This window comes from Cupressus sempervirens, chromosome 11 (assembly GCF_028749045.1).
Source record: "Cupressus sempervirens isolate cs-2001-9-10 chromosome 11, ASM2874904v1, whole genome shotgun sequence".
Taxonomy (NCBI): domain Eukaryota; kingdom Viridiplantae; phylum Streptophyta; class Pinopsida; order Cupressales; family Cupressaceae; genus Cupressus; species Cupressus sempervirens.
Genome location: NC_143128.1, coordinates 257,141,349 through 257,394,963, shown reverse-complemented (window position 1 = coordinate 257,394,963; position 253,615 = coordinate 257,141,349). Strand labels below are relative to the sequence as shown.

The following is a 253,615-nucleotide window of genomic DNA, read 5'->3' as shown; positions in this document are numbered from 1 at the left end:
GGTGCACCCTATTTAAAAAATATAGGTATGGTGCAAAACCAATTGAAGGTCATATATGATCCATGAAATATGAGTGATGACCTTTAAAAGAGATTAAGTTTTGATCACCTCATACATAAAGACCATGATTTTTTTAATTTTATTTTTAAAGGACGAAGGGGTTGGTATGGAAATGCCAAAGCATTGATTAGAATCCCAATATTTGAAATATGTATAAGCACATTTAGAGGCAAAATGGGAATATGTATTCCTATTCCCTATTCCAATTGACGAACAAAATGGAAAATAGAAAACGTAATCCAAATTTTATATTCCTATTCTAGCAACCAAATGGGCCCTTAGATTTTAAGGACATAATTGTAGAGGTTTTTTAAAAATGGATGTCAAGATGGAAAGCATGCTACACCCAAAAAAGTGGTCATAAATTGATGAGATTTGGCCTTAAATTGTTGTAATATTACACGCATGACCTTGAAGTTGATCAAGAGCAAATTATGTAGGGGCTAGAAGGTTGTAGCTATGGTATTTATAGAGGCAAGATAGTTAGATCGAACCACTTCAAATTTTGGGATTGTGAATAGGCTCATTCTCATGACAAAGGGCTTTGGTGTCTAGTGTAGATGTGCTAGAGAATACCCATAAGAGCATCTAGCATAGTTTTTTCTAGAAGGGATAAGAAGAACAATAGGGAATAATCAAGGTATTGGATCCCAACTTCTAGTCGGCTAAACATGTCAAAGATGAGGACATTTATGCAAGACTATTTTTCCACAAATGGTGGAAGTACTTGGTTACACACTTTGGGGCATACATGTTACCTACATGATTGTTTACTTTGAGACTCCTGCTTTTGCACATACTTTATAATGGATGCATTATTATTTTAACTTCACTCATGCAATAAGAAAACACATACACATGCATAAATATGTATGTTTGTGTGTATTATATATATAATATACACATACATATGTACACATTTACATGCATATATTTATACACACATATACATACATATACATGCATATATATATATATATATATATATATATGTGTGTGTGTGTGTGTGTGTGTGTGTGTGTATGTGTATACATATTAACTATCTATATTTGTATATATATACCACTCCTACATCTCTATCTCCCTCTCTATCTTTATCTTTGAATTATATCTCCTTACCCCTCTTACTCTCACCCTTCCTCTTCCATCTCTCCCTCTTTCTGTCTATATCTCTTAATTTTACTATTACAAAAGAAACATGAAAATTTATCATCTTCTTGATTCAAATATTTTGTTTTAGCCATGTTTAGGTTCTTATTAGATGCATAATTGATTTGAACATATTGCTTATAAGATAAGACTTTTATTACACAAAACATTATCATATACTAAATGATACACCAATTTACCTCTTATACATTTCATAAATATAAGTAAAAATAATAATAATTATGTCGAAGGCGTTCCCTAGATGAACTACTCGAGTTCAATTGTCAGATCAATGATGTGTGTTTCTCCATAGACATGGACGACCATCAAAATCATATTGGTAATTCAGTTTTGTTGAATACAAGAAATACATAGTAGAATGGTACTATGTTTATGTGCTCCTTATCATGTTGATTCCTCGAGAACATAAATGTCTTTGTGAAAAGGTAATTTCCCTTTCAAACCCTATGCAACAATGTCACACTCTCTTTCCTCATCATTGTCAACTACCTTCTCTTTGTTGTTTCCTGTTGGAAATGATTGAAAAGCCATGAAGAGTAATGGAACCGGTAAAGAATGTTTTCAATCATTGTTTTGTCATTGATGTCAAACTTGCTACTTGCAGGAATGACAATTGCTTTAGTGGTCCAAATACTATAAGTTTGTTGATTGACAAGGAGGTGGCAATCAATAAGATGTAACTAGAGTACCTAGAGAAAGGTTGAAGTTATGATGTTGTAATGAAGTATAAGGAATAGCTAAGCCATTGATGAAATAGTGTATTGATGACATACTCTAAGACACAGAGGATGGATACACCAAGACATGTCAAATTTCAAGACAAGTTAGTTAGTGCCGAACAGACTCTCAGCTTAAAACCAAGCAAAGTACAACTTAGTGTGTGCCGAGTGGTCTTCAGGTGCCGAGTGAAGATACAAGTGCCGAGCAAGATACAAGTGTCGAGTGATATTGAAGTGCCGAGTAAATTTCAAGAGCCGAGTTTCACTAAATTTCTTCAGGTGCTGATCATCAGTAAATCAATAATGCCGAGTTGCTACATTATTTTGAAAATCGAAGATTCACAAGATCTGAGCCGGCATGGTAGTTATCTAGAATTCTGTGAATTAGATAGAAGATAAGAATGATGAGTTGGTGGCACAGAACACTATGTAAACCATTTTTGACAAATACAATTGGATTCTAGATGAAGTTTCTAGATAAGAGCAAAATATGGGATAGATATATTGTATCTTACCTAATCCGTTAAAGTTGAAGAGGGTGAATCGAGCGGGAAAGGTATTTCAGATTTCTATTTAAGGAGTCATAAGGTCACGAAGCAAAGTAGTGGTGGTCAAGCATGAAAGCATGAAGTGCTGAAGAAGGTGCTAAGGAGAAAGAGAGCACAGATACTCAGTTTCGCTAGATGACCACAGATATGATTGCATTGGTATGATGAGCAAGAAGACTCAAGGAGACGAAGCTTGAGATGACAAGCCGTCAGAGCTGAAGTGATTAAAGCCAAGCAAAGGATTGAACCAAAGTATGATCTGTAATCTACAAAATATGTTGTAAGTTGTATCAGATCAAAAGCCATTGTTGTTACTCTCTAGCAATTGTAACAGTTAAGATAAATCTTATGGACTTAGGTTAGTTTAATAGCCATGTTGTAAATCCTTTAACAGGGTGACATTCCAAGTGAATGTTCCAAAGTCCTTTAACCAGGCCCATTCCTAACAGTATGGTGAAATCCTCTAACAAGGTCACATTTAACAATGTGTTGTAGCCTTTAACAGGGCAGACCATCAGAAGTGGTTGAAATCAATTGCGCAGTTATTTTGTGGGTATCATCCCCACTCCAATTTTACCTTCTTATTCCTGGAGGGTTTCTGGGTTATCAAATTCTCAGTGTTATGGTGTGATTCATGTTTACTTTCCATAGTTGTTTCAATATTAAAATTGCATGTATGATAATTTCAATTATGTTATATTAAGGATTTAGAGAAAAAGTGGCATTGGACCTTGAATAACTGATTCACCCCCCCTCTTAGTTATTCTAAAAGAATTATAACAGTTTCCAACCTGTATAGCATTTCGCTCTTCTCTCCCCATCCATTATTGTTATGCTTTTCCCATTTTTTGCGCAAATTTAGAAGCTCTCTTGAAAAGAATTTAGCTTTATCACCATAAAGGAGGCAATTTGTTGCACAATTCCCAATTTGACTACTTTCTCTTTGGTATGTTATGATTTTTCATCAAAAAATTGTTGGAAATATGATCAAATAGATATTTTGAGAGTTTTTATTTATGGAAACATATATTCAACATTTGGTTTATGCATTTAGAAATAAAAATTGTCTAAGTGTCAGACAATTTGCTACAACATAGAGAGCATATGTGATGTCTACGAATGACTCATTAAGAGTTAGCTCATGCGCATTTGAAGAAAGTTCTATGATAGTGCCATGATGACATATACCAATGCGCAGAAGTGTATGGACAATACAACACAAGATATTATTGAAATACTAGTACAAGTATTAAACAATGCAAAACAGAGAATTGGATTTTATGGCTTTAGGAATTATTTTGGTGAAAAAATAATTACTAAGTCATGATGATCCAAATATGTGGATATTATTCCATAAGTTATTTTATATTATTCCAAGCATGTGAAAGCATGAAGATTGACTAAGCAGTGAATTATAAATGTGAGGTATAAGTAAAGATCTTATCTTGCAAAGATAAGTGTGTGACATATGTATGATCTATGCGATATTTGTGATTCATGTGAAGTTGGTGAGATTATATGTGAACTACATCTTATGTATGATCAGAGAAAATGCAAAATACAATAGATAGAAAGTATTGTATGTATATCTATTCTTGTGAAGAACTGAATTGTATAATTGCATGTTAGGGCAATGGGATCTTCTTGCATACTTTGTATTTGATCTATTAACTCCTAATAGGGTTCAGGAAACTCCTAATAGGATTGAGGCTTCTAACAAGGACTCAAGACGCTACATGTACTTCATAGACTCATAACAAGTTCGATATCCTTAACCAAATCCTTTTGTTTAGTGAATCATCTTGTGGGTATCATCCCCACCGGGGTTTTCCATTGGGTAGGTTTTCCCTAGTTAAAAAATAATGGTGATATGAGTTCTCTATGTGTATGGTTACATTTACTATTCAGAATTGTTGGTTTACTTTCATATGCAAGTTATAAAGTAATTAATAATATTCAGTTGTGGGCAAAAGTTTGTAGAATACTAATTCACCCCACTCTCAGTATTATCTATTTCTAACACTTGGTGTATAAGAATAGTTACTCTGAAGACATTCAACAGCTTGAGTAAGATCTCTATAGATATGGAACAATTGAAGAAAAACCTTGAAGAAGCTCTTGAGTAGATTGACCTTCTTACTAAAGAAAGAGATAACCCAAAAGATAGATATGAAGATGCAAAAGTTTTCATTGGTAAACTAAAAGACAAGATTGATGATCTAAAATCTGGCAAGGAATCAATTGCACAGACTAGCGAGAATGATGAAGTAGGAAATCTCTAGAAAGAAAATGAGATTTTGAAACATGAACTAAAAAATTTTGAACTTAAGTTTAGTCTTAAGAAAAATGGTGGCAAAAATGAATCTAAATTGAAAATTGAGAATGCAAACCTTAGATCATACTTAAGTCAAGTTACATCTAAATTAGATATTATGAATATTGAGCATACAAAATTAGAAAGGTACAATATCATTGTGAAAGGATAATTGGCACAAGTTAAGCAATAGTTAGAGAAACTTTATTCCAATAGTGAGAAGATAGATGAACAAATATTTCACCAAGTACCTTCTTATGACAAGATGAACTTGGATGTCTTATTAGAGAGAAATCAACTAAGAAATTTGAAATCAAAAGAGAACCAGATCCAGTTATTGAATCCCCTAAGGAGTCTGATATGAGTAAGGTAGAATCAAGCACATCTATTGAAGTATCTGAGGAAGTTGAATTAATTGATTTTTCAGTGAAACATGATGAACCTAAGAAAATAGGGCAAGTTGATAAACCTAACCAAGATGAACCACCCAAAGATGTAAGATGTGAGTTTAGAGGTAGATGCTTCATATGTAATGAAGTTGGACATATGAAAAGAGATTGTACAAGTAATTCTTTTAAACCTATTACTAATTTTTATTATTATAATCGTCATGTTTATGGACATAACGTAGTAGAATGTAAGAAACCTAAGTTTGATGGTAATAATGCAAATAAAAGAATGTTTAAGAACACTAACCCTGCAGGAAATGAAAGAGGGAGATCACAAAGCAGATCCAATGATGGAGAGAAATCTAATGGAGAAAAGAACTAATTTATGTGTTACAAGTGTAACAATCCTCGACATATTGCAAGGAATTGCAAAGCACCTAAAAGTCAGAATAGAACAAATCAAAGAAGAAATTCATTTGTATGTCAATTATGTAATAACTTCGAACACACAATGAGATATTGTAGAATGGACAAAAGGAACTTCAATAGGAATCCCAACTACATAAGGAACAATAATAGAAATGATAGAAGAAATGATAATGGTAGTGATAATAGTCAGAAGCAAGCAGTCAAAGAACATATTGACGAATTCAAAGAAGCATTCGTGACAACTAAGGATCCAAAAAGCTTTTATATAGTTTTGGAGGAACAATACTTTGATGTACCTAATGAGAAATTGAAGTCACAGATTGTTTGTGACTCATCCTACTTGAATTAAGCAATTTCAAAAGAGGTAGTGCATCAGTTGGTCAGAACTGATGTTAGAGAGTGAGTTGGAAGTTGTGCAGTTAACAAGAGGTAGTTGACATAGAGAGGAAGCTTTGGTCAAATGCGCAAGTCTATAAATGATCATAGTAAGCAAAAATTCAGAAAACAAGTTTACTAGTGAACAAAGACAGTATTTGAATTTGTCGTAGATATGCATTTAATGCGTAGTGTGATTTAAAATGATTTAAGGATTATAAACAAGATGGTGTGTACCATTTTTTCATGTGAAGTGTCTTGAGCGAATTGAAGAGTGATTTTGACAACAAAGTAAAGTGCAAAAAGAAGTTCTTGAATCGTGAAGTTGCAAAAGCCCTAAAATGCAATTTTAAGGTATTTTACAGAGCTAAAACTAATTTTTTTAGTGAATACAATTGAATTACAATGGCTAGTCATTTATGATGCGAGTGAAACACCACAGTATGTATTCAAGAAACATCCATTTATTTCACTTTTGGATGACCCATTGGGCGCATTTTCACAAATTTTGAATAATGTGCTTCATGTAGAAGATGTCAGAAGCTATATTCATTGTAAGATTGAGAGCATTGGTGATGAAGATATATATAAGAACTTGGGGACTATGTGTAACAATTACCTATCCTTGAAGTCTGAATATGCGCACCAAGATGGATTAAATATAGTAAAGTGTATGTTTTATATAGAGTTTGACAACCACGAATAGACTTGAATCATTCTGATTATAGTACATGATGATATGTTCTGGTTAGGTGATGTGCAAATAGAAATTTATAATGACCTAATTCACAAAGTCACAGGTTTCAGCAATGAGGGATGCAATTATGTAAATGAGAAGAATATAAGAAATATGGTTGAGACAAACCTGAATACAAGATTTGATGGAAGGAACATGAGGGTAGACTCCATTCAAGACAAAGGAGTAAAATTGACGAGTAAGATATTAGGGTACAAGTTTAACCATGCCTTTAGGGTTAACTCTGTACTAGCTAGATTTTTACATGTAGCTTATATGATGGCAATTCAAGGAAGAAAAGTTAATCTATGTGAGGTTATTAGACTACAATTGTTGGATAACATCACAAAGTTGAAGAAGACCAACAATGTGGCCTTCAGACTTGAGTCCCTACTAACTCATTTGTTTTTCTATGATACAAAGAAGTTCCCAGTAGCAACAAATTTAGATAGAAATGAGTGCGCAATGAAATTGATGACTCAATGCTATGGATCTAAGTTAGAGAATGTTAGAGATAATGAAATCAGTGGAATGATGAAGATTTTCTAGTCTAAAATGAAACAAAGGTACATAATTCTTCCATCCATGGTAGAGAAATATAAGGATGAGATATGCTTCATGGTGGAGATAGACAACATATGTATGGAAGCTGTGGTACCAAGGGTTAAGTTCATTGAACCCATGGGATATGAGATGAGTATTGAGCTCATAGAAGGCTATGCATAGATCATACTCCAATTATAAAAGGACACAGAATGCCCCAAATGGGGAACCTTTGAGGAGAAAATGAGAAGAGTTCATTCTGAACTTCATAGTAAGGAAAGCAAGAAGTAAGTGGAAAAGGCTATTGATTCCATCCTTAAGGAATTAGGAACAACTCGAGAATAATTCAATGAGGTAAAAGGGGTAACACTTGAGATGAAAGCTAGTGGGCAATCTGAAGTGATAGAAACAACTCCTATTGTTGTTGCAGAACCTTCAAAAGGTGTGACAATAGCACAACCATGTGTGCATGCCCCTATTGCACCATATATAGTAGTTGTGCAAGTACAACCTGTGAGAACAAGAAGTGATCAGCCAAGGAAGCAATAAGAGGTGGAAGGACCTACAATGTAGAGGAAATTTGAGAGATTGGTAAAGGTGAAGAAAGAACCTGCACCGTCATCCAAGAAAAGGGTCAAGTAGACCACAAGTGGACTAGGAAAGAGAAGGAAAATGATGCAAATAAGTGATTTTGAGGAATCAGAAGAAGAAGTTGAAAATAGACTAGTTGAACAAGATGCACAAGAAGACAAAACATTAGCTGGAAAGAGAGCATGTAAGCCTAAGGTAGAGAACCTTAACATGCAAATAATAAATGATGATAATTTTGTTCAATTAAATAAGTATTATAGCTTGTAACATGGATAGAAGGCAACTGGAAAATGTCATTATAAGGAACACGATTGTGAGATATAAGAAGTTTGATAATATTCATAATAACATACCTGAAGACCTATATAATAGGCTTATAAACAGAAAGAAGAGAGTATTGTAAGGAGATCTAAATTTGAGGATAATGATAATAAATAAACTATGTGAGGTTGACTCCAAGGAGGAATCAGACAGAATTTTGAAGGGTATTAATCCCTTGCTGAGGAATAAAAGAAGAGTAATTCTTCTGATGGGAGGCAATTATGAGGAAGTCAGGAAGAAGATGGAGGAGGTAATTGTCAAATTCATGACTACAATGCCAAAGGTAAGTGCGCAGTCCAAACCTGAGAGCCCAGTGTATGTAGAAGCAAAAGAGCAACAAAAGGCACCTTGACCATCATACATTGTTATGGGTATTGAATCCGTGCAAGTGGACAGTACACACATAATAACAAATGCAAAGGAGAAACCTTTTGTGGGTTATGAAGCAAATATTGTTGGCAATATCAGAAATATTACAGCTTACACCAGCTCATATGAAGATGAAGAAGAAGAGAAGAAGAAACAAGTTGAGAAAGAGATGAAATAAGAAGAGAAGAAGAAGAAAACAATGAGGAAAGTAGAGATAAAGAGGTTAGAGGAAGAAAAGGAAAAGAAAGAGGAGAAGAAGAAGAAAAAGAAAGAAGAAGAGGATAAGAGAAAGAAGGAAGAAGAAGAAAAGAGAAAGAAGGAAGAGGAAGAAAAGATGGAGAAATAAGACAAGGAAAGGAAGAAGCAACATGAAGAAGTTGAAAAATTGGAAGAAGAGAAAAGTTGATGAAGAGAAGAAGATCGCATAACTGAAAGTAGTTACACTTATTCCTACAATAACTCCAATCATAGCAGCAACAAAAAAAAACAATATCAATGCCATTAGATGATGATGATGATAAAAAAGGATTAATGAGCTTATTGAGCAAATTGTTTGAGAAGAACAAATTTGTAAAGTCTTTTGAAGAAACTCTTACTGAAGTCTTGGATAGAATGCAAAAGACAATCAAGAAAATTGTAGCTAATCTAGACTTACATGTAAAAGCCAAAGAATTGGTGAATATCTTTGATGAAGATTTCACAACCTTAGTAGAAGTAGCTTCAACACAAGCATAGATAAAACATAATGCAGTACTATTTGATACAGTGTTCATCAATGTGAGAAATGACTTGAAGGTGTTTGATGAAAGCATCAAAGAACTGAGGAAATACATTGATGGAGGGAAGAAATTGTATGGATAGTGCATACTATCATACAAGTACCTAATTGACTTTGAGAGTCAAGGGTAAGTTTAGTGATCTTGAAACGCTCACTGTGCAATTATAGCTCCCAAAGACCAACATTGAAGATTGTGAAACAAAAGTAGAGAAGATCCATGGTGTGATCAAAGGCTTGGAATTTGACAAGGAGAAGGCATAAAAGAGATTCTCTAGTCTTAGAGAAATTTTGTCACCAAATATAAGCACTTTGCAGAGGCAGCTAGAGGAATGTCTTGCAACAAAGACTTCTTATGAAAAATTTGCATATACTGACTTGAGCACAGTTGAAGTGGCATCCTATGCACTATGCACACTAATCAATATTTCTGATTCAATAAAGGAAAACTAGAAGAAAGAAGTGAACAACCTAAAACTTGTTTATGATGATTATTTTTCTAGAATGACAAGTTGATCAGTAGTAGGCTACACAGTTTTAGATACAATTTTTGACATGTTTGCCATTGATGTCAAAGGGGGGAGTAATATGTAAATGAAAAATTGTATGTATATTCTAAGGAAATTATGTATTATATATGTAAAGGGGAGTACACTTATGTACTTATGTATCAATGTAAAGGAGCGATAAGAAATGTAATGATCCATCAAAACATGAATAAAATTGTTATGTTTTGAAGTCAATTTTGTGTACTTACTTTTATTTGTTTTTTGTTATGTATCACATCATTTTGGGACTTAGAAAATTTTCCCAAATTTTGTCATCAATGCCAAAGGGGATATTGTTGGCAATATGGTCATATAGATATTTTGAGAGTTGTCATTTATGGCAACATATATTCAACATTTCATTTATGCATTTAGAAATAGAAAATTGTCTAAGTGTTAGATAGTTTACAACAACAGAGAGAGCATATGTGATGTGTATAGATAACTCATTGAGAGTTAGCTTATGCATAGTTGAAGAAAGTTCTATGATGGTGTCATCATGACGTATACCAGTGTGCATATGTGTATAGACAATACAACGTGATATATTATTGAAATACCAGTATAGGTATTAAATAGTGCAGAACAAAGTGTAGTAGAAAATTGGATTGTATGGCTTTAGGAATTTTTTTTTGACAAAATAATTACTAAGTCATGATGAGCCAATTATGTGGATATTATTCCATAAGTAATTTTATATTATGCCAAGCATGTGAAAGCATGAAGGCCGAGTAAGTAGTGAATTATGCATGTGCGAGGTATAAGTAAAGATATTATCTTGCGAAGATAAGTGTGTAACATATGTATGATCTATGTGATATTTGTGATTGATGTGAAGTCGATGAGATGATATGAAAACTACATCTAATGTATGATCGGAGTAAGTGTGAAATACAACAGACAGAAAGCATTGTATGTATATCTATTCTTGTGAAGAACTAAATTGTATAATTACATGTTAGGGTAGTGGGCTCTTCTTGCATACTTTGTATTTGATCTATCAACTCCTAACTGGGTTGAGGCTTCTAACAAGACCTAGTCCTCTAAAAAGGACTCGAGACACTATATGTACTTCATAGACTCCTAACAAGGTCAATATCCTTAACATGATCCTTTTTTTTAATGAATCATCTTGTGGGTATCATCCCCAATTGGGTTTTTCCCTTGGCCATGGTTTCCCTAGTTAACAAATAATGGTGTTATGAGTTCTCTATGTGTATGGTTATATTTATTGTTCAACATTGTTGGTTTACTTTCAAATGCAAGTTATAAAGTAACTAAAAAATTCATTAACACTTATGAATTTGTTAGGGAAATATATTTCTAATAACTAACATAATCACAAATTCATTACTTATTAGGGAAATATTACATACTTTTGTAAACTTTTAATCAAATCAACAAACTAGGTCAGATTTAGACCCACAGTCACCAAAACGGCCATAACTTCTGCAAAACTTAATGAAATTTGACCAAACCAAAACCAAAATAAAGCTAACTCAAATACCTTTCTGAAAATATAAGTTATAAGTATGTATATTTTTATATGAAGTTACACTACTAGAAACAACAATCAGGTTTGTGGAAAATAACACAAAAAATTAACACAAAACTTGCAAAACAAAACTCCTTTCATTTCTATTATTCTCAAAAAGATTTTCAACCTTTCCCATCTATAAATCATGAACATTACATGAAATTTTAATGCCTTTTCAATTCCTATAACTATTGGATACCTCCTATGACTCTTGACCTTCCCCTCTACATCAACTTTATATATTGTCAAATTTATGTGCCAATATTTTATTGCATATTTGAAAACTTTTGCATTTTCCCATAAATGACCTCCAAGACTCCTAAAACTATAAAAATATGGTCAATAAAACATAAACATATTATTCCTATCATACTCTATGACATTTACTTTCTTTTATCAAACTTGACCATATGAACTTAAATGGACAACATTGACAACATTTTACAAATTGATTCTAAGGCTTACCTTAGCCTTATATGTTGACTCAAATGTATTGAAAAACATTAACTTGATATTTTAGAACAAAAATCAACGAGATATGTATTCTTTATATCTATTTTTCTAGGTGCTCCCGCACCATACTCCCAACTTTCAAATCTTTCCAAGTCCCTTGGAAAGGGGTAAAAAATAAAGCTTATCTTCATCTTCACTTTTGGTCTCTCAATCCTCTTTCTTAAGAATATGATTTTGTCATGAAAATATTTATGCCCTTTACAATCTGATTTCTCTATCACCTACATTGAAAATAACATAATGAAAAGTTCATGGATAAAATCAATGGGATTAGTATCAAAGTCAATCATAAATCTTGCATCTTTTCTCTCAAGTCTTCTTGGGTACTCTTCACATTTGTCTTCACTTTCAACATACATTCGATCACTATCTACTCTTTATTCATCCACAACCTTGATTTCTTCTTTTTTGATAGAAATCTCACCATGAGATTCATCAGTAATTGTACCATCCTTTTGGTCTTCAACCACAACCATATTATAAACACTAGTATTTTCTTGTGTAGGTTCCACAATGAGTAAAGAAGTTTGTTCATCTTCTTTCACAATTTGGTCAATAGGTTCATGATTTATCTCTTCCTCTTGAGCTACAATCTTCTCTCCCAGGGCTTGAGTTTTCTCTTCCATATTCTTTAACTTTACTCTCAAGTTTATTAATTCTTCCTTTATCTCCTTCGTCTCTTCTTCTTTTCTCTTCCTTCTTTCTTCATTTTTCCTCTTCTTTTCTTCTTCTTTTTTTCTTTTTTATTTTCATCATCTTTCTTCTCCTTTTGTGAATCCTTACCTTGTATATACTTCCTAAAAAATCCTAACCCTCCAAGCAAGATTATATTTTCTTGCCTCAACTAGGTTTTCCTCTCTTTTCCACTACCTAGTTTGTTCTCTCTTCAACTTGCAAAACACAAACACCAATCCCACACAATTTCCTTTGCCCAGACCTTTTGGGCTCTAATACCAATTTGATGCAAGGATAAAAGGACTCTAAAATCACATGATTACAACTTCATTACTTATCAGGGAAATATTACACACTTTTGCAAACTTTTAATCGAATCAACAAACTAGGATAGATTCAGACCTACAATCACCAAAATGGCCATAACTTCTGCAAAATTTAGTGAAATTCAACCAAACCAAAACCAAAATAAAGATAAATCAAGTACCTCTATGAAAATATAAGTTTTAGGTTTGTATCTTTTCATATGAAGTTACACCACTAGAAACAACAGTCAGGTTTATGGAAAATTACACAGAAAATTAACACAAAACTTGCAAAACAAAACACCTTTCATTTCTATTCTTCTAAAAAAGATTTCCAACCTTTCCCATTTGTAAATCATGACCATTACATGACATTTTAATGTCTTTTCAATTCCTCTAACTATTGGATGCCTCTTATGACCCTTGACCTTCCCTTTTACATCAACTTTACATATTGTCAAATTTTTGTGACAATATTCTATTACATATTTGAAAATTTTTGCATTTTCCCATAAATGACCTCCAAGACTCCTAAAACTATAAAAATATGGTCAATAAAACATAAGCACATTATTCCTATCATATTCTATGACATTTACTTACTTTTATCAAACTTGACTACATGAACTTAAATGGACAACATTGACAACATTTTAGAAATTGATTCCAAGGCTTAACTTAGCCTTACATGTTGACTCAAATATATTGACAAACATTAACTTGATATTTTAGAACAAAAATGAATGAGATATGTAGTCTTTATATCCATTTTTCTAGGTGCTCCTGCACCAGTACCACAAGAATATTGACTCGGTATGAAGACTAATAAATTCAAAGTTTCATTACAAAATTCTTAAGAATTTAAATCTAACTTTGTTGTTGATTCAATTTGATCATGACATCGGGTCTAAAAAAAACCTGACATTTAATTAGAGGTGTTATACAATAAATTCAAACTAAAAGTCCCTATTTTTCTTAGAAATTAAGTTGAGTAACTCCTTCATTTTGAAAAATTTGCCAAATAAAATATTAATTGTATTCTAAGTATTTTGCTAATAATATGTAATTTTATTTAAATTCAGGAAGCAATCATATATATAACTTAAAAAATTTGCCACGTGTTTGTGTATGTTAATTATTATTAGTCTAATAATTAATTATGCCAAATAAAAAATAAAGTTGTTAAATATTCAGTTTAAGTTACTTTAAAGCAATTCTACTATACCTTAACTAAGCAAAAAAAATAATCAAAAATACTAATATTGTAACATAACTAACACACAATTACTTTTGAATGTTTGATTTGGTTGAAAATTAAAATCTTAACTTTAAGCAGTTAAGTTACATAATAAAATATCTAAAAAATCATCAACATCTTATATAATTTGGTATCTCTATTGAGCCTACAAAGTTAGCCTAGATAGCCACTATTGATTCCTTTCCTCTATACAAAATGCAAATTATTTGAGCCCTAACACTCCTATGGTCCCAACCCTTCACATTATTTTACTAAAGAGATGAAAAAATGAATATCTAGAGTGTTGGAGAAAGATGCAGAAAGAGATAGAGATTTAGAGGTCTAGGAAGAGGGAGATAGATAGATTGATTGAGAGAGACACATGACAAGAAATTTAGAGGGACATAAGAGGATTGAGATAAACGAAATATCGGGTAAGTGAAAAGATGGATAGAAAAATATATAGAGAGATAGAGGTTGAGATAGGGAGACAAAAATATGTATATGAAAGGGTGGGGTAGAGGGTGAGAAGGAAAGATAAAGTGAAAGAGAGATAGAGTTATAAGGATATATAGAGAGAAGGGGAGAAGATAAAGAGATGGAGTTGCTTCCAAAAAGAAGAAGATGGGTTGGGGGGGGGAGAGAGAGAGAGAGAGAGAGAGAGAGAGAGAGAGAGAGAGAGAGAGAGAGAGAGAGAGAGAGAGAGAGAGAGAGAGAGCATAGAAGTGGCATAAAAATATAAAGAGGGATTAAGGAAATAGATATGTAGACATATATAGGTATAGAGATGGAGAAATATCCCAATAGCTAAAGAGGGAAAGATGGAGTAAAATATATACAAGGAGATATTAAGAGATACAAAGTTGGGGAGTTGTTGAAATGATAATGGTTAAATATGGAGTGAAAAGGAGAGTTAGAAAGATTAGGGGTAATAATAGATGGTGGGCACCATAAGGAGACTTGAAGTGATATACTACTAGAGTGATAAGGGGAGTATGGAGCAATAAGAATCTATAAGATTGAGAGAGGGGATTGATGGGTAGAAGATGGATGGTGGATGAGAGGGATGGAGTAATAAGGATTACATGGACTGATAAGGAGACATAGATAAGAAGATGGAGAGATGAGAAGATAGGAGTAAGATGAAGTCTTTGGAGATATAAGGATTCGAACATAGTATGAGACAACTGCATGAGTCACATCTATTGTAAGTTTTATATGCTTCATAGATGTTTCCTTATATCAAGTGGAAGACCTGATTTTACAATCTAACAATTCATAACATTGTAGAAGAATGCGTTACTATCAGAACATTTTGCATAGTGGATTTTACCCTACACTAGCATAGCCTCACATAGTCTTCAATTGTGATATTATCCTTATGCATATCTTATTTAATATAAAAATTAATTTCCCCCCAAATAGATTGTTGTTTAGATACAACCGAATTTTTTAGGTTGTGTTCAGTCTTTTCCTATTGTGAAAATTTAAGATATCATTTTGAAAAAAATAATTTAAATGTTGCTATTCTAATAGGGAATTGTCAAGGCTAAAATGATAGACCATATATTTTAACATTATTATTATCTTTTTAAAAATTAAGAAATGTTTTAGCATAAATATTGAACTCCACAAAGTCCTAAAGTGTGAGACATATAATTCACGTGAATCAGTTGTCAATTAACAAAAATAAATAAGTGATATCACTGACCATAAAACCTATAACGTTTAAAACATATATATATATATATATATATATATATATATATATATATATATATATATAGCGTGAGAGAGAGAACATATGTAGAGAGAGGGGTGAGAAGAGGTAAGGAGATAGAGATAAATGAGGAGAAATAAAATGATACATATTTAGGCAAAGGGGGTGAGGAGAGGGAAGGAGATACATGCAAGGGAGGGAGATAGAAATGATACATATTTAAGGAGAAAGAGCGAGGAGAGGCACAAAAATAGAGATAAGGGAGGAAGATAGCGGCAAAGATAGATATGAAAATAATACTTTTAGAATCTAATTAATATAAATTATAGAATCTAAATTCTTGATGTCAATTTAATTAATAGTATAAGAAATAGAGACATATAGAGTGATGTGATGGGTGAAAAATATGTAGAGAAATAGAGATAGATTGATAGGGAGATGACATATAGAGAAGATTATATAGAAACACATAACGGAAGAAATACTTATTTCACCTTCATATCTATGCGGCATACCCATTGTACACTAAGCTGAGATTGCTAGTAATAATTTCTTTTCCCTTAATTTCATTTGTCATTTGTATTGTACACAAGCCATCAATTATTAAAAGGTCAAAAAAACTGAAACCTACTATTCAACCCCATAATGAATCTTTATACAATGAAAATAGCTATCGCCTAGAACGTGCCCATTGCAAATTGAGTCCGGTGCGGTGTCTGCGTGCGATTGCAGGAAATACAACACTAAATCCGACGGACATATCTCGTCTTGTCTTTTATAGTCAGCCCTTCTCATAATGCTAGATTTTTACCGTTAATAGCAGAATTTCTAATAAAACAAAAAGTAAAAATTTGTTCATATCTCGTACAATTTTAAAACCCAATTGAATCTCGAAAACCCCACAGTCTGGATCCTCTTTTTGTCAAAATCGTCCAGGATTTGAGCCGAATTCGGCTATGGCGAGCAGTGGGAGCTCTAATCTGACTCCCGTGGTAAGTTTGCAGAATGTCGAGGATTTTTGAGCTGAATTCCGTGCATAGCGGGATTTAAATCGGTGAGATTTGACGCATTGCAGGAGGATCGAGGAAATGAGACGGATAACAGCTTGGAGAAGATAAAGAAGCAGCTTACTTCGGCTTCTGGAAGGACTTTGCTGCAAGGGCCTCTGCTGAAGCGATCGGAAACTGTAAGGATTTTTTTAGTTTAAAATACTAAACTGTAAATTTCTGGAATGAGATGTAATGTATTCAAATTACATTTACTCCTTATGAGCACGAAAGATCTGTCAAGGGATATTTACTGCGTCAAAGTATGTGGAAATTCAATTTGGAAAGAAAATCTTTTGTTGAAGCTTGTTTCTTTAATTCCAGTTTGAACTAAACTATTTAAGTTCTATATTGTTTAAGATTTCAAGGACTAGATTGTACTTGCCAATATCTTCCTAATTGTATTTTTGGGGAAGGTGAAGGTGACTATGATGACTGCTTTAATGTTGGTTAAGTGAGATTTGTCGGTAGGACCTATCAAGGTTTATTTATTTGTTTGTCCAGTCTTAGACTGGATTTTCTCTGAAGTTATCTTCCATTGTTGGTTTTAAGTGTTTGTGCACTAGGTTACGATTGCAAATAATTTTTCAATTGTGTCTATGATGACGATGAAGATAATAAGATTTCGTTCACTAGCTTCTGATTGCAATATTTCTGTGTCTGTGTCTATCACGATGATGAGGAGAATGACAATGCTGAATCTTAACGTCCTTTAGGTATTGGTTTGTTGAGCCTAAAAAAGTTAATCTATTTGGATTGTTTATATAACGGTAGATAATGGGCAATCCATTTTAACCACTGCGAGGTTATACTTTCAGCTTAGAAAGTTAGATTGCATGCCTGATAGTGTCAAATGATAAACAATTCACGTCAGACTGTGTAAATTGGTCCATTTTAACTATGCAAGTGCATATTTTTGGCTTAGGTGCCATGCTTGACCCTGGCTATGAGGCATGTCTCATTCAGAATTGGATGCAATCTGTTTCTCAATTTTATGCTGATTATGTTTTTCAACAAGTTGAATCCAACTCTTTATTCATCCCAGTCGATATATATTGTATAATATATCAACCTGCACACATTATTTAATGTTGTTCTGTGTGAAGAAGATGGTTTAATGAGTTTGTTGAACCTTACTCTTTTCTAAAACCAAACAGTAACTGAAGTTCATCCCAGTTGATAGCGTATGGTATATAACTTTGCAACTTATATGTATCATATAATTTCTTTTTCCATTTATAAATTGGTTTTAATGGGGGCTGAGCCTATGGCCATCTGTTGGAATTTTTGTTGCAGAAATCATCTGTTAATAATGAAACTGATTTTTTTTTCTTTAAATTTTTTTAATTGCAATTTTAAATAGTTGTTATGGTGTAGATTACTGCTTTTGTTTTGGGACAGCCTTTAACATATTGGATGCTAGGACTTCTAAATTTCTACTTGTCTATGATTATTTGGATGATCCAGGGGAATCACTTTGAAAAACAAAATAACTCTAAAATCTAATCCTTAATATATATTGATGAGAATTTGTAAAATTAAAAAAGATCAAATTGTATGTCATTGCAACTACTGGACTGCTTTGCATTCAACTTCAGGTATGCTATGGGATTTTGTTAGTTTAGTGGTATGAAATTTGAATTACCAGTTTTATTTCTCCAAGGTTTTCATAATTATTCTTTTTGTCATTGGTACTCATACCCCCCCTTGAGAGTCTCATCAAGTGTTTGCCATTGACTCAAGATAATGAATCTGTTCCAATCGTAGGAGCAACATGAAGGACAAACGACAAATTTGTTAGGAGTCAGATCTACTGTAGCTAGTTTGCAGATTATGTTGAACATGTACAGGAAATGTACACACAAAAAAGCAAAAGCACTGTTACACATCCAGTAGAGACAAATAATAGTAAATGGTAGAGTTTTAAATTTTAATTGGTGTCTCTCTCAAAGGGAATGGAAATCAAAATATATTACAATGTGTTACATGCGATGAATGGTTACAAAAAGTTAAAGTCACTTTTACTCCCTCAACCATTTTTTGACATGGAAAGTGGAGTATCATATGGCAGTATTGATTTGGTCTATAATCTTGCAGTATGGATAGAGAGCAATCGCTTTTAACTCCCTCAACAATCATTTGACACAAAAGGTGAAGCATAATATTTTTATGTAGATGTGGTCTATAATCTTGTCGATCTCTTATCTTGTAGTATAGATAGAGAGCGATCACTTTAACTCCAACAATTGCGTGACATGGAAAGTGAAGTATCATAATGTCATGTAGATTGGGTCTGCAATGTTCCCAAGTATCTTATATTACAATGTGGTACAAGTCATGGCTGGTTACAAAAACTCATGTGCGAGCCGATCACTTTAATTCCCTCTACCGTTATATGACATGGAAGGTGAAGTATCGCATGGTTACGTCAATGTGGTCTATAATGTTGCTAACCTCCACTCTTGCTATATAGATAAAGCTCAATGTGGCGATGTTTGTTTTGTTGTAATACACATTGTGGCAATGGAATGTTGTATGTGCAAATCTAATTGCAAATATCCCTTGGGGAAATGCTAGCACATCCCTAAGATGCTTGTGTTGCTTGGATCATCCACTTATTTTTGGGAAGAAATAGTCCCATTGCATGGAGGGTAACTTTGACTTGTGATAAGTGCTGTGCTTGTTTTGCATGTTGCTTCTTCTTCACAAGTTGGAACTATTAATAAGTACCATGATAGGTTCTGGTAGAAGTTGGGTTGATGAGTTCATCGTTTTGCACTAGGGCACAAGTGTGTAGAATCCAAGTTTGATGGATATTACAAAAAGCTTGAGCAAAATTAATGTGTAGGGATCAAGAAGCTCAACGTTGAAATTTGGTTGCATTCCCAAAAGTGGAGGAAGATCTAAACAAAATTGTTCTCACAACTTTTATAAAGAATATTGTAAGGATTGTACCCTCTATGATTTGATCTTGTGGTCAAGACCTTGGTAATATTACTTTTCGAAGTGTAACCAATTTTTTTGACATATTTGAAAAGTGTGGCATTGGAGGTGAATTTGACTTATTGACTGTGTTGGAGGAATTACTTTGTTCTATCCAATCCTTTGGCCTTCATTGCATTTTCTAAAATTGTACGTCTACAAAATGCAATGTCAAGGGTTGTTGTTGGTTGGAATTCATAACATGTTCGGAATGAACTATGCCATGATGAATTATGAATAGCTTTATTTTAGGCATGTTATATTGTAAAAATAAGATCGTTTTATTTTTTCTGTAACTTGTAATAGCACTTACGGATTTTATGTGTGTTTCAAGTTACCTTCTCAAAGCATATGCATATGATTTTAAGAGGCATGTCTTCGTAGAGACATGTCTCTTTAATTCTCATTAGTTATCAACAACATTTGCTAATTGTCATGATAGAGAGTAAGATATTTACTTTTATACACACACACATACACGTTAAGTATATATCTCAAATATATACAAAGTATTATATATACAAATATCTGCAGTGCATTTTATCTGACTGAAACTACACTAACATTAACCCTCCCTCTTAGTTAGGGAGTATAAACATATAGGCAAATATAACACCATTGGCAATATTTAGGAATGACACATTAAGGAAATCTTTGATTAGAAGATTTCCATTATATGATATCATATGCGTATTAGCCTATCAGAATATTGACACATGATATTCAACAAATACTATTTTGATATCATATTAGGTAACATGAGATTCGGCCTATCAGATTATTAACACATGATATTCACCAATGATCTGAGTAATGGCCTATCAGAGCATCAATAATTGATATCCACTAAGTACTTAATACGGTAATGGCCTATCAAAATATCAAGGCAAGATATTCACTGAATACCTATCATATATCTTTACAAACAACTTATAGACCGTCAATTTAATGTCATCTAACACTTAGTTGTTGATTTACAAGATAAAGCCTTTCATGATCTATTTCAACAGTTACATAAACTTATATCATGATTTAAGTTGTTGTAAGGTCATCACCTTCCATTAACTTCTGCAAATACAAGTGATTATCATTTGGAAGTCGTTACTTCCTCATGATGTACATAGGGGGGCAGGGCCATGATATCAAAAGTTTACATGAAGTTACGGCAGATACGATCATGTGGTGTTGTCATGTCATCACCATTAAACATATCAGAGAATGATGCATGAGCATCCTAGGGAAGTCAACAATCCTATATGTAGGGACTTTGAGCTTGGATTTGTAGAGTTATGCTTTGTGTTGTTGGGAATGTGTTCGAGACATATTAGGGAACCTTGTCCTAAGTGCGCATGAAGTTTGGAGTAATCGTCTTGGAGTTAGAGTTGTTTTGGTGGTTGCTGGTAACATGTTCTTGATTAGTTGACAAACCTTGGAGATTGTATTCACGAGCTTTGATTTGTGGGAGTTGGCTTATGCGCTCTTGGATTTGGATATTTGGATGGCACATGGACCTATGCCTAAGGGCATGTACTTCTATGTTGTTATATGAGTTAGTTATGCATTGTAAGGTTGGGGCTTATCCTAACTATTTAGTTATTTCATGTATTTAATGTTTGTTGCTAGGCCGACTTGTGGCTTGAGGGTTTATTGAATGTAACTTGCTAGGTTGACTTGTGGCTTGGTTTAGTATAAGTAAAGGGTCTTGTGGAGTCTTGTGTCATCATTTAGCATGGAATTCCGCATGGAGTAGCTAAGAGGAGCGAAGTTTTAACAGAGTTAGTAGCTAAGTGTGGGCTTGGAAACAAGAAGGTTGCTTGGTGGCTTGCAAGCACAAGTTAAGATTCTTCTTGGGGTTCTCTGCTAGATTGTGGATTTGGGCTAGCTAGGAGTTGGATCTTGTGAGGTCTTGCAGAACTGTTATTGTAATTGCTTATGTCTTTGGCCGTAACCCGGAAGGCCTTACACCCGGGCATGTTTAATGTAAATCTTATGATTCTATTATGACAATTGGTGTTTTTTGCATCTAAATCTCTGTGTTATTGTTTATATTTCATTGTATGGTTATCTGTTGGGGGCTAGGACATCTCCGTTGGGGATTCTCTTGCCTTGCACTGCATCAGAGAATAAGGTTTTCACCTCAAACTTATCTCTCATAGACAAGAATGTATTAGAAGGGATTGCACTTGAAAATCCTTCTTCATGAAGAAACACTAGCTTTTTGACCTTCTTGTCAAGGTTACTAATAAAGTCTCAAAACTCCTTCTGACTCTGATATCAACTTTTCTGACCTCTTTGTATAAGGTTGTCTTTGATGAAGTGTCAGATTCACCCTGAATATGTATCATCCTTCTAACTTCCTTGCCGCAAGTTGTGTCATGCTTCCCTAGTTCAATAGGTATCCTAGTATTATAAGGCCTCCCAGTCTACATACATGAAATTTTATTCCACAAATCATAATCCTTTAACTACTATAGTTTTTGATCACTAGAGAATCCAACTCGACATGGTCTACTCCCTCTAAATCAATACAACCAAGATCATCAAAAGTTTGACTGAAGCATATCATCTATTTGCTCCCTCTCTTTGACCAAGATTGCATGCAATGAACTGTCAGACTCCCTCTTAATATAGAAGGTTACTTCATAGTCTCAATCATCAAAAATATTCGCTTTAAGAGCTTTTCTTTATCTAGCATGAACATTAGATAACTAAAGAATCCTAAATCAAAACTTCTTTGGAGCTACTGTCATAAGATTGAGTCCTCAACAATATTTGGTAGCATGCCCAATGCACCAATCCTCTTTTCTTGCAAAAAACATCTCTAGAGACAAAGGAAAAGATCAAGGCAAATAACTCCTACAGTATATACAGAAATACAATTAAGAGAGAATACAATGAGTACATAAATGCAATGCTTCAAAGCTAAAGAATACTTATCTGTGCATTCTTGATACAAGTTGCTTTAATGAAGGTCCATATCCATCAAATCAGAAAATGTCTTCTTAGAATGTTTGAGAGACATCTCCTCTTTTGTATCATCTTTTCACTAAGGATGGTTCAAATTGTAACTCTTATAGTGTTTCTTCTCTGACATCTCCCTCTAAAGATGGGTCAAGTGGGAATAGAACACTGTTTATTATTGCCCCCCCGGTTTCCCCCAACAATGTAAAATTTTCACTTTTATATCGTCGAACAATTTTGCATCACATCAAATATGGAAGACCTCTTTTTCTATCTCAAGATGCTCATTAACATCCTTCCTAATGGATCGCATGTGAGAATGTCAGTTCCTGCTCTGTAACCAATTCTGGGTTGAATGCATTCCTAGCAACCTTTGGCTCTTTGTCCAAGAATCCAAGTACTCTTTTTTCAAAGTACCACTTGGTATTTCTACTCTTTGTTGAATGTGTTTGCTTTGCTTCAAATTCTTGAGGATATATCTCACTGTTATACATGTTTAGGATGAAGACCCTGTCATCATGAGCAAAGTCCATTTGATGCCCAATTTTGAGTATCTCGTGCCAAGAAGTTACCTGTTGACACTGAAGATTTTGTTCATGAAACTCAACCTCCAATAATTGTTAGTTGATAGTTGCTTCCAGAAGTAACAAAGGAAATTTATCTTCAATGAACAGCTACAAGTAGTGGTCTTGCAGCTTGCTTTACTTGCAACACTTCCTCGATCTTCCAGCTCGCTTTACTTGCAACACTTCCTAGAAGAGCAGTAGCTAAAGGTAGAATAATGGATACATAGTCTTGTTAAGTATCCTTGGATCCGCTCTCCTCTAAACTGGAGAACCTTGAAGCTTGACAGCCTTAGATTCACTGTCTGCCCAGATTAGAGAATAGATACTGAAAAACTACACAGTAATAAACAGTTCCAAATTCACAAACAAAACTTTTATGCCTCAATCTTCGAGTCTTCCAATCTCTGGATATCACACCAGCACAGAACTCTTCAATAGACTCAATAAGTCACATTCTGCATACCACAGAGCACATAACTCCTCAATAGACTCAATAAATCACATCTGCTCACACAACATAAATTTCTCTAGCCTGTTATTGTACAGATGGTCCTGATGAGTAAGAAGCTTTCATAGTACATGGTAAACATAGTTCTACAAGATCCCATCTAAGTTATCACACACAGCAAGTGTTACGATCTTCAAAGTTAATAGGAAATTCTGAGACCAAATCTTCACAAACGGCAATTATATAATTCATCTGCAACCTTTGCACAGCCAGTAAATACACACGGCATATAACTCCCGATGACAAAGTTCTGAAATATTAATTAACTTCGATGATATATGATGGACAAATGTAAATTCTTCTCAAGCTGATAGAGATGCCTCTTTCTCCAATCTTCTACCCAGAACTATATTTAGAGAACATTGCCGGCAATATAGAAGTCCTTGCTGGAAGAATTAAAAGCTACAGTCATTACGAATTGGTTTGCGCAATGTTGTATGGCAATATTAATTGAAACCTTGGATTTGTAAAAAATAGTTCTTTCATGTTTGTAATATATACACAAAAAACATTTCAGGTTCGTTCGGCCTATTATTATTGCTGTTATAAAAGATCTCTGGCTAAATATCCTTCAACTACGATTATTTGGTATAAAGCATTCCCACAATAATGTTCAATATGCATTTAGTCTGTAATAATATAATATCGATCTGCAGGAATAATATTGGTGGTTCCCACAAATTTAAAATATTCATTTACTTACACCTAACATTCAAACCTTCGGCAATATATATGCTTGTTCAATATTGGAAATATTTCCCTTAATCTTAACAAACAAATGACGCCCAATATTCTCCAAGTTTGCTAAGCTGCTTGATAATTTGTCAATACATTGGAAACCCTTCAATTATTCATGGCAACCAAAAAAAAATGATAAACCTCCAATAAATTAAGGATTTAGCTCAACTTCTATAAACTTCACATGACAGATATGAAGCTTGTCACAAAATTTATTTTCAATCCCTCTACAATACTCAAGTCTCAAATGATAGTTGTGAAACTTCGAGTGCTGAAGAAAAAACCTGGCTTTGATACCATGTTAAAATAGGATCTTCTTATCTTTTCTGTAACTTGTAATAGTGTAAGAATTTGCCTTAGGGCAAGATGACACCGAGATCAAGAAGCTCAAAAACAAAGCACAATATGGACCAAATGATGTACGATCATAATAACAATATGAGAATGAATTGATGTACAAGTACACTAGAAGTGCCTGTATATAAAGGCCTCTAGAATGACTAGGAGTTAGCAAAGTGATAAACCTCACAACTAAGCACGTGTCCACCAAGAGTGGATTATCCTCCATTGAGCATAGAAGTTTGTGCGATGATGAGAGGATAAGCTTACATAAGTGTGTCACATAAAAATATGTTGTAGACACCATGTGCTTAATTAGAGTGCAAACAATTGTGTTGTCTACATGACAGCTCAGCTGAATATGCAAACTTTTGTGTTGTAGACACCATGTGCTAAAATGAGTTGCTAACTCTTGTGTTGTCAACAAGACAACTCATATGAGTATGCATACTCCTAGGTGTTTACAAGACAACTAATAAAATAATGCATTTAACTTAAGTAAACTTAAGTAAAGTGTAATAATAATTAATTATTTACACTAACAAATAGCACTTAAGGATTTTATCTGTTTCAAGTTACCTTCTCAAAATATATGTATATGATTTTAAGAGGCATGTCTCTGTAGAGACATGTCTGTTCAACTCTCATTAGTTATCAATATCATTCTCTTATTGTCATGATAAAGAGTAAGATATTGACTTTTGCGCGCGTGCACACACACACACACACATTAAGCATATATCTCATATATATACAAAGTATTAAATATACAGATATCTTTAGTGCATTTTATCGGACTGAAACTGCACTAACATTAACATATACTAACTTGGCATCCCAAGTGCAAGGATGAGTACCATCGTAGATTCAAATCAATTTGAAAGTTGTGCAATCGATTACTATAATTTGAGGGTAGAATGTTGTCGATCTGTCTAGTTATATGTCTAATGTTCCTCACAAAGCCTACTGAAAGCGGCTTACAAATTCAAGAACATGATAAGATGAAATACAAAATGGAACTTCAAAGTGCACCTAAAGATTTTTGAAAAAGAGTTTGGCCATTTTAGTCATGTTAATTGTCTTCTTACATGTAAATGTGATTTCCATCATTGAGAAATGATTATTATTTACTAACAATTGACATAGAATTGTGTTGATGTTTTATCATTGATAGGATTGAGAAATCCATGCTGAAAGTTTCCTTATGTTTAGATGATTTTGAAAGATTTGTTTTCAAACCCAAATTGTGATTTGTTGGCATGGTTATGCTGCAAGGTATTATTCTCCATGGTGATCATTTTTGAACTATTCTATTCAAAGAACCCATGAATTTTTCTGTTTGGGTGTCAAGTTGAATGGACTACAACAAGATAAAGAATTGGGTTGAGTTTTGATTCTTCTCTTAGTCAATAAGAACTTGAATTTTCTCGCATAACTCTTCATTCTGCAAATTCATTTGTTATGTAGAGGATTGTTTAGGAGTGGTGATTCTAGGAACAGATTAAAGTGATGCTTGATGGAACAATGCGTAGGACTGTCTTTGGGCTTTTCAAGATAAGATAAGATAATAATATTAATGTCCACAAAAAACCAACAAGATTTATGGGATTGAGCATACAATCAAAAGAGCCGGCCAAAACAGAAGCACCAAACGGTGACTGAGAAGGAACAAAAGCCAGAAACAAAACAAGAAAGAAGACAAGGTAAGGACTAAGGGTCCTTCTTTGTCACAAAGAAATCATTAATAGAGGGGTAAACCCGTGGACGATCCATAGTCTTAGACTGTAGTGTGGAACCACTGTAGGACTATCGCTGCCTGGAGAGATTGGTGCAGTGTGTAACTGATCTGGAATGAGAAGTATTGGAAGGCCTTTTCAAATCCTATGGAGGAGACAAGGGAGAGAAAAAGGTAGTAATGAGGTGGTTTGAAGTACGCCCTTGAGGTATAAATGACTACAAGGTAATCTCTCGAAGATGGGTGGCCTCCTGAAGATAAAGTGCAAGACACCACTGATCAATATAGCTGAAGAACATCGAAAGAGAAGATCAGTCTCTGAAAAGGTAGTAAAATCTCCCTCTAATCTCATGGTAAAGAGGACATCGAAAAATGAAGTGGATTTGAGTCTTAACCTTTGCCAAAGTACACAACTGACATATCCAATCAGCCCAATCCATATGGTGATTGGTTCGAGCCCTAAGGTGGTGAGAACCAACCCTGAATGAACCTAAAGAAAATCGTAAGGCGTGATTCCAGTGCCGATAGAGATAAGTAGGGTGAGCAATAATACCATCCTGAATCACAAGAAAATGCTCAGCATAGAAGGCCATCCTAGGTCGTAGACCTCCTGGGGGATTACTCCAGGTAGTGGTAATGTACTATTTGTAAATATCCTGTTTAACATGCCCAATCAACTCCTAACGTGAGGGGAGAAGATGAGCAGGAGCATCAAGTGAAAATTGGTAAGGAGGAAGACGATCTATCTCAATACCAATCAAACCCAACAAAGAGGTGGCGTGGGCGTACCAACAACGAGACCTAGTAGAGGTGTTAGATCTCATAATCTCAACAAAAGAACAATATGCTAGATGAGAGTATCTGTGCCAGTCAACACTCGACTCCATAAAATCATGAAGCCGATGAAGAAACCAAATCAAGTAAAAAATGGCGGCAAGTTGGAGAGGATGAGCTGCAAACTCAGCTAAGACAATGTTGTGATGGGTGAGTTTGTGACATCTTATGATACACCATAACATCAACGTCTGAACCCTCTCTATAGAAGCCCAATCATAAGCAATAAGAGAAGGCCCCCAAGCCATCGAGTCATAGAGAACTGTCAAACAAACCAAGGAGTCCAAAAGGGACCACTTGGACAGATTATCTTGGAAATGGTGCTTGAAGCATTGTCTTTCTAGCAAAGTCAGGGAACCCATGCCCTTACTAACTCTGGACTGAATAGCTGGTCTCAAGCTAAAGCATGACCCCGAGAACATCACACCAAGATACATATAAGAGGAAGTAATGTCAACCTTCTGACCCTGAAAGAAGAAATGAAGATGAGAGGTCTTTAAACAGTTAAAGACCATAACTCAAGTCTTAGACAAATTGACCACAAGCTGTCGCCGATCACAAAAAGAAGCCAGACCATCAAGGAGTCTCTGCAAGCTATCAGGAGAAGAGGCCAAGAGAACCACATCATTAGAAAAAAGGAGAATGGAGATCAAAACTTGATGCAAATAGCACCCATTGCCCGATTGAGAGGAGTTCACAAGGAAATCCTCCAACTCATCAATATACAACCCAAACAGTGTAGGAGAAAAAGGACAGCCCTGCTTCACCCCAATGGTGCTCTGAATTAGAATAGAAAAGCCCTTCGGAGTCCTGAGCCTACTAGTTACCCTCTCATAAAGCCTCATAATAGTAGTCTACAACATATCTGAGATCCCAATCTCATGAAGTCTCTGAAATAAGGCCAACCTAGGAACAAAATCGAAAGCCTTACGGAAGTCCATAAAACAACAATAGACCTTTTGAGAGCGGTGCCTAGCCTCCTCAATGATAGCCTGCAGCGTGAATACATGATCCATAGTTTGATAGTTTGCTCGAAAATCAGCTTGCCCTTTAGCTCTACAGCCTCTTCTATCAAGCTCACTAGATAACATGGTGTTCAGAGCATTGGCATAAAGTTCGGCAAAAGTATGTCCGATCATAATAGTTCTATAGTTACCCGGATTGGAAGCAAGCCCAGACTTGTGAATAGGGTAAACCATATGTCTAGACTAGGACTTAGGAAACCTAGTGCAAACCACTCTATTAAAGAGTGTAGGAAGGTAAGATCCAAGAATCGAAGCACCAAGTTTGAAAAGTTCTGCCTGGAAACCCTCTTCATCTATTGCTCTGCTGCATCTCAAATATCTGATGGCCTCAATAATATTGGAGTAGGTGAACAAATGGCAGTATGGAGGTGGAGTGGAGTGAAGAGGTGGCTGCCCAGGAGTCATAAAGCATAATGATATGGGAGGTCAGAGAGTGGTAGTCGAGATTGGAGGATGGGGGGGAGCATCGAGCGAAAAGGGTACGCCAAAAGATTTGGGGATTTTGAATAAGCGTAGAGCAAAGGAATCTTCACTGAAAAGAGGCAAAAAAACATTTCTTGTGGCGAAGAAAACAGAGGTACAAAAGGCAGGTGGGTGAAGGCAGGAGACTGAGTCTCAAGGGCGATGCAAACAAAGCGATGGAAAGATTTGCAATTAGGATCAAACCATTTATTCATAGGACAAGTATTTCGACGCTTAGCTCTGAGAGAGGGAGGGGAACGGTGAGGAATAGAAAGGAGAGTAGAATCCAAATGGTAGAGGCAAGTTAATCAAACATGTCAGATGCAGCAAGTGATTCACTAAAACTAGCAGGTGTCAGAAGTCTCCTAAGGTGGTAAGTAAAAAGCTCACAATTGCTCTTGGGGTAATGAAATCGAGTAGGAAAGGAGACGATATCAGCCGAGCACTGAGAAGATTGGAAGGAGTGCGACGGGTGGGGTGAAACGCAAAAGAAAATGCTAAGAGCCTGATCAACCAAGGGGAGACGCGAAATGGTGAAACTGCGAATGGAAGAAATGAAGGAATGAGAGGAAATGACAGTCAACAACACTTGCACCACCCTCGCACCACCATATTGCGGCTAGCAGGTAAAGAGGTCCGACCTAGGAAGGATAAACTGTTCAGAGTCAACAACCCAGAAGACTCACAAAGTTGGAGGTGACGGCCATAACTTGAGAGCAGTCCAAGAACATCCTCCGAGGTGCGCCAAAGTCCCATAGTATTCAGGTCTAACTCAGATGTGCAGTTCGAATCAGAACCACGATCATGCAATGGATTCTGAAGATCCCTATTTAGAGCGTTGAAGTCTCCAAGAATAATAATATCACCCAAAGCCTCAAACAGTAAAATGCTCTCCTAAAGGTCACAAAAAGGATCTCCATTTTCCGGGTCATGAATGGCATAAGGAGAGGAGGTTGGTGGAAAATAACAAATAGCAATAAAAATATCTATCTGTCTGTATTTCCGCCAACCAATCCAGATCGACATAAATCTGGCAAAGGTGTCAGGGTGAACAACTGAAGTGAAGCTGAAAATATCATCATGAACCAAGCAAGCAGCACCCCCAGACCCACGGACCCCACCAGAATTCCGGACCTCATCTCTGCAAACTAACAACCACTGAGAACCAGAATAACTTGGAAGAGGGCGCATGGGTCTCTCATGAGTCTCAGTAACGGCCAAAATATCTGAGGACCCCACTGCATCTTGAAAAAGTCCGGGTAATGACCATAAAGAGCCATTACCATTCCAACAGTTCACAAGAAGAGAAGGAGGCTTCCTCTTGTCATCGGAATCATCATGTCAGTTTGGAGATTGTTCTCTCTACTCAACCAGTAGGAGGAGAATCACAAACCATTGCTCTAAGATTCCTAATAACAGTCCATTTCCTAGCATGCCTAGCATTTGTCACAATTCCCTGAGCATGTTTGAGTTCTGTAACCTGTGCCTTAGTGAGATCTTCGTCCAGATAAATTCTAGAGGGGAGGGCATGAAGCCTATCTGAAAAAAAGAATCTGATGAAAAGGGTGTCCCCTATACAAAACCAACATCTATCCAAGGTAATATCTGAGATACCAAGTTGATCAGAGAGAAAGGAATGTCCAACAACAGCAAGGTCGGAAGTGGGTGTAAGACCATGAACATGCAAGTTGAGCTCACGTGCATGCCGCACCTGCTCGTCATCAATCTTATCTCGGACAATCTTGTTTATAGTCAGCTCAGGGGTAGTAGTATCTGTATTGGTGCAAAGAGAAGCCCATGATTTCACCTTCTATTCAATTTCCGCAATCAGAGAAGAGTGTATTGTTGCCATTTCAGTCTGTTGTTCTTTGATTTTGTCTAGCCCGTCCAACTGTTCAATGACAACCTCTATGTTGGATTTTAACCCTGCTGTTTCAGAGATGAAAGTATCTGAAAAATGTTGAATATTCAAGGTGATCGATTCCGTGGACTGTTTGAGGTTTGCAATTTCTAGTGTCAATTCAGAAACCCATTCTTTCAGCAAGATGTTATCATTTTCCAGCTTCAAAACATGATCACATAAATGCTGGTATGTGATGGTTTGATTTTGAGAGGAGTTATCACCTGTAGTCATTGTAACCGCTAGTATAAACCAGGGTTTGGAGCCGTAAGAAAATCCTAAGCTAGATGAACAAAGAGACAACAGATAAAATAGCAAAAATACGAGCCAAGAAGAATATCAGATCAAACTAGTGAACCTGAAAAATGAAGCAAATTCGATGAGGTAGTGGACCCGAGATTTTCAAAGACATCTCAAAAAATTGTTACAAGAGATTTTCAAGTTGAGCCACAAACTCAACGAATTGTGTAGTAGAAGTTTGTATTGCAATTTTCTGCGTTGACTTTGGATGGACTATGAGAAGGACATTTTTTTATAATTAAAACAAGGTTCTTGAATTATTTCACACTTGATGATGAAATGGTAGTCTTTAGAGGGAACTTTGAAATTTGTTGATCATGACAACATTGTGGTTTTGCTTTATAAGATGCGTCCTGATCTTACAAGTATAGCTTGTCAAACAATTTTAATGTGGTAAAATGGTGTAAGTGAAATTGAGATGGGTGAAATACAATGCCTCAATGTATACTAGTAAATTTCCTTGACCTTGTTACCCTATCGAAAGCAACTGAGCAGCATGTGTGCTTATGTTTCTAGTTCTAGATGTTTTACAATGTCTTGTGCAATGACATTCTTTTAACTCTAGTTGGATGAGTCATTGAGTGTTTGCTTCATGACTCACCATGCAGTAAGTTTCCTTGACCTTGTTACCCTATTGAAAGCAATTGAGCAGCATGTGTGCTTATGTTTCTAGTTCTAGATGCTTTACAATGTCTTGTGCAATAACATTCTTTTAATTCTAGTTGGATGAGTCATTGAGTGTTTGCTTCATGACTCAACATGCAGTGCAGAAAAGGTGGTTGTTTATTCTTTAACATTGATATTCAAGCACTATGGAACATTGAGATTTCTTCTTTGCTCAAAGCAAACAAAGTCTTTAATGCATGATATTCTTGGTTATCATGGGCGCCAAAATTTTGACTAGGGCACTATTCCTTTCCTATTTTGTTTTTACTTTTGGGCAAGATCTTATGATTAAATAGTTGCTTGAGCTTTTGGTTGGATAGCTGCTTGAGATAGAGTTGGAGGTTGCTTGTTGCAAGGTCTGACATGGCATGGCATGGTGTGAATTGTGCCAAAAATGTTGATGTTGCTTATCAAATTTTTGTGATTCACTTAAAATTGGGTGCAATATGCAATGCTAGTAGACATGGCATTGATCTTCTAGGATGAAGGCATTGAGGCAAGTCATTGTTGAGAGTGGCATAGAAGCAATAGATGTTAGTGCAATTTGGTATGTAATGTAGCTGCATACAATACCTAAACCGTGTTGCCTTGGTTTTTGTTGTTCCCTTATAAAAGTTCATTGGCATACTTTTTAAGGTGGAATTTTCTAAGAAGGTTCTCCAAACTTTGTATGGCATGGCATGGTGTGAATTGTGCCAAAAATGTTGATGTTGCTTATCAAATTTATGTGATTCACTTAAATTGGGTGCAATATGCAATGCTAGTAGACATGGCATTGATCTTCTAGGATGAAGGCATTAAGGCAAGTCATTGTTGAGAGTGGCATAGAAGCAATAGATGTTAGTGCAATTTGGTATGTAATGTTGCTGCATACAATACCTTAACCGTGTTGCCTTGGTTTTTGTTGTTCACTTAATAAAAGTTCATTGGCTTACTTTTTAAGGTGGAATTTTCTAAGAAGGTTCTCCAAACTTTGTTAGCCCTCAACCAAGTTTGAAACTTATTTGAAGCCCGACAAACTCTTCCACACTTAGAAATTCTTCTTTCTTCGCCTTTATTCTGACATTTTCTTAGTTTCATAACCATTGTTGCAAGCTGACAAGGTTTTCACAACCCCTTCGGCCTTTGAGAGGGTTATTGAAACTACCTGCTCTGATGAAATTTTCGCGTTTGAAAATTTACGAGTATTTGCTTTTTGTGTCAGTTTGTGTGTTAGTTTCAAGAATCATGTTGGGAGCTAACAAGGTTCTTACAACCTTGTGGGTCATAGACAAGGTTTGTAAAACATTTGAACTTCTGATGAGGTGCCTTTTTTTCAAAATTAAAAAGTGCCTTTTGTTTTCATTGTCGGTCTTTACAAACGATTTCAAAATATCTTTACAAATGATTTCAAAATCATTGTTGGAGCTCAAGTTAGAGCTCAAAACTTCAAAATGTGCTCAATAATTAGAAAGGAAACTCAAGGAGATTTGCAAGATTCGGCACTGAAACAGGGAATAGGTTTTGAAGACACTGTCAGGATCTGACAAGGTTTCGGAAACCATGTTGGCCCCCCTCACGAAACTCATTACATTGAAAATGCTTTATCCTTTTACAAAGAATATTCCGAGAATTTTGCAGGAGTGAACTTCAGTAATGAAATGGAGGTTAAATACTCATTTCAGAGCTCAAAAAGGTTTTCAAAACCTATGAAAAGACTGACCAGCTATATCCGATCATTATTTTTTAAATGTATGTCGTGAAGTATCAAAGGCAAGTTCACCTAGTGCAATTAATGTTTGCAATTAGTGCTTACTGACACACTGAAGAAGTAGTTAGAGAGCACATAAAAGATCAAAAGCATTTGAAAGTAATTCATTTTAGCAAGCACTCACAAAGGAATTCACAGAGAGCAAAAGGACAAAATTGTGGGCATTCACAGAGGAGAATTTGAAGTATAAGAACTGCAATTAAGGTAAGATACAGTAAGTTCTTGATTCTTGCAGCTAACTGTACTGCAGTAAACTAGTTTGAGAGGGGTTATAAGTCATTTTTGTAGGAGAAAAACGAATTCTATACCTTGTCCTTGATTAAATTCTGGCCACCATAAAGCACAAATACCCGGGCTACAAGCATTTATCTGGTTTAACTTGCAGTCTGCCTAAAATTGGAGACATGAGATTGGTGCATGAAAATTTGGATGATTTTTGATAAACGGTTAACAAAGAAAGTGATCCCAATAACATAGAGATTCAAGAATGATAGAGAGCAGACTTTTGCAAGTAGCTGGTTTCCCTGTAGCTGTACAGTGGACATATTTGTTACTTGAGTGCATAAACCATTATGACCTAGAGACCAAGGAAATAAGAACAGATAACTACAATTTGTTGATATAAATAGGAACACTATCATTTCATGTTTTCAAACACAAATTTTAACTTCCCTCCATCTTATTAACGTTTCCAGGGAAATAAGAGCCTGTATAAGAATGGTTTGCCACTTCAAAAAAAAGGGAAAGTCACAGTTGCCCAAAAGGTTGCATAAGCTCCATTTTGTAGAAGAGATCTTTGACATTATTACGATAATAGATAGTTTCTATTATCTCTTTTTAGTATCTAATGGTTATCTAATGTAATAATTCTGTATATATTAGCAAGTTTCTAATATTTAGTTTCCTGTTTCTATGATAGAATGTTTCTATTCTTTATGATTGTTTCCTAAGGAAACATTGATCAGTCTCTTGTATAAATTGATCTCTTGATCACTGTTAATATCAAACAAATATGTACCAATCACTTCGTAATATGGTATCAGAGCCAATACTCTAATTTTTTTAGAAAATAATTTTAATTTCTTGGTCGAAATTATCTGCCTTTTATTTTTGAAACTATTTTCATGCATATCAGCTTCCAAAACCTCTGGTTTGACTAGGGTTTTCTACCAAAAAATCACGCCATTTTATTTGCAACTCACGCAATTTTTTCTGCAACTAAATCCTCTAAGAATCGAGGGTTATTTTCTGTTGTTCACGTGAAGGTTTGTTGGGCGCCATTTCTCTGTAATTCACGCCCAAATATTTCTGCCACTTGTGTCCGAATTTCTCTGAAAAACACGTTTGTTTTGTGGCCTATTTTTACGATTTTTTATTATAAAAAAGGTGGTTTTTTTTGCAGTGTTTGGATGCGTCTAAGGTTTTTTCAAACCTCTAGTCTTGATTCATGTCGAGAATCTGCAATTTTCTCTGCAAATCTGCCATTCTTCTAAGCTTTTTTTCACCTGACTGCGGTTTAGCTCAAAATCCTAATTTTTTAGTATCAGATCCAAAATATTTTTACGTACTCTTCATGGGTTTTTCGAGAGCTTATATGGGTTGTCAAATTTTTTTGGGTGCCTTATTTTTCAAGCAAGTGGTTCCAGTATCCAATAACATATTCCTTCTGGGTTTTTCGAGCTCTCTTCTAGGTACCTCTTCATTTTTTTGGGTCTTCCATTTTTCCTTCAAAATAGGTGCCTTCACACATTTTTACGTTGTTTCATTGAAAAACGTGCTATGGCATCTTTGATTAATATTCTGCTTGAGGGCAATTCAAAATTCAATAGTCGGAATTATGGCACATGGAAGCAGCGGATAGTAACAAACTTTGAATATCGGAATACCAATGAGATTGTTCTGGGTGTTATAAAACATTCAATTGTAGCTAGTACTGATCAGGCTACATGGGATCTAAATAATTAGGAGGCGATGGTGCTTCTCAAATTATCTGTAGTTGATGATTAGCTCCCTCATATTCCATCCGGCAAGACAACTACTGAGATATGGGAGTATCTCAAGACACTTCATAGGATTTTGGACAAAAGAAGAGCCTTCTTTCTCAAGAACACTATGTTTTCTATTGTCATGGATGAGCGGAAATCACTCTAGGATCACCTGAATAGGATTCGAGAAATCCGTGATCAATTACTTGCCATTTGACAGCTTTGTGCTTTGGATAGATTAACTATTAAGGGAGGGTATTATGATAATAGATAGTTTCTATTATCTCTGTTTAGTATCTAATGGTTATCTATTGCAATCTCTTGTATATGTTAGAGAGCTTCTAATATTTAGTTTCCTGTTCCTAGAATAGAATGTTTCTATTCTTTACGATTGTTTCCTAAGGAAACATTGTTTACTCTCTTGTATAAATTGATCTCTTGATCGCTGTTAATATCAAGCAAATATTTACCAATTACTTCGTAATAGGCATGATAATTCTCTTGCATAAATTAAAAGGCAATGGGAATGCTCACGACTTCAAAGATTGGATTTATTTATTCATCCAAATCATCACTGGAGAACAATACTTGGTCTGGGCACAAATCATTAGTGAACAATTGCATTCAAAGATAGTCAATTTTCTGTTAAACAAATTATTCTGTCTTCCTATTTGGTTCTATGCACTAGCTTGCATTTATTAGTGGCCAGGTTTACACCTTGTGAAGGCATATGATGACACAATTCAAGTCTATGGTTATTACTCTCAACTGCAACTGAAGAATAGCTGTAAGAGGTTCAGAAGAGTGAGTGATGCATTTACAATAAAATTGGTGAGGGAAATGCAAGGCTCTTGAGGTTATCTAATTGATTAATACCTATGATAGCCACTTCATCCAATTTCAGAGGTTTACCTACATTAGAGTTTGATGGTCTCCCATACAAGCTGCCAAAGTATGCTGAGGATAAATTTGTCCTTGTTGAGATATGCAGGCCAGTCGCACAAGTGAATAAAATATGCTAGGAGAGGGAGAAGTTAGGCATCCAATTTCCTATTGTTCTGGATTATTGCTCTTGTAAATCGCATTATGATGCTCTTAGCATTTAGAGGGATTTGATTATATATTGAATGCGATTTTTGGAAATGAGTTTCCCTTTTGATATCAAGAATATTGTGAAAAATAATTAGCAATTGGGCTGTAGCTTCCATCACATGTCATAGCTGGAGGATTATTGGGTAGATTGTGTTCATGACTATGAGATGAGAAGAGGAAGCTAGATGCAGATGACTTTAAAGCAACTTGTGCCTTTCAAGCTTAATTGGGATGTCTCAGGTTTAGAGGATGATGAATTTTATTTGGTAGATCCCATTTTCATCAATCATATACAGATGTAACCATTAATGGGAATAGATTTGAGTGTCAAGAAAACAAAAGATATTGGGATTAAATTTGTAGTGGTGTTAGAAAGAACCCAAGAATGGTTGGTAAAAAAGAAAATAAAGCAGTCACATGTAAAGGCACTGGGATCATTAGACATGTAATGTCCCCACCATAGGCAATTCAAATATCAATGGAGGTTGGCCTATGATACAGGTTCTCATAGGTTAGCGGAGTGGATAGAGAACCCACCCAAGGGTTTGTGGAGCCACGCAGGGGCTTTGTGAGCCATGTTGAACAGTTTGGGATAGTCCCCTAGACTTTAGTAGGGATCACTACTTTTTAGGTATTACTGGGAGTTGACTGGAATGTATCAGAGGACCTCTGAGGCCAGTCTGGGCACTTTGGGTGCACTTCCTATTTTTTAGGGAGGACCCCTAAATTTTTGGAGTAGACTCAATGAGCTTGTAGTGGTCAGAGGTTATCTGTGGATTGGTGCCAGTAGTCAGAATTCAGTTTGGAGTCCAGATGGTGGATTTATAAATAAACTGGAAAATACTGAAGTTTTTACTTTGTAATGGCGACTTAGGAACAATAATAAAGTAATAATAAAAATGTCACCTGAAGTCAATCAAATTTCCACAATCCATATTGATGTTATTTTTTCCTTTTGGGATTGATTGTGTGACAATTTATTTAGCATCAACGTTTCAGATCATACTACATGATCCATCTTCAGAATGCAGGAGAGCAAAGGAATTGAAAATGCAGATAGCAGACAGATAATTGACTAAATGAGGAGGGAGGGAGAGAGAAGGTAGACAGGGAGACCAAGGTAGACAACACAACCAAAAATGAAAAAACAAAAATAAATGACGTAAACAAGCTCAAAATCTAACTAAAAACAACCCATAAGTTACAAGTTAATAATAAGTTGTAACGTAAACGGTGGTTTTTGTATATTTTATAATGAAATAATCTTCATGGCTGATTACTAGAGGGAATTTGTTAGTTTTAATAAAATTTGTAAAAAATTAATAATAATTGCCCTAGAAAGTTCAAACTTTCTTGGAGAGAAAGGGCAAATGAAATAAAAGAAATTTTGGGGAACCCTTTTGTCATTATCTAGGTCATTGTTTTCTAATATCAGCAATTGTAGTTTGAGCTTGTGAGGGTTTGAACAAAAATCAGGCTTCCGGGAATGAAATCCCTTGGAAGTATTCAGAGCTGGATGTAGCCCCAGCTCTTCAGGCAACAAGATACGGTACATATCAGTATTGGTTTCATGTTGGCATCAGTAAATGGGTGAGTTAATTCAGATCAGATTGGAAAAGATTATCATTTATCAGAATTGCAGATCGATGCTTTGGGAGGCAATATTCACCAATTCCTAGACTTCCAGCCCTAGCCGTACTGTCCAGACTTCATCTAGAATCTCCCAGGTTGGACATTGAGCAGGGAACAACAAATCTGATTGATAGAGTTTCCCTACTTTGGACAGCATGAGAAGCTCCAGACATCAAGGTGTATATCAGAAGGTACCGCGAAGAATAAGAATTAACTTCCAGCCGTACAGGCATATGCTGGAAACTACATCTCTTCACTCAATGGCAGCCCCAAGCAGCAGCAATTGTCATATAAATTGGAGTTTGTAGATCGGCATCAGCACTTGGACGGTTTGCAAAGGAGAAATGAGGAAATCAGATCACTATTAATTCACCTTGTGCAATCCTAGAGTTCCCAGATACATACAACAGCTTGGTACTGTCAATGTAGTAGTGTTTTGGAAATTAAAGTTAAATCAAATTTCATTCATTTGTTTGGTGCATTGTTTATGATGTTTCTCCTTTCAGTATTTCATTGTACTTTTTACTTTTTAGCATTGCAATCTTATTAGCAAAGAAACAGAAAAATTCAAAAGAACACAAAAACTCCTAAAATAATCGGAAAAAAAAATCAAATACAAAAAAAATCAGAATTAGTCAACATCTCAGAAAATTGCTATGGAAGACCAGGGGTGGCCATTACAAGACACCACAAACAGGGTAATGGAGGCCAAATTCAAACTACCCCAACATCAGGCACATCATTCCCAACTGCTCAATATATGGCTTCATCTGCTGAAGGGCGTGATGGTGAATAGCCTGTACAAAAGGATTGTTAGAGAAGGCTTGTGGAGATGCTCTTCCAAAAGACAAAGATAAAGAGAAAGAGTAAGAAAAGGAGGTGACAATTGAAGAAACTGTAGATGACTCCTTTTCTGATTCTCAAGTAGGTGGGTCTTCTCCTCACGCTTCTTCTAATCCTTCCAAAGGTCACTACATAGAGATGGTCCCAACTCCTTCCTCTTCTCTTGAGCATGAAATGGTCAGAACAACTTCTCTTAGGAGACCTTTGCATTTTGTGTCTCCTGGTTTTAAACTATTGACAAATATAGTGGCAACCCCTTACTTTTCCTCACGGCTTGAAGAGACCCTTTCAAAAAGGAAGGAAAGTAGTTCAAGTGAACTCACTAGATAGGAATGTTGTAGGACAACTGTTGCAGAATACGCCTAAGGCCAAAGCATAAAAAGCTAGAGTCAGGCTAATGGAGGACAACAACATTGGAAGCTTTTATGTTGAGGTGGTCTGTTCTTCTGCATAAAAAGTTCCAAAGCCAGGTTACTCCTAGGAACTTCAACATAACCAAGAACAACTTGGGGTCATCTAGTAGAGATGGGGATGTACACAACATCCAGCTGACAGCTTCAAAGCTCATGGAGAGAGAAGGTAAGGATAAACAAAACAAAGATGAGTTGAAGCAACTGGTAAAAGTCCTGACTGATTGCTTGAAGTCCCTAGTTGACCCAACTCTCCAACCAATAAGTCAGGCCAGCACTTCATCTGGACCAAAGTCAGCAGTTGGAAAAGTGCAAAAAGTAAAACACAGATCATATGGTACCAAGGATCGGGTGCAAGACATCATAGTCAAAAGAACCACATTTATCCAAAGTCTTAAAGAAGGTTTACAATGACATTAACCCCTGGAAAAGCCTATTGATGTAGTAATTGCGAACACTAAGCATGAGGAGTATTCATGACAACAGTTAAGCAGAGTTGCCGGAAACTCCGCTTTCCTTCCTTGGGCGCTTGTATCCCTGTATCCAATTTGGAAACATATCCGATACTGCCTGGATACATGTCAAATATTGTACCCATGTCTGCCTAAAAAAGCTTGACTTTCCATCCATGCCAAATATTACGGGATTTGATTTTTTAAAAGATTTGACATTAATCTTCCCAAATTTGATTTCAAAAAAACATTATTAAAGCAATTTATAAAAAAAATGGTTTAAACAAAACCTGCACCAAATGAGAAAGACAAATAAAAGGTTTTTCTATTTCAGCAACCCATTTTTTGGGTTATCTTCTAATACAACTCTACTATGTTTACATATTGTGAAGTGTTAAATTAACTTACAAATATTTATCTGTCAATATTGCTTTTGAAGTAATGAAAATCTCCCATAAAAAACTATGTTAAATATATATGTATGTTTTATTTATTAATGTTGTGTCCAGCCGTATCCATATTGGTGGTCTAAAAAAATGGCCATCTCCGTACCCAATACCGTATCTGTATTTGTATCCATGCAACTTTACAGTTACGTAATGAGTTGAAAGAGATCCTTGACTTGGGAATGGACAAAGCAGCAGCAGAAATTCTTCCAAGCACTGATGGACACCAGATTTACATGTGGAGAGAGTACAGAATGGAGAACCAGATTCTTGAAGCAAAACATCATAATGCAAAATAAATTGTTGAAGGAATGTAATCTAGTCAAAACAGATATTTAAAAAGAGCTTTCAACCATAGGTCCTCCCAAACAAGACAGAGAATGCTGGAGATGAAACGGTCGAGTCATTGTAGGTTTCCTTTGAAAAGTTGATTTCTGATTTATTGAATTTACAAGCATTTTGCATAGAAAATTTCAAGAAGATAGCAATGATTGACTATTTTGACATAATGTGAGTATCAAAATGCAACCTTTATCACCAAATTGGATGACATCAAAAGAACTAAGACTCTTTGGGAATTGAGCACTAAAAATGTAATTTTATAGCACTCTTAGCTACCAACAGTGACCCAAGTGCTAAAGGATTACAAGGCCAAGTGTGCATCCCAATCAACACAAGAAGATGCTGACAATGTGGACCACTCAAACCTGCCACCTCAGCATTGATTGTATTTGATTGATGAAATATATTTGAGGAATTTAATGTTTATCATGTTAAGCTATTAAATGTTGTAAAAGATGCTTAAATATTCAGTTTTACGGTTACACCTGCAAGTTTTATATAACCAATAGATTTGTAAAGGGTTGATCATTATTATTTTCATTCACCACTAAGAGATAGACTCAATTTAAAAGACTTTCCAAATATGAAGGAAATATGTATATTTTTGTGCTCGCAGATTTGGTCTTTGGTTTTTGAAGTTATTTTGGTTTGTGTGCAATAATCAATTTCTGTGTGGCTGTGGTGGCTATATCTAAATGTTTGATTTCTTCTTAATGTGGCAAGCTATTCATTTTTCAGTTGACGTTTCAGCCTCTGTTCTGAAATGTCATTTGAGGTATTCATATTTATAAGACTCTTGATTGTTATTCACTATTGATTTCAATAAGTATTGAGTGCCTTTACTGCTTTCTTGTTAAAAGTAAATCACATTTAAAATTATTCAAAAAATGATAATTTTTTTCACGAGGGATCTGGACTTCCAAAATGATGAGGGAACTTGATATCTAGTATAACTTACCCAACTGTTGGTAGAGGTTCTCTTTCTAAACGCTATTCATTAAAATAAGTATTGAGTGCCTTTCCTGCATGCTTATTAAAAGTAAATCACGGTTCTAATTATTCAAAAAATCAGATTTTTTTTCGAGGATCTGCATTTCCAAGGTGAAGAGGGAACTTGATATCTAGTATAACTTACGAAACTGCTGGTAAAGGTTCTCTTTCTAAACAAGTGTAAATAGAGTTAAAATTCCCAAATATCTCATAAAGTCAAATTTGTTAACTAACATATTCCTAAGGCACGGGTGTGGTTTGGTGTAGAATAGACTGCACGTAATAAATCATCAATTTACTGCTTTCTTGTAGTTTACATTGTTTAGGACATCCAATTTTTCATGTTGTTTTTGTAATGGTTACCTCTGATTTCTTTTAGTGTGGCTTTGCCACAGTAAACAACTTGCCAAGACAAACCAAAGATACTTGCACATTAAGTCTGATCTGATTCCATTATTCATGCAAGCACAATACATATTCTTGGTAGCAACATTACCATAAATCGAAATTGAAAATAACGTCACTAAATTGTTGGCAGGAGGAGGAGAGTCACCCCACCGGTATAGATGAGCTATCACCTTCTCCGATGGATAGCACTGCCGCGAAGATGTCAGAGGCAATTGTGATAGCGATGGGCACATAGGAGAATCCTGCATCAATAGACATTGGGGAGGATGTGGAGGCATACTTGGCGGATATGGTGACTCGGGGTCTCCAAGTGGTGATTTCCGTGTAGGCATGCACACTAGAGACAGTTGTGCAGGAGCTAGAGCATGTTCTATCCTTTATGCGAGTCAGTTTCTCAACAACCTTTGCACAGGGGTGGCCTAATACAGAGACTCTGGAGATGTGACAGGAGTGGGTTGCTAGAGAGCCGAGTGGAGAACCTTACCCAAGAGATAGTGAAGGTGTATCGAGACGCCTTCTACGAAGGAGTCAGGTAGATTAGGTAGTAGCAGAGAGGGCTCAGGAGGAGACATCTACCTGATTAATGGCAATAGAAGCAAGTTTGGCTACATAGCAATCAGCTTGGGAGTCAGAACAGGCAACATTCATTGTCCAATTGGAGGCAGTTAAACAAGAAAAGGAATCAGAGAGGACAACGTTCTTATCTCATCTTGAAGAAGCAAAGCAAGCAAATAGTCAGCTATAGAAGGAGTTAGACGCAAAATAGATAGAGCTCGGGAATATAATAGAGATGATGAAGATAGCTTTAGAGATTTAGATGCAGGCTGAGGTGGATATGAAGACATGGACCCAACAGGTGCACGAGTTACGAGTATAATTGCACCCTGCTGCCTAGTCATGTTGTGATGTACTTAGTGGTTTGCATTTTGTTGTCTAGAGACGACTCCTTTTTTTTGAGGGGTGGGGGACGATGTTATAGGCAAAAGTATAACAAAGCCAATGGGATTAGTTAATACTAGCACGCACCCGGGTCAAAACCTCGGCGCACCTGGTGCGCGTAAGCACTCGAGTACCCCCGTCAGGAGTTTTTCCGCCGCCGCACCCTCGCGGCACCGGTCAAGCACTTAGGGGGACGCGGTGCTTGGGTGCTTCCAAGGTGCTCGGGTGCTCGCAGGGTGCTTCCCGGGTGCTTCCTGGGTGCTTGCGGGGTGCTTCCTGGTTGCTTTCAAGGTGCTTGCGGGGTGCTTCCTGGTTGCTTTCAAGGTGCTTGCGGGGTGCTTCCTGGGTACTCACTTTGATATGGCTATGATACATTATTATTATTTCACTGTTTCATGCTATTCGACTCATTGTCATCATGAGCATATTTATGATATATGATATTCATAGAATCATATTTGGACAATGAATTTTGAATCTTGCTTCTTGAACTAAGTTTATTTGTTAAGTGGTCATTAGTAATGGTTATGAAGTTTCAAGTTTCAAGTTTGAACTTATGGTTTGTGAATCACATTTCAATTTTCTCTATTCATTGTATTCAACTATATTTGGTATCTTAATGTTATATAATATATTGACGTATCATTTCATAATTAGCATTTTCAGTCATATATATTATATATATACTATGTAACCCCCTCCCCCCACTCCCCCTCCTCCCCCGCCCCCCCTGCCCCCCCTCCGCTCCCCCATCGCCGCACTCCCGCTGTTCCCCCGCCGTCCCCAAATTGAGGCTATTTTTTTCCCGCACCCGAAACTTGTCCCGATGTCCCCCCGCACTGCCGCACCCCCGCGCTGGGGTAACATTGGTTAATACCCGAAAGGTTGTGTGACGATTGAGTTTCCCCTTTGGAATATATATGTATATCATCCCATTGAACTGTGGATCATCATTATGGTTGTAATTGTTACGGTATGTTCTGCTTATATGAATACAATACTATCTTATCTTGTGTAATATTCTAGTCTCTGAATGCAATAAATCTCTGTTTACCCTGTGCGGTAAGCATGAATATCAATTCAGTTAAATTTCAGTCACTGATCTATGCAACATCTCAAATAGGTAGCTAATGAAGTCATTATGAGTTTGTCACAAAACACAAATTTATAACTGTTATGATCAGCTTTATAAGATTTGCCTTTTGTGATTGCAATCAGACCTCTAGGAGGCTGCAATGGCACCAAGGACACCTTCATTTAGGCAAATAGACTTTGCAAAATGCTCAGAAATATAGGTAAATAAAATAACCCCTTATTTCGATTGGATAATTCTAAGGAAATATCTATATGAGACTGCTGTAACTGATTTGCTGCTATCTTGCACTAGTATGGGTAGCTGGTTTTCCAAAATCCTCTTTTTCCAACTCCAGTCTGCCTTAACAACCCACACTATCACCTTAATCATCCTAATCACCTCAGGAAAATGAATTTCCAATCCTCAAAATAGCACCATAAATCTTTGTCCCAGATTTCAATGCAATCCACAACTGTACAACTTGCCTGGGATGGGCAATTTCTTCTAAAAAATTCCAAGTCTCATCAAACCTTGTAAATAACCTATGGAACTTGGTCGCTGAGTTGAGGAAGAAGCAATGGAAAAGTACCTTGAAGCAGATAATTAATGCCCCAAGTGAATCAAGTGAATCAAAATGAGGGTTCTATTGGAATCATTGTTGCTGTTACACGAAAGCTCAAGCTGTTAATGAACGTCACAACAGCCAGAGACAAGGATCCATGGGAGGCGGTTAAGCACATGTCACAAATTCATTGGTCTATGTTGAACAATACCTTCACCTAGAGGGGATGGAGGCACCAACCTACCAACAATCCCACCCTCAGCATGACCCGAGGGATTTGAACCTGTAACCCAACGCTCTAATACCACTTGTTGGAATCACCATTGTCGTTATGCCAAAAACTCAAGCTGTCAATGAACGTCACAACAGCCAGAGACAAGGATCCACGAGAGGCAGTTAAGCACATGTCACAAATCCATCGGTCTATGCTGAACAGTACCTTCACCTAGAGGGGATGGAGGCATCAACCTCCCAACAGGTTCAACTATGGGTGGAAGGGTATGGACAACTCTAGAAATTCACCAAAACTTGCAAATGAACGAAAATCACAAAATCTCACCAATCATATCAAAATTTTGAATTCAAAATCAGAATACAATATAAATCTTCATCTTTGCAATACACCCAAATTACCAAACTCTATGAAATCCAACGTATTTTCTGAATGAAAATACTAAATCCGGCTAGGGTGGGTCTGTCACCACCGAAATCAGCAGATTGAGGATGGTTTTTCATCTTCAACAATTTGTAGAAGAAATTCCTCCCCTCATTCCAACAAAAACTTTGTATGAGAGAATGAGAGCCCAAACACCAATTTTTAGAGTTTGGAGGGAAATTAGGACATTCAAATTTTAAATGTTTTTTCCCCCTTGAAAAGCCCTCATAACACCTTTTTAAAACAACTTTAGTCCCCACGATCAAAGCATCCAACTTGGGGACATCTACTCAACAACCTTTTTAACACTCAAGTTAATATTAAAGTTCCATTTAATTTGTAAGTGTAAATTTAAAAAAATAATTCCAATCACCTTGTGGGAACTTGCCAAGACATCAGAAATGGTATAATTGAACATGCTATAATTGAACATGCTATAATCAACTGAAGCTAAAAGATGATAACTGATGCTGAGACAAGCACATACTATAAATAAAGGGGTTCTCTAAGAATCAAAGAGGACAAACCTTGAAAAACATAGAAAGATCGGCGCCATGCAAGAATGTACTATAAATAGCAGTGTTCTCCAAGGACCAAAGAAAATAAACCCATAAAAACTTAGAAAAATAGGTGCCGAAAAGCACTTCCTATAAATAGAAATTGTTGTTGAATTCTATGGAAATTGAGAATTAAGCTCACCGAGAACTTTGGAACACTTCTAGCACTTGAGAACCTGAGGAAAACTAATTGGCCAACGTTTACAAAACAAGATGGCATAAAAATGGGGACATCACATTTTGTAGAATATTTACCTTAATGTCAATTTGAATATTCTTCTTATAAGTTGAAAGCTTGTGTTTTAAGCTTAGCAGTGCTGTTATACTTTTGAGTTCAATTTATTTATTATGTAAAAATAACTATGCTATTCTAAGTTTGTTATGGTGGTCATTACCTCTTCTACAGTCATTTTAGTAATATTTGTTATAGCGCTTGTAACTTGCTGCCAAGCGACATTATATTACAAAACTATTTTAGTCATATACATGCTCTGTGATTGATCATTGATGAATCATGATCCATGTCCTAGGAAATATGCCAGACAACAACTTAAAACAGGAAATTTTGTGTGTTATACATATAGAAGCAATCTTAATAATAAAGTAGAGATGATTTATATTGATAAGAGAAAGACATAGAAAATATGTTAGAATTTGGTTAAATTGTTTTTGTTGATCTATATGTACAGTACATGACACTCTTGAGGTACACGTATGGTTATCTTTCATTAGCTACATCAATGCTATGACTATTGGATGATGCACATGTATGTTCATAATGTTACGTGTTTGTGATGGCTGAATAACTTTTATAAGAGTTGAAATGGTTGAGCTTCTGCATGACTCTTTACCATTTTTTAGTTGATAGTGAGTGACGTCAAAATGTAATAGTTGAGTCTTGCCCAAAAAGTTTTGCTTTGCACTCAATGGGGATGCATCCTTTCAACCTTGCAAGGGAGCCCCTCTAATCATAGAGAGGAATCTTCTCTTTTGACGAGGAGGGCCAGTCTGTATGTGTTATGAATGGACCTTAGTGGTTTGGTTTATGTGTTTAGGAACCTGACAAGGCCAGTGGTTTATTTGTTGAACTATATATAAAGTACACGGCACTCTTAAGGTACATGTATGGTTATCTTTCATTAGCTACATCAATGCTATGGCTATTGGATGATACACATGTATGTGCATAATATTACATGTTTGTGACTACTTAGTAACTATTATACAAGTTGAAATGGCTGAGTTTCTGCATGATTTTTTTACCATTTTTTAGGTGATATCAAGTGGTGTCAAAATGTAATAGTTGAATATTGCTCACAGAGTTTTGCTTTGCACTTAATGGGGGTACTTCCTCTCAACCTTGCTAGGGAGCCCCTCTTGTCATAGAGAGGAATCTTCTCTTTTGAGGAGGAGGGCCAGTCTGTATGTGTTATGAATGGACCTTAGTGGTTTGGTTATATATGTGCATAGGAACCTGACAAGGCCAGTGATGAAGACTGTAAAGTTTTGTGCAATCTGGGATGGTGTCATGTGCTGCACAAATTCAAATAGGGTTTTGTTTGTGTACAATCCTTGGTACCATGTGCTAGTTTAGAGAACCACTCAAGCTGAGTGCCATTTGAGATGTTGTCAAAGGTGGTGCTGGGCTGTTCAAATGTTGACCTCAGGGGCTCAGTGTCGTGTACTATTTGATGCCATGGAAGATGGCCTGGTTCTATGAGGAATTGACACCTAGCTGTGTGGCACTTCTAGCAAGTGCAAAGGGAGTGTGGCATGGTGCAGCTTGGCTCAGATCAACTAAGATGTAGACTACAGGTCTTATGCTGTTCTTTGTTTTCTTGCTAGAATTGTACAATTGTTGTTCGTTTATCCTTATACTGTGTTTTAGTTGCCAATCTAACGAGAGGCAGTGCATTTTACATTTACACCTATAATTAGTGTCACTTACAAGTATCTGGAATGTTAAGTCGTTAATTTCTCCATTAAGCTATATTGCATCACTTTGCTTTGTTTTGGTGGAGGACAAATAATACCTTTTTCCAAATGAAGTTAAAACTCATCCCCCTGCATCATGGTTTTTTGAACTGTTTACTGTGGTATTGATAGGGTATTAGATGTTTTGATTCTAGAGACATAAGTAGTCAATAATTATTAATGATTGTACATGTAGATGTTTTGATTCTAGAGACATAACTACTCTACAATACTGGCCCTTTTATCTTGTACCTGCCAAACCTTTGATAAAGCGGATGCTTTAGTAGTGAGTGTTTCTTATTCTTGGCAATGAAGTTTGCAATTGATCAGTATTATGTAGAAATCTTGGGCATCACCCTCCAGTGGCAGAGTTAATATTTGTGTTCTTTGTCTTGTTTTTAACTGTCCCTTTGCTGTTATGACTGCACAATCAGAGTAAAGATGATATTGCTGTTTACTTCAACTTATTGAAACAAAGTTACTTGACACTGATCTTTGTCTATTATTCTTACTGGTCTTTCCCACTCTTGAGATTGGACATTAGAGATCTGCCCCTCAGTATCCATAAATAAATAAGTCTGCCATGGATAGTGTTCTGCAGTTTCCAGGAAAACCTATTTTTTTGCTTTAATAAATGACACAACCCTTTATTGTATTAAACCCTAGTTATTGCTTGAACTTTTACCAGTTTAAACATATTATTTCATTTAAAATTAAAGGTGCAGTACAGAAAAGGACAACATGTTAACTTAGATATAAAACATTGATTTTAACTTTTCCCTAATCTTTAAAAGTAAATGTTAAATCAGCTTCGGAAATGGAATGAACGCTGGATGACATTGGATCCAACCACTGGGAAAATGGAGTACAGGTATGTGTTTGTTTCCCAATTTTGAATGCCATTCTAAGGATGTCATCCTGGGTTTTCCATTTCTGGTAGAAAGTCTTTTTTATACGTTAGGTTTATAAGTTGACTTTTACCATAAATTGAATGCTATCAACATTAGCATTTGAAGCTCTTTTTTGAAATGTTGTATATATTCACCTCACAGGACATGTTTTATTTTATCTTAGCAGAGCTCGAAGAAATGACTTGACACCCAAGGGGATAATCATATTTGATGTGAACAGCACTATTACTGTATCTCCAATCAATTTCCAGTGCGTTGCATCCTTTATCTCATTCTCAGTAGTGATCAATAATAGCAGTTTTCCCTATATATTTGCTTGTCTTTATTGTTTTGTCTTTCTTGGGACTGAGGTGTTGTACATGACTTTTGAGATTTGATCTTTTCCAATTGTGCATGGTGCAGTGGTCTCCAGAAATATGATGGTTGCTGCTTTTGTATCCATTGTTAAGCATTTATTAACAGTGAAACATTTCTTTACTCACTGGAATTATTATCATTCCATCTATTTAGGATTCTAAGGATTTTTACTTAACCATCTTTCAGATATTGGCACTCCTCAGAAAAAGGAATACTTCCTTTGTGCTGAAACCCCTGGGGCTACCAAGGCTTGGGTATCAACATTACGGTGAGTGTTGGATGACTTTGAGTTGGAGTTAGGCACCCCTACAAAATGTTATTGAAAATTTGAATTTGTTTAGCAATAAAACATTGACAAGTTTTGAAACAGTATATGGATGTCTATTTGCATAAAGAAGCTTACTATTTCACATGAGATACTTTTGATTAAGTTGGCACTAAGAACCCATTACCATTTCCATATGCTGACTAAGAGCAGAAATCAGTTTAGTAAAAAATAATCACCAATAAACTTGACTGATATTGGCAAGCATTTTTTTGTTAGATAACAGGACATTTTACCACATAACAAATACTGTATACATTTACATCGTAAAAACCTGTAATATATTTGCTCACAGCACTAAGGTCTCTTCTATATGATCTAAGAATTTCCTCAAATCTATGACATTTACTCAGTATGTGATTCAGGGATATTGTCTTGGTACCATTGGGTTCTGAATGGAAGAAATATCATTTAGTTTTGATGTTTTATGGGAGTTGTTTCCTTTTACAAATTTTATACATAGCCGCTTATTTTTTTGTTCTTGTCATACTAACTCTTCTATGTTTGGGCTTTTTTAACTTGATGCATCATATTGCAAGGTAATTCCATAAATTAAACCTTAGATACAGATACTTGCCTGGAATGACTGGATACCGAAGCAGATGCATGTGGAAGCTTGGAGGTGGATGGGTGCCCTGTGGGTGCCACCAGGATGCCACTCACAGGCACCCAGATGTGGGCAGATGTCTGTTTCAGGCATCCGGATGAATCCGGGTGCCTGTGAGTAGCATCCAGGTGGCACCCCAGGGCATCCGGGAGCTTCCGTCGGCATCCATGCAGAAAAAGTAAATTTCGAAACTGACATTAGATTGTGGTCAGCATTAGAAGAAATATGTGTTTCTGTTGTGTCATTTGTTTTGTCCTAGCCTTCTGACGAAATAAATGAGAGGTGACAAATGCTGAGTCATTTGCTTTAGTTGTTTGATCAAAATCACAACTAACAGAAAGTGCAAACCTGGCTATCCATTAGCAGTCATCTTTACAATTGCCTAGTCCCTCTACCTTACCAATGATATGAATAGATTTGGACTTTTTGTTTCTGAAGAGCTTCTTTTCAGGGATCTCCAACTACATGCCGAGCTTTATATTTTAATAATTTTTCGCTGCTACTGACTTTCCTTAAGGTATTTTTGATTTTGGAGTCTAGAACTTACGTGAATTTCAATGTGAATATTTGTGCTTATGAAGTTTTAATGTGAAAAGTTTGAACTATTTAATTGACATATGAGATATCTTGAATCTTGATCGATGGTCAAGTATCATATGATACTATCAAATGATGTATGTTTGTATATTTCTTAGTTTCTAAGTTCTGGTATTTATAAGTTTCTTAAATTCTTTGTATATATATATATATATATATATACACGTTTCCAAATGCATCCGTAACATTTTTTTTCCCGCATCCCATATCTGCTTCCTGCATCTGCTTCTGGATCCGCATCTGAATCGGTAACTAAGATTTAAACTGTTGAAGTAAAGTAATGGAACAAGACGGCGAGTATCCATTGTGAGTAGCACAGCTGGAAAAAATAAACACCTCAGATTGGGCAGACTGAAAATATGGACTGGGACTTGGAAAAGTCTTGGAAAAGGACTCGACAAAAAGAAAAGTAACCATAGTTTTAGAAAAGATCAAAAATAAATTAATGCATTTAGAGAACATAGGAGCCATGATTGAAACATTACACATATCTTATGAATCCCAAACTTCCAATATTTGAAATTTAATTATAGTTTCGAACTTCAAAATGTATAAAAGTAGCATAAGTTTATAAATGTTTACCAAATTAGGTGTAATGATATGTCCAAATGTGAGAAACAGAAAACGAAAGACTACATCTCTCTCTTCCCTCTCCTAATATAACTCTTAACTTTCAGGCCTTGAACTAGAAGGTGTTGAGGCATCTGAACGAGGAGTTAATTCTTCTTCTTCAGTATAATTCCTCATCTTTGTAATTCTCCGTCTCATCTAAATCGTCCAATGCTGCTGCTTCTGCTGTTCCTCTCTCTAATTCTGCAAGATCTTCTTTAGGAAGGAGGACATCATCACCATTATCCTGTTCACTGATGGTCCAATCACCATATGAATCAATTTCATCCAAGCCGAGTCATGTGAAACACTCACCACCTTTCTATTGGGAAGGCGAAGGCTGTACCAAACAAAGACAAGATCATTGAGTCTCTTTTGGGTCAACCTATTTCTCTTCTTTGTGTGAATGTTCTCAAATAAACTTTAATTCCATCACACCTAGAAGCATTGCTTGGCTGGGACAAACTAGAAATGGCTATCATTTGAAGATTAGGCATGCCAACATAATTCAGCCACCATAAAGATACAAAAAAACATTTAGAAATATTATAAATTTAGAATTTAGTAAAAAATTTAAGTTTATAAAATGTTTTACTTGGTGGCTGTTTTTCTCTCCTATCAATTGCTGCTTGTGAAGAGAAGAGTCTCCCCTCTGCACCCTTGTAGATCTTGAACAATTAACACTTCCAAATTCATAAATAAGAATTGTCAAAGACTTAAACCCAACAATGAAGATTTCCAAAATTTTGAGTCGTAAATAAGATATATAGCAAATGTCAAATCTCACCTCCAACTTGTAGTCGGAATAAAATAACTATTATGTTTAGTACTTGTTAAAGCTAGTTGGGTTGGGTATTTAGGTGGTGAGGAAATGCATCAGTTGGTTTCCAACTAATCGACCCTTCTATAAATATTTGGAACATTGGTAATGTACTGATGTTGGTTTTTGGTATTAATAAAGAAACTATTTCCTCGCCTATTGGTATTGTGGTATGAATGGTATATGTTAGGTTTTACTTCTTGTGTATCGATTGAACTATTTTATGTGATTAACATATTTCTGTATCTGTGGAACTTGGGTGATATTTCCACTCTACACAACTCATTAAGAGCCTTGTCTCTCATGTCACGCTCAAGAGCCATCTTATCAATGCATGTAATAACACTTTTCATGACTATCTCATCTGCCCTAATTGAATCAGAGAAGTAGAATCCTGGGTTCAAGAAGTAGGCCAAGGCATTTATGAGTTGGTGGAGCCGGATTGTCCACCTACGATCAATGACGTGCCAAAGGATTTAATATTTTTTTGAATTTCCATCATAGTAATGTGAAATGGCCTCTTTGGCCCTATTCATGGCTTCATAAATGACACCCACTGACATTCCCTCTCCATCCACCTTATGAAGAACCCTTACCAAAGGCTTTGTCACCTAGAAAAATGAAAACAAATATTAAATTATTACAAAATTAACCCCTAAAAAAACAGCAATAGATTATCTTGTGTAAAGTTTATATTAGTTTTTCTTACTTACTTTGATCAACTTGTCTCCACTTTTGCTAAACCCATCATCAAAAATAACACTACTATTTTCTCTTCCTCACATTTTTTTGAGTATGCAGATTGCAGGCAAGTATCATATACAAACATTTGCTTAAGATGAGGAATGACACCAACAATGCTTTGCAATGTGAGGAAATGGCTAGCAAATTGTGTCACTCTTTGTGCACAAGGTCCTTGCCATTTGTGTGTTTTCTCATCAAAGAGAGGACCCAAGTATGGTTGCAAATGAATTTAGTGACACATTTAGCATCTTCAACCACCCTTTGCACCCAGTTAATCTTTCCAATGTCCTCTTAACAACAGGTCCAAGTAGTGTGCAACATGAGGACTCCATGCAATTGTAGGATCCCTCTCCATAAGCATTCTAACTTCGAGTACATATGCAATTGCAGTGTCTGAGATAATTTGAGCAACATTCTCAACTCCAACTTCCTGGATTACCCTATCTAACAAATTACAGAAAGTCCTAACATTTTCTAATTCATTTGAGGTATCTCTAGACTTGACGAATACCATTGCACCATTAAAAGCCACGAAGTTGAGGAGAGCCCTGTTTCTTCCATCAGTCCATCCATCACACAACATGCTGCATCCTTTTCTCTTCCAATTTTTTTTTCTGATCATCAACCACAATCGGTGTATTTTTCACTGCATTATCGAGCAGTGGCCCAATAAAGTCTTTAGTTGTTAGGGCTTTAAACCCCTTGCTTGCGACTGTAAATGCAGTATCCAGACCTCTCCAATATGGGTTGTTTGCCGCATTGAAGGGCAAATTGTTGTAGTTCCAAAAATTTCCTGCTGCTATCATTGCATCTCATTTTTTTCCGTATTCCATCTGTACCTCTAAGTGAAGGTGTTGCTCCTGGAACATTGCATTGAACAAAAAAAATTGGGTCTGATGAAAGAGAATTCTGACTCTCAATAACTTCAACCTCAGTGTCAACAATAGGTGAATTTAGTTGATACTGAAAGAAGGTTGCACTTGTGCGAGTGCGACCAAGGGAAGCTGAACTAGATGCATTTGGATTCATTGTAGCTATCATGTCTTCTTTTGTTTTTTCCCCTTTCTTCTCTGTGCAATTTGTATTCTACAAGAAGGGGCCTTATTTGTCTAATAATTATTGGAGTTTTTCTGGGTCAACCTTTCACATTTTGTCCGGGTATTCTGGCAAGGTGGTATTTTAATCTATTCATTTAAGGTGTCATCCATTTTCCACATTCTGTGCAAGTCACCACTCCCTTTATTCCATACTTCAATGCTTATCTTTTTTTCTTTCTGATTTTGGGGTTGTCTTGCCCTTTCTAGTTGAAGTTGACATAGCTGTTATAACTTGAAAAAAATAAAAATATCGAAAGGGTTTTATGGAAAAACAACCATAAATTGATAATTAATCATTTGATAAAAATAGTATTAGAAAACAAGATAAAAATGCAAGGAAATAAGTTAAAAAGGGAAATAGAAATTTTCTTGCTAGCATTTCCCCCTTTTTCAAGACTTTCTTGATTTATCATAGATGCAAATGAAAAAAGAAAAGAAGGAAAATCCTTTACCTGGTTCTCTTTCTCTGCTTTGATGTTGTTTCTCAAGTCCTGCAAAACCTAAAACCCTGTTATCAGCAAGAGAAAACAACAAATGAATGAAAAAGTAAAAGAGATGACTTCAAAACATGTTTGGGCATCTTTTCTAGGTGCCAACAGTCCTTCCTCCAGTCTTGCAAATCTTGATGGTTGACTTAGGTGAGTTCCCTCAAAAAACTTTGGAGTCCAGCAAGAGTGACATGCCTAGATTCAACTCTCAAGTCTATGGCGAGTCGACTCATCTTGCCATTGAATTCGCAAGTTCAACGAAGTCCGAGGCGAGTTGGTAGATTTTTCAGGCTACGGCCAGTGATAAAATCAAGCAGTGTGTTTGTGGTTGAATGAATATATATAGATGAATTGTATCATTCTGTATAACGCAATTTATGATACGAGCTTTCAGAAAAAAAACTCATTTTTCAGCATCTGCATGATTCAACATGACTTGTGATTGGGACTGAATGAGCAAATCAAAAGTAAAAATGGAACTCTACTCAAAATGAAAAACTAAGGAAGCTACAAAATGCTGAGTTCATATAATAGGGAAAAATACAAATTTTTAAAATTTTATGCCAAAGATAGGGAAAAATGCCCAACTTTTTCATTTGTTGTGGCCTATTTTTTATTAACTAGTGAGTGATTCTGGATTTTGATTGTGTAAGATTTTTTAGCATCAACACTTTAGATCATACTTCATGATCCATCATTAGGATGATAAAGAGTAAGGATGATCCATCATGATTTTTTCCTTGCTCTGTGTCGATGATAAAGAGCAAGGGTAATCCATTATCATTTTTTCCCTGCTCTCTATTGGATCACAAAGTGTGATCTGAAATGTTGAGGCTAAAAAATCTTTCACAATTGAATCTCAAAGCACTCATTGATTAACTTGTGGACTGTAAAAATTTATTCAATCTATTTTTTATTGTCATTGTCTACCTTTTAATATTAGAGTAGGGGTTTGGGTGTAGTGGCCACCAATGGAATTGAGGGAAAGTGCTTTTGGTATGTTCGTTGTCATGATATAGGTTGGGATTGAGGGGTGGAACCCTTGCGACTAGTCCAAATTAATGTCTTTGAGGTCTTATGGATCTTATTGGCTCATACCAATTTTAATAATATTATTGCTTCTAACCAAATTCCAAGCCCTTAAAAACTTCATATGATAAGGCCTTAGAGAAATGATTAGGCACTAAATAATTACAAATAAAATGGATATAAGCAAAAGAATGAGTGCCCTTTGCTAGGAAAATGGCATCTCAACCTTGCGATAATAAAAGGTTATTGTTGATAAATGAGCGACGAGGTTTGGAGGTTTGCCCCTGACTATATGATTTATTATTGTGAATCTTGACTTTTTATCATTAGGTTATTGGTCAATGGTAGAGATTTTGTGCACCATTTATTGATGGTTTCAGCCATAGTTGAAAAACTCGGACTTGACAATAACTCTGCCAACCCAATGTTCTTGAAAAACTCGAACTTGCCTAAAACTCGGTGAAGAAACGACAATACAATAACACTTCGATCGAACACTTGAAAATGTATAATTTCTTAAAATATTCTTAAGGAAGACACATACACCAAATTTGTAGAGCATATAATTTGAGATTTTCATCATATATTAATGAAAGTTTCGAGTTAAATGCATAGTAATTAGAGCTCAACAAATTAACATAGAATCATATACCAAGAAACAAGTGCAACATTTGAATAAAATTGAGCTCAATACATATCGAAGTCAAACTCCATGAAACAACAACTTCTGAATAGATATTAAGTTCAAGTTTTAATATCAATGGAAACTAGTAATCCTAAATTGCATCTACAACTAAAGCTCAAAAGAGATTATTGCTGCTGGGTGGGTGGTGCTGAAGTAGTTGCAACATCCTCAACAAGTGCCAGAATAGGTGCCTCAATCGAAGCCTCTAATGGATGACCGAGCTCATGTTCCTTCTCACATGCAACCACTTTTGCATCCCAATCATTTTACTCCATCTTGAACTTAGTTAGGTGATCATCAACCATGAAAGGAGCCACATCCATGTCCATATCATCACCATCAAGGGCAATAACCCAATTTGTTGAACATGGATCAATGCCATCCAAGTGAAGTGCTTCATGTGAAGCTTGCCCTTGCACCTCCTTTTTGTACAATTGAAGGTTGTACCACATATAGACCAAGTCAGTCAAGTGATTTTGAGTTAACCTATTGCGCTTCTTTGTGTGTATGGCCTAAAAAATGTTGCTGTTTCGCTCACAACCAAAAGCACTAGAGGGCTACGATAATATTCAATGACATGAATTTGAAGATTAGGTGTTGTGGCACAATAATCTTCTCACCACACATCTGCAAGGATAAAGAATGCCATTTATAAATAGTTAAAGATTCCAATAAACTTAATGAGCGAAATAAATGATATATTAAAACTAAACACATGTTCTTTTTTACTTGTTACATGATGTCTCTCCTACATTTGCAATCAGGTTAAGAAAACAATGACCCATTAGCCTTCTTATAGCTCTGTCACTCATCAAGTATGAGGTCTCAAAGGTGGTCATCATCAATTGATCTTTGAAGACGTGTCTAGGCCAACTTCAACCTTTGCATTTTCTTTGAAAGTGTTGGAGAACTAAAATTAGGGGTCCAAGTAGTAAATAGCAACATGAATATGTTGGTGTAGTTGTTGGTACCACCCCTGATCAATTATGTGTCATATAGGTTCATGCTTGGTCTTGTTGGATCCATACATGTGTCCAATGGCCTCTTTGGCCCTATCCATGGCCTCTTATAGATACCCCATGGGTTTTGTATCCTCATCCACCATTTGTGGAACCCTCACCAACGATTCTAACACCTAGACATAATTTTTTAATTAAAAAATAACAAATTGCAATATTTGGAAATTAAATAATAAATAATCAATTAAGGTTTGAAAAATCAATGATCTCCTCTATCATCTCGGTGAATCTGATTTAAAAAAAACCTTTTTTGCTTTAGGCTTTTTGCCATAAGGACTCTAACCATTGCTCATTCATAGAGATCCACTTTAGGCTGGGCAATGTGACTAATATGCTTTGCAAGGTGAGAAAATTAGTAACAGAACTTGTGACTCTTGATCGCATGAGATCCTCATCATCAATGTGCTCTCTCATAAGACTCAAGACACGTGTGGGTGTAGATGTACCTTGTGCTATTCCTTTTATCTTCAACCACCTTTTCCACCCAACTCAGTTTCCCTAGAACCTCAAGGAGCAAGACAAGACAATAGGGATCATAAGGGCTCCAATATAATGTGGGATGCCTAGCCATCACAAGTTTACCGACTAGAAATGCTAACTTTCCCCCTTAACCAACTAGAAAGTTGATGAGCATCCTATTCTTGCCATCTATCCACTCGTCGTTATAATTGTGGCAGTGTTTTTGTTCCCAAATTCTTCTTTGCTCTTCCACAAGTGGATGAGTTTTCTGGACCTCATTTTGCAACAAAGTCCAACTCACCTCATAATGACTCGGGGACTTGAACCCCTTACCAAACACGATCATTATACTTATCAATTGGTTCCAATATGGAGTATAAAAAGTATTGAAGGGAATATTGTTGTAACCAAAATCTTGCAATTGCCAACTTTGTTTATTGGTGTATCTTTTTGTTCCATATAATGCCTGCAATTTAGATTGAGCACCAAGAGTGCTACTTGGAACCCAAAAGTCTGATAAATGCTCACCCACGTTTCTTGATCCTTGTATTTATGACTGAATAGAAGGAGAAGTCCCTGTACTTGTTTTCGACCCTATAGAACTAAAATCACCCATTGGGGCCGCCATGGCTTCTGCTGTCCTCTTTGTTTCTGCTTCTTTTGCACATATTCTTCAAGGTTTTCTAAAGACTCCCTCGTAGCCTCTTTGGGACAACTGTCATAATGTCTAATATCATGGCATTCAATCTTTGCAAGGTGATATTTGAGTTGACTTATGTCTTATGACACATGTTTAGTGCTATGCTCCACATAGTTTCGAGGATGGGCACATTTTAGGGGACGGGGGTGTTTTTTTGGTTAAGGTATGGTTTAGGGCCAATTTTTAGGAGACGTCATGGGACAACTAATTAAAAAATACAAGAAGTTTATATATATATATATATATATATATATATATATATATATATATAGAAAGAGAGAGAGAGAGAGAGAGAGAGAGAGAGAGAGAGAGAGAGATGTCAAATATGTCTATCATAACATTGATAAACAATTCACCATAGACATATTAGAAGCTTAATAAGTAGCAAATTAACAAAATTCATTTACATTCATTATAAGAATATGACATACATATAGCAAAAATGCCCAAAGTCTCCATGTTTCATGCATGAAATGACATAAAATATTGAAATGTAAAAAATAGACATGCTATTATAAGTCTGTAACTAAAACACTAAAGAGTAAAGAATAACAAGTAAGTCCAACTCTATAACTAGCTGCCCATAGTAATATTTAAATGTAAGTGCTATAATCTAAATCAAAAGGTTCAAATTTGAATTCAAGTGAAGTTTAGGAAGAGTCAAAATTCAGAAAAAAAAAAAATCGAATTAAATTCGCCTTAGATAATTTTAATTATGTTTAAATAAATGTAATATATCCCATAAATTATCAAAATAGTTAAAATTGCTAAATAGATTTGAAAACTTTTTAAGCACAATGACACATTTAAAAAGGATAAAACATAAGAAACATGTGAAATCACAATTGCAAAGATGTGTTTTTGTCGCAAAGGTACAATCAAAAGTCAAGACTTCATCAAAGGGCCCTTGGTCTATAGGCGAAGTTGAAAGGTTCACAAAGAGCCCACCAGGGATGAAGTCTTGCTGAGTGCAAGGCCCCTGACATCTTAAGGGATGAGGCCGGGCTCATGCTTCGGCCGAATTTGGCGGCGGGATGCCTCTTAGTCCTTGGCCCGAAGTTGAAAAGGGCACCAGGGATGAAGTCTTGTTAGGTGCAAGGTCCACGACATCATAAGGGATGAGGCCGAGTTCGTGCTTTGGCCGAATTTGGCGGCGCAGATGCCTCTCAGTCCTTGGCTCCAAGCCGAAACGGGCACATGTGGGCTCGTATCAGGTTCCTAAAATATTTCTATGGTGGCCTTCGTTGGTTGGTAGCCTCGTAGGCTTTGTGCCTCTACTTGGTTGCCTCGCAGGTCTTAACTTTCCATTTAAAAAAAAAAGAAAAAAACTTCGGAACTTCAAAAAAGCTCTAAGTCATCAAGAGCACTTGGCTCAAATGGTGTAGCATCATTGTCAGTATCACTACCTAAATCCTCATAAAAAAAGTCAGGCTCATCTACGTTTGGTACTGCCATGTCTTCTAAAATTTGTTTTCGTGAAGTAGATGACTCATTTGCTGATTTGTTCATGAGCATTTTAAAATTGTTGTGAACATGGACAAGATCTCCCAACTTTCCAAACAACTACTTGTTCCTCTTTTTGGAATGGATGTGGTCAAAGCAACTCCAACTTCTCTCACAAGTTGATGAACTTGCTCCTTGACTCAATATTCGAATGGCAAAGCGCTGAAGTTCAGGAGTTTTTGCCGCATAGCTCATCCACCATCTATAACTAGGTACCTAATCTCATGCCATGTCATATTTGGCTGCTCCTATTCCAAACATCCCTTCTGCTTTCTTGTATTTTCAACATTGTTCTCTAATTAGAGATGCAATTGTTGGATTTGGTTCAAATCTACTAATGGCTTCATAAGACCTTGCCATAATTTCAGCTTGTCTATCAATGTGAAATAGTTTAGGCTCCAAATAGCAAGTTGCTACATGTAAAGGATTGTGCATCGTTTTCCATGTTGAATCAACAGTCTCCCATATCTACATGTACTTTGCTTCTACATTATTTAGTGCTTTCTGAATAGCTTCGTTGCAATGGTCAATGCTTTAATAAAGCATTGCAAGGCTATCACCATCAATCGTATAGAGCACATCAACAATTGGTCTACATATATGTAAGACCTTTGCCCTACTTTCCCAAAAGCTATTATCTAAAACAAATTTCTCTATGATCTCCCCTTTAGCACTTTTAGAGTGTTGAAATTTCCCACTCATTAGAACAAATTATAGCTCTCAAAGCTGTTTTCTTTGCAACCACTCTTTTTAAAGTGATATAAAATAAAACAAATCTTGTATCACAAGGCCTCAACAACTCTCTAGATGCATGTTTCCAGTAAAGGCTCAATGTGAGACAATGATTTGGTATGAATTTGCAACTACTCTTCCTCTATGAATTGGTTAATGTATCTAGGGGAATTTAGCCAAGTTGTGAAGCAGCAAATCCAAACAATGAGCTGCACATGGACACCAATAAATTTGTGCGTACTTCTCTACAATTAGCTTCCCAACTCCCACACAATTTGTTGCACTATCTATAACCACTTGAACCACATTGGCCAGCCCTATGTCAAGAATAGCTTCCTCTAATATCTGAAATATATATTCGGAAGTTTTTTTGTGTTTTATAGTGTCAATAACCTTCAAGAAAACAACACCTTCAAGACAAGCCACTAATACATTGATCAATGACCTTTGACATATATCCAACCATCCGTCACTTAATATAGTGCAACATGTTGCCTTCTAAAAGACTTTGACCTCAACCAATTTCTCAGTCCCTCTATCTTTTGACCTCTCCAAGAGAGTTGTTCAAAAAGCCTCAGAAGAGGGAGGTATGTACCCTTGCCAAACTTTGCAACCTTTTGAATTGCAGTACAAAAAAGATGATTTCTAGTGACATTGAATGGAATAGAACTTCTATAGAATAAATCAGCTAGTAAATCATCCACTTGTTGTTTCTCACTTGGTTTCCAAAAGTTGCTAAATGTTTCACTCTCTTTTGACGCCTTTATAGCCTAAGGTAGATATGAAGTGGAAGATATAGTAGATGTGAATCTAGAGACATCATCTTCAATTCTTTGTTTCTATTGTGTGTTCTTCATCTTTTCAGCAATAGAAGATGAATGCTCTTTTTGTAAAATAACTCTGATCTCTTGAGTCACACCTGGACATGGAAAACACCTCCACCTTTACCAACCGTAATACCAAGCAAGTGATCTATGACCCTTGTTAAACTACTAGTAAGAACTTTTGGACACAAGTTGCAATGAATTTTAATACCATTACGAGTCACATTTCCATGCCTCCAAAGTTGATTTGCTGGGAGCCATATTACAATCTGCACAATTGAACAAAATGATAATTAATATTTAAATCATTAACTAATTCTTTTTGGTAACAAATTGAAAAATATTAATTTTTGAACTTCGAAACAAAATAAGTTTAGAACTTTATTTAAATATTTAACTATGTTAATTTAAATTTTAAAATAAAACAGTCATATATTTTAATATTATTAAAATTAACTTAAACATGTTAAATATTAATAGATAGCATTTTTATAATCATATTATTTAAATTATATATTTATAGAATATAATATTATTTTTATTTATTAACTTTTAATAAGTATTCATAAAAATAATAGAATAATATTAGATAATTATAACACAGATTTCAGTTCTTAACAATTAAATATAATCAAAATTACAATTTAAACTAGTACTTTTAAAACTATATTTTTAACATATTTATTTAATTTTTTTTTAATAGAGTTTAATTTTAAACATTTAATAAAATAGTTTTTGAAAAAATCTAAACAACTATTACTCTAAATTTTTAAAATGTAAATAACCATATCATAAAAAAATAATATATCAATATTTAAAAAAAAAAAATATTTCATTTATGATTTAAAACAAATGTTTCATTTTAAATTTTAAAGAATTATATAATTAAAAAAACAATATATCAATATTAAATGTTTTAAGTACACGTAATAAGTTTAATAAAACCAAATCTTCATTTACAATTAATAAATTTAATATACTAAGATAATAACATTTGACATTATTAAAAAATGAAGAAAAAGAGTCAAATTTAAAACTTGAAACAAACCCAAATTGCGGTGGATGCACAGGCTACAACAGCTAGTTGCAGACGGCAGGGCAGGAGCTGGATTGAACGGCAGGGATTCTGATTTGCTACAGGCTTGCCGCGTCAGAAATCTATGGCACAAACGTTGAAAAACATTCAGTAATCTCCCGAATGCCACGATTATTCTATGTGTCTAAGGGCCCAAAGATTCTATTATATAGAGAAAAATTGAACCGAAAACCCTAAAAACGAATGCCAAAGTCAAATATAGTAATTTCTAAATATTGTCGATACTATTAAACATTTCTGATTTCTGCAGGCGAATAACAATGGATATTTTAGGAAAAAATAATATTCGGAAATATCCGAATCTCATGCATTATATGAGCCAAACACTATGACTTAGGCTATAACTAAACTACTAAACGATAAACATAGAAGTTCACAATAATCTGAAACTGTCCATGATCAGCAGATGGTATGTCTAAGAGTCTAAATCAAGTAAATTTGATGCCATAATCTCCTCTTTCAACTATTGTTTACTCCTTGACCAGCTGCTCCTCTTGCTGCTCTTCTCCTTTACGAACGTGATAGTGATATCCTGTTTCTTTCTTTTTATTATTTTATGCTAATATTAGGTTTTAATATTGTTAAATATGGATTGGGCGTCCTTGAGGGCCAGCCAACCTTTTTTTCAAATTTAAAAATGCCTTTTTTAAACGTTGGGAGTCCGAAAATGGCTTTTCTAGGGGACGACCATGTCCCTGGGACAGGTAGGGTACTTCAAACCGCCCCCTAGCCATTTTAGGGACTTCTAGACATACCCCCATACCCTGCTGCTCTTGAAGTGGTGTTATTAAAACATCTCCTTTTTTAGTAAAATGAAATGAATTTGGGAGACGGGAAATTCTTGCCCTCGTGTCCCTGTTCCATCCCCGGGATAGGTGCAGGGGAAATTTGGCAGGGGACACAGCGCTATGGAGCATACGTTTAGTGCAATGGTTTCAAGTCACATCTCCTCAATTTTCTCCTGGTTTCCCATTCTTCCATAAGTTGTTTCTCTTTTTGTCACTATCCATTTTCTGCAATTATTGGCACTGCAAGTCCAAGGATAAAGAACAAGATATTAGGTGAGTTTGAGATCAAAGATAAACCAAGTCTATAAGTATGAAGTTATGAACTATGAAGTAACTCAGATCAAAATTTATTGGACTTTTAAAAAGGTTAGCCACTAAATAATTGTCCGAGTCTGAGATCAAATACTAGCTAAGTCAATGAAGTAACTGAGATCCCAAAATTTATCAAGCTTCTAAAGAGCATAGTCACCAAAATTCAAATAGTTGTCTTAGTCTTAGATTAAATATTAGTTAAGTCTATGGAGTAACAAAGATAAAAAATTACCAAACTTTTAAAGAGGGCAATCACCAAATAATCGTCTAAGTCTAAGATCTCATATTAGCTAAAAGTCATTGAGATCAAAATTTATCAAACTTTTAAAGAGGGCAGTCACCAAAATTCAAATATTTGTTTGAGTCTGAGATCAAATATTAGTTAAGCTTATGAAGTAACAAATATCAAAATTTATCAGACTTATAAGGGGGGAAGTCACCAAAAAGTTGTTGTCTGTGATCAAATTTAAACTGAGGTCAAACTTTATCAGAATTTTACAGAGGGCAGTCACCTAATAGTTGAACTAAGTCTCAGATCAAATATCAGCTAACTCTATGATGTAACTGGAATCAAATAAAAAATTTATTAGGCAACAATAAAATAATTCAAGCAATTTTTTTTTAAAGTTTAAAAGTTTAAACAATATTTATAATCTATTAATAAAATATAAAATAAGTAATATAAAAAAAATCTTATTTACAACTATAATGCTCATTGCTAATTATTTTAAAAGTGTTTAGGAATTACAAATTTAATTTTTTATTAATGAGAGTTTGAAATATGAAATAAAAAATATATCATATTTATTATTTATTGTTTATCTTATTCGTTATAAATATGAAAAATGTGATAATAGTTAAATAGACAAACTGTGAAGATTTGCAAAAAAATTAAAAGAATAAACACCTGGCATTTTGAAGCTTTTGTTGGTCGAACTAGTGCTGAAAGAATTCTGGAAAATGAGAGATATATCTGTTGCAAACCCTAAGTCACAGATGATTTTGATGAAAACTGAAAATCCTAAATTGCAGAACCTAAATCAGGTGCAAACTGCAATAAAAAATGACTTGGTGCTCACCGTCCAATTCTCATCATTGCAGCTCATGAAAGAAGGAAAAATCCTAAGTTGCATTTCGAATGAAAAATAACTGTTTGTTTTTAATGTTTTCCACTAGTCACATTTTGATTGAGTTTTTTTGGCAGAAAACCACATGATTTTCTGATCTTTTGGAGTTAAAATTGCCGCACTGATAGCTATTGAGCTGCCTTCAGATCTCCTTTGATGATGAGAAGCTTGCTTTGCAAGTATATTGTAATCTGTTATTGATTTCTGAATAATATAGTGAGAGGCTTTCAGAGTGTGGGGTATTTCTCTTGAAGGATTTTTCCTCACGTAAATCACTGTGTTGTGAGATGCATGTATTTTAATGCTTCTTTTATTACAAGGTAATTGGTAAATACTTGCTTCTCATTAACAGAGACCAACAACTGTGTACTCTTCTCCACCACCAAAAATAATAGAATCTGAATAAGGCTGGTAGTCAGTAAACCAGTCTCTGCGGTGAGTGAAATGTCGAGAGGCACCTGAATCAATGTACCAGGCAGATGACTTCACATGATTTGCAGGTCTTTTAGCCATGAAGGCGTAAAAGGCAAATTCCGCCTGCTCAGTGTGCTCTGCACTGTTCGCTTTGGGTTGCGAACCTGATTGCTTAGACTGGGCAGCTAAGCGTTTCCGACATTCAACCTTCATATGACCAAACTTGTGACAGTAGTTGCATTGAATGTTCTTCTTTTTGGTACCATTGGATGCTGGAGCAGAAGACTTCTGCTGAGATGGTTGCTGAAATTTTCTCTTATCCTTCTGAAAGGATTTCGCAGCAAAGGCTTGCTCAGTGGAGGTGGAACTAGAGCTGCTACTGAACTGTTGTTTCCACCGATCTTGCTGAAGCAGCAGGGTGTAGAGATCAGTGAACTTTAGATCAACACCAGTAGATGTGATGTTGAGAGTCTCGATAAAATGCTCATAGGATTTTGGTAAACTCCGAAGAGTGATTACCACAATATCCTCTTCCTCCATCTTGCGACCGATGGCAAGTAACTAATCACGGATTTCCTGAATCCGATTCAGGTGTGCTTGGAGTGAGGTGCGCTCATCCATGACAATAAAAAACAGAGTGTTTTTCAGAAAGAAGGCTCTGCTCTTGTCGGAAGTCTCATGAAGACCTTTTAGATGTGTCCAGATTTCGGTAGCTGTCTTGCCGGATGGAATTTGAGAAAGCTGGTCATCAGCTACGGATAGTTTGAGAAGCATTACTGCCTCTCGATTATTCAGATCCCATGTATCTTGATCGGGACCCGGAGAAGTCGGACGCTGCCTAACACCTAGAACAAGTTGATCGGTGTTTCGATATTCGAAGATTGCGATGATGCGCTGCTTCCATGTTCCATAATTGCGACCATTGAATTTGTAATTATGCTCGAGCAGAATATTTGTCAGAGATGCCATGGCATGTTTTTCAATGAAAATTGTGAAAATCTGTGAAGGCACGTTCTTCGAGGCAAAAATACGGAAGACCTAGAAGAATTAGAGAATGACCCAGAAGAGAGCTCGAAAAACTTAGAATGAATTTGCTGTCGTTTTCTAGATCCGCTGGCTCAAAAATCGAGGCACAAAAATCGAGGCACCTAGAAAAAACAGACGACAACCTAGTTGAGCTCTCGAAAAACCCAGCAAGAATCTGCAAACAAAATATTTTTTCGACCCCAAAAATTAGGGTTTCGAGCAAAACCCTAGTCGGCGGATTTGCAAGAAAAAATGGCAGATTTGGATAAATGAACACCCGAAAAAGGAAGATATACTGGCAAAGAGGGTCGTGAATGCTTCAGCAGTGATCTTCGGCGTTCGAAATAGTCGTTTTCTTCAGGCGTTTTGCGGGTCCAGAAAATCGCGTTGTTTTCTGCATACATTTGTTCAGATTTGCGCTGCCATGTGACGCGATTGCATGAGGAGACAAGGTCGCCAATGGAGGAAGGATGCTTGCAGGCCGCAAATCTCAAAAAAAAACCAGGAAAAGAAATCCGCGATTTCAAAAAAACCGCCCAAAAAATATCCGCAGGTCTGCCAGAAAAAATCCGCAAGTTTCAAAAATCTCAGACAAAAAACTATTTTGAAAATCTCAGGGTTTTTAGATTAGGAAGCAAGGTTCACATAATAATTTCGAAAATTGGCTCTAATAATTTCAGAAAAGAAATTATAATTTTCGAAAAAATTAAGAAAGATGCTCTGATACCATATTACGAGGTAATTGGTAAATACTTGCTTCTCATTAATAGAGACCAAGAGGTCAATTTATACAAAAGAATAAAGCGGAAAGAATAGAAATATTCTATTCTAACAAATAAAACTAAAAAAATGAAAGCTAACTAAAGCTAACTAAATATTTACAATAGATAACCATTAACTAATAATAGACGTCTTATCTATTATTGTAATATCTTTTTGTAAAGTTCCTGTAATTGTTTTAAAGATTTGAGAAAGTTTATGCACTACTTTCTTTTCGAGTTTAGTATGTTAATGTAGGAAGTTGCTACACTATTGAACTTCCTTACAAGTGGTATTAGAGCGTGATTAACATTGATTTTGGATGTGTATTGTTGGATTTTTTTAGAACTAATCCAGATTTGATTAGGAGCTCGTGTAAAAATAATTCGTGATCTTGTTATAGGAATTTTTGATTGACAAGTTTGTTAATCTATAGCCTAGAAATCAATGGTGATAAATAGCAATAAGGAGGAGCCAAAACTGAACCACTAACCACCAGAAATATCCTAGGAAAACCCTTCAAGAATGAAGGTAAAAATCCAGCCACACAACAAAAATATATCTTTATTGATAATGAAATGTTCGAGTGTACAATATCCTTTGCTTGATGCGGATATATAACAACAGGAGGGACTCTTCACATTATAACCGAAGTTTTCTTGAGATTCCCATAACTCTTATAACTAATTATAACTCTTCGAATATTCATGCCTCAATGCATGTGAATGACACATTTCATTTATATTTAATATTACAAATTAAACTTAAGTGTCCTTTTTAGCTGAAGATGACAATAACTGTAATAACATCAGATTTCAAGAGGTAAAGATATTTATTGCAGTTAGAGACTTTAACACTCCCTCTTAGGAAGAGAGAGATCTTTAGCTGAATAGTCACATAAAGATGCAACCAAAAAAATGTCAAAACATAATTCATGGAGTTACTCAACATGAACACCTATAAAAATGAATCATATTCATGGAATCACTCAACATGACAACTTGTAACAATGACTCATATTCATGGAATCACTCTACATGAAACCCTGTAACAATTACTCATATTCATGGAATCACTCAACATGAAAACCTTAACAATTACTCATATTCATGGAATTACTCAACATGAAAAAATTTGCAAGACTCACAGCTAAGCCTTGTTCACAGACTCTCTTGATGTGAACTGTCATGAAATCTCTCAACATGACATCCAACTCCCATCATGGAATCTCTCAACGTGATGACATCGTGGACTCTCTCAACATGATGTTCATTGTCGCATAGTGAAAGAGTTATCATAGCGGATCTTACAATCTCATTTATTCACACAAGAATAGAAATAGGCATAACATGACTTAGTTCCATTTAAGTCTCAAATTTTACAAATACCACAAGCATCACAAGCATATACGATAATGAAGAGGATTCCATAAGTATTGCCTCTTAATTAAGAATTATTTTGATCACAGCAATAGGAAGAGAATATAACATCTTCTCAGGTTGAACAACTCCCTCTAAAAAAACCCAAGCTCCCTCTGAATCTCATATGCAAATTAAATTCAATTCAGTAAGCAACATCCTCATGCAATCTGCATTCTACACAATCACCTCATTGTTTCCTGCAGTCAAATAACTCATAAAACCAAACTAGCGATAAATCTGAATGTCCTTTCAGACATGTACTGGACTCATTCAATCCTATCCTTTTTACCATCATAAAAATGCAGTTGCTTGTCCTTTTCTTTACAATTATCTCCAGAAGATATAATCTAATGAATCTCATATGGTATGAAAGTTTTTCTTATGATACTCCACAATCTCAATTGAATAATAGCATATATACGTTCTAAAGTTAAAATAATGATCAATACCCAATATATATAAATGCAAATACCAGTTTTTGATTAAAACTAGAATACTTATCTTTATGATGGTGCCAAATCATAATCCATTAAACAACCTTTGTAGTCGTATCTCCTACCATCATAACTACTTTCCAAAATAACTGACGCCACTATCTTTGATCTCTAAAACATGAAAACCAGCCCACTTGATTTTATCTTGATTTATTTATCTCCATATCACAATTTTATTCACCAAGAAGAGGCTGATGGCAATTTCCAAGGCATTGAAGTCAACAGATAAAACTAACATAGCATGCAAGTATGAGATGACACAGAACATGAACCATAAAAAAAATTGATTTCATAATAAGAGCTAGATATACCACCGAAACGATTTTTGTTTCGAGACTGGAGATAAAGAAACTTTTTTTGCCTGCCGATTTTCTTTTCATGAGGACAAGGTAAGACCATCTATTGACACCAAAATAATAATCCTGTGTGTTATAATAACCCCGCTCCTTCCTTCAAAAATAAAAAAAGAATAAAAGTAAAAATGACACTCCTTAATCCCTCTGTCATATTCTTTACAATGAGTGTATACACAAATATGATCACTAGAGTCTATCGACAGTTATAGAAAAAAAATAATGACGACCAACCACTATTTTATTTCATCATGTGGGTCAAGGAGTTTCTTTCGAGCTACCTTAAATAGGGCATGGTTATGTGGTGAATTGAAGTATGAAACATTCATCCCACTTATAATTGATTGCTCTGCAAACATACCCGACTAAACATGGAACGATGGTTTCAAAGAAAATGCAAGCATTTGAAAATGCTTACTTGGAGTGCATCCAACATTCAAACTTATGCGATTGAATTGCATATACATCGCAGTCACTGCTATCTTTTCATTCATGATGGTGATAAAGAACAATACTCTTAATACCCCTGATCAAGTATGCAATTGCTTTAACCAACATCAACATATGATTAGAAGAATAATCTGTAGAAGGTGCATCCACGAGACTATTTCATCTTGACTTAAAAACCCATGTAGGCATTGCCAAGCAAGTGCTGGTTCCTCGATACTCATGCAAAAGCATGTTACAATGAATATGTTAGTGAAGAAATGCATAACAAATAATAAGCATATCAAATATAATAAAAGAGTATCAATTAAATCGATCAAAGGATGAAGCTACATCTTACAAAAACTCATCTATGAAATGTCTCCGCATAATATCAGAGTTACCTGTCTTGATCATAGCCTGTTCAATTCATAATGAGGGAAAACTGTTCATCAAAGCCATCAAGATTCAAAACAACTCAATACACATTTCTTCATGACGATTCCTCTTGAGAGCTCGATTCAAAAAAATGTTGTGATCTTCAATCGTGCAAGGCAATGTTTATTTTGCTTTTCCTTGACGATCATCTTTGGATGAAGAAGCTCCTTAAAAAAAAAAAAAAACTCAAGGAGCTTTCTAACAATGTAATCTGATAATTAGTGAAGCTTTTTCACTTTACTCATAAAATCATTGATGCGCAGTCTTCATTGCTAGGTATAACCATGATGATTCGGTTTGATACTAGCAGAAAGATTTACTTCCACAGTCTGAAACTAATAAGAAATAAGATAGATAACTTTATTGCTATTATTTAAAACTTAGCTTTGATACCATGTTAAATCTATAGCCCAAAAATCAATGGTAAGAAGGAGCCAAGGCCCAAAAATGAACCACTAAACACCATAAATATCCTTGGAAAACCCTTCGAGAATGAAGGGAAAAACCCAGCCACACAACAAAAATATATCTTATTGATAATGAAATGTTCAAGTGTACAATATCCTTTGTTGATGTGAATATTCATGCTTCAACGCATGTGAGTGACACATGTCATTTATATTTAATATTGCAAATTAAACATAAGTGTTCTTTTCAGCTGAAGATGACAATAATGGTAATAATGTCAGATTTCGAGAGATAAAGATATCTATCACAACTACAGACTTTAACAAAGTTTGTTACCTGTAAAATAGAGGTGGATAAATGTTTTGGAAATAAATTTGAAATGGGGAAGTTAAAGATGGAATATTTGTTAATAGATCAAGATTTATGAGATGCTCTTGATGAGAATGTCATGACACCTATGGAGCCGAATGAGGCTACTAAATATGTTGTTATGGACTGTAAAGCTAAGGGTCTCATTAGATTGTGCCTTGCTGACATTGTTTTACTCAATTTCCATGAAGAGTTCTTTGCGAAGAAACTTAGTGAGATGTATCAAGCCAAATCTTTAGTAAATAATATTTTTTAAGGAAGAAACTATATTCCTTGAGAATGGAGGGTGGACAAATTACAAACTACTTTGAAGCATTCAATATGTCAGTGGCTCAATTGTTAGTTGGTGTCGATATGGATGAGAAATGTTAGTTCTTTCTTCATTCTTTGCTTGATTTGTGAGATTCTCTTGTTATGGCCATCGGTAGTACTTCTGTTATATTGAGTACTTAAGATGTGGCAAATTCTTTGCTTTTTGAAGATATGAAGAGAAAGGTATCAATCAAGGCCAAGGAAGCCCTAGTTGTTTGTGGAAGACCAAAGGAAAAAGACAAAAAAGGACCCAAATCCAAGGGGATATCCAATTTTCTTGCAAAGTCCAAAGTTATTTGTTAGAATTGTTGTAACTGTAGACACATTCATTAGGACTGCAATGAAGATAAAGAAAAGATTGATTTTTTCTCTACATCTGAGTAGGAAGATGGTGATGCATTAATTCCTAATTTGACCGCTCATGCATGATTAATAGACTCAAGTGCATCTTTTCATATGACCTCTAAGAAAGATTAGTTTTGTAAGATGAAGAATTTGATAGAGGTAAAGTGTACTTGAGTGGTAGTTCTCCTTTAAATATTGCAGGTCATGGTAAAGTTAGAATTAGGTTTTTCGATGGTAGAGTAAGAAAGATTAATGGTGTGTTGCATCTCCCTACTCTAAGAAAAAAATTGTTGTCAATGAGAAAATTAATAGACTTTGGTATGTAGATACTCTTTCTAATGCGGGATATAAAATGGTGAGAGGTGCTATGGTGATTGCTAGAGGTGTCAGGATTGGCACATTGTAAAAGTTGGATGCATACATTGCTCAATATAATGATACTTTAGTAAAGACCAATTATGCGGATACTTCATTGGAAAAGGTGAGGGTTTCATCTTCAACAAATGGTCTTGCATTTTTGGCACCTAAGGGTGCTTTTTCTTTAGAATCAAAGTTACCCATAGCAAAAGATATTTTATGGTAACGGTCTTGGCTACATTGAGGAGAAGGGTCTGAGAACCTTGAAAAAGAAACCCTTGTTGAATGATTGAATGATTGTGATGTTTATTTTTATTTCTGTGAGCATTATGAAAAAGAAAACGACATTTAATTTTTCTCGACTTCTCATAAATCTTGTGAAGTGCTGGATTTTATTTAATCTGATGTGTTTGGTCCTATAGATGATCCTTCCACTGAAAAATCCACATATTATGTGTCATTTATTGATGATTATAACAAGAGGACATGGGTATATGTTATAAAGGGTAAGTATGATGTTCTTCGTTGATTTAAAGAATTAAAAACAATGATTAAATTGCAGACAGGAAGGAAAATCAAATGTCTGAGGATTGATAAAGACAACTCCATATTCTTTGAAGTAGAATGAAGTTGTATAAGGGATGAACAAGACGCTGATAGAGAAGGCTAGGTCTTTAGTGGTGCTGGCCTAGAATAAAGGTTTTGGGCCAACCTTGTTGCCATTGCTTGCTACCTCATTAGTAGGCATTTGTTGATAAAATGCCTATGTAGGCATGGCTGGGTCATAAGCCTTCATTGAGACATCTTAGAGTTTTTGGCTGCAAGGCTTATGCATATGTGCCAAAGGAGAATTGAAGAAAGTTGGAGAACAAGGGTATTAAATGTATCTTCATTGGATACGTAAGTTACCGGTTTAGGTGCAGATGCAGATACATGTGTAAAAATTGGGTGCATAGATGCCCCTTTTTTTTGGGGGGGGGGGGGGGGGTGGGGTTGGATGCGTTTATATATATTATGCAAAGAAGTACAAGAAATATAGGTGATAGTTCTTTGCAGCTCGTATGGGCTCTGAGAAGATTGATGCATTACCTTCCTTGGAGTGTGTTACCTATGTTGTTGGCACTCCTTTGGGGTTGCTTGTGTGTCTTGCTTTGATGTTCTCTAGGTCTTGCTTGTTTTTGCTATTCTATTTATTTTGTTTGAGACTGTGCTTCCTTTGTTTTGTTGCCTCTTTGTGTGTGTTTGTTTCATTATGACTCCAACCTGGTTCACTCGTGCGAAGTTTAGTTCATGGATGAAAATAATAGCGGAGGAAATAATATGAAGGATGGTGTTGATATTATTACAAAAAAGGTGGGAAGTGGGGTTATTAAACCTCAGATCCTTTAACTTTGGTGCAGAATAAACCCTTGTACAAAGTTGTGGCTCTAGAGTATTTGGCTCCTGTGTGTCTGCTCTCTGCATGTTTTAATGGAGAATTTTCCAAGACCTGGTGTGTGGGCAGGAGTAGATGTCGGAAGCCCTGCAATCAATGGAGGTGGACTCAGAGATGGAAGCCATGTTAAGTCTGGTGACCCCGTGTTAGTTTGTGGTGATTGATCAGGAAAATACTGTACATACTTCATAAATTCTTTGGGGCCCTATTTTATCGAGATTTTGGGCCGACATGTAATCATTAATTATAACCCTAAAGTGATAAAAATACTTGCATAAAAGGGCTTAGGGTTGGGGATTGTTTCATAAGGTGATGCGAAAATTGTTTCTTGCGGTGGTATTGAGCTGTAAGGGATTACGGATTGTAATCAGGTTGTAATCATTGGATCGTAAAATATTGGACTTGCCATTTGGTGGACGTAGCCTAGGGTTTGGGTGAACCACATTAAATCTTGGTGTCTTGTGTTTTTTTTTTGTGTGATCTATTATTTTTTGATATTGGTTATATTTGTATGTAATTGTTATTTTTGTCCGTGGTTTAATCCTAACAAGTGGTATCAGAGCAAGGTTATTTTTTCAGTTATCTTTTGCAGGAAAGTCTCATGGTTGAGTGGGAGCAATGCCAGACGAGGGTAAGTTGAGGGTTGACAGGTTTAATGGACAAAACTTTCAGTTATGGAAAATGCAAATGGAGGACTATCTTTATCAGAAGGATTTATGGTAGCCGTTGGAAGGCAAAACCAAGAATCAGGGATCTATATCAAATGACGAAAGAGATCTTCTGGACAGAAAGACACTTGAAAGCATTCGATTATGCCTGACACCATCAGTGGCATTTAATATTACAAAAGTGAAGACAACAGAAGAGTTGATGAAAATCCTAGCGATATTGTATGAAAAACCCTCCGCTTCAAACATGGTATTTCTCATGAAGTGTTTATTTAATATGAAAATGATAGAGGGTAAATCTGTTGCAGATCATTTAAATGAGTTTAATACTATTACTAGTCAGTTATCTTCTGTGGGTATCAATTTTGATGAAGAAATGAAGGCTCTCTTGATTTTATGTTCTTTGCTTGAAAGCTGGAATGGCTTGGTAATGGCCGAGTAATTGTATTTTTGGATCTAGTACCCTAAAATATGATGATGTGATTAGTGTTGTTTTGAGTAAGGAAACTCGTAGGAAAACCTCAGGTGGATCTACATCAGGAAGGGCTTTGAACACACAAAGCATAGGTGGAAGGATTGAGAGAGGAAGTAATTCTGGAAATCGTGGGACATCAAGAGGAAAGTCAAAGGGGAGGAGGTCTCAATCGAGAGGACCAAACGATTGCTTGTACTATGGGAAACCAGGGCATAAAAAGAAAGATTGTTGGAATTGAAAGAAAAATGAAGGAGATAAACTAGATGGAGACAAGGAGGCAAATGTGGTAAGTAACAAATCCAAAGAGGATGCTTTGCTTCTATGTTTAGAAAGTGTTGATGATTCATGGGTTTTAGATTCTGGTGCTTCATTTCATGCTACACCTCATAGAGGTTATTTCATTGATTATGTCCAAGGGGATTTTGGGCTTGTTTATTTGGGGGATAATGAACCCTGTCAGATTGTTGGAAAGGGAAAAGTTAAGATTAAGTTGTAGAATGAGAATCATTGGCTACTACATGAGGTAAGACATGTTCCAAGGCTGAGTAGGAATTTAATTTCAATAGGGCAACTCGGTGATGAAGGTTGTGTAGTTGCTTTTAATGATAAAAATTGGAAGGTTACAAAAGGTTCCCTTGTAATAGCAAAAGGTGTGAAAGTAGACACCTTATATCTTTGTACAGGTCATATTGTTCCTTCTACTTTAATTGTTTAAGAGAAAAATGAGTGTTCAGGAACAGTTGCTGTAGTTGAGCAAGGAGAACAAATAACTGCTTTAAATTCTGATACAACACTGTGGTACAATAGACTTGGGCACATGAGTGAGAAAGGTATGAAAGTACTTCATTCAAAGAATGTTTTACCAAGTCTGAAATGTGGTTATATGGATTTTTGTGAAAGTTGTGTGTATGGAAAACAAAAGAGAGTGAGTTTTGTAAAGACTGGGAAGGAAAACAAAAAGGAGAAATTAGAGCTTGTGCATATCAATGTATGGGGACCGGCTCAGGTGTCTTCCCTTGGGGGCTCTCATTATTATGTTACATTTATTGGTGATGCAACTAGAAAGGTATGGATTTATTTTCTTAGACAAAAATCTGATGTATTTCAAACTTTGAAGAAATAGAAATGCTTGGTTGAAAATGAGACTGGTAAGAAATTAAAATGTCTCAGATCTGATAATGGTGGTGAGTATTGCAGTCATGAATTTGAAGATCATTGCTCCACTAATGGTATTCTTAGACAAAAAACTGTTCCAAGGACTCCACAGGAAAATGGAGTGGCTGAACGCATGAACAGGACTATAATGGAGCATGCAAGGAGTATGAGGTTGTATGCTGGGTTGCCCTTACACATGTGGGCGAAGGCTGTCAATACTGTTGTATATTTGATTAATAGAGGTCCCTCTACTCTTTTGGACTATGGTATTCCAGAGGAAGCATGGACTGGTAAGAAGGTGAATTATTCTTTTCTCAAGACCTTCGGTTGTGAAGCTTTTGCTCATATAGATTTTGAAAATAGAACCAAGTTGGAAGCTAAGTCAAAGAAATGTGTATATGTTGGATATGGCATTAATGAATTTAGTTATAGGCTTTGGGATTTTGAAAATCATAAATTTGTAAGAAGCAGGGATGTCATATTCAATGAGAAAGTGTTGTACATTGTACAAAGATCTGTTGCAACAACATGAGAAGAAAGAAGATGATTATGTAGTGTTGGATGATGCTCCAAAAGATGATGTTCTAGCCATTTCTCATGATGTGCAACAACTGCAACAACAAATACCACACACACTAGTGAATGTTAAACAATCAACAAAGCAAATTAGACTTCCACAAAGATTTTCTCCCTCTTTGTATTCTATTTTACTTACTGATGCTGGTGAACCTGAATGTTATGATGAAGTTGTGCAGGTGGATACTAAGATTCAGTGGGAGTTTGCAATGAAAGATGAAATAGACTCGTTGCTGAAGAATAAGACATGGGATTTGTGCAAGTTGCCTGCAGGTAAAAGAGCTTTACAGAATAAGTGGGTTTATAGGTTAAAAGAAGAGGATGGAGGTAAGAAAAGATTTAAAGCCAGGTTAGTTGTGAAAGGATTTGTATAGAAAAAGGGCATTGATTTTGATGAGATATTTTTTCCTGTTGTTAAGATGACTTCTATCTGTACTGTTTTATGTCTTGTGGCTACTGAAGATTTGCATTTAGAGCAGCTTGATGTTAAAACAACCTTCCTTCATGGTGATTTGGATGAAGAGATATATGGTTTAGCCACAGGGTTTTGAGGTCAAAGGTAAGGAGAACTTAGTATGCAAATTGAAGAAAAGTTTATACGGCTTGAAGCAAACACCTCGGCAATGGTATCTAAAATTTGAGAGTTTTATGCATGAGCATGGATACAATAGGTGTCATTTAAATCATTGTGTTTATTTTAAGAGGTTGGATGATGACAGCTACATTATTTTATGTTTATATGTTGATGATATGCTTGTAGCTGGGTCTAACATGGATCATATTAAGGGGATGAAACGCCAGTTAGCACATGCATTTGCTATGAAGGATTTGGGGGCAGCAAAACAAATCCTTGGTATGAAGATTTGTAGAGATAGGAAGAACAGAAAATTGACGCTATCTTAGGTTGATTATGTTGAGAAGGTGTTGCAACGTTTCTCTATGGAGAATGCCAAAGCTGTTAGCACACTTTTACCTGGTCATTTGAAGTTGACTAAGGAGATGTGTCCGAAGACACAAGAAGAGGAGGATAAGATGTCCAAGGTACCCTATGCTTCAGCTGTAGGAAGTTTGATGTATGCTATGGTATGTACTAGGCTAGATATTGCACATGCAGTGGGAGTTTTTAGCAGGTATATGAGTCATCCAAGAATTGAGCATTGGAATGCAGTTAAATGGATTCTCAGATATCTGAGAGGAACATCCAATAAGTGTTTACGCTTTGGGGGCTCTACTATTGATTTATAGGGCTATGTTGACTTAGATTTGGCAGGGGATATTGATACCAGGCGGAGTACTACAGGTTATGTCTTTACTGTTGGTGGGGCAGCCGTGAATTGGGTTTCTAGGTTACAAAAGGTTAATGCTTTATCCACTACAGAGGTAGAGTATGTAGCTACTACAGAGGCAACCAAGGAGATGATATGGCTTCAGTTCTTCTTGGAAGAATTGGGACACCCTCAGAAGGATAAATTTGTTTACAGATAGTCAAAGTGACATTTGTCTTGCAAAGAATTCAGCTCTGCATTCAAAGACCAAACACATACAGTTGCGGTACCATTTCATTCGGTCAGTTTTGGAGGATGGACAATTAAAGTTGGACAAGATACATAGAAATGACAATCCAACAGATATGTTTACAAAGGTAGTAACAAGGGAGAAGCTGAACTCCTCTTTAGCTTTGGTTAGTCTTCTAGACTGAACGTGAATAAAAGAACAGCAGAGTCCAGGGTGGTTTGATCCAGTGAGAGCCTCATGGAGTGGAGGCATAGCTACGGGATCAGTCTCTAAGTGGGAGATTGTTGTTTAGTGTGGAGCCTGATTAGTCCCCAAGTGGGAGATTGTTAGTTTGTGGTGACTGATCAGGAAAGTACTGGACATACTTCATAAATTCTTTGGGGCTTGGGGCATCGGCTTGAAATTGTTTTTGGGCCCTATTTTATCGGGATTTTAGGCCGACATGTAATTATTAATTATAACCCTAAAGCGGTAAAAATACTTGTTTAAAAGGGCTTAGGGTTAGGGATTGTTTCATAAGTTGATGCGAAAATTGGTTCTTGCGGCGGTATTGAGTTGTAAGGGATTACGGATTGTAATTAGGTTGTAATCACTGGAGTGTAAAATATTGGACTTGCTATTTGGTGGACGTAGCCCAAGGTTTGGGTGAACCACGTTAAATCTTGGTGTCTTGTGTTTTTTTTTATGTGATCTATTATTTTTTAATATTGGTTATATTTGCATGTAATTGTTATTTCTGTCCGTGGTTTAATCCTAACACCATGGAGGAGGCAATGAAGGTAAGTCTTCTCCACATGCTTTGAGAACCCTCTCTCTTTTGTCCAACAAAGATATGGTTAAGGCAATAAAGTTTGAGCAATCGCATTTAAGAAATTTAACAATTTTCTTTGTGTATAGATTATTGAATTTGTCATATTGGCCAATCCTCTTTTTGAGGAAGACCTTGAAGTGTTTCCTGCTAATAATAGTAAACCCAACCCTAATGCCCCTCCCTCTATCCTAGTTGCGGGCCATTCAATTGCTAGGAATGCAACCAAGTTTGATATGACTAAAATTTTTGATACCCCCACTAGACTAAATGCGCAACAACTTGTCAATTGCTCCTTTTGCTGAAAAGGCTAAACAAGTAATTAACTCTAAGAAGCCACTAGATGAGAGAAAAAACCCCTCAACGAGACTTTGTATTCCTTGATGGAAGTCTCTATGGATAATTGTAGTGTAACACGGGGATTCGCATCCACCTCCCAAACCTCAAAGTAACCGTCCTTGAGACATCCCCACATTGATTATTTGAGTACCCAAGTACCCCCTCCTATGCCATTCCACAACCATGCCGCCGTTGGGATGGGTACTTGAATTTCTATTTGAATTTTGATTTTTGAATGTTACTATTGGGTATGTAATATGTTGCCATTTTGAATGTTGAATGGTTCTAGTTCATGCTGCAATTTTGCTATGTTCAAGTATTTTAATTTGGTATGTTCTACTGAAACATCATTTCATAACTAGCATTTCAAGTTCTATATGTATTCTATACAACATCCCTCCCTACCCTGTCCTACCCTTATTGACATCCCTCGGCCACCCCCTCGCCATTATTGAAAATGAGGTCTATTTTCCCCAGTCCCAACGTCTTGCCATCCCGATGTACCCCAATATTGGTGTTACACTAGATAATTCTAAAAAATTGACATAAGTGTTCAACAAGCATGTGAAGAAGAAAAGGAGAGCTATGGAGAGGCAATCCTTATCTAATAGCAATGACAATTAGCAAAAAAATAGTGATATTTCCAATTGTTTCAATAGGTTGTATAGTAACAACCCCCTTCCCCAAAGCAATCTTAATGCCCCATATCCATAGTTGGAATGTCAGGGAATCAAAAGTGACCTATAGGAATTATGTGGTAAGAAGACAAGTGTAACAATATAAATCATAGAGACATCATTTGCCTTTAGGAGTCATCTTTCCTATCCCTAAGTTTCTGTACATTTTAACATTCAAAATAAACTAACTACACATTCACATGCATGGGATTAACAGTTATAAGGAATTAATTGATTCACATGAAAGGCCTCAACTAACAAGTTGTGTTTTACTCCATGTATTTAATTATACTGAAAGATTTAAATTGCATGAGAGAGAGATCATTAATTAACTAACATATTATAAAGATCACTTCATGTTATTGAGAGGTACTAATGTAACTACAATCATAATTGAATAAATAACTAGTTAAATCTTGAAATGTAATATGAAGGAAAACACAAGTACTTGCTAAATCGTATGAAGCTAAGAATGCAGACCCGATCTATCTTGTGCAAGTCAATTATATAGCTGGTTAAGTTGTGGAACCTTCCTATCAGCCATCCATTTGACTGAAAGTTATATTGACCTCTAGTGATCATAACAATATCATTGCCACTAAACCTATCCCGACCAGGGATTTTACATGGACACTATGTGCCCGATCACCCACCACTCGACTTGACAAACAAGACTATGCCTAATTGCCCACCATGAGCTGACTCGGTCTACAATTTCAGTTTTAGTTTTGTTTTTAATGCTTAATTTATTACTGATCTTGCCTCTTGATTTGTAGGAATGTTCGAGAATCCATTTTCATAGTCTATACCTTTCATCTCGACCATGCTTTGTCATCCGCGATGATCCTTGGTATGACTATCCATCACTCATGGAATTTGCAGGCTACTTTATGGTAACAAGTTCTCTACCCAATCAGGATCTTATATTGACATCAAGAAGATAACTTGACTTATAAGGAAGTCATTAACATACTGTGATGGTACTTCTTGTCTCAGAGGCATAGAATGTTTACACCCTATACAAGAGCATACAACTTGTGCCAAACTCAATTTGTTCTGAATTTTGGAAAAGATATTTGCATTAAAGATCAATTGAAAAACATATATTTTAACTCTATACCAAACCAATGTATGCATTCTCAATCATGCTTGGCCACAAAAATCTATCAAGCCGAAATTCTTATGAAAAACATTATAAATCATAGATACAGTGAAATTGTGTAACGAGACTCGGACTCGGCAAGGGTAACTTGACTCGTGACCTGGCTCGGCGGTGACTCGGCAAAGTGAAAAAACCTCGAAATTTTGAGATTTTTTAGGATTTAAAGAACATTCCATGCACCCATTATTGAATAAAGCGTAAAGACACAATAATATCATTAAATAGAAGATAATTTGATCATAATGCACATACTTAAAGTTAAAACTTAAAAGTCAAACATCGATTACATAAGTACAATACTACAAACTTACAAAGGTAAATTGCTAAAAGTAAATACTATATTACTAGTAATTAAAGTCAAACTAAGATAAATCCATGCAAACCATCAAAATGTATATGTATTATCATTTATGCATTATGAAATCCAACACATCAGGATTCAATAGTCATCATCAAATTCAAATGTTCCAAATGCTGATCATATATTAAGTTAAACTGTTAAACAAAAAGTTAAAACAAGACTATAAGTCTACAGCTATGGCTCATAATCGGAGTCCTCATCATCATCATCATCCTCATCCTCAGGCTCATCCTCATCATCATCCTCATCATCATCGTCATCGTCATCCTCATCCCCAACCTCAGCCTCAACCTTAGGCTCAGTATAATCTATAAAATGCCTCTTAGTAAGGCGTCTAAGGTAGGTCCTGGATGTCTTAGTAGCCATAGCATCAGCCTGTGAGGTGCCTCTAGGATCAACTGTACTCTCTGCCTCTGGCTCTGCCAATGTCTGTGAGGTGCCACAAGGAACAACTGGAGCTCTCTGGTCCTCTGCTGCCATAGCCACAGCCTCAGGCTGGCCCTCTCTATCTGCCTGGTTGAGCCACTGTAGGTCCTCATCATCAAAGACAGGATCAATAGCCTCAGTGATCCAATCAGACTCTGGATCAACCTCCTCTAGAGTAATCGGAGAGGTGTCACTATCCAAAATCTCCCTGATCCTAATGCGCAGGTTGTAGTGCACAAAGACTAGACTATTCATTTTCTGCATAGACAACCTGTTACGCCTCTTCGAGTGGATGTGCTCGAACATGCTCCAATTGCGCTCACATCCAAAAGCGCTACTTGGCTGGCTCAAAATGCGGATGGCGATTTGCTGAACGTTTTTGGTTGAAGGCCCAAACATTTGCCACCATCTATTTGAATTTTGAAAAAAGGAAAACAAAAAAATATTAGTCTCATTTCAAAATTTGAACTTTAAGTTTAAAGCTAGAAATTCAAAAACTAGATTGTATAAGGCTTAAGCTGCAATCTTTACCTGGCTGCAATTTTGTACGACCTTCTTTGCAAATTTGACTTGACAAAATGGGCCCTGATGCATTATTATAGACATCCATCTCAAGCAATATATTTGTGGGATTAGGGGACATCTTCGATATCGTTGTGTATAGGCCACGAAGAATCTCCTCATCTGCCTTGAAATCATCACGGAAACGGTATGCCAGATTGAGGTAATAGGCTGCTGTGTGGATGGGCTTATAAAGCTGATTTTGCCATCTCCTATCAATTATGTCCCAAATAAAGCCATAGTTTTCCTCAACTCTTACATATTTGGCCTTAATAGTCTCCTTGACCCTATCCATGCCCTCATAAATGTAGCCCATAGAGGGCTTCTCGCCATCAGCAACTCGTAGGAGGGCAACAAGGGGCTTGGTGATCTACAAAACAATTAAACAAAAAAACAATTTAGTGAATGATGAAATTTTGCAAAGTTGCACAATGAAAATAAAACAAAAATATGTATGAGACAAATTAATTTATAAAATTTTAAGACTTAAGCTTTTAAAATTTAAAATTTAAATTTAAAATTACCTCCACAATCTTCGAACATGGCTTCCAAAAATCATCATCATCATAAATGCATTTTGTTGCATCTATCCCTGCAGGGTTGCTAGCAAAGGAGGAACTCCATTCTGGACCAACAAACATGCACCTCAACTCTAACCTTGAACTCAGCAAGGATTTTAGTGTGATAAAGTTAGAGGTAAATCTTGTGATACCGGGATGAGCCAACTGCTTTCCCTTCGTGTATTTCCTCACAGTGCTGAGGACCAAGGCATGATTATAGATGAACTTGCAAAGATTTTTGGCCTTGGTAACACATGATTTCACCCATACAAGCTTGCCAATATCCTCTAACATGAGGTTGATGCAATGGGCTGCACATGGAGTCCAAAAGATTTTTGGGTGTCTCTCCATCAATAGTTTTCCTGTAGCAATTTCAAATTAGTTAGTAAACAATGAAATTTTTTGATGTACTAAAAAACTTTTAATTTTCAAAATTTAATGAAAAACTAAAGCAAATTTTTTAGAAGTAGAACTTAGAAAGTTAGAAGTTAAAATTTTACTCGTAGCAACATAATTAGCTGCATTATCTGTCACCACTTAGACAACATTGTCTTCCCCCACCTCCCTTATGACCTCCTCAATTGTCTCACATAAGAATTTTGCATTTTTCACACATGAGGAAGCATTTATGGACCTCAAAAACATGGTGGATCCTGAAAGTGAAAATAAAATAAAATAATTATCATTCAAGAATCAATACTCAATAAAACAAAATTTTTCGTTATTCAATAATAGTATACATTAAATTTTAGACTTCAAAAAGTAGAGCATGATGAATTACCTCCGCTAGAAACAAGAAAATTTAGGAGGGTTCTGGACCTCCTATCTGTCCAGCCATCTATCATGATGGTACACCCCTTTTGGCTCCAAATCTTTTTGTGGTCCTCCAACTCAAGTTTCATCTCTTCAAGCATATCTAGCAAGAGGGGGCCACTCAACTCATCTTCAGTGGGGGCTTTGAACCCCGCACCATAGATGGAAACTGCATCAATCATCCCCTACCAATAAGGAGTCCTATTACAGTTATAAAAACATTTTAATTAACATATTTCAAATTTTCAACATCAAGTTAAAAGTATAAAATTAAATATAAATTTTAAAACTTAAAACGTAAAACAATCAAATATAAATGAAGTTGAAAACTTGAAGTACCTGGCTGATATAAATGGAATGTTGCAGAAAAACCAAAACTTGCAAATTGCTTTTACTCTAGCTTCTTGTATCTCCTTATTCCAACCCATGCTCTCAAGTGAGGGTTGTGCACCAGGAGTGGTATGCAGTACAAAAAAGTTGTCCAACTTATTAGATTTTCTGACTCTAGGATGAAAGGTAAAGCCAACACTACTAGAAAGGGCAGCAGCAGTAGCATCACTAGAAGTGCAAGGAATAGATGTAGAAGAAGCATGAGCAAAAAAAGCACTAAGACGATAGGGGGGACGGGAAGAACCTTCTCCAACACAGCCTACTGACTCAGAAACATTTGCAGATGAGCGTCATGGAAGGAAACTAGAACCAATCTGAGCTAACTCTTCTAATTGGTTTCTTTTTAATTCTTTTTCTTGTTCATATTTTTCCAAGGCTACATAACAAAAACGTTGAGCCTCAACAGTTACAGCTCCACAAGGCTCAGTATCATGACCACGTAAGCCAACAATATGGTATTTTAATCTATTTATCCCCCCACTATTAATGGTTTTGCAAAATAGGCATTTTGTTTGAGCTCTCTTTCTACCCGAAAATTCTATGGTGAACTTCCAACACTCATCTTTTTTGTTGCCTTTAGAGAGCTTGGGTTTTTTACCTCCAGAAGCCATTATGACTTAATTAAGGAAAAATGTAAAGGTTGCTGCAATAAGACATTTTGGACCAAATATTACCATTTCAGCATTTCATTTTATGAAGATCTAAAGTTATAAAAAAACTCATAAACAAACCAAAAAAATTCATGCAAAAAACCCATAAGCATAGACAAAAACATCATCAAAATCTAAACAATCAAGTCTTACCTCTTTCAAATGCTTTGGGAAGTGTTGAGAAGAGCTCCTATAAACTCCTTGATGATCTAAATGCAAGCTCGTCGCAAATGCAAGCTTTTCTCCTCCTCCTTTCAGTTGGTTGCAAAATAAGAAAACTCTATTTCTCTTCTACCTCTCTCTCTCTTTCTTCTTTTCACTATAGATTGTTATGGGAGCCCTTTTACGGTTATATGAGTGAGATATGTAAAAAAAACATTAAAAAAACTTGTAAAAATTTATATTTTAATAGCCGGATTTAGAGCCTGTCGCGGCTGGGTCAAGATGGGCCGGGTCACGCGAGTCACCAAGTCACTCGCGAGTCACGCAAGTCACTCCTCGTGACTCTCCGCTCGCGGGTCATGAGTCATTGTGACTCGGCGAGGTCAGCGCGGCTCGCTGACTCGTGTGACTCGCGTGACTCGTCGCGATTCATGTTACCCTGCAGTGAATTAATTCTGACTGGTAGAGATTCCAAATATAATTTAAACATTATTATCCACAAACGACTTGCTTACAATGTTTTATAAACGTGAGATTGACAACGATTAATGGAAGATGTATTACAGAGTATGACCTGGCAAGTTGTTGATGTAGGTAATGTCCATCTAAACCCCAAACTGCAGGCTTCAAATGCCATCTTATTGGCCTTGGTCGACACCTCTTACAATATGATGCAAATTTTTGCTGTCATGGATATAGTAGGCAAACATAGGAAAGAATGTAGAAGTTCAAGCAGCTGTATCTTTCTTACTCCTCGAGCAATGCTCGTTTTAAGGTTATAATGTCATCCAAGAAGAGTTATGTGCATGGGCGGTTTGAAAGGTGGGGGCATGAGTTACAATCTTGAATTAAAAATGCAAGGGTCAAAAATGAGATGCCGATGGACTCCATGTGATAATTTATTTTTGACATAAGGGAAAACAGTATAAATTCCTTCCCATGATTTGTTATAATGATTCTTATATTATTTACACATGTTTGTACGTGTTAATTGTACATATACATATATACACATTATATTTGAAATACACACATACGTTATATTTCCAATATACACATACGTTATATTTCAAATATACCCATACATATACATATATATATATATATATATATAGAGAGAGAGAGAGAGAGAGAGAGAGAGAGAGAGAGAGAGAGAGAGAGAGAGATGTAAAGTGTATAAATGTGCATAAATAATTATGGGTTTCATTATAATAGATCATGTCCGATGTAACAAGGATTACAGAGTCTTCCGATTCACAATCAAAGGTAACTATTGTTCTTACTTCGCTTAACATTCATGTGAATATATGTTTATGTATCTTATTAAACTTGATGACCTAGTTAGCTCACGGTGGACACTTGGACATAATTTAGTTTACGTTTGCATAGCCTGCTTTCCCATGACCATGATGGTTTAGACTCATACCTGTTGGCTCAGTGGTAGGTTGGTGCTCTCGTGCCCTATTCTCTCTCTGGCAATACTTCCCCCCTTTGGCTGTGCTCTTGCAAGAAGAAAAATCATGGTGAAAGTATACATCGTTCAAATGAAATCTGGTTATCATAACTAATAACCAATTTGATTAACCATTTCTAATTCAAATAGCATAGCGACTAACCAACATTTTCCATTCCACATGAAACATAATGAATAACCAATATTTTTATTCATATGAAATCAAAAGGAGTAACTAATTTAACCAACTATTTTGTATTAGCTTGAAATGTTAACAACTAGTTAAATTTTCATAGTCAACAAAATAGGGGATGTAACATTGGGTTTCAAGCATACACAATGTTGAAATTTCTATAGAATCTAGCTATTGGATTCCACTCTAATCATGAAGGAGGCAAAAGTGGTACAACCATATTGATTGGGCCTAAGTGGGTTAACAAGATCCTTGATAAGGGCGTCTCTTCGTGTCAAATGGCCTTATTGGTCACTTTTTAGAAGAATGACAAAGTTTTTGGCATCTGCAATGTCTATGCCACAAATGATCTTAGAGATAGAGCTAGTTTGTGGAATTGGGCCACCAGTGGACTTCCAATTGCACATTGGAAGTTTGTTGGAGATTTTAAAATGATTGAACACAATGAAGATAAATGTGGAGGCTATAAGTTTTGTTGGAAAGGTAATGGATACTTTTTTGGGGCTAAATTCATTAGTATGTTCAACTTGTATGACCCCATTGTGAAGAAGAAAATTGCTTTTTCTAACATCTAGTTTACTTAGTGTGATAATCAAAAGGGACACCAATTTTCATTCAACTAAACTAGTTCAACATGAAAAGAAATCTTCTCCAAGTAAAGATTGAGGAAACCATGCAACGCTTCAAAGCTATATTAAGTAATCCAAACCATCAAAAACCAACAACGAATTTTACTTTGATGAGCATTATAGCAACAACTTCATCAAGTCTCTCTCTTAGCTAATCGATTCTAATCTCCTACACTAATAGCTCTCTCCCACCCTAATCTCCTAAGCTCATGAATATTAAATGAGAAGGCCTTGGCCTTTTATAGTAGTTCCATTAGAAGGGCCAAGATTGATTCAATATCAAGGGCCAAATTTTGTTCCCACAAACTCTATTTAAGGTTGCCAAATTTACAACCAATTACATGAAGGCACCAATTCACGGGCCAATAAGAAAATTGTAATGATTTTTCCAACCAATGAGAAAATAGGACGCCTGGCATGTTATGATTAGCTGTGCTTGAAATTTCTAATTTCTAATTGGAGGAGACAAACAATTGCCATCTCATCATCCCTATCCTGTGCTTGGAGTCTTAGCTTGTAGGTGTTTGTTAAATCTGCAAATATTTCTTGCTCAATTGTTAGAAAGCATCTCTCGACATTTGAGATTTTCTCCATCCTTTAAAATTTCCTCATGGAATTGACTTGAATTACTTGCATCTTTGTGACCCTGTGAACTTGATCTTTCTTGATTCTCCTTGAATACGTCCTCATTTAGTTGGATCTTCTTTGCTTTTCCGAATTTCTTCTTGATTTCAATCTAAATCTGCTTGTTGATAGCTTGAACACGAATCTTTCCCTCTCTCTTGAGTCCTCGGGCTTGAGCCATCTTCTTATAGCATGTACATGGTTCTCCTCTTGAAGTCTTAAACTCACCCTTGACATCATTTCCATCTTTTGCCTTGCAAAACAAAAAAAGAAAGCTTTAGTAAGTTTGTGAAAGAAATCTGAAAATAAATTCACATCAACAATAAACAAAATGAATTTTTCTTATTCAAGACTAAGCCTTTCTATCTTCTTCAAATGATCAATGTCTCGGGTATTTCTAGAAGGCTTAGAAGAAAAAGTTCTTGGGTGGAAAACCCAAGGCAAGAGGATTGAGAATTTCCATGGTGGGAATCCTCTGGTCAGAGGATTCCCACCAAGCATGATAAAAATTCATCCCAATTTTAGTCACTTAGCGTTGTTAGGATTAACCACATACAGAAGTAACAATTACATGCAAATATAACCAATATCAAAAAATAATAAATCACACAGAAGAGAACACAAGACACAAAGATTTAACGTGGTTCACTCAATCCTTGGGCTACGTCCACCAACAAGAAGTCCAACATTACTATTATTTAGTGCCCAATCCCTTGTAGCTCAATATGCCGCAAGAAGCTACAATATCATCATACATTATGAAATCCCTAACCCTAAGCCATTTTATACAAGTTTTTTGCCGCTTACAAAATTAGGGCTAGAGTAAGTCGTCCAATAGAAAAATAACGGCCGACGCCTTTTACAATAGTAGAGTCAATTTTGGCTTCAGGGGCACTACCCAAAAACCCTCATGGGGGCATTGCCCCTTGACCCCACCCAGTACTGTGACAGGGAGCGCACCTAGGGCACTGCCTCCAAATCCCTGTAGAAATAATCTGGGCGGAAACCACACTGAATAAACCTCTGAGTCTGATTAGGCTCCACACACAACAAGCATTAAAATTCTTCTCTCACAATTCTCCAATTTGATATGTCTTTCATTTTACATGAGAAAAATAAGGCTAAATGGAAGGGGAAATTCCAAGTTGGGAGGATTATTGTGGTAGGAATCCTCTGGAGAGGATTTCCATGGTGGGAATTCTCTATTTAGAGGATTTCCACCAAATATGACTACTTTTTTCACAATTATTTCAAACTTTTCTCTTGTTATCTCTTAATCTCTCCCTAAGTGGCATTTCTCATCTTCAACTCTTGTTTAGAATTATAAAATGGATTGGTGGAACTCGTGATGTTGGAGGATTTCATTGGTGGAAGTCCTGAGCTTAGAGGATTAGCATAGTGGGAATCCTTTGATCAAAAGATTTCCACCAAATTTACTTAGCGCTTCATTTCCTTCCATCTATCCGAAACTTCATTGTTTTGTGTCAGTTCTTCAACACTTGCTTGGAGTCAATTTCGTAACAAAGTAAAAAATGGGGAAATTTTGTTTTGAGGGGATTAATGTGGTGGGGATCCTCTCTCCAGAGGATTTCCATAGTGGGAATACTCTAGTCAGAGGATTTCCACCAAACATGATTTTGTACTTCTTTGCCTTACAACTCATTCCATTTCAACCTTGCTTGACAATTTCTTGCTCTAATTTTACTCATGATGTTGAGTTCATGCCTTAGACTGGATCTTGAATACCTAAGAGGGTGGTGGAATTTTGGACTTGGGATGATTAATGTGGTGGGAATCTTATGGAGAGGAGATTTCCTCAGTGGAAATCCTCCACGAAGTTTGATTTTACCACTTCTAGACTTCCAAAACTTGCCATTTCATACCCTTATGCTAATTCTTTTACTTATTTTCAAGTTGATATGCCTTAGCATGATTTTGCATCAATTTTGAGTTGATGAGAAGAAGAGTGGAAATCCTAAGGCGAGAGGATTTCCATGGTGGGAATCCTTTGGTCAGAGGATTTCTAGTACACATGATTTCAACAGTTATCCTTAGGAAAATTACCTTTTTTTCCTTCTCATCATCATTTTAGCATTGCATCAATCAATTTGCTGCCTTACTAGGGACCCCTCTCAAACAACCACATCCCTTTGCCCTGTTGGTTCCCAAAATCGTAGATTAGAATCCTACGAGTCTTGCCAACTCGATGCTGGGATATCCAACCGGTTATGGCCAACTTAACAAGATTGATCATTTCGATTTGAGTTTTCTGCACTTCGGCCATGACCGGTTGGATATCCCAGAATCGAGTTGGCAAGACTCATAGGATTCCAGTCTGCGGTTTTGGGAACCAACAAATTGGCGACTCTACTGGGGAGAGTTGCAAAATAAACCCTAAGACTTTTTGTTTTCAGACTAGTAAGAGTTAAGATTCTATTTGGATTGTTAAGAGCATTTCAATATTTTTGAAGTTTCAAATAATGAGGTTTTTACATTTATTCAAGAGCAGTTGATTTCCTTGAAGATATTGATCTCGTAATCTCTGTTTTGTAAATTCTAATTTGCTTTGTGAAGATTTGATCTTGTAGAAGCATTGTATATTTTTCTTTAAGCTTTTATTGCAGATTTGATCTTTGATGAGGTGTACTCTATTGTAGAAAAGAACTCAGAATTCTTGGCAACAATTCATTAACTCCATTAGGAGGTGGCGACTTTACTATCTTTGTGAAATTTTGAGTGGTACTTAAAGAAAAGTGAGTACCTAGATTATTAGTGACTCTTCTGAGAAAGAAGACTCAGAAGGAAGTGATTTGATCATGTACAATGGAGAATTTGTATTTGAACAAGGGGATCTATGTTACACCATAGAGGAGGCACACATACACCCCTTTGATGCATTTTTCAATTTGGAAAGATATGAAGGTGAGACATTGGCTAATGTATTCATAAGGATGGTAAACATTTTTCGAGAAGTGCCATCAGACATCATTGATGCAAGAGCATCCTAGGTTGACGTGTTATTCTTGCTCATTTGTATTCATTCTGCCAGTTGTTGCCGAGATATAGTCATTGCCGAGTTGCAACAATTGCCAAGTGCCAGTAATTTTGCAATATAAGCTGAGTTGAAGTTATTGCATGTCATGTTAACATTCAGATTAGCGTGTTATCCCATCTCACTCTGCAATGTGTGTTGAGTTCCACAGTGTGTGCCGAGCTATCCTTCATGTGCCAAGTGTTCCTGTTGATGTTGAGTGTCAACATTTTGGATGAGTTTTCAGTGTTTTGTTTCTTAATGGGAGCCGACTTGCAGGATTAATTCCGATCACGACTTTTATGATAAGATCTTGTCTTGGGATGTGTGTAAACCATCTTTGGGTCGGCCTTTCTATTTTATAATGTTTTAGAATCTTTTGTAAGCCATTTTGGCAAGCATAAAAAGGGTGTTTAGGCTTAGATTTTGGGGGTAGAACTTAGAGATTTCGGAGGATGAAGAAAATTTGTTGCATATGTGTCTAGAAGTGCGAATTTGAAGTTGGATCTTGGATCTGGAATGTATTGTGTATTTGGCCGTAACCCAGAAGGCCTTACAGATGGACACGTATGCTGATCATTTGATGAATCAATAAAAGAATATTGTTCTCTCTCTGTGTGGTGCTGTTCTCTATGTGTGTTTTCTTCCATTGTGTTAACTCTGCAAGGTTGGTTGGATTACTAGGTGTGCCTCTGGCCCTAGTTCTTCTTTCCCTCCTTGTGTCAATCATGCCTCCACATAAGGAACTCATAAGAAAATTTCGTGAGTTGGGAGTCTTACCATATGACCTTGATTTGAAGCTTCTTTTTCAGATATTGGAAGAAGTTGATGAAAATAAGAAATATATACCAAAGAGAGACAAGAATCAAATGTTTTAGATTCAAGTATAGAAGTTTTGGGCCAAGTTGAAAAAGAATCTATCCATGATGAGACTTATGACTGCAAATACCAATGAATGTAAAATTGGAGAAGAAGATTCTCTCAGTGTGGAGGAGATTTCAGTCTTGTTAGATCTGGAGTATCAAAAGCATGTTGAAAAAGGTGGTCAGATTTTTCTTCCAATACACAAAGAAAAGCAAATTAATGAGACAACAAATGTGTCCAATGACACATCCAATGAACAAGAAAATTCATTCATCTTATCAAATCCATATTACTTTCATGAGGATGAAACCAATGAACCAGAAAAGGCATACGTTTTTCAGAAGGATAACATGTTTGGTGAAGTTGTGCATTCTCATCAAAGTATAGCAGGAGATTTGAAAGACAATGTGAACGTACATGAAGAAGAAGAAAATGTATCCAAGAAGGACTTCCAAATTATTTCAGACCTCTTATGCAGTGAATCATTACAGAATTTGGACATAATATTTTGTGAAGATGAAGTAGAACAACATGTGATATATGAGCAGGAGGAACTGTTGGATGAAGGATCTCATAGAGATATCTCCGAGCACTCTATATTCTTGAGTCCATTGTTTGAAGAAGATCCTTTATGCAATCAAATATATTAGCACTATGATAACATACCTAATGATGATTGTGAAGTTGACACAATTCATGATATGCATTTAGAAGATATATGTGAAGTGACACCTTCTAAATATGGATTACCTTCAAAGTTTTATTGCAGAGATGAAATGCATTTTGAGAATAGAGGTGGAGAGAATTATGCACAAGAAGATATCCAAGCTGAGAAGATTTATCTAGATGCTTGTGTGACTGATCAAAAGCATGACCATAGGGATCTCTCTTTCAATAAAGAGCACCTGGCACTTGATGATCTATCAAAGGCTAAACAAGAGTCAGATGCCAAGGATTTCATTGATGAAGAAGAGGTAGTAATTATTGCCCATAAAGGATGATGCATTTGATACAGGTATGAAGTATAAACAACAAACTGAGGTAAGTATCCCTGAAAGCTCTAATGATATTTGTCAATGTATGCTTTTAAGTTTTCATAATTCTTTTGAAAAAACTTCTTCTATGTATACTGACCAAATGACTAAAGCAAGAGATCAGATGTTTGGATTAAATAATAATGAAATTCATTTCTTCTCAAATGATCCTATGGATAAATCAAAAAGATAAATTCTAATCCTAAACAACTGATGAAAGAAAAGCATATGTCATTTGATGATTGTTTTTTATTTGCTAATGGATCAGATTTTACTAACAAAAGATATGACATCATATTCAAGACATTCAAATTGTTACATGGTCATAATTGGGTATTTGATAGAGGAAAGGTGCAGTGTTCATTTTTTGGGGGGCCTGGGGCCACCCAATTTCACCTGGCATCATATTGAGCATGGATGCATGGTCTTGTCCTAGAGATAAATGGAGTCTCATCATGCCCGCAAGGGGCATATGTCCCAAAGTAACGTGACTTGGACCTGGCTCGAACTTGGCAAGGGTAACTTGACTCGTGACCCAGCTCAGACTCGGAAATGATTCGGTGGTGACTTGGCGGTGATTCGGCAAAGTGAAAAAATCTCGAAATTTTGAGATTTTTTAGAATTTAAAGAACATTCCATGCACCCATTATTGAATAAAGTGTAAAGACACAATAACATCATTAAATAGAAGATAATTTGATCATAATGCACATGCTTAAAGTTAAAACTTAAAACTTTAAAAGTCAAACATACATCGATTACATAAGTACAATAGTACAAAGGTAAATTGCTAAATACTATATTACTAGTAATTAAAGTTTAAAGTTTAAATAGTAGCTGAAGGAAATATTATAAAAGTAAAACATAGAATCATATATAAAATGATAAATCCATGCAACCCATCAAAATGTATATGTATTATGAAATGATAAATCCAACACATCAAAGATTCAATGAATCAATAATCATCATCAAATGTTCCAAATTTTGATCATATATTAAGTTAAACAAAAAGTTGAAACAAGACTATAGCTATGGCTCCTAGTCGGAGTTGGAGTCCTCATCGTCATCGTCATCCTCATCCCCAACCTCAGCTTTAACCTCAGGCTTAGTATAATCTGTAAAATGCCTCTTAGTAAGGCATCTAAGGTAGGTCCTAGATCTCTGAGTAGCCATAGCATCAGCCTTTGAGGTGCCTCTAGGATCAACTGTAGTCTTTGGCTCTGCCAATGCCTGTGAGGCGCCACTAGGAAGAATTTTAGCTCTCTGGTCCTCTGCTGCCATAGCCACAACCTCAGCCTGGCCCTCTCTATCTACTTGGTCAAGCCACTGTAGGTTCTCATTATCAAAGACAGGATCAGTAGCCTCAGTGATCCACTCAGACTCTGGATCAACCTCCTCTAGAGTAATCGGAGAGATGTCACCATCCAAAATCTCCCTGATCCTAATGTGCAGGTTGTAATGCACAAAGACTAGCCTATTCATTTTCTCCGCAGATAACTTGTTATGCCTCTTCGAGTGGATGTGCTCAAACATGCTCCAGTTGCGCGCACATCCAGAAGTGCTACTTGGCTGGCTCAAAATGCGGATGGTGATTTGCTGAACGTTTTTGGTTGAAGGCCCAAACATTTGCCACCATCTATCTAAATTTTGGAAAAAGGAAAACAAAAAAATATTAGTCTCATTTCAAAATTTGAACTTTAAAGTTTAAAGCTAGAAATTTAGAAACTAGATTGTATAAGGATTAAGTTGCAATTTTTACGTGGCTGCAATTTTGTATGAGCTTCTTTGCAAATTTGAATTGAAAAAATGGGCCCTGATGCATTATTACAGGCATCCATCTCAAGCAATATATTTGTGGGATTAGGGGACATCTTTGATATCACTGTGTATAGGCCACTAAGAACCTCCTCATCTGCTTTGAAATTGTCATGGAAATGGTATGTTGGATTGAGGTAATAGGCTGCTACGTGGATGGGCTTATGAAGCTGATTTTGCCATCTCCTATCAATTATGTCCCAAATAGAGCCATAGTTTTCCTCAACTCCTACATATTTGGCCTTGATAGCCTCCTTGACCCTATCCATGCCCTCATAAATGTAGCCCATAGAGGGCTTCTTGCCATCAACAACTCGTAGGAGGGCTACAAGGGGCTCAGTGATTTACAAAACAATTAAACAAAAAAACAATTTAGTGAATGATGAAACTTTGCAAAGTTACACAATGAAAATAAAACAAAAATATTTATGAGATAAATTAGTTTATAAAATTTTAACATTTAAGCTTTTAAAATTTAAAATTTAAATTACCTCCACAATCTTCGAGCATGGCTCCCAAAAACCTTATCATAAATGCATTTTGTTGCATCTATCTTTGCAGGGCTGGTGGCAAAGGAGGAGGAACTCTATTCTGGACCAACAAACATGCACCTCAAATCTAACCTTGTAGTTAGCAAGGATTTTATTGTGATAAAATTAGAGGCAAATCTTGTGATACCAGAACGAGCAAATTCCTTTCCCTTCGTGTATTGCCTCATAGTGCTGAGGACCAAGGCATGATTATAGATGAATTTACAAAGATTTTTGGCCTTGGTAACACATGATTTCACCCATGCAAGCTTGCCAATATCCTTTAACATGAGGTCGATGCAATGGGCCGCACATGGAGTCCAAAAGATTTTTGGGTGTCTCTCACATCAAAAGTTTTTCTACAACAATTTTAAATTAGTTAGTAAACAATGAAATTTTTTGATGTATTAAAAAATTTTTAATTTTCAAAATTTAATGAAAAACTAAAACAATTTTTTTAGAAGTAGAATTTAGAAAGTTAGATGTTAAAATTTTACCTGCAGCAACATAATTAGCTGCATTATCATTCACCACTTAGACAACATTGTCTTCCCCCACCTCCCTTATGACCTCCTCAATAGTCTCACATAAGAATTTTGCATTTTTCACATGTGAGGAAGCATCTATAGACCTCAAAAACATGGTGGATCCTGAAAGTGAAAATTAAACAAAATAATTATCATTCAAGAATCAATAGTCAATAAAACAAAATTTTCATTATTCAATAATACATTAAATTTTAGACTTCAAGTGACAAGAAGTAGAGGATGAGGAATTACCTCCACTAGAAACAAGAAAATTTAGGAGGGTCCTATTCCTCGTATTTGTCCATCCATCCGTCATAATAGTACACCCTTTTTAGCTCCAAATTTTTTTATGGTCCTCCAACTCAAGTTTCATCACTTCAACCATATCTAGTAAGAGGGGGCCACTCAACTCATTTTTATGGTCCTCCAACTCAAGTCTCATCTCCTCAAACATTTTAATTAGCATATTTTAAATTTTGAACATCAAGTTAAAACTTAAAAGGATAAAATTGAATTCAAATTTTAAAACTTAAAACGTAAAACAATCAAATATAAATGAAGTTGAAGTACCTGGCTGCTATAAATGGAATGTTGCAAAAAAATCAAAACTTGCAAATTGCTTTTATTCCAGCTTCATGTACCTCCCTATTCCAGCCCAAGCTCTCAAGTGAGGGTTGTGCACCAGGAGTGGTATGTAGTACAAAAAAATGGTCCAATCTAGATTTTGATTTTCTGACTCTAGGATGAAAGGTAAAGCTAGTAGGCCTAGTACTACTAGAAGGGGCAGCAGCCGTAGCAGTAGCACCACCAGCAGTGAAAGGCATAGATGTAAAAAAGGTACAACTAGTAGAAGCACTAGGACGATAGGGGGAAAGAGAAGAACCTTCTCCAACACAACGTACTGACTTAGAATCATTTCTAGATGAGCGTGGAAGGGAACTAGAACCAATCTGAGCTAACTCTTCTAATTGTTTTTTTTTTAATTCCTTTTCTTGTTCATATTTTTCCAAGGGTACATAAAAAATCCGTTGAGCCTCAACAGTTGCAAGTCTACAAGGCTCAATGTCATGACCACGTATGCCAACAATATGATATTTCAATCTATCTATCCCCCCACTATTAGTGGTTTTGCAAAATAGGCATTTTGTTTGAGTTCTAGTTCTACCCGGAAAGTCTATGGTGAACTTCCAACACTCATCTTGTTTATTGCCTTTAGAGTGCTTGGGTTTTTTAACTTTTAGGAGCCATTATGAGTAAGGAAAAATGTAAAGGTTGCTGCAATAAGACATTTTAGACCAAATATTACCATTTAAGCATTGTATTTTATGAAGATCTAAAGTAAAAAAAAACTCATAAACAAACAAAAAAAATTCATGCAAAAAACCCATAAACATAGAGAAAAAAATCATTAAAATCTAAAAAATCAACTCTTACCTCTTTCAAATGCTTTGGGAAGTGTTGAGAAGAGCTCCTATAAACTCCTTGATGATATAAATGCAAGCTCCAATGTCACAAATGCAAGCTTTTCTCCTCTTCCTTTCAGCTGGTTGCAAAACAAGGAAACTCTATTTTTTTCTACCCCTCTCTCTCTCTCTCTCTCTCTCTCTTCTTCTCACAATAGAGTGTTATGGGAGCCCTTTTAGGGTTATAAGAGTGAGGAAGAACAAAATTAAAAAAAAAAAAAAACTTTGCAAAAAATAATATTGTAACTAGCCGAATTTGTGCCTGCTGCGGCCGAGTCAAGGTGAGCCAAGTCACGTGAGTCATGGGTCATTATGACTCGGGAGGGTGGTCATAACTCGTGGACTCGTGTGACTCGCGTGACTCGCCACGAGTCACGTTACTCTAATATGTCCCCAACAAGAGCCACTGATGGAGACTTATTTGTAGGGGTTCCATTCTATGCACTAACCTTAATGTTTTCACTCTTTGATTAATGTGTATAAAGCTTTGCAGGATTTGTGAATTGATCAACTATTTTGATATTGTGGACTATGTTCAACTTCTATCTCAAGTCCATTGTTATTTGCCTATTATAGCTACATCTTCATAACAAAATTTTGGGAATTAGGTAATGAAACCTTGCTGCTATAGTGAAGTGGTGGCAAGGATGAGATGACTGCCATAACACGAAAAGATTTGATGCTACAACTAGAAGAGTGGTATTTACCAAAACAAAGTGTTGACGTCCAGTGGTTAAGGATTGCTTGAAGTGACAACCAAAGAAGTAAAATGATTAAATCCAGTGATAAAAAATGAAAGAATGTTAAATTATTATGTTATGCATTCCAATAGAGATGAATATTATTATCAACACCTACAAGAAATGGGATGATTTTGTTGAGCACAGCCTCACAATTAAGACAAGTTCATAATATGATTGCATGAGTACCATACAACAAGCACAAGACATGTATGTGGTGTCAACACACAATGATCCTTACCGGGCATTGATAAGGGTTGCAGTAGAAACAATTATATTTCCATATAAAAATTAGTCATTGTGGCATTGATAATTTAGTCGGAAGTCGGATATATTGAACAATGGTTAATATCCACATGGAAAGTATGTAGATGCTATAACAAGCCCTGAGAAGTAACTGTCATGAATTTCTAAAGCATATATTGGTACATGTCAATGGAGCCATTGGTGTCTCAAAGAAATGAAGCTGTTGTATACTATTCATTAACCAAATATTCAAATCAAACTTATGCCATGTATAAAGTGTTTGTAGGCATTGTGAAGATTGGATTTTTCAAACCAAATCATATTTGAGCCATCAGTATGATGGCATATTGTCATCGCATAGTAATTGCTCTTTAATATATCATATTCGAAGATGAGTATGGTTGTGATCACTATATATAATAGATGTTGTGTTTATTTTCCGATGATTACCAAGATACTATTGGGCCTATAGCGATGGTGATAAAATAGCCTGGAGTGCCATTATATTATGGACTTCTGAAGATCTTTCTAGATCACGTCTTATGGCTTTCTATTGTTTTCATCATCCATGGCATAGAAATCATTGACCCGATAATTCAAAAAGCATTATTCTTAGATGTCGGAGAATGGTTTTTCAAGGGATTTTGGCGTTTTGACGTGATTCCTGTTTTTCCTTTCATCCACGACTATGGAGATTTTGGTGCCCCTATTTCACAAGACCGCTAATCATAATGTGAATAGTCATATCTAACAATTCTTTGTTTTGTTGCAGGCTCATGAGCGTTCAGGAAACAGAGGATGAGATTTTCGAAGGGAAATGTTACAAAACCAAAGTGCGAAGGAGAAAGGATTTATGAAAAAGATGGAATTCCCAATATGCTCAATTATGGACATTTTGGTTTAAGAATCCTCACGGAAGGAACAAAAGATAAAGCTCTAGAATGAATAGTTATGATTTCAAGATTATGAGACGAGCCACTAATTGTTTCTATTGCCGCATGAGAGTCCTAATGTTTTCTTCTCTGAAATAATCGATGGCTTGCTATATCTATTTAAATAAAGTCATGTTTAAGTTTGTTATAGTTGTAAAATTAGTGATGTTATGTGATCGGGCAGTTCCAATTATGAAGGGGATTTGGTGCCGAAAGGATGTGACTATTCCCTTACACACCTTTTCATTTGTTATAAATATGAAATGCCACAAGAGACACAATATACAATTCATATATACTTCCCAAAATTTTGCATACCTTATACTATATGCACTATTGATATGTTATTTTCTCATTGGTAAAGAAATGGAATTTTTGAACTAAGCTCATGTATGTTGGATGATTGAATAAATTTGTATGCGATTTTGGTGTCAAACTGCATTGGATGGATCATCCGTAAGGAGTGTCTCTAGTGTGCTTTTATTTTTGGCATATTTTGTAAGCATAATTATTTATTTTAAATTCTAGAGTTGAAATATTATTAAGTTGTGTCCTTTATAATTATTTTAAATTTTATAAATAATTTATATGGTAGATAAGTGGACAAGGTCAATTATAGCATTTAAAAATCAAACATCACAGATATAGTGGAATATTTAATTGTTCCTATATTTGTGTTTGGTTTGTCTCCCAACCATAGGAGTTAAAATACATTCTAGACTATTTTAAAATCATGTCCATATATTTGATTCGTCGCATCTTGATTACTAAATTGTTTATGATTAAGGTGCATAGAACTTTATAAAGTTGTAGGTAATAACTTATAATATTGACTTTGTTTGCCCTTTAAATTCTGGCACTGGTCTTTATATTATTCATGAATCATTATCCATACGCTAGCGATTATTTCACATCTTTTCTTTGAAGAATTGATATTTTCATTTGTTGCAATAATCCATAATAATTATTCTTTATTTAAAACACCCTTACATTTATATATTCACTTGTTATTCTTAATTCAATATTTGTAAGTTTAAAGTTTTTTGAAATCCTTGCCATTTGGGAAACTCTTTCATTGCATTCATATTCAAATGGATCTGTTATAATTATCTTGGACTTAAGTGATTTGTTCAACATTAGGTATACTTGCATTGGCCTTGCAGAGCCAGAAGTGTAGAAGACTCAAATCGAATTGATTGGTCCTATCAAGTTGGCCATAACCAATTGGATATCCTAGCATCAAGTGGCAAGACTTGTAGGATTCTAATTTGTGGTTTTGGGAACCAACATGCCCTAAGGCGAATCTTGAGATTTTGGGGAGAAATAGGTGGTGGAAACCTTGGAGTTATGAGGATTTCCACGGTGGGGGGGGGGGGGAAGGGAATCCTTGGATCAGAGGATTTCCATCACTTTCCAAATTTGCTCATAATCCTTTTCCCATCTCCCAAGCATGTAAACCTTTCTCACTTGGACTAAAACTCTAGCCTTCCACCAGGACACAGGCTATGAAAATACCTCAAAAGGACATCAAAACCCCTACACAAACTCTAGACAAATGTTACTTCCCAGCAAGCCAAAATTGCAATCGCCTTCAGCCTTGGAGACTTTAAAATGTTGCCAACTAAAACCACCTTAGACAATGACTCCCACTTGCTAAAGGGAAAAAAAGAGGGGGTCCCCATTTGCAATGGGGCGATGGTGTGAAACCTCAACAATAAGTGGGTGAGTAAGTTATAGGCTTTCAACTTTGATATTGTTTATTTCAAATGGAAGAAGAATATTGTTGCTGATGTATTGTCAAAGAGACCACATGTATGCTCTCTTGAAGAGATTACAACTTATTGGGGAGTGTGGATTTCAGTTGAGTATGCCAAAGACTAGTGCACCTTAGGCATCATTGATGGGACAATTTATGATGCCAAGTATCCCATTATGAATGAGATTATAATTTACAATAGAATAATTTCCCTAGTAGGATTAAAGATGAAGAGGAGAACGTTGAGAGCTTTCCATTATACTCTCATGGCATGACACCTGTGATGTCCCCAATTTGGATATAATTTAATTATGTTAATCAGTTAAGTGGTTCTGATTTTAAAGACTTCTTCAATCAATTAATTGAATTATAGAAGGGGGCCCAAATAATGAATAATAATAAATATTATAAAGCAATGTCAGCCTGGCCCATAATAATCTTCTAGACTCTACTTCAAGGTCTTAATAAGGGGGCAGCTAGGCATTGTGTTGATCATTGATCAGTTATTTCAACTCTTTGTATTTGCAATTCCAGTTGGAATTGGGAAGTGGATTCCTTGTATGTAGTTTTGGAGGTGGATGGCCCTCCCTAGTCTGTAATTGCAGTTTTTGTGGGAGTGACTCCTCACCCTTATTTGCCTGTTCGTGTGAATTTGTGAAGTCTCCTTCCAAGACAAATTTGGAAATTATCTCAGATTTAGAGATATCTAATTTGTTGAAGCTCTGGCAATAAAATTATAATAGTATTGAATATTGGATCTGTGTGCACATTTGTTATTGCTGGTTCTGAAACCATCAAACAATGCTGCAGATTGATATTGAACATTCATTAAAATCCATAGTGGCATGATTAATATCTAATTGTTGAAATAAGTCTCCTTTGGAGACAAATTTGGATTTTATCTCAGAAATAAAGATATTTACTTTGTTGAAGATTTGTTACTAAAATTATAATATTATTGTTTGTTGGATCTGTGTGCACATTTTTTATTTTGACTTGTGAAGCCATGACATAATACCACATATCAATTTTGAGGATTTATTGATACCCAAAATGGCATGATTAATATCTATCAGTTGAAATAAGATATTGCAAGCTTGTGAATAGTCTAAAGAAGATTGACACCAAAAATATTCATATAATATAAAGTGTTGATTGCTGATTTTTGCCAAGTGCCTAGTACTGGAGGCCGCGTGCCGAGTGTTTCTTGTTATACAAGTGCATGTCTGAGTGTCAATTGTGTCTTTCTATTCATGTGTGTGGATAGAGTGTCGATTAGGTGTCAAGCAATTGTGATTGTAAAGTGCGGAACATTAACCCAAAAGCTAGAGTCCAGCTATCATTACATTTTCAGTGCCGAATTATGATTAGTACATTACAACACCCATGGTATTTCAAGACTTACAGGCAGATCAGCAAGCACTTCACTTGGAAGGGTCTCAAGTTTAAGGTCCTACAATATATTGGAGAGTGTCCTGTTCATCAACAAAACAAGTAAGAGCATTCCTTGCCAATAGGTTTTCAATAGCCTCCACCCATTTCTAATTGGAAGTGGGAATGTATTTCCATGTATTTTATCACGGGCTTACCAAAAGCTTAGAGTAGGACTATATTAATGTTGTGATCGATAGGCTGACAAAGTTTGCACAATCTTTGCAATCAAAACCACATTCATAGCAGTACAAGTTGCTGATCTATTTTTTTGAGAGGTATTCAAACTATCCTGGTTGCCATGGAGTATAGTTAGTGATCTAGACAACAAATTTATGAGTCACTTTTCGTAGGAGTTATTTAGACTTAGTGGGACAGATCATACTTCAAATACTACTTACCACCCGTAGACTAATGTGCAAATGAAAACTGTCAAAAAATGGGTGGAGGGATATCTCAAAGTTTACATGGTAGGGCAATAGAAGGCATGGGTTTAAATGGCTACACTTATGTGAGTATTATATGTGTGTGAAGCATCCAACTACTTGATTAGTTGTATGGAGAGAGTAGGGTGCCCACCACCAAGGATCTTTAGAGGAGTCAAGTTATTGTGAGCTCTGATGGAGCCCAAAGTTTCAAACTTTTGGGCCTCCATTTGAGCTAAGTAATGCTGTGGACAGAAGAATTGAAGGCATTTGAAATTGAAAGACTTGACATGTTTTTCCCATTTGATCCATATCCACTAAAGTAACTTGACATATTCATGAGGCCAAATTTTATAGTCTGGTATATGGCTCTGAATCTTGAGGATGATTGGGACAGTCATAAAGATCATATAATCTGATCTATAGGAACACAACTTTGAGAATGAAGAAATACTAACAAGAAGGAAGATAATGTTCGTGATTATGCTTATATCAAGAATTTGATATCTTGGTGGATAATTGATATTCAAAAACAGTGTTGAACACTTTGCCAAAACTACAGTCGGGAGATCAATTTTTGGAAGGAGGCCCTCGTGTTGCTGTGAACCTTTTTTGGTGTCATTTCATCATTTAGAGAAGAATTGAAGTTTTAGAGTTAATTTTTTGTTGGGGACCAAATCCTTATGCTAAGAATGGGAATAATCTCTATAGTCTTGAGTTGATATAAATTACTGTAATGTTCTTTTATTCCAAGACAATCATATGCAATGTTTGAACTCATAGCCTGTTGTCGTGTCAATGTATTGAGAATACTTTCGAAGCATAAAAGACTTTGAAATGGTTGTCAGGAATGACTTGCAGGATAATTGCTAATAGGTATGCACCCATATCACATGATTCTGGGTGTGGTTATATTTGTGCGAGAGTATCCTCGAGTTCAAGAAGCCACGATAAAAATTCTCGAAGATGTTGAAGTGAAGGTTTTTATGTGCACGTTAATGAAAACATTCAAATATGGAAGAAATCTTGCATAAAAGCGGTAATTATAAAAGGTTCGACATGCGCAGTGATGTTTTATCCGAACTCATGGTCTAGTTTTTCATTCAACCCGATGATTCTATGACCAAAAAATAATATTATACTCAATTTAGTTAGCACGATGTGTGCTAAAGAAAAATTATAAAAGGAGTTTATTTAATGAAGAGGTGTGATTAAAACTGGAGATAAAGTGTTATTTTAAAGATATATAATATTTCACTCTAAAAGTCATGTCCGTCAAATAAGAAGATATAAATAAAAGAGGTGAAGCAAATGAGGAACAAGACATATTCGATACAAGTTAAGTCAGAAAAATATAGAAAAAGGAGCAGTAAAGGAGTTATTATAAAATGGAGGAATAAAAATATTATTTGTAATTTGGATATGCTGGTTATTGTAAATAAGTAAAGACCATTTGTATTCATTTTATAAATAAAATGTAAGAGGCCTGATTTGCTTATTTGTCTTGAAAATTGAAGTTCAGATGTTTTGTTAAGATTTGTCCTCTGTGATTATTGATTTTAAATCAATTGCTGCTAATGGTGAGGAAGTTTGATTTTAATACATATCCTTGATTATCAAAATTTGCATACGAAATATTGTCTATGGGAATTTTGTCTAATTGGTTTTCTGAAGATATCAAATTCAATTAGACTAGGATATGTGTTGCCAACTGAAGTTTTAGCCCATAAAATAGCGGATGGTATAATATTGTCTCTTAGGGTTGTACATAAGGATCTGAAGAAGTTTGACTCCATTTGCCCAAGGTTGAATAAGGAACTGGTCTGCATTTTATGCTTAGAAAATGGGTTAACGTCTAAAGTCTTGAAGTTCGATATTCCCTCATATCCATAATTCATAACCATTATTTCTTCCATTCAAATAACATTCATTTCACAAACAAATATTGAAAGCATTCATATAATTTCATCTCGAACTAGTTTTAAAGATTTTGCCAACGTAAAGAAACCATCAAAGTTTAAATTCACTATAGAAAAGCCTTAGAGTTTAAGGTGAAAGATCACCCGCCTAGGTGTAGCGAAGCCTAAAGTGTAGGGGAAATTGAAGTCATTCCCATTCGTTGGCCAGAACTGATTGGGTAATCCTATTGGAGAATTGGCAAGCTCTTGGATTTTCAATTTGTGGTTTTGGGAACCAACAAACCCTTTAAAAGAGAATATTTAGAATACATAGAACCAACATAAGAATATGTAGATCAAAAGAGAGTTTGAGTGATCTTTTGAGGTTGGTGACATGGTGTATTTGATGTTACAACCCTATTGACAGCCCAGTCCAATGAAGAGTACTGCACACAAACTCAAGCCATGATTCTATAGTTTTGTAAACCCTTCAAGATTCAGGCATATTGGGGAGCTGGTTTATGAGTTAGAGTTACTGACAAACAGCAGGGTGCACAATGTCTTTCATTTATCTCACCTCATGAAGGCATCTGGTCATAATATGGGTCCTACAACATGGCCATCCCTGGGTGAGGAGGGGAAGTTGATTATTATCCTTGACGCCATCATTGATACTAGAGAGCAGAGGCTGAGGAGAGAGCTTGAGGAGAGTCATTAGGGAGTATTTGTGAAGTGGAAGGATCTGCTAGTGGAGGAAGCTAAATGGGACAGTGAGCAGATTTTACAACATCCACAGTTGAGGTTCCCTGAGGACATTCAATTTTGGGGAGGGCGGACTGTAATGGCCCCTTCCTTGGTGCAGATGATTACAATTAGGCTTAGCCAATCAATAGGGCCATTTTTGGGGAAGTTTATGCTGCATTTTAGGAACTCAAAGCCAAACTCCTATTTTTAGGAGTTCCAAGGAGCATGCCTAGTAGGGAGATAAAAGGCTTTTTCTAGAAAGACAATAAAATAAAAAGGAGCCTTGTAGTTGATACCACATATGAGGAGAATAAATACAACCCTAATAGTGACGATTGCATTGGAGGAGGAATTAAAGAACATCGTAGGCTTTTATTTTAGCATCTTGGTAATCATTTTACAGTTGGGAATCAGTATTTAGAGCTCTGGTAATCTCTGGCATACAGGGTGAAATTTGCATGTTGTAAGGGCAAAAACCCTTGCAATTCAGAGGGCCTACACAAGTGAAATATCTCCCAAAGGTCTGAAGTATTATTTTCTTATAGAGAATACTACAGGAATAATTCTTTTTTCAGTTTGCAGCAGTGAAGTGGACAGGGCTTCATTTTTATATTAGAACAAGGAGCAGATATGAACTATTTTGACACCATACATCAGTATCATTCACATATACAGCCAACCGTATACTCCTGGAACAGTTTGCAGCAATTCAGATATGGGAGTGAGGCTTTCAGGGGGCTGCAAAAGGCAGATCAGATCTGAATCAGAGCTGAAAGAGCAGATGAGACCCAGAAAAAATCAGATCAGACCAAGTGGTCTTTTGCTAGTAAAATTTTGTTTAAATGTGATAAGTTTGGCATGTGATGAGAATACCCAGATCGTTATCTGACTGATCTAGTCTGTAACTTGCAATTGGTCCAAATCAAGTTTGAAATTGTGCCCATTATTGTATGTACTCATTGCATTTTTATTTCCAACATTTATTATTTGTTGGTTCCATTCAAAATTGCAAAAAAAAAAAAAGCATAAACATCCAAAAATAAGAAAACAAAACAAAATTCAAAATTTGGAAAAATTCACAAGTTGCACATTAAGATCAGGGATGGGATATTTCATTGTATGTACTTGCTTTGCTCCTACAGAAATTCAGAGGGGCATGCCAGTTGCAGAGATGTTGGAAACTGATTGTTGTGTACAAAGTAGTACAGCAAATGCATTATACAAATTGAATTACATTTTTTTTTGATCTCATCTAGGAATGCTTTCTTGCTTCTTTTCCGCATCTCATTACTTTGCATTTTCAATCTGGGTTGTGTTGGATGCAAATGGGCTTGTTTAGAATAGTGGTTGTGTAAGTGTTATTATTAACATATAAGAACATAAATATCGTTATGACTTCACTAAGTTGTTGATTAGTTGTCAGTTTGGGTGGTGCTGTTCAAATAGTAAAGTATGAGCTGTTAGACATGCTACTGTTTTCAATTGAAGGTCCTAAAATTAGCATATGCAATATCATGGGCAGGGGTGTTGATTTTGTTACAGTTCTGCCTTGTAGTAGTGAGCAGTGTATTAAACATTATATGTGCAATATAAATATTATTCATTGTATTCTTTGTATATTGTTCATTTTTATTGTGTGTGATTCCAGTTAATCTCCCGTACTGTAACTTGTAGTTTGGTAGTGGAGAATTTTTAGTGTATAAGATTTTAAAACCGGAAGAGAATGCAGTCATGGAAAATGGATTAACATATGACTACTCTTGCCTTAGTAATGCCAAGTGCATAATCAAAATTAACTCATAAATGTTATAGTCTAATTGCAGGAAAGGTGCAGATTTCTGTATACCAAAAGTAGAAAATCTGAGTTTTTCATCATTGCACCTGTCCAAGTTTTTTGTCAAAGAAGTCAATTATAGTGAAGCACAGAGAGAATTAAGATATTTGCTGTGCCATGTGATTTGAATTTTGACCCTTCTTTTGACTTGGTAGAATGATGTCCTAGATGTTTGAACTCGAAGCTGGTCTTTAATAAATATGCTACTCAATTGCAATTTTGCTTATTGATTGTTGTAAGCTGTAAAGATGTATGCTATTTTTTAGAGGATAGGCTTTCTCAGATCCCCTTATCTCATGCAAGGACCGAACAATAAAAAATATCAATGTTTCTAATATAATATGCTTTGAGTTCTTATCAGAATAGTAACTATTATGGCCTTAAGATTGAACTGTCATGGAATCGAGCATAAACATTGCCATTTCAAGTCAAGAAGGCTATCAGATTTATATGATTTTCTAAGGAGTTGCTTTAAGGTTAAACCTGCTCAAGTGAAAGGCCTGGTGCTTGAGAGCATTGGAGTTATCAATGGAACTACAGTCTGTCTTAATTAAAGTAGCAAGGCTGAATGCCATTTCTGTTTTTGGTTCAATGAAAGGTCAATTTGTACTTAAAGTACAAAATTTCTATTTCCTAGGTGGGCTGCCTTCATTAGCTTAAAGTAATTCAAATTAACCAGTTTTATTTGTAGCAAACATGAGCAACATTTCTTTGTAAAAATTTGAATTATAAACAAAAAGTGTCCATTTTCTTAGGTTGACTACCTAGTTCCATTTGAATCTTTTAATTCTTTCATCCGTTTATGGTAATTGAAATTAACCAATTTACTTTACAGCAAACATGAGTAACATTTTCTTGTAATAGTTTGAATCACAAATTTAAGCATTCATCTGTTTATATGATATTTATCAGAAGAAGCGTCTATTCATACACTTGAGATATGGAAATAGGTCACAGAAATTGGCACTTCTTTATATTGTAATTTGTTTTATGCGGTGACTTCTAACAGTTTCATTCTTCTATTTGCCAAGGATTTTCTATCATGTTTCCTTGAAGTGAACTTATTTTCATTTTGAATTTGAATCCATAATCTTAGATTCATTGTATATAATAGTCATTTATATTTATATTACTGGTTTTTGACTTTTTTCCTTTATTGTCTTGTAGTTCCACATTGCCTTGTTGTATACTATTTCTTGACATGCATATGTTGTTTTATCATGTTAAGGGCATCACAGTTGGTATTGAAGGCACATAGGGATGCCGTGAACTCTTTGAGTGGAAATGGGACTTCCAAATTGGGAACTGTAGCAGCTGTTGTTGCTGCAGCTAATTCAACTGCAAGGGAGTCTGCAAAAGAGATATCAGCAGCAATGCAGATTTCTATGAAGGCAGCACTGGGTGCTGTTACAAATCAATCAAACAATGGGTATATGGATGATATGACAGTAATGAAGGTAGATAATGCCTATTTTTGATGTGTTCAAAGTTGACTTTGAACTTTTATCATGTAAAAGTCATTTTTCCTTTAGAATTTTTTCTAACTCATCAAATCCCTCCCGATCATGTGCCACGATAGCTGCATTCTTATTTTAATATTTCTCACCTTGTGAATAATTTTCTGCTGAACATCTCCAGTGCTTCAGCTTTACACTATTTTTGCTTTGTGACCCCTCACATCCAATCTGCAAGAGAGATTTGACACCACATGTGATGTACGGGCATCCATAAATGCACAATCATAAAGAGAGTTCTGATACCCTTAGTGGTTACCGACATACATGAAAGAAAATTTCATATATAAAAATGAAAATATCTCAATCAAAATGCACTCTCAAAGACAGATTACACCTGCACTTGTACACCAGTGGATGAAGTACTTGTCTATAGTAAATTGGATTGAATAGGAAAACTAAATGGATACACAAAGTAGCAAAGTATAAAACCCTAATCATTCAATTAATATTGGTCCCTATGTCAAGTAAGTTGCCTTTTAGTCTGCAAAGGTATCTAATAGATGATTTTCTAGTTTACTGTTTGAAACTTCCATACTATTGCATCTTGCCTTCATTTATGTTTATATCTGCACATGATAAGGATTATAGTTTATCCGCATGTATGGAATAGTATCACTTTTGAGAATTTGATGTGCATCAGCTCCTATCGATTATAGTTTGAAGTTTTAGATTTTATTAATAACATTGTTCTCTCAACATGGAATTATCAATATGCTATTTGAGTTCATGATAGCATGTATTCATATTTTTTAAGGCATTTGACTATGCATTTTGATTATATATTTACTCAAACAGGAAACTCTCAAAGTGAAGGATGAAGAGCTGCACCAATTGGCACGGGAACTTAGAGCAAGGGATTCAACTATAAAGGAAATTGCTGACAAGTTATCTGAGACTGCTGAAGCTGCAGAATCTGCAGCATCAGCGGCCCATACCATGGACAAAGAGAGAAAGGCTGCAATAGCAGAAATTCAACGCTTATCCAGGGAGATGGATGAGAAACTGCAAGAAGCTTCTTTGAAGGTTCTGAAATTAATTTTGTTCTTTGTCAATTTCTTGGTACAACTTAATATTTTAAAATCTGGATTCTGAATAATGTAAGGCTTTGTGCACTGGTGTGCTATTAGATCTTTTTTTTTTCATAATTAGCTGTATCATTACATTGGTTAATTTGTTGTGTTTTTAATGTCATTGTGAGTTAACATGTTAGTCTCAAAAAATTCTGTAGATTTCTTTCTTTTCTGTTATCAGCTTATAGATCAGCTTCCATTCTATTCCAAGTTGTTTTGTAAGATGTGTAAAGGCAGCCTTGTAGTTTGAAGGTTTGCTTTTGAAGCTGCTTCCATTTGGATGTTTGAACTTTGAAGAAGCACCGTCAAGATTTTAATGTGATATAGTATAGTAAAGGTTTGTCTATTGGACTACCCATTAATGGCTTGAGAAAATTGTTGGAGATTGTCATTGATGTCAAGTGGATTGATGTCATGAGTATGGACAAGTTTGTTAGAGCATATTGTCATTTATGTCAAAAGTATATCAAGGAGATTGTTGTTGTCATTGATATCAGATCGAGAGTGACAGTGACACAAGGGGAAGAGAATATATCAAGAAAACACGATTGAGATAGTATGGTTAAAGTGCAGTGGTTAAATAAACGAAGGCAACCATAATCTAGTTGTTCATATCAGTTGTAGACAACAAAGGCAATGCTCATTATAAGGAAAGCAAAACTCTAGAGTCAATTTATATACGATTTTTCATTTTTAATTAATATATCTAATTTTACTATTAACATTTATCTCCACTAAAATAACCAGTGGTTTGCTAATCTTTTACTTCAACTAAGCAAATGAATTTTGTTGAATTCTACCCCATGTAAAGGACTTAATAATTGCCATTAACATATCTAATTAATATATCTAATTTTACTATTAACATTTATCTCCACTAAAATAACCAGTGGTTTGTTAATCTTTTACTTCAACAATTTTGTGGAATTCTACCCCATGTAGAGGACTTAAAACTGAGAATTAAGTTTTTTTTCAGTTTAAGGGGATCCTCGGATCCAAGTTTTTTAATGTTAATATGCTATTTATGGATTTGCTGGTATCCAGCTGCTGCTCAGACTTGGGTTGGCCTGGTATGCCAACAGTTTTTATGATGAAATTTCGTAGTATGATAGACATAATTGACTTCTACTATAGTTTAGATGGTTTTGTTCATAGTATTATGCTGGTTAGTAACATGCATAAGTATTACTGTGGTTAAATGGAACTTTAGTTTATTTCATTAATGTGATCTGTTGGTCTCTGCTGGTAATGTGCTGGTTACCAGCTTTTTGGTTGTAAGGGTCGACCCCCTTGTTTTTGATCGCTTTTTATTTCAAAAACAATTGCCATTATCGAATATAATGACAATTGTAGAATATGATTTGATAACATCTCTCAAATATTGAACCAACCCTATCTAACTCCGTGCCTCAATCACAATTAAAGTCTTGAATCTCTTTGAAATGGCTTCCAGTTTTACTAATTTCCTAAGAGTAGCTATATCACTGTCCAATAAATTTTAATCTCAGCTACTTCATAGACTTGGCTAATATTTGATCTCAGACTTAGACAATTATTTGGTGACTGCCCTCTTAAAAAGTCTGATAAGTTTTGATCTCAGTTGCTTCACAGAGTTGGCTAATATTTGATCTCAGACTTAGACAGCTATTTAGTGACAGCCCTCTTAAAAAATTGACTTAGTATTTGTCTATGTAATCAGCAATATGAATTTAAATGTAAAAGTCTATTTTCTGCAATTCATTTTGCTCTTAGGTACTTAATAGACTTGGATAATATTTGATGTCACTCTTAGGAAACTATTTGTTGACTGCCCTCTTAAAAAGTTAACTGAATATTTGCTTATGCAATCAACAATATTTTTTTCACAATTCTTGAGTTAAATTCTGTTTTATTTGCTCTTTATAGCTATATGCTATGGAAATGCCCATCAGTTTAAAAAGAAATAGTTTTTCTCTCTTTTCCGACAATTTTTAACATTTATTTGAAAATCCATTTTTAAACTATTTTTTCATGATTTTTTCAAAAACATTTATGCTTTGGTTTGCCAATCAATCTCTAAATGACTTTTGCAACTATGGTCGAAACCTTGCAAATATAGATAACTTAGCAGTTAGCAGTAGCACCACTAAGCATAATTAGGGAAAAACATGTCCATCTGTAGTTATAGATGTTGCACATGCTTCCATTTATCAACAATCCCATACCTTTGAAAACAATTTCTTACCTCCAAGGCATCCATCAATACCTTGAGGCATGTAGAGGTCTTCTTTTCTCTTATCACAACCATTCCAATCATTAATCGCATTTTTTGGTTTAGGTGTGAAGGGCATCTTATAACATTTGCAAGATGGACATCCTATAATATGTGCAAGTACCATCGGGCATTGTAGGCATTAAATTTGGCTGTCAATATATCTTGGATCTTGCAAAGAGGTAGGCAGAGTGAATGAGTGTGAATGTTAGCATTTTTGAGTTGGACCAATCTTTATCAATGTTTTGGAAAGTTTGGAGACTATTTGAAATTGAAATTTTGATCATTCTGAAACTTGGCAATGTTTGAGTGATTTTGTTAATGTCAACATTAAACCTTCGATTATTAATATCAACATTAAACCTTTGTTGACATTTCGAGAATTTAATGAACTCGTTGATTGCTTATTTTGGTAGTTTTTGCAAAGTGTTGATAATTTTGACCAATTTGAAACTTATGTTTGCATTTTTGTGAGTTTGCAAATTTGTGAACTTGATATTTTTATCTTGTTGACATTTCAACAAGTTCGTGAACTTTCCAATGCCCTAATGATGATCTATTAGTTGGAAATTTAGGTTACAGTGAACTTTGTTAGAGATTTGTGAACCTTGAAAGCCTAGAAGAATTTTCTTTTTGTCAATTTGGCGAGCATTAGAAACTTTACAAGTATGCAGGAGGGGGTAGTTATTGACATTTTGGAAATTAGTGAACTTATGAAAAGGACAACACAACTCCACATTTAGATTTTTTTTGGATCTCTGCAACCTTCAATGCCTGAAAGGATTAGGGGGATGGGGGGATGGAAAATGATAGAAATCAGGCATTCTTGACTAGTGGAGCCTATTTTGAAAGATCATAGGTTGATTTTATGTAAGGGCACACTTAAGGTCAAATGCATTAGAGTGCTAGGACTTAGATGGATTTTGGACAAGTCAAATCAAGTCCGCATAGATGTGAAGATCTGTTTATGTTGAAATGAATAGCCAAATAACGACAATTCCTTAGCTATTCATTTTGAAACCTCTACTTATTGTCATAATTCCTAGCTTGTTACTCAAAAAGTGTAGTTTGTATATACATTGGTAAACTTAGGTAATGAACTAATCAATTTTGATTGGACCAAAGTACAAGCAGGGTCAAATATCACATCACCAAATTCCGTATTAGCATTACCAAGGGAAAATCCATGGTTAACCGTGTTTAGTTGCAAACTGGTGTTGGGGCGTGCTAGTTTGAACCAACCAACCTTTGTTTTCACCATCTAGGGTTTTCTTGGGAAACATTTGAAAAAAAAAGGTGGGTCATTGTTTAATTTAGGGAAAACTCGTGTACTATTATCCTGAGAGAAATCTATAGTTTCCTTTAAACTATGGGTCTTTCAATTACACCTAATTATTTAAATCTTGGATTTTTAAACTCATTAGTACCTCCAACATTTTTCCTAGGTCTTTCAATTATACCTTATTTTTTCAGTTAAGTCTTGGGTTTTTAAACTCATCAATATTTAAATGGGGGTTTCCTCAGTCTTTCATATACACTTCATTTTCAAATTTAAATCTTGGGTTTTTAAACTCATCAATAACTACATGACTTTTTGTTAGGCCTTTGAATTTCACCTCTTTCTTGTTGATGTTAGTTTTTTTACACTATGACTTACAGGATGCAATACCCAATGTTTCGAGAGGAAACCTCAACTATTCAATCCTCTCTTGTGCAGGATTTCTTTGTACTGAGAAAGGATTGATGGTCCTCTCTTTCTTAAGGTTGTTTCTTTTCTCTTTTTGTAGCACTTTTTTTAATCCGGTCACTGTTGGGTGTTCTTGCTGGTTACTTTTCTTCACTGTACTATTGTATCTTTTAGTCCCTTAGACCCTTGTTGGTCTCTTGTTGGATAGTAATATCATTATCTTATCTTATCTATCTTATCTTGATATAAGTTCATCTCTCACATTAATCTTGCAACATAAGATCGTGCGATTACATCAATGTTCCTTCAATTGTGGACACTTGCTCAATCAAATAATGTGATTTACTAGGATCACAAAGGGACTTAAGCAATTCATTCAATGGACATTGATTGCTTGTAGTTCTAAAAATTTGGCTTCACAAAGTGCAAATAAAATATTGTTGTTGATTTTTCAATTCTCCACTTCAACTGTAACTCAAACGTGCTAACTTCAAGTACTTTTACTCCTAACTATTAATGCAAGGAATCATGGATGGCTTGGGCTCTACTAGATGTGGCTTAATCAATAACTCCATCCACCTAGTGCAAGCTTCTAAGGAATTCTATAATGGTTTTCACATCATTATCTCCTCTCCAATCCCATCAAATGGATGCAAACTAAAAATTAAATATTAATTGAAGTTAAGTGCTTTCAATCATCGGCTAAACACACAAGGCATAGTTACAATTGGCAAGAGGCTAGTGGCCTAGATTTGTCGAGTCAATCAAGTAAACATCCACAATTACTTTCATTCAAGTAACTACATCAACATGAAATTAAATCTGAATCCATGTGAGAGATTCAAAGAACCACATAATACTTCAAAATGATCATATATATCCACCATAAATGTACACCAATCAATAAAGAAGGATCTTGGTAGGACTTTGGAAACAATGCTCCAACATAACTCTCTTTACAAATGATGTGAGCAAGCCTTTATATAGGGAGCTCAATTACAATGAATGGCTAAGATTAATTTGAACTCAAGGTCCAACATTAGTCAACATAAGCCCTAAGTAGAGTTTCCATTATCATAGCTACAAATATTAAATGCGCACCCAATTACAATTAGGCACCACCATGTGGGTCAATTAGAAAATTACATTGCCTTCATAGGCCAATAAGAAAATAGATTAGGCTTAAAACACTAGATAAGGTGCACTAACAAATGGGCCAATGCAAAAATTACAATATTTTGCTTGCCAATGAGAAGAAAGGTTAGGTAGAAGTAGAAAACTTGTAGACAAAGCCATCGTTTAATGAACCAATAAGATGATGCCACTTGTATTTACACAAGCTATCTTTGAGAATATTTTTTTCTTTATCCTTTTCTCTTTTGATAGATGCAATGAATCTAGACACAATATGATAAAGTTCTTCCTCTGGGAAACTTGGCACATTCTCATTGATTGAGGATATGGCTTCCACCTCATCATTTTTTAACCTGCAAGGAAAACCACCACTTATAAATAATTGTGAAATTTTAAATGATAATTTTAATAAGATTTTAAAATTACCACAAACTTGCTATTTTAATTTCCAATAACAAATTTAATTGGGTAATGCAAATTGAAATCTCATCCAGTCATCTTCAAATTGATTTCTGACCAATAATAATCAACATCCTTTAAAAAATTCTCATTTTTCTTATTTAAAATTGATGCTAATTATTTAAATTATAAGACTTCTTGAATAAAGCAATTTGAATTGGCTACCCATTGGTTGTAGTTAATTTATATTTTTGCAAAATTAAGGGCTTTGGAATAATTTATTTAATGTATGTCACTTTACAACTTAAAGATGATTGGAAAATATTTAATTTATTGCCACTTATGATTTATTTTCCATTAATTTCAATTGCCCATTTGCTAAAATCGATGCCATTTAGAAATGCCTTAATGGATGAATCAATTAGTTCATTTTTTAAAATCAAACCACATATTGCAAAATTGAGGTAAATTTAATTTCATTTAAATTAAAATTTAAAACCCTTTTTCTTTTTTTCAAAATAGTTGGAAATTGGGTGTTATCTTAATATGAAACTGATTTCCATCGCAATTAATGCTATTAAAATTGATCTCGCTTTGCTTAACGTTATTAAATATTTGATCCAAAGTTTATTAAATATTTAATCCAAAGCTCGATGCAAGGTCAAATTATATTATACATTTATCTTTTAATGGAAAATTTGAATTTAATCCCCATGCTCATGCCTTATTCTTTCTTCCTTATTCAATCGTGCGATGAGAAGGTGCTTCCTCCATCTATAATGTAACATCCCATTTTTCCAGCCTTAACTAATAACTATCATATCATTGAACACAGTTACTCTTTGATGTTCATGAGCATGAAAAGGTAGTTATAACAACTATTTTACATGTTCATATGAAAGAGATTAATAGTTAGAATTAGTTTAATTGAAATATCTTAACTAACAATTGAAGGAACATTTAACCAACAGATATGATATATATAATTGCCATCGTAGCTAACCGTTACTAAATGGAAAGAGAGATCTTTTTCTACTAAGTTCAACTGGTCAATATTGAAGAAAATATTTGTAACTATCACATGATAATTTCATATTTAATTGCACTTGAATAGCATAAAAAAAAAATTACCCGTTAAAAGTAGATATCTTGAATATAGAGTGCAAGCTTATCCTTCCTTAGATTATCGGCTTGTTCACAAGGTATAACAACGCTTGATGATCCACATAAAATATGAACAACGTCGCCAATAATAATGCTTGAATTTCTGTACTGCGTACACCATTCCGAGTGCTTCTCATTCTATCATTTTGTATTTTTTCTCCGCTTTAGATAACAGTCTACTCACAAAGTATACTGGATGAATTAGTTCATTGTCACTTGTTTGTGTCAGTGTTACTCCAATCGTGTAGTTCGATGCATCAACATGAACATGAAACTCCTTATCCCAGTTCGGATAAGGCAGGATTAGTGTTGTGGCCAACGTCGTTTTCAGTCCATCGAAAGCTTCATTTTGCTCTGCTTCCCATTTTATAGGTTCACCCTTGCAGGTTAGTTTGTCCAACGGGTAGGATATTTTCGCAAAGTTCTTGATGAACCTTTGGTAGTATCCAGTATGTCCAAGGAATGATTTTACCTCTGATACATCCGTTGATGGTGGCATATCCAAAATTACACGGATTTTGTTAGGATCGGTCTTCAATCCTGCTTTGTAGACTGTGTCCTAATAGCTTCCTCTGTGGCACCATGAACTTGCACTTCTTCGGATTCAATGCCAGTCTCGCCTGTCTGCATCTTTCCATGCATTCTCCGAGTGCTGTTATATGCTTATCTTCTGCGCTAAAAATTGACCAATCATCCAAGAATGCCTTAAAGTTTTCGATAGACATTTGATCAAATATGTGTAAGATAATTCTCTGGAATGTTGCCGGAGCATTACACAGTCCGAACAAGACCTTGTTATAGGCATATACTCCATCTTCCACTATGAATGTTGTTTTTAGCCTATCTTCTTCGTCGATGGATATCTGGTTGTATCTAGAGAACCCATCCATGAATGAATAAATTTCATGCCCTACAACTTCTTCCAGAATGCTATCGGTGAATGGTATCAGGAATAGATCTTTAGTCGTTACTGCATTTAGGCATTGAAAGTCTATGCATATTCTTATCTGAGTAGTATCCTTCTTTAAAGATATCACAATCGGTGATACCCACTCACTTGTCTGTACCCTAAAAATAATTTCTGCTTCTAGCATTTGGTTGTTCTCATTAGTGACCCATGCGGCATAATTTTTCTTCATCCGGTATGATCGCTTCCATACAGGTACTGCACCTTCTATTAGAGGTATCCAGTGGACACATAACTCCGACGATACTCCTTTTAAATCCTTATACGTCCACACAAACACATCCTTGTACTCCATAAATATTTTGAACGCCATGGCTTTTAGGACCGGGTTCCAGTCATCTCCTACAAAGATTTTTTCGGATTGGCTTCATCTCCTAAGTTCATAGTCTTTACCCAAGGCTCTTCGTACTTTATGGGTTTGTCTTCACTAAACGCATGCGCAAGCGTCTCATCTATTTATGCTTCTCCCTCCTTTATTTTGCTATACTCCTTTAGAAACTCATTCCCTTCGTTTCCCTTTTCGACTTCTAACATGTTGCAGCTTTGAAAGAGCTCGTAGTCCTCCATTTGCCAATGGAGTAAGCCGTTCACCAAGTCTAGGTTGTCATCATTCGACCCTTCTAATCTCAATACTCCTTCGTCAGATTCCATTCTTTTCTTCCCCTCGTCATCACTTTCGCCTTTGGAATTTGACGACGCTACCTCCTCACCTACTATTTGTGTGTGCATATCGATTATAAATCTCCGGCCTCTGCCTTCCATGGACAGAGTATTCCGTTTCCCATCATGTTTCACCTTCGCCTGTACCAGCCAGCCTTGTCCGAGGATGGCTTCATACCCTTTTCTTTTTAACGGTATGACCACAAAATCCAATAGGAATGGCAAGGCCGTGCCATTAGGGTCCCTAAAGGCTCAATCTCATGCTGATCGGCAATGAGTAATTGAAATGTAGGTGGCCACAATGTTGGTTGTCCCAACTTTTCCATATATCCTTTGGTAGTACGTTTACTTTTGACCCTTCATCGACGATTGTGTCCGTGGGTGTGGTTCCTAGGATACCCATCTCCACTACTGTAGGATGTCTTCCCGTAGTGAGTGCCAGTAGCATTGGGTTTGCTGCAGTTGCTCTACTGCCATCCTTTCCTGTCTCTTCCATTGCTTTCGGGAGTGGTGTCATGTTTAGTATCGCCATTCATAACTGAGGCATTGTAAGAAGCTCATTCAATTTTATAGGAACTTCCATTTACTTTACCTGTCTTATAATATTTTGTTTTGCTAGGTTCCTCTTTGAGGTGCCGATAGTGTCTTTTTTTTGTAATTTTTTCGTTTCTATTTGTTTTTCCAACTCCATTCGTGCTTGTTGCAATCTCTTCTTTTCTTCCTTTGCTTGATGGCTAGTATCTCCTCATCACATTTTTCGATGCTTAACAAGTTCACTCCTTGCTTAGGGCATTTCGAATCCTTGTGGTCTCCTGGACCGCACCATCTGCACAACAGTTGTGGCGTTCCCTTCGTGGTATAGTCTCTGGTGAAGTGCTCCCAAAGGTTGCACACACGACATTGTATCATTGGCCGTCCACTTGAGTCATACTGTATAAGACTTCGGCCTCCATTGTTATTATTATTATTACCATCTTGTCCACGCCGGTTATTATTGCGGTATCCTTATGAGGTTGCATCATTGTTCGTGTTCGTTCCCACTCTTGCAGTGGACACTTCCTGCGTTAGTAACACTTGCTAATGTCGCTTTGTCTTCATATTGAATGGGCATTCCTTGGTGGAATGTCCCATAATTTGGCATATATCGCAAAATTGATTTCGGGCAAGAGCTCTTTGTGTGGCCCTCCTTACAGTCCATACACCACAATTCCCCTTTCACCGAGTTAGGATTCTTTTTCAGATTTTTCAACGACATCATCTGTATCATATCCTTATACAATGCTCAAACCTTCTTACTTGATTCTTCGTAGCTGTTGCTGCTTTCGGAAGATGAATCTTCTAAGTCTGATGATTTGTGATTCTTCTTTTTGCTTGTTTCCTACTCATTCTCCATATCCATCGCCCGATTATATGCATCTATGTATGATGCTGGAGGTACAATTTTCATCTTTTTCTTTAGTGTCGGTTATAGCCCTTCAATGAACCATCTTTTCTTTAATCCGTCCGTTGGTTGGCTGTCCATTTTTCCCACCAACTCCTTCAGCGTTCTTGCATATATCGGATTGTTTCGTTCTTCCCCTATTTCGTACTATATATTTCCACTACTATTTCATTATCATCTCTTAGTAGTCAAAATTTTGCTATGAATTCTTTCTTCACATTCTATCGTGTAGTTAATTTCCGAGGATTGGTATGTACAAACCAATTAATTGCTACACCTCGTAGGGTCATCGGAAACTTGGATCCAATCATCTTGGTCCGTTACACCGTTCGCCATCCAGATCATTTCACATGGTTTACAATGTTTGATTGGATTGGCCGTCCCATCACCATTGAATTTCGACAATTTTTCTTTTGGTCCTGCCATTGTTACTTTGTTTTGATCCTTTGGTACTTGCTGTGTACCCCCAAAATGTTCTGAGTACTCGTGTTGTTCTGCACAACCGCACTGCTTCAAACCAACGCCCTACTTTGGACAACCGTGTTACCCAATGAGAAAAGATCTTCCTTGAGCAAAGTTGTTTGATTCTCTACTTGGATCTGTTCGTCGGGTGTATCGGAAATGAAGAGTTCACTCCACACGCGTGCTCCTTCGGCACTTCGAGCCGTGCGAGTTACTTCCCTTCCATTCGGATTCTCTACCTTCGGTGTATCCAAGTTAAGGAACTCCTCCCTTGTCTCTTCCACCAAATTCAATCGCTGTCGAGTTTCTTCGAGCAATTCCTCGGCACTCCTCGGTCTACTAGGTGAATGCAATCCCTCCCGCTGTGCTCCTTCACCCCCTCAGTGTTCGTCGATAAGCTATTGAAACTTTTATCTGCGCTCCGCCTGTTGTGCTAAAATTAATACTTCGTGTGCTGTGTGTATCTCATCCTTTTCTTTTATCTTATTCCTATGTTTATTAAGCATATTCAACATTAATCTTCATAACACTTCCTTTCTTCTAGGTTCTGCCAAATGTTTACCGTACAGGGTAAACGGATACTTATCGTATGTAGTACAGTAAGATATAATACAAAACAAATACTTTATTCATATACGTAATATGCACTCCAATGCTTACAATAATGATTATGATGATGCTCAATAGTCCCTTTTGGATGGTGTACATATACTTTCTCGAAGGGGTGACTCAACCGTGATGCGCCCTTTCGGATACAATTCTACCTGTCGACTACAATATAGAATTTACTGACAACATTTGGTGAAGAGTAGAAGGATTGTCAAGGGCTTAACCTACCAACCGTGGACCTTTAAGTATCCCCACACAATCTCAACTGGGAAAGACTCTCTCTAGCCTAGGAATTAGGCTTGGGACACCATTGTCCTGCCATTGAGCATTCTGGTGATGTCATTCCACAACCGGTTTGGCAATAAGAATCATACCCTTAGACCATCGAGCAAATGGTCCTCATTTCAGAGCTAGACTCCTATGTTAACATTACTTTCCTTCTCTTTCCAACTAAGAATTTAGAACCTCATAAATCGAATTGGAAGAACAAAATATTAGAAAGAAAAATGCATGACCTATAAGATTACCGCTTCCTTATGGTAGAGGAATGCTGTGATATCTAGCTACTTAGCACGTGCGGAGAATGTGTTGTGTTCGTATGATAGGGATCTTATAATTTTGTAGCCCTAGCTTGGTTCACGACGCTGTGTGCACGTTGCACTCACAAACCATACATTGCTGTAAGATTGTGATCCTTGCGAAGATATAAGCTATGATATGAATCAGGTTGCATATATTTGCAACTGTGGTGGACAGGTATAAACCTTAGGTCAAACTATGATCATACAATTATAAATGTGACTGTGTAACAATGATTTTCTATGGTAAGAAAATGCAGAGCTAAGCGACTGTGAGGATGATTGCAATTGTAGAGCAATAGGTGACTCAAAATGTAAAGAAGTTTGTCTACAATGAAATAAAACCATCACATATATAACTTGCTCCTCTTGCATGCTCGATTATGGGCAAGAGCAAGAAAAAGATGACACTAGAGTTATAAAGAAAACAAAGGTGTCATTGGTAAAGACTTGGTAATATTTAGAAATGAAAAATGGCCTTCAAAGTTATAAGGCCCGTTGAAGAAATCATAAGAATATGACCGCTCAAAGTATAATATCATATTATTGCCAAGGTTGGAAGAAAATAATAATATTGAAACATTGCCAAAAGTTGAAAATAATATAAAGGGCTGTTGGAAAAATAATATTATAAAAACATTGGCATAAGATGAAAAAAAAACATTAACATGCGATGGAAATAATAAAGTTTACTCATTATATTTTATTATAATGATTATTTACTTTATTATTATATATTGCAATTGTTCTTAGTTTATTTCATGCTCAAGTGAATACTTTTATTATCTTATTAAAGGTGTTGATCTGGTTAGCTCATGGTGGTTACTTGGTATACCCGAGCTTGCCTAGTCCTTTTCCTCGGTCATGGTGGTTTAGGACCCATACTCATTAACCCAATGGTAGGTGGTGCCCTCATGCCAATCCCCTTTTTGGCAATGCTCCCCACTTCTTCGCGCTCCTGCAAGAGAAGAGTTCACTATGGTAATAACACATTTCTCATCATTTTATGAAATCAAAATTATCATTGCATATAATCATATTAGCCAACCATTTCCAATTCATATATCATTAGGACGATTAGCCAATATTCCAATTTTCCATGAGATCATAACGAATAACTGACATTTCATTTTCGCATGAAACTATAATGACTAACTAATTTGACCAATTACTCAACTTCTCATGAAGTCTCGATGGCTATAAAGGAACATTTAAAAGTGAGCCAAAAATTGGGATGTAACATATAACTTGAGATGGGAAGGGAGGCTTTGTCCACCCTATTTGAGATGAGAGGAGACGTCATTTCTCTTTATTTGGTACGAAGAGGAGTCTCATCTCCTTTTCACTTGGGACAAAGAGGCATCTCATCTCCTTTCACTTGGAGCAAAGAAGAGTCTCATATTTTTTCCCTTGGAATGAAGAGGCATCTCATCTCCATTTACTAGGAACAAAGAAGAGTCTCATCTCTATTTGCTAGGAATGGAGAAGACTCTCAGCTTCATTTCATACTTATGCCAATTTACCTTTCCTTGGCTAATGATTTTTGTTTCAATTTCTCACTTCCAGACTTGTTCAAAGTTTGCAAAATTTTCTCCATTTTGACATGAGCCATTTTCCCAATTTTCAAACTCTCTCCAAACACATCCATTTGCATCTCAGATTGTTGCCAAGCCTACCCACAAAAAGAGGGGGTGTCCATCTGCAATGGAGTGAGGAGGTGAAAACCTCACGACAGTTATTCATTTAAGTCTTGAGTTTTTAAACTTCACTGACAATTTGAGTGTAATTGGCAACATTTAACATCATCTTTAGTTATACATTGCCTTGTATTTGTTGTAACGAACAATATTATTCCCATTTTTTTATGAATATTGCAGCATTTGCTGGATTTTTCCCATGTTTGATCTGTGCAATTGAATTCCATCTACACTTAACATTTTGCCATGTAAATGCAATGTAAAAGGGAAAGTTACCAAGCAATGTCCACTCTAAAATACAAAAAAGATGCTAAATAAGAAAATGTAGAAAACATATAAAAAATATGGGTTCCAGAAATGTTCATAAATCTTCCAAATGGAAACTTGGATGACTTGAGATGTAGTCTGGATTGATCTCCTTCCCATCCTAAAAAGGTGTAGGCAAAAGCGTAGTGTGTTAATTATGGTCCTATGCAGTGGCTTGGAGCTGAAATTTGAACTCCATCTTGTTGCCTGGAGCATAGTAAGCATGCCCAAAGTAACGCGAGTCCCAACTTAATTTTTTTTGATGATTGCATAAAATCCATATCCATGCTGGCATGGACTCTATACCAGGAAAGACCAGTTCTAGGGGTCCAACGTATGAAAGTAAATAGCCATATCATTATTAACTCAACTATACTACCCTACTGAATTCTAGATGAGTTTGTCATTGGAAAGCATGCGCAAAAGTTATCCTAGTCTTTTGCACTCTCCTTTTTCAGTTGTAGCTAAGCAATGGATATCCAAGTGGCATTTTGGGGGGAATACTGAAACAGATTTTGAAGTTGACTTTTCACTCGAAGAGCCACTATGGAAGAAAGTGAAGGACAACCTCGTATGTGTGGCAGACTATGCTGTTGGTAGTAGTAGAATGAAACAAGCTACATATTAGAACATTTTCCCATAACAAGGAGAATTTATCTTTATGGAATATCCAAATCATTATGAATATAGCATCTCTGCAAGGTGGTACCAGCCAAGTTCTGCCTCTTCATTCCTTTGTATGCTCAGCTCAATCTTCTCCAAAGGAAGAGGACTCTCCACTTTCATGAAGAAAAGAAAAAGACATGAAATCTTGTGGGAAGGGCTTTCAATAATGAGTCCAGAAAAATAATGGATGAATTGGTTCCTTGATGCATTTATGCATCTGGGCTAAAAGTAGAAATTCACTTGGTGGAATTGCCATATTGTTAGGGAATTGCTCAAGCTCCAAAAGGGTATGAAATCCTTGATTATGAAAAGGTTTGAATGACGTTGTTGGCTAACAGATAATATAAGCAGTCCTTGCAACAAAACAAGGATTATTGAAAATAAATAAACTTCAAAGCTGTCCATTCAGATGGATTTCAATATTGTGAAAATTGACCGTTGGTAAATGTTTGTAATTACTAATGACTATTAACTGTTGCAGGTAAATGAATAATAAACCATACTTGTTGATATCATCATAGGTGCATGCATGTCTGTGGTGCCTCATAATGTTGTCAACTTAATCACAAACAGCGCACAAAAATGTAAATAAGCAGAATTGTTTTTGGAGGCAAGATCTTTGCTTATTTTTGGGCCACTTGGAACTGGCATGCTTGGGAAAGTATGTGATGCGATTGCCTCCTTGCTGGAATGAATAAATGAAGTCAAGTGAAATAAAGTGGACAAACTTGGAGAGATTGGAAGATTCACAAGTATGGACAGGAAAATGAAAGACCTATGCATCTCCTCTCCTTGTCTAAATTACAAATTACACTACGAATTGAAATTAGTTGCAATATCATATTATTATATAGGTTGTCATCCTGTAGGAATACAAATAATGCATATGCGTACAGAAAATGAAGTCTAAACTAAGTTTGAGATGTTTCTAGCTTCACAAGGCAGCACGGAGAAATTGTCTCATGAATATTATAAGATGCCTTCAGTTAATGTGGTGCTCCACTGGGGCAATGCTGTCAAGTGTCTGTAGCCTCAGTGTTGAGTTTATGCCTTGTTGGCCATCATTTTGACAGCCAAGATCTTTGTTAGAGAGAATATTTAATACTACCTTGAGAAATTTACTGGAAATGTGCTAGAAACATGTGTAAACCTTCTGTGCAGAGTTTTCTGATGTGTAAATAGTGAGTATCGGGCTGTTTTGTTGACCCCTTTCCATCTTGTTTCTTGTGTTTTTAGGTAGATCTGTGGATATCGTACAACCTCCATAATATTTTCTATTTATTTTAATAAATATTTTAATATACCTACTAAACATAAAAAGATATTGAACTTACATTCGTACCAATAGGTTACTTTACCTAGATTCATTTACCACAAGGAATTGAGTACAGTGAATAAATATGCAAGTCTTATGGACTTTGCAACAGAGCCTTGTTTCTCATTTTATTGTTTTTTCAAGATTTGATAAATTCATTAATATATATTATGCTAAGAATTGAGTACATAACAAAATATGACAACCACCTAACTAATTGAAGCTCATGACTTGTATTAGGTTGATATTAATTCCACAACTGAAACCCGAAAGAAAAACTGAAGGCAATGTCTGGTTGGCAAAATAGGAGTATGCTAAACAAAAACAATTTGTTGACATTTATCTGTTTTGTAAATGTGGTAAATATTTGGTTTTTATCTGCAGATAGTGTTCTTTTTATGAAGTTGATATTGTTGTTGTCATTTGTAGCTTAAAGCATATGATGAAAAATTGATGGCATTGACAAAAGAACGAGACATCATGATGAAGCAAAGAGATTCTGCTTTGCAAGAAGCACATCTATGGCGTAGTGAACTTGCAAAAGCCAGAGAGCGTGCTGTGATAATGGAAGCAGCTCTGGTGAGAGCAGAAGAGAGAGCAAAATTTTGTTTTTCTGATGCAGAAGCTAGAGTCAAGGAAGCAGTAGAAAAACAATTGGCAGCAGATTATGCTAAGGAGGAAGTTCTGAAAGAGATGTCAAGACTTCAGGCAGAGCTGAGAAGGTTGTGATCTATGCACTGATAACCTTTTATATTTATCTGTTTTGGCTCATTTGGCATGTTGTGATTGCTTTGTTTGCCCAAGTGTTTGAGCATTTTAATAGCCACAAAGGTTCTATTATTTATGATAATTTTTTTTTTGTTTTCCTTAGAAAAATCAAAGCTGTATGAATGATATTTTAACATAGGCACATTTTTTGGGTTTTGACATGTATGCAATTTTCTTCAAGTAACTACCTATATGGTACCTTGCAACTTTGATTTGCATTAATGCAATGAACACTAATTGGACTGGTTACAAGCTGGTAGCTACTTTTTATAACAGCCAATTTATATTCACGCAGTTCAGTAGCTTTGTATTCTTGGATAATTTAATAATGCAATGTTATAGGGATATAGATATTGATATTATTATTTTCTAAGACCACCTAATATGAATGTGTCTATGTATATATTTATTAGATTAAGAAACATATTATTAAATAATGTATAATATTAAAATATATTTTATTATTTATATCCAATAATGTTTAAAAATACTAAATACAGAATTCAGTAGTAAATGATATTAAACTTTATTATTAGAAACTTATTAATAGCTGCCAAATTTCTCCCTGGCAACCCTAAAGTTCGGTCCTCTCAGGCCAAAAGTCTGGTCCAGATTTGGGCATGCCAAAAGTCAGCTGTAGACGAGCAATGCCTGCCCAAATTCTCTCAGATGAATCCAGGCAGACTAATGCTGTTTTTACTGTGAATTTGCAATTCCACAGCAAGACCTGGGTCAAAATTGGCCAAATTTTTTCTTTTTTTAATTGCTTTTTAAAAGTTTTATTTGGTCTATTTTAGTCAATTTGAACCTCCAACCTAACCTAGACCACTAAAAAGGCCAAAAGGGTAAAACATATGTCATTTGTGCATTTGTGAATGAAAAAAAACAATCTTGCCTCCATTGCTAAACTTTTTTTGTTTGGTGGTCATTGCTCAAGGAGTGTTGAAAGGTGATTGTTGTATGCTCTAAGCTGGTTTGTGAGCTATTCTTGTTGTCGGTAAAACAGTTGTTAACATTTGATTAGTGTGTTCAAAGGGGTAGGCAGTTGGGTAGTTGGTTGGTTGGGACAGTTCGTCGCAACCCTTAGACATTTTATATTCTATATATTGTATTTGATCAGTATCATTGTGAGTGGAGGAGTAATGTTGTGAGTTTAAATACATGAATGTTAAGATTTGTTGAGATTAATAAAGAAGTTGGTGAAGTTTCTAATATTGTGTTGGTACTACGTTGTGTTGCATTAAATAACTTTCATTGTCAGTTATTTTGTATGTTTCTATATGTTCTAAACTTGTTACCCGAAGCGTAAACATTTGGCATTGTTACATTAAAAAGACTTTGGGAGTGACAGACTGGTACATGGCGAAGGATGCATAATGGGACAACCCATCACCAAAATAGCTACATTGAAGATGATACATTATATGAGTTGTTTAAGGGAGAAAGCATTGACATCTAACTCCATCTCATTGCTGCAAATGTCGATAGAGTATGTGCAAAGAGAGGCTATGGATGAACAAGTTCCCTAGAGCGTTGTGTGGCACTCTCTGTTTACCGTACAAGGTAAACGGATACTTATCACATGCAGTATAGTAAGATATCACGCAGAACATATACTTTATTCATACATGCAATATGCACTCCAAGTACAATGCTTACAATAATGATTATGATGATGGCTCAATAGTCCCTTCCGAACAGTGTACATATTGACATACTTTCCCAAAGGGTTGACTCAATCGCCACTTGCCCTTTCGAATACAATTCTACCCATCGGCTACACTATAAATTTTACCAACAATATCATCCCCCCCAAAAAGTGAAGTCGTCTCCGGACGACAATTACAAAATATCCGAGATAGATTAACAAAATGGAATACATTAACTGTGACTAATAGAATAGATCTTTTTCCGTCACATCACATTCACATTCCTCCCATGCTTGCACCAAACTAGTCTCCAAAACACATTGCATCTGTAGCCTCTACTAACACAATACTGTCTCCTTAGCCAATCTGACCTTGATAGCCATCCATGCCGTGTTCTCTGCTTCCAACTCTTGGGTACGTTGAGCCAAGTGTCGCTCTATTGCCTCCAATTGAATGGTTAGCTCCTCTCGAGCTCTCTATGCATCCACTAAGATAGCCTCACGTCCAACACCTATTCCGAGTGCCTCAAAGCGTAGCACCCCTCTCGAAAGGCTTGCTTTAGTGCTCTCTCCACCTCTGGCAGACAGACACTCCATGCCTGCAGCAGCTCCAGGTCTCATCAATTGGTCACACTTCCCAAGATTGATAACTAACTGACTGGGGGTCTAGGGTCGAGAGGCAGACCCACCCAGAAGTCCATGGAACACATGATTTTTGTGATTTTCTTCCGATCCCATACTCATTCTGCCAACCGCTTATGTTTGCTTCACTACCTGTTTATGTCTTTCCCTTCGGTACCATATGTTATTCATTGTGAACTATTTTGATTTGTTGTTGTTTTTTTGTTAAAACCTCCTATCACCCTTCTGTGTTGTACAGTGGTTGTCCCTTGTATTAATTTATGTCATACGACCATGCAACGATGTTTTCTAACTTCTCTGTGTTGACCGTACAGTGTATGACAACCTCCTTCCCTCCAAGCGATTCCATACGGTGAACTTCTACTAGCTAACGGCCGTATGGTGCTAATTCTATTTGATAGCCGTGCGGTGTATCATATTACCTGCTCTGCAATCTATACGATGATCATACTCCATATCCGTACGTTGCCTTCCTTGTCCGTATGGGATTCACTCTTCTCCTAGTAGCCGTAGGGTGTACAATAGCCTTCTAGACCATACAATACTATAGCCTCTCCTTTAGATTGACCTTTTCTTCTTCTTTCTTGTTTGTACGGTCCGTATGACATCTGCCAACCCCGTACGGTATGCTCACGCTTGGTTTATGCTCACCGTACGGTCGTCTTTCCATCTTGGCTTGCCTTCACCTCTATACAGTATCAACTTCTCATGCTTCCCTTCGTCCGTACGATGATCTCTTTTGGCTTCCTCAACACCCTATTTTTATAAAAACCATACAATGCTAAATGCTTCTTGTATATCCATACGAAATGCCTTTCCTTCCAGGGATGACTGTATGATATATTCTTCCCTCCAAGTGATGGCCATACGGTACCATTTTCTTTCCATTTGCTGGCCGTACGATACCTTTTCCTAACCTTACTGACAGTACAATACTTTTCCCTGACTTTATCTCATTGTTCTATCAGCATGTCATGATTTTTTGCTTTAGTATTTACTTGTTTGCTTTCTCCTCAACGGTCATGCTATGAATTTTTTTTTACTTATACATTATTTACCCTTATTTATTTTACATATATACATTATTTATTCTCTCAATTGTTTGTCAGTGGAGGGGCATTGTTTCTTTCATGATAGAGTTTCAACTTTGACCCATTCATTGCATAAGGCACTTTCTTCCCATCAAGCGTCCATAATTTTATTGCTTTGTTATTGCCCACGTCGCGGATTTTATATGGCTCGACCCACTGTATTTTAAGTTTGCCTGGTCTGATCTCGTTGCGCTCATTATACTTCAACACTAGTTGGCCTGGTTGAGATTTGTTCAACTTCAAGTGCTTGTCATGCCATGCCTTAACGCTTTTCTGTGTAACTTTTGTGGCCCATTGTGCTTGCAGTCGTCGCTCATCGAGTTTATTTAAATTATACAGTCTTTCCCTCAGGCTTTCCATATCTCCTGGCTTGTTTCCAATTGTGATTCTTAAACTTGGTACCATGAATTCTGTCGGCTGCCACTCCTTGCCATCAATAATTGTATTCTTGATTCTAATACCTTCACTCTGTACTGCTAAAGTTTTTATGAAGCCCTTCCTCTTTGTTACGATGTGTTTTCCTTGTTGCCAACACCTTTCTACTAAATCCGTGATGCGGTGTAACCTTTTCTTTCCGCGCAGTCTGTTCACCATGTACCGTACGGTGGAATCTTTCCTTTTGTTGGGTTCGTACAGTATGTTCTTCCTCTTGTACTGGCCATACGGTATGTTCTTTCCTTCAGCTTCAACCATAACCACCTTTCCTTCTTTCGTTTCTCTGTATTCCTTCGGATATTCATTTTCCTCTCCTTTATCACCTTCAGCGACCCTTAACATATTACAGCTTGGAAAGAGCTCATAGTCCTTCATTTGCCAATGGAGTAGGCCGTTCACCAAGTCCAAGTCATCATTGTTAGACCCTCCTAGTCTCAATACTCCCTCTTCATCAGGTTCCATTCTCTTCTTCTCCTTGTCGTCCCGTCCACCTTCGCGTTCGGAATCTGACAATGTTGCCTCTTCACATATCATCTGTGTAAGTCGATTACAAATCTTCGGCCTCTGCGTTCTATGGACAGGGTATTTTGTTTCCAATCATGCTTCACCTTCGCTTGTACCAGCCATCCCAGTCCAAGGATGGCGTCATACCCTTTTCTTTTAAACCGGATGACCACGAAATCCAATAAGAATGGCCACGTCCTGATGGTTATAGGCTGCGCCATCAGGGTCCCTAAGGGCTTAATCTCGTGATGATCGATAGTGAGTAATTGAAATGTAGGTGGCCACAACGTAGGTTGTCCAAAATTTTTTCATATATCTTCCAGTAGTACGTTTACTCCTGACCCTCCATCGACGATTGTGTCCATGAGCATGGTTCCTAGGATACCCATCTCTACTACTGCAGGATGTCTTCCTGCAGTGAGTGCCAGTATCATTGGGTCTGTTGCAATCGCTCCACTGACATCCTTTCCTATCTCTTCCGTTGCTTTCGGGAGTGGTGTCGTGTTCTGCATTGCCATTCGCAACGGAGGCATTGTAAGAAAGTCATTTAATTTCGTAGGAACTTCCATTTGCATTACCTAATAATATTTTGTTTTTCCAAGTTACAGTGTCTTATGTGTAATTTTTTCATTTCCATTTGTTTTTCTAACTCCATGCATGCTTGCTGCAACCTCTTCTTTCTTCCTCTACATTTGGGTACATTGCCTTCTTTGCTTGCTTGCGAGTGATGGCTAGTATCTCCTCATCACATGTTTTGATGCCATCCTTTCCTATCTCTTTTGTTGCTTTCGGGAGTGGTGTGATGTTCTGTATCGCCATTCGCAATGGAGGCATTGTAAGAAGGTCATTTAATTTCATAAGAACTTCCATTTGCATTACCTACCTTACAATATTTTGTTTTGTCAGGTTCCTCTTCGAGGTGCCGACAGTGTCTTTTATTTGTAATTTTTTCATTTCCATTTGTTTTTCCAACTTTGTTCGTGCTTGCTGCAACCTCTTCTTTTCTTCCTCTGCATTTGGGTACATTTCCTTCTTTGCTTTCTCGCGAGTGATGGCTAGTATCTCCTCATCACATGTTTCAATGCTTAACAAGTTCACCTCTTGCTTAGGGCATTTCAAATCCTCATGGTCGCTTAGACCACACCATCTGCATAACAGCTGTGGCGTTTCCTTTGTGGTACAGTCTTTGACAAAGTGCCCTTAGAGGTTGCATGTACAACATTATATCATTGGTTGTCCACTCGAGTCATACTATATTCGACTTCGATCCCCATTATTGTTATTATTGTTATTGTTACCGCCTTGTCCGTGCCAATTATTGTTTCGGTACCCTCCTGAGGTTGCGTCATTGTTCGTGTTTGTTCTTGCTCCTGCGGTGGACACTTCATGCGTCAGTAACACTTGCTGGTGTCCTTCATCTTCATATTGAACGAGCATTCCTTTGTGGAATGTCTCGCAATCTGGCAACTATCGGAAAATTGTTTTTTCGGGTAGGAGCCCTTTGTGTGGCCCTCCTCCTTATAGTCCATATACCGCAGTTCCTCTTTCATCGAGTCAGGGTTCTTTTTCAGATTTTTAAATTCCTTCATCATCTGTAACATATCCTTCTGCAATGCTCGAACTTTCTTACTTGATTCTTCGTTGTTGCAGCTACTTTGGGAAGATGAATCGTTTGAGTCCGACGATTTGTGTTTCTTCTTTTTGCTCGTTTTTTTCTCACTCTCTAGATCCATTGCTCGATTATATGCATCTATGTATGATGCTGGAGGTACAATTTTCATCTTTTTCTTTAGTGTCGGTTGTAGCCCTTCAACAAACCATCTTTTCTTTAATCCGTCCACTGGTTGGCTCTTCATTTTTCCCACCAACTCATTCAAACTTCTTGCATATACCCGGATTGTTTCGTTCTTCCCTTTTTTCGTACTATATATTTCTGCTATTATTTCATTATCATACCTCAGTTGTCGAAATTCTACTATGAACTCTTTCTTGACGTTTAGCCATATAGTTAATTTCTAAGGAGTGACATCTGAAAACCAATCAATTGCTACATCCTGTAGGGTTGCTGGAAACTGTCGGATCTAGTCATCTTGGTTCGTATCATCATTCGCCATCCATATCGTTTCACATGTTTTACAATGTCTGATTGGATCAACCATCTTATCACCTTTGAACTTCGGCAATTTTTCCTTTGGTTCTGCCATTGCTACTTTCTTCTAATTCTGTGTTACTTGCCGTGTACCTGCACTATTTTGAGTGCCCATGCTGTTCTGCACAATCGCACTACTTTGGAGAACCGACCTACTTTGGAAAGCTGCGTTACCCAGTGAGAAAAGATCTTCCTCAAGCGAAGTTGTTCGATTCTCTATATGTATTCGTTTGTCAGGTGTATTGGAAACGAAGAGTTCACTCCACACTCGTGCTCCTTTTGCACTTCGAGCCGTGCGACTTACTTCCCTTCCATTCGGATTCTCTACCCTCGGCATATACAAGTTAAGGAACTCCTCCCTTGTCTCTTCCACCAAATTCAATCACTGTCGAGTTTCTTTGAGCAATTCCTTGGCACTCCTTGGTCTATTAGGTGAATGCACTCCATCCGTCTGTGCTCCTTCACCCCCTCAGTGTCTGTTGGTAAGTTGCTGAAACTTCTGTCTGCGCTCCGTCTGTTGTGCGGAAATTAATGCTTACTGTGTTGTGCGTATCTCATCCTTATCTTTTATCTTATTCCTATCTTTATTAAGTAGATTCAACATTAATCTTCATAACACTTCCTTTATTCTACGTTTGACTAGCAACGGCGCCAAATGTTTACCATACAGGGTAAACAGATACTTATCGCATGTAGTATAATAAGATATCACACAGCGCAAATTCTTTATTCATATACGCAACATGCACTCCAAGTACAATGCTTACAATAATGATTATGATGATGTCTCAATAGTCCCTTCTAGACGGTGTACATATATTTTTCTGAAGGGGTGTCTCAACCATCACGCACCTTTTCAGATACAATTCTACCTGTCGGCTACACTATAGATTTTACCGACAACACTCTCTCGGAGTAAGCCCTGCTGTGGATCGGTTGATGAGCAGTTTCCCAAGGCTCCCACAACTATTGGCACAAACCTTCTTGTTGTTGCAAAATTCATGTGAGGAAGTCAACCGAGAGTACAAACACCAACAAATCCTTTGATGGTTCGAGGAGAACAAATGAAGGGAGACAAAGGAAAGGGACGAAAGCTAAAGACAACAAGGAAAATCTTCGGAGATGAGGAATTAATGCCAAATTTGCTAAACAAGGACAAAAATCGAAAATAACACAAAGACGAGTTTGAGGCTATTTAGGGGACCAAAGACTTGAGGAACAAGCCAAGCATCGAAGACAACTAATGACCTTGTAGAGGGAAGGTGAGATGAAAGGTTGCTCAAAGGGAACCAGGTAGGCATCACAACAAGTGGACGAATCAAAGATGCGGAGTACAATAGAAAAGGAGGGTATTGTATTGAAGGGGACAAAGTAGACCAAGATAGATTATTAGAAGATACTAGAAGCCTTTTAAGAAACCTCACTCTCACACAAGGGGAGGATGTACGTGAGGTTCGACGGGGAGAAGAATAGATTGAGAATGGTGTGGCAAGGGATGCCAGTACAACTACGAGTGTTAGTGGGATGCAGGGGCATGGTAGCCAAAGGAAAGCATTCGGCTCTAACACATCTATTTTCGGAAACCATACTACACCGACGATAATAAAAACTATAGTCATGTCGCAAAAATATAAATGACCAAAAGTTATAGGCAACAGGAAGAAAGATCCCATGCGCCAGTTGTAAAACTTGTGAAACCATCTAGTTTGTCAACAGGGTGACAAACCCGGATGAGTGGGCCAAGCGATTCCCAACCACATCAATAGGATGGTTCTCAAATGTGGATAGGATTAAAATCACCTCATGGATAGATTTTAAGAAAGAGTTCAGACAAAGTTTCGACTACTACGAGACGATAATAAAATCCTGGTAGAAAATTACAACACCTAATAGGCCAATGGTGAGACCTTCTGCACGTATAGTTGGAAGTTGAAGGAGCCACCCTCGCCATTGCACGAAATGTGTACAAGAAAGGAATGGACTTGGAAAGTGAGAGCAAGACGACTAAAAAGAAGCATGGATCATCAACCAAGGATGACGATTCCTCTCCACGAAGAAGTGATGAGGAGTCAAGTAAGAAAGTACAAGCCCTCCAAAAGGACTCGCTAAGAACAATGTGGGAATTCAAGTTCATGAAGGGCAGTACAAACAAGAATGAGGACGAAGATTTGTGGTGAACTGAGTGTAAGGAAGAAGGCCACACCAAGGGGGTATGCTTGAAGAAATATTTTTGCGACAATTTCCAGATTATGTATCATTCCACTAAGGAATGCCCATATAATATGAAGACACGGGGTCAACAAGTGTTGTCTACCCAAGAGCCCTCCATATCAATAGCAATAGCCGACCCTCAAGAGAATAACACCACGACGATGTCTAATGACTTCCAAGACAATAGATGTGGATGAACAACAATAATAATAATAACAATAGCCCAAGCCGCATCTAGTATGAGGCCAAGGAAATGCTAATGATCCAATGGCGCGTATGTGGTTAGTGGGGACATTTTTCTCGTGATTGCTCGAGGGAAGAAATACCTCAATTCTTGTGTAGACGGTGTGGATTTGGAGACCACGAGGACACAAGTTGTCAAAAGTTTGGTGTCAACTTGTTGAATATTGAAAAGGTGAGCACAAAGGAGGAGGTACTGGCAGTCACTCGTGTACATGCAAAGAAGGCCATATACCCCAATCCCTATACGGAGAAGTAGAGAACACAGGATGCCAAGGCCAACATAGAAAAGAAAATGGTAGTTGAGAGGAGGGAGACACACGAAATAGCAAGCACCTCACTTCAAACGGAAGTTGAGTAAAACATTTTGTAGCAAATGATGCAGATAGAGGCACCGATCAAACTTAAATACCTCTTAATGGCAATGCCACAAATGCGCATGATCCTTCTAAACAGTGTACCAATTTCAAATCCAACAACACACCATGTTGAATGCTCAGAAGCATCCACAAACACTTCCACCTATCCATGTTGCTAGCCGTCAACAGTGGGACACATGCGATAGTGGTAGAAATGGGTATTCTTGACACCATTATGACATATGCCATCGTGGATGGAGGGTCTAACATTAATGTGCTTCTTGAGAAGACATGGAAGGAGTTGTGAAAACCTACACTGTGGCCAACAACCTTACACTTGGTGGGTGCAGATCGGATTGGGACGTTAATGATGCAGAGAATAATGATTGACACTTAGCTGTTGGTGTTGGATTTCGTAGTGATTCCACTTAAGAGGGAAAGCTATGACAGAATCATTGAGAGAGGGTGGCTGGTGGTAGCCAAGGTGATTCATAAGTGGAAACAAAATATTCTATCTATGGAGAAAGAAAGGAGAAAGTTCACCATTGACCTCAAGACACAGATGGTGAGCAAGGACCTACCTTATCAAAATTTGAACCCGAAGGTGGTACAGATGGCAAAGATGAAGGGAAGCAAAAAATGGAAACCAATGAGGAAGGCATCCTAGAATTTGAAGGTTACTTGAGGACGACGCAGTCTCAATGAGTAGGCTCTTCTATTGGCAAATGGAAGATTATGAGCTGTTTCATTGCAACATGATTCAAGTGGATGAAGGGGCGGAGAAGGACTTGTTCTAGCATATGGAGAGTACACCAAGGGGGAGGTCCAAGTGATTGAGGCACCAACACATCCATTTGACATGGAAAAGCCAATTTGGTATGAGGAATTGCCAATGAAAGTTGCAAACATTGGTGACGAGGCTAATCCAAGAAACATCCTCATGGGTGATGATTGGTATGTTGTCCTAAAAGTGACAACATTCATGATCTTTTGTGATATCCCCAATTTAGTAGGTTTCAAGAGTATGGGTATTTTAACTCATTATTGCGACCCTTGTGAGCTAACACTTGGATTTGAGGGTCTTTGTTTGTTTGACTTATTATTTATAGTAAGTCAGGAGAGTGGGCTTCTATTTTTAGCAGTGCACAGTGTTAATGCCTTGAGTCATGCTATCTCAGTATTTTCATTGAGCTTTGATAAGAAGATGCATAATGAAGGTTATTTATAAAGTTTGGCTTAATTAAATAACTTAATTGGTTAAATGTTCTAATTGAATGGTGTGTCCAAGAAGACATTTTAGTGAAAAGTGTGCTTATGAAAACTCTTGGTGTTGACTGGGATGAAAAAGACTTTGCATTAAAAATGTTACAAACACAATGTCTTGCAAGGATTGATTTATCTCATTATGTTTTTATGTTTTGTGGAATTGTGAGCTCCAAGGGTTTTGGCGTTGAATTGTTAATTTCTTCAATATCTTTCAGCGTTTGGAGTTGGGTATTTATGCCAATGAATTGTGTTTTCTGTGAGGGTAATACTGCTGTGATCTGGGCTGAGGATCGAGTTGTTTGTGTTGAAGAACATCGTTCTTGTTGCTGAGAAGTGCTAAGAGCGAAGACAGCTAGACATTCTGGGAATTGGGAGGAATTGGCATGTGTATTGGCTGCCGTTTTTGCATCCAGCAGGTCTGAGAAGAGGCTGCATTTAAACATACAGAAGCAATATTCAAGATTAAGGGACTGTGATCAGTTTGTGAAGGCAATTGTTGATGCTATTTGGCTTTCATTTCATCATTCAAGGCTGCGATCTCATTCCTAGAGGCTCACGTCAATATTGGGGATCATTTCTTGATCAATATCTACTATTACTGAGATTCAGTGTGCATACCAGGTTCCCTTATTTAATAATTTTGTGCATATTTCTTGGCATTTGTAAATACTTGGGTAGTTTTCATTACAGAAAATAAATGTTGGTGTGCAGTTTCTGATAGTATTGAATTTGATGTGCACTGTTATCTTGCAATCTGAAAAAAATACAAAAAATGAAAAAAAAAACTTCCAAAATAAAAAAATTACAAATTCTTCAGCATTGATAGATTAAGAGCCAGCTATTTGCTTTGACGTACAAACATTTAAAAGGAGTTACCTTAGAGCTGTGTGCACCGCATTCTGTTGGTACCTGGCATTGTACCGGTTTGGAAGCGACTGTATAGGATGAATAAGAACTCTGGTGCATGAGTGAATGAGGAGATCGAAAGAACGTTTGATGTGAGTATTATTTTAAAGTGAAAACAAGCGACTGGGTTACTCCATTGTTATATCATTGAAGGAGGCAAACCAACCGGATTCGCTTTTGTGTAGGTTCTTGATGCCTCAATGCAGTTACAATGAAAGTCCCCTTTTCTATTCCCTTAAGTGATAGCATCTTCAAAGAGATGGTAGGGCATGAAATATATTCCTTCAACAATGGATTCTCAAGATACAATTAGATATCTATAGGTGAGGAGGATAAGTTGAAGACTATGTTCATGGTGGAGGAAAACGTGTACGCATATAACATGATGCCCTTTGGACTTTGTAATGCACCAACAAAATTCAAAGGATAATATTGTACATATTTGATTTTTATCTGTTGAAAATCTCAAAGTCTTTTTGGATGACTAGTCGATCTTCAGTGGGTAGGACACACCTTGTGGCACTTGGGGAATGCATGGAGAGATGCTGGTGAGTGTGACTGACATTGAACCTGTAATAATTCGAGCTTGTTCTGGTCAAAGAAAATCAAACTGGGACTAGAGACATTTTGTCAAATGGTTGGCATGTATCCCAGGTCTTTAAGTCTTGATATTGCTGTAAGAAATCAGACTCTAGGAAATACAACAATATGACAAAGACTTTGCAAAACAATGTGAAATTTAGGAAACAACAGTGCTGGATTATACTATTCTCCACTATAGCAGACTTATGCAATAATATAACTATCCAGAATCATAGAGACAAAAACTAATTGTATTACAACGTGCTAGCTTATGTTTATACCACTAACACAAGTTTCAAACACAATGGAGTGAATAAGTGGAACCTGGTCTAAAACACATAGAGCTGGAAGTCTACACTACTGCTCACAGCATGCCTCCAATGGCTACAGTTCTGGAACTGTCAACTCCCAATCGCTCCAACACTCATCCTGATTTACTGGTATTAGACTTAGCATCATGTTTATAGCCCATGACCCCTCTGTAAGTGCAGATGTAGATGAGGTAACCAATATACTGACCACTAACCCTGCCGTCCCTTATGCTCCCTGCGGATTATGGTGTATACTCGTTGACTGTAATATGCATTGTTGAAGGTGGCCCAACTTCTATGTAGACTCAGTATGCAGGTTTTTCAGCCACGTTAAACTCACCACCCTCGACTATGGATATCTTCTAACCTTGAATGTTGTCCAAGTATGAACTGTCTCCTGATGTGCTGCACTCACTGATTACTATAACTGACTTTCTTCTGCTATACTTCTTCCTGCCGTCAAGCTTCAATCTCTCATAAACCTTCAAAATATCAATTCTGACCTGTACGTGCTAGTTACCTGTAAATATCTTCAATCGCCTGTATTTCTGCCGCTGAACTTCCACTTCTCATAAGTCTTCAATGTATCAATTTGGAAACTTAGTTCTGCAGTGCAATGTGAGATGCTAGGTTTGCGTCTAGCCTCACTATTCCTCCTTAAGGGGTTTCGTCCTTAGGAAGTATCTACTCACAATAAGCAACCTTTCGGATTTGTATAATAGCATATGTTCATTTTGTCAATCCCAATGTAGCTCCACGCTTTTATGACCTTGATATGAGGGAAGACACAAACAACTAGGCAATGTGGGATTAAAAGCCAATTTCGTCTTTTAGTCACTTAAGTGACTTTGTAACTTTATAACATTAAAATATTTAAATAAATCACTTAAGTCGGTTAAACTTTAATATCTCTTGAAATACTGTCTGATTGCCATGCCGTTTGAAATAGGAATCTCCCCTCATAATTCCCCATGTGACCAAATACACTTTCTAAAAATAGAAAGGGTCCATCTCTATTACCCTTGAATTACTATATATAGTAAGTATGGCAAATAGAGTCCAAATGACATTGCATGAAGGCCAAATCCATAAATCACTGAATGTTGGAGATGAATCAGTCCTTAGAAGACCCTCTAACCATCCTCATTAGCCTACGAGGATCCAATATTAGGCTAATCCCTGAAATATTGATGCTGGCAACCAATGGGGACATTACATTCCTCCCTTCTCGAGATTGCTTGCCCTCAAGCAATCCAACAATAACAATGAACTCCAAACTCCACTTGGATCCCAAATGAAGTAGTACGTGACACCTTTGTTAACACCAAACTAACTGCATACCACTAACATTATTAGGACCAACAACATAACGTGTAGTATAGCACTCAAAACTTGTGCTAATGATGTAGGAGTTAGAATATCACCATAAGAATTCCCCTCAAGAAATATCTTCATCCTAGTTCTCACCCATATAACATAAACTGGATTGTAATTCAGATCAACAATCCCTTGAAGAGACATAGCTATAGGAGAACCATATGCACTCATGCCAACTGTATCAACCATAGCTGTAGCCACATCAAAATTTGTGGACACAGGATCATTACTAACTGCCGCAACACAAAACCAAATCTTTATAGATGGTGAAAACTGAGCCCAACTCCATTCAGGTGAGTGATCAACATCAACCTCAAACAATGGATTGTCATAAGACAATGTTGCATCCATGTCAAACATAGAACTAGTCATGAAGTGAACATCAACATTTTGTTGATTGATAGTATAACATGACTCTATCACCACATCGCTCACCTCATCAACAATAACAAGTGTACTACCATTAGAGACATATACAACCACTTGCATACTGCTAAACTCCTCATTGGATGGATCAATCGACACAGAAGTGGCTGCTGATATGATAGTATCATCACATGCTCCCACTCCCACTATCATTTCATCGCCATCAAATACATGTTCTGGGGAACTCATGCCAACAACTGCATCATCTAACTTGACCTAACATAAATCCTCATAACATTCCACCTCGATTGTGCCCAACTCATGTAGTGTCTCATAAGAAATGTCCCGCAAATTTGAAGCCGCAATTGTATCATCACCTTCTGCTCTTAGAAAAAGTGATATCATTCTCTTCTCAAATCTCAACTTTGAAATCAGTTGGGTCATTCGTTTGTGATTTTGATTCATCTCAGTCACTAGCACATCCAACTATTTCCCAATACCTTGTATCTCATCCCTCCATTAGCAGAGAAGTACGCCCTCTAGGGGTGTAATGAATACCAAACCTTCTGTCACCATCCATGACATTGAACAAGTCTTCCACCTGTGAGTCAAGAGAAAAGTGATGAGCACTCCTCACAGTGTAATGTCGATAAAATCTCCCAATCTCTGTCAAGGGCTCATCGTCATCAAACTGGAAATTAGAAGATGGCTCCAATCTATGACTTTGAATTATTGGTTGGGTAGGATCCTGGGTAACCCTCTCAGCAAGCCCAACCACAAAATCCCTATTGGGAAGCATTGTAGCCAAGGTCTCTACAATCTTCCTCACCAATCGTCGAATAGCATGAGAGCCCTAAATGAGAGCACCCTCAGATATACTGCATGAAACTTCTCGCAAATCCGAGCTCTCAAGAAAATATTCCATGAATGACTCAGTATAGTAGAAATTATATGTGGAATCAATCTACTCCCCCGCAATCCACAGCTGATCTCTCTAAAAATGTGACAATGCAAACTATCCCATGCTACCAATTGTATGAAAAGAAGAAATAGATTCACGTCTAGTAGAAGGAATCAAATCACCATGAGATCTCATCTCCACTGATGCTTTCACTTCCTCTGTACATACTACACTCATATCCTAGACGAATGTGTTTGTCACATCATCACGTCCCTCAGCCTCAACCATAGAGGCAAACTCACCACCTACCACAATATGTAACTGAATAGGGTCTGGGGCTGGTGTTGACTATACTCATTCTAACTCCGCGGTAACCTTACCCCACTGTGACTGTGACTCCTGAAGAACCATCTGAGTATACTGAAGAGAGTCCACCATCACCTCAAGCTCCGGGATGAGCTCAACCACCTCCTCCTCTTTCCCTAACAACGCCTCATAGCAGGTGCTACCCCACTCCAAAAGGTAATCTTTGTCATCAACCAACTGAGAGTAACTATGCTTCAAGATACTCACAACCTCTCGAAGCGCATGAACCTCTGCTAGGGAAAGACTACTATCACTATGCTCATTTGTCATTGGGGCATCCAAACTAGATGTAGCTAGCATATGCTAAATAGCATCATAATGATCAAGAGATGAATAAATGTCACTATCACTCACCTTCAGCTAGTACGTCACATGATGGCTTTGTAACCCCTGACCCTTACGCAAGCTCTGTGTCTCACTAACTGTATTGTGATAGGAAACTGAATCAGAACCGTCCACCACAAGATCACTCATATATGTGCTATCGTCCTTGCACAACTTTGCATCCGAGATACAACTGTTATGTACCTCAAACAACTCCCTCGAAGAAATAGAAGCCCTCACAATCTCAATCTCCACATGTGTCAACTTCCATCTTAATAGTAAGATCCTATAAACATTGATTCCGGGTCTCATCCAAAATCTCATAAGAGCTGTCACCCAATATCTGACAAGGGGTATCGTACTCGGTGCAAATCATAACATCATCCAACAAATCACTAGAGGTGTCCACACTGTTTGCATCCCCCTCACCTAATAGAGTCTCAACTGCTATAACCTAACTCTGCACACGACTCTATTCTAGGTCGTGAATCAATAACGCTAGAGCATGAACCCACATCTACTGACTCCACCGTAACACCCAAATCACCAGCATCACAGTTGGGTGACTCCATACATGCATCGGTCCCACTTGAGGAAGCAACTGCCTCCTGCACTGGAGCAACATTGTGACAACTCCCATACAAATCTCCAATAATAATTCCCTCAAGAGAGCCTGAAGTATCAGTAGTAATAACTGCATCAATTGTTTTTGCACCAACTGCAACAACTCTAGGGGCCTCAACGTGGTGAAGCTTAGTGCCGCTATCCACCAACGTTACTGACACATCTACCGATCTCTGTAAAAAGGGTCCACCATCAACACTGCAGATAGGACTAGTAGGTCTTCTACTAAATACAGGTACATCTGCATCATGGTCACTTGTCAGGGAAAACTAAAGCTTCCTTCCTTGCAATCTTGAAGTCGGCTTTCTAAAGGCAGAAACTATATACTTCGCTGTCCTCTCAACTATCTTTGGATCAGACAAACTCTCTGCCAATCTCTATTGATGAAGCTTAAGTCTTTCCATACTCTCCTACAATGCATTCGTTTTCGTGCTAAATTCCACATTACTCCACCGGCTTCTAGAACTACCAATCCTCCTATATCTGTCCATAGAAAAAGAAAGCTAGAGTGCTGGTCACTCCCAATGCAATAGCAAATCTGAACATAAAAAAATATTCCTACTGCTAGCGCCAGTTCATATAAAACGTGCCTGTTATTCTCCACTGCCCGTTACCTCTGCTCTGAGGGATTTCTGTACTGTGTGAAATAACCCGTGAGAATGGAGGGCTAAGTTCACGCCAAGTTTACCTTGTTTCATCTATGAGCTGATCATCCTCTTGTCCGCCAACTGTTGCTATGACCTGTACAACTGCTCTCATCAATAGCCAACTTAAGCACCATTTTTAGACTTTATAATAGCACCGAAGGATCAAACTGTTATCAAACATAAACACTCAAAATTTCTAGGATATAATATGGAAGCCCAAAATATATTAAGAATCCTACAGATTTGCAAATATGTGTACTTTTTTGTTTACTCCAATCTGATAGAAATTTGAGAAATGTAAACACCATTACTTCATTTGTAACTCCACAACTAAACTTTGAACAAACCTCTGACTATACCCAGCAGGATGGCAGGTTCGTGGCTCTGATACCACTGTAATAATTCGAGCTTGTTCTGGTCAAAGAAAATCAAATTGGGACTAGAGACATTTTGTCAAATAGTTGGCATGTATCCCGGGTCTTTAAGTCATGATACTGCTGTACGAAATCAGACTCTGGGAAATCCAACAATATGACAAAGACTTTGCAAAACAATGTGAAATTCAGGAAACAACAGTGCTGGATTATACTATTCTCCACTATAGCAGGCTTATGCAATAATATAACTATCCGGAATCAGAGACAAAGACTGATTGTATTACAACGTGCTAGCTTATGTTTATACCACTAACACAAGTTTCAAACACGATGGAGTGAATAAGTGGAACCTGGTTTAAAATGCATAGAGCTGGAAGTCTGCACTGCTGCTCACAGCATGCCTCCAATGGCTACAGTTCTGGAACTGTCAACTCCCAATCACTCCAACACTCATCCTGATTCACTGTTATTATACTTAGCGTCATGTTTATAGCCCATGACCCCTCTGTAAGTGCAAATGTAGATGCTGTAACCAATATACTGACTGCTAACCCTACTGTCCCTTCTGCTCCCTGCAGATTATGGTGTATACTCGTTGACTGTAATATGCATTGTTGAAGGTGGCCCGACTTCCATGTAGGCTCAGTATGTAGGTTTCTCAGCCACGTTAAACTCACTACCCTCGACTATGGATATCTTCTAACCTTGAATGTTGTCCAAGTATGAACTGTCTCCTGATGTGCTGCACTCACTGATTACTATAATCGACTTTCTTTTTCTATACTTCTTCCTGCCATCAAGCTTCAATCTCTCATAGCAAAATATCAATTCTCACCTGTACATGCTAGTTACCTGTAAATATCTTCAATCACCTGTATTTCTGCTGCTGAACTTCCACTTCTCATAAGTCTTCAATGTATCAATTTGGAAACTAGGTTCTGCAGTGCAATGTGAGATGCTAGGTTTGTGTCTAGCCTCACTATTTTTTCTTAAGGGGTTTCGTCCTTAGGAAGTATCCAGTCACAATAAGCAACCTTTTGGATTCATATAATAGCATATATTCATTCTGTCAATCCCAATGGTAGCTCCATGCTTTTATAACCTCGATATGAGGGAAGACACAAACAACTAGGCAATGTGGGATTAAAAGTCAATTTCGTCTTTTAGTCACTCGAGTGGCTTTGTAACTTTATAACATTAAAATATTTAAATAAATCACTTAAGTCAGTTACTTTAATATCTCTTGAAATACTTGTTTGATTGCCATGCCATTTGAAATAGGAATCTCTCCTCATAATTCCCCATGTGACCAAATACACTTTCTAAAAATAGAAAGGGTCCATCTCTATTACCCTTGACTTAGTATACATAGTAAGTATGGCAAACAGAGTCCAAATGACATCGAACCAAAGTAACGAGACTTGGGCTCAGCTCTGACTCGGCAAGGGCAATTTGACTTGTGACCCGAGTCGGACTCGGTCGTGACTTGGCAATGACTCGGTGAGCCAAGGTATATTAATAGAAATATAAAATATTTGATGGCTTGACGAGTCAGGGTCACGGGCCCTTTTGACCTAGCAGGGGTAACCCGATTCGCCAACTCGGATGATGTTGTTAGTAAAATGTATAGTGTAGCCGACGGGTAGAGTAGCATCCGAACGGGCGCGTGACGCTTGAGTTACCCCTTCGGAAAGGTATATGTACACGTCCGAGATGGACTTTGGAATCATCAGTTGTAATCATTGTAGTCATTGTATTTGGGTTGTAATCAGCAAGTGCATATATGAATAAATTATTTGTTTTGCATTGAATCGTGTTACACATGTGTTAAGCTTTTACCCTGTATGGTGAACATTTGGCACCGTTGCTAGACGGACGTGGAACGAAGGAATGATATGAAGATTAATGCCGAATTTGCTTAATAAGGACAAGAACAAGGTGAAAGATAAGGATGAACTACGCACAGCACAAGAAGTTTTAATTACAAGAAGCAGAGTGCAGGCAGAGACTATAGTAGATTACCGAGGGGCACCGAAGGGGTGAAGAGGCACAGACAGAGGGAGTGCACTCACCTAGTAGGTAGAGGAGTGCCGAGGAATTGCTAGAGGAGACTCGACAACGCTTGAATTTGGTGGAGGAAATAAGGGAGGAGTTCCTTAACCTGTATACGCCAAGAGGAGAGTGTCCGAATGGAAGGGAAGCAACCTGCACGGCTCGGGGTGTTGAGGGAGCACGAGCATGGAGTGATCTCTTCGTTCCTGATACACCGAACAAACGGATATAGGCAGAGAATAGAACATCATCACTTGAAGATTTTTCACTAGACAACGCGGTTTTTGGAAATAAGACTTCTGTAGAACAGTGCAGGAGTTCAGAACAACACGGGAGATCAGAACAGCACGGGAGACCTAAACAGTGCGAGAGTATAGGAGCTTAGAACAACGCGGGTACACAAACACCTCAGAATCAAAGGAAAGTAACGATGGCAGGTCCTAAAGAAAAGTTGCCCAAGTTTCACGGTGATGGTTCAGCAGACCCTATCAGACATTGTAAAACGTGAAACCATATGGACGGCGAATGGTGTGATAGATGAAGACGATTGGGTGAGACAGTTCCTAGCGACCCTGCGGGGTGTGGCGATAGATTGGTTTTCCGATACTAGTCCCCAGAAACTCAATACATGGTAGAATGTTAAAAAAGAATTTATAGCAAAATTCAGATTGCTTCGAGATGATAATGAAATAGTGGCAAAGATATATAGTACTAAACAAGGAAAGAATGAAATAGTCCGGACCTACTCCAGACGAGTGAAAGAATTGATTGGAAAGATGGAGAGTCAACCAGCATATGGGTTGAAAAAACGATGGTTTGTGGAGGGGCTACAGCCGGCTCTTAAAAAGAAAATGAAGATTGTACCACCGGCGTCGTACACCGACGAGTATACTCGTGCCATGGATTTGGAAAGTGAACAAAAGACGAGTAAGAAGAAAAAGCGTAAATCCTCTGATTCAGATGATTCATCCTCAGGAAGTAGCAGTAGCGATGAGGAGTCGAACAAGAAGGTGAAAGCATTACAGAAAGACATGCTTCGGATGATGAAAGAATTCAAGAATTTGAAAAAGAACTCGAACACAATGAAGGGAGAACTGTGGTGCACAGATTGCAAAGAGGATGGCCATACGAAGAGTTTATGCCTGAGGAAGCAATTTTGTGACATATGTCAGGTAGCGGGACATTCCCTGAAGGAGTGCCCGTTTAACTTGAAAGCAAAAGGACACTAGCAGGTATTATTAACGCAGGAAGCGTCCAACAACAGTAATAACACGAGCAATGATGCAACTTCGGGTGGATATCGAAATAATAATAGACACGAAAGGGGTGGAAACAATAATAATTACAATGGAGGCTGAAGTAGAATACAGTATGATGTGAGTGGATGGCCGATGATACAGTGCCGAGCATGCAATCTTTGGGGTTACTTTGTTAGGGACTGTCCTACGAAAGAGATGCCACAACTATTGTGTAGATGGTGTGGTCCAGGGGACCATGAAGATTCAAAATGTCCTAAGCAAGGCGTAAATCTATTAAGTATTGAAACGTGTGATGAGAAGGTACTGGCGATCACACAGGAACAGGCGAGGAAAGGAAAATATCCGAATGTGGAAGAAGAGAAGGAGAGGTTACAAAAAGCCCGAATGGAGATAGAAAAGAAGATGAGAGCAGACAAGTTACAAATGAACGACACTGCCGAAACATCAAAAAGAAACTTGGCGGAACAAAGCATGGTGAAACATATAATGCAAATGGAAGTGTCGATTAAATTGAATGACCTTCTCACGATGCCATAGTTGCATACGGCTATTATAAATATGACACCGTCCTCGAGAGTGACGGAGGAAGCAAAAGATAGTAAGGAAATAACGATAGCAACAGAGCCAATGTTGTTGGCACTTATGATAGGTAGACACCCGACAGTGGTGGATATGGGCATTTTGGGTACTGTGCTGACAGATACTATAGTAGATGGAGGATCAAGGGTGAACGTGCTGCCGGAAGATATTTGGAAAAAACTTGGACAACCAACACTATGGCCGCCTACTTTCCAGTTACTCATAGTAGATCAGCATGGAATCAAGCTGTTGGGAACTTTGATGGCACAATCGGTAACAATTGGGACACAACCCTTTTTACTGGATTTTGTGGTCATTCCATTGAAGAGAAGAGGGTATGACGGCATCCTGGGACAGGGGTGGCTAGTGCAAGCTAAGGTAAAACATGATTGGAAAAGGAACACCTTGTCCATGGAGAAAGGAGGCAGGAGATTTATAATTGATTTGCATACACAAATGGTAGGAGAAGAAGCAGCGTCGTCGGACTTAGAAGGCGAAGGCGAGAGTGATGACAAAGGGAAAAAGAGGATGGAACCAGATGAAGAAGGGGTGCTAAGATTAAGAGGGGGGTCAACTGATGACGACCTAGATTTCGTGAATGGACTGCTACATTGGCAAATGGAAGATTACGAGGTTTTTCCAAGCTGTAACATCTTGAGCATTGAGGAAGCAGGGGATGAGTTTCCGAAGGAGTACAGTGAAATGGAGGGAGAAGTGTAGGTGGATGAAACACCAGCCCATACGTTCAGTAAAGATAAAACGATGAAGTATGAAGAGCCAACAGTGAAAACAATGAACTTGGGTGATGAGGAAAATCCGAAGAACATTCTTGTAGGAGATGATTGGAACCTCGTGTTGAAGGTGGCAACATTCAAAATATTCATGGAGTACAAAGATGTTTTTGCTTGGATGTATAAGGACTTAAAAGGAGTACCACCAGAGCTATGTGTCCATCGGATACCATTAATTGAAGGTGCGGTACCCGTACAGAAGCAACTGTACTGAACGAATAAGAACCATGCAGCATGGACCACAGAAGTTGCACAAAACAGGTGGAAGGTATGGTGTCAGAAGCGTTTAAAATTAAACAACTTTCAACCGGGCCAGTTAGTATTGAAGTATAACGGACATAATGAAATCAAACTTGGGAAGTTCAAAGTTAAATGGGTCGCACCATACAAGATATGGGAAGTTGGATATAACGGTGCAATTAAGCAATGGACACTGGATGGAAAAGAAATACCAGATGCAATAAATGGATCGAAGTTAAAGATATACCATGAAAGAAATGATCCCCCGCCGACAAATAGCTGAGGAAAGAAAAGAAACGTCTGTAAATAATGTATATATGTATAATAAGTAATAGAATATTGAAGTCGAATATAGCTATAGTTTAAAAGTATGAAGTAGTAAAATAATAAAACATGGAGCAGGAAGCATATGTATTAAAAGGACGGGAATTTTAAAATTTTAAAAGCACTTGGGAACAAAAGTCTACTGTATGGCCTTGAAGGAATAGGATATGCAAGCAATAACTCAAAAAACAATCATAACTGAAGGAATTTAAAGACCGTACGACCGGTTAGAAGTGTTGAACTAAGAATTTAGTACTGTACGGACTTAAGGAGCTGAGAAATTTGGAAGAAAGGGGATAATTTGGAGCCTGTACAGAAAGCATAGAGAGGGATAAAGTGAAGCCGTACGGCCAGAAAAAGAACATAGGAGAAAAAATTGTAGCCGTATGGCCAGGGGAAGGTTGGAAGCAATAAAAATAGTACATTATTGAAGAATAAATTAGCCGTACGTTTAGAGGTATGTGGAAAAAGGTAGCCGTACAGTGCCAGTAAGGGAGCACAGAGGAAAACGACTGTACGGCTTTAAATGCATAGGAAAGCTACCATACAGAATAAAATGTTTGAAGTTTGACAAAGACAGGTAACTAGGGACCGTACAGCTTGAGAAATAGCGAAGGAAGACCGTACGGCTAGATGAAGGGAATTCGTACGGAAAAAATCAAGCCATGTCACGTACAGCCAGTAAATACAAATGTACGGTTGGCTGAGGAAGAGCATAAGATAAGTATTAAAGAGGTAGAGACAGAAAACTGAGCAGGATTGAGAGACGTAAAGACAAGCCCGTACGGAATTGGAGACTACAAAAAATTGAAGAGAAGGGAGGAGGGCCATACGACGTACAGCAGGAGAGTGCCCAGAATTGGCCGTACAGTATGTACCTGCATGTTGTGAAGAAACTATGAAACTTAGGAGCCATACGGATCATTGGAAACAATAGGGAGTAGAGGATACAGAGCTGTACGGTGGGAAGAGTTAAGTTGTTTTAGAATAACAAGGAAACCATATAGAGCAGAGAGGAAGCCAAGCTGTAGCATCATAGGAGGAGCCGACTTAGTAAGGAAGAGGAATTGCTGTAGCTGATTCACAAGGCAAGTCTGCAGGAAAGAGGAAGTGGAAGAGCAAAAAAAAAAAAAAAACGAGAACAGATTGAAACAGTTTGGAATGAGTAATGCATGATGCCAAAGGGAAGGGTAAACATAAGCAGTTGCTAGAAAGAGTGTGGAATCGGCGGCATAAAATGACAAAAATAGTGTGTTCCATACAGTTTTGTGGGTTTCAGAGTGCTAATTTGGTCTTGGCGGCGAGGGGCACTTACCTTCAACCTTGCCGCTGCCCCAGGACCCCACGCGGGCGCTGCCCCTCGACTCCGCTGGGGGTGATGCCCCCTAGACCCCCAATCGTTGCGGTTATCAGTCGTGGGAAGTCTGACTAGTTGATGAGACCTGGAGCTGCTGCAGGTATGGAGTGTTTGTGTACCAGACGTGGAGAGAACAACGGAGCAAGCCTTTGAGAGGGGTGATACGCTTTGAGGAGGTGTTGGACGTGAAGCTGGCTTGATGGATGCATAGAGAGCTCGGGAGGAGTTGATCATCCAGTTGAAGGCAGTATGGCGACACTTGGCTTAGTGTACCTAGGAGTTGAAAGCAAAGAAAGAGGTATGGGTGGTTGTCAAGGTCAGCTAAGGAGACAGTATTGTGTTAGCAAAGGCTACAAATGGAACGTGGTTTAGAGACCAGTTTGGTGCAGGCACGGGATGAATGTGAAAGTGGTGTGACAGAAATAGATTTATCTTGTTGTAGTTAGTCAGTTAATGTATTCCGTTTTGTTAATCTCTCTCGGATATTTTGTAATTGTTATCCAGAGACAACTTTTCTTTTGGGGGGGATGATGTTGTCGATAAAATGTATAGTGTAGCCGACGGGTAGAGTAGCATCTGAACGGGCGCGTAACGCTTGAGTGACCCCTTCGAAAAGGTATATGTACACGTTCGAGATGGACTTTGGAATCATCAGTTGTAATCATTGTGATCATTGTAGTCGTTGTATTTGGATCGTAATCAACAAGTGCATATATGAATAAAGTATCTATTCTGCGTTGAATCGTGTTACACGTGTTAAGCTTTTACCTTGTACGGTAAACAGATGACTTGCGTGACTCGTGGTGAGTCTTGTTACTATGCATCGAACGAAGGCCAAATCCATAAATTGCTGAATGTTGGAGATGAATCAATCCTCAAAAGACCCTCTAACCATCCTCATTAGCCTACGAGGATCCAATATTAGGCTAATCCTTGAAATATTGATGTTGGCAACCAATGGGGACATTACAGAACCCAAAGAAATGTAGTTTATTGTACTACAAGGGAAGCTTACAACACATATTGTGTGCAAGGGAAGATTGAAGACACACCTAGACAAGTTATGGGTGTTGTAGAAATGGAAGCACCTATAGACATTTCAGCGATGAAATCCTTCATGGGGCACATAGGGTACTATTAGAGGTTTGTCAAAATTTTTGCTCAAATATCATACCCATTGGGCAAGCTTACACGGATGAGGGAACTCTACACTTGGGTGAAGGCGCAGGACGAAGCATTCCAGAAGTTGAAAATAGGACTGGTCGGTGCACCAATATAGGCATCCCTGAATTGGACAAGGAATTTCATTTGCATGTGGATGCATCCAACTTTGCAATTGGAGCCACACTGACACAGGTGGGAGATTATGGGTTGGACCACCTAGTGTACTTTGGTAGTAGGTTGCCTTCTAAGGCAGAGAAAAATTATAGCACGACAGAGAGGGAGGCTCTCAGAATGGTATACACTGTTCAAAAATTTCATCACTACTTGTGTTGACCTTCTATGTGGATCGTTGGGCTTTTATGTATCTCATCAATAAACCTATAATACAAGGGAGAGTAAGCAAGTGGTTGTTATTGCTACTAGAGTTTACATTCACCATCATTGTATGACGTGGAAAGAATTATGTGATTGTCGATCAACTCTTCTGCACCAAGTCTAGAGATCTGCTAGAGTGAGTGAATGATGATTTTCAAGAAGCACATATATTCCATATTGTTGGCTTGCCGTTGTGGTACACAAGTATTGGCAAATACTTATCCACATCCCTATTCCCGAGGGATATGCCAATTGTAGAGACATGAAGTTGGTCCTAAGGAGTAGTACATTCCAGTTAATCAATGGATTGTTGTATAATATGGGACTAGAGTAGGTACTCTGAAGGTGAGTCATGAAGGAAGGTGGTCTTGAATGTGCTTTGAGAGGTGCATGAAGGTCTTTCTACAACACACATGGGACTTGACACTACAACAAGAAAGCTACTACTTGTAGGTTTGTGTTGGCCTACGTTGTACAACGATGCCAAGGAGTGGGTCGTCAGCTATGACACATGTTAGAGGGCTAGGAAAGCATTGAAGCGAGACTTCATGCCTTTGAATCCCCGTCACAAGCATAATAGTTATTCAAAAGCTGGGGACTTGACTTCATAGGGCCACTGAAGGCTAGTAGAGGGAGGCAATGTAGATATACTATGCTGGCTGTGGAGTACCTCACAAAGTGGGTGGAAGTGCTGGCCCTACCAGTCAACTCCATACTGAGTGTACCCAGGTTCATGTACAAACAAATTATCAAAAGTTACAAGATTTTAATACAACTAACAAGTGATCATGGGGGCCACTTCGTGAATCATATCATAGAGTTCAAGATATTTCATTGCTCGTTGAGTCCTCATTACCTGTGAGCAAATGGATGAGCAGAAGTGAAAAAAAAAATACTAATAGTGGTGATCTACAAATTGTGGGGAGTGGAGCAGGAAGATTTGGAATGGAAGCTTCCATCGGTCCTTTGGGCCTATCGTACGATGTATAAGGTAACTACTAGGCATACACCATTTCAGTTGGTGTACAGACAGTAAGCTGTTGTCCTCAAAGTTTATAATGTTCTAAACTTGTTACTTGGAGCATAAGCAATTCCTACATGGTTGCGAGTATGGAGAACTCCTCAAAGACATTGAAGGGGAAGATTCTAATTTCTAGGTTCTTAAGTATCTAATTTCAACTAGAGCATGTAGAGTTGGATGATTCAATTGCCCACCTTTATGCACATACAATCATCAGATCACGAGCTACCTAGTGATATTGAGACTGTTCCTTAGGTTGTCTTATAGCAGTATTGATGCTAATGACATTGTTTTTGCTTCTAATTTGCCACAACCAGAAGATGATGATATTTTGATGACTTTTGATGATATATGATCAGTGATGGGTGGTTGTGAATGTTGACATTATTTTTGAACTGAAACATTTATATGGTGGTGTATTTTGGCATTTTGCTATGCTTTTTGGACTAGAACATTAATATATATGGTGGTGTATTTTATTATGTTGCTTTACTATTAGCACAGTAGTGTATGATCTTGTTGTACACACATTTTAAGAACATATGTTTTTGTATGGACAAACCCAAAATGAATTCAAACCCACCCAAAAAATTCTTAGAATGAATTCTGGACCCAAACCTTACAACCCAAACCAGGACTGGCAAATTATATGATTAATATTAATAAATTATAAGCTACATAATAAAATTGACATTAATGAAGTTGCAAATAAACTTGTTCTTGATATTTCATCTTTATCTTCTACTTTTTATGATTATTGGGTACCCACCATAGTATAATTTACTAGACCTAGTTATATGCAGCTCCAAAATTGTGTGCAGATTCAAACTTTATTGTGCACTTTTTTTGGATGATGCTTGGAATCAAAATTTAGTTAAGTTCAATGAACAGATAAAAGGCATGAAATCAAAATTTGTGAATCTATCAAACATGAAATATAAAAGGGAGAGAAGAAAACTTCAACTTGGGGAAGATATGAAGTGAGCAAAAAGAATTAAGGAAGCACCAATGGAAGAAGATAAGGAAGTGACTCAAATGGTGGTAGTGATGAAGAGTTGAGACCCTTTCAGAGGGTGTTTATTGCAAAACGTTGTGGCCGGTATGAAGAGCTGTGACTCTCCCTCACATTGGAGGATATAAAGGGGAGGATATTTCTGATCAATTTGGGGAAATATTATATTATTCCATAGTTACACTGCCCTGGGGGAAGGGGGGACGACAGAACGGGGGGACAAGTTTCCGGGACAGGGGACAGAGGGGCCTTAATTTGGGGACGGCGACAGGGGACAGGAAGGGGAGTATCTATATATGCACATGGTACTTAAAATGCTAGTTATGAAAATATGTATTGCAATATAAGATATAATGATGTAAAAGAGTAAATACTTGAACATTGCATTGAATTGGAACATCAAACATTAAACATAATTAGTCATATCTGTAAATAGTCAACATCGGGATGTCGCCCATCCTTGATGGAGGTGGCAGAGTTTGGTGGCGCCGTTGGGGACGGGGGGACGAAGTCCCCAAGTCCCCTGTGCATTGAAGTCTCTAGGACGTGGGGCAAAAGGGGGGGGGGAAGACACGTGTTACTATGTTAATTATTCTCAAGGGGAACAATGAAAAGTGATGGCACTATCCTTATGAAAGGTGGCGATCCTTCCACTAGTAAAGTACAAAGGAGGATTCATTCCAAGCATTGAAGGGGACTTATCAATTATCACCCACTCATACCTCAAGACATCAATCAAGGAAGATTGAGCCATTGAGCAATAACATTCATCCAAGAGGGCAATGTTCAACATTCAAAAAGAAAGCAGACTTGATATTTACAAGGTGCTTGGCAAGATTTAGGACAATCCCATAAAGGGGACATAATAATATCCTTGAATTAAGATATAAATGGCTTGAAGTTGGCATGAGTTACATTTCTGATTTCAGTATGCTGTCATAAAAAATGGTATAAGAATTTGGAAATGGAAACCTCATGAAATCTGGACGGACCAGCATTTTCCTCTCTTTGATTGACTAGTCACAAGCTCATATTTAGCTTCCTGGACAGTCTCTTTAGATGGACGTTTAGGTTTCCTTGGATGGGGTATGAAAGGTTTGGGATCTACATAGTCCACATTGGTTATAAAACTCGTCTGCTATAGAACTTGGAAGTTCAAAACTCTAAGCTTTGGAGGTGAGTTTGGCATCTTAAGTGTTGGCTTGAGTTGAATCCTCTCATATGGCTTGCAGCTCTTGATAATTTTTTTCATTATTGTGATCGTTGAAAATGTGGGATTGATGGTTTGATAAAATTTGTTTTAGGTCTCAAGCTGAAGTGGTGGGATGACACCTATTCTTGGATTGTTTGAATACCATATTCCTTCATCCACTATGGTGTGGTTTGATGGGTATTTCATTGAATAATTGTGAGGCTCTCTTGTTGGGTGGATATTTTGCAACCGACAATTTGAGTAAAATTCAGTCACAAAATAGGTAGACCAGCCACAATATGTAAGACAGAGTCTCTCCTATCTTAAAGGGAAGGCTCCTCCTTCTCACCGTTTTGTGGATCAATTCAAGGTAACTAAGAAGTTAAGAGATTTGAAAGGGTATTACCAATATTCTTTCCTCTTAGCTTTCAGAAAAGAATCCACTTACCTGTGGAGCGAGAAATGGGCAAGATGAAACCTCTAACTACACTTCTATCTAAAGTTGGAAACGGTGATACTGATAAACCAACACTAACTCAAAGGCTAGCTAAAAGCGTACCTGTTTGAATCTAAGTCCGGTCTTAATCTATGCTATAAAAACAACCTTTACTATTGGGGGACGAAGACTTCCAGAAGTAAAGAATTCTAACTATTTCTATGAATTATGAAAGAGATACAAGCTATAGTAAAAACTTCTAGTCTATGTATCTCCACAATCATTCCCAATCAAAGCTTCGGCTTCGATTGCTTCCTAACTCTTTATACTCAATTATCAAGAATGCAAAAACACATGAATCAAAGATAACAAATTCAAATCACAGTCAAAGCTTCCAATTTGCACAAGTGTTTAGCTTCAATTGTTTCTTTATATTCACTTTTCTTTCAAACTAGCACTACAAAATCAAAGTTATGCTTGCACAATTTCTCTAGAGCTCTCTTGCATACAATAAAAGATAATTTTTACAATGAGAGAGCACTCTTTTATATAGGCAAAAGAGTTGAGAAAAAAGTGGAGGAAAAAGTGGGAGCAACTTAACCAACTTTGACCCGGTCGAACTAACAAAGACATTAATGGATTAAATGTCATTGCACATGTAAATTGTATTACGTGTAACTACACATTTTCATGTAACACATCCTTTTTAATCTACAAATATGAAATAGAGAAGAAAGAAGACAAAAAAGAAGTGAAACAATCCTAAGGATTATTTTTAAGTGCCTTGAATTTGATGATAACATGTAATGTCCCTTTTTTGGGGACATTAGAAATATTAAGGGGGTCATCACTATAATTTTAAATTTACTAGGAGAGTTGAAACTTCATTTATTAAAAGTCAAATTGATATTCCAAATGGGCAAAAGAGGACAAGGAGAATTAAGAGGAAAAGATAGACAGAAAGGTAGTTGAAGAGTCACAATTGCGAGAATAAAAGGAGAAGAGACCCTTTCATTCGGTATGCTTGATTTTACTATTCAGTTCAGTTTTCTCTCTTGGAGAGTTGTTAGAAAGTTTCAGTTTTCAGCCCATGTGAGGACCTAGCCTCTCGTGCAAACAGGTAGTGGATGCAAACCCATTGCCGGTGGAGATATCAATTCAAGTGTCTCGGTTGTGCTTACAAGTTCTCTTATCTTCCAATCTGACTGTAAAATTTGTGTATAAGATTGGATTGTGTTTAGATGGTTATTGTACTGCTGTTGTATAATACAGTAACGTTTTAGAGGTTATTTGGAAATTGCTGGTTATTCTATTGCTGATGAATAGTGCAATATTACGCTTCCTGATTTGTTGGAAGGTTGTTGGTATAGCACTTTGGTTTGTACTGCAGTTTCCTTATACTTGAGTCTTTAATATCATTTAGAAAGATAGATTTATTGGAGAGAATTCGGAATTATTGGTTGTTTGTGTTTTTCCATCTGAATGTGGATGTATTGCTAGGTGTGCTGATTAAGAGTGAGCTTGAGTAAATACCTATCTCGAATTCCATTTGTTATTCATATTAGTGGTTATTTGTTAATGGGTCCGTACTTTGAGACTTACATTTAAAAGGAAAAGCAGGAAAAATTGGATTCAGAACAATACAATGCTGGTTGGGTTATTGCTGTACTGGTTCAGATCTTTACAGTGGTATGAAAGCTGGTTTTCTTGCCAGCTTGTGAAATTATAACAGCAAATAAAGTACAGCATGGGCTTTTGTGAGAACGAAATTCCTCATGAATGACATTCTCGTTGCTGTTGAAAGATAGAGTAGAGGGATTGATTGGCTGAGCACAAGATCATTGCATTTAAGATTGTTATTGCCTACATGTGTCAAATACTCAATTGCCAGGTTGCCATTTTAGCTTGTGAACATAAGGGCTAGCGAACCAGTGCAAGCAACCAGTGGTGGATGCACTGATAAAAAATGACACAGACAAGCAGCAAGTAGAAAGTAAGTTTCATTGTATTTTGCATTTGAGTTTGAATATATCTGATGTCTTCAGGCTTTTGATATTGGATGAGGTAACTTCTGCACTAGATAACAGATCAGAATTATTAGTGAAGCTTGGGAGCACGTTACAACCAATCGCACTTTTCAGGTTTTTCATAGTTACTCATCGCCTGGAAACAGTAAGAAAGACTGATCAGATTTTTTTTTTTTTCCCTCTTTGGTGGAGGAAGGAACTCATTCTTCTCTTTTGGCCCAGTCTGGCTCCTATGCCTCGTATTCCAAAAATGAGCTTTTCAAAGAGGTTTGAACTCTAAACCATATCCAGGGTATGTATTATCTCAGTAATATAGTCTTCAAGTTGAGACTTCATCATCGCTCGACACTTCCAAAATCTGAGTTCAGAGGAAATAGTGAACCATAGATATTGCAATATTTCCAAGTGCCTGGCTGTTAAGAAAAACATCACGGAAATTCATGGGTCGAGCTCCAATATCCGAATCGTAGAAAAGAAGACATTGACCAGCTTGAGTATTACCCATTCAAGATTATTGAATACTGCGTTCACATTGTGATTATTTACGAGCCAGACTATAGCATAGCACTCCCAGGGCGTATGAGAATAACCTGTGCGGATTCAGTGAATAGAAGTGGTCGCAATCATTGGACAAAATCGGGTCTACCCACCCACGTCAGATTGTGGACATGGACTGGGTTGTTGCGATTAATTGAAACACCAACAGGGAGCAGTCTACGTTCGGAATATCACACGGCATTCACCTTAAACACAGGTCGGGTGTTGGAATAGTGAGGAGAAGGTTATATCACAGCAGAACGACCTTCCAATACAATTTGCAGTTAAAGATGTGTAGCGGGGAAAATCCAGGTGGTTAGCATTCTGGAAGTGTTACCGCAGGGAAAACAGAGGAAATCAAAAAGGGGCAAATACGATTCACTTTATCAGTAACAGGCTCAGGACTGGGAATAGGAGATTCAATAGCCACGTAGTACTCTCGGGAGATTAGATGCCGAGCGGTATATATTGAAGTTTGTCGATACTTGGACAGGAGTGTAACACCCTCGCGAATGTAACATTAGTTTTCAGGAATGGGTATTCTGGAAATTTCTGCACCAATAAATATTAGAAAGACACCTAGAGGCTGTAGGCTTAGGCGTTATCTGCGGGTCACATTTCTGGATAACGACAAAAGGGGAAGTCATACCTTTAGGTGGAGTGCATAGCGCATCAGTAAGGGCAGATGGATTGAACACAAACTAATAACACGTATTGGCTGCAGTATATCAGAAATCGACAAATTCTGCATCCACTGGGACAGATGTCATTTTAACAGCAGAAACAGTTCAAAGGAAGCGTTACTTTTCGCAGTATTTAGAAAAATTTCGTGGAGTTAAAAGAACAATTGCCAGGTGTTTGAAGAACCGTGCATAGCCGAATATTTTAGAACTGATGAAATTTGGAAAGGACCACGAGAAAACAAATAATAAAGAAATAAAGTATTAGTTGATAACAACACAGCTCAAAAGCTCTCTGCTGAAGATATAAGAGTCATGCGCAGCGAAGGTATATCTGGTGATCGGATAGTTGAAGCACTTATTGAAAAGTAGTTCGACATTCTAGAACAAAACTGCATTTTCCCTGGAGAAGTATAAGCGTAAAAAACAAAAGAAATATTCTCCATGAGTACTTTTGAGGCGGCCTTTTGCACGAAGCATCTGTGAAACATATTTCAGAAAGTGTCTAGCCAAAATAGGATTTTGAGGATTGATACCCTCTCTCTTCTTCTTTGTTTGGCCAATGTAGCTTGAAATTAAATCTGTTTGTGGAGTATTCCAAGCAAAGGAGTAGACATTAATTTAATTCCAAAGACATTAATTTAATTCCAAAGACATTTTGGAGAACTTTGCAGATGTAAAATTTGGAATGATAATAAGAATGCTGGCATTATAGATCGAAGATATGCAATTCGATTTATTGGATTAACAGCTGGATATTGCTTTATCTTTCTCTGATGCATAGAGGAGCTGGTTTACCTCCTGAGGAGAAAGCAAAGTTATGTGATGCTGCATGTGAGAAAAATTAATATGGTGTTTACATTAGACCACTTTTATTAAGTATCATTCCTGTATCTTTTATGCTAAGTATCGAAAGTATAAGGCATCTCCAATGTAGTTAGAGACATGGGAAATAAGGAGGTTTTATAACACGCTTTATTGATTCCAAATGCAGATGCCGTGCTAAATTTTTGGGAGGTTTTGGATCTACCTCAAGTTGCTGCAGTAATTTATTTGGCTTCAGTGGTGAGAGAGGTTCAAATTCGATCTCCTTCGACAGAAGTAGATAGAATGAGATCACCCTTAACAAAAGAAGGAAATAATCAGTCGGGCATACAGTTACAATCTGTACCCCAAAGAAGGGAGAACATATTCAGATATGACTACCTTAGATTGAAGTTGACAGAGTGATATCCTCACAGTATTAAGACTCAATAAACATAAGGCAAAAAGAAATTGGCATGTCATCGAGTACATACGCCACACCCATGAATAGATGAATAAGGAAATAGCCAACATTGAAGATATTTACTGAAAGGAAGACTCTTCAGTGACAGATAGCAGACATACATAGTCAATCTGAATGTAAAATTGGTAACTCCAGAATAGGGTAATCTGTAACAAGGTCAAGGAAGAATGTTCTAGATTCGAGTATGTTAATAGTTTTGGAAGGTGTGCGTTGAACACTATTCCTCTAAAGCAAGAAGTATAGGCAACCTTGTACAAGGGGGCCAGGAGGTTGATTCAAGTGCTTGAAGATTCAGAAGGAGCTTGTGTGGAAGAGGGGGAGTACAAAGTCCTTTGGAGAGGATTGGTGAGTCCGTCTAGCAGTGTGACTGCAAAGAAACTCCTTGCTTGGTCAAACCATAGTTCAAAACTCACCCAGATTTCTGCTAGTTAACTTGTTGAAGGTTGATGCATAGTTATTTGTCCTTGCCCAGGGATACTTTATCAGTTTACTGTTCTAAGTAACAAGTGTTATTGCAATCCTTTGGGGATCAAGTCCTCATTGATTAATATCTTTTATTCACATTTGCATATTGAGATAGTGTAGTGGAAACCTTGTGGTGATTGCTCGAGTGTACTTCTTGCCAACTATTCGACAAAATTCCTTTGGTCCAAAAACCATAAATTTGACCAATTCCAGTAAAGAATATTAGAGTGGTAAGGGACTACAAGGCAATTCTGGGACAGTATAACTATTGGTCAGACTCTTAGTAATAGGGTAACAACTTTCAGCAATGGGAAAAACCTTGGATAAAGACAGAAAAGGGACCATGAGGCCGCAAGTGCAGTTAGTCCGGAATTCAGATTTCGTTATGAAAATTGAAATACTCAATATTTACATGGGTTATCAAAAACTCCCTAACCGAATTCATAATGATCTATCATTCAATGATTATATGGATTTTTATCTTGAGCAATTAAATAAGACTGATATGGCAAGACAAAAGTATCTAGAGTTGGCCCAGGATCTCTTTGCAAGGGAACAACACACAGGAGTCTACGGAGAAACTTCGATAGATTAAAATTATCCTGAAATAGAAAAGTAGACAACCACCAGAGATGGGCAGCCTTCTCAAGATCACATAATAGATGTTACACACAGCACAATTTTCTTCGTTGGAGACTTGGAGTTGAGCCTTGTCAAGCAGAATAATGAAGCAGATTGCACTCAAAGTAATAGCAATTTGGGACCTTGGCATCATGAACCCTATATTCATGATACTCAGAACGTGAATTATGAGGAACAACCAAGGATGACATTGCAAGACAATGGACAGTTTCAGCAAGGAGATACTGAAATACATGCCTTACATAATCAATTGAGGGTTAGCGAAGATATGGTTGTGGCATCTTTAGTACATTATGACAGGACCCATGAGTTGGTTGAGGAGCTCTACAGGAGGATTCCAAGAGAAGTGGGAAGAGATTGGAATGTTGATGACTTGCAGGAGGTCAAGATAGCCCTCAAAACTATGAAATCAGATTACTTGTATTTGTTAAGCGACAGGGACTATATCCTTAAGGTTGCTGAGATATATGTTGAACAGTCAAATAGAAGGAAGGAGGAGATTGACGAACTTAACAAAGAGCTGAAGCATGTTCGTGAGGCATTGGATGAGGCTCGATTCTCTCTTCAAGGAGCAGAAAATCAGATCAAGGTCATGAATCAATCTCAGGAACATGAGGACAGAATGAGATAGGAATTTTTCCTAGAAGTCATTGATGAACTTGAGAGCATTCAACAAACTTATGACTTGGATAGCTGCCCCAAATGATTAAGTAGCAAAACTTTAGATCACTTTTAGCTGATAGATAACCCTTTGTTTGAAGTGGCTGTTGACTGGACATCTGATAACCCACTTTTTATGATAGATGAGGGAGTCTCTCTTGTTTGCCTTGAGGAGGAAGAAATTGATTTCAGAACCTGGAATACTGATTCAGATCCTAATAGTGATTCAGGGACTTAGCTTGGGAATGATGAATCAACTTCTGTTGCTTATCAATTGATCAACCCCAACATATTTTCTGATTTCAACCCTCACAAGAGTGGGGTGATTTTCCTTCATCAGCTGCTAAGTAATTCTTGGTGGAGAAGCTATGTGAGGAATGTGGTTATATTTCCAACATCTTTCAATTTCATAGCACCTATGTACTTGGGAGTTCTCTAGGTTGATGACAATGGTATTGGTTTTGATGTCCTTGAGATAGTGGTTTTAGCTTATGAGCAGCTCATTTCCTACATCACTCATTTAGGGCAGGTCTTCACACTCTACTGGGTTACACATGGACCTTTGATATGCTTCTACCTCATCATAGTAGCAGAACACCATAACAGAGTTTGGGATCCAGGTGTTGGTAGATTGTATCTATGGATGGACGAGGATTTTATTATGGTCATGGTGCTGATCCGTGCTGATCAGTTTACAGGTGCAGGTGCTGAGTTCTTCCAGAGAGTTATATGGGATCCAGGAACCTGGCTGATAGGTGGTTTATAGCGTGACACCTTGCTTCACAGTTCGACTGGATTTGTTTTCAATTTAGGCTACAGGGTCAACTACAGATTCATATGAGATCCTGGTATTAATTGCTTGAGGGCAAGCAATCTCAAGGAGGGGAGACTTGTAATGTCCCTTTTTTGGGGACATTAGAAATATTAAGGGGGTCATCACTATAATATTAAATTTACTAGGAGAGTTGAAGCTTCATTTATTAAAAGTCAAATTGATATTCCAAATGGGCAAAAGAGGACAAGGAGAGTTGAGACGAAAAGATAGACAGAAAGGTAGTCGAAGAGTCACAACTGCGAGAGTAAAAGAAGAGACCTTTTCATTCGGTATGCTTGATTTTACTATTCACTTTAGTTTTCTCTCTTGGAGAGTTTGTCAGAAAGCTTCAGTTTTCAGCCCATGTGAGGACGTAGCCCTTTGTGCAGGCAGGCAGTGGACACAAACCCATTGCCAGTGGAGATATCAATTTAGGTGTCTTGGTTGTGCTTATAGGTTCTTCTCTTATTTTCCAATCTGATTGTAAAATCTATGTATAAGATTGGATTGTGTTTAGATTGTTATTGTATTGCTGTTGTATAATACAGTAACGTTTTAGAGGTTATTTGGAAATTGTTGGTTATTCTACTCCTGATGAATAGTGCAATAATACGCTTCCTAATTTGTTGGAAGGTTGTTGGTATAGCACTTTGGTTTGTACTGCATTTTCCTTATACTTGTCTTTAATATCATTTGGAAAGATAGATTTATTGGAGAGAGTTCGGAATTATTGGTTGTTTGTGTTTTTCCATCTGAATGTGGATGTATTGCTGGGTGTGCTATTTAAGAGCAAGCTTGAGTAAATACCTATCTCGAATTCCATCTGTTATTCATATTATTGGTTATTTGTTACTGGGTATGTACTTTGATACTTACATTTAAAAGGAAAAGTGGGAAAAATTGGATTCAGAATAGTACAGTGCTGGTTGGGTTACTGCTGTACTCTTTCGGATCTTTACATAACATCATGCATTGTAGGAAGATTTGAAATTCCCATTGTCTTTGATATAGCTTCTATTCTCATACTATCGACATATGCTGATTTCACAACTTTGCAATTTGCCATGAGAGAATCCTGTAAGTGGTTTGCTAAGGATTTGTACAATGCAAACTTATTCATTGTATGAGAACCAAAATCTTTAGAATTTCAATCAGCATTAACTCTGACCGTATATTCTGAAATCATTTCCGCTATTGCAACCAAATTATCATGCTCATCAAGAACTTGACATCCCATTTGCTGTAAGTTGCACATGATCCTAGTTTCTATTGCTTGACAATCTGCTAAGATTGCTTGCAACTTTGTTACAAGTTTTCTTAATGTTTCTTCTTTATAGCCCATGAGTCCACGATATTTGTAGAACATTTTCACATGATGGAACAACATCACATGTAATCATGGTGTCCAAATCAGATTTGGTGATCTCATCCCAATCATTCAGAATTTCTTTCAGAGTATTAGCTTCCTGACTCAAAGATGCAATCAAGACATGCAACATTTCTTCAATGTCTTTGATACATTCAAGAATTCTGACTGCATTTGTGATGGCTTGAAGTCCTCCAGAGACAACTTCTCAAAACCTCGTTTTCGTTGCTTCTATGATCTGTTTCTCTCGAGGTGTCTGAGATGTAGTGGGTGTATGTTGCGAGGACTGTTGTTGAATAACCTCATTCAGGCGAGCAACTTCTGGTTTGAGCTAGTTTTTTTCTCCTACAACTTGTGATTACTCTTTGATACATTAGAAAGTGCATCGTGAGCATTTTGTAGACAATTCAACTGTGATTACTTATGAAGTTCGATTTTGGTGAATTTGTAATCTAAATGGTTAAGTTCTTCAACTGGTTTGTCTAGCAGTGGTTCAACAACCTCCACAAATTTAGTTTTATTAGAATTAAGTACGATCCTTGAAACAATCTTATCTTTCAAAGATTTAGATTTGGTTTCCTTAATACGAAGATTATCTGGGGACAACACAACCTTCCTTCTCTTCATAGTAATCTTGCCCAACCATGCAAGCAAACTAAAGCCTTTATCTGCTGATTTAGGAGCAATAACCACCATCGACATTGATCTTGATTGTATTTCTATAGTAATTGTGTAGGCTTTAGTTTGTATTGCTGTACCAAGAGGTGTTTGTATAGAAGACTTTGTCATGAATGCTTCAAAACCGATTATTGAAGTATCCAGTTGGAAAACTTGACCTTCTGTGAATGTTGGAAAATCCTCAAACATATTCCCCAAGTTCTCACATTGTTTAGTTGTGAGAATAGGAGGTGCTGCTAAGGAGATAAGAAGCGCCAATGTATTCACCTCTGAGGCAAGGATGGTAGATGTGAAAACAGTGGAGAATGAATCCACGTTATAATGTACAACACCAAGTAAAGGTGTTTCTTGAAGGGATGGACCTAGCTGATTTATTGGTTGCGGAGGAGATATGATCATAACCTCTCCTTCTTCTTCATTAGATTCTTCTTCGGATGCAATTTCTTCTTTAGGTTCCTCCTCATTAGATTCTTGAGCCTGCACAGGTGCTTGTGAGGTTTCTTGAGATGACTTAGACCCCTTTCCACATTTTAATTTGAACTTGAGAGATTACATTGCAATGGAAGAAGATGCACCATCTTTGTTTGAGATTTCCTTCCAGGCAGTCCAAAATTTCCACAATCTAACCCAAGTTTAGGATTCAGTCTCTTGAGACCTTTGATATTCAACCATTTGTTGGTATTCACTAGGATAGATTGAAATCTATTGAAAATGTATATACCTTCTTTCTGCTGCCACTGTATAGGAAAAGGACATTGCTTATCAAAGCCGGGACAATGGTATTCCGGATCAAGAATATTACCATTATTCTCAATCTGAAGATTAGATAGAATTTCAAGCATATTAAAATCCATGATTTGTTGTAGAGTGAGCCTACAGTAATCCATTCTCATAATATCTAGTTCTGTGCGCAAATCAATCCATACGTCCTCCATGCGATGAACATGAGTGAACGCCCTCTTAATCATTGAATTCATCCCTCGATAATCAAAATCAAATCTAGCCTTGAAGTTCTGCCTCCATATTCTTTGCCTTATAAACTGAATTGATCATATATTGACCAATTACCAAGGGTTTGGCTGTAGTGATACCAAAACTTGGCCTATGTAGAGAATTCTTCAAAGACTATACTTCCATGAGTTGTCTAGCTAGTTCCATTAGTATTATCTTATCTGCAACCTATCTTGGTATATGACTCTCCTTTGAAATAACCAACCCTCAAATAAGTGAAAGTTGGAAACTGTAGAAAGATAGCACCAAACTGATTAACTCTATTCCAAGCTTCATCTAACACTCGCTTGATTATCGACTCTTTATCAAACAAGCACTAGAAATATCCAAAGGATGCATCTTTGACTCTCTAGAAATGATATTTGCTGTGCAACAAGGTGATTTGATCATAGTAGTCCTAGATAGGAACTTGTAATTGGTCTCCTTTGGTAGAGAGATCAAACAAAGATCCCATGGATGCAGCTTTGTAAACTAGGTAGGAATGCATATAGAGTGGCATAGAGGTTCCTACATTAAGCAATTGCTCACAAATAGTAGTGCTAATAAGTTCTCCCCAAAAGATAGGTTCTTCATCATCAAAGATCTGGAGAATGAATTTATACATCCAAGGCTCAAAGTCGCTAGAATCTTTGAGGCAGCATATCCTGCTGAGAAGAGTTATCAAGTCTTTGCATTCTGAGTTGAAATTTGACCTATGAATGGTTTTGGGCCATCTTGAAAAATTGCTTCTTCTGACCATTAACCATTATGCACTTACATACTTCTGATCATCCACCCTCTTCTCATTCCACAACTCTAAAAACATATCTTTAGACAAATCCACACACATTGCATTTTGAGGAACTCTAAAGATTTGTTCAATAGCCTCTAGATCAAGGTCAATGATGACCTTTCCATTTGCATTCTTTATTGTCTTGGTTTTTGGACTGAAATTTTGTGCACAACCCAAAACGAATGCTGGTTACAAGGCAGCCATAGGGAAAGTAGATACCAAATCATTATTACTTTTCTTGATGCGCTTCATTGCATGTGTTGAAGGAGATTCAACCCTTTGTAAGAAATCAGCCATGTCAACATGCCCGATTTCTGTGTCAGAAACATTATCAAGAGGTGACGAAACCTGAGATGCAGTTGCATGAGCTAACTCTTTGTCGAATTGGTACTTCATCTTTCCTTTAGACTTTGTGGATGAAGGCATTTCTTGTGCTACAACATGAATATCCCAAAATGTGAACACATCATTAAAAGGTATTGATTCCTTAAAAGCATTGACTCTTGATCAGCAACGAAGGCTTGGAGTATAGATAGAATACATTAAAGATCTAGTGTAATGATCTTGAAAGGAGATGACATGCATATGCAAGGTTGAAATACAACTTGGGAGGATGGAAACATGTGTAAAGGATGAGTCCTTTAGTAAAGGTTTGAGTAGTTAATGTTGGACACATGGGAATGCGTGCAAATGATGATTTTTGACTTCAAAAGAGCGACCTTTAGTAAAAATGGGTTCTCAAGACGTCATTACACATAAAGTGGATTACATGTAAATGTGACATGCGATTGGGTTTGAAGGATGAAAATGCGTGTAAATGCAGATGGAGAGAGATTACATGTAATCGTATGTGGAGAATGAGATGCGTTGTGCTATGTCATGGAAAGTGGGATTACATGTAATTGCTCTTGGAGTGTAATTGCATATGAAAGGAATGGATGCAATGTGCCTTGGCATGGAAAGTGGATACATAATGAAATGATGCACTTGCATGAGATGATGGAAAGTGGAATGAAGTGAAATGTGCTCAAGTTCTTGGGAAAGAACTTGGAATTTCTTCCAAATGAAGAAAAATGTAAAAGCAAGCAAATAAACAACGAAAATAAGCTCAAAAGAAACACATACCTTTGGTTTTAGACTCAAACATGCCAAGAGGCAAGTTACTTTAAAGTGCAAATTCAAATTTGGAGTTTGGGGAAAATCCAAAAGTATGAAAATGAGAGTTTTCATCATATTTAAAGGAAAAATTCACTATTCATGGCATATCTATGGACAAGTGTACAACATCAAGCTAAAACATGCAATAGAATAGCAAGATAAACACAAATTAATGAACAAGATTGAAAATGTCCACTTGAAGATTAAGGAGCCAAAAATGGAGAATTTATAGATTTGAAGACCAATTCTCCTCCAAATTTGAATCCACAAACAACTTGTTTAGACTCTTTCAAACTTGCAATGATTAATGAGCAATGAAGGGTCAAACTTGGCATGAGGATGCCAAGGACGTGGTTAAAGATCACTTGTGCATAAAACTTTTTTGTCAAAAAGCCAAAGTAGCCTTGACATGAATCGTTTTTACCCTTGGAATGCAAAAACGTGTTTCTCAATATCAAGGATATGGATCAAAATGCCAAAACACCTCCTCTTTAGTATAAAACATGATCACAATCACCAAGAAATGGACATTTTTTGAGAAAAAACATGGCTCTAAAATGCCATCAAATGCACCGTTTTTTGCAAGGAATACAATGTTTAGGGCATAAGAATGCATGAAAATGCAAAACCGCCTCTTGAGGAAGAGATTTCAAGACATTTTATGGACAAATCTGGGAAAAATCATCAAAAACGTGTTCTTCAAGGGCACAAGCATGGACGTTTTTGCTCTTGGAAGCAAAACGAGGACTCAAGATGCAAATGCATGGGTTGAGAGTCTAAATGCACTCTTGGAGAGGTAATACATGTTTTAAAATGTCGTTTGGCTTTCTCATACAAAACACTCTCTAGAGGTGTTTGCATGTTTTAAAAACATGTATTTGGTTCAAAATGCACTCTTGGAGTGCTATTACATATTAAAAATATGTAATATGACTTGCCATGTAAAACACACTCTTGGAGGGTGTTAACATGTTTTAAAATATGCTATATGCCCTCAAGATGCAAAACACACTCTTGGAGAGGCATTGCAAATTTTAAAAACTTGCAAATGCATAAGTCTTTTAGTGTACAATGCACTCTCCAGAGGTGATTGCACATTTTAAAAAACTTGCATATGCATAAGCTCACTCTAGGAGGTCCATTGCATATTTCAAGTTAAAAGCATTCTCTAGATGCCTTAGCATATTTTACATGCAAATGGGTTAAAAGCATAGTAATGAGACTCGTTGTGAGTCGGGCGAGTCGTCTGAGTCAATGAGTCAACTTACCTTAGCTAGGTCAAAAAAACTCGTGACCTTGGCTCGGTGGGTCAACTCTTCGAACTCATCTGACTCGGCTGATTTTTAATTTTTTCCCTTTGTAGTTACATAATTGATGTATGTTACGTATGTGATCAAATTACCTTATTTTATGATGTTATTGTCTTTAATCTTTATTCAAGAATGGGTGCATGGAATTAATTTAAATCCAAAAAAAATCTAAATTTCAAGGGTTTTATCACTTTGCCAAGTCATTGTCGAGTCACAGGTGAGTCCAAGCCGGGTCACGATTCGAGTTACCCTTGCCGAGTTTGAGCCGGGTCCGAGTCTTGTTACTTTGGTTAAAAGACATTTGCACAAGTTAAATGACCAATTAAGCACATATTTACTAAATTTTGAAGAAATATCACTTAATTGGGTCATAAATAAATTTTAGAATATTTAGTTTAATATATAATGTGAAAATTGTTAGAGTAAATAATTAATTAATTAATTATTTATTATTTATTCTATTTATTTAAGCTTACTTAGGTTAATGCATTTATTTAATATTTAGTATTTAATGCATGTAGAGATGAGTTGTTGACAACATGAGAGTTTGTTCCCTTCTAGCATGTTCCACCTTTTTTGTGGAAAAGTGCTTAGTTGTCAACCTTATCTTCTACCACCTTCCAGTTTGTTCTACAAGCTTCCATGAGGCCTTTATATTCGGGCTCTCTCTTTGTATTTTCACAACACATCTCATTCCATTGTAAATACAATTTCATTGTTTTCCAATATTTTCTCTCATGTCCGTTTAGGGTTTTTCCAAGCTCCACCTCTTCCTTCTTGGTTTCCCTTTGACAGTTTATTTTGCATGTAGGTGATCTTGGCGATTGCGGAGTTGGATTTCATCAACTCCTACATGGTATTAGAGCCTCCCTGTTGCTGCTTCATTGAAGGTTTTTTGAAGCCGTGATTCGAAGACAAACCCTAATTTGTTTGTGCATTTTTCTTTAATCTGGGGGAAGAGCATTTTTTTAGAGCACATTGGGCCCAAACGGACATTGCCATTGGATTCAGAAGGCCGTTTGCAGTCAGGATTCATATAAAACTTTTCAATTTTGGAGATAGGGCTCCGAGAGGCAAAATTTTTTTAGTTGCAGGAGGTTCCGTATGGATCGTACGAATTTTTGAGTGAATTTTTTTAATAAAAAAAATCATTTTGGGCCACACCACCACAGCACCGCCCAGCGGCCACCACGGGGCCGCCCGCGCTTTGCCTACGCCCCTACGTTGCTGGCAGAGCTGCCCTTCCACCACTCTGAACCCGCTCAGCTCGTCCGGTGCTCCTCAGATTTCTCCGCCCTGGCTCCGCTTTTGCAATGGTTGAGCGCCTCCTTGTAACTTCGCTCCCTCGGCGGCACAGTTAGTTCCCGCTGCTCCAGGTTCTGCTCTGCTTTTGCGCCACTTCGCTCCACTCTAGAACAGTCACCAGCTGCGTGGACATTGCAGCAGCTTGTGTGTTAGTTTTGTCACTTGGCACAGCGCGGGGGTGACACGTGGCTTGGGTGCCACATGGATACGCCACGTCACCCCTGCCATGTGGTATTCTTTTTTGCAGCGATGGCTGTATAGCCGTCAAATTTAAAATAGCATTATGCTGAGGTCATCATGATGTCATCATTGCATCATCCACCTCTCGCACATCTCCAAGGTCATTTTTGGACCCATTTGCGGTTTTTTGGCCATAACTTGAGCCTATGGAGATATTTTTCCGATCCGAAAGAAGCGTCGGAAAGCTGGTTCAGAAAACGGAGACATTGGTGCAGGTATTTTTAGGTTTTGATGCAATTTTGTTGCCCATTTTTCCAGTTGAAGTCCGAAGTTCTGTTTTTGACTCCGGCATGCATATCTTTTGCATCCTATGTCAGTTTTTTGAAAGCGATATATTTTTGGAAAGCTAGTTTTGTCATCTTTTCAGAAATGTAGTCTTTTTCCTTAGATGCTGGCCCATGTTCTTTCTATCATGTTTTTGGCGTTTTTGCTATATGGTGGATATCTTGGGTGTTTTAGGTCTGAGGATTGTTTTTCTGGCATGGTTTCTTTTGTTTTAGGCTGTACTTTCTTTTGAGTCAGCTTTTTTCCTTTTCTGATCATCGTAGACATCATTTGTAAGCTCCTTTGTATACGCACTGAGATAAAGTGTCACTTTTGCATTTCGGGTTCATAAACATTGTTTTTGAGATAGTTGTACATGCATTATTTTTATAAAGCACCATGGGGGGGATAGTTGTTTGCTGTTTTAGGCCTTCTCCCTTTGTCAAGTGAGTGTCTCTTCCACGACATTAGCCCCATGTAGCTTCGGTGTGACCGTGTCTTTATAGGTGTTTGTACCTCTTCCTCTCTCGTCGCTCTTGGTCCTGTCTGTAGAGGATTTTGGTCCACCTTCTCAGTTGCCTGTCATCTCACCCCATCTGCATTAAGGGGGGGTTATGCTGTTGTCCTAATGCATCCTTGGTTCGATGGTTCGATAGTGTGAACTATGTATTGAGTGGTTGATCCTATATACGAAGCGATTGCAGTAGCTTCAGTGAGATGGATCATCTACCATATAGACATCGCTTGGTTCGTGCCTTCTTCTTCCATGGAGGTTCTTCAGATCAGTAGTTTCTTCTTGATGGCAGAGATTTTGCAGCTTCTTCATGCTTCAGTGATGCTCTTCATGATCACTCTTTGTTCTTGTTTTAGGGGACATTCCCCTAGTTGGAGGCTTTTTCAGTTCTTCACTAGGTTCTTATCTCTTTTTGGGGGAGGGTTTTTCCCACGTGGTTTTCTCTCTTTCCCCGTTTACAAAGGTTGCATCTCTTTGCATTGTACATGGGTACCTAACATGGCCTTGTTGCCGGGACCCATTTTGCATTTCATCTTAGTTTTGTGAGCTTAAGGAATTCCCCTAAGTTGCACTTAAGGGGGGGTGTTAGAGTAAATAAATAATTAATTAATTATTAATTATTTATTCTATTTACTTAAACTTACTTAGGTTAATGCATTTATTTAATATTTAGTATTTAATGCATGTAGAGATGAGTTGTTGACAGCACGGGAGTTTGTTCCCGTCTAGCATGTTCCACCTTTTTGTGAAGAAGTGCTTAGTTGTCAACCTTATCTTCTACCACCTTCCAGCTTGTTTGACAAGCTTCCATGAGGCCTTTATATTTGGGCTCTCTCTTTGTATTTTCACAACACATCTCATTCCATTGTAAATACAATTTCAATGTTTTCCAATATTTTCTCTCTCATGTCCGTTTAGGGTTTTTCCAAGCTCCACCTCTTCTTGGTTTCCCTTTGACAGGTTATTTTGCATGTAGGTGATCTTGGCGATTGCGGAGTTGAATTTCATCAACTCCTACAAAAATATCATTAAAAAAAAAGTAATGTTTACTAAGATGTTTTGAACTAAAACTAAAAAATAAAATCAAACTATATAGTTAATATAGTCACTCAAGTGAAAAATTTAAAAAACAACACAACATGAAAGTATAACATAAAAAGTGCACTATAGTCACTTAAGTGATAAAGTAACTAAAAAACATAACATAAAGTGAATTTCTATTATATTTTTGAAAAAGTGAATGTCAACTTTAAAATATAACATGATATTTTAAATCGTGTAGTTGCACCTAACAGTCCACCTTTTGGGCACTAAAATGATCATATCTTTTGATTGCCAACTCCGATTAAACCCTAAGATAGATCGAATCAAAGGGAAAGCTGAAAGCAATGATTTGAGCAAAGTCAAAAGATCAAAAGCTAACAAACATGTACTAAAAAACGAGAAAAAAAACTTTGAAGGCTTCAAAAATCAACCATAGGCTAGAATTTTTGAAGTAAACTTATAGGCATGTTTGTTAGGTTTAGGGTAGAATAATGCTCGATTTCAAAGAGACCTGTCAAATTTGGATTCAAGATTATTGAGTTAGTTCTTGGTGGGATTTTAGAGTGTTGATTATACTCGTTATTTTAGTGGCTTCTCTTTCATCGACTTCTCTGGACAATCCTCATGATTCTTAAACTACTCAGTTTATCCTTCACATTTTGTTATATTTAATGTTGGTGAAGCTTCAAAAGGTAATCCTGGAAATGTTAGCATTTGAGGTGTTTGTTGTGACCATAATGGAAGTAGCAAGTTATAGTTAACACTTAACAATATTATTGGACCTTGGTGTTGCCTCTAATGACTAACCTGGTGATGCTTCTTATGACTCTTTTAAGGTGACGGCCATTGATCAAGCTCTAATAGTTGCTAAGCTTAATGAATCCTCCCATATTATTTTAACATCAGACCATAAAATTCTGATCTTTCATTTCAAGATTAATTCTTCCCCTTGCTTCCTATAGTGGTAGCTGAATGAATGTAAGAAAGACAAGTAATCAGGATTTCTCTATACGGGATTTGAACAATGCTTCCAGCGGTTTTGTGAATGGTGACTGCAATGCCTTTCTGGATTCTTGATTCCTACAAGGGTGCTTTTTGTTAAGTTCTGGTTCCTGTGGATTATTTTCTGCAATCCTTGTTATCCCTTTTGTTAAGTGGCTTTCCTTTTGGTTCATTATTTTTGTACAAAGCTAAGAATTACTTATGATGCTTACAATATGAACAATCTTAAAGGTTGTAAAGACTTATACCTTGGCTATGGAGTTTGGAGCTCTATTTCATATTGTCTATCTTTAATCCATCTGGATTTTCATTTATTTTTGGATTTGATGTGCTATGAGTCTTTTTTAGATATGTAGATATTCTTTGTAATTAGGTGCTATATTAATATGAATGTATGAATGTTTGTATAAATCAACTCTGTGTTGCTAGATATCAACATGAGGGCCAGTAATTGACATTTAGCGTTCTTGTCTATGGTTGAATCTATCTTGTATTAACACACATATTATTAACTGTCCCAGAGAATTCATGATTATAGTATTTTACTACAATACAAATGGCTTGCATTTCAGATCTTAATGGTTTACAAGCCACAAAAATCTGGGAAAACAAAAAACAAATTCAATCCAAGAGACTCAAGTCTACTAGTGAAAAGAAAAGACTAAGGTTTTTAAACAATGTAAGTTTTTTTCTGCAATCGACTATTTTGCTGAATCTAAACATCTCTGGTCCAAATTCAAACTTGTTAACATTTTGGGTACAAGTAATCATGGCATTGAAGCTATATCCAAGCCTTATTGTAACCATATCCATATGCTTACTAGGCAGGGGATGGCATATCTGGCAACCCCACCTGATAAATATATGTAATGAATTTATCGAGAGAAAGTACCATGTGAGCTTTCTTCACCACAATTTCTTTGATACTATTTGACTCTACCAAAATAGTATGATATAATCACAAAACATTGCAATGTGGATGAGCTGCTGAAAACAAAATTCAATGAAAATCTGAAAGAGATATTTGAAAGCAAACATGACTTATTCCTACTTGATCTAAAGAGAAGCAGTGCAGCTACACTGGATCTGAAACAATTTCAGTAGAGTAAAAGCACAAAAGATCTGATGGCCTGGGAAAATTTTGCAACGGAAAAACTCAGCCTCCAAAGCACACTCAGAAATTTTTCTTCAACAAAATTACAAAACACTGACAGTTGCAATGGATCAATGTACATCAGCTCTTTGAATTTGGGGGAACTGTGACTGCATTGCCCTGAATAAAATTAATCATCAGATCTCCATTCCAAGCCCATTGTGTAGACAATGAAGATCTATGAATTAGGATACCATGAGTGGATTTCCAAGACCTGAGTGATAAACAATGAGCCAAGACTTGGACCCATGTGCCCCTCTCCATGAATAACTCTGAGCATAAAATGCAACTCCTGATTTGCCTGTTTGACCCTAATGACAAAGGGGATCAAGTATAACTTACAAGCACTCCATGTAGAGGCAATAATTACATTTACACACCTCATACAGATGGCTGTGCCAGCCAAAATGTACTATTCAGAGTCCGTTTTGCATTCAGCGACATCTTACTATCATAATAAGACCAATGACACATGGCAAGAGTGCCACTAAGATTCCTTCAAAGTGGGCACCCTTTTCCATATGGGTGCATTGTTTACAATATTTTACTAATAGTAAATAATTCTGACCACATCGGCAGTAGGGCTTGCAACATGTAAAACACCTTGTCTCAAGTTTTAACAATGTTTGTGTGAACAAAAATACATAGTGTATCAGATTATTTATTTTCTCTTCAAGCCATATTGTCTTAGATGGTTGTGAAAGATTCGCTAACATGCAGAAAAATTGACTACAGAAACCCTCTAGGCTCTTTTTAGAAATAATGCAATTTTGTTGTTCTCATACATCACTAATTTTTCAGTCTCAAATAGTTCAGGAGTACAAGAAACGGTCATACAAATAAGATAACTTCCTCAGCTTATTTGCTTGTCTTAAATTTAACTTTTATGGCTTTAAATGGCATGACAGAAGTGCTAGCCGTATCATTATTCTCTCTATGTTTTCTGCAGTAACCATTGTATTCTGATGCTAATTGTTTTAAACTGTTAACATGCAAGGATATAAGCCTGTGGCATGTGTGAAAATATATTCTGTCAACTGTCAATTTAGATGTAATTATGCAATTTTTTAACTGTGAACTGGAAATATAGCTTGCAAGTATGGCATTTGTAAATCATACAGTCACGCCAGTTTGTTGTAGCTATGTACTGTTCAAAGATATTGTGCAAGCAGTTTCCATTTGAGTTAGCTCTCCATTTTTACACTTGATACTTCTGCCACAGCTCTAGAATTCTTGCGGTACACACTGAAAGCCATAAAACATAAGAGTTGAATCAGAGCTCTTCTATGGATAATGATCTTGGACCCTTATACAATATAAACTTGAGGAATAAACTCTAGTAAAAGAATTACAAACCACAAAGTGTTACATTGTCAGAAATGATCGCAGTTGAAAAACTGTTCTTCATTTACACAGCTTCATAGTTTGTAGGGTTTCTAGTTTCTCTCTTCATACATTTAAATTGTATTTCTATGCAATTTCTCTGTCTTCTTTGTGAACCGGCAGTTTTACTGTCAAACACACTGATTCAGTTTATATGATTTAATCTTCTTTTCATTTATTTAAACACTTTTTTCCCATTTTTAAATATAGAAATTTAGGCGTTTTGGAGTTTAAGGTCCTGAAGGCTTGTGTAAACTAATAAAGACATTCACTTTATTAGTGACAAGTCACGCAGTATGGTCATTGTAGCAATCAAATGCATGTTCTCATTTTTTTTGGTGTATATACCTTTGATGTTATGAACATATTTGACTTTGAGAAAAACTTACACTAGTTTGTTTGATCACATTAGTTGTAGCCTTGTAGGCTTTACCTCTTAGTGTATCATAATATATCCTGCTTTAATCAATGTATGGTCTGGATTCTGATGGGAGTTACATGGCATCAATATTCATGGTTTACGACTAGTTTATAGGAATCGGAATCATCCTGACCGCAATTTGGAAATGTTATGTGGTTGCTGAATATAAAATTTGCACTCAGCAATTGTGGCAAATTTGTCATCTCAATGAAGTTTATGATAAATACACATTGCAAAAGTATTTTCTAGGGAAAACAACATATCTTGGTGCTACTGATAGATTGGGATAAATTTATATTATGCTGAAAAAGTCAACTGATCCGATACATTAAAACAGTAGAGAGAATATACAATTTTGAAAATATCTATTATTGTCAAATTACTACTTTCTTTATCTGGGGATGCTATCATTCCTGCACTTATCTGTACATAGACTTATTGTAACCTTGATAAAATCTTGACATCCGCATATATATTTGGCATTTGCACTTACATTTAAATAATGCGTTGGTAGAATGTTTTATTTTGGATTTTCACAGGATGACCTTGATGAAGCCTGTTTCTATAATGTATAGAAAGTAAGTGTACCAACAACATAGAGAGATGTACTGCTACTGAATCCAGTTTTTCATTGGCCACATTTAGAGGCATCTGAAATGATAATTAGCTTCAATGTTAATGGAAAATATAAAACAAGTCTGAACTGGACTTTTTCATGAATTATGACTTATGCGGTGTAACTTGATCATTGCTTATCATTTGTATGCCTTTAAAATTTTGATAATGGTGCTTATTTTATCTTTGCAGACAGTCAAATCACATGGGATCAGTTGAAGTAACACATCCAAATTCAGATACACAGAATATCACAGCAATTGCAGTAGAATCACACATGCTTACAGATTGTAACAGTCGAATGGAAAAGTCAACAAATGGCCCACAGGATCTCATTAATGTTTCACATCCTAGTGAAACCAAAGTAATTCCCAGTGCCAGTGAAGGTAGTTATGTGTTGGTGAATGAGCTGAAAGCTCAACCATCTGACCCAAGTACACAGATTTTTACTCCTCCAGAATATGTGGCAAATTCTGCATTAATTCCTAATTCTGGTGAAGCTAGTCATATGGTGATGAATGAAATGAAAGTTCAACCATTTGATCCAAACACACAGATTTTTACTCCCCCACAATGTGTTGAAAATTCCAGCGAAACACTTTTTATGACTACACTAGAAGATGACCACCACGAGGCCACATGCCCACCTTCATCAATTGATTCAGTCAAGACGCTCGGAAGTCCTGATGAACTGAGTGGTCAGTTGATCTCAACAGATGAAACTTCCGCAGACAAGATGCAAAATTTGAGTTTAACTAATAGCAGTGGAGCGTCAGATGATTCCTGATCAAACTTCCTGTACCATTCAATTCTAGGACACGCTCTTTTGTCAGGCAGGGCATTTACTGTTTTCCGTGTTTCAAAATAAAATCTCAGTATACATCCAACTTGACCACTATGAAACGCTTGGATTTCAGAGGAGCACTCAAATTATTGTTGAACAATTTAATGAAATGAATCATATTCTTTAAATTACAGTTTACATTGGAAAGTATGGCATTCCCACAATTTTATTTAGGATGTCTTCATAAAATATAGCGATATAGTACAGATAGCTAATGTATTCCTATCACATTGAAAGGGAAAGAGCTCTTATATAAAAGACCTCAAAGATAAAAACTATGACAAAGTGAGTTTTAAAGGGTGCTTAAAGCTGTAAACTGCCTTATAAAGCCTGCGATTCATGGATACAGTTGTTTGATAGTGCATACTCATTAATTTGAACTGGCCAAATTTTCAAAGTAAAATCTGTATGTTAGGTTAAGATACGTTGATACCAAATTTTTATTCTTCCAGTGGATATTAACTTTGAAATAAATGGACTACCAACGACTGCAAGAAGTGTAAAATTGAAATTGAAATCATGACTAATATAAGCTAAAATGAATTTCATACTAATCACGAGCAAGTTATTTATGCTCAATGACTTTTGTAGTCAGCAAAAGCGTGTAATACAATGTAACGTTGGCAGATAATAAATTAGTTTGGATTTATTATTAGAAATAATTGTATATGGTAGTCAGCAAAAGCTTGTAATACAATGTATAGTCTGCAGATAATAAATTAGGTTGGATTTATTAGAAATAATTGTATATGGAAGCACTTGCACATGGTAAGACATCAATATTCAATTTACAGCTATGTTTTGACAGAGAATCAATGTTGTAGTTATCATGGATTCCTCATATAACACTTGTTTGCGATTATGCAAAATCATTAATTCAACAGCTCTCAATAATCTTTAATTATGGCAATGTGTTGTATAAACATAGTAGTGTATTTGGAGAATCACGTTGAGTTGAAGAACAAATCCATTACACAGTAATTAAAGTGGCTAATCACCAAATTCTAAACAGCTTCCAAATGCCCTGTAAATTTTACACACCAGAAACGAGTAGATCAACTCTTTTTCTTGCTTTTTGTTTTTTTTTTGGAAGCTTTAGTATTATGATGACCAAGTAGGGTATTCATATGCTATTACATCTTGTTGCACTCTTGAATATCCTGATGCTGGATGACTAAGTGTGATCCAAACTGTTAATGCTACACACACACACACAATCAAATCCAGAAGCAGCTTAACAAATAATGTTATGATGCTAAATAAGTTATTTGGTGACTAGTGGTTGAACTTATTGGTGGCAATGCTGCATAATTGCATATCTTGATTTGCTTAATGGTTTGTGCCTGTCAACATGTATTTTAGAAATCTGGTAATGTAAGGAAACTTAAGATTAGCAATTAGAGATGTAACTAGGAGAGGATGTGCAATATGAGGTAAACTCACACAAATGCGGATGTGCAAAAGAAAAAACTTCAGAACACAAAAAAACAAGAATAAGATAAATAAATCAATGAAGTGAAGGGAACTGGTTATAAATTTAGGATTGCCAGTTGAGCAATTAAGATTAATTGTGGATCCTAAATATTCTTCATCCCTGTGTTCTCATGTGGGCTTAAATTCTTTGATGTAGTAGGCTTTTTTTCTACCTACCTAATTTATCCATGGCAGGCCTAAACTCTTCTAACACCCATTTTTTAACATCTCTATATTAGTGTTTGGGCACTTTAGGGTATTGATGTTCCATTTGTTTAGCCACTTGTTGTTTTGCTTCTTCCACATTTTTTTTCCTTCGTTCTAACTCTTTGTCAGCCACCATTTTGGGCTAGTGTTGCTTATCCATATTTCCCACTTTATTTGAGTATCTTAGTAGGCAAATAATTGTTGAGGCCTCCATTGGGAACATGCCTGCCTCCGCTAAAAGAATCTTGTGGGGAGCCGTTGATTTTACTTTGAGGTTAGAAGTGATATAGTGTTCTTGTATCCTCTCTATTTGCCGCCATTTGTGGTTTGAAACGTTGCTAACCCAAACTTCACATCCATATATAATTACTAGGACCACCAAAAAACCAAAGTGAGTCTTCCCCGTCTTCCAATCCCATAGCTTTTCCTTCCTACACCTATTATGAAGAAGGTAGATGCCTAACAACCACATTGTATACTTTTTGATCTGCAAGTCTCCCAACTTAATCTTTAATGGAAGTCAATTCCTAGGTATTTGTACTCTTCCACAATTTCGAAGGAGCTGTCCTCAAATATGAATATATGTTGCTGCTTTTTCTTTTTCAAAGAAAAGATCACGACTTTAGTTTTCGAGGTGTTTACCTCCATCCCCACATCCAAGCAAAAGGTTCCTAAGTTATTCAGATGCTCCCTCAAACCTTGGGCAGTTTTAGCAATAAGGATAAGGTCATCCACATAAAGAAAGAAGTCTAATCACATAGCTTGCTTCTTGAATGCCTTCTCCATTGGCTTTGTTCAACCACTCTTCGAACTTATCAATGTAAAGTCCAAACAAAGCAGGTGACAAAGCACGCCCCTACTTAGACTCCAATGTCACTCCCAAAACATTCCAACATGCCTTGTTTAGTTCTGATTTTTTCTTTTACCCATTCATACAACTTAGACATTAGCTTTGTATTCGTTTGGTACTTCCAATTCTTCCATCCTATGCCATTACTTATTTTTAGGGACAGTATCAAAAGGTTTCTTAAAGTCCACAAAGCAACAAAAAGCCTCCTCCCCTTGTTTCTCCCACACTACTTCAATGCGATATCTTAGAGTGATATAATGGTCAAGGGTAGAGTGTTTTGGTTTGAAATCAACCTGCCCCTTCGCTCTTTTCTTCTCTTTTTTTAGCCCAACCATTGATTCTACGCTCTAACATGTTCTTGTAGAGTTTTCCTAAAAGATGATTCACCATTATAGCATTGTAGTTGGAGGGATTGTTGATGTCCCCACTCTTGTGAAGAGGAATAATTAGGCTAGTGGTCCAATCAATCAGAAAGCAGTCCTGTGAGATCTTGTTAAGCATGCTTTTGATGTGTGGATCCAAAAGATCTACCCTCACTGTGAGAATTCTTCCCGCAACCCATCTATATCTTGGGCTTTGCCACTTGCTAGCCTTTTCATGACCATATTAATATCTTCAATAGAAAATAACTCAACATAGGTGTTAATTACAAGAGTGGTAACCTCCTTGTTTGGTCTCTTGTATAGGATTTTGCATATTCCAGCCACTGCTTGTCTAGAATATTATTTTCAACTCGCTTTCTCAGCTGTTGTATTTCTCTCCAGAATCCCTTAGGATCATGTTTCCCTAACAAGATTAGCTATTTCCTCCTAACAATCACATAAACTATATTTTTAAAGTTCTACCAATTGTTTGTATTCCATATTTTTTCTTTATTTTCCTTCTTCCCTTTGAGAGCTTTCTTTGTTGCCTTGCATTCCTCGTCATACCATGGGTTAGCCAGAAAAGTGTTTGAAATGTTCCTCTTTGGTCTCGATCCTTTAAATCCTTTTAAAGTGTTTTGAATTAGGGGGATCATCATATTGTTGTCCGAGTGTTTATTCTCTCTTGTAATCATTGAGATCTTTGTTGTTGTTAAATATTTGGATCTCTTGCTCAAGGGCATCACAAAATATCTCTTTGTTCTCACCATTTATAAGGATTTTACCCAGTTTGTGACCTTTTGTGCAATCACTTTGGGCCTGTTGCTTTGCAACCTTTTTGCTCTAATATTGTATTTAATAAAAAGAGGCATATGGCTAGAATTTAGTTCCATGGGGCATGTTCGAATTTGAAGTCTAATAGCCTGGGAATAGATGAGTAAGAGCAAATCACATAGTCAACCACGCTTTGCCCATTGTGTGCTTTACAAGTGATGCCATTTGATCTTGGCCACATCTTCATGCCATTACAAATAACCAATTTGTGAAGGCTGCATAGCCCCAACAATTCCACACCAAAGTGACACACATCCCCTTTCTCATCCTGTGAAATCCTCTTGCTGAAGTTATCTTCACTCTCATTTAACCACAAGAGGTTGATGTCATCTGTAAGATCGCTGCCTAGTTGAATAGACTATTTATCTGCTGTTCTAGCATTGAGATCCCCTATTAAGATTCCTATAGTGCTTAAGGCCAAAATATCTTTCTTTAATGCTACAAAAAGGATATTCATTGTCTAGATTTCTCCTTTTGTAGAACTTTGAACTTTTAGGTGTGAAATAGCATGCATTTAGCCATGTGATTCCTTCACTGTCCTCAATTTTCAGCCACATAAATTGCTTATTTGGGTCTTTCTTCTCCACTTTTACATTCTTGTTACGTTTCCTTTATTCAAATTGTAATCCCTCCATGACTTGTACCTCTTTTCGTCTCTTCATTCCAAATAGAGATTTTGTTGTATCCTTCAAACTCTGGAATTCTACATCCTTCATACACGTGTTTCTATGAGACAAATAATGTCTTGTCCCTCAGCAATGGACCCCAACCCCGGTCCTCTTCTCCATGGGTATACCCTATAGTTCCAACTCACCATGTTTACATACTCTTGTGGGGTCCCAAATTCCTATTTTTGGGTTGCTGGTCTATCAATAATATGTGCTTTCCCATTTTTCAGCCATACCCATTTACCTATGGCTCTTGCTGATTTTATTTTCTCACTCTTTTCTCTTTTCTTCTTGTTGGGTAATTGTTAAATCATCATCTGATTAGATTTGAGTGTTCGTAAGTGACCCCTTGTTCTTAAAAATCACATACTTGTCCTCTTTGCTGTCTAAAGTCACTCTCAAAGGTATGTTTTTCCCTACTCCTAAACTTCTACCAATTCTTTTTGCTTGTTCTACATTCCTTGTCCATCCCTAAGGAAGTCTTACACCAAGATACTATTTTTTCATAGTCTCCATAATCTTTTAATCCTTTAATGATGATGTTTACTACCTTCTCCTGTTTGTCCTTTTACTCTCTTATTTGTTTCTTGACTTGTTCAACGATTTCTTTATGTTCCACCGACAACTCATTTACCACTTTAGCCCAAGATTTAGCCTCTTTTATTCGCTCCTTTAAATCATTACCCCTTAGTGCCGTATCTACTAGTGCTACTTGAACCTCCTCTATTTCTGTTGTAGATGCTGATCCTATTGACTTTGGGTTGCATTTCTCTTCTATCTTCTCACATTCCAAATCTTGTTTGAGATTGATCATTTCCAATCGTCCTCTCTCAATATCATTTTGTAGGATTATCACCTGCTTTTTTAGTCTGTTCTCCCTTTCAAGCTCCCAACTAGTTATTGTCACCTCTTGCAACTTTCTACTCTCTTGTTGTCCCTCAGCCTCTAAGGTTTCAAGTCTCATTTTGATGTCTATGAGGTCATTTACGTACAACTCTGATGACCAAAGCAAGGGAGAAGATGCATAGCTATAGGGTTCCTATAGGAATCTCCCCTCTTGCCCCTATGCCAACCCCTCTTTTTTTGGTAGGGATCTCTTCTGTACCAACTTTGATTTTGGCTTGAGCTCTCTCATCATCTATTGTGTGATCATCGGAAGTAGCTAACGATAGGCTTTTAGCTATTTTAAGTAGAATCACAATAAGCTTCTTTCTTTTTTGTAGTTGTTTCTTCTTTCAGAATTTTCTTCGTTTTAAAATCCCCAAACATTGTTTTTCATTCACAGAATTAAACTTGTTGTTTACGTAGTGTGTTTCTCCCTAATGAACCTCTTTTGATAAGATAGACTGCCATTCCAAGGTAATCATTGGTTGTGTTCTTGTTGTTTGAAGATTACTCAATGCTAACTGAGTCAACCCTATGTTGCTTGAGTAAGAACCTTGGTCCCCATTTTGACTACTATCAGGCCCTTGGGCCCCCAACAAAGAACCACCTAGTGTGCCCAACATGTTGCTAGAGGAGCTAGATAAGTAAGAGTTTCCAAAATGAAACCAAGTTTACTCTGCCACTGTTTCTCAAACTTGTCAATGTGAAACCCCTATTTAAATGTTTGAAGAGGTATGATTGAAAATACCCCAGTTTGAGTTGTTAGTGTGTAGCAATGTTGTTTTAAGAGGCTCTAGATTAGAACAACTTGCAATAAAATAATAAAAAACAGAGAAAGGAGAAAGTGGGGCAAACCTGTTAGGTAGCTAGAGATATATGCTAACCTAGAAGTTATTTTGTGATGTGGGGAGAAGTGGAATACATAGCCAAAACCGACTTGGATGATCTAGTTTAGGTGTTCGAATGCTGCGTGGGGTCTATGTCATTGGGGATTGTTTCTTTCATTGCTTTGTCACTTACCATTGTTGCCTAGATGCTCTTGTTGCTTGGTTGTAAATTGCCTCACTTTGGCATGCCACTTGGATGAATCTCTCTAATGATGACATACTGGTGGAGCCCATAGCCAAAGATAGAGAGAATTATGTAAAGCTTTGAAAAGGGAGAAAGGGAAAATGGAAGTATGTAATGTAGGGCCCATTTACCGTTGCACCAAAAGCCATGACTGTTAGTGAACATGGAACACCGCATAATTAACCACCTATGGGCAGGGGAGCGCGTCGCATCACCCAACAATCTCCCCCTCGACGCGCATACTAGGTGCTTACACGGGTCGGGAAGGCACCGGGGAGATTTGAACCCATGACCAAGCCAAAACCAGGCTCTGATACCAATTGTAGGGCCCATTTTCCGTTGCACCAAAAGCCATGACTGTTAGTGAACATGAAACACCACACAATTAACCACCTGTGTGCAGGGGAGCGCATCGCATCACCCAACAATCTCCCCCTCGATGTGCATACCAGGTGCTTACGCGGGTCGGGAAGGCACCAGGGAGATTTGAACCCATGACCAGGCCAAAACCAGGCTCTGATACCAATTGTGGGGCCCATTTATCGTTGCACCAAAAGCCATGACTGTTAGTGAACATGGAACACCGCATAATTAACCACCTGTGGGCAGGGGAGCGCGTCGCATCACCAACATGTAAAGCTATGAAAAGGGAGAAAGAAAAAAGGGTTGAATAATAAAACTCATGATGATAATCTAAGAGGTAGCTAATTTAGGAGTTTTTCAAGGAAGGTAGGTGCAAAAATATGAAGCAAATGAAGGAAATAAATGAATAATTTAAGTTGATAAAGTAGAATACGAATCGTTAAAATAAACTTATAAAAATTGCAAGAGTTGGTATATTTGTATCTCTTGTTGACGTAAACTTTTATTGTCAGTTTGTTTCGGCATTATCTATTGATATAAAATAAATCAATTTGAAGAGATACAAGAACATTTGAAGTACCCTACTATTTCAATAAAATTTTAAATTATTTTATTAAAGACTTGGACTTAATAAATTACTTCTACCATTGAGATAACTAACTGAGGATGCTTAAGCCTTTAGAAAGTGGTTATAATGTTGTGATATTATAGGTAAATAAAATAATACTCTTCATACGCCCAATACTTCAAATTTGTTATCAGTGACATCTCATAGAATTTCTAGAAATTATCGAAGTTTTTAAAATAAGTTCCCATACCAAGTTATCCATTTGTATGGCTACACATTGAACCTATTAAAGAAATAATTGCATCTCAAAGCTTAATGCAAAGACAAGAACTAAGTTCTGTGTCATATAAATATTATTTGAGCTTTTGTTATGGAATAAGAGTAACTCCATTCTAATGTTGGCATATGACAAGAAATAAATGCTATGCCAAGTAAATATTGTTGAAGCTTTTGTTTTGTACTCAGTTAGATTCTGCTAAATTTTAGTTGGTAAACTATATAACATCATCACAATTCCATAAAAATATAGGATTCATCCTACAACATTTATATCTTTTTATTTAAATTAGACTGAGTGTAAATTATTATCTAATGCATCTTTTTAATGTATTTCTTCAATTTTCCATTTTATGTATCCATTCCATGCAATTTAGGTCAAATTATGCCTCAACAAATCAAGACTCATCCTTGAAAATCATTACATCACTATTTAGAACTCTTTTTATAGGGGGAGATTCTAAAGGACTATGCCAAAATGACTAACAAAAGAGACATGAAGTCTCCGGTGGATCTTCGACTTAGTGATGCGGAAGCTTCCAAACAAGCCAAGATATCATCATTATATGGTGGGAAGGGGAAGAGCCTTCCCAAAGAGCCATGCAAGTTATCTAATGGAATGTTAGGGGGATGAATTCCTCTAACAAAATACACAAAATCAAGTGCATTTTAAGAAATAACACTTTTTCCCTTATTCAGGAAACTAAGCTAGACCAGGAAGGTTTGGAAAGTTGGAAGAAGAAAATAGAGGGTTGGGATATTGTCGAGGTGCCAACTAGAGGCACCTCAACAGGGCTAGGTTTCATTTAGAATACTAAGAAAAATGTTAGGCCCAATATAATTCCCTTTAGTTTAGAAAAGATGTGGTTCACAAATCCAAAACTGGTCGATATTATTAGAGAGTGATGGAAAGTAGAATGTTTTGAAGGCTCTAAAGCATTTATTTTCCTAGAAAAACTCAAGGCAATCAAAAGAAGGTTGAACGAGTGGAATATTGAGAGCTTTGGGAATATCTTTGAAGTGAAAAAGGATCTTGAAAAAAAGGTCGGAGAATCTCAATATGATCATCATAAAAAATGGGATCAACTATGATAGTTTTCTTCTAGAAAAAAAGATCTTATGGGGAAATATGCATTTGTTTTAGAGAAGGAAGAAAATTAGTAGAGGAAATTTGGCTCAAGGAGGGAGATAGAAACACTAATTTTTTTTACACTAGTACCAAGATTAGAAGATAGACTAACATGATAAGGCTTCTGAGAAAATCCAATAGGGAAGATATGGATAATTTAGAGGATATTACTAAGGAATTAGTTTCGTTCCTCCAAGACCTATTGAACAATAAGGAGGGAGATCTATTGGTAGTTGGCCAACATTTCTCATGGGATTTGTGACATGACTTAATTTCCTTCTATCTTCTATAAAACTAGTGGTTGTATTTAGCATTATCAATTCGAGCTTTTGGTGCAACAAAAACACTAGTGTCTTACAAGTCGTATCAAAGCCGGTCGCAGGGTTGAATCCACATAGGAAAGTGGTGTTGGGTGGGTGATTGTTGGTAGTGGGCCAATAAATCTCATAGGATTTATGACATGTCTTAATTGCCTCCCATGTTCTATAAAACTAGTGGTTGTATTTGGAATTAACAGTTTGAACTTTTGGTACAATGAAAACACTAGTGGCTTATGAGATCTTTTGCTTCAAAATAATAAGGTCGTGGAATGTATCCCTAACATTATCACTAATGACCAAAATAAAAGATTGATAGGAAAAATTATCGAGGAGGTATAAATGGATCTCAATCTGTTTAGCCTAGAAAAGCTTTAGGCTTGGATGGGTTCCCATACTTCTTCTACCAAAAATGTTGGCATTGTTTGGGAGATGAGATAGTAGAGGTCTTGGAAAACATTAGGAAATCAAGAAAATTGCTGAGAGAATTGAATAACACATTTCTAGCCTTAATCCTCAAAAAGAGAATGCAATCTCCTTACATGACTATAGATCCATTTCCTAATGTAATACTATTTATAAAATATTTATGAAAGTACTAGCAAACAGACTAAAAATACTTTTATTTGAGGAACATACAAGGTTTTTTTGGGGATGTCTATCCTAGATGGAGTAATCATAGCTAAGGAGGCCATTCATTCAATCCAACATAACAAAGGCAAAAGGTATGCTTACCAAATGTAATGTTCCCAATTAGTGCTTATGTTTGGGAATAAATGATACTGGTTATGAAAATTATTGATTGAATTATATTGTTTGATGATGCTGAAATGAATTATATATATTTTTATTTCTTTTCCTTGGAAGCTGGTACCATGGAAATATATACCATGAATTTAAATGTATGCGTCCACTCCCACGTGACCTTTGGTCACTAAAGTTTATTTGAATTGTTATTTGGTAGATTATGTTTAAGTAGTTATTTGATTTAATTATAATTAGTATTTTAATTATTTATATAATAACAATATTGTTATTAATATATCTAATTTTTTTCAATATTATTTAGTTATTAATTGATGTCTAATAAATAATAGTTTATTTATATTGATATGGTAAATTATAATTTGTCTTGGATATATATTTACAATTATCTATTTAAACTATTATTTAACTATTTCAATATCTCTAATTATTTTATTGATATAATAATCAATTGGTTATTACATATATATTGTTTTAATTGATTACAATAATGAATATGAATTATATTTAATATTAGATTTCATTCTTAGGTGATATTATAGTCCTACCCTCCCAAAATTGCTTGTCCTCAAGCAATTACAATTTTTATTTGAATCATTAGTTCAATAGACAACTTTGTTCAATTTCTCTTTCTTTGAATTGGGTGGCAGCTAAGAGTTAGGTTATATTTATGAGTGCATGCTACAAAGTAATTCAATTTTGATGTTTTCATTTGAATTGGTGATTATAGGATGGATTCTTATCTAATATTTGGTGACTGGTTCAACACAATTGGTGATCAATTTATTGTGGCTGATGATTGGATGACATATAATAACAAATCATAGGTTGATTAATAGATTTCATATTTGAAGTTGAATGCATGCCTAATGGTAATAAATAGTTTCAATGTTGTGCAAATAACCTCTTTGATGATGATTGTCACCTATACAAAGATGGACTTGTGTATTTAAAACTAAATTGATTTTAAGAGGATGATGATTATCCCCTAATAATTATCACATTAAACTCAAGTTCCTTTTTGCTTCTTACATGAACTCTTTTAGAAGGATGGAAATTTTGATGTCGCATGATGCTAGATATTCATCTACGAGTAGGTTCCCTTAACGTATTGGGGTTGCATGTTCATACCCATCTTGGAATATTTCCTCAAGGCTTTTGAAACCATGTCTTTAACCATCTTGGAATCTCTACTCAAGGCATTGTCACCCATGTTCTTACCTATCTTGTAAGAATTGAATCTGCCTCTCCCATCTTGACAATTAATTACTTGTATTCATGAATTTGTATTCATCATTTATATAATCATGTCTCCAGGCTAAATCATCACTTGAATTTAGTAATTTGATCTTTATTGATTGAAATTATTATAATTGTATTCACCCTATAGGATGGCAAGATCATGCTCTGATATCAATTATAATAATCCTAATTAGAGCTTAATTTTGGGAATGAATGATACTAGTTATGAAAAATATTGAATGAATTATATTGTTTGATAATGCTGAAATGAATGATTTATTGACTATTTATAACTATAGATTTACCATTTTCTAAGGTTGTGTCATTTGGAAGATTATAATTTATTTGCATTATGATATTGATAATAGTTTATTATATATAATTTATTTATTTAGTTTTTAAAGTATCCAATATTATTAGTTAATTTCTAAATATTATGATTAATTTCTAAATATATGATAATCATAATATTGATAGTGTATTTATCTATATCATATTATTTTAATATTTGACATAGTATGTAGTAGATATAATATTAATTATTTTACTATATTTATCTATATATAATATTAATGACTACATTAACTATTTATTTATTTATTAATCTTATTATGATTAGTTATATAAAGAATTCATCTTCAAATGTTTAAATATATGATCATCAATTTGTTTATAATATAACTATAATATTTATTTATCATTATATTTTGATGTTCTTTATTGTTTATATTTAAACCATATTTCATTAATTATGGTTCCACATGTGGGGATATGACATCAAACTAGGTATTAAGAAATCTTACAACAAAGTTGGAAATTTTTGTAGGTGCCTACAAGTCTTTGATTTTGCCAAACAATGGATTAACTTAGTTTTCGTATGTATTTCAACTCCTAAGATGTGTCTTAATAAATGTGACTTGCAATATTTTTTTTTAATATCTCAAGGGCGCTTTGTCAAGGTGACCCATTACTATTCTCCCTTTTAATAATTACATCTGAAGCCTTCGGTAGATCCTTTAATCAGGATAGAATACAAGGTAGTATAAAAGGCATTAATATTACTAGTGAATTAGAGCCTACAACACATTAGATGATACCATGTTTTTTGGGGAGGCTTCATTAGAAGAAGTTAGTTGTTTTGATAGGATTCTAAAAGAATATGTGGAGGCATCGAGTCAACTCATTGACAAAGATGAGTTTGAGGTCTTCTTCTTTAACTCCTCTCTAATTTGGAACAACAAATTTTGGCTATGTTGGGCTTTAGGAAAAGAAGTCTTCCCAATAAGTTCTTAGGATCCTACTAGATAAGAGTTCTAGACTAGTTAAGTTGTGGGAAGATACTATTCATAGAATAGAGTGTAAGATGGCTTCTTGGAAAGGTAGGTGGCTCTTTTCAATCAGAAGGGCCACCATGCTCAAAGTTGTCTTGTTAGCTATCCCCCTTTATTAGATGGTGTGCTTTGAGATTCCAGGAGATGTTAAGAAAAAGCTCACCCATAATCTTCTTTCTCTCTTCTAGCAAGGGTGTGAAGATAAACATAAGTTGGCCCTTATTGCTTGGGATAAGATCTGTAGATCAAAAGAGGACAATGGTGTGGGAGTGAAAATATTAGATGATCAAAATATGGCTTTAGGAGCTAAGTTACGTTGGAAGATAATAAAGGAACTTGATATGAAATGGGTAAGACTTTTAATATTTAAATAGTTAGATGATCATAACCTATGTAGTATCTTGAGGCATGAAAGCCCACCCAATGGCTCCAGCCACTGGAATTTTCTCAAAAGATGTAGACCTTTGATTATAAAAAAATGTATCTTGGCGTGTGGACAATGGAGATAATGCTCTTTTCTAGGATGACTTGTGGGGAGGCCTCCCTATTATGGAAAAATTATTTCTAGATAAAGTGATCATACAATTAATGAAAGATAGTTTGGGGATATATGTGAAGGATTATATTAAATTTAGTAGGACTCCATCAACTATGGAATCTTAGTGGAACGAGAATTGAAATTTAGTTATTCCTACAAATTTAAAATCCAAACAGATGGAGATTCTTAATAACATTCAACTTAATCATTACCAATAAAATTTTAACTTCGTATACAACTTCATCTACCAATATCAACATAGTTTTATAATATATACCAAGTTGTAGCGTGAAATAAACATGCAACACAATCAACATCCACACATGTTGGCACAAGTATTTTAACATGGAAACCCTATTAAGGAAAAAAAACACATAGGAATTTAAGTTTTCTATAAATTATGATGTAAGAATACTAATATATATTACATTCAACCTTGCTGGGAATGGTCCTTAGATATTTTGGACATAATATTAATTATTCTTGGAGAATGGTGAATAATTCTAGCAATCAATTTTATTCTTGATGTAAAATTGCTCAAGGTAGTAATGCTAGAAGAGAAAACTTGTTTTAATGTGTCTTCTATCCACGCACTTTCCTCTCTTTATAGTAAACCCAAGGGGAAGATCCTTAGCAAGGACATGACCCTTTCTAGGTTGGCCTTCCATAAAATAACTTCTTCTCTATACATCGATAGACTTAACCGTGAACTAATAGTTAATTGTTAATTAACTATAATATTCAAATACAAGGCATATAAGTATGCCTAGAAAATCAGTGATTTGTTCTAGGGAGATCTATTTATCATGAGGCCCTACATAAAAGAAATTACATGTGATCTGTCTAATCTAAAAAATATGATCATTAATATGATCAAGTTATTAGGATTTAACACTCCCTCTTAACTTGATAATATAAATGAGAGGAACATATCTAGCAACATTGATAAGCATATATTTGTACTATATATCTATCTAATTCTTCCAAGAATGTAGTATCATGGTACACATGATACTTTGTCATATTACTAGACTTGTAATATGAATTATCACTAATACTTGTGATAACAATATTACATGTGATGCAATACAAATGATAAAATCTAGAGAATGATTAAATTATTCCTTTATCAAAGTTGTGACTCATAGGTACTGACAACCCTACATCACAATATGATCCTAAGTTAAGATCTGCCAGTACACATGATATTATTTGGAGGATGACTAAATTCTTCCTTTATTAAAGTTGTGACTCATAGGCATAGAAATATCTACACCACAATGTGATCTTGAACTCATCTAGATCTAACAGTAGTTCTCTATTGTTTAGTACATTATTTCAGAGATCCTTATCTCTCATAAGGTCTTTTATACAAGTGTTCATTATCTTAGAGATCATCACCTCTTAGATAATGAATATAGATAGTGAAGCCCATAATAGTCAATAACCTGACAATAATAATTTTTACACAAAATCATTTCATAATAATTAAATAATACAAATGTATTATAATTCAACCATACCAAGTCTTTTTCTAAAGTGATCTACCTTCACTCGAGAGAGAGGTTTGGTAAATATATCTGCTGTCTGATTTGTATTGCAAGTGTATTCTAACTTGATAGTTTTCGTATTTACCATATCTCTTACATAATGGTAAGGAATTTCAATATGCTTGGATTTGTCATGAAAATCTAGATTCATAGAAAGCTTGATGGAACTCTGATTATCACAATAAATGATAGTGGGATTCATGGCTTGATCAAATAATCCTACAAGTAACTTTCTAAGCCAAACTGCTTCCCTAGAATCCATTACAGCTGCAATGTATTAAGCTTCTATGGAACTCTATGCTACTAATGACTAGTTTCTGCATATCCATGATATCATTGCTGAGACTAAATTCAAACATCATCCTGAAGTGTTTTCCCTATCAGTAATATTTCCACCCCAATATGAGTCTACGAATCCATGTCAGTTTAAGTCAACTTTATTATACTCAAACCCAAGGTTGAGAGTGCCTTGTAAGTATCTCATAATGTGTTTGACTGCAACTAGGTGAATCTCCTTTGGCTCACACATTAACTGACTTAAGGCATTAATATCATAGCAAATATTAGGTCTTTTATTTACCAAGTACATAAGAGACCCAATCATCTATTTATAAGGGGTAGAAACTATGTAGGGTGATTTTTCTATTGCTTCCTTAAGTTTGTGTAGATTAGTCTCCATTAGAGAAGACATAGGTCCATAGTTTCACATTCCAAATCTCTTCAATATGTCTAATGTACACTTTTCTTGATTAAGTATGATGCTATTAGAGTTCTACCATACTTCCAGTCCTAGGAAGTAATGAAGGAGTCCTAATTATTTCATATAAAATTCTTTGATTAGATCTTTCTTGCATTGATCTATAAAATGATCATCACATATTATTAGTAAATCATCAACATATATCATCAAAATTATCATATCATCGTTATCCCTTTTATAATAGAGATTTCAATCAAATTCATTCTTAGAGAACCCTAAACTAGTGAGATATGTATCAATTCTTTCATACCATGCCCTAGGAGCCTATTTAAGCCCATAGAGAGATTTCTTGAGTCTGCACACAAAGATTTTGGGATTTTGAGTTTCAAATCCTTAAGGTTGTTTGAAATATATCTCTTCTATAATCTTTCCATTTAGAAGTATTGTTTTCACATCCATCTAATGTACTTTCCATCCTTTCGATGCTACAATAGCTAGGACTACTTGTACAGAGGTGTATCTAGCATCTGGAGAACATGTTTATTACTTCTTTCTGAGAGAATCCTTTGGCTATGAATCTAGCTTTATATTTTTCAATACTACCATTAGTAGCATGCTTGATTTTAAATATCCACTTAGAAGAAACAACAAATTTTCCTATAAGCCTTGGAATAATTTCCCTAACATTATTCTTAATAATGTATTGGTATTCTTTTTTCATAGTATCCTTCCAAGCTATATGTTTAAAAGCATCTGAATAATTGGTTAGTTCTAATTTAGATAAATCACTCATGTTTGTAGCATAGCTAGAGAATCTTTTGGGTCTTTTTCTTTCTCTAAAGATTCTTTCTAGTGTAGAGAAGTCATGTGTTTCTTCTATAGTCTTAGAGGCCCAAAGTGGTCTTTTCTTAGGATTTTTATTTTCCTCAAGATTAAGATTTTGAATTTTACCTTCAATTTCTTCAATGTTCTCCCTCTAAAACTCAAATTCATGATTTTCTTTAGAACTTGGTAAATGTGAAGGATCTTCAGAACTTAGGGCTCTTTTGAATGCTAAATCTTCTTCAAATATTACATCCCTACTAAGTTCAATGTTTTTTTGACCAGGTATGTAAAATCTATATGCTTTGGAGGTTTCAGTATACTCGACAAAAATGCCTTTCCTCCTGAAAGGTTCTAACTTAGTTCTTTTTTCTTTTGAATCATGTATGTATACAGGGTACTGAAATATCCTAAGATGAATTATATTTTGTTTAAACTTATAAAATACTTCTTCAAGAGTTTTTTATCTCTAAGGTGGGAGCAAGGAATTCTATTTTGAATATAGACAATAGTACATGAAGCTTCTACCCAAAGATAAAATTCCATGTTTAGATCGAGTATCATAGCTATATAATTATCCTATTCTTCCTTTTCACTACCCCATTTTTTTGAGGATTATAAGGAACAATATACTCCCTCTTAATTCCTACTTCTTAAAAAAAACATTTAAGAAAATTTGAAGTATATTCCCCTCCATTATTAGACCTAAGAGTTTTAATTTTATGTCTTGATAATTTTTTCAGTTAAGGTTTTGAATTATTGGAATCTTTTAAGGATTTCTTCTGATTCTTTACATTTCAATGAGTAAATTCATGTCTTCCTAGAGAAGTCAAACATAAAGAGTACATAGTAAAAAATCCTCCGAGAGAAGGAACATACATAGGTCCACATAAATCTAAGTGGACTAATTCTAAAAAATTGTTAGTTTTTCTGGTGCTATTTTGAAATGGACTTTTGGAGTTCTTACTTAGTGCAGATCCTTTGTATATGCCTGAATGATCTTTGTTCAAATTAGGTAAACCAAAAACCATCTTCTCTTCAGTTGATAAGACTTTGAAGTTTAGGTATCCTTGTAGATGCTCAAAAAAGCTTCGCGTCTACAGTTTCATCAAAATGAAGCTCCATTTGACATATAGCACACCTTTTGAAAGAAAAAGTCTTCACCTCATTCTAATTAGTCCTCATCTCATCTCCTAGGTCTTATTTCATTCATATCTTTATTCACCACCATGATCATGTGTTCTGATACACCAAATCATCTTCATCTTGCATTCTTACATTCTTGCATCATCCGATATTGTCTGTCAATCTTCTAGTGCTTTCCACCTAGTCCAACCTTAGTATGACCTTTGTTTGACCATGTTTGACCATATGTGACCATTTTAAACTAATTTCACTCATGTTCTTACCTCTTTCCACCATTTTGGGCACTCACACAAAGTTTCAAGTCATTTTGAGTCCAATCAGGCTTTTTTTGGCCCCTGGAGCCTTTTGGGGCATAGTCCACACTTTCAGAGTGTACTTGGGCTTCCCAAGTTCACCATGGGAACACTTGGTACTATCATAGCACACTTGGGCTTACCAAGTGTGCACTGGGTGCACTTGGGTGCTTTGGGTGCTTTAAGCACACTTGGGGTAGTAGGATTCCTAGAACTACTCCCGAAGCCCCTATGTTGCACTCCATAGGCCATAACTTTTATGTTTCAACTCTGATTTAGGAACCATCAATTGCATTGGATTCATACCTTCATTATGAAAAAATTAAGATATTTTTTTGATTATTTGGTTACTGTCTTGAGTGGTAACCCTTGAAAATACTCTCAGACCCCTAAATCGACATCACTTTCCATACTAATTCATCCCATTTTCTCATTCCTCTAACTTTGATCTTTTGGCCAACTTGATTGTATCTCAATAGTGTCTATCATCATATCCTCTTTCACATCAATTTTACAACATTTTGGAACCATTTCACCATCATTTTGAAATAATTTCAAATTAACTCAAAACCATTTCAAATCAACTCAGAATCACCCTGAATCAACTTGGAATTACTTGAAATTAGTCTTAGTCAACCATAACATGTCAAACATCCCAAATCTATCATCATTTGTCCAATCCTAGACATTGTTGTGGCTTTCAGTGCCTTGGAAACCTATCAATCTATGAAATCTTATCAATTAGACCTTAGTAGTGTCATGGCTCTCAGTGCTAGGTCAAATTATCATTCACGTCATCTAATCTTTGACATTTTTGAGTCTCTTAGTGTTGGATCATAGCATTTTCAACCCTTTAATAACATTGACAGTGTCTATCAATGTTATTATGATCAACCTTATCAATCAATTTTGATCTTGTAGCATTTACAATGTCAGTTAAATGTTACATATCCCTAATTCATGTCATGTGTCCTTGGCATGTTATCAATTTCAATCCACTGATCAATTTGACCATAGCTTTGGTCTATCTATCGTCATCCCAGTCAATCTCCATTATTGTCATATTTCATCAAAGGATACTATTGCACTAATTTAATTAGTTTGGCCAATCATCTACTAATTTTCTCTATAGGATTAAATAACCCATAATTTAATCCTATATCATTTCACTAATTATTCTTCTTAACTAACCTCCTCAAATAATTGATATTTTATTAATTAATTGGTTCATCATTTGCAAACCATGGAAATTCTCAATTTCCTAAGTCATATTTTCCTCCATTAATTCCATTTTCACTAATTTTTATTTGTGTGGAATAATGGATTTTTTAATTTAATTATTCTACAAAATATTGACATCATCATGACACATGAATGTGACACCTTGTGGATGCTCCTTTGACACCTAGCTAAGATCTGTCATAATCCAATATTCTTATTTTCTTATGCACATCCATATTTGGCTTCCATTGTCATAGATTCTTGGCTTTAAGTGGGTTTGAGGTGTCATATGATGCGTCATAGATTCTCATCCGTCTTTAGCCAAGTTTGACTTCCAAGCATCATACGATCCACCATTTGGCATCTTGTGTCATATTTGTCATGGATTCTCTAAGGAATCTCTTGCCATGTCACATATCCGAGGTGACAATTTCAATGCTCTCATCCTCTATGTTGATTATAAAATGAGCATTCTTTCTCTCATTTCCAGTCCTAAATCTTAAGTCTTTTCAAGTCCTTAGTTCTTTAGTATTTTTACTCCATCTCTAATGCTAAAATCACATCTTCTAGTATTCTCATAGCATCATCACCATCTTAGTTATTTTCTTCAACATTGTGTGCACTATAGGCAATTTGGAGCTACATCATATGGAGAAGAAAGAAGGACATGGGAGCTACAAATGAAAGAGGGAGTTTTAACATTGTGTTTATTCCTTTTTATTAATTTGGCTTTCATGGTAGACTAGAAGGTGTCAATGTATGTTTAGTGAGTTTGTGATTTTCTTATAGTATGTTAGACTTTAGCCCATTTTCTAGGTCCTACAATCCTAACCTTCTATGCCACACTTTATTTATATCAGTAGCTTCATGGATTAAGGATTCAATAGCTTCTATATTTGATTCATACAAGTATCCCTTTTTTTGACAAATCAACTTTAATTTCTTAAATGAAGAGTTCTTAGACCAGGTCATTACTTTACCATCCATGAATGCAACCATATGTCCATCATCTTCAAGTGTTGTAATAGAGATTAGATTCCTCTTGATTCCTAGTACATAGAGTACTCTTTTGAGATGAAGAGAAAAACTCGACTTTAGTTTCAAGGTGCAGTTCCCAATTCATTTAATAGAATGAGTGGAATTATCACCTATGGTAACTTCGTCATTAACTTCTAATATTTAGTCTAGTACTTCTTTGTATCCTATAATGTGTCAAGATGACCCGCTATCAATTACCCAAGCTTTTCTTGGTATTTCATTTGATAGTGCTAAATATAATACACATTTCTTAGGATCATAGTTTTCCTCTTTCCTAGTAACATTTGTACAATTTATTTGTTGCTTTGTACTCTTTGGGAAATTTTCTTTGTAGTGTCCAAATCTCTCACATGTAAAGCATTTTACTTTGGATAAATCTCTTTTAGGTTTGTCATTTCTTTGATGAGCCTTCTTCTTCTTGTAGTGCTTCTTCTTAGCTTTGTAGGAATTTTTTTTGAGAATATGAAGTTCTTCATCTTCACTTTTCAATTTTTCTTCTTTCTTGAGTTGCCTAGATTCTTCTTGACAACAATCTCCTTTAAGTCTATTGAAGTCTGGAAGTTTGTCTCGAGCACTTACTCGAGAGAATGTTTCCCATGAATCTAACAATCCATCTATAGCCATAAGTGATAACTCGTTGTCTTCAATTATGGTCCCTATACTTGCAAGTTCATCTCTTAGAGTAGCCACCCATAGGAAGTATGAATTCAAAGATTCTTCCTTCCTTATTTTTATATGATTTAGTTGCCCTTTTAGTGCAAGGGTTCTAGTTGCATTGTTAACCTCATATGCATTTGATAATGTTCTCATCATATTAAATATTGTCTGATGTTTCATTAGCATAGGTACTATTTCATTTTTAACTCCATCTAACATGATTTTCATGGCTTTTTTGTTTCCTTTATTCTAGATAGTTTAGGGTCAACATCAGGTTGCTTGGATTCCTTATCAACAAACTGTATTACATCATAGTCTTCAAGAGTCATCATAATTCAGAATTTCCATGCAACAAAGTGTTCTTTTCCATCAAATCTATCTTTAGGTCTAATTGCATTGGCCATTGAAGGTAGCAGGATCTTGCTTAGATATTTTCAAATTTGATTGTCAATTTGCAGAGCCAAGGTTCGACTACCAGAGCTCTGATACCATGTAAGTTTTTTGCAAATTTTGATGTAAGAATACTGATATATATTACTTTCAACCTTGCCAAGAATGATCCTTAGATATGCTGGAAAAAATATTAATTATTCTTGGAGAATGGTGAATAATTCTAGAAATTGATTTTATTCTTGATATAAGATTGCTCAAGGTAGTAATGCTAGAAGAGAAGAGTTTTTTTAATATGTGTCTTCTATCCACATACTTGCCTCTCTTTATAGTAAACCCAAGGGGCATGTCCTTAGAAAGGACATGACCCTTTCTAGGTCGACCTTCCATAAAATACCTTGTTCTCTACAAATCAATGGCCTTAACAATGAACTAATAATTAATTGTTAATTAACTACAATTGTCAAATACAAGGCATACAAGTATGCCTAGCAAAACAACAATTTTTTCTAGGGAGATGTATTTATCGTGAGGCCCTATATAAAAGAAATTGCATGTGATTTGTCTAATCTAAAAAATAAAAACATTAATATGATCAAGTTATCATGATTTAACACTTGAAACCTAAAAATTTCACTCTTCTAAAGTGAGCTCTATTAGGAGACAACCTTTTTAAAGGTTACATACACATTGGTAGACGCAACCTTATTAAGTGATTTGCAAAAAAATCATCTAGACATTATTACTCCTCATTATTTAAAGTAGCCTTCTCTAAAGGACTTGAAAAATCTCAATTGATTGCTACCAGACAAATTGATTTACAAATAAGACTGTTAAGTCCACTTGGTTAAGAAATTTTCTGCTACAATGGTTAGAGAGTAATGTTGAATGATCTGTTAAGAATAGAAACTCAATTTTCTTGATTAGATATTGATTTCACTTATCTTTTTCCTTTGGTCATAGTCTAGGATGATCCACACCCATACTCATTAGCTTAGCACTTCACTTGTTTGATCTTATTGTAGTTTTACTCAATTTTTCCTTTTTATCTTCTTGTGTACACAACTTTATCAACAATTCGGTCAACAACAATAGAAAAATCATTCATCCCTTGAATAGAAAACTTGTTGCCACTTCAATAGATTCCCAAATTTTTTTCCCTTATTCACAATTGTCTAATCTCCATCCACTTTATATTCATTGAATATAGACAATCGGTTAACACACTTTCACCTTGAACTTTATGCTCCATTTCAAATCATTAAATCTCCTTCATCAAATCTTCATTGAATTTCTCCAACCATAAATATTATTAAAAACATTTTCCTTATCCTAAAAAACTCCTGAAAAATACATATTTTCATCAAATATTGGCTTCAAATTGATTCTTCTAGAAACTATTCATCTTTTTCTTTGCTAGGTTAACACTATGCTTTCTCAATCAATATAGTGCTCGGTTATCACTATAATTTCTCGGTTAATACTTCTCATTCTCCACTTTTTTATCATACACTTAGTGATTACTATAGATTCTTGATGAATACTAGTCCTTCATTTATCAACCATGCTAACTAGCTTAGTGCAACTTATTGTTTTCTTATCTTCTCACTTCCAATACATCTTGCTTGAACATGATCTCAACACTTAATCAAATCATGCAAAATAGTCAAACCAAATTATAATGTCAAAGGCTAACTCATCTGGTTCCCATTGAAATCCATACACTTATCAATACTTTCTTTATCATTATTCATTCTTTAAATCCTCTTCATTCATCAAATGATATGACACTCTATTGAAGTAGTATAATGTCTCATTAATGCAAGTTTGACATCAATGACAACATAAAAACTTATATGAATCTTTCACATACATTATCAACATTATCAATTGGTGCTAACAATATCCCCCTTTGGCATTGATAACAATGCACTAATTTAAAATATTACAGAATGAAATAGAATCTAATACCACATGATGAATGCTTATGTTGGTATCTGCATCAGGTACTTTGTATTAGTTTCTCTTGCTTGGTCTATAACTACTCCCCCTTTGGATATAGTCCACTATTTAGTAATGTATAGAAGACACATTTTCTCTATCTCATATATACCCTATTTTTATTGCTTACATATTCTCTCTTTCTTTGATGGTTTATTTTGTGCTCCCCCTTTGACACTACATCACTCCCTTTGCTACTGATTTCACCTTAATGCAATACTTCTCCTCCTTATGTATCTTGCATATACTCCTCCTTTTATTAATCCTCTCCTTCTTTGACAATAATCCCAAAGGTAACTATAATCTTCAAGTAGAAACTTATAAAATCTTGTAGCAATACCTTGTACCTTGCATGTACTAGTTTCTTCTACTTCATTACACTCAACATCACAACTCTAGGAAATTTCCCAATGTCTAAACTCCTTGATCAACTCCATAAAGATATTATAATAATAATAAATTTATTCAACATAAATATTAACCTAGTGAATATTAGATAGGGTAAGGACCCCTAATTTACCTCTTAGATACTCAAAAACATTTTTTAGTTAATGTCTCCTTTTAATTTAGATATTTCAACCTAACTTGTTTTTCTTGAACTTGCTCTCTCAAGTACTGATACTTGATAGATATGTGCTTTGTTTTTGCACAAATCATAGGGTTATTTGTTGTGTTAATAGAACTTGTATTTTTACAATAAATAGTGATAGGTTCTATGACTTCCTCTTCTATAACTTCCAATAGGTGTATCCATCCATATGATATTTGAGCAATTGATTGCAACAACCTCATATTCAACTTTAATAGTGGACTGTGAGATACAATTCTATTTATTTCTTATCCATGTCACCAATCTTCCTCCTAAAAAGAAATTTCCACTACCAATACTCTTCCTATCATCACATTTCCTACCCAATCAACATTAGTGTGGACTTTTAACTCAAAATAACATTTATTCTTATACCATAGTCTATAGTCATTAGTTCCTTTCAAATATCTGAAGATTATTTTCACTACAATCATATGTGTCTCCTTAGATTTCCTGAAAATATTGTAACTATAACAACTTGATATGCAATATTAGGTTTGCTATGAACTACATATTTCAACTTTCCAATCATAGATCTATACAATGTCTCATTCACTTCCACTAAGTTATGTTCCTTAGACAATTTACATCTGGTGACCATAGGTGTGCTAACCCATCTTGACTCATCCATTTGTTTTTAGTATCTCCTTTATGTATATGGCTTGAGTAATGTATATTAATCCTCCAGTTTGATGAACTTGCAAACCAAAAAAAAAATTAATGTCACCAAACATAGACATTTCAAAGTATTTCCACATTTGATCAACAAATGAATTACATATCAATTCATTTTCTGCAAAGACAATATCATCAAAAAATATTTCAGCTCTTAGGACCTTATCTTCAACATTAATTTTCAAGTATATATTTCTATTGTCACTAGTTCTAACAAAACCAATTATGATTAAATAGGAATGTAACCTTTCATACTATGCTCTTGGTGTGTGTTTCAATCCACACAAGGCTTTGTGTAGTTTGCATACCATGTTCCTCTGATCTATGTTAAAAAATCCTTTAGTTTGTTCAATGTATACCTCTTCCTCTAGAAGTCCAGTAAAAAATGTAGACTTGAAATCCATTTGATAGACCTTGAATATTTTGTATGCAACATATGCAAGTACTGTTCTTGCTCATTCCAATCTAGCAGCAGGGGCATATGTTTCTCCATAGTTAATTCATTCTTGTTGTGCATATCCTTTACATACCATTTTGGCTTTGTTCCTTACAACTTCTCCATTCTCATCTAGCTTTCCTAAAAATTCATTTTGCACCAATCACAACTAGGTCTTGGTACTTGTGTCCATGTGTTATTCTTCTTATTTTTCTCAATCTCATCATTTATAACATTGACCCAATCTTCATTCTCAAAAGCAAGTTTTTATTATTCTTGTCTCAAAATTACAAATAAAGCATCTTTTATCTACTAACTTACTTCTTATCATTGGTCCAACACTCTTCTCTCCAATTATCTCATTTTGTGAATGATGTCTAAAATATTTTGCTAAAATAGGTTCGGTTCTTGGTTGTCTAGCTTTCTCATTGCATGATATGGGCTCAACATTATATTCAGAATGTTCTTGTTGTTTCTAGGGTACTATAAGCTATTTCTTAGTGGCCCTCTACTATTTTTCGATAATCCTCAGCTATGACTCTGTTGGGTGCTCAAGTAAAGTATTAGGTACACTATATTGCACATAGATAAATCTAGGATAGTCTCCTAGTTCTCACTTATTTTCCTCATCACTCTTATTTGGGAACTCATAAATTATAACATTTCCACTTTCAACCATAGTTTTAGTCACTTTATTCAAACTTTTATATGCTTTTCTCCTCGTAGAGTATCCTAGGAATATGCCTTTATCTTATTTTGAATCAAATTTACCATTTCTAGAATCCTTATGTATATAAAACTACTTCCAAAGATTTTCTAAATAACTTACATTTGGTGTATGTGCATACAAGAGTTTATATGGTGTCTTGTGTATATGTTTCTTAAAATATACTTGACTAAGGTTGTAGACAAAAATACTAATAGCTTCTCTCTAGAAAAATTGTGCAATTTCTTTCTTAATCAACAATGTTCTAGCACAATCAACAATGGATAATCAATAATGTTATGTTAAGTTATTACTTAATAGAAATTACTCTATGTTGAGAAATATACATAGTTAGTGTAGAGAAGATGGTTTGTGTCGAGTCACTCAAGTGCTAAGGAAGTCATACATGTTGAGTGATTTAGATGTCAAGTAAAATAGTGGATGCTGAGTCATTCAAGAGCCTAGTGAAAATATTAAGGATATAGTGAATGGCAAGCATCAGAGCTTTCAAATGTCAAGTAAATAGTTTTTGGAATAGTTGTTTGTAGTCACACAAACTCCTATGTAAATCATTTTTGGGCCAACTTAAGGATTTTTTTACGATTCTAGAAGATATATACAAAGAAATATTGAGAATCCCTATGTAGTACATGCAACCAATCAGAATAAGGGATACATTAAGTGAAAAAATGGATGAATCACAATCATTGATTCCTACCTAACCCTAGCTCACCTAAGGCTTCTTAAGGAGGGAAAACCCTAATGAGTTTTTGTGTGTTTGTGTGTATGAGAAGAGAAGGACACATGCTAAGTGTAGAGAGAACATTCATGGTGGCTATGGAGTTTATGATAGAGATATGAATTGTAGAATCAGTTAGAGGGAACATAGAAGAGAAGTTAAAGGATAGGGCGACATATTTTATTAGGATAATCAAGTATATACTTGGAAAGAGGAGATCTAATATGTAGTAGCAGAGTGCTAACTGAAGGATCATGGTGTTGAATCATTTAAACAATTGATACAAAGAAAATCTCTTAATAGAGTAGTCTTAATAGGATTTTGCAAATCCTTTAACAAGGTGCTTAATTTATTGTGAGTTTAAGTCCTCTAATAAGACACACTTTTAATAGGGGGTTGAAATAATTTAACAGGGAAATATTTAACAATCTTTGTAAGCTTTTAACACGGCAGACCTTTCACAAGGTAGATCATAGTTAATGATCAAACAATTGTAACTTTAATTAGATACACTTTACAACTGCAATAGTGAAGTTTTGTGGGTGTCATCCCCACCCTAGTTTTACCTTCTCATTGGAGGGTTCCTGGGTACAAAATTTATTGTGTTATGTGTTATTCATTTCATACTATGGATGAACATGTGTAGTTAGTTATTTTAGCTTACATGCTAAATTATAAGGTGGATGTGTGGTGAATGTTTTATGGTTAAAGTTTTGAAGTAATAATTCACCCCCCTTTCTCAGAGTTTACTTTCCCATTGTTATTCCCATCAATTAGTATCAGAGCCTTGTTCTCTAGAATGGAAAGCTTTACAACTTTGAGGAAAGATCTTGAAGATGAAAGTCTACAAGTTGGGGAAGACTATTGAGAACCAAAAGATTGAAATCCAACTTTCCCTACACCAACTCATAGAAGTAAGCTATGAACTGCAACATTCATTGAGGAGAAGGAAAGAGATAGCTATTGAGAAAAATGACACTCATTACCAAGAGGAAGAAACTAATGCATTGTTTGCAAATGGAAACTCAAGTGAGTTTGATGCAGTAGTTGCAAATCTGATGGAAAAGAATGGTGCCCTAACTGAAGAGGTTAGAAATCTTAAGATAGAGCAAGAAGTCCAAGCAATATTGCTGTGTGAGGTGACCGAGAAAGAAAAGAAAGATGAGGAAGAAAAATTCATGATTGAAGATGAAAAAAGGACACTAACCAGTAGACTGGAAGAGAAGACATCAGAGGTACAAAGGATTGCTAACATACAACTAGATACAATGAATCAATTAATGATTGAAAATGATGAATTGAATAGAAAGGACTTTGAGATCACAACCCTAAGGTTACAAAATGAAAAAATGAGGAATGAATTGAGAAGAGAAAATGAATTTTCTAAAAATTTCAACAAACCTAGTTAAGCCATCAAATATTTTGAGAAATTGATGAGATCTCATAGATACAACAATGATACTACTCAATTAGGACAGACTAGTACTGAGGAAGGAGAATCATCTAAAAGTGATGTAGAAGCATCGTAGGTGTGAGAGAAATCTTGCATCACCCAAAAATATTTTCTTTTCAATTTTTCTATTTTAATAAGGACTAGTAGATAGGGTGGTTACTATTTATGGGAACTTTCTATTTTTAGTAAGTTTTTCATATGATCTAGGAGCATTCTCATTTTGTACAAAAAGTTTCATTTTAGAGTTGTAAACCTACCATAAAAATCTCATTTCTCCAGCTTAAGTATTAGAGAATTTATTGTGGATTTTTGGTGGATTTTTTTTGTAGAAAAATCGTCAAGCTCATCATTGAAGGCCTTAGAATGCTTGGATGAGGTCCAAAAACTCAACGAAAGGGAACCTGTATGGTTCCAAGCTTGTAAGAGATGAAAATGAGGATGAGGACAAGCTAGAAGAAAATTCTAAAGCATAGATAATTCTAAACCTAGAGGAAGAAAGGCTTTTCAGGGCCATCTCCAAGATTGGAAAAAGACCTAAATTTGAAGTTCCCACATTTTTGAAAAATATTATCCTAGAGGAGCTGATCAATTTGATCAATGAACTAGAGGAATACTTTGAGTATGAAGATATTAATGATCTTGATAGGGTCAAGTTTGTGAAGGAAAAATAGAAGGGACATGCAAAGATCTAGTGGCAGGAGGTTTAATTGGAGCAAAATAGAAAGGGAAAGGACAAAATCACTAGATGGGATTAGATGATAGCTTAAATAAAGAAACAATTCATTCTCATGGATTATAAACTTGATCTATTGAAGAAGATGCAAGGGATGAAGCAAGTGGGAATTTTTTTTCAAGAGTATACTGAGGAGTTCTACTGAGTTCTCATTAGAGCCAGCCATGCAGAAGCTAATAAAGAGAAGGTTTCCCATTATCTTAATGGTTTAAGGCTAAGTATTTTAGATGAGTTGAGTTTGATTCAAATGAATAGTATTGAGGAGGCATGTCGATTTTCCTTAAGAGTTGAGAAGAAGCTGAACAAGAAGTTTGACAACAAGAATAGTGAAAGAGGTCACGGTGGAAGATCTGGCAGATGATATTATGGAGGTCGTAATGATGACCAGAAGAAAAAGGATGAGGCTAGAAGTAGAATTTATAACCAAAGGGGAAATAATTCCAATTATTTCCATGATCAAAATAATAGAGATCAAAGAGGAAGAGGCAAAGGACAAGGATCTAGAAGAGGAGGCTTCTATGGGAAATGTTTCAACTATGGTGAAGAAGGGCATAGAGAATTTGAATGTACCCAGTGCCAAGGAAGGATAGATTGAAGAGTAGAAGGCTAGGCAAAAATTGTACATGTTGATAAAGATGTGAGATGCTTAAATTTTTAAGATGCTGAAAGAGGAGAAGTCCTAGTTAATAGAAGAGTCTCATTGAGTGGTGAGAATGAACCTGATCAAAGAAGGAATTTGTTTCACACAAGGTGTAGATTTGAAGATAGGTGTTGTGATGTGATCATTGATGGTGGAAGTACTAAAAATATAGTGTTAGAAATGATGGTCACTAAGTTGAAGCTGAAGAGATAGAAACACCCATGTCCATACTATATTTCTTGGGTGCAAGATGACCACAAGGTCATGGTCAATGAGTAGTGCTTAGTGAAGTTAAAGATTGAAAGCTACCAGGATGAGGTACTATGTGATATCATACCTATGGACATATGTCATATGTTATTGGGTAGGCCATAGCAGTTTGATAGGAATTTTGTACACGATGGATGAGAAAATACCTACACTCTGACCAAGGATGGAGTGAAACATAAGTTGAAGTCATTGAAGGATAAAGAAGAAAAGGTATGTAGTACTGCCTGAATATGTTTTGTTGATGGAAAAGAGTTTCTCAAAGGTATGAAGTGTGAACATATGTATTTTTCTATAATTCCAAAAGATAGTAAAGAAGAAGTAGAGGAGGTACCTCCAGAAGTTGTAGATATGTTGGGAGAGTTTTTTGATATTGTATAAGATAATGTACCTGATGGATTGCCCCCACTGAGGAAGATCAGTCACCAGATGGATTTGGTTCCTGGAGCCAATTTTCCAAACAAGGCAGTGCACAAAATAATAGCAACAAAAAGTGAAGAGTTTAATGGGCAAGTTCATGAGTTATTGCAAAAGGGGTTGATTCGAGAGAGTCTAAGTCCATGTGCTATACTAGCCATATTAGCACCAAAGAAGAATGGAGAATGGAGGATGTGCAAAAATTCTTGTGCTATCAAAAAAATACAATTAAGTACAAATTTCTATTGCCAACGATGGATGATATTATGGACTATTTGAGTAGAATTGAGTATTTTACAAAGATAGATTTGAAGAGTGGATACCACCAGATTTGTATCAGAGAAGGTGATGAGTGGAAGAATGCTTTCAAGACCAAAGAAGGACTATACGAGTGGTTTGTCATGCCTTTTGGGCTAAACCAATACACCCCACACTTTCATGAGGCTCTTGAATGAGTTACTAAAGGAATTTCTGGGTAAAATTTTTCATTGTTTACGTGGATGATATTTTGATCTTTAGTAAGACATTGGAGGAGAATTTGATCCATATTCGTAAGGTGTTTGATAAGTTGAGGGAAAAAAAGTTGTTGATAAACTTGAAGAAGTGTAGTTTTGTGAAGAAGGAGTTAGTGTACCTAGGATTTGTAGTCTCAATAGAAGGTCTGAAAATAGACCTAGAGAAAGTGAAGGCTATCCTGGAATGGCCTACTCCAACCAGTGTGACAGAGGTAATATCTTTTCATGGATTGGCTAGTTTTTATAGAAAATTCATAAGAGGTTTTGGTAGTATTTATGGACCCTTGACTGAAACAATGAGAGGGGATAGGAAATAATTTAAGTGGACTACAGGAGTAGATAAGAGATTTAATCTGTTGAAACAAAAAGTTACTGAGCAACCCATTTTAGTACTTCCTAATTTTAACAAGGTGTTTTAAGTAGACTGTGATGCTAGTGGTACTACAATAGGAGCTATTATGAGCCAAGAAGGTAGACTTATTACTTATTTTGGTGAGAAATTGATTGATGCAAAAAGAAAATATTCTATTTATGATCAGGAATTTTATGATATCATTCAAGCATTGAAGAATTTGAGACAATATCTTCTTCCTAAGGAGTTTTTTTTTTACACTGATCATCAAGCTTTGAAATATTTGAATAGTCAAGGAAAATTGAACCAAAGGCATTTGAAGTGGGTTGAGTTTTTGCAGAGTTATACATTTGTTTTGAAATATAGGAGTGGGAAATCTAACAAAGTCGTAGATGCTCTTAGTAGAAGACAAGTTTTGCTGAAAAAAATGCAAATACAGATGGCTGTGTTCAAGGAACTTAGTACATTGCATCCAAATGATCTTGATTTTGGTGAAGCATGGAAGGCTTGTACAGAACTTGTTACACTTGATAGGACAAAGTGTTTGTATTTCATGATCCAATATAGTATGTTGTTTAAAGGAAGCTAGTTGTGCATTGCCAAAAGCTCAATAAGAGAGAATCTCATCAAGGAGAAGCATAGTAGAGGATTGGTTGGCCATTTTGGTAGAGATAAAACCATTGCTTTGGTTGTTGAGAATTATTACTAGCCACAATTGCAGTAAGATGTGAAGAATTTTTTATAGAGTTACAGAGTGTATAAGATGGTGAAAGGAGTAAAGTAGAATATAGGGTTGCATCGACCATTACCTATACAAGAAACCATGGGAGGATGTCAACATGGATTTTTTTCTTGGATTATCGAGGACTCAGTGTGGTCATGACTCTATTTTTGTGGTGGTTGATAGGTTTTCAAAGATGAAACATTTTATTCCTTGGAAGTAGACTAGTGATGTTGTTGATGTGGTAGAGTTTTTTTTAGAGAGGTGGTGAGACTACATGGTCTACTAAAGAGTATAGTTTCATATCAAAATACCAAATTTGTTGGGTATTTCTAGCATACATTGTGGAAGAAGTTGAAGACAAATTTGAAGTTCAGTTCATCACATCATCCACAGACTAATGGATAGACAAAAGTTGTGAATCATAGTTTGGGAAACTTGCTTAGATTATTGGTTGAAGATAAACCAAAAGGATGGGATATGATTTTACCAATAACTCTATCAATAGGAGTACTAGTAAATCACCATTCTAGATTGTATGTGGGAGTAGTCCTAGAGATGCTTTTGAATTGAGGCTATTGGATAAAGGAAAGATAAGTAGTGATGAAACTGAAGAGTTTGCTGAACATTTGAAGAACATCCATGAGGAGTTAAGGAAGCACATCATAAAGATGAATACACAATATAAGGCTAAGGAAGATGTGAAAAGGAGGTATAAAAAATTTCAAATTGGAGATGAAGTCATGGTTCATTAGAGAAAGGAGCATTTTCTAGTGGGTACATATAATAAGCTGAAGATGAAGAAGTTTGGACCATACAAGATAGTGAAAAGGCATGATTCTAGAAATGCGTATGAAGTGGAGTTGCCTACTAAATTGAATATTTCACCAGTATTTAAAATTTTAGATTTGACAAAGTATTATGAAGGAGGTGATGGAGATGAAGTTGTAGAAGTGTAGTGGAGTTTTCCAATAGCTTGTTCGGTTACAAAGGAGATTGAGGAGATACTAGACAGTCATGTTAGAAAAAGTACAAGGAAAAAAAAATTATGAAGAGTATCTGGTCAAATGGAAAGGGAGGCCAGTAGAGGATTCATCATGGCTAGCAAGGGAGGAGGTTAACCATCTTGGTTTTCCTTTGAACACTTGAGATGTAATAGGGTCACTTCTCAAAATACCTCAAGTGTCTGATGCAGGAGCATTTTGGGTGTAAGAGCAATCTTGTATCACCCAAAAATATTTTCTTTATAGTCTTTTCTTTTTTAATAAGGACTAGTAGACAGGGTGGTTACTATTTATGGGAACTTTATATTTTTAGTAAGTTCTTCATACAAGCTTAGAATGTTCTCATTTTCTACATGAAGGTTCATTTTAGAATTTTAAGCCCACCATAAAAATATCATTTCTCCAACTTAAGTATCAAAGAAGTTATTGTAGATTTTATATGGAAAAAATTTGCAGAAAAATATTCAAGCTCACCATTGGAGGCCTTAGAGTGCTCAGGCGAGGTTTGAAAACTCGACAAAAGGGTGCTTGTGTAGTTCCAAGCCTATAGATCATGAGCTGGCATTTCAAAAAGTAGTTATAATAGCTAATTAGAGAAACAATTCGAGAGTTATGGCATTCAAAAGTTGGGCTACCAAAATTTTTAAAATAATTTTTCAAAGATGTATTTAGCCGACTCTATATGTATTGTTAGGATTTTTTGGCCCTAGTTATTAAGCTTAAGAATCTAGAACCTTTTCAGATGACATAAAATTGCCTATTCAAGAAAGGACCGATCATTATCTAGCAGGGATCTAGGTGATAGTTCGTAGCTTGTCTTGTAGATTACTATAATGAAGGCACCCATGTCGGTTAGCATTTTGTACTTGTGAATTATGTAATTTTGCATTTGCAGTGCAAATAAGAAGTCCATATTTTTTCTCAGATTTTCTATTTTTTCTTTATTTCTATTATGGTTTATGGTGTTAAGGGAAGTACCCTTCATCAAAAAGTCATGAACAAAGAAACAAAAAAGGTAAGAGATACAAACTCACTTGTCATAATTATGGAAAGTTAGGTCATACAACAAATGTATGTTGGAGCAACAATGCAAGAACCCTAGGCATAAATTCAAGGGTTACTTTTATAAGTGAAACAAGAAAGGACATCCAACACATGAATGCAAGACCAAGACCTTAAGCACATAAATATTTGAAGGACATTGCCACAATTGTCAAAAGTATGGAAATACAAAATATGAATGCAAATCTAATCCCAAGTGGACATCGAACAAGTAGACAAAGGTACAACAAAATGGAAAATCCTACAATTGAGATTACAATACAAGGTACATTTTTCACTATTGTTAAGAATATGGACATGTTCTTGAGAATTGCATTAGAGCACATGTCAGAAGAAACTACAATAGATGGTTGAGTGAGACTACATTCTTTAGTTGTTTGAAGATTGGTCTTATTAGCATAAACTATCCAACTAGATCAACAATATTGAGTAATGGAATCAATAAAGGAAAAGAAAAGGCCAATATTGAGAAGGTCAAAGTATAGATGAACAAGACATGGAAGAAGAAGAAAGATTGCAACACATCAAGTTCAAATGAGATCACTTCATCCAATGAATTAGGTGATCACATCACCCCCAACTAAGGAATCAAAAGGTATGTGTGGGATTGATATTTCAAAGTTATTTCATACATCAGTTCCAAGAATATAAGTCTTGAAAATTTTATATATGCATGAATTAAGATGCAATGTATTGGTCAGAATGTGGAAGAAATCTATAGTTTTGTTATTTTTCATCTTGTTGCTAAGTATGGAAGGTTTCACAGCTGTTGTTGAGTGATGGAATTATGTTAGTAGTGGCCAATCTCATTGTCCTTTCCAAGCATAGTGGAAATCATATATAAGCCAAGTGAGTGGGAAATTCTATGATAGCCAAGCTTATGACTGTATAAGCATTAAGAATTTATTTTTGAATATCAAGGGTTATATAGTTGATTTTTGACTCATTTGCATTCATCAAAGATTGAAGAGAATAAGGAAAACCAAGGAGAAAGATTCAAGTGTTTACGAATTAGATTTATCTGCTACTCATTATCATTTGTTAGATTCAAAAGGCATTTCACTAGTATCAAGTTACGTTGTTTTAATTTTGGCAAACCCTAGTTACATAAAATGGCATCTAGCTCTTCTACGAATATTAGGAAGGATGGAAAATAAGTTTTTAATGTGTAATTAATTAGTAATGAAGTTATACAACCACCCTTCAAGCTATTCATAAAAAAATCATTTGGTTGGAAAATGGACCCATTAAGATCACCAAAAGGATCATCCACTGAGTATCAGGGTATCCAACTCCAAACAAACCTAAAAATATACAAAGGAATACAAATGAGGTAATTGAGAGAAATACAAGGACAATATGGAATAAGAGAGGGATGTCCATAGACACAATTTTAGATCCCCTAATTGACTTTGCAATGAGAGTAATTTCTCACAAGTTCTTTCAATCTAGTATCTTACATGGTTGTGGATTTGGGATACAAGATAGTGAAGAAAGATCACTTATAACTTTCCAAGTTGCAATTTCAAAAGAAAACACAAAGGCCATAAGAAAGACAGAGTGCACAATGTAAATTTGGTTCACTTCTTTTCTGCATATTCTTCGATGTGTAGAACACTTTTCCAACACTTGGTCAAATAGTGTGGAAGATGTCCAACATGCTAGTGACATTACAAATTGTAGATCTAATTGAAAAAATTGGAGAAAATTTTGAAACGGTGATGGCAAGCTAATTTGAAGACTTCAAGAAGTCTATGAAACATAGGCTAATGGTTTTTGTATCACTAGTTGAACAATACTACAATGATGTTTTCTTTCTAGTTGATGTAGATTACACATATGTTTAGGAAGATAAAACTAAGGTCAAATGGCTAAAGACCTTGCCTTATGAAGTCAATGTAGATGAGGCATCTACAACTATTATAGCTTTACTAGTAGAGGAAGTTGATAAAAGTGCCACCTCATTTGGAAACTACAAGGGGGCCAAATCAAGAATCAAAATAGGTTTGAAGACAAATACTATGATAAGAAAGAAAAACAAGCTTGTGAAGAAGCTTAAGGAGAGATTTGGTGAAGGAGGAGAGGAATAAGAAGAAGAAGATGAAGATGGTGAAGAATAAAATCAAGCTATAGCCTGATTGGCACTCACTCTAGGCCAAGGAGAAGATCAAGAAGAGAATATTGAAGGTACTAAGGAAGAAGCATCTGAGGAATCACCTAAGCCAGCTAAAAAGAAGAGGAAAATAAAGGATCCTAAAGTGGAGAAACCTAAGAAGAAGCTTGTGAAATTTTCACAACAGAAGCCAGTAGTACTTTCTACCAAGTCCAACACAAGGGCAACCACCAAGAAAGTAAAGAAGGTAGATAAACCAAAAGGAAAGAGGACTATTACCTTAGCAGAGCTAAGCAACCTGCAAAGAGGAACTATGCAAGGAGAAAATACAGTTTAGCAGCTAAGTTAGATGAGGAGACGAGAAAATCAGATGACATAAATAAATTTTAGGTGGTGAGCAACAACCCCTCATTAGATATAGACAACTTGTGTGAAAATGTTAAGAATAATGTAGATTTTTCTAGTTTTGCACATGTAGTATTTGATAAGTTAGGAAAGATTGATCAAAATAAGGTGGAAAAAGAAATATATGAGATGATGGCTACATTTAAGACCCCACCTATAGAGATTTCCAATTCACTACCAAAGAGTCTTTAAGACCAAGTTGAGTAGAAGTGGCAGTATGGTTTGATAGTAGAAAGAAAGATTAGGGAGGCTACACTTACCAGAGTAATGCCTACTTTGGATAAGGAAATGATGAAAAAAGCCATGAATAAATTCAAGGGGAGATTTTCCCCCAAATATAGAGCCTTTGACATTTTGCAAAATAAAATTGAAGATTTTGTCAAACACAACACCTAGATATGGAAAGTCATCTATGGGTTGACAATGGAAAAGCCAAGTGATCAAGTTCTTGAGGAAGTTGGAGATAAAAAATATGAACAAGGACAAGAAGTCTAGGTCAAGGATGGTCATGCAGGAGGTACTAAATAGCAGCACTAACAGAGGCCACAATTGATTATGAGCAACAAAATGATTAGGATGTACTAGAGGTACAAGTGCCAAGTGCCTCACTCCCACACGTAGACCAAGTGAGTCACCAAGATTCAATATAAATAAAGGATGTTCTTGAAAATTCTGCTCAAAACATCAATCCCTTGACAGACAAAGACATGAAGAAATTTTTGATTGACTCCACCAAAATAGCTAAATTATGTAGCAATCCTGTATTGGTGAGAGTGGATGAGATTGAGAAGGAAGAATTGGCATCTATAGGGGAGAAATCACAAGAAACATCCAATGTGCTCCCTCAATCTAGATGAGAAAAAGAATAGGCAAGTGTCACAACTAAAAAACAAATTGCAATGTTCATGGTGGTATATTAGGGGAAGGATGTAGTGACACTAGATATCAGTGCAATAGTACCAAATCCTTCAATGAAAGTAGTATTAACTACTGAGGAGGATGGGATAGAAGTCCACATAGGCTAGGAAGCCAACCCTACACCTATACCACAATGCAAGATGAAGATGACAACAAAAAGTGTAATGTCCCGCCTAGAGATCCTTGGAAAAAGGATAATTAAAATCCAAGATTTTTTTTTAACAAGTATGGATGCATACAAAAATAAACATACAATGATTACAAAGATCATAATGAAAGACTAAAGAAACATCCAAACACCAAAAAATCTCCAAGCATCACTATTGACCACAAATGACAAAGCCACAGAGGTTGCAAACACATTCAAATATGAAACATTCTAGATTTGAAAGGTCAAACACTAGGGTTCAAGAGCTCCATAGAGGGTATCCCAATCACCCCTCAAAACCCTTTGGTCAATTCAAAAAGTTCTTGCTGGTCACCCGAGTAGGTTTTCTCACAAACCTAGTCAACATTTCCAAATAGCCAAGGTGATACTTTACTAATATTGTACGATATTTCTCTAATGGTCATGTGATACATGCAAGGTCTGGGTGATAGAGTTTCTAAGGTCATACAATAAACTTCTAGTGTCATACAATAGTTCTCCAAAGGGCATGCAATAATTTCTAGTATCATATAATGGAATTCCTTTGGGCATGCAATAATTTCTAGTATCATATGATAATTCTTCTTTGGGCATGCAATACTTTCCAGTATCACTCAATGCTGGAGCACTATCACCCAGGAATGCAAGAAACATTCTGATGAACAACAAAGATATAGAATAGAGAGTAAGAACCTCTAGACAAATGGGCTCCAAAGAAAGCTACCCATCCTCCACCTAGAAAGCATCCCAATCAAGAACATGGGTCACATAGAGAATATACTATCTCAAAATAGATACATGGAAAACATCATGGATGCACAATAAAATAGGTGGCAATGGTAGTCGATAAGAAATAGAACTAATCCTCTCAAGTATCTCAAATGGTTTGATACAATGTGGCACCAACTTAGAGCCTTTCCCATAATATATGGGGCTCTTCCTTGGATGGACTCTCAAAAAAACCCTATCACCAATAAAAAAGTGATGATCCAACCTATGAGCATCTGCATACTTCTTCTACCTATTCTGAGTAGTAACCAAATGCTCTCTAATATGAACAACTTGCTGCTCCATATCTTGAATCATCTCTAGACCTAGAAGTCCTCGGTCCTCCAAATGATACCAACTTAAAGGGGTATGACACAGTCTATCATACAAGGCTTGAAAAGGTGACTTTCCAAGAGAACTATGATACCTATTGTTATAAGAAAACTCAACAAGGTATAAATAATACTCCCACTTCATCTATTTGTCCATCACATGCATGCAAAGCATGTCTTCAAGAACTTGGTTCACTCTCTCTGTCTAACCATTAGTTTTTGGGTGGTAAGCTAAACTAAAATTGAGCTACATGCCCAAAGCATGTTGGAGAGATGTCCACAATGTTGAAGTAAACACTAGATCTCTATCCAAAATAATTTGATGAGGGATCCCATATAGTTGAACAATGCCTTACAAGAAAACATGCATTATACATGAAGCCATGTAGGATGTCCTCATGGGTGAAAAATGTGCTACCTTAGACAACTTGTTCACTGTCACCATGATACAATCATACCATCATGATGACATAGGAAATCCTATAGTAAAATCAATAGATATGGTATCACATTTCTATTCTAGAATGGTATGCAGCTGCAAAAGACCTACCAAATGCTAATGCTCTACCTTCACTCTTTGGCACTTGAGAAATTGAGAAACAAAATCAACAACATCATGCCTCATTCTTGCCCAAAAGTACAACTATTTAAGATCAAAATGTATCTCCTTGATGCTGGGATATGAAAAATATAGTGCATAATGTGCTTCTAACAAAATCAAGGTAAAAAGATCACTAGACACTAGTACATAAATATGCTCGAAGTGCCATAATAGTCTATCAGACTTAAACAAATAGCCTTAAAACATCCCCTCAAGGCTATGTCTAGACTCAATCTTTTCCCTCACCTCTTGATACCATGTTTCACTAGGAAAAGCCTCTAAGATACAGCTTCACAAACCCACTTCCAATGTTAAAACTGGTTTCTTATGTCACCTCCTACTCAAGGCATCCATGATGACATTTTCTTCCCTTTAATGTTGTGGACATCAAAATCATATTCACACAAGGACTCCATCTAGCGATGCTATCATGCCTTTAAATTTGGTTGAGTAAAGATATATTGCAAGCTCCTATGGTCACTATGCAACTCAAACCTATTTTGCAAAAGGAGATGTCTCCAATGAAGAAGAGCATGCACCATGATTTCAAGTTCCAAATCATGAGTGGGATAGTTGAGCTAATGGTCCTTGAGTTTTTTGGACTCATATGTAATCGCATGACCATCCTTTATCAACACCATATCCACACCTTCCAATGATTCATCCATACAAACCATAAAATCACCTACAGAGTTATGCACTATAAGGATTTGTGCACTAGTCAAACACTCCTTAAGAGTGATAAATGTTGCCTCACATTGGTCTCTGACCAAACATAATTCTTCCCTTTCTATTGAAGAGAAGTGATGGGATGATCCACTTGAGAAAAGTTCTACATGAATAGATGGTAATAACTTGCCAATCCCATGAAATGATGAACCTCAAAAACATTAGTGGGTATTGGTCAATCCATGATAATGTGTATTTTCTTTGGATCCACCACAATACCATCACTATTGATGATGTGCCCCTACTTCATCTTTGACTAGAAGAACCAAATTTATCCAAGTTTCCATACAACTGATGATCTCATAAGCACTGCAACACTTGGTGTAAATGGACCTGATGTTCCTCAACAGTCTTAGAATAGATCAATATGTCATCCAAGAATACAATGATACACTGATCAAGGTACATGTGAGATATTCCATTCATCAAAATCATGAATAGTGATGGTACATTGGTTAACCCAAAGGGTACTGTAGACACCTAAATCATTTAGAAAAAAAAGTATTTTTATTTTTTGAAAAATTTCCTGATGACATCATCATTAATTAATTAATTAATTTATTTTTATGCAATTAAATCCCTTTACCTTAATTAAAAATATTTAATTAAGGAATCCCTTCCAAAAATGTTTAAATCTTATTTAAACATTATTTTCTTATTTATTAATTATTTAATTAATAAATTGACCAAAAAACCCAAAATAAATAAAAAATTAATTTTTTGCCCAAAACTTGGTCAATTTCCTTAAGACCACTAACCTCTTTCAAAATCTTCTAATCCTTCTTTAATTTTGATTAAAGGCTAATCCCATCATTTCCTACCCCTAATCCCAACTCAAAATATTTAATTAAGATTAAATATTAATCCTCATGTTTATTAAAAAAGTTTTAATAAATATCTCCTCAACCCAAACCCTTGAAATAAATAAAACTTTATTTATTTCCTAAAAATCTAATTTATCCTCATCCTAAGAAGTTCTAAACTCTTCTAGAAAGTCTTCATCCTCATCCTAGGAAGTTCTGGACTATTCTAGAAAGTCTTTATCCTCATCCAAAGTCTAGACTCTTCTAGAAGATATCTTTAAACCTAATCCTAATCCCCTCCTAACCTTGTCACATTCTCTAAACATGGGTTAAGAATTGCTAACCCAAGCCAAAGCCAACAAATATCTCCTCCTTTACCCACCCTCATTAAATGCTATCCACTTGCCTATCCCCTAGCTAATCCCAAACCATCCTAATCCATCCTCTAATCATTTGCACAATCCTAAGCAAGCTTAAAACCTTCCTAATGAAGCTGAAGTTGAAATTCCTCTCATCTCCCTCAAAATATCCCAACCATAAAACTTTATGAAGCCCACTAGGCCATAAATGACTCTTCCAAGCCCTTTCATTGCTCTTACAAGCCATTATGAGGGTCTTTATGAAGATTTTATCCCTTGAGCCTCCTTTTTTGACTCATCCTTCCCCTTTCCTCCATCCTTTGAACCTATGACATGTGTCACTTCCTGATTGGCTGTAAGAAAGCACAATCCATGTGCTCTCCTCTCATGCAATCTGATCCCTCCATGAGCTTTTCCCCATCCTTGCATCTTAGCCCTCAATCCTTCAAGCCTCTTGCCTATAAATTGGATCCTTCCCCTTTGCAAAAGAACACAATCCATGAAGTAAAGTCATAATGCCATTTTAAGAAGCCATTTTACATCAAAACCATACACTCACACCCAAATTCCAACTCCATTTGAAGCCGTTTTTAAAGCATAAGCTTGAGCATACATCCTATCTATTTAGACAAAGCCACTCAACAAGAGAGCTTCTCATTCAAAGAGCCCATTAATGGCTCATATTCTCAATTGAGAGCTCATCTTAGTCTATCTTGAAGTTTATGAATTTTGTATAGTTTGTAGAAGCTTTATTTAAATTTGGTTTCTATTAGCATACTAACATTGCTCATATACAGGTACAACTGTGAACTCATAATGCCCATAGCATGTACAAAGAGCTATTCGATGAATTTTGGCCTCCTAAATACAAAGTTGATGGTATCCCAACTTAAGATAAATCTTAGAGAACACTCATGCTCCCTTCATCTAATCAAACAAGTCATCTATCCTCAGTAGAGGGTACCAATTCTTCACCATCACCTTATTCAGTTGCCAGTAGTCAATGTGTAGATACAATGATCCATGTTTCTTCTTTAGAAAGATGAATGGTGTACCCCACGGGGATAAACTAGGATGAATATGGCCCTTGGATAACAATTTCTTCAACTATAATTTGAGTTCACTCAACTCCTAAGTAGTCATGCGGTAAGGAGCTTTTGAAATGGGCTCCGCTCCTAGTATGAGATTGATCTTGAAATCTATGTCATGCTAGGGTGGCATACTTGGTATCTCATCAAGGAACATGTCTACATACTCATGAAGGAGTGAGTGATTATCAAGTGTCACTATATGAATCTCAACCTCCTCAGGATCATTGCTAGAGACAAAAAAAATCTAACATCCCTTGAGCACACTTTGCTTCAACTAATTAGTTGGGATCATCCGAAGTGAGACTAGTCTTAGGACCCCCAAAATCTCTACTTATCCACCTATATCATCAACAAAAAGAATAGACTTATGCTGACAATTGATATTTTCTTGATGGGTGGCTAACCAATCCATGCCCAACACAATATCATAGGATCCTAGAGGTAGGATGCAAAGATCCACTGTGGTGGTGAAGGTAACCAAATCTAAGACACATCTGTAGGGAAACTTGGCAATAAAGAATATAACTGTTTCCACATAACCCATAATACATCTGAAATAAATACAAAATTAAAATCCACATGCAAAAGAATAGACAACATACCCACAAAATGTGACACAAGATATACCCTAGGAAACCCTCATTGAGGGAAAAACCCTGCCTCCAAAAGCATCCATCACCATGTATTATTCAACAAAAACACCATTGCCATACAACTATGGAAGCCTTCATGGCCATAGCCACAACTAAGAAAACTATGTGAACAAGCATGAATCCGCACATCTCATGCCATTCTTCCACCTTCACAAATGCTCCCTTGGCTAACTTGTCAAGCCTTGTCTCACTTGACTCTTGCCTTTCTCACTCTTACTCTCTACAACAACTACTCTTGTGGCTGCATATATAGTAGCAAGTCCCACAAAACCACCAAGTGGTATTACATAAACCATGTGCTACCTAACCCACTAACCCCACATTTAATATTGGGCATTTAGTTTTTTTCCCCAATATTAAATAATTACATGAAATATTATCACAATGTTACAATACAACTCATTAAGAATATTCTATGGGAATCTTTACATGTTGTACATCCATCTAGGTGGAAAATTACATGATAAAATAAAATAATAAAATATAACAATATTATGCAATGTGTGCAACACCCATTATCTCAACAATCTCCCACTTGTTGTCTACATTGCATAGGGTCAATCCGTAGCCACATAAATGAACAAGGGAACAATCCCTCCCAACACGTCCACTGTCATAGATCAAAATACACCAAGTGCTCCATCCTAGTACCCACAACAAAATCAAAGTATCCAGCATCTCAAACATGAATGATCTCACCTCCTATTATGCCACTTCTATTGGACATACATAGAAGCCATCCAAAGAGAAAGCCACCCAACCTGTCGCATTAGAAGATCATAAAATCCTGTACCAACTAAAATGCCAAGCACAAAAAACCTGATCCAAAAGGTAATCACATGTATTCGTAGTTGTCAAAATATCCATAGCTGAAATAACACCCACAGCAAGTGCCAAACCCATCCAACTATCCATACCTCAAAGGTATAACAAGTGAATCTCATATCACCGACATATCCAATCTATAACTTGAAATCACAAGCCTCAAGAGCAATACCTACCACATATATACCAAGAAGCTCCCACTGCAAAAGATAATGTCAAATCTATAACCAATCCACTCACAACATCTCAAAGAAGAAAATCCATGTAGTATCAAGGACATCTGCAATACATAAACTGATATCCTGCAAGAACAACTCTTGTAACAAGTTTCCAATAGTCTCCCAAATCCTCCACAACCAATAGAGGAAAGAGATAAAGTAATAACCATGTCATCTCTCACATGAAATACATGAGCACAAACTAGTGATCACAATCTCTAACCAATCTCAAATCCAATGTAGGCAAAACTAAACATCTTGGAAGATAACATAGACTAGAGAAACTGTGCAAATCATAACCTATATCATGTCCTTCTACACACACCTCTAGATGTAAACTATGCAAGTATGATCTCCTCCATAAAACCCCAACAAGAAGCCTCAACAACAGCCAAACCATACCATATAACTAATCATGGATGTAAGCCTCTCACAAGAAGATCAAACTCATAAACCATTCCTAATCCAAGGAATATGCCCAATATAAAACCATCTCCCAAACTCAACCAGCATAACAACATATGCACATGGAGATAACCAATGTTAAACCATCTCTCAAATGAACGCTCCAGAACTAACTCATGTATCATAGCTCAAGATCCATATCCATGAAAGACAAGCATAAATATAATGCAACTAAGAGAAACAATGGGCTATACCTCTCAAGTAGCAAACCACCGAGTAGACCAAGAGTGGGGAATGAGAATGCTCATCAAGATACCCAAGTCTCCAACCAAGACTCAACTAAGAAAAATCTCCTCTCAAGTCCATATCAGGTGACTGCCCCTCAAACTTCCTGTTGAAACCATCAACCGTCCCAACAAATACTTCTCTAATCCAAGAGAAATCAGCATCACCACCGTCTCTAAGTATCCATGAGCACCAGTAACAAATCAATCTATACCAACTCCAAATGCAACATAGCAATATCATGAAGTATCCAACTTATGATCAGTGTACTCAATACCAAGAAACTAAACCAAGATCAATGTCAAAGTTCCAACCATGGCCTTAGGAACATAAACATGACAACATGATCTAACCATCTCAACCAAAGAGATAACATGCTCCACATGAACATACTATAACATGTCACAACTCTAAACACGTATCAAGAGTATACCATGACATAATAATGAAAACCATCATCATACCAAGGATAACATGCCAAATGAAAGCATAAACCACACCTTTACCAAGAACCCTATGAGTCCTCAAGATGAAACCATCTCCATACACCATGAAGAAAACACTACTACATTTAACATCATATTTTGACCAAAAATTTTGACCATCAACTAAATAAATTTAGGGTGGTCGAAATGTAAAGGCAAAAATTTCATTTTTTTACATATAAGACCCATGTTGGTCAAAATTTCAACCAACACAGGGCTTATACATCCGCAAAGTTCAAAAAACATTTGCCCAATTATGTTTTTCGCACCCAATTTCATTTGACATTTTTGGAGCATTTTTGCATGGTTATCTCTGGATTTTTGCATGGTTTTCTCTGAGCCCAGTTTTGTTTCAGGTTTTTTCCACCTACTTGATTAATGACGCCTGCTAGCCCTAGGAATAATATGAAAGGGGGCCCTACATTTGCATCAATATAGGGGGCGCAAAATAGTAGTTCGAAACTCTCAATATTGTCTTTCTTTCATTCTTCTTGATGTGCTTGACTTCAAAAGCTATTCCATTCACAACCTCCAATCACACCTGCATCTTCGGTGGTTGAGGAGAGGGATTTCTCTTCAAGTATATTTCCATAGGTACATGTGTATTTTTTTTGTAGGTTTTTATGATAAAATTGAAGATGGAAGTGAATACTATTACTATCATTATTATTTTTTATGCCAAAGTTCAGCCATTGTTGTGTAATATAAATGGGAGAGTCTCTGCTCAAGTGTTTTTTCTCAGTGATGTTTCAATGATAAGTGTTAAAAAGAGTCTAGTTGCAAAAAGAATGTAATGTACTCGTTGTTTCATTTTATTGAAAGTGCGTGGATGTAGATTTATCATTTGGAATGTTGGTCTATTGTAACAACTATTATACTTTTTGTTATAGTAATGAAAGAAAAGAAAGGAAATGTATATGTAGAAGCTGTAGTTGTAAAAGCTTAGAAGAAATAATAATGACAAATTTTTTGTTTTATAAATATAGTTGTGTTGGTATCATATTTTTCTTGTATTTGTGTTTTAATAATACATAATTATATTGTATCATTTAGACAACAGTTTCATATTCAAAAAAAGAACAAAAAGAAAAAAAAATTGAGTGTGTTTCTCTCTTCAACTCTAGAACATTCAACTTAAACATCAACACGTAAAGATAATAATTTGAAATTTGGTGTGTTTAGTGCTTGGAGTTGTACCCTCAATACCTAGGCCATTTGGGCTATAAAACATGATATTCATGTGATTCTATGTTAGATGATGATGATGATAATGAATAATCACAATCTACTACTAGCTCATGTAGTGATAAAAGGTCTTCAATGCACCTCTAACTAAAAGTATGCCATGGAAAAATTGTGATGGAGATGACTCCTCAAACTAATAGACTATCATGGAAATTTTTTGATGAAGATGATATCTACAAATATTGGACTATCTTCAAAAACTTATGATGAAGATGGCACCTAAATTTACTAGACTATAATTGAATTGATGTACTTTGGATCCTTCACCAAAAGTCTCTATCATTTTGTTAGAAGATGATTTACCTTCTAGTTCAAGCAAAAGAATCTCTCTCCTATATTTCAACATTATATTTAATTGTTACATTGCAATTAGGTCTTCCTATAAGGGTTTCCATTTGGATGAATAATAAACTTGTCGGTGTTTTAAAACTACTAAGCAACAAAATGCTTAATACCAAGATGACAATACTCACACAGTCTAAAGACTAGCCAATTCTTATTATCAATTGTATGTGCACACCATTTAGGCCAAACTTCTACAAAACCAAGGGTGGTTTTCTACTCTTTTGGCTCTGCAAAACCAGGGTGGGTATACCCAGGGATGATACAAGACTAGGAAAACTGTATGAGAATTATCTTAGTTTCATTCTGATTCTCATCTCAAATTCTCCAATACATGTACAATTCTTGATACTTTAATAAACACATCCCATATAACAGATATGGACAAAAATCTTCTATAGGTCTACAGATGTTCTTAGCAATAATGGCTAACTAAAGCTAAAAAATTCCATGCAAACAAGTAGAGGCCAACTTTGAAGATCTACAAGAAATAAAAGTAAAGTTGATTATAATTCTGCATTTTGACAATCATGTGTGACACATTTCTCTTTTAGCTAGATTAAATTTGATCAATGCCTAATCCATTGGGGTTCAGAGTCTACTACAAATCTTTAGATCTAATTTTTTGCCTTACAACAAATTTTATTAGCAATTCTTATCAGAAATCATCATTCAAAATCCTTTCCACTACTACAACAACCTTATCAAATCAATCAAAGCTTTTATTTAATCCATTGAATTAACAGCCATGATAAACAGATATACAACCTAATTGAACTGCATTCAATTGCACAAGCCTTTACTTATACAACATCAAGATAACCAAGTAATCAAAAGCAGACAAAGTTCAGAAAGAACTGATATGGGGACAATTCATAATTTGTATTCATTTTCCCTGAAAATTGTATACAATTTACAATAGACTCAGAATGACCTTAAGAAAGAAACACAGATCATTCTATATTCATGTATTCTCAAGATCTGACAGAGAAAATACATCATGAATTTTTGCTCAAAAATGGTGGACCAAAAACAGACTAAGTGTATCACTTAGCAAATAGAATTCGGACCTTTTCTCTTGCCCTGGAATTTCACTTATTTAGTGTAAAATGCAACAAGCTTCAGGCTAAGAGAAATTGATAGGTGTCTTTTACAAGGAATATCCACATACACCTATCACAAAATGAAAAAACTATGGGTAACAGAAGATATCGAAATCAAATCATTCCTTTCAATGGGTCGGCTTCTGTTACATGTTCTGATGTTGCTGAGTTGTCTATTGATCCGATTTATCTTCATATGTAACTGCTAAATTAGCCAATGATCAAGCTTTTTCTGACGAGGGCACATTAACCTCCACCTGTAGGCTTCCACCACCTTCATTTTGCATGGTAAGGACAACTTCTACCTTTTCCTTTTCTTTAATTGTATTGGCATCTTGTGGTCCTGGTTCTGCAACTGAAAGTGACAGGTTTTTCTTGTCTTCTTCTTCTGATTGGGTTTGAGTAGTGATGGTATCAATGATTTGGACTTCCTCACCCTACACTTCATCACTGTCAATTTTATCTACATCAAACTGTTCACTAGAAGGCATTTCTGCCATCGACCTATCAAATAATGTGTCATTTGGCCAATTGAATTTCAAAATATCCTTCTATTTCTTTATTATATAATCAGCCTCATTATCAATATCAAAAAATTCCTATTTTAAAGAATCAAAGAATATTTTGGCTTTCACCATTTCTTCTGTTGTGGTGGCCCACTGTGCATGCCCTATTTCATTTATGACTTGATTCATTCTTAAACAAAATAAATCATCAAGTTCCTTCGCCCATTCCTCTTTTCTTTTCAAACTATTTTTCTTATCTAGGGCATGAGGAAATAAATTGATTTTTTGGCTCTTATATTTGTCTAAGTAGCCTATTATTATCTTCTATAAATGTATCCTTTTGCTATCAAAATCAGCAAGATCAGAAACAATGTCAAAGGTGTTATCAATCTAATCATGAGAATTATTTATAACAGATAGACACAATAAGGTTATTGCTTTCTCCCTTCTCACCTATTTGTTCACAATAGGCTTTAGAGCCTCATTATCTGCTTTTAACTCCTCCCAAATGTTAATCACCCTGGCTAATTGATCATGGATTAGTGGCCATTCAACCTTGTCTCCTAGATATGTAAGAGCTGTTCTTGGTTTATCTTCATATTTAGATTTCAGCTCTACATGTAAGGCCCACAGTTTACTCTTTTCTTCTTCAAAATCCTTAGCAGTGTAATACTATGGCCCTTGGGGTGTGTCTGGTATTTCAATGAGGGGGGTAGATTTGAAAGGTTCAACAGGGGGGTGAGGGTATGTTATTTTAGGCCTAGTGGATTTTCCCAGTAGCTTGTTCTCAAGCTCAACTCTCCTTTTTACCTCTTTATTTTAGGCATCCACAACTACCTCATATTTACTTTTTAATTCAAACATTTCCTTTTCCTCCCTTTTAGCAGTAGCCAAGGCAAACTGAGAATAATCCACATTCATGTGGCCTGCCTATACGTGTGAGGTATCAGCAACTCTCCTCACAATAATATTCCCTATCAGTCCTGAACCATCAGGCTGTCCTGATACAATCCTGGATCCTCTTCTTAATGACCAAATAACAAGAGTAGCTTGATCATCACTAAAACCAGTCCTTGCAAATTCCTTTTTATTTGGGTCTTGTAACTCTAGTCTATTAGAATCAGAGTTGAAAATCAATGCATCTGCAATATCCCAATTAGGCAACAATAGTATGTTAGAAGTTTTTACCATTTTCCTTCCCTCCTTAGGGGTAATGTTCTAGAATTATTGCATCATTTTCTCCTTTATTTGGTTTTGGATGGAGGCTTCATCCATTTCTAGATGCTCTATTTTTCATGTTCTTACATCTTTCCTCAAAATTGTGGATGTTTGCCCTCCAAGCAAATTGGTGGAAAGCCCTAGACCTTACAAAACTGTCATCTGACAAAAATTGTTGGCTGGCTTGTTCCAAAATAGGGTCCAATTCCCTTCCCTTAAAATCAACTACAGTCAGCTCGAGGCTTGGCATAGGAGGTTCCTGGGGGTTCCCTTCATCGATCTCTGCTTGAGTGACAAAAACTCCCCCTTGTGATCCAATTTGTTCAATTTTCTCAATAGTGAGCTGCTCCTCCCCAGTTCTGAAAGGGGTCTGTGAAGGTGAATACTCCTCAACATGAGAATCCTCCTCTCTTATTATTTTCCTCCTCTTAGGGGAGGGCTCAGTAGGCCTCTCTTCCAAAACCCTACTAGTGGACTCAATTATTTGTTTGTCTTTGTCCATTATATTCTTTTTATTTTGAACAATAGTATATCCCGACCTTTTTTGGATAGTTAATTGACCTGCCCTTATATTGGGAGTAAAACCCAATCTTCCCATTACTTCCCTGGCCTTATCCAGGTAGAACCTAATAAAGAATTGCTTATTTTCATTCATTGCCTCTATTATTTCAGGAAAATTATTCATAAGTTTTCTCATCTTATCTACATTTGTAACTGCATCATCGAAAGGACTATAATCTGGATCAAAACAATGAATGAAATCCAAAATTTTAGAAAAGACTTTCCACTTTTCTTTCCTAGTCTCTTGCTCCTACAAGGAGTACTCATTCCTTATTAAGTCTTTAGGAAAATAAAATTCATGCTCAATTTTACCAAGCTTAATTATCTGCCTCAGAGCCAAATGATAAAATTCTTCAAAATCAGAAAAATGAGGATGGGAAGTGGCCATCTTATAAGGATTCAAAATCTTGTACAGAGAAAGCCAACCTCCTTTTGTGATTACAAAATGATGAGCCACTGTACAAGTAGGAAAAATTGACCCCTTTTTTCTTTTAAATAGGAGGGCTTCCTCCACTCCTCCTAGCTACCACAATATCTCAGCAACTCCTACCTTCAAAGGCACTTGGTAGGGTAGTACGTGAGGGCTTCCTTTAAAACCATATATTCTAAATACAGTAGAAACAGAATATGGAATGACATCTCCCCAATTATGTGAAACTTTCAAACCACTTGGGTTGTCCATAGGCCTAATGAGATTCATTAATGCTTTGGGGATTCTGGGATTGTCCCTTAATAGGAGGCATCTCAGCTTTGAAATGAAATACCTATCAAACCTGACAAAAATGGCATTCTCTGCATCCCAAGTCACATCTGCACTCCACAATTGAACTGGTAATGCTTCCCCACTCTTTTCTTTGTCTAATTCCATTTCTTTACTAAAATATGTTACTCCCTTGAATAAGAACATGTGCATTAACATAGAATAATGGCCAAATTTTTTTTTCACCTTACCCTTAGCAATTCCAATTAGTCCAATGTGAATCTCCTCAGCTAAGTAAGAAGCAAAATAAAAAATTATATCCACACCAAAAGAGGAAATTTGAGTGATCATATACATAAAATCCATAGGCATGAACTCTTCTTCATCTCTCCCAAAAACTTTACACAAGGGTCTATATATTTCTATAGCCCTAGAATTGAAGTATGCCCTTTTGAAAGGCTCCCTGGAGGATGTTGTTATTGCTGGCAGTGTTCCAATTCTACCTATGTGTGTGCTCAGCGCTCCTTTCCTAACTGCATCTCTCTTAGACATATACTCATTTTCTAACCCTTTCAAATCAATGGGCACATGATAATCAGTGACAGGCCCTAAACTGAAAACTTCCCTAATCTCCTCTATGCTGATTGTAATTAAGATTTCACTATTAGTTCTCCTCACTACCCTAAGGGCTTGGTCGTAATTCTTAGCTACAACTTCCAAAAGATCATAATCCATGAAAACACTAGGAACCACCATTTTCCCTAGACCAAAATTCCAGATGTTGACATGTGGGGCAAAAAGGTTCCTCTCTGAAAACCATTTTTTGAATAAAACAAGACCAGTCTGTGAAGTTGTTGCATCCCTAACCCAGTTTCCTTTGTCATACAACCCATCTGCTATTTTCAGCCTAGGGTTTAATGAAGTTAGCTTCTTAACTTCTACAGTTTCAATAGTGGAAGAAGGGAGCAGTTCAAGCAAATCATCGTGGACATTCCTATCCAAATAGTTCTCTTGACCAGAAAATGCTATCTATTTTGGAGCCATTTTAATTAACTCTCGAAGGAATTGAAACAATAGGAGGATTATAATGCAAGTACTTACTTTGAATTTTTCTCTAGTTCTTCTCAGTGTTACTGCAATCTTTCTGCAAACAAACTACTTCAAAATCTTACCAAATCCAACACGGTCTTCTCAACAACTGTTTCTGCTTAGAAATGCTCTGAATATTTGTTCGACTATGGTGGAATTAAGAAAATCTTCTATGTTATACTCTATTTTTCTTCACACGTGAAGCTTTCATCTCTCATAAATGCACAGGGTGGCATCACCTTCTATATTCAAATTTACACTGTAGATTTACGAAAAATCCTACGATCTAGGGATGCAAGCAAAGATGACTCATGTTCCTCTTGAAAAGCTGGCAGTCAACCCAATGAAAATTTTCCATGTGTACCTTTCCTTCATTGTTGGCGCCTCTAAACTGGACCCACATAACTCTGAGGACATGTGTCACTTAGGCACTATCTCGCTATACATAAAGAGTGAGCACCTTGCCATAATAAGATAACACCCGTCATTGATCTTGATTTGATCATATGGATGACATTTGATGCATTGCTGAAAATAAATATGGTGGGCCCCTTATCGCCATGTTGCTATTCGTAACCTTCGTGCAACTCGCCATAGTGAGATAGTGATGATCATGGATCTAAGATAGATTTGATGATCAGTCTTTCATATATTTTGTGAATAGGGCGTGGGTCCAATCATTGATGACGTGATGAAATCCTGGCTATATTACCTACTGCTTGGGGCCTGTATTTGTTTATTTCTCGACCGGGCACTATGTCACTAATGATGAGAAGAACAAGTTCTTGATAGTGACATAGCGAATCCCGGTGTCTTTGCTTTTCTCGGCATATACGTGTAGCCCATTAGATGCCAACATGTTCCAAATCTTTATAATTGATATCTGATGGAGTACTTTCTGGGACCCATACTCTAAAAAGTTTTTGCAGTACTACTTTTCGTCTGGGTGCCATGTCGCTAACGGTGAGAGACACCAATTCTCTGATAGCGTTATAGTGATTTTTGGTGACTCATAAAAATTCAAGGTCGGAAATATAAAGGCGAGTGAAGTCATAACTACCCTCATTAATGCATCTGACACATAATAAAATAACACGTGTACCATGCAGCCTAAAAAAACTTACGATCATTGAAAAATTTAAAAGTGACTGCCGACCATTATTTTTGGTGAAGGCATCATGTCGCTAATGGTGAAGTGCCCAATTTCTCTGATAGCGACAAAGCGACTAATCAAAAAAGCTAAGATTTTTGTTGATGCCTTTTGTACCTCAATGTTGTAATTCCTTTTCAGGTTTTGACATGTCTATTGTAAACGTGATGAAATATCTCTGAAACAATACAATCTTTGGTCACCATATTTCCACTTGACGGTACTGCTTTTCAACTTAGCGGTGGTCGCTATGTCACCAAGGGTAAAATACTTGTATCTTTTCATAGTGAGATAGTGATTGTTGTAGATCTTTTAGGGATTAGGCGGTTAGAAACACAAAAGAAAAGATGTGACTCAGGGAACATAAATTTTGAAAAGGATGGGAATCTTCGCATATTTTTAGTTTCGTGCCCAAAAAATTGAAAAGAAAACAAGACCTAGGGTTTTGACAAAAAATTGCTTCAAAGACCTACAAAATATGACTTGGCTAGAAACCCTATTCACCATAGGTGGATCCCAATCTGAATTCTTCTATACCTTGGACAAAGGAATTCGATTATGCAAAAATTCAGACCAACAAAACTATCATGGAAAAATTGTGACGAAGATGCCACCTGCAACTATTAGACTATCATAGAAAAATTGTGATGAAGATGACATTAAAAACTATTGGACTATCATGTGTACATGTCAGAAAATGATTCCAACATATGAAATTAAGTGTACTACATAGGATAGTGATGATTGAATTTCCATGCCCTCCAAATTTGGTGGTTGTAACATTTATACCAATTTCATTTGTGGGATACACACTCTTGATACGTTCGTTAGCCTTGTGACTAAGGTCGATGGGGAATGTTGACACATGCAACTTGAGCATGAGTTTGAATTTGGTATTTCCTTGGAGATATTTACTTATTTTCCAAATAGAAGGTATCATCTCCATTTTGTCTATCATGATAAGTTGTCACAGGTTTTTTGAATGAATTTATTTTCTTATGTGTATTTCTTCTCATAGAATGAACAAAACTTATTAATGCTCCACCAAAAGCTGTAGAGGGAACAAAAATCTAAAGTTTGGGCTTGCCGCTGCTAGGATCTCCTCCCTTTCCAAAGAACCCCAAATAGCAAAAGCAAACAAACAAATTCAAGACTGTTTAAGCTTTACCCAATAATAATATCCCAGGAGTTCAAGAACAACATTTGACTACAAGGGTGGTGATGAGAAGTGTGGGGCAGCATCCCTTTAGACCATATAAATTCTTCTACAGTTCATGTTTTGAATGCCATAAAAACCTAGAATTAACATTAGAATCCATGGTTTGAATAATATAAAGTCTTAGAATCAATCAATACAAAATCCATGGTTTGATTTCTCTGAAAACTTAGGACCAGTACTAAATTTCATGCTTTGAATGCAATAAAGGCTCAGAGTAGTCATATAATGTTTTGTAACTCAACATTGCACTCTTCCCTAGAACATCCAATATAAAAGTCAAAACTCATAAACAAAAAATCAATCAATTTCATTTCTAAGGCTTTTATAATTCCTCAATAAAGTTTGACTCATGAGGCTTCAACAATATGTCACTTTAATGACTTATATAACTATTTTTTGTGTTTGAATTAAGTTATGTCATTATTAAAGGCATACTTTTCCAGTAAATATAATGGCTCCTCAATAATACTTTATGAAGATAAGTAATAAATTTATAATATAACCATTATAAATAGCTTTATTACTGTTACTATAATTTTAATATCTCATTGATTACTCATCATCTCTCTGTCTCATCTGAACCAGTTGGTCAACCATTGCTTCCATCACATGACCAACTGCCTTACTAAAAATATTAATGGTTCTCTCTATTAACTCCTAACCTACTATAACTAGTAATTCCTTGAATATTTGATAAAATCAGTAGTGCCAAGGGTTGTCACTGCGTTGAGATCAGTCTAGGTGCCTTGCCAAATGTAGAAATGTTGGATACATAACTTACTATAAATTGTAAGTGTACCTAAATGAAACAAATGAGGAGCAATCGTAAACACTTTTGTACTATAGAAGGGAAAGATCCTCTTGTTTTTCCAGATGGGGCCCTCTAGCCATCAGCCTTAACCTACGAGGGCCAATAATAGGTCAATCCAAACATAAACCATGGTGAGCTAAAATGAGGACATTACACTTTATAACCAATCCTACTTGTCAAAAAACACATAGGACACTTCAACAAACACTTTGACGAGCCCTCTTAACTTCAACGAGCTCTATTCATCTTTAGAGATCCCATTTTTCATCACCAAATCTCCATTAAATGATCTCTAGCTTCTGATGGAGTTCCTATATTAGAAGCTTCATACATAGTATCACTTTCATCATTTGCAATAGCTGGTGATAATCTAGATGTAACCAATGCACGATTGCCAACTAAAGAAATACTAGAGCCAATGTTGAGATCTAACTCCACAATAATAGCTAATGAGTTTCCATGTTTTTTTATCAATGGGTTAATCTATTGAATTATTAGAAAATTTACGAGTCAATAAAAAAAACTCATCAAATCAAGCTCGGTGTTATTCTCAATTATAACAACCATTTAGGCCAATTTTTTGTAAACTACATATTGATATTTGGTTGAAACTCAATAGTTTGGATGGTGAATCTGATAATGTTTTTATGGTTGTAGAAGAAGAACTCATTTTTAGCATATCCTTGCTCAAAATAGTTTCCACAAAAATTAATATCCACCAAATATTCTACACCTCAAAATAGAAAACAATCAAATGATGCTAGTTGTGTACACCATGTTTACTTTGGTTCTAATTATCTTCCTACGGAATAATAGTATAGGGCTTTTCTATAAAACAATGCTACTAGTTGCCACATTTCTAAAATGATCAACTGCATGCCACTATTGACTATACTCTTGCACCTATGCTTGGTGCAAGCACTAGTATATATATAGTACTTAAGATACCACTGAATATCTAAATCATTGTTTTTCAAAGAAGCTGTAAGGCATAATTTGAGTGAATTTAAATACTCTAGGGAATTCCTGAGTGTGGATGTTTCAATTCCTTAGTGTTAAAACTTGAATATATTTCATGCTTATCATTTCCTGTAGCAATTCTTATGTAAAACATCATTAAAATAATTGTTCCCTTTGACAGCATCAAAGAGTGTATATATACAATATTTTTGAAGTTGTTTTGTGCTAAATGAACCTTTTTTGATCAAGTCTTGTAAATATCTTGGTTGGTACAACTGTAGATTTCTTATTGGCTTTGTACTAGTACCTAAGATTAACATTGATGACATTAGTAGAATTCCAAGTTTTTCTCTTGTATTCCTATTAATTGTACTTGATTGTCAAATATGTTAAAGAAGAAACAAATGCTAGTTAATTTACAGATTGTAACTAACCTGAATTGCTTGATGTATTTTTTAAATGTTGAGATGCATATACTAAGAATTTCTTGTTGCTGCAAGCCAAGCCATAGCTGACAGAGAGGTCAAAGCTTCCAACTATTGTGGATCCTGTGATTAAAGAGTTGCTAAACTTGAAATATCTTCAGCAAGTAAGTTGCATGCAAAATATTTCTTTTGAAGGGAATTGACATTATTTTTAAAAATACATTCAGTTTATACAATTTTACTCATGTTTTGGTGAATAAAAACTTAACGTTCTTCCACATTTCTTGCCCATTTTATTGCATATCTGAAATAAGACATAATCTTTCCATTTCTCAATAGCTAAATTTTTTTAACTGTGATTGGAATTTGGCATAAAATGTATTTTTTAGGTTAGATTGTCAGCTAATTTTGGTTGATCGCCATTTGAAAATTATAGGTGCTAATCCTTTCATTGAAGATAAAATTTATAGTGCACTACATATCATCACACTTACCCAAAAAAGTTGAGCCAAACATTTGATTATCTAGATTGAAAGTCATTGTCCACTTCATAATCTTAGCAAGAAGAACACCATAAGTGCTTGTGAACCAAGTATTTATGATGAAGCAAGAAGGAAAGAAAAATGAAAAAATGTGTTGAGTCGAGAGATAGACATTGGAAAGAAAGCCATTGATTATAAAAAGTATTAAAATCAAGTTTAAAAATAATGTTTTAATTGACAAGCACAAAGAAAGATTAGTAGCTAAAGAGCAACAAATTTTCCTTTTACATCCATGCACTATCTCCATGACTCCATGTTTGGTCCTTAGCCTCTTTGCAATAACCACATGATCGATGATTGCCAAATAGTGCCAACATACTATGTGGAAAGGCCCTTTCTAGATCATATTTCAATGCAACAATTTATCAAACGATGGCACTTTGAGGGGACAACGATCATTTTCAACTGTGAGGATATAGAAACTTACTGACTGTAAACAATAGGTATGTTCTTAGAAAAAAAACCCATACTCATTGTAAACAATAGGTATGGACTTAATGCATATTTCATGAGTTGTGGTTCATAAAAACCCATACTCATCAAATTGAATTGTTTGTTTAATACCCAATGCATTGAGGTGACGCTTACAATTTGAATTCATAACAACCATTTCTCATCAACTTAAATTGTTTTTTTAGTAGCCATTGCATTGATGTGATACTTACAAGGTTGAAGTATTGCAACTTCCTAGAAGGTCTTCCTACTCAATTCCATGATGATCCAACTTTCCTTGATCCTTGGGAGAATGATGCAGGAGCATCAAGGTCAAGGTTGAAGGCATGAGAAGACATTAAGGTCTCAAGATAACCAACATGACCATGTTAGAATAGTTGATGTAATAAGACCCTATGAAGATCCTTTTTGATATGTTTCTAATCATTTTAGTTACATTTGAAAATATTAATTAACAAAAACCATATGTGAAGATATAAACATTAATCAAAACATGTCCAATTTATTTGTATATATATTTTCCTGTGAAGAAAGACCACACCTGACAATATGAATCTAGAAAAAAATAATGAGACAATGGCTGCATTGTGGGCTCAATTCCAAAGAAAACTTGATAAATGTTATTGTCCTTGCAAAAAGTGTAAGGGTTTAAAGAATCGAAGAATTCTAATCACAACAACCTAGAGTCATTGTAGGCAATATGGTCATGTTGAAGGGGGCCACAATTTTTGTCCATTTCTGAATGTGGATTTCCTACTGGAGGAACATGGAGGTGTGAATATCCAAGCTAAGGATAACGCTCCCATGGAAGAAGATGATAATGTGCCAGAGGACATGATTGAAGAAGATGGTATTGGGGCAAGTGATGAAGAGGCTCACAATGATGGTACTAGTGAATCTGATAATAATGATGAAGATGGTCTTGATATACCTTTACTTGAGAAGGCACATGAGCCCTTATACCCAGGCTCCCAAACAACTCTACTGTCAGCTATAGTGTTGTTGGTGAACTTAAAGGTTATGAATAGCATATCCAATGTAGCAATGTCACGTATGCTAAGGTATGTCATTTTTGTCATCTTCAAGGTTAGCATACAATTACTATTCATTATATTAACAATGCATATTTGTTGTTGTAGGTTGATTAATGAGTTTTTGTTACCACCATCAAACATTTTTCCTCGTTCGTACTGAGAATTATCTAACATTATGGATCAGATTGGAATGAAGTATCAGAAAATACATGCATGTCCCAATGATCACATTCTATATCATAAACAACATGAATTTGCAATAGAATGTCTTGATTGTCATGTTAGTAGATATCGATCAGATCAAATAACAAAAAAAGTGCCTCACAAGGTTCTTCAGTACATTCCCATTATTCCACATCTGGAACGGTTATTCAAGTGCGCTAGCTTGGCACAATTTATGGATTACCATGCATGCAATAGAATTTAGGATGACATTATGCGAATGCCTGCTAATGTTTCTGCATTTATAGAGTTAGAAGAAACATGGCCACACTTTAAAGAAGAACCTCGTAATCTGAAACTTTCATTAGCGGCAGATGGTGTCAATCCATATGGAGATATGAGATCTATTTACTCAGTATGGCCTATTTTTTTTATTAACAATAACATTCCTCCTTGGATGTCCATAAAGAGGGAGCACATAATGTTGTCAATGATTGTGCCAGGTATTTTTTTTTATAGTTATCTAAATTAATTTATAAATAGTGCATGAAAATGGTTATAATAATTACGTAATGTTTATGTTCATTAAATTGCTAGGTAAATACCAAGTTAAAGATATGAACATGTATATTGAGCCCCTAATTGATGAGTTGTTGAAGTTATGGAATGGCATCACTATGTATGACATCTCTAGATCGATAGGGCATCAAAAATTTCAATTCCATGCAATGCTTGTATGAACAATACATGATGCCCCTGGGCTAACTCATTTTTGTGGTATGTTATATTGTTAAGATCACATATTTTTGGTTTGTTATAGTGCTTACACATTACTATCAAATGCTTAAGTTTCGCATGATAATTGTACATGATCCAATTATACATAATCTTTTTGATCTTCAGATAAAGGAAAAATTTGCATGTCCAGTTTGTGGTCCAAAGATGAAATGTCATCATTCAAGAAGTTTAGGAAAGTAGGTGTTTGATGAGTTTAGACACTTTGTCCACAATAATCATAGGTGTCAAATTGCCGAAAAATATCTTTTCAATGCGAAAGAAGAGACATCATCAAGGCCATGAAGAATGACACCTCATTTATGGAAGTTGGAATATGATCGACTACATCGTCGAGGTAATGTCCAATTTGTTGTTCAAAGTTTACAATTTGTATTTCGATATTGTCTTATATTTACTAATGCTGTAATTGATGCTCGTGAAGGGTGTCAAGGCATCAATGACCAACTTCCTAGAGGAATGAAAAGTTATCTTGCTCAATTTAGTAGGTTACCATACTACAAGGATCTCCCAATCGCGCATTTGTTTGATGCTATGCATATTGGAAAGAATGTAACATAGACACTATGGAAAATGTTGGATGGAAGGCGTGATAGAGAACAAATTGCTAAAATTTGTACTGGCATTCATGAATCTAATCATGCACTAAAAGTTTTCATTGAATCAAATAGGAATGGAGATCACATAAATAAAAGTGCCCTTCCTTGGTTATTAACGAAGCAACAAAGTGATGCATTAAAAGAAGTCATAAAAAAAAAAAATTTCCAACAGGATTTGCTGCAAATATAAGCACTCTTCTATCAAAGAAAGGTGATTTTGGGCCAGGGTTGAAGACACATGATTGGCATACCTTCCTCAAGGTAAGCCATGTTTTCTATTTACAATATATTTGTAAGATTGAATTTTGTACCAGTTGCATTATTTAATAATATATTAAAATGATAATTTTTTAATGATTGCAGTTTGTCCTACCTCTATCCCTTCCACAATAGTTTGACAATAGTATTAAATAATTTATATATGATCTTGGAAAATACATGAGGTTAGAAGAGTGTTTTTTCTTAGATTTGTAGCTTTTTATCTGAAATCTATTGTATAATTTTATTTGAAATCTCCTCTATGTGTTTTTGCGTGTTGAATCTCATTTAGGTGGTTATCATCTAAAGAAATTGATAAAAAAAGATATAAAATATTGGAAGAGAAAAATTCCACAGCTTATGTGTGAAATGCAAAAGTGTTTACCTCCAACATTTTTCAATGCTCAAGAACACTACCTCATACATCAAGTTGAGGAGATTGAATTGTGTGGACCTATACAAGCTAGATCAATGTGGATGGTTGAGAGGCATTTGAAATTTATGAAGAGATTGGTTTGACAAAGAGCACGTCCTGAGGGTTCTATGATAGAGGGATATATGATATACCAGACCATGGTGTCTATCAGTGAATATCTTCCAAAGTTTGCAGCAGGTATCCATCTAGATCGCATTTGGGATCCCAACTGTAATGATAAATTCAAAGGGGAGTACCTAACGGGGAAAGGTAGATTGAGGAGGGTGAGAGGTAATTATAAGTTTTTTTTTGTAATTTAACAATTCTTATCCATCATCACTATATATAAGTTGTTTCTAGCTAGTGTAATTGTCTTCTTTATAGTTGGTCGTGAGTGGGATGCACTACACTTGTATATTGCAAACAATCTTGATTGGATGACAGTGTGGATTGAATAGTCTCAAGAAAATGGTCGCTCATTAACATGGGATGGTGTTGCATCATTGGTTAAAGAATCTCATCATAATGGACATCCCAATGTTACACCAATGGTACTTGATCTAATATATGGCTTAAGAGATACAAAGGTATGCAGAAGATTACTAATCATGAGACATAAGTTTAATATCAACTCACAAATCAATGAGAAGATTCTTGACATGTTTGAATAATTGCAAGTCAAACAACACAAAACTATGTACTACCATGGCTATAAATTCTGCACAAAAAAGTTAGATGAAATGAAGAAAATGTGTGATTACGGGATAAGTGCTGTCTTCGCGGTCACCAATATTTCATCTAGAACTGATATACATCCTCAAAAATCTAAAAATTGATACTATGGAATTTTGGATGATATACTTGAGTGTGACTTTAATTCATTCAAAATAGTTCTATTTTTCATCCAATGGTTTAGGTTATGAGTGAATCGAAATGATCCCGATAGGACTGTTATTGAACACGACAGTGGATTTACTATGATTAATACAAGGTCATTTGAGCCAATCAGAGATGAGCCCTATGTTCTTCCAAGTCAATGTGAGCAAGTGTTTTACTTTGGTGTTCCAGACAAACCAGGTTGGTCATTTTTTGTTAGACATGACCCAAGAGGAAGGTCAGTAAAGTATAATGTGATTGAAGAAGAAGATATTGAAGAAGCACAAGAGGAAGTAAATGATTATAAGGAACAACAGTTACCCAGTGATGAAGAAGAAGAAGATGGTGATGATTTTGGTCATGCTAATGATAATGGTGATAATGATGATGATGATGCTGATGACGATCATGATCATGGTGATGAAAATGGTGATGATCATGGTGATGATGGTCATGATGATGATAGTGATCAAGAGGATGATGATGGTGATGAAGACTGTGGTGGTGATGACGACGATCAAAGTGACGAGTATGATGATGGTGATGATGATGATGATGATGATGATGATGACATGGATGACAATAATGATGATCAATGAAATCTTTAGGTATGATCAATGTCAACTATGATGGGGTCTTGTATGACCAAATATTTCTTTCCAAACCATATGTGCACATATAAACATTAAGTAGAACATGCCAAATATTTTTTTAGATATAGACCTTAGTTACACTAAATTTTTAACTTAAGACAAATGATTTACATATACAATCTACTTTATTATTAATATATTTTTTGGTAAGTCTATTACTTTAATTTCGTTGCTGATTTCTAAAACTTACTAATTTTTTTCACAGGGCGATATGGATGCACCATGTCAGACACCTTCAGTGGAGGTAAACATTAATTATTGTAAATTTTAATGTTAATATAGAAACAAATGTCCTATTATTATGTTCTTTTCTTTATGGCTTTGGAGTTATTTTGATGAAAGCATATGAATATTTGATGTCACAACTGATAGGAAAAAGCTACAATGATCGCTGATCAAATGCAATCTGAAATACGGGCGTCCATGACATTAGCCTTAGTACTGACCCTGTATTCATCACCCAATAAATTACACAAAGATACAATAATGAGCTTGTTCAAATTATCATCAAGGGTGATAGAAGTGAGGAGAAAGAGGCACTGAGAATAGAATTGGACCGTAGAATCCAATCTTTGAAAGTAAGCAGTAATTCGACTAAAGCAGTAATAGAAGTTCAATAGATATTAATATTTTATAGTATCTTATGGATCATGATCTTTGATTTTATTTGTTCTTATATAGACATATGTTCCAGTTGCAACATCACATGCTGAACATGGTCAGGGTTGTTTCACAGTACCTTCGTGTAAGTAACACTTTGTTTGTTTTGATCAACATTATAACACTTACCTTTTTTTTTGTCAACGTTTCTCGCTAGTATCCCATTTGATCTTTATCCATTGCAAATGTCTTTGCTAACAATATTCTATTCTTTAGCTCATGATGAAGTGTGAACTCCTCCTTTGGTTGGCGGTCCACTATTGTCTGCTGCATTGTCGGCAACAAGGACCATGCAAACATCATCATCTGTGCCCAGTAGAACTGGTAAAACCTTGTTTTGCTATATTTTGTAATGTCTTTCTACAATTTGATGAACAAAAAAGTAGCACATTAGTGCTTAAATGATGTCTATAGAAGCTTGCATACACACAAACACATGCATACACACACCACGCATACATACATACATACATACATACATACATACATACAAACATATATATATATATATATATATATATATATATATATATATATATATAGCCACACATAGAGAGACATGGACAGAGGCAGGGAGGTAGACCAATAGAGAGCAGTACTAAAATTGTCATTTAATTGTTATGATGTTTCAGTTGATAGAGCAATAGAGAGCAGTATTATTGAAGCTGATCCATTTTCTAGAGTAGTTCGTGTGATTAGTACTGGTTCGTATGAAGGGACATTGCCGCTGAATAAGAAAACTATGTTTCCATTAAGAGAACGAAAGCTTCCAGGTGCTTTAAAATTGATATTTTTTTAAGTGTAAATTTAGTTTACTTTTACATTACTCATTTTGGACTGATAAATCCTTCATGTTTTTGTAGGTAATAATGCTTTCTTTGAACATATTTTTCATATGATATTGAGACTGTTTGGACCCACCATACGTAAAAGGTACGTAGTTTCATATCATTGCTACATAATTTTTATTTTCTTCTATTTATTGTAATATATTAAAGTTATTGATCTAGCAATCTATTTGTTTTTAAAAAGGTGGAGTTTACAAGTTGGGGAATTAAAAAATTAGTTGATTGCATCCATTGAGGAGAAATTTGCGAAAAATATTTTTGACACTGGCCTACTTTTAAAAAGAGCAGCAAAGCATATAAAGACTATGATGGATCAATATAGAAGGGGTCTTAAGGATAAACCAAAGTACGACCATCGTCCTATGATTCCACCAATGGAGTGGAATGAAATAATAGAAGATGCAAAGGAGAAAAGGCTATGTGAAGATAGAGATAATGAAGCAGCATAGGGAAAAAAGAGGTATGCCATTATAGTATTAAGTACATTGTAATCATGCACTAATTATTGATATTTGTAAATATATAATCTAAGATGTTTGAAATTGTTCATAGATTGCAGGACACATCCATGGCTACAAAAGCCAGAATAGAAAAGGTTGGCCAACACAAACTTGGCTTTGGTGGCTATATGAATCTGCAGTCTTGACTTGTAAGTAGAGCAATGAATTTTGTTTTTAAAAAAAATATAATGTTGCAAATAGTTTTGTTTAATGAAACCATACATGGAAAACTGACATTATCAAGCAAAACCACAGGGCACAAATTTCAATGTGGAGGTCATAGATGAAGATAGAAAAATTGCCTTGAAGGAAGGCTATAAAGTTGTGGTTGCATGCCTATGTGAAGAATCTGTAAGCCTTGCCCAAGAATCCAGTGCACCAAATGATATCTCACAGGTAAATTGGTCAGATGAAAAGTAAATGAAATTAAATAGTTGAGAAGATTCTTTTTTGGTATTAGTTTTAAACGTAAATTGACTACATAACAATGTGCATAACATTTTACTGCAGCCTTCATATCCTACCACAGAACCTGCTCCTGACGAAGGCCATGATGTGCATTATAATGGTGGAGGTATTAATTTGCTATTGGAAATTAATTATGGAATTATGAATAAAATTTAACATCTTCAATTGGAATTTGACATGTATCCTTTTTTTGAATATTTCAGAGTATGTTGAACATCATGTTGAAGGACTGGACCATGTTCCAAGTGTTCAACATGTTGACGCGGTGGTAGATCAAAATGTTAATGTACATGATGTGGCATTGTCAGGTAAGAAAAATGCATTTTATGTTGTACTCATACTTAATTACAAACTTGTAACAGTTAGAAAAAGAAAAAGAGTATGCCAATTTATCGCATTCACTTGTTCTTGCAACAGAGCCCCCTTTAGTGTAGCAACCTCCTGCTCCTCCAAAGAGAAGGAGCCATCATAATTTGACATTACACGTGCTAGAAGAGGAGGAGAATGAAGTAGATATGGATGTCCCTATGAGAAATTTTCTTAAGAGAGCTCAGAAAAACAAAAAAAAGAAATGATGTTTTAAAAATCTTCTTTGATAAGCCTTGTTGGATAATGAAAGAACTTTGTTTTAAGTAATTATGTATGAATGATGCGTATTAATACAGATTTTTATTTTATGTTAATGAATATTGTTATGTGTTAATGAAGTTTTGATTAGTATTGTGTATTAATGATTTTTATATCATATTAATGAATGTTATGTGATTGTATTGATTGAATGTTATAGTTCATAAATGGATGAATGAATGAATGAAGTATGTAATTGGATGATAATGGGTACTTTAGATTGATGTTAGGGGGAGGGGGATGAGGCCAAATGAGCTTCCATCTTCATGTGATTGGCCTTGTTAAGTAGCGAATATTATAGTATTCTTGAAACCAAGTGAAGCTCAAATTTGTTAAGTCTTCAAACACACATCCCAATTCTCTTTAACGAGACTGAAGTTTTTTTGCTTGTAATAGTCTCATTGCAGTCATCTTTTGGTTCCTTGAACATATAGTTCTTGATTAGTTTAAATCCCAATTATTAGATATTTGTCCACATTGGAGTTAGTTTGGCATAGAAACCTGCATATTTTATGATATATATTTAGTCAACTGAAAGCAATGTAGAAAGCATTCACATAGTTGATGTCTAACAAAAGAAGACAAGATGCATATACTATTTAGAATGGAAATCCTTGTAGGTGAATTGTGTGTGTATGTACACACACACACACACACACACACACACGTGTGTGTGTGTATGCATATAACTTCAAAAAAAGGTGTAGACTCAATTAGCAAGAGACACCAACCTCAAATCCTGCAATGCAGAAGGAACTGACCTTTGAAATGCAAAGTGATTATAATGTAGGTAGATTTGCCTTAGATCTCCTTCGAGGTCTTCAACAAATCTCCCTTGTACTTATGAATAATCCACCAAGATTTGAAACATTGTTTTTCAATAAATGCTCTAAAGTTGGAATATACCTTCATAAAAATTTTGCCTTAGATCTACTCATCATATTCAAAATAAGCCTTCACATGTCTGTTCACTTAGGTCTGATTTAGGTCTTCCACAAATTTGTCTTATAATTATGCTCTTGAATCTCTTAAAATCTTCTTTGTATTCAAATGATATTTAATGAATTGATTGATACAAATTTCCTCATACTTGAATCCAAATATCATTGTCATTGTCAAACATAACACAGACATAAAATCATTTTGGTTATTCACTTGTTATACAAGTTAGTCTTATCTTTTTGGTTTTCACAAGTCATGCACTTATGCATCTTTGGGATATCCACAAGCTATTAGAGATGTTTGGATGGTTCATGTCCTTATTTTTTGTGTGTTGTTTGTAGGGTTTTTTCCATGAAGTCTAAGGACAAACATGTTGGATGATTGTGATAGACATGTCCACCTATAAGAAAAGTATCAAATGTAAAAAAAATGCAAAGAAAAGCTTGTAAGGGTTTTAGGTGTCTTTAGGCCTAGTACAACTCGTAAGGGTTTTAAGTGTCTTTGGGAGGGTTAGTGAAGTTATAAAGCCTTTGAAAAGGTTAGTGAAATATATTAAAGGCATATATGATTGTAAGTTGTTGAAGTTGACACTTTGTGTCAACTAGACAACAAATTTCAGTTTATAACTAATTGGTAACAGTTAGATAGTTAGACAACAGTGGTTGTTTACTGTTGTTTGGTTATTTAGAAGGGATTTGTTGAGTGTTTGGGGGAGAGGTAGAGTTGGGGTGGTGAGACAAGGCATTGCAAAAAAAATATAATTAATAAAATAATCCTGTTCTCTGCAATTCAGTCTCTGTCCCATGGAACAGTGAGTTCCTATGATGTATCAAATGCATTTTGACTAATATTTAATGTGAGAACATATATATATATATATATATATATATATATATATATTTATGTTGTCCACACATTCTTTTAATTTTCATTATGGGTTGAGTAAGGAATAATAGACTAGTGCATTCAAACGAGTGACTGGTTAGGCATAGTCAACTGTACTTATTCTGAAGTTTCCAATGTAGATTCTCTCCTACCACCTGTAGTCACTGTTATTGGTGGGAGACAATGAGGTTGTGATAATTTATTTGTACTATATTAACCAAATGTGAGAGAGTGGGAAAACTTGGTGCAAGTGCAGTGTTGGATGGTAATTGCTAATGGAGGTTTAGCCTGGATTAGACACCAGTTAATAGACAGTGGATCATTTCATGTTTGAAGATGTTTGGGGGGTGAATCCTTCATGTTTTGGGGGTGTCTCTATTACCAAAAATGAGACAGTAGAGCATTTCTAGTGTTATGATGGGCAAAATATGTCTTTCATTGTGATAGACTATTTCTAAGTCATCTATGTTGTTTCTTGCTATTGTCAAGCAGTCTTTGTTTTCCTTGAGACCATGAACACAATTATCTACCATTTTTGCTAATGATAAAATTTTGACTTGAACAATGATAAAGTTTATTAGTAATCATTATAGTGGAACAAATTTTGACTTGTTCAAAAATTTTAGTCAAAGGTGTTGGAATTGATAGTGAACCCCAAGCTCCTAGAAATCACCTGCAACCAAAATGCATGTTACATCTATGTCTGAGAGAGAATATGATCCAAAAAGCATGCCTACTTTGGTGATATGGCTATTAGTGCAGCACTACAAAGTGTCTTATAGTGTTTCTCATTTTCTTAAATAATAGGCAATTAGTTCATGATTTCATCATATCTTATAGTGGAACAACTCCAAGAATCTTGGGTAAATTGCTTGCTATAAGAATTTCTTGTATAGGACACTCAATAATGTGGGCGAAGTGGTGGGCACAAAGAGGAACAAGAAAGGATCTATACAAGTGCACGGTGTAGTAGAATTCAAAAATGAAATTATCTTAGTTTCATTCTAATTCTCCTTTGTTACCCTCACATACATACACAGCTCACTTCAATTCTTCAATGCTCTCAAACTTATACACATCCCTTATCAGCAGATTTGGTCATAATTCTCCTAAAATTTACAAATATTCCTGGAAATAGCAGCTACCTAAGACTCATGAATTAGATATAAATGAGTTGAGACCAACATTTATAATTCTTGAATAGGATTGAAAATAATTTTGATTTTGTAAGATGATTTGATATGCAGCAGCAAAATTCATCCTTGTTTACTTCTAATTTATAGGACCAGTGCCTTATCCATTGGGCAAGAAATTGACTATTGGCGGGAGATCTAATTCAAATAACTTGTATAAGAATTAATCAACTGCAATCACCCATCTCCATTCTTATGCAATATCCCTTTTATGAACTCATAAACCCTACTGATTTACTGAAGCATTTATATAATTGCTTGAATTAAAAGCAACAATAAAACCAACATACAACCCATCCAGACTGCATTCAACCAAATAAACCTTATTTAAATGACTTCAAAGTAAAAAAACCCATAAACTGGAGACAGAAATTGATGATCCACAGATATAGTGTAAATACCCCTTTGTATTATCCTTTTCATATGACTAATACAATAACCAATAGAAAACCAATTGAATGCCCAGAATAGATTTCCATTTCTATCATTTCAATTTGCTTATCAAAAAGTACAATGGAAGCAAACTCAAAACCTCTGCATACTATTGGACTGACTAAATATGTAATCTTCTTGAAAGAAACAAAAAATTGCACAAGTCTCGGACCATCACAATGCTTTGAAAACTCATTTATATAGCATGAGTTGCAACAAGCAAAGGGAAATTGTGATCTGACAAGTGTCCAAGGAACAAAGCATCATACAAAAGACAAAAACAATCACAATAGAATGCCAGGCATATCAAATATTCCTTTAGGTAGGCCTATTCTAGTTTCTATTGTGAATCATCAACTTCTGATTTGTCTCTCATTATTTTGGCTCCTCAGAATACGTGGGGCTACCAAGCTGGCCAAAGAAGGATGATCTTGTGATACCTCCAAATTGGTTTTCTTCTACGGGTTCTCACTACTTTCACCCTGAGCAGGCATTATTACCTTTTACCCTTATTTTTTTTTTAGTTTTGGTGCAGAGGTGTCAATAACCTGCACCTTGCCTTCTATTTTCTCATCATCATCTGAACTGTCCTCCTCTAACTACTTGTCCAATAGAAGATCTGCCATCCAAGTGTCAAATTGTATATCATCCAGCTAGCTGAACTGTAGGATATTATTTTGCTTTTTTAAAATATAACCAGCCTCCTTTCCAAAACCAACAAATTCTTGCTTCAAAGAATCAAAAAATAATTGGACTTTAACCAATTCCTTTGTCGTGGTGGCCCACCAGGCATGCCCCTTTTCATTAATAACTTTATTTATCCTTGTGTAGAAAAGGTCATCCAATTCTTTACTCCACTCTTCCTTATTTTTTAATTTCTTCTTTCTATCCAAGGCACAAGGAAATAGATCAAATTTTTGATTCTTGTACTTATTCAAATAAGAAACAATTTTCAGTTGCAGAGCAACTCTCCTGTTATCAAAATCTGACAGGTCATTAGCAATATCATACAATTTTTCAACATGGTCATGGGAAGACTTTATAGCTGAATAAGATAGAGGGGTGATTTCCTTTTCCCTTCTTCCCCATTTATTAACAATAGGCTTCAGGGTATCATCATGAGTTTTCAATTCCTCCCATATATCTATTACTTTTACCAACTGATCAAAGAATAAGGGCCACTCAATTTTGTCCACTAAATACATTAGAGCCTTTCTAAGCTTATCCTCATACTGCATATTTAACTCTACATGTAAGGCCCATAGTTTTCTCTTCTCTTCTTCAAATTTCTTAGCTGTATAATATTTAGGCCTTTGAGGTGTGTCTAGTATCTCTACAAGGGGGGTGGATTTAAAAGGTTCCACTGGAGGATGGGGGTATGTTATTCTTGGCCTTGTGGATTTCCCCATTGCCTTGTTTTCAAGTTCAATTCTCCTTTTTACCTCCCTATTATAGGCCTCAAGAAGTGTTTCATATTTATTCTATAACTTAGACATAACCTGTTCCTCCTTCTTAGCAGTGGCCAACACAAACTTAGAAGAATCCACATTCCAATATGCTGCTTGTACATGTGAGTGTTAGCAACCCTTCTTACAAGTATATTTCCCATCAACCCAGAGTCATCTGATTGTGATGGTGTGGCTCTAGATCCCTTTCTCAATGACCAACTGACCAATGCAGCTTGATCTTCAATGAATGAAGTGCCTTGGAAGTCTCTTCTATTTGGGTCTTGCAACTCCAATCTACTTGAAATAGAATTGAAAATTAATGCATCTACAATATCCCAATTATTCAATAATAAAATGTTAGATGCCTTTATCATTTTCCTCCCCTGCTCAGGGCTTATATTCTGCAATTCCTTCATCATTTCTTCTTTAATTTGGTTTTGCATGGAAGTTTCATCCATTTTTGGATGATCTGTTTTCATATTTTTACATTTCTCCTCGAAAACGTTCATGTTTGTCCTCCATGCAAACTGCTGAAAAGCCCTTGATTTCACAAAACTGTCATTAGTCAAAAATTGATGACTTGCCTGCTCTAATATAGGGTCCAACTCCCTACCTCTATAATCAGCTATTGTTAGATCCAAACTTGGGAGAGGAAGTTCTGGAGGGTTACCCTCATCTAATTCTGGTTGAGTAATAAAAATATCTCCCTATAATCCCATTTGTTCAACCTGTTCACCAGTGAGCTACTCTTCTCCAATCCTCAAAGGGGATTGGGTGGGTGAATATTCCTCATCTTGAGGCCTTTCTTCTATCATTACCTTTTGCCTCTTAGGACTAGGCTCTTTAGGTCTCTCCTCTTGGGCTATACTGGTAGATCCTATTATTTGTTTTCCCTTGTCTATAGGAACCCTTTTATTCTAAATTATAGTATATCCGGGCCTCTTTTGTACAATTATTTTATCAGTTCTCACATTTGGAGTGAAAGCCAACCTCTTCATGACCTCTCTGGCCTTATCAGGATATGAATCAATAAAAAAATGTTTCTTTTCATTCATGACCTCCATTATTTCAGGGAAGGTATTCATGAGATTACTTATTTTGTCAGCCTCTGTAATAGCATTATCCAAAGGATCATATTTATTATCAAAACAATGAATGAATTCTAAGACCTGGGAATAAACTCTCCATTTTTCCTTTTTAGTTTCCTGCTCCTACTATGAGAATTCATTCCTTATAATATCCTCTAGATAATAAGAATCGTGCTTGACCAGTCCCAACTTGATTCTATGCCTCAACATTTGATTGAAAAATCCCTCTGAATCACAAAAACGGGGATGAGAGACAACCATCATATACTGCTCCAAAATTTTATGCAAAAAGATCCATCCCCCTTTTGTAATCACAAACTGATGGGCCACTGTGCAGGTAGGGAAAATTGACCCTAATTGCCTTTTCAACAAAAACATTTCTTCCACTCCCCCTAAATGCCATAAAACTTCAGCCATTCCCACCTTCAAAGGAACTTGGTAAGGAAAAACATGAGGGTTCCCCTTGAAACCATAGGTTCTAAAAATAGTAGAAATAGGGTAGGGGATGATATCTCCCCAATTATGTGAAACTTTCAAGTCATGGGGGTTATCCATAGGCCTATTGAGACTCATTAGTACCCTAGGGATTTTGGGATTGTCACTCAATATGAGGCATCTCAATTTAGCAGCAAAATATCTATCAAATCTAATAAAACTAGCATTACTTGCATCCCAGGTCATATCTGCACTCCACAACTAGACTGGCAGTATTTCCCCATTCTCCTCTCTATTTAGTTCCATCTCATTACCAAAATATGTCACTCCTTTGAACAAAAACATATGCATTAATAGAGAGTAGTGACCAAAAGTTTTTTCCACCTTGCCCTTCGCAATCCCAACTAAACCAATATGAATTTCTTCAGCCAAAAAGGAAGCAAAATAAAAAATAGCATCTACACCAAAGGAAGAAATCTGAACCATCATGTACATGAAACCAATGGGCATAAATTCTTGCTCATCTTCACCAAAAACTCGGCATAAGGTCCTGTATATCTCTACAGCCCGGGAAGTGAAAAGACTCTTCTTAAAAGGCTCTCTAGAGGCTGTAGTAATTACTGGAAAAGTTCCTATTGTACCAATATGTGCCCTTAGTGCACCTCCTTTAATTACATCCTTCTTTGCTTTATATTCATTCTCTAATTCTAGCAGATTGATTTGCACATGGTAGTCTAATAATGGTTCCAGGTGAAAAACCCCACTAATTTCTTTAGGAGTAATCGAGACCAGAGGCACACCATCCTTTCTTCTTACAACCCTAATGTCTTGGTCATAATTCTTAGCAATGGCTTCAAGCAAATAATAATCCATGAAAACACTTGGGACTACTAACTTTCCCAAATCAAAATTCCAGACATTAGCATGCGGGGCAAACAACTTTCTTTCCAAAAACCACTTTTTAAACAAGATAAGGCCAGTTTGAGAAGTTCTTGCATCCCTAACACAGTTCCCCTTGTCATATAGGCCATCACCAATTTTAAGCCTAGGGTTTAAGGAAATTAACTTTTTAACTTGTGCAGGTTGTATAGTAGATTTTGGGAGTAATTCTAATAAATCATTGTGGACATTCCTATCCACATAATTAATTTTCCCAGAGAATGGTTTCTTAGGAGGCATTTTGACAATATTGAGAGAATTGGAATGCCATAGAGGTTATAATATGAGTACTTACTTGACTTGCTGAAAATTTTCTTCTCTAAACTTCTAAAATTTCTCTCGAATGATAGAAGAATAGTTTCACGTCTTTACTAGGCTTAACACGACACAATCAATCAGGCTCTTGTGCTCAAAAAATTTGCAATCTCTGTTCATGTGGGACTAGAATTAATGAAAATCTCTGTGTTATACTCTGTTTCTCTCACACGCGAAGATTTCACTTATCATAAATGCGTCGAACAAAAAAATAGAGTGGCATCACACTTTCTTGTTTAAACTTGTGCCATTGATCCTTGAAAAATCCTACGATCTGGGAATGACAACTAAGCTGACTTAGCTTTCTTCTTAACACATTGGTAGTCAAGCCACTAAAACACCTCCACCTCTACCTTTCCTTCAAGGCTAATGCTTCAAATTGGGCCCATGCATGACTATGCACACGTGTCATCAACTTGCTAACTCGTTATACATAATTCTTGAGCACCTTTGCATAGCGAGCTAGCGATGATCACTGATCTTACTTTAATCATGTGGTAGACAATTGAATTAACCTTTAAGAACACGATGGTGGGTCCATTGCTCATTAACTCACTATACCTAATTTTTGCACATCTCTTTATAGCGAGTCAACGAGCATCGTCGATCCAGACTTGATCTTGTGGACAAAATTTTTGCTTCAACAGTAGTGGGCCACACTCGCTAACTTGCTATACTTAACTTCCAAGCACTTCTTCATAGTGAGTCAATGCCACCCTTTGATCCCAGCTCGATTTCACAATCAGAAATCTTCATACCTAGTACATGGGAAGTGGGTCCATGATATCATTGTCCATGATATGGGCCCTATAGATTTCTACCAAGCATTGGTTGAAAGTTTGACCAATGAATGGCAGAAAATGTGCTGACAATGCCAACATTTTTTGACCACCATATTCGTCAAAGTTTTGACCAACCTACTAGATGGTCAAATTTTTGATGAAAAAGTTTTCAACCAGTGCCATCTAGTTTTCTACCATGCATTGGTCAAAATTTTGACTAATGCCCTGTAGATTTCTACCAAGCATTGGTCGAAAGTTTGACCAATGAATGGCAGAAAATGGCTCAACAACCTAGACATTTTTTGACCAATGTATTGGTCAAAATTTTTACCATCTAGTAGGTTCATCAAATTTTTGACTGAAAAATTATCGACCAATTCGTTGGTCGAATTTGCTTGAAGATTGGTCAAAAAATGGGTCAAAATTTTGACCAATAAAGGTCAAAAAATGAGCCCAAATGTACTAGTGAAACCTATACCACATACCAGGAAGAACCATCTCCACACACCATGAAGATAATCAAGAACTCCATGAGTCCTCAAGATCTAACCATCTTCACACACCATGAAGATAACAAGTGCACCATGCAAATGTCAAAGATGCTTTTGCAGCAACAAGATCTCAGACAAACCTCCAAAATCTGCAAACACTCAATAAATATATCAATGCCAACAACTCCCACTCAATTATGGTACCAAGTCACCAATGGAATCATAAAATCCATCTCCTACATGAAGATCCAAACTAAACAAAGAACTAATCCTGCATTGTCACCTCATCACTGTCACAAGCTCCCATTAAACCATGTATCCAAGCTATCCATGACATCATGATGAAAAAAAAATCCATCCTCTAACCATGAGAATCAACCAAGGCATCAAACCATCAAAGAACTCAAAGTGCACATCATGAGCTCCTCAAAAGAAACCAAATAACCATGATCCTCAACCAAGAAGATATACCACCATAACTGAATCAGAAAATCCAAGCTAATGAACATCAAGGATGTACCTGTATAACCAATCATGTCATGCCAAAATCCATGGCACCATGATCACATCCATGAATTGAGCATCTATCTCTCAAAGTGCCCAACCTGTCAACATAGTCAACCACAATCCTCCACCATGACTGTACCTGGTAACAACATCTCATCCCTTCTATAATCAGCAAATCATGTGACTTAGGGCATAGATAACCCAAATTCAAGACACCAATATGAATATGCATCAATAATGAAAGATCGATGGGCAAAGACAACCCATAACCAAGCCATAAATGCAACCTGTAAGTATAGACCGCTTATAACACTACACAACTTGTAGATCCAACAAGTCATCATACATATCCAAACCAAACACTAATAACCATATCATCATGGACCAATTTGAAAAATGAATTGAGTATACAATGACATCAAATCTTAAATATCTAATGCCATAAACTCACAATGTTACCATAGTCAAAATATATACCATAAACTATTCAGATCAATATATCACCAAATAAATCATGCCAAACCTATACCAAATCTGAACCAATGTGTAGAGCTCTTCAAGAGCTTTCTGTTGACTACTCAAAGTCCAAAATCTGACTCTGTGTGCCCAAGTTATGCCCTAATCCATGCTTAAAATAAATAACATCTGACTTTAGGGCTCTTAAAACTTGAAAAATTGTCAAAATCATAGAATCAAACCTATACCATGTTGTAGTGCTCTAAATTAGCTTTTCAACGCCTATAAGAACTCTGAAATCCAATATTCTGAGAGAAAGTTATGGCCGTTTTACTAAGACAATCTTTTTACCATTTTCACTGTGATTTTTTATTTTTAAAATTTTTTTTTTTCCTCTGATGAAAATTTCGACGGGATTAAATTTGATGGCCATCATGAGCTGAAACTAAAAAACTCTTTCATTTCCTCTGAACTGGCCAAACTAGGGCATATTATATATCAACATTTATGGAAACATTGACCTGAATCCAATGGCGAGGTCTGTTTTTACCCAGGAGGTCATTTCTGCAAGCTCCCCCCAAAACCCTCATTTAAATGAAACATTCAAAAAATCCTTTTGTCCAAAAAATTTCACATGCCCAAATCTTTTAACATCCTATCATAATAGAAAACCCAAAAACCTTAGATCTTCAATAAAAACTCATATATCTTGCCCTTTTCTTTTATCCTCTTATGCATTCCCATGGATTCAATCTAGGGTTACAATAATAAAACCATAGCTTTGATACCACTTGTAGGGAACCTTGGCAATAAAGAATATAACTATTTCCACATAACCCATAATACATCTGAAATAAATATGGAATTAAAATCCACATGCAAGAGAATAGACAACATACCCACAAAATGTGACACAAGATATACCCTGGGAAACCCTCATTGAGGGAAAAACCCAACCTCCAAAAGCATCCATCACCATGTATTATTTAGCAAAAATACCATTTCCATACAACTATGGAAGCCTTCATGGCCATAGCCACAATCGAGAAAACTATGTGAACAAGCATGAATCCACACATCCCATGCCATGCTTCCAACCTTCACAAATGCTCCCTTGGCTAACTTTTCAAGCCTTGTCATGCTCGACTCTTGCCTTTCTCACTCTTACTCTATACAACAACTACCCTTGTGGCTGCTTATATAGTAGCAAGTCCCACAAAACCACCAAGTGGTATTAAATAAACCATGTGCTAAAACCATGTGCTACCTAATCCACTGACCCCACATTTAATATTGGGCATTTAATTCTTTTCCCCAATATTAAATAATTACATGAAATATTATCACCATGTTACAATACAATTCATCAAAAATATTCTATGGGAATATTTACATGTTGCATGTCCATCTAGGTGGAACATTACATGATAAAATAAAATAATAAAATATAACAATATTATGCAATGTGTGTAACACCCATTATCTCAACAACATCCACTGACCAAGAAGTCCATAGCCACCTTGGATCTTGTGGGTAACTCAACTTGCCACCTATTGACCTGGTGTACTACCACTAGCCCACATTGCTAAGCTAGAGATGGTAAAATAAAAGAATCTAAAGCACCTAAGTAAAATAATATTGAAGATGCAATACCATATAACATAGCCTTGACTATGATATCTTGATACTCAACTTGATGGCTATCAACCCACATCCTCCCTAAGATGAGCTAAAATAGGGTGCACTTCTCTTTTTAGAGTTCTATTTTCTACTCTAGGATGGGAAATTCTACTAAGACTTCTAGCCACAACTCTAGTCATCCCCTTTCTTCCCTGAGGCACCTAAATTCTATCCACCCTTACACCACCACTAGTAGTTTTGTCACTTTTGGTGACCATGACTGCCTTGCGAGGGTGCTAACTAGGTTTGGCCCTTTCCATATGACTAAATAAACTATGTATACTATCTTGAAGTCTGTGCACTATGGTTATGGGAAATTGATTTACCACTAACACCCCTATCCAAATTACTCTTTGAGATCGGTGCCTTCTTTGTAGCAAGGATAAATGTCCTAGGTTGATGTATCTAAATCTCTACAATAATGGAGTCATTCAAACTTCAAACAAAATGCTTAGTAAGGAGTATCTCATCATGATTATAACATGAGTACTACTTGAGGTCAAAGAATCTGATCTCATATTGATCCATTGACATGTTCCCTTACTTAAGCTCATGGAACTCATCAACACAAGCCTCCTTGAACCATGGAGATAAAAATATCTCTTTAGATCTCTTCTCAAAGATCTCCAAGGTGAGATTTGCTATACTAATCTATAGATTCTTCCCCTTAATGTTCTACTAGATGGATACATGGTCTCTCATTTGCATGGCTGGACACCAAGCTCTTAGGTTGGTTGCATAC

At 36.0% G+C, this 253,615-nt stretch overlaps 1 protein-coding gene across 1 annotated transcript; it reads left to right on the top strand.

Annotated features, from left to right (window-relative positions):
* Positions 1 to 16,683: 16,683 nt before the first annotated feature.
* Positions 16,684 to 177,319, top strand: SWAP70 (Pleckstrin homology (PH) domain-containing protein). The gene is made up of 10 exons (XM_089811779.1): positions 16,684 to 16,866; positions 16,950 to 17,060; positions 48,858 to 48,919; positions 49,126 to 49,209; positions 49,362 to 49,393; positions 49,503 to 49,584; positions 108,133 to 108,361; positions 109,217 to 109,444; positions 125,257 to 125,549; positions 176,265 to 177,319. The coding sequence occupies exons 1-10, from the start codon at positions 16,831 to 16,833 to the stop codon at positions 176,857 to 176,859; spliced, it is 1,752 nt and encodes a 583-aa protein (XP_089667905.1). The 5' UTR covers positions 16,684 to 16,830; the 3' UTR covers positions 176,860 to 177,319.
* The last annotated feature ends 76,296 nt before the right edge of the window (positions 177,320 to 253,615 follow it).

What these genes read in the sequence shown, in the direction of transcription:
- SWAP70 (XM_089811779.1), top strand. Translation starts at nt 16,831, where the DNA reads ATGGCGAGCAGTGGGAGCTCTAATCTGACTCCCGTG. An exon ending in TGCAAGAAGCTTCTTTGAAG is followed by an intron (nt 109,445 to 125,256) that starts GTTCTGAAATTA and finishes TGTCATTTGTAG; the next exon opens with CTTAAAGCATATGATGAAAA. An exon ending in CTTCAGGCAGAGCTGAGAAG is followed by an intron (nt 125,550 to 176,264) that starts GTTGTGATCTAT and finishes TTATCTTTGCAG; the next exon opens with ACAGTCAAATCACATGGGAT.